The 286,671-nt window shown below is 45.5% G+C and overlaps 4 protein-coding genes across 11 annotated transcripts in view; 3 read left to right on the top strand and 1 right to left on the bottom strand.

Moving 5' to 3' along the window:
* Positions 1–20,500, top strand: part of RTF1 (RTF1 homolog, Paf1/RNA polymerase II complex component) — a 42,478-nt gene extending 21,978 nt beyond the window's left edge. Inside the window, exons 5-18 of the mRNA XM_068161432.1 lie at positions 1,255–1,369; positions 3,712–3,823; positions 5,556–5,691; positions 6,723–6,900; positions 7,844–7,926; positions 10,380–10,467; positions 10,558–10,665; positions 11,245–11,322; positions 12,972–13,093; positions 13,472–13,529; positions 14,046–14,123; positions 15,228–15,323; positions 15,616–15,727; positions 17,663–20,500. Of these exons, the coding sequence (XP_068017533.1) occupies positions 1,255–1,369; positions 3,712–3,823; positions 5,556–5,691; positions 6,723–6,900; positions 7,844–7,926; positions 10,380–10,467; positions 10,558–10,665; positions 11,245–11,322; positions 12,972–13,093; positions 13,472–13,529; positions 14,046–14,123; positions 15,228–15,323; positions 15,616–15,727; positions 17,663–17,769 (1,471 nt within the window). The 3' untranslated portion in view covers positions 17,770–20,500. The remainder of the gene's footprint in view (positions 1–1,254; positions 1,370–3,711; positions 3,824–5,555; positions 5,692–6,722; positions 6,901–7,843; positions 7,927–10,379; positions 10,468–10,557; positions 10,666–11,244; positions 11,323–12,971; positions 13,094–13,471; positions 13,530–14,045; positions 14,124–15,227; positions 15,324–15,615; positions 15,728–17,662) is intronic.
* A 2,431-nt stretch (positions 20,501–22,931) lies between these two features.
* On the top strand, positions 22,932–98,591 carry LOC137452755 (carbohydrate sulfotransferase 8-like). Of its 6 annotated transcripts, XM_068161427.1 has the most exons (7): positions 22,932–24,100; positions 25,687–25,813; positions 43,749–43,826; positions 81,669–81,756; positions 89,581–89,676; positions 91,628–91,775; positions 93,090–98,591. In XM_068161427.1, exons 6-7 carry the CDS (start codon positions 91,682–91,684, stop codon positions 93,938–93,940), a joined length of 945 nt encoding a protein of 314 aa, XP_068017528.1. In that variant the 5' UTR covers positions 22,932–24,100; positions 25,687–25,813; positions 43,749–43,826; positions 81,669–81,756; positions 89,581–89,676; positions 91,628–91,681; the 3' UTR covers positions 93,941–98,591. The 6 variants fall into 6 exon arrangements, with proteins under 6 accessions (XP_068017528.1, XP_068017529.1, XP_068017531.1 ...); XM_068161428.1 differs by lacking the exons at positions 22,932–24,100; positions 25,687–25,813; positions 43,749–43,826 and adding an exon at positions 25,282–25,298; XM_068161430.1 differs by lacking the exons at positions 22,932–24,100; positions 25,687–25,813; positions 43,749–43,826 and adding an exon at positions 39,053–39,219.
* Positions 98,592–118,215: 19,624 nt separating this feature from the next.
* On the top strand, positions 118,216–160,432 carry ITPKA (inositol-trisphosphate 3-kinase A). Of its 2 annotated transcripts, XM_068161423.1 has the most exons (8): positions 118,216–118,884; positions 119,248–119,298; positions 143,838–143,934; positions 146,398–146,611; positions 149,110–149,314; positions 153,955–154,056; positions 155,379–155,450; positions 156,285–160,432. In XM_068161423.1, exons 1-8 carry the CDS (start codon positions 118,381–118,383, stop codon positions 156,486–156,488), a joined length of 1,449 nt encoding a protein of 482 aa, XP_068017524.1. In that variant the 5' UTR covers positions 118,216–118,380; the 3' UTR covers positions 156,489–160,432. The 2 variants fall into 2 exon arrangements, with proteins under 2 accessions (XP_068017524.1, XP_068017525.1); XM_068161424.1 differs by lacking the exon at positions 119,248–119,298 and having other exon boundaries at positions 118,217–118,884.
* A 440-nt stretch (positions 160,433–160,872) lies between these two features.
* Positions 160,873–286,019, bottom strand: LTK (leukocyte receptor tyrosine kinase). 2 transcript variants are annotated; one of them, XM_068161420.1, is made up of 29 exons: positions 285,886–286,019; positions 233,698–233,811; positions 229,006–229,161; positions 228,135–228,357; positions 217,894–218,033; positions 215,875–216,012; positions 214,814–214,966; positions 212,759–212,859; positions 208,717–208,883; positions 201,673–201,767; positions 196,721–196,822; positions 194,182–194,359; positions 193,527–193,677; positions 190,523–190,654; positions 189,817–189,973; positions 188,030–188,212; positions 187,419–187,517; positions 186,056–186,208; positions 185,227–185,337; positions 183,935–184,121; positions 182,901–182,991; positions 179,783–179,847; positions 176,711–176,840; positions 174,240–174,337; positions 169,862–169,954; positions 169,177–169,278; positions 167,468–167,602; positions 167,026–167,116; positions 160,873–166,292 (listed from the first exon to the last, which is right to left on the bottom strand). In XM_068161420.1, exons 1-29 carry the CDS (start codon positions 285,926–285,928, stop codon positions 165,516–165,518), a joined length of 4,365 nt encoding a protein of 1,454 aa, XP_068017521.1. In that variant the 5' UTR covers positions 285,929–286,019; the 3' UTR covers positions 160,873–165,515. The 2 variants fall into 2 exon arrangements, with proteins under 2 accessions (XP_068017521.1, XP_068017522.1); XM_068161421.1 differs by lacking the exons at positions 229,006–229,161; positions 233,698–233,811; positions 285,886–286,019 and having other exon boundaries at positions 189,817–189,970; positions 228,135–228,246.
* Positions 286,020–286,671: the final 652 nt, after the last annotated feature.

The following is a 286,671-nucleotide window of genomic DNA, read 5'->3' as shown; positions in this document are numbered from 1 at the left end:
GCCTACGAGAAAGATGGGGAGGGACTCTTTAATCAGGATGTATGAAGTGATAGGATGGGAGGTAATGGTTTCAAACTGAAAGAGGGTGGATTTAGAATAGATATAAGGAATAAATTCTTTACTGTGTGGATGGTGAGACACTGGCACAGGTTGCCCAGAGAAGTTGTCAGTGTTCCCTTCCTGGAAGTGTTCAAGGCCAGGTGGGATGGGGCTTTGAGCAACCTGATCTAGTGGAAGGTGTCTCTGCCAATAGCAAGGAGGTTGGAACTAGATTATCTTTAAGGTCCCTTCCAACCTAAACCATTCTGGTATGATAATTTATGAGGGCAGAAATGGAAGTGCCTAAACTGGATTGCAGAATCTGCCCAAGTCTGACTGGAATTCAGCTGAGGGAACTAGGATTGTTTAGTCTGGAGAAGAGAAGGCTAAGGGGAGAGCTTACTGCTCTATATCTGAAAGGAGGTTGTGGTGAGGCTAGAATAGAATAGACCAGACCAGGTTGGAAGAGACCTTCAAGATCATTGGTCTCTTCTCCTGAGTAGTTATTGATAGGATGAGAGGAAATGGGTGTAAGCTGTGCCATGGGAGGTTTGGATTGGATATTAGGAAGAATTCCTTTACTGTAAGAGTGGTCAGGCATTGGAACAGGCTGCCCAGGGAGGTAATGGAGTTGCCATCCTTGGAGGTATTCAAGAAGCATGTAAACAGAACGTTTCAGGATACAGTTTAATAGTCATGGTAGTTGGGATACAGCTGCACTCAATGATTTTGAAGGTCTTTTTCAACCTTTGGTTCTATGACTCACTGTGACTTCTTTGCAGGCCTTCTTATACAAACTGGTACAAATAGTGCCAGTGGAGAGATGGAATTAACATGGTAGTAGCTTTAAGCAACCAAGTTTCTAGCTGTTGAGATTCAAATGATGTGAAATAGGCAGCTGGTCTTAGGGTTGGAGGCTGCATGCAATGGTCACTGCACAAGCAAAGATGAAGATGGAGATAGGACTGGGAGAGTAACCATTACTATGTGGTCTCAGGCCTTTAAGTTAGCTGTCTGTAGACCTGCTCTCTTCTATGCTCAGCTTGTCTTCAATTTACTTTTCTTGGGGAAGGGAAAGGGGGACAGGAGAGCAGTCAAAGGTTATGTATCTGGGGCATGCAGTGGAAGTGTTCTTGCAGCATACAGCTTCAGCTCTGATAGCATGGGAGAGAGTGTTCTTACACACAATTATTTTGTTTCCATATCTGCTACTAGATTTGAAATCAAGAAGAAACTAAAAACAGCAAAAAAGAAAGAAAAGAAAGAGAAAAAGAAAAAGCAAGAAGAGGAGCAGGAGAAGAAAAAACTCACACAAATCCAGGAGTCCCAGGTAGGAAATGAAGCTGTCTTTAAAAACAAACCCTTTTCCTCTAGCAATAGGAAACAAGATGCTGCCTCTCCCTGCCCTGATGTTTTCCCTTAATGTCAAACAGTGTGGTAAGCAGATCAGAATTTAGTTCATTTATATGCTTAAACTATCTTTAACCATTAGTTCATCTTAAAAAATACCATTTTGGCCCCCTGAGGGGTGCACTGGTAACTCCTTGTAATAAACAATGCAAACTTCCAGCTGGCTCTAAAGCTGCTGTGGTAGTCCTCCCATAAGAGAACAGGAAAACAACCTTTTGTAGTTCCTTTAGCCAAACTTCTGTTGTTCTGAGATGTTGCAGTCTGTCTTGTAAGTGAAAGTTTGAGAGCAGGCCAAAAACTGCTCAGATCTTATTTTTGCTGCAGGTACATACAGTGGAAAGAGAGCTTTGTTTCTGCTGGTGGGGATGTCAAGGGAAAGCTTGAAGGAACTGTCTAGTTTTTCCACCTCCAGTAGAAAGAGTATAACACCAGTTTCAGAGGAGAGTCCTCTGTACCTGAAGTGTAGTTTCAAATGGCTAAATTGGCAGAAGTTTCAAATGGTTATTATCTTGCCCTTAACTATTTATAGAGTCTAGGCAGAAAGGTTCCCAGAATGGGATGGGATTTGTCCAGCCTAACTTTAGCCATCTAAGAACTAGTTGTTAATTGGTACTTGCTGTCACCTCTGTGCAGTGGAGAAGGGCATCTCCAGCTGGCAGCTCACTCCATAGTATTTTCTAGTGAAACAGATGTTTAACACTTAAATCAGGTGAGATAAGTTTTCCCCTAGGCACCCATTAAGCAAAGCAAATCTCATCTCCCTACCCCTCTCAGCACCATTTGTGTACATGCACGTGTGTGTACACTTGTGTAGTCCATATATATATAGTACATAATGTGTAGATGCATACAGATGTATCTATACACAAAAGGATCTTATGTAGAGTTCTTTTACAGTGCCTTCCAGAAATCACTTTGACTTAGCTCAAATGACTGACTGTCTTTTATGCTTATTATAGAAGCTGCTTTCTGTGCTACCTGGCATTCCAGATAGACCTGTTAGAAAAGGAAAATATTAGAAGACTTACAGCACTTAAGATCTGGATCCATGTTGCAGACTTTACACAGAAGTTTACTTCTGATTTACATACTTCTTAACATCATTTTGCTGCTGAATGAGAACCTTGATTTGGCCTTACAGAAGGACAAGCAAAAGAGAAGAATATGAATTCAGATTTTCCTTGTTGTTTGTTAGGTGCAGAATTCAATATTATTTCTCTAGTCTTTTTTTTTTAACTTGATTGAGGAGTTTTGACACTAAAACGTGGTGGCAGAAATGTTGAAGTTTAAACAAAAGTTAATTCTTTTCTTTTTCCCATGAATTAGGAAAAACCCAACCCCATGCAAGTGCTACAGGCTGGGGTCAGAGTGGCTGGAGAGTGGCCAGGCAGAAAGGGACCTGGGGGTGCTGGTTGATAGTAGGCTGAACATGAGCCTGCAGTGTGCCCAGGTGGCCAAGAAGGGCCAATGGCATCCTGGCCTGTATCAGGAATAGCCTGGCCAGCAGGAGCAGGGAGGTCATTCTGCCCCTGTACTCTGCACTGGTTAGGCCACACCTCGAGTACTGTGTCCAGTTCTGGGCCCCTCAGGTTAGGAAAGATGTTGAGTTGCTGGAACGTGTCCAGAGGAAGGCAACAAAAATGGGGAGGGGTTTGGAGCACAGCCCTGTGAGGAGAGGCTGAGGGAGCTGGGGTTGCTTAGCCTGGAGAAGAGGAGACTCAGGGGTGACCTTATTGCTGTCTACAACTACCTCAAGGGAGGTTGTAGCCAGGAGGGGGTTGGTCTCTTCTCCCAGGCAGCCAGCACCAGAACAAGAGGACACAGTCTCAAGCTGCGCCAGGGCAGGTTTAGGCTGGATGCTAGGAAGAAGTTCTTCGTAGAAAGAGAGACTGGCCATTGGAATGTGCTGCCTGGGGAGGTGGTGGAGTCACCATCACTGGAGGTGTTTAGGAAGAGACTTGATGGGTTGCTTGGTGCTATGGTTTAGTTGATTAGATGGTGTTGGGTGATAGGTTGGACTTGATTTTGAAGGTCTCTTCCAACCTGGTTTATTCTATTCTAAAAAGAATATTTCATGCTTCAGCTTCATTTCCCTCTCCCCAGCCTCTGTAGAAAGAAACTTGAAAAAAGACTGATTTCAAAATGGAGTTTGCTAGTAGCTTCTGTTTGGAAATTTTCAAAGCATGCAAACAGCCTTCTTTTTAACACATTTCAGTGTATGGGTTGCACTTGTGTTGAGAGACTCTCTGTGTGTGTTTTTAGGTCATGTCACATAACAAAGAGCGGCGATCAAAGCGGGATGAGAAGCTAGACAAGAAATCTCAGGCAATGGAGGAGCTAAAAGCAGAAAGAGAGAAAAGGAAGAACAGAACAGGTATGAAACTGTCTTGCCATTGCTACAACTTGAAGCATTATTACAGCTTTCTGAAAGTGCTGCTTCCAGTTTCTAATTAATGCAGCAATCCTACACCTTGGTGAATGAATTCTGGGTCTGTTTTCCTTGGCCTTTTGCCCAGCATCACCACCCAGAGTATTGTTTGGCACCACTGGTGCTGTATTCCTCTCCCTTGTCCCTCAGAATGGTCTGAAAACAAAGTAAACTTTGCAGTGCATTAAGTGGTGTTTAGTTCATGTATTTGAATTGGTAGCTTAGATTCTGTTATTCAGCCTCTGAACCACCCCAATTGTATTTCTTTTATTGTGCTGCTTTGTCTCCATTTGCTTGCTTCTCCACTAGCACATCATCTTGTCCATCTTCATAGTATCATAGTATCATTTAGGGTTGGAAGGGACCTCAAGGATCATCTAGTTCCAACCCCCCTGCCATGGGCAGGGACACCCCACACTAGATCAGGCTGGCCAGAGCCTCATCCAGCCTGGGCTTAAACACCTCCAGGGACAGGGCCTCAACCACCTCCCTGGACAACCCATTCCAGGGTTTCACCACTCTCATGGTGAAGAACCTCCTCCTCACATCCAGCCTGAATCTCCCCACCTCCAGCTTCATTCCATTCCCCCTAGTCCTATCACTACCTGAGAAGTCCTTCCCCAGCCTTCCTGTAGCCCCCTTCAGATACTGGAAGGCCACAATGAGGTCACCTCAGAGCCTTCTCTTCTCCAGACTGAACAGCCCCAACTCCTTCAGTCTGTCCTCATAGGAGAGGTGCTCCAGCCCTCTGATCATCCTCGTGGTCCTTCTCTGGACACCTTCCAGCACCTCCACATCCCTCTTGTAATAGGGGCTCCAGAACTGGAGGCAGTACTGCAGGTGGGGTCTCACCAGAGCTGAGTAGAGGGGGAGGATCACCTCCCTCGACCTGCTGGCCACACTTCTCCTGATGCAGCCCAGGATCTGATTGGCTTTGTGGGCTGCAAGTGCACACTGAGAGCTCATGTTGAGCTTTTTGTCCACCAGCACCCCCAAGTCTCTCTCCTCTGGGCTGCTTTCCAGCCAGTCACTGCCCAGCCTGGATTTGTTCCTGGGATTGCCTCGACCCAGATGCAGGACCCTGCACTTGCTCTTATTGAACCTCATGAGGTTGGCTTGTGCCCACCTCTCCAGCCTGTCCAGGTCCCTCTGGATGGCCTCCCTTCCCTCCAGCGTGTCTGCTGCACCACACAGCTTGGTGTCATCAGCAAACTTGCTGAGGGTGCACTCAGTGCCACTGTCCTTGGCACCCACAAAGATGTTGAACGAGACAGGTCCCAGGACTGATCCCTGATCTTGCCACAGAATTTTGATGCAACCCTTTTTATTACTTTATTGGGTTTTGTGGTGGTGGTCTTCAAGCATGATTTTCTTTTTTCCCCTTGGAAAATAAGAATGAATTGTCGCAGTAAGTTTTAGCTTGTACCTGTTGTGCCCATTTTGTATGGCTGTGTGTGGTCTTTGTGGGACACTAAAGGTTACTACAGCTGAGATTTTAAGATGCTTTCAAATACTTTGATTTCTCTCTCTGAATATGTCCAGTGGAGTGCTTGGCTTGCTAGTGGATTTGAACACGTGGCACATTTATACAGTCTAAACTTAACTTCTTAAACTTTTTAAGAAGTAAGAGTTCAGCTCTAATTTTTTTTTCCCTTGTTCTTTGTCCTCCTTCTCCCAGCTGAATTGCTTGCAAAAAAACAGCCATTAAAAACGAGTGAAGTGTACTCTGATGATGAAGAGGAGGAGGAGGATGATAAGTCTAGTGAGAAAAGTGACCGCTCATCCAGATCCTCATCCTCTGATGAAGAGGAAGAGTAAGTAGTAATCACTGGACTAGGATTACTTGTCTGGTTTTGAGCACACATTTACCTCCACTTCATGTAGACAAGTCCTGCCTTAGAGGAATATTTTGGGGCAACTCAGTGTCTCTAAAGTGGTTTTGCCTCTGGGCACACTTGCATTACTCAGATTTGGTCCTTGGCTTGTGTATCGTGGTGCATGTGGCTGACTTTACCTTGGGTGGGCGTGCAGTTTCAGGTCCCTGCAGTTACCTTTAGCCCCTTGTGCACTCCTGGTTTATGGTCCCTCCCCCCTTGTGCACTCCTGGTTTATGGTCCCTCCCCCCTTGTGCACTCCTGGTTTATGGTCCTCCTCCCCCTTTTGCACTCCTGGTTTATGGTCCCCCTCCCGCTTTTGCACTCCTGGTTTATGGTCCCCCTCCCGCTTTTGCACTCCTGGTTTATGGTCCCCCTCCCGCTTTTGCACTCCTGGTTTATGGTCCCCCTCCCCCTTTTGCACTCCTGGTGTATGGTCCCCCCGCCCCCCTCCCCCTTTTGCACTCCTGGTGTATGGTCCCCCCCGCCCCCCTCCCCCTTTTGCACTCCTGGTGTATGGTCCGTCCCCCCCTTTTGCACTCCTGGTTTATGGTTCCCCCTTTTACACTCCAGTTCCCCCCCCCACCCCCCTTTTACAATGTTGTTAGTAGATGTGTTTAGCCCTACAGTGTAGCAGCTGCAGAACCCTGGCATTAATTAGCAGGACAGTGGTGTGCTGGGTGGTGGCTTATCTGAAAGAAGTGGCTGATAAGCTGCCTTGATGTGTGAATGTTTTACTTCATGGTAGCAAAGCAGAGGGTTCCAAGTCTGGGACTTCCCACTAAGCCTATCTCCTGAATGCTAACATATCTACAGTCAACTGCTGCATCATGAATCATTCCTTTTAGAATGAATTTAAACAGCACTCCTGCTGCACCATGCTCAGAATACCATTGTTGGGTTTTTTTTGTGGTGATTGCCTCTATTTATTTATTTTTTCCCTTTACTCCTTCTTACCTTTCCCAAATCAGGAAAGAAGAAATTCCTCCCAAGTCCCAGCCAGTGTCCTTGCCTGAAGAGCTGAACCGCGTCCGATTGTCGCGACACAAGCTGGAGCGCTGGTGTCACATGCCCTTCTTTGCCAAGACTGTCACTGGCTGCTTCGTCCGGATCGGCATTGGAAATCACAACAGCAAACCTGTTTATCGGGTGAGTGCAGCGCCAAGGGGCTCAGCTGTTGGTTCTGTAGCACTGTAAAGTGCTGTCTGCAGCTGAGCAGTTCTCAGGTCTCTCCAATTGCTTGAGCGATCGCTGGAAGAAGATTGTTTGTAACCCAAACACTTAATTGCTGCCGGAGACCTGGAGGAGACTGCTTCAACACCAAACAAATCGATGGGACTAGCTAGGTGAAGAACCATAGTGAGAGAGAGGGAAGCACTAACAGAGCCTGTTCTTCCAGCTTTGGTTTGTGCTGTCTTGTCTCATCATTTGTGTTGCAAAGGAGAGTTCAGGGCTTTGCTTTGACCAAGTGAGGATGAGTAACGTTCACCCTTTATTTCTGGGAACGCTCCCAAGTTATTGTGAGGTCTCTCTTCTTTCTTTACAAAGTGTTTCTAGTACCTCAGCATGCTTTAGAAGAGAAGGTGATTGAGAACACAGCCTTGTTTTTCTTTTTCATTGTTGTAAATGCACAATTATTGGATGCAATAATGTTCTCTGAAATTGCTTTAAAAGAAGTACACAGAGGTGAGCAGGAGGTGAGCAGGACCTGTGTGTTTCATTTGGGACAGATGTTAACCCAGACCGGCATCAACTGAAAAGGAAAGAGGAAAAGCAGGGAAGTGTACACAATTGGATCATGAAGGCAGTACTGAGAAGGCAAAAAAAAGACCCTGCCAAGCATTCAGATAGTATAATTTGTCAACTCAAAGTTGATGCATGAAGCAGCTAATGAAGTTCCTGATAATGTACAAGGAAGAGTCTTGCTTTCCTTGGTCTACTTAGAATCATTGGTTAGATTAAGGTTTTTAATCTCTTCTCAAAGCGGATGAAAAGGCTTGAATTTGCCAGATATATTCCGGAGCACAACAAACCCCAAACCAAAACACCTCATCCCATCTTTCCCTCTTGTGTATTCTACTCTGTGATGCAGGTTGCTGAAATCACTGGTGTAGTAGAAACTGCAAAGGTTTACCAGCTTGGTGGTACCCGGACAAACAAAGGACTACAGTTGCGGTAAGACAGCGAAGTAATTCTCATCAGTTCGTGAATCTATAGCAAATCATGGCCCATGTCTGCCAAAAAGCAGATTAGGCCTTGCCATGCTGCTTACTGCTACAATGTTTGGGTTGGGTTTGTTTGGGTTTGTTTCCCCTTGGGCACAATTGTAAAAAGATTTCATGCAGGGACTTGTGGCTGTCTTGGCACCTGAGCAGTGAATTTGCATTACTAACCCGTGACTGTCTGTCTCTGCCTCTTGAGCTGCTTTGCAACACATCTTTTCTCCACTGTTGTTATAATCAGGTATTACAGTATCACAGTATCACCAAGGTTGGAAGAGACCTCAAAGATCATCGAGTCCAACCTGTCACCACAGACCTCATGACTAGACCATGGCACCAAGTGCCACGTCCAATCCCCTCTCAAACACCTCCAGGGATGGTGACTCCACCACCTCCCTGGGCAGCACATTCCAATGGCTAATGACTCCCTCAGTGAAGAACTTTCTCCTCACCTCCAGCCTAAACTTCCCCTGGCACACTTGAGACTGTGTCCTCTTGTTCTGGTGCTGGTTGCCTGGGGGAAGAGACCAACCCCCACCTGGCTACACCCTCCCTTCAGGTAGTTGTAGAGGGCAATGAGGTCACCCCTGAGCCTCCTCTTCTCCAGGCTAAACAATCCCAGCTCCCTCAGCTTCTCCTCACAGGGCTGTGCTCAAGGCCTCTCCCCAGCCTCGTTGCCCTTCTCTGGACATGTTCAAGTGTCTCAATGTCCTTCCTAAATTGAGGGGCCCAGAACTGGACACAGGACTCAAGGTGTGGCCTAACCAATGCAGAGTACAGGGGCACAATGACTTCCCTGCTCCTGCTGGCCACACTATTCCTAATGCAGGCCAGGATGCCATTGGCCTTCTTGGCCCCCTGGGCACACTACTGGCTCATGTTTAGGCAGCTGTCAATCAGCACTCCCAGGTCCCTCTCTGTTTGGCAGCTCTCCAGCCACTCTGACCCCAGCCTGTAGCTCTGCATGGGGTTGTTGTGACCAAAGTGCAGCACCTGGCACTTGGACTTGTTGAATGCCATCCTGTTGGACTCTGCCCATCTGTCCAGTCGGTTGAGGTCCCTCTGCAGAGCCTTTCTACCCTCTAACTGACCAACATCTGCTCCCAACTTGGTGTCATCTGCAAATTTGCTGATGACTGACTCAACCCCCTCATCCAGATCATCAGTGAAGATATTAAAGAGGATGGGGCCCAGCACTGGTCCCTGGGGGACAATTAGAAATACTTATCACTGAAAGGCATACTTGATTGAGTCTGGCATACATGTTACAGCACAAAATGGTACTTTGGAGGGAAGAAGCTGAATGTAGCATCACATTTCTCAGTTCTTACAGCTCTTACAAAGGTCATGAAGTGAAAGCAGAATACAAAACATCCTGGTGAAGTAGGACAGGGAGATGTTAACCATTTGGGTTCACACAAGTCCAGACAAGGGCCACAAAAATTATCAGGGGTCTGTGGCACCTTCCCTGTGAGGACAGACAGTTGGAGTTGTTCAGCCTGGATAAGGGAAGGTACTGGGAAGATCTTACATCAGCCTTCCAGTACTTAAAGGGGATCTACAGGCAAGATGGGGAGAACTCTTTATCAGGGAGTGCAGTGATAGGCTGAGAGATAACACTATGAAACTGAAAGAGGGCAGATTTAGATCACGTATAAGGAAGAAATTATTTAGTGTGTGGGTAATGTGACACTGGCATGGGTTGCCCAGAGACATTTTGGATACTCCATCCCTGAAGGTTTTCAAGGCCAGGTGGAGTGGGGCTTTGAGCCACTTGGTCTAGTAGAAGATGTCCCTGTCAATAGTGAGGAGATCAGAACTAGATGATCTTTAAGGTCACTTCCAACTCAGACCAGTCTGATTCAGTAACTTCTTAGGTTACCTCAAGAGAACTCCATGCTTTGGGTGAAATTTACACCTTGGCAACTAATTTTAGTATTGGCCAGTAGCAGTGTAGTACTTCAGCTGTAGTGCTCTGCAGAAGATGCTTTGGGATTTTGGTCAAGAAAAACTAGGTAGGGATTGTCTCCAGCCCTGTATCATTCAGCACTGCTTAAAGGTTGCTTCTGGTGGTTCAAACATGTTTGTGTTTCCAATGGTTATGCTGTGGATCACCAAACAGGGTGTCCCAAGATTTAGGTGTGAGAGAGGTCTGCTGCTGTTTCCTCCTGAGGCTTTTACTGCCACAACTGAGTGACTGTTTCCTGCAGACTCACTTTCTAATAGTCCTTTGCATTACTTCTGCTGTAGACTCCTGGCTTGTGGCTGACCTGACTGAAGTTAGGGATACTTCAGGCAGTAGCCTTAAGCATCTGGTTTGGGCTTCTTTCATCAGTCACACCTACAGACCCAAGATGACAGCTCTGCACCATCAGAGAGGGATATTGTTACACTTTCTTGTTGCAGGCATGGCAATGACACACGTGTGTTTCGTTTGGAGTTCGTCTCAAATCAGGAATTTACTGAAAGTGAGTTTATGAAGTGGAAGGAAGCGGTAAGTTTGCCACGACTTCAGTTTCTTCCTAGCAGCTTTCAGCCAAGGGTACTTCAGTTGGAGAGTAACCTCTTTGTCTCTTGTGTTCAGATGTTCTCTGCTGGGATGCAGCTGCCCACTCTAGATGAGATAAACAAGAAGGAAATGTCTATCAAAGAAGCCCTCAATTACAAGTTTAATGACCAGGACATTGAGGAGGTAAACAGTGCATTGTTGTGAGCCTGTGGGAAGTGCTTGAAGGTGACAGGAACTCGTGAAGTAGAGCACTAGTTGTTACAAAGCTAAGTGATCGTGGTATTTGCTTCCTGAGAAGAGAATAAAAGGCTCAAAATGAAGTTGTACAACTGGATAGAGTAGCTCGGGGATCCAGCTATTGTTTGGTGCTCACTCCTGCTCTACTTCGTCCTTTGTGCTCTCAAGCTGGCATTGCACAGCTCCAAACTCCTAACCTGAGTATGGCAGCTTAGTTCTCAGGTTCTGAAAAGCTGACAGCATCGTGGTTGTTGCATTTGTCACAGTTTCTGCAGTTTAATTCTTGCCTAATGCTGACCAAATATGATTAGCATCAGATTTTTGTAGGTCGTAAGTGAGGGGAATGGAGCTGTAACTCATTGCCAAGTCACAAATTTAAAAATGCAGCAGAGAGAGAGCATGAGTAAAATTCTGTGGCAGTAAGTACATTTCTTGGGTGATACTGATCTGTTGCTTCTGTTGCCCAGCTATTGAAATAGACATCTCATATTTGCATGGTCTTGCTGTTGCCTCTGCATCTTTCAGATCGTGAAAGAGAAGGAGAGGTTCAGAAAAGCACCTCCAAATTATGCTATGAAGAAAACTCAGCTGCTAAAGGAGAAGGTGAGAGATGAGATGATGCCTACTAGCTTAATGCAGTCTTTGGTTTTGAAGAACTGGAGCTCATCTGGATTTTGGCAGTAGTCAGCAGTAAGCTTGCCTTTAAGTGTGCAGTGAAAAGGTGGATCTCAGAGCTTATTGCTGGGTTCAAAACACAGAGAACCCAGTTAAAGCTACTGAACTCTTTTCCTAAGGACAATTGCCAGCAGATTTTTGTCCTTCAGACAAGAAGGTCTTAAGCTATTCTACTTTAGAAACCTTTCTTTTTTCCTCTTTCTTTTTACTGGTCTTTTTTTCTTTCTCTTCAGTGTACCCCATAATGATAGCATTGGAAAGCTGAGTTCCATTTTGAGGTAGTAAAATAAGTCATATTAAATTGTCTTCTACTCAGGAGTGACTAAATTGTCACTTCATGGGCAGTAATTTGTACTGAAAAGAATGTGTTACCAAAAAATGCGCTTGTCATGGAACTGTTTGATGTTGACCTCCTGGCATGAACAGAGCTCATGGTGCTATAAAGCTGAAGTCAGGACTGCATCTCTGAGAGCAGATAGACATACCACGTTTTGTTTGGGTGTATTTATCCTTTCCCAAGACATTCCTGCTTCATACACAGTAAAAACAAAGAGTTTGTATTAATCCTTTAGTTCTGCATTCTTTGGCTTAACTGTGTTATTTGGTCTTCATATAACTCTGCACGAAGGTGTGAGTTGTTCATTTCACCCGGCAGAAGGGTGCGATTGCCTGTTGTTGTCAGCAGGTGGCGTAATAAGCCACTGCTGTTGCCCTGGTGGTGTGGGAGAGGACTCTGCAGCTCCCTGAAATAAGTGGCAACTTAAGAGTTGCACACATACCCTTTTTCTCAGCTGGTAAATAGTGACATTACATTTTAATCAAACATGTAACTCAAATCATCTGACTGACTTGCTCTCTTCTACTGGCTCTGGTGTTCCTGCATCATCTTTAGTTTAGAAATGTCAAAGGTTTTTAGAGTTCTTCAGAGGAAGAAGTCCTGTTTTGTCTTGAGCTGTAAGGAGAGTTTAGCTCTTCATGTTCTTACCATGCAGGGTAGAACATTTGCAACTGCAATAGGGTTAGCTGGCTGATTCATAGAATGCTCCAGGCTGGAAAGGACCTCCAACGGTTGCAAGCTTTAGTTGGTTGGGTGGTGTTGGATAATAGGTTGGACACAATGATCTTGAAGGTCTCTTCCAACCTGGTCTGGTCTATTCTATTCTAGTCTGGTCTATCCAATCCAATCCAGTCTGGCCTCCCCACAGTCAGCAGGGACATCCTCAACTAGATCAGGTTGCCCAGGGCATTGTTGAGCCTTGCCTTGAATATCTCCAGGGAAGGGGCCTCAACCACCTACCTGGGCAATCTGTTCCAGTGTTCCACCACCCTCATAGTAAGAACTTCTTCCTGATATCCAGTCTAAATCTGCCCTTCTCTAGTTTGAAGCCATTGCCCCTCATCCTGTCACTGCAGGCCTTTGTAAACAGTCTCTCCATCTTTCCTGTAGGCCCCCTACAGGTACTGGAAGGTTGCTATTAGGCCTCCCCAGAGCTTCTTCCTTCATGGGTTTATCCCTTGTTACTCTGACTAGCTCTGTGGTAAAGAGTAGTGCCTAATGAATTACTGTTTGGTTGAAGGCTATGGCTGAGGATCTGGGGGACCAAGATAAGGCCAAACAGATTCAAGATCAGCTTAACGAACTCGAAGAGAGGGCAGAGGCCCTGGACCGTCAACGAACAAAAAACATTTCTGCAATCAGGTAAGAAGCAAATACTGGGGATTTTCTTTCTTAAGCAGTACCAGTGCAAATATACAGAGAAGAACTAATGCAATAGTGACTTAACTGCAAGATTATTCTTTCCTGAGTAATGTATTAGTGAAATGTACCACAGTGGCTCTCTTAGCGCTTGCCTGTCTTCACTCCCTTCTGTCAGTCATTCAGTTAAAACTGTCAGGGATGTAATCTCTCTTCCACGTACCCCAGATAGCAGCTGTGTTGCAATAAGAGTAATTTGCGATGGGGATGAAGCTGCAAGATTGCTGGCAGGTGTTTGGTTGTGCAAGGATGGACCAATGACAGTCACTTTCTTTCTTCTTCTCCCCCACCCCACCTTTCTTTTTTTCCCCCTTGTTGCAGTTACATCAACCAGAGGAACAGAGAGTGGAATATCGTTGAGTCTGAGAAGGCTCTTGTGGTAAATAGTGCTGAATTAATACTCCTGTACAAGCAGAGATGAAATGATGTGAAGGGGGGATAATTGCATGGTGAAGATCACCCATTTTAAAGTGGATTGCTTTATCCTTTTGATCAACTCAATTACCAGCAGGTTATTGACTGTCATAGTGACTCAGTGCATTTTGGATGGGAGAGAAATCAGAAAGGAGACTCTGGAGAATAATACAGTGGAAGAAACAGTCAATTCTCTGCAGTGAGACTTCTGTGGTCCTAACAAATGGTTAAGGCTTGACTGTCCTTAGAGTTGTGCACCTATTTTCTGTGTTAGATTCACTAAGGCCAGTTGTGCCCATTGAAGCATAGGACTGTGGATGTCTTGAGATCTTTCTAATCTGCAATGCTGTTACTGTTTTATTCTCTGGCCTTGATATTTTGTATAGCTCTGGGTGCTTGTATGGGCATGGGGGGTGGTGTGGGAGGATTCCTGAGGGTGCAAATAGCTAGCTCTGCAAACCATGTGCTTTTTCTTCTTCAGGCTGAAAGTCACAGCATGAAAAACCAACAAATGGACCCCTTTACTAGGCGGCAGTGCAAGCCCACGATAGTGTCTAATGTGAGTAAGAGTGAAGTTCAACTGAGACAATTTGCAGAGGAACAGAAATCACTGTAATCCAGAAAGCAGGGAGGAAAATGTTTGTGTTAATTCCCAGCCATGCCATATGCTGTTAACACTCCACGTACCAGAGTGAGGTGTGGTTGAGTGAGATCCTGGTGTCGCTGTCCCAAAAGAGAGGGAAAAGCAACTTTCATTTATTCATTTTAATGCAAAGTGTGAAGGGCATAAGTGATGTGGGTACATACATGGAGAAGCAACTGTGGTTTAGACTTCTGCAGTGACAACTTCTGTGTAAGAATTACTCAGATTTAGTGAGCTTGGGGAAGAGAGTTTGCTGTAGGTGTTAGTTTTGCTTCTAATCTGTTGAAACTTTCCTGAAAGATCTGTGAAAGGAGGGAACAGACCAGGTATTTTGGGTCTGTGATGGATAAAGTTGGCTAACACCAGCTTCCCCAGTCATATTGTGGCAAAACTTGCTACTGCAGTCCAAGTCAAGTGATCTGCTGCTACTTCTGAGTCATCTGGCTCTGTGGAGGCATCTTCTAGAGTCGTGCGTGGTTCTCATTTCAGTACTTAAATTGGTCAGGTTGGCTCTCACCAGTCTCACTAACTGGCAAGGGAATAGAAAAGGAATTGAAAATAACTTTTTACTGAAATAGTTCTTTGTTAGAGAAGAATCATAACTGAGTAGCTTTGTTATGGCAGACAGCTATTATGTAAAGACAACAGTCTTCTAAAACTTCCTTCTCCTTATTAGAGTGTTTCAGCAAATACTTCTAACAATAATAGTGGTAAGACTAGTCATGAGAGCAAACCCTATCAACAGGAAGTGTAGTGCTTATTTCCTCAAAAAAAGACCTTCTGAAGAGTAACTTTTTGTTTGTTACTGTCAGATGCAAAGTACAGGTGTCAGGATGATTTCAGCTCTCTGAGATCCTGAAGACTGAGCTGATCTACAGCCTCCAGTGGTTTTAGATTCATGGTTATGAGTGCTCTATTAACAAACAAGGCAGTCCTATTGCTTTTCACCACTTTAAATATAGTGGATTTTAAAAGGTATCATTCTGTTTGTTCATTTATTTATTTATTCCCCTTCTGCAGTCCAGAGATCCTGCTGTCCAAGCTGCCATCCTTGCCCAGCTAAATGCAAAATACGGGTCTGGTGTATTGCCAGATGCTCCAAAGGACATGAGCAAGGCAAGTTTCCATTTCTGTCTCCTGTTACAGTCCTCCCACTGTCACCATTTTGCTCTAGAAGGTTATGACTAATAGGAGCTGTGCATGCTTCTGTTCTAGAAATAGGTATCCTGTAGAACATTTTCATAGATTAGAAACAGCTTTTTCTTCCTTGGGAAAAGCAAATGGAATTTCTTTAGCAGCATGAAAGCTGAAGTGAGTTTGCTTGTGACAGATGTGGGGGAAAGGCATTTTTATCTCTGTGTATCTGGACAGGTCAGGGTTGGAGAGTTACCTGTAGTTTTTATTTCAGGGTCAAGGGAAGGATAAAGATGTGAACTCTAAATCAGCCAGTGACCTCTCAGAAGATCTTTTTAAAGTGCATGACTTTGATGTAAAGATTGATCTTCAGGTTCCCAGTTCAGGTAGGTGTTCCGGCTGAGTTTGGGCATGTGCTTGTCCAGCTCGTTATGGTAGAGCTCACTTCTGAAATAATTCTTTCAAAATCATTGGTGGTCTTGTGAAAATGGGAGCAAGGACTCTGTGTGTGTTGTCTTGGCAAGTATCTTGAACTGGGGAGGAGGGGATGTGTGCTAGGGGCATCCACTGAGTAAACAAAAACAACTGAAAGCCTGGATCTCCCCATATCCCTGCCCCAAATGCCTGGGGAGAAGACAAGATACATACTCCTTTTCAGTACCCCCTTCCAGTCTACAGTGTCTATGACTTACATAATCTTTGGGAAACAGAGGAGAGTGTGGCATTTAATAATCCTTGATATCTACCTTGATATTTACTTTATTTTGTCCAATCACTTTTGAGGATAGGTAAGCTATGGGTGTCTCCAATGTCCTGTTCCATATCTCTGCTATGTGGATACAGTAGCTTTATTTGACTTGGAGCCTGCTGCTTTGCCAAGTTGCTGTTTTGTAATTTTGGTGTCTCAGGTGGTATGGAAGCACAATCTTAGGGGAACCAAAATATTGGGTGGGGAGTAAAGGTGAAACTTAGACTTCTGACCCATCCTCTTTGTGATCTTGACTCTGATCATCTGACATGTGTGGCAAGAACAACTGAGTGTCCTAGAATCATTCAGGTTGGAAAAAGCCCTTGAGATCAAGTCCCACTGTTAACCCAGCAATGCCAACTCCATCACTAAACCATGTCCCTAGGCACCACATCTACACATCTTTAAAATACCTCCAAGGGTGGTGACTCCATTGCTTCTGTGGGCAACCTGTTGCAGTGCTGGAAAATCCTTTCAGTGAAGAATTTTTTTCTGATATCCAACCTAACTCTCTCCTGGCACAATTTGAGGCCATTTTCTGCCATCCTGTCAAGCTGCTTCCCAGTGGTGGGAAAGCTGTGGGGGCGTACTAGTGCAATTTGACTCACAAGGCTTATTTGCCCTTGCACTACTGGAAGGGTTAGAACTGAGCAGTGGTAGGGCAAGGAACATTGGGTACAAGCTGGAACACAGGAGGTTCCATTTCAACATGAGGAGATGCTTCTTTGTGGTGAAGGTGGCAAAGCACTGGAGCAGACTGCCCAGAGAGGTTGTGGAGTCTCCTTCTCTGGAGACTTTCAAAACCCACCTGGATGTGTTCCTATGTGGCCTGCCCTAGGTGACCCTGCTTTGGACTCAATGATCTCTGAGGGTTTCTCCCAACCCCTGACACTCTGTGATTCTGTAATTGGGTTTCTTGGTCTGTGTGGCTCCAATGGCCTTGGCACATCAGATCCACAGGGATATAAAGCTTTAGTAGATTCTGGTGCACAGTGTTTGCTGATGCCATCAAGCTACAAAGGGGTTGAACCCATCTATATTTCTGGAGTGACACAATATAGGGAGAGGCTCAAGTATGGCTGCTGTGGGTTTTTTTCCTTCAGGAAGAAAATGATTTTGGCATCTTGCTTTGTGCAGTCTCTTAACAGGAGAAACTGGGGACTGGTTAAAGTCTGTATTGTAGACACAAACAGGGAATTTGACTTCTGTCCCGCTATTGTCTGTCTCTTTGTGCTTGCTATTCTCATGGGGCCATGATTTATCAAAGATCCCAGAATTGAGCCTGATGGCTCTCTCTTTGTTGCGATGTCAGTGTTTTATAGAGTAGTTGTTTTGGGGTTGTTTGGGTACACTTACCAGCAGAAACCTGAATTGAAAAACAGAGCCAAAATTGCCCATTGCATTTTGGTTCCCCTGGAGGTAAGTTACCAGGTAATTGTTAGCCGGAGTTCTAACCTGATGTTTACTAGAGCAGCCAAAGGTGACTGTGTGGCGAAGTCGTCAGCAAAAGCAACAAGTAAAACTCTGTGGTTCTCATCTATTTTGGTCCGCACTCTTTTCTTGTCCCCAACAGAATCTAAAGCCCTGGCCATCACCTCCAAGGCTCCACCAGCAAAAGATGGTGCCCCCCGGCGATCATTGAATTTGGAGGACTACAAAAAGAGGCGGGGGCTTATTTGAGCATGCCCACTCTGCTGCTTCTGATCCTGCATGCTCCATGACGATGTCCTACCTTTTCTTCCTCCCTTTTCAGTTCTCCCTTCTGGGTTGGAGCAGCACTGGAGCTGGGAAGAGACTCTTTAAAACTGCCAGTCATCTGTAACATAAACCATTCAACTATTTACTGTATAGACCTCCCTTCTTGCCCTTTCCTCCTGCCCCCCTCACAAATGTGGATCTGTGCTATTTGGGGTTTTCCCATTTCTTTTAGTTTGAGTTTTTTTGGTTTTTATTTTGTTGATGCAGCTCGTTGGTCCACTCTGTGTTCAGTATTAGCCTGAGGTCTGGATTTCATAGGAATCTCTTGGTGGTCACAGAGTCAGCACTTGGTGATCTCCCTTTTCATATCACCACGGGCACGGTGATAAACGTTGGCGCAAGACCTTTGTGGCTGGAAGGTCATCGGCACTTTCTTCCTCTTCTTCTTCCTCCTTCATCCTAGCTTTGGAGAAGGGAATCTTCAAAAAAACTGGCTTAGGTTCAAAGTGTAAATTTTTTTGGGAGGGTTGTGTGACTTTTTTTCAGGTGTTTTTTATCATTTTTAAGCTGCAGTACTATTTGTATCCGTATGTCACAGTTCTTTACGGCTGTTTTGAATTTCTACCAGCTGTACTTGAGCATCTGAAATTGCAAGAAAGAAACTCATTAAATGTGATTCTTCTTACTAAAATGGCTTGGCTGATATAGCTGTTTAACTTCATGTGCCCTTTTTCACTTAAGTGATGAGAAGAGAGAGAGGTACACAGCTCTTGATGTGAGACTTGTCAGCTGTAGCACATCCGGAGTCTCCAGCTGTAACTGAGTGGAGCAGCCTCTTTGGGGATGGCCCTGGGGTGCTCGTTGGTTGGGCTTTAATTTCTTCCTCAAGACATATTTAAGTCATTGTGTCTTCACTGGGCTCCTGCTCACTTTTGTTTCTTGCTTTGTGAACCATTTAAACAGGGCTTCTGCAAGCAAATAAAAACATACCAAAAAACAAATAATCCCTTTGTGTGGAAGGGGAAGGACGCAGTAAGGACAGAGCAGAAAGGTCAGTGGGTAATGTATGAGAGGCAGCTGGTGCCCATCGTTCATGTATGAACTGGTACAAGTGGAGTGCGACACTATGGCTTTGTGGAATATTTGACTGGACACAAGTTGACAGAAATTATCACTCAGGTGTGGAAAAAACAAACCTAAACTTAAAAATTAATAACAAAATGTAAATATCAGTGACAGTTAACAGAGAACTTTTCCAAGTTCAGATGCAGCTGAATATATGGAAGCTAAGAACTAAATTAAAAGAGAATTAGAAGTCTAAGAGGATAGAGGCCTTCGTTCAGGTAAGCGTGCAAGCGCGTGCTTGTTCTCGCTCAGGCCAGCACATGTGTGATAACTTCAGCACTGAGCTGGGTACAGCTGTTTCTGAGGCACCCTGAAGAGAGAAAATGCTCATGCTCTTCTTGTGTCAGAGCATTACTGGGTTTCTGAAATCATACACTGGTTACTTTCAAACCTGTGTTTGATGCTTTCTTGTTGGATTCTTAATGAAACTTTAATCTAGTTCTTAAATTAACTTTCTCTTCCTTTTTATAACAGTAGCTTTAAAGAACTATCATGTAATTCTGGGCAGATTGACACTATGAACTGTGTAAAAAAACCAACAAAAAACCTATGAAGCAGCTCTTATCTCCCATATAAACAAATAGAAGCCCGTCGATACTTATTTACACAACAGCCCACAGTTCTAGGACACACATGGGTTATCCTGTAAATTTGTAATCCCAGGCTGCTTTATCCAATGGCCTATTTTAGCAGCTTCTCTGGAGCTGTGGTAGGCTCTCACATATATGTAACTTTTCACTTTTTAAGAGTGGGTTTATGGAATCTACCTTGAGAACTCCACTGGAGGCATTGTGATTCACCCTGTAGATACTCATTTCATATGGTTTTGGGGTTGTTTTGTTTTGCTTTTCTTTCAACAGCTTCTATGATGTTACATACTTGTAATAATAATAAAAGACAATAATCTGAATTTTTCCTTTGCAATAGCCAGTTTTCAAAATGATCACTCTTCAGTAACTGCCAAACTGAGCAATTCAGGAAGCGATTTTTCCACAGAAATGCCTCAGAGCTCTTGAGGCGCAGTGGCTCGTGGTCTCCAAAGGTAAAGCTAGCTCAGATTCAGTATTTTTAATATGCTTGTCCTTGATGTCAAAGCTACCTAAACCAAATGAATTTGGTAACAGGAGAATAGTCTTCACCACAGCCAGAACGTTGAGACGCACACAGTGTTGCAAGGAACTTTTTAGTGGCAATAACTGGAAGAGAGGAAATGCAGTGAGTTCAGAAGGCAGATCTGAGTGATGGACTATGTCCTAGCTATCTGTAACTGCAAACCTTCCACTTACCCTCTCAAAGTCTCTGGATTCTGCTGAAATACTGTTTTTAAGAGGGGCAACACTCAGTAAGTGATCATGCAAACCTCTTATATTGAGAATCATACATCAAGAAAGTACTCTTTGAATAGTTACAGAACTGTGTATGAAAGCTGTAACCTTTTTTCCTTTAAGTGCATGTAAAGGTGAGTGACTACACCTCCCACTCTGTTAGAGAGGGAGGGATTTGTTTGCTTTGTTTCATTGGTGTCCTAGCATAGCTCATCACAATTGTACAGACTTCTATAAATAAACTTGGTTTGTTGGTTTAATAAGGTGGATTGTTTATGCCTTGATCCGAGGTGCTGTGGGGGTTCCTGTCTGGAATTTGTTTGTGCAGAAGCTGTGGCTTCGTTTAGCAGCCTGGCTGATTTCTATTTCAAATACAACTACTGTGAAATAATTAGTGGAAAGTAACCTCCCTCTTTTGCAAGAGCTGCTGTTGACTCCTGCATCACTCCGTAACAGCTGAAGTTGCTCTTTACTGCTAGAATCAAGCAGAGCCTCAGTCCACTGGTCCCTCTGCTTCATCTTGCTGTAAACCCAGACTTTGCTACACTTGTAGAAATCTAAACTATTTGTGTAATTAAAAATACCAAAGCATGTAGCTGAACTTAGGGGACCTACTGAGTGACATGAAGCAGGACTCTGCTCAGGATGGGAGAATAAGGCACAACGGGTGAGTTCTGTCAATGTGTAAGGAAAAGTGTTCACCCTTGGCACAGTCAGGGAGTGGACTAGGTTGGCCTGAGAGATTATTCTCTCTGTTGTGGAGGTTTTCAAGAGAAGACTGGGTTGAGCCATGGGTAACACCATCCAGCCTTGCAGTTTACCCAGTTTGGAGCAGGAGGGTGGAGTGGCAACATCCCTGAGCTCCCCTCTGACCCGGATTATCCTGTGACTACTGCTTTCTCCAGTTTTGTTTGTTCTCCCTGTGTGTAGTGCCCCTCCTCCACTCCCCTTCCTACACACAATGCACAGAATTTGTCTCACACAGTGGCTTACCATGAGCAATGCAGCATTTCCTGCACACATCCTTTATGCAGTCTCAGGTCTGCAGAGTTCATCTAGGGCTGTCTGTGAAACAAAACTGTTGATGGATTAATCACTGACCAGGCTGAAGTGTGCCGGCCTGTTACAGTGCAGAGTGAAGAGCAGTAACTGGGATTAGATTAGCAAAGCGTTCCTTGGATGGACTTTGAACAACAAAACACATCTTCAGTTCTCAACCTCCTTCTGAGCTTTTAAAAGAACCTTTATGCTTTTAAGCTGCTGTGCAAGGTCACAGATTTTTCAAGAGATTTTTAGGATAAGGGGTCCTGAGTATGGGTTGGCAATTTTTAAGTGGCATTGGGAAGGACAGTCAAAAATGTTGTGCCTCAAAGGAAAAAGCATTAACTAGCCATGAGGGAAGTGCTTCGCAGCTGGTTCATTCATAGCAGATGGTGGAAGCAAAAGGGGAGAACTGAAAATGAGGAGGCTGCACAAGTGCTTCATTGGCTCTATGTACTAGAGAATAGAAAGACACAGGGGACGTCATCTCAAATCTGGGCTTCAGCATCTCTTCGTTTTCCCCCATCTAACCTAGAAGATCATTAAGCATGCCCAGACCACTTTAAACTTTGAATGTCAGGGTTCTTAATTGTGGAAAATAGAGTGCTGTAAACCTGATACTTAAACCATTGATACATGTGCAGCCTCACCACATTCAGCACAGTAACTTCTAGAGGGGTTATTAAGTAGCCAAATTAATAGGTGAAATGTCTTTATTTTTAGCTGGAATGGCTAAGCACTCCCGGGTTCTACTTTACTGCTATCAACAGTGATTAACCCTGCCAGCACCATCAGTGGTCAGCCGTGCTTAAGATTGTTAGAACATCGTTTGGAGGAGAACGTGTTCTTTGTTCTTAACTTTCCACTCGGTTCTCAGCATTGAAACAGGAGAGGAATTATTTGAAATGGAAAGGACTGTTTTCAGAAGTGCTGGCACTTGGTGTCAAACAGTGAGCTGAATCCTTAAAGAGACTCAATATCCTTATGCAGTGTGAAGTAAGGCAGTGAGGTACAGAGGGATTTTCTTTGTGGGTTTGCTTTTCTGTTTGGGATTGTTGTTTTGGTTTTTTCTTCATTTCAAGCTTAAAAAAAAAGTAAATTGATCAACTTTGGGTTTTCATCCTGACAGCAGCTGATATTCTAATTCCTGAAAGCTGGCTGCAGACTCTGTTCCACTAAAACTATTTATGTGCCATTCTGGGCTTCTGTCTTCCCACACACTTGTAAACCACTGACTACAGAAGAAACACTGAGTGCTAATGAGGCCCAGAAAGAGTGGCTGTAGCCTGGAAAACAGTGAGAACCTCTGTTGCATGAGGGGACAAATACTGTACAAACTTCCAGACGTAATGTATGCTGCTTTCTAATGACTAGCTTTCCACCTATGCCAGATGTGGCACCTGGTCTGAGCGAGCCGCAGTTTTCACTCATGTGGCCAGAGAAGGACAACGAGGCTGGGAAGAGGCTGAGGGAGCTGGGATTGTTTAGCCTGGAGAAGAGGAGGCTCAGGGGTGACCTCATTGCTCTCTACAACTACCTGAAGGGTGGTTGTAGCCAGGAAGGGGTTGGTCTCTTCTCTCTAGCAACCAGCACCAGAACAAGAGGACACAGTCTCAAGCTGTGCCAGGGGAAGTTTAGGCTGGAGGTGAGGAGAAAGTTCTTCACGGAGAGAGTCATTAATCATTGGAATGTGCTGTCCAGGGAGGTGGTGGAGTCACTGTCCATGGAGGTGTTTGAGAGGGGATTGGACGTGGCACTTGGTGCCATGGTTTAGTCATGAGGTCTGTGGTGACAGGTTGGACTCGATGATCTTTGAGGTCTCTTCCAACCTTGGTGAGTCTGTGAACCATCACGCAGTAAGTCATTTTCTGAGACGAATTTAAGCGACATGAAAGTTTTGAAATGGCTTAATTGGGAAATTGCTGGCTACAAGCAATTACAAGTGACATCCCTGGCTTAATTGTATGACTAAATTATCAAGGATCCTGCACAAATGTGTTTGGTTTTATAGTAAACATGTAAAATTTTGCTATATGAGAGCTATGTTTTTGAGTGCTGTCCTGGAGAAATTATAGTAGGTCAGTGAAGAAACCCAAACCCAGGATCACCACAAAGGAGAAAAGGAAGAAAGCCACTGGGAGAAGAAAGAAAGAAAGAAACAAACCAAAACCAAACACTTAGTGGAAATCATGGGTTAGTGTTCTAAAGCTCATGTTAGTTCTCAAGTTAAAATATTACATTTCCTTATTCTTCCTGGGGCAGGTTTTAGGTTTGTTACTAACCCTCTGTCAGCTTGTTCTGGGTTGCTAGGAGGGTGGCTAGGACAACAGATTGCACTGTAGATGAGTAACTTCCTTAAGCTGTTAACATCCATTTCAGGCAGTATTCATAGATACAGCCTGAGTTTATGTATATACAATGACCAAGTGTTTGGGCAGCTTGGATTTATGATTCAGTGGGTTAAAGGAAAAGGTGGAACTGATAAGCTGGGAGTGATCTGCTTTACAAACAAAGTCACTGTGCCTGGTTTCATTGCACTTGCTTTAGGGAAATAAAGCTTCACTTAAGGGAGGGGGGAACTTGAAGAGCTGTGAAATGTGCTGCTAAAACAGATAACATTTTATCTGGAATCTGTGATGACTGTGACTTTGTGTTTTGTGAAAGGACCATTCTCAAATCGTTTGTTTGCCATCCTTCATGACTGTGGATGAATGTGCAATTGCCAGATTCCCACCTGGGACAAAGGAGTGTTTGCAACAGCCTAAATGGCAGCTACTTCATCCCTTCTCTGAATTTATTCTTGTGGGCAGGACTGTCAACAGGTAACTCACTTCCATTAATTTTCAAGGTGAAATTGCTGTGTAAAAGATCAGCTCCTAACACCAGATGTGCAGCTATGAGTTTGTAGGCCTTTTACTGGAAGTGGTATTGGAGGAGTACAGGCTGCTGTGGAGAAGCCATCTGAAGGCCAGGGACTCAGCAGCCAACATGTAGAGGTGAGGCGGCAGGTCTTGTGCAGCCTCTAGACCGGTCACTTCTCACATTATTCAAGCAGCAAGTGGCTGTTTTAATGACTGGTGGTACAGCAGTCAGAACAAAATTGTTGCTTATATCTCAAATACGGTGTAGAAGATTGCTATGGAAAATTAGATCTCTGATGAGTGGCCCTGATGTAAGTGGCTTTTCTGGCTGCACTTAGCACAAACACAAGCTCAACAGTGAGTTTAATATTGGAGGTTTCCTTGATTTGGGAAAAAACCCTGATCTGTGTGACCAGAAAAGCAGATCATATACAGCATAAACACTAAAACTGAGAAAGACTTGTAGTCTTTGTTGGTCTATGTTTTTTCCCTCATACTTGCTCTTGAAGACTTAACTGGTCATGAAAATATTTGGGCATAATGATTCGTGTCATGAAGCTCGCCCCTTGGAAGTGTTATGGACCGTGAAGGCAAACTGTTTTTCCACTCTTTAGGTAGATTTGAACATTTGAACAAATGCCATTTTCCCCTGAAAGAGACTAGATGAATTTCAAATACAAAGCAGCCAGTTTCAATTGAGTCAGGATCAGTTGATTATGGAGTTTTACTTCCGTTGCTGCTGGTACTCTTCCAGAGGCAGACAAGAGTGCTGAGGGTAGAAAAATGATGGATTGTGTCTCAAAACACTTGGAAGGATGAGTGCCCCGAAGCCTGAAAACATAGAGTCCCAAATATTACGTAATGGTCTGTTTAGCCTCTGTTGTAGGGGATGGGAAGACTCTGTGGGTGGCGCTGGGAACTGGAGAGAGTCCTCCTGAAGAACATTTTCACTCACAGGTGACCTGAATTTCGAAGTCACAAGGCAGGACTGTTCCCATGGTGATTATTTTATGTTATTTACTGGAAAGTAAAACTGAGGTCTTTGTAAACTGCCACAAGCTGAAGTTTTGAATGCTGGGCAGAGACAGCCTGGATAATCCCTCTGATCCTGCTGTCTGAGCAGTGATGCATAAGGGGGTCTGCTGTAATCTACCACACTGTAAGTAAGCACTCCTGACGGGCTTGCTGGTGCCTGGTTCCTAGCCACAAGTTACAACTATAAAATTAGCATTTAAATTCTGAAGGTTGCTTTGTTTTCCTTTGTTCCTGCTCATTAACTTCCACCTTGAAATGAATTCTTCTTTCAGTCACAGCTTGTGTGTTTATACGGTGTATTAGTTTCCTTTGCTTTTCAAGGGGAACAATGATGCTACCTTAACTTGGGAGGTAGAGAATAAGTCCTGTTCATTCATAAAAGATTTTAAGATATCCCAGGCTGTTTTTACAAATATTAGGTCTCAACTAACGAAAAGTACCTGAATGTTTTTGTCCTGACTTGTTGGTGATGGTAGTTGGTGGCCACCGCTGAAAATCTGATGTTTGTTCAGGTGTTAAAGTAGGGCTGGACTGAAATGGGACTTTGTCAAGACTGAAACTAGATATCAAATGTGATCTGAACCTCAGTTTTGAAAGGAGAAGCAAGCTGAGGAGCAGAGCAGGCTGCCAGAGGACAGGGTGAGTACTGCATGAAAGCATTTCTGACTTTGGCTGACTAAGGGCTTTCTAAAACACCAAAGATGAAGTGGGGTCTGAGCTGTACTGCTTTGCTGCACTTACTCTCTTGAGCTCTGTGCTTTGGCAAGGTGGCAATAGCAGAAAACAGGAAGGAGGCACAGCAGTGTTGTTTCTTGAACATCCTTTCCAACTGTCCCTTTGTCCTGTGTCCTTTTCCCTCTGCGATGGAGGAGTGTGGGGCTCAGAGAAAGTAAGGTCTGAGGTGCTGGGATCGGATGGGAGGATCTACTGATGCCAGGGCTGCAGTGCCTGAGGAGCAAGGAGAACAAAAGGTACTGCCTCAAAGATTGACATACAAAACTGGGACCTGTTCTTCTGAAGCAGGCCCTGGCTTCACTTGCTCTACTGGTAGTCTTGTGATTTGTTTGCCCAGTCCCCAGAGCTCAGGAGAGGGGAATGTTGCTACTGAGTATACTGAGCAACTCCCACAGCTCAGTGCTGTCTCATAAGCACTCTTCTCCAAAAGCCTTCACCAGCTTTTTGGTCCAACTTTGTGCTAACACAGCTGTACTTCATTGTAGAACAATATGCATGTGTGTGCATATTCCTACTCTTTGATTTTCAGGCTCAGCAATAAATTAATCCTGGGAAGAGACCAACATGGTGCTGCAGAAAGCCATTCAGTATTCAAGAATTGATTTGTCAAAGTCAGGGAGGCAAGGCAGCATTCAGCCATGGCAGGGAGGTATGGTAACCATCCAGTTGGGCAAGCAGATCCAAAAGCATCACCTTGAGGAACAGGCAGGAGGTTGTTTGATCTCTCTTGTGAAAAAAGAGAAGTAATAAATGGCTACAGCATGCACCTCATCCAGAAAGTCAACCACTTCAGGAAACTCTAGGTTCTTAAATAAAGCAATTCATGTAAAACTGATGATGATACCTTACTTGGTACTTGTCTCCATAAACAAACAATAATTTGAAGGCTCAGCATTTAGAAAATCTGGTGGCTCTGCTCCTGTGGTTGAAATTAGATTGCTCAAAAGATTTGAGACAAAGCTACTGTGTCTATTGAAGTACCTGTCAGTGAGGAGAAACAGACACACACAGGATCAAGACCTGGTGAGGAATGCTTTGAAAGTGCACTGAGCTGCATGATTTGGTCCATCTCCTTTAATGGGAGGCTGTTGTTACAATTCCAGCTGCTTTTTTAACTCTCACACTGAGCAAGGATAGAAAAAGATGAGTTGCTTGAGGGGTTTCTCTTGGTGTGGAATGAATAACATTGCAATAGGTGGATGTGAGAGAAATCGTTTTGCTTGCATGGTTGTGGAAGGAGGGAAGGAGCTAGTGGCTTGCATGCTGAATGCATAGAACAGAATAGAATAGACCAGGTTGGAAGAGACCTTCAAGATCATCACATCCAACCCATCAACCAATCCAACCCACCTAAACAACTAACCCATGGCACCAAGCACCCTGTCAAGTCTCCTCCTGAACACCTCCAATGATGGTGACTCCACCACCTCCCCAGGCAGCCCATTCCAATGGGCAATCACTCTCTCTGTATAGAACTTCTTCCTAACATCCAGCCTAAACCTCCCCTGGTGCAGCCTGATACTGCGTCCTCTTGTTCTGTCCTTTTTGTCTTGATGCCAAACTTTACCTCCAGACATGAATAAATCTAAGACAAAATATAATTTAATCAAAGAGCAGCACTTATTTGTAATAGTAGAACAAAGCACAAGGTCCTGCATCTGGGCCAGGCCAATCCCAGGCACAAATCCAGGCTAGATGCAGAGTGGGTTGAGAGTAGCTCTGAAGAAAGAGACTTGGGTGTATTGATTGATGAGAAGGTCAATGTGAGCCAGCAGTGCACTCATGTAGCCTGGAAGGCAAATCGTGTCCTGGGCTGCATCAAGAGGAGTGTGGCCATCAGGTCAAGAGAGGTGATTCTTCCCCTTTGCTCTGTTCCAGTGAGACTCACCTTGAATACTGTGTTCAGTTTTGATGTCCCATTGTAAGAAGGACATAGAATAGAATAGAATCAACCAGGTTGGAAGAGACCTTCAAGATCATCACATCCAGCCTGTCATCCAACACCACCTAATCAACTAAACCATGCAACCAAGTGCCCCATCAAGTCTCCTCCTAAACACCTCCAGTGATGGTGACTCCACCACCTCCCTGAGCAGCACATTCCATTGGGTGACCACTCTCTGTGTAGAATTTCTTCCTAACATCCAGTCTGAACCTCCCCTGGCACAGCTTGAGACTGTGTCCTCTTGTTCTGGTGCTGGTTGCCTGGGAGAAGAGACCAGCCCCTGCCAGTCTACAACCTCCCTTCAGGTAGTTGTAGACAGCAATAAGGTCTCCCCTGAGCCTCCTCTTCTCCAGGCTAAGCAACCCCAGCTCCCTCAGCCTCTCCTCATAGAGCTATTGGAATGAGTCCAGAAGAGGGCTACAAAGATGGTCTAAGGGCTGGAACAGCTCTGCTATGAGGGCAAGCTGAGGGAGCCTAGAAAAGACACTGTAGGGACCTTGTAGCTGCCTTCTAATACCTGAAGAGATCCTACAGGAAGGCTAGAGGGGGACTTTTCATGAGGACATCTAGCAACAGGACAAGAGGGCATGGTTTTAAGCTGAGGGGAGAGTAGGTTTAGACTGGATCTTGGGAAGAATTTCTTCAGTGTGAGGGTGGTGGGACTCTGGAATAGGCTGCCCTAGGAGGTTGTGGATACCTTCTCCCTGGGGGTGTTCAAGACCAGGCTGGATAAGGCCTTGAGCAGCCAACTCTGTTTGAGAGATGTTCCTGCCCATGGCGGGGGAGGTTGGAGTAGATGATCTGTAAGATCCCTTCCAACCTAGGCTGTGCTATGAACACTTAAGGTGAAATTTCTTGCTGTGGGCCATAGCAGAGGCTACAGAACTAACTGGCATCAGATGTGAACACTGCATTTGGTTTCCACAAATTAAACACAGAGACTCCTGTAGCTGGTAAATGGGTTGTATGGACAGGAGTTATTTCAGAACAGTTCTTTTTGGTCTTTAAATTGATTTGGGATTAATTTAAAACAGCAGAAAACCTGTTAGGATCTCTGAAAGAGTAAGGATTTCCTGTGTGGGACAGAGATGCTTTACTTTCTTATCTGACCAGGCTGCAAGAGATTGATTTATCACTTTTCTGTCAAGGGACCAAAAGTTTCACAGTAAAATTGTGTGGTGAGGAAGAAAAATATTAGATTTTCTAGCAGCCTCCCAACGGGAGGGACCTGTAACACCTGCAAATCTGTCCAGTGGGGAAACAAAGGTGCTAGGTGGGGAAGGCAGTTAGACTGTCAGACGTTTTGCCAGGGGAATCTCTTATCACAGTATCACACAGTATCACTAAGGTTGGAAGAGACCTCGAGGATCATCAAGTCCAACCTATCAACACAGACCTCATGACTAGACCATGGCACCAAGTGCCACATCCAATCCCCTCTTGAACCCCTCCAGGGATGGTGACTCCACCACCTCCCTGGGCAGCACATTCCAATGATTAATGACTCTCTCCGTGAAGAACTTTCTCCTCACCTTGAATCTAAACCTCCCCTGGCACAGCTTGAGACTGTGTCCTCTTGTTCTGGTGCAGGTTGCTAGAGAGAAGAGACCAGCCCCTTCCTGGCTACAATCCCCTTTCAGGTAGTTGTAGAGGGCAATGAGGTCACCCCTGAGTCTCCTCTTCTCCAGGCTAAACAACCCCAGCTCCCTCAGCCTCTCCTCACAGGGCTGTGCTCAAGGCCTCTCCCCAGCCTTGTTGCCCTTCTCTGGACACATTTCAAGTGTCTCAATGTCCTTCTTAAACTGAGGGGCCCAGAACTGGACACAGGACTCAAGGTGTGGCCTAACCAATGCAGAGTCCAGGGGCACAATGACTTCCCTGCTCCTGCTGGCCACACTATTCCTAATGCAGGCCAGGATGCCATTGGCCTTCTTGGCCCCCTGGGCACACTGCTGGCTCATGTTCAGGCAGCTGTCGATCAGTACCCCCAGGTCCCTCTCTGTTGGGGAGCTCTCCAGCTCTCCTTCCATCCAAGGAAGGAGAAGCAGCATTCCTCTTTTAGGTGGGGAAGGGCTGCCAGCAGAGCTGCCCTGCTGAGTCTAATCAAATGTCATTTCAGGCAATACTTAGTCAATGTGGGATGATTAGGACCACAGTATAATCAATAGGGCACAATCAAAGTGCTCTTCCCCCTTGATATCTTCTCAACACCTGCTGTTCAGGGGCATTCTAAACCAGAGGTTATTTTGAAACTGTTAGACTTGGTAACCATCACTAGGCCTGGCCTCTTAGGTTTTCTTCATGGTCTCTTTTGGAACCAAGAGCAGAGCAGAGTGGCAGAAACCACTGCATTTCTCACAAGGAATGGGAGCTGAGCTGTGAAGAGGTCTCTGAGATTCACTAGTAAGAGTCCATGGGAGGAGGAGCAAAGGTCAAGGAGAAATGGGATGGGCTTCATCACATCCAAAATTTGCAGAGAAATTGTGTAGCATGGGGTCAGAGTGGCTGGAGAGCAGCCAGGCAGAGAGGGATCTGGGGGTGCTGGTTGATGGTAGGATGAACATGAGCCTGCAGTGTGCCCAGGCAGCCAAGAGGGCCAATGGCATCCTGGCCTGCATCAGGAACAGTGTGGCCAGCAGGAGCAGGGAGGTTATTCTGCCCCTGTACACTGCATTGGTTAGGCCACACCTCGAGTACTGTGTCCAGTTCTGGGCCCCTCAGTTTAGGAAGGAGGTTGAGTTGCTGGAACGAGTCCAGAGAAGAGCAACAAAGCTGGGGAGGGGTTTGGAACACAGCCCTATGAGGAGAGACTGAGGGAGCTGGGGCTGCTTAGCCTGGAGAAGAGGAGACTCAGGGGAGACCTTCTTGCTCTTTACAACTACCGGAAGGGAGGTTGTAGACAGGCAGAGGTTGGTCTCTTCTCCCAGGCAGGCAGCACCAGAACAAGAGGACACAGTCTCAGGCTGCACCAGGGGAAGTTTAGTTTGGATGTTAGGAAGAAGTTCTACACAGAGAGAGTGATTGCCCATTGGAATGGGCTGCCTGGGGAGGTGGTGGAGTCACCATCACTGGAGGTGTTCAGGAGGAGACTTGACAGGGGGCTTGGTGCCATGGGTTAGCTGTTTAGGTGGTGTTGGATTGGTTGATGGGTTGGATGTGATGATCTTGAAGGTCTCTTCCAACCTGGTCTATTATTCTATTCTATTCTATTCTATTCTATTCTATTCTATTCTATTCTATTCTATTCTATTCTATTCTATTCTATTCTATTCTATTCTATTCTATTCTGAAGCAGAATAGCTGACTGCTTGCTGAAGGTCTTGCTATTTTAGTTTTTCTTTTCCCAAGCTGTGAATGGGTGAAGAAGAACTAGGAGAAAAAGTGAGACTGGGAGAAACAGATACCCAAGTGCTCTTCCATTTGGGTAGTGCAGATACATTTGTGGTGAGCAGATGCTAGTGATACTTTTCAAAGCCCCCACTTCTGACTTGGAACAAGAGAGTGCACTGCAACATAGGCAGTGTAGAAGCAGAGTGCCTGCCCAACCATCACCCGTCTAAGCTGGCAGGCTGCTGGCACAGATTCCTTGCCGAGGTGTGAGCAGAACCAGCACAGGGCTTTTGCTGGTGTGGGGCAGTGAGCATCATTCCTCTGGCAGGTAGCCATGATCACAGTTTTCTCTGCTGCCAGGGCTCAGCTGGCAAAGCTGTGCTGTCCTGTCAAAAGATTGTGCTAAAATGGTTATAGAGCCTGCCAGATGCTATCCCCATGACACTGCTGTCTTTGATTTAATTACAAGATAGCTCTGTTGGGCACTTGTCCTAAAATCTTATTTCTTGCAGTTGGGTTGACAACATATGATCCACTTACTCTCTCTTTTCCTCCCTCTTCTAGCCATATGCTTTTCTAGTTACATTAAATATTGGCTAGATGCCCCAGTTTTCAAGGCTCTCTGTTATTTATCCCCACCCTACTCGTTGCCTTTCATCATTAACGAGCTGCCAACTTCTGCACTAGTCGCCATGGCTTTCTGTGTGTCTTTCAGACAAGCTCTGTCATGCTTTCTACTGTGCTGCTTCTCAAGTTTCAGAGGCACTTTGTGCAAACGCTCTCAAGGGTCTTGAATCGTCCTTCTGTTTCCTTTGCTGAGCCCCATTCCCCATACTGCCACCTCCAGCCATGCACCCCCTTCTCTCCTGTTTACCTCTCAGCCTGTCAGGCTCAGGCTTCACCCCCTGCTCTCTGCTGGGTTGTGTACCTTGGCAGCAGGAACTAAGGGAGTGAGCATGTGACAGAGCAGCAGAGAATTTTCCGTGGTGTTCTGGAGCCCATGTTCAGTGGCAGCTGCTGGTGGTGCTGCCTGCAGTGCCAGCACTGGCTCTTAGGGTTTTCTTTTGGGCTGCAGGTCACTGACAGACTTTTTCAACAGGCTGTTGAAAGGGAAATCGTCATCTTCCAGTCTGGGGCAGGGCTGCAGACTCTCTGCTGTTTCATTCTTCACAGTATCACCAAGGCTGGAAGAGACCTCAAAGATCATCGAGTCCAGCCTGTCACCACAGACCTCATGACTAGACCATGGCACCAAGTGCCACATCCAATCCCCTCTTGAACACCTCCAGGGCTGGTGACTCCACCACCTCCCTTCACCCTGCCAGTTGGTCAGCATTGCTGCTCAGCTGCCACTTCACTTTGTTAATACCTGGTGTGGCCTTTTATTGCCTTTACTTTCCTTTGCTTTAGTTTTCTGTTTTAAGATAAAATCAGTAGAAGAGATTAGGCATGAATTTGCTATGTGAGCATTGCTGAAGTGGAGAAGAGAAGGCAACACTGAGCAAATAAGGTGCAGATCTGTCCTGGGGAGCTGATAGAGTGGGGGAAAGCAGGGAGTTTAATCCTCTGTGACAAGCCACAGCAAGTAAAGCCAACAGGGAAGTTTTTCAAATCCAGCAATGTTTCCTGGTCCTTTAGTAGCAGTGCAGCCACTGTCAGAGCCTTCACAGAAAGAGCTGGAGGCTTAAAAAAACAGATTTGCCACCCCAGTTGTTTGCTGCTCTTTAGTAACTGTTCTGTGACTGTTGCAGTATTCACCACAACATCTGAGGCACATTCAGGGCCCACAGATGCCAAGCATGCCTCTGGCAGGCTGTTCAGAGTTTAAGGGGTTCATTGCAAAGGAGAGAATGAGGGATTGCTGATCTCCATCTTGGAGCACCTCAAGCAGCTGGGTTCTGTGCAAAGGCAGCAGGGTTAGAAAACCCTCATGAGTAGTATTTTTTCTTATTTACCTCCTAATGTGGTTGAAAAGGAGGCTAAACCATGATTCTAGAGGCTCATTAGAATAGAATAGAATAGAATAGAATAGAATAGAATAGAATAGAATAGAATAGACCAGGTTGGAAGAGACCTTCAAGATCATCACATCCAACCCATCAACCAATCCAACCCACCTAAACAACTAACACATGGCACCAAGCACCCCATCAAGTCTCCTCCTGAACACCTCCAATGACGGCGACTCCACCACCTCCCCAGGCAGCCCATTCCAATGGGCAATCACTCTCTCTGTGTAGAACTTCTTCCTAACATCCAAACTAAACTTCCCCTGGTGCAGCCTGAGACTGTGTCCTCTTGTTCTGGTGCTGGCTGCCTGGGAGAAGAGACCAACCTCTGCCTGTCTACAACCTCCCTTCCGGTAGTTGTAAAGAGCAAGAAGGTCTCCCCTGAGTCTCCTCTTCTCCAGGCTAAGCAACCACAGCTCCCTCAGTCTCTCCTCACAGGGCTGTGTTCCAAACCCCTCACCAGCTTTGTTGCCCTTCTCTGGACACGCTCCAGCAAGTCAACATCTTTCCTAACCTGAGGGGCCCAGAACTGGACACAGGACTCAAGGTGTGGCCTAACCAGTGCAGTGTACAGGGGCAGAGTGACCTCCCTGCTCCTGCTGGCCACACTGTTCCTGGGGCAGGCCAGGATGCCATTGGCCCTCCTGGCTGCCTGGGCACACTGCAGGCTCATGTTCAGCCTGCCATTGACCAGTACCCCCCAGGTCCCTCTCCACCTGGCTGCTCTCCAGCCACTCTGACCCCAGCCTGTAGCTCTGCAGTGCTCCGGATGAAAGGCTTATATCCACATGCTGGGGTTTCAGAACACTGATTTTTCTCACCTTCTATAAGGACAGCAATTGTTATTGCCTTCCACATATTTTTCTCCTTCCACAAAACCTTTCTTCAAACCTGCCTGAGATTTTCATAACAGTGTTTGAAAATTTAAATTTATGATAAAAAAAAACAAACCCAGAAGTGAAAGCTGAATTTTGATGGTTCTTTTACAGCTTTTTCTTCTTAATAATCTTGCCCTCACTCTGCATGCCATACTTTTCCCTCCTTAAAATGATATGCAGTGCACAGTCTCTTTTCAGGCAGTCTTTCCCTCTTGTAACTATATACAGAACTGATGAACATTGTGCCCCTGTACTCTGCATTGGTTAGGCCACACCTTGAGTCCTGTGTCCAGTTCTGGGCCCCTCAGTTTAGGAAGGACATTGAGACTCTTGAACGTGTCCAGAGAAGGGCAACAAGGCTGGGGAGAGGCCTTGAGCACAGCCCTGTGAGGAGAGGCTGAGGGAGCTGGGGTTGTTTAGCCTGGAGAAGAGGAGGCTCAGGGGTGACCTCATTGCTCTCTACAGCTACCTGAAGGGAGGTTGTAGCCAGGAAGGGGTTGGTCTCTTCTCCCAGGCAACCAGCACCAGAACAAGGGGACACAGTCTCAAGCTGCGCCAGAGGAAGTTTAGTCTGGAGGTGAGGAGAAAGTTCTTCACTGAGAGTCATTCGTCATGGGAATGTGCTGCCCAGGGAGGTGGCGGAGTCACCGTCCCTGGAGGTGTTCAAGAGGGGATTGGATGTGGCACTTGGTGCCATGGTTTAGTCCTGAGGTCTGTGGTGACAGGTTGGACTCGATGATCTTTGAGGTCTCTTCCAACCTTGGTGATACTGTGAAAATATTCTTTATTTATGTCCAAAATCTCAGAATGTTGTTGAAGGGAGGATAAGAAAACAAATTAAAATGCATGATTTCAGGATCAGGTTGGCTTCAGAATTAGTAGCATCAATGAGCTGGGTTCACTTTTTCAAACACCACTCAAACAGGTGATTAACACATGGGTTAATTTCAAAGATACTGATCTCTAGTCTGCTGGTGTAAATCCAGCTAGGAGCAAAGAGCATTTTCACCTCCTGTCTTGCCAGCATGAACAAGCCCACAGAGAAACTCATGCAAAAAAAAAAGCCAAATCAAGGTCATAGAAAAGGCACAATGACTTGGCTCCTCTGTTCGACACCTGAGAGTTTTTACTGATGTGTTTCTCATCTGAATGAGCAAAGCAGGTGACTCATGTGGATGTATTTTATGGACAGCCAGTCTGTGACTTGTTTGGTCTTATTTACCAGTGTTCAATCCTTGCCTGAATCATCAGGCTTGAATGGAAACTTTTGTCTTATAACATTGTTTCTTTTATATTTGTTCCTGCTTCTATCATCCTGAATAGGCATCTTTGTCTGGACAGAGGATGCTGCCCAATGCAGTTACTAAGCGTGAGATCCAGCATAGCATCTCTCTCTGTTGGCTCTGCTATTGCTTTGGTGAGGAATTTGATATTGATGTGCTCCAAGAATCACCTGGATGCCCTACTGTGGTGTTTCTCCAGCATCCATCAGGGTGCTTGACAGTTCCCCCAAGGGGATGAGGGGCTGGGAATATCAAGCTACTTGCAGCTGTCAGTAGAAGGCCTCATCCACTTGTTCTTCCTAGTCAGGTGGCCTATAGCAGATACTCACTACAATGTTATCCATGCTGGTCAGCTTTATAGTCCTTACCCATAGGTGCTCAGTTGGCTCATCACCCATCCACAGGCAAGGCTCTATGCACTCAAGCTGTCCTGTCACACAGAGAGCAACTCCTCCTCCTCCTCATCTTCCCAATCTATCCTTCTTAAGAGCCTGAATCCCTCCATTTGGAGCACTCCAGCCTTGCAGGCCATTCCATGTCTCTGATCCCAAAAAGACCATAGCCCTGCAACTGCACAGAGATCTCTAATTAATTCCTCATGTTCACTGCTCACACTGCATGCATGAGTGTGCTTCAGAGGAGCACACTGGCATGCTGGTTGGTTTTCCCATAATGGTGCCTTGTAGGCACGTCCTTGCCTACATGCAATTGCAGTTGAGGTGACTTTGCTTTAACCCTGATTTTATGTTCCCTTTCATGCACATCATCTTGGAACCTGTGCTTGTTAACTCCCTCACAGGGCTGCTAGTAACCATCTCCTTTCCCCATCATAATGCACATAATTTTCTGTTCCGCCTTTCTGTCCTTATTCTGCAGAATTGATTGTGCCTCCTGGGGTGGGGGGGAAACAACAAACCAACCAACCAACCAAAGCCAAAACCATCAAAACTAAAACTAAACAGATTTAAGAGTGTATGATGGGGACAGAATATTCTCTCCTGTCCTGGAATATTTATGCTCCCTGGAGTCGCTGTTTCTTTTCATGCTCTACAGGAAAGACTACACAATGTGTGCATTGGTGCTAAGTAAAGGTAGCTAGAAGGAATTGTCTTTTATCTTTGACACAAACAAATGTTACAGAAGTCTCTTCCAAAACCCTGAACCACACAATAAGCTTTCAGAGAAGAGAAATGGTTCTCTATGTTCACATGTTTATTAATATTTCTCAGTAAACTCAAAGGTCATACAGTTCTCAAGTGGTCAAACAATGGTATACCACAATGGCTGCTGGGTCATTTCTGTCTCTCCTGCTGTCCCTGTCTCTCTCTCTCCAAACCTGGACATTCTTTTGGCTTTGCCCCATGATCTAAATGAAGACATTATGTGTGTTAGGACTGAATATTTACATCACACACAATGTCAATATTGCAGAAGACTGAAGAATAAATCAGACTGGAGGAATCTCTCCTTTTAGATTCAAGAGAGTCTGTTGTCCAGACTCATGACAATAGATTTGAATCAGTGATCAATTTGATCCAGAAAGCAGGAAAAACTGGTGCTACAGAAATACTTACATTTTGCTCAGGGAAGCTGAAATCCTGGGGTTAATATGCTACAACAGCCTGATTTGTTACTGATGTCATCTGCAATCCCTTTGCCTCTGTTTACTCTGGGCAAACAGGAGGCTGGTGAATGGTAGTCATCTTGCAGCCCTGCAAGAGAACGTCCTTTGTCTATTCAGGGAGCACATCCTGTGCTCCCACAGCTCCTTCACTGCCCTGCTGCCAGGCCCTCCTGCCTGCCCTGCCAAGAGGAAACCAACAGAGGGATGTGGAGGTGCCGCTCTAGAGGAGCTGATATGCTTTTTTATTATAGGCTCCTCTTAATTCTAAGCCACCAACTCTTGACTTTGGTTTAACTGCTGTGGACAACCACTCACTGCTACCAGTATCATCATCTTTGTACACACCTTCATTAGCAGCCCTGCACAGGCAATCATGCCTGGAGCAAGGTAGGAAAGAGTGTGTCAAGAAGCTGCACAAGAACTTGTATACTAGGAGAAGGAACTGAAACTCCCAAGTGTCTGAAACTCCACAGGAGCATGGCAGGCAAATTGGAGATGTTCAGGTGCAAATTGTATCTCACAGTATCATCAAGGTTGGAAGAGACCTCAAAGATCATCAAGTCCAACCTGCCACCCAACACCTCCTGACTAACTAAACCATGGCACCAAGTGCCACATCCAATCCCCTCTTGAACACCTCCAGGGATGGTGACTCCACCACCTCCCTGGGCAGCACATTCCAATGGCGAATGACTCTCAGTGAAGAACTTTCTCCTCACCTTGAGCTTAAACTTCCCCTGGTGCAGCTTGAGACTGTGTCCTCTTGTTCTGGTGCTGGTTGTCTGAGAGAAGAGACCAACTCCCTCCTGGCTACAATCCCCCTTTTAGGTAGTTGTAGAGAGCAATGAGGTCTCCCTGAGCCTCCTCTTCTCCAGGCTAAACAATCCCAGCTCCCTCAGCCTCTCCTCATAGGGCTGTGCTCAAGGCCTCTCCCCAGCCTTGTTGCCCTTCTCTGGACACATTCAAGTGTCTCGATGTCCTTCTTAAACTGAGGGGCCCAGAACTGGACACAGGACTCAAGGTGTGGCCTAACCAATGCAGAGTCCAGGGGCACAATGACTTCCCTGCTCCTGCTGGCCACACTATTCCTAATGCAGGCCAGGATGCCATTGGCCTTTTTGGCCACCTGGGCACACTGCTGGCTCATGTTTGGGCGGCTGTCAATCAGCACCCCCAGGTCCCTTTCTGTTTGGCAGCTCTCCAGCCACTCTGACCCCAGCCTGTAGCTCTGCATGGGGTTGTTGTGGCCAAAGTGCAGCACCAGGCACTTGGACTTGTTGAATGCCATCCTGTTGGACTCTGCCCATCTGTCCAGTCGGTCACTCTGAATGTCCAGAGAGCCATATGAAAAAGTAGTAAAGCCACTGTTAAAGTTGCTGGATCAGAGGTAAGATGTCTGTCAAGAATAAAAGGTGAGTTAAGGAAAGTCCATCAGGTACCAAAGAACACTGGACTTCCAGAAGGAATCACAGTGAAAGTCCTCGCAACACAACTGAGAGAATAGATGTTGGGGAGAGACTATCTGGTCCAAGCCCACCTTGCAATAGGATGCTGGCATCTAAAACTGAGGAAAATATACATGGAATTTCCCAATCTAAACTTAGACAACAACAATCAAGCTGCACCAGGATGCAAAAGCCCAAGAAGGCTCCAAGTGTTGAAAGAAAAAACACCAGTATTATCCTGGATGACATTAAATGAACATCAGAAACAGCAGCAATGAATATGGGTGGAGGAGAGTGGACATTAAAAGGTTCAAAGAGGGAGTCTCCAAAGGGCAGCCAGCATGCACTAACAGGGAGCAGTAGGGAAGGTTGCACAAGGGAATAGCAGAGGCTGAAGTAGCTTCCAGCATTGATGAAGAGACAGGAGGAAAATTATTTCAAAAAAGCCCAAAGAGAAGGACTGAAAATGCTTATCAAAACCCTGAGTACATGCTCTTTGTACAACACAGAATAATTACTTTGAGGACATTAAAGGGAGAGCTGTGTCAGGCTGCTGGAGCGTCTACTTACTGTCTGGCATTTTAATCAGGCAGTGAGGTATTAAGTTCATGTGCAGGAAGGAAGAAAAAGAGAAAAATGTGTCCTTGTTAAACATGATTCAGAAAGTACTGCACAGAAGTAATTTCTCAGGTGTCACAGTATGTTAGAGGTTGGAAGGGACCTCCAGAGATCATCGTGTCCAACTCCCCTGCCAAAGCAGCATCACTTAGGGTAGTCTGCACAGGAATGCGTCCAGGTGGGTTTTGAAAGGCTCCAGAGAAGGAGACTCCACAACCTCTCTGGGCACCCTGCTGCAGTGCTCTGTCACATCAGGTATGACTGATTTAGATATAAAGATAAAATCTTGGAAATAAATAGCTTACAACTGTTTCAGAGAAGAAAATATTTACTCCATGCTTGTAAACATGCCAGGGCTTGTTAGGAGGGTGTGTAGATTAGGCAGGCGTTTACTCACAGGCACAATGAGCCATTTAGAAATGTTTTAAAGGTGTGAGAAGGAAATTGCTGTAATATAAGATGCAGTTCTACTGCCAAAACCAATAAACCTATAAATGTTTCTTTAGTGCTCCAGCAAAAAAAAGAAAAGTAAAGAGGTAGATAGGACAGCAAAGAAAATCCTATTAAATGTCTTGATTCTGTAGTAATTAAGGAAAATATTAGGGCAGTGAAACTGGTGAAGAATACATCTTATGATTTATGGTGAGAATAAATCTTATGAAGAGCAACTGAAGGAGCTGGGGCTGTTTAGTTTGAAGACATGGAGGCTGAGGGAGACCTCATTGCTCTCTGCAACTACCTGAAAGGACATTGTAGAGAGGTTGGTGCTGGTCCCGTCTCACTTGTAACTAGCCATAGAACGAGAGGGAATGGCCTCAAGCTGCAACTAGGTTCAGACTGGACTTTAGGGAAAAAAAATTCACAGAAAGAATGGAATGTGCTGCCCGGGGAGGTGGTTGAGTCACCAGCCCTGGATGTGTTTAAAGATTGTTTAGATGTGGTGCTTGGGGACATGGTGTAGGAGTGAACTTTGTAGGGTAAGGTTAATGGTTGGACTTGATGATTCCAAAGGTCCTTTCCAACCTGAATGATTCTGTGACTCTGATTTTCTCAAATCACAGACATATTAATGTCATATTAACATTAACGTTTGCAAAAGGATATGACTGTACCAGTTTTCTATTGAGTATAGAGTAAGAAGGGCAATGAGGCTGGTGTGAGGCCTTGAGCACAAGCCCTACGAGGAGAGGCTGAGGGAGCTGGGGTTACTTATCCTGGAGTAGAGGAGGCTCAGGGGAGACCTCATTGCTCTCTACAACTATCTGAAGTGAGGTTGTAGCCAGGTGGAGGTTGGTCTCTTCTTCCAGGCAACCAGCACCAGAACAAGAGGTCACCATCTCAAACTGTGCCAGGGGAAGTTTAGGCTGGAGGTGAGGAGAAAGTTCTTCACAGAGAGAGTTGTTAGCCACTGGAATGTGCTGCCCAGGGAGGTGGTGGAGTCACCATCCCTGGAGGTGTTCAAGAGGAGATTGGATGTGGCACTTGGTGCCATGGTTTAGTAGTCATGAGGTGTTTGGTGACAGGTTGGACTTGATGATCTTTTCCAGCCTTATTGATTCTATGGTTCTATTCACAACCCATATTCATATGTGAAAAAAGTGCTGATATTTTAAAAGACTGGAGGGTTAAGCCTAAACTCTTAGTTGACATTTAGGTTGGACTCGATGATCCTCGAGGTCTCTTCCAACCTTAGTTATACTGTGATACTGTGACATAGCTATAAATATTTGAAACTAGGAAGTTTTGAACGAAAAGCTGAGAACTGGGCTTCCTTACAGTATTAAAAATATGAGTATTGTGATCTGTTACTTGCACAAGGGGAAAATAAAGCGAAGAATGTTCTATACGAAAAGCAGTCCTGAGAGAGTGGCAAACAAGGTAGAAAAGATTGGAGGCTTTTCTGAACTTTCAGCAGGTGCCTGGAAGATGATTTTTTTAACATGATCAGATGTATAAAAAGAATAGTGAACATTTAAATTCTTTGAACAAAAGGGGGGGGGGGGAGAAAAAAGGGGGAGGGGAAAGAAAAGAATGAAAGACAGAAGAGGTAAGAATTCTGAGCTAAAATATAGGGCATGCTTTAAAAATCTGACATCTTTGTGGGACAGGAGCGAGCCCAACATTGCAGAGAGCAAATCCTAGGAGCTGTTTTGGAAAGCCAGGAAATGATGTTTGAAAATGCCTTGTGTCAAGTTGTTTTCTTGTGGAAGATGGAGTCGCAGAGGTAACTGTCCCTTCCCAAACCTGGCGTGATCAATCCGGATTGATGTGAGGCAGTGAGACATACATCGTGTTTCTGTCAATACTTCGTTCTGTTCTAAACTCCTTTTTCCTCCTCCTCCAGTCTCTTTGTTCTGTGTTAAAAATACAACATTTTGATTCAGAGCTCTTGGTGTGAGATACAGTGCAAGGACATAGGGAGAAAATAGATGAAGGAAAACACGAATAACATGTTCATCAGATTATCCACCAATCTCCCTTGGTTGTGGCAGCTTGGTGTGTGCGTTATTTCTGGCATAGTTATTCACATTGTCTTCTTTTCCAGCAGAATAGTGGGAGTGAGGCACTGAACAAACAAGGCAAGGAACAAAAAGATATTTCAAACTTGAACTGAGAACTGAACATTTCAGAGGATTAACTGAAGGTCTGTTAGAAGCTGATTGAAAAGAAAATATGCAGCTGTGGCACAGCAGTATGATTATTCCCATTCACTGTTTATCTTGCTTTTTCCAGCAAATGAGATTAAAGCTACACCAGCAGATAGGAAATTTTGCTGGGAAGGTTGCATTTCACAAATTATTAACTCTGCTTGCACACAAGAGAGCGAGGACTCATAGGCATTTTGTGGGAAGCAAGCCAAAGCCTTCTAAGTCTCATCAGTGCACTACTTGCTGCAGCACTGCAAGGGAGCTTGCCCCAGGGATATGGGGAAGGCTGTTCTAGCCTCAGAGAGACTGCATTAGCTAAGGTTTAAATGGGAGGAGTTGTTAATCTCCAACACCTGTAGGGGGATCTGTGGAGAAAATAGTCCACAGATTATTTCCAGCTGTAGATTTAAGGCAGCTGTGGATCCCAGAGGTGAGTGGGATCCCACTGACTCAGAGAACCAACTAACCCGAGCAAAAGGACCGAGTTTGAGGCACTCCATTGACAAAGTGTTTCACAGAGTGTAGCAAACAAATTAAAATAATGCAAAAGAAGCACTGCATGACAGAAGTACAGGAGTATACTAGGCAGAAAGAGAAGTGTAAAGCTGGTACTTTTTAAGTTATCAGGAGGCTGGTAGCCCAGGCCCACATGCAGCTGGAAGCACCACCACCAGGTTGGGGGTTCACCTCAGAGTATGGGAATGATAGGTGCCACTGGGCCCTGGTAGCCCTGACCAGCCTGAACCGGGACCTCCCCACACCCACCTGCCCAGGGGGTCTATCTAAGCTCGGCTGAGGCCTGGCTGGTGGGGTGCCTGTCTCCAGCTGAGGTGTGCCTTTGGAGTACCTCATTGTGAATGTCCACCCATGGGCTGCTGTCCTGGCATTGCCTGTCCCCATAGCCCTGCCCAGCCATGCCTGGAGCTGACCCTGTGGGTTGGCCTTTAGGGCTGGTCTGCCCCAGCACGCCGAGCCCGCACCCTCTCAGTCAGGCGCAGCTGCTGTCTCTGGCCATGGGTGGTGGGACAAGGCTGTACTGCTCTGGGGATCCTTTTGCACCTGGCCCTGGAGGAGCAGCCACCACCACTGCTCCTCAGCCCCAGAGGCATAACTTCTCCATGCTCAGTCTTCATTTGAGGACCACTGCCCTGAGAAGGAGTCATGGCTTTGGTGTCTAATCCTTAGTGCAAAGCCATGCCATGACAAGCAGGTCAGCAGGCAAATAGCAGCAGGTGAATTTATTTTGGCTCCCTGCTTCTAAGCAAGCCAGGTCAGACTCTGGCTTCCTGGTTTTGTCTTGCAGCACCTGAACCTTGAAGCTCTCTCCTGCTGTCAGTTCTGCCTGTGGAAGCTAAAATCCTCAAGCCTTTGACAAGCACTTGTCTCTTAACTCCCTCCCCTTAGCTGTCCTTTGGCCTAGCTGAGGTTAAAAGCCTTGATTTGTAAAACTGCTGTCTGTGCTGCGTTTCAAAGAGCTAGGCTTGTTCCTGCTGCTTTCTTAAGTGGAGTGATGGTTCCCAAGACACAACAGACAGACAGCTCTAGCCTCAAATTCTTTTATTCCTCTTGACAAGAACCTTCTTGTTTTCTTCCCCAGAGAGTATCCCATGTCCCCTAGATAGGGAAACTTTAAATGTAACACTTCAGATGACACAAAAAAATATCTCCCTCCTTGGCCAGTCTTATGCCAGAAGATCCATCCTAGGTTAATTATAAAAAACTCTGCTGAAATACCTTTGTAAGATTAGCGATCACCAGAGAGAAGGCCTCGCTGGAGTGTAGCAACTGCTTCTTTCATCTACTCTCCTAAAAATATGATCAGAAAATGACACAGTAGTCGCTGTCCTGTTAGTCAGTTCTGACCCATCTTGGTCCCCTGGTTCAAATGACATCACTTTAAAAAGTTTTGTGCTCTAAATACCTCTCAGTTGTCTTCATTTTACATAGTTTCAGATTTCGTTAAATAGCTGCACTGGGAGAAACCCAGAAACTACAGCTTCTGGACGTGCATCAGAGAGAGAAGAGCAGGATGCCTGAAATTCTCCCTTCTTTGCTCCAGGCAGATGCCAGACTTTAAGAGTCATGTAGGAGGAAGAAAAACTGGCAGAAGATCCAGATATGAAGATTGTCTAGCTCTGTAAGTAAGAAAATCATCTGTGCATTCCTGAGTGCAGGAGGACTCTCGGGTAACTCTCCTTTTCACAAATAACATTTTTCAGCAAGCACTTCCAGTGTTCTACAGGATTTTCCCCATGGTGTGGGGGCCTGTGTTTAGGTAGATTTTCTCATCATTTCCATACTGTTTCATCTGCCTTCCCAAAACAATATTCAGCCAAATGTCTGCAAACCAAGTCTGAAATCTCAATCAGATTTCTTATATTTTTCTTTTTTTTTTTTCTGGTTGAGAACTTCCCAGGTGTCTGGTATCTAGCTTAAAGAGAGGGCAGGGATTACAATCAGTAGTGTTTAGCCTGATTTACAGTTACTGCCCCAGAGTTTCCCAAGTATTTATGCACTGAATTATCTGCTGTGTGCTCAGATCCTCCACACACGTTGGTTTGTTTCTTGTAGCTATATTGTTTCAATACAGCTTATTGCTGTCTACAACTACCTGAAGGGTGGTTGTAGCCAGGGAGGGGGGTTGGTCTCTTCTCTCTAGCAACCAGCACCAGAACGAGAGGACACAGTCTCAAGCTGCACCAGGGGAAATTTAGGCTGAAGGTGAGGAGAAAGTTCTTTCCAGAGAGAGTAGTTCGCCATTGGAATGTGCTGCCCAGGGAGGTGGCGGAGTCACCATCCCTGGAGGTGTTCAAGACGGGATTGGACTTCATGATCCTTGAGGTCTCTTCCAACCTTGGCGATACTGTGATACTGTCAAATGGGCCAGAGCAAGAGCCTGGTGCATTAGGGTTGTCAGACTTAATTAGATCAGGTTCTGAGTAAGCTGACCTAGTTGAAGATGTGCCTGCTTATTTCAAGGTGAGTTGGACTAGATGACTTTTAAAGGTCCCTTTCAGCTGAATATATTCTATGATTCATTAAGCACAATCCCTTCCTGAACTTGCCTGGACCTAAGAAGTGTGCACTGATTCCTTCTCAATGGGATAACTTTAGAGTGCCCTGGAATGATGACAGCCCCGTCTATGAATTTTTTTTCCAACTCTACTATCCAATTTTTGGAGGTAACACTTCTGCTAGGAGGTTGTAGACAGGTGGATGTTGGTCTCTTCTCCCAGGCACCCAGCACCAGAACAAGAGGACACAGTCTCAAGATGTGTCAGGGGAGGTGACTGGATGTTAGGAAGAAATTCTTCCCAGCAAGAGAGATTGCCCATTGGAATAAGCTGCCTGGGGAGGTGGTGGAGTCACCATCATGCGAAGTGTTTAGGAGGAGACTTGATAGGGTGCTTGATTGCATGGTTTAGTTGATTAGGTGGTGTTGGATTGGTTGATGGGTTGGACACGATGATCTTGAAGGTCTCTTCCAACCTGGTCTGGTCTGGTCTGGTCTGGTCTGGTCTGGTCTATGCTATGCTATGCTATGCTATGCTATGCTATGCTATTCCGCTCCTGAGGTTTGCACCCTTAACTTGGAACAATCATTTAGGTGGAAATATTATGAAACAGAGGAAAAAGATAGCTATTGTTTAAGGGTCTTGTCTTAATCCACCTGTTCGTCTGTCTGTTCACGTCAGACTTATGTGGCAGGGATTCTGCCTGAGCAGTGATAAGCACACACCTAATGGAAATGGTCATTCTGTCTTGCAAAAGATAAACAAAGGGGTTTTTTTTGTTTTTGCTCAGTGCCTTCAAACAGCCTCATGTTTTGTCACGAAGATTAGAGAGTAGAAACATGTGTGTTCAGAATGGCATCCCAGGGCTGGCTTGGGTCTTCTTACCATTAATGCATCCCAGTGAAACTTCCTCAGTGAATGAGTGCAAATGCTTTATGAGCTGTAGTAGTAGCCTCCTGTGGTACCTTCTAACTCACTGTCCTTCCATTTTTAAAAGCTCTGGGTGATCTGATCTGGTGTTGGCAATTGTCTCACTTGGAGCTGGGGGGTTGGACCAGCTGGATTCCAAAGGACCCTTCTGATCAACCCTTCTTTTTTGTCTTGCGATTGTACAGTCTTTGATTTATTACCTATCAGCATCTGAGCAGAGAATGCAACATTCCAAGCACACAGTTGAGGCAATGGGGAAGCTTATAAAACAAACAGACACCCCCCCCCCCCCCCCGCCCAAAACAAACCAACCAAAAACCCCCACAACAAACCAAACCAAGCAAACCAATGAACCAACCTAGTGAGTAGATAAAGAATTATGGTCTGAAGGCTGGGACCCAGGCACTGTTCACCTACACTACATTCATGTTAACTTAGTAAAGGGAATAAAAGATTGTGCTGACTTCTGGCAACCACATTCTTGATTACTGCATTTGTCACAGCTGGTAAAGTACTGTCAGAAGCTTTCTAAAATTACAATACTGACTGGTGCCAGCACTGCTTTAATTATTGCTCTCAAGCCACAGCTGATTGAACTTCAAGAATTGAACTGCCTCCATACCTTCCTGTAACATCTCTCCTCCCTTTGCCCTGGAAGCCAGGAAATTTCAGAGCACTCTGATTTCTTAGCAAGGTATTAATTATTCTAACTCCACTAGGCTGAACTCAGTCTAAACTTTCTGTGGAGCCTGAGGGCGTGGAGGCAAGACAGTTACAGAATATATCTTTTTCCCTGTGGCATTCATAACTTGCATGTCCCTAACTCTTCTGCCCATTTGACAAATGCATTTGCTTCATCTGTTGCATAACATACACCTGGTGGTGTATTCACATCTGTAGAGGTATGTGACAAGATAGTGATTTTAACATGCTGACAGGTGAACTTCGACATAATTATGATCCCTGACTCGACTGACAAATGCACATAAAGCTGGAAAATAAAGCTTTCTTCCCCCCACCCTGAGATCTTAATATGTACTGTTCAGGCACTTGAAAGCACTCCTCCAAACAGTTGTTTGCATCAAGGATTAAAGTTATTGTTCCTACCTGTCCCTGGCCATTGATGCGCACATTGTGTATTCACTGTCAGGTATGACAAAGCAGCAGCCCTGGGATTTGTGTGTGGGTGTGCATATAGACCTTCTACAACAGAGCAGAGCTTTGGCCTCTGTTGTAGGTGACCTGGACAGAACAAATCTCCTTTATTTGGGGAAGTAAGGATGGTTCTCCAGAGGCAGCTCTGCTGCTCTTGTACTACAGCTAATGCCTGCGTAGGCCGGGGCTGAGAACAGCTCTGCAGAAACAGCCTCATTCTCCCTCAGGAAAGTGAAAACCAGAGCTGTCCCTCTGATGCAGAGGCTTGGGTCTAGTCAGTTCTGGTCCTGGTGCAGGGGAAGCATTGAGAACCAAGCACATGAGAGTCACAGGCAACTGGGGCAGGAAGACCTGCAGATTAACTAGCAAGCCCTGATTCCCTGCAGGCAGAGAAACTTCAGCCTGTTTGGCCAATCTTGCCAGTGACTACCAACATTTCCACTCGAAGTTTATTTCTAATGTCTAAATGAAGCTTCTTGCTGCAGTGCAGACACATTGTTTCTCACTGATTCCAAAGACAAGAGATTATTTCCCTTCCTTTGTAAAAGTACCTTTTACATCCTGGAAGACTGTTGTTTCATCTCAGTATTCTCTTCTGTAACACTGACAACGTCAGCTTTTACATTATTGGGCTTTTTTTTTCCAATCTAAGGTCACAGTCTTTGGATTTTTAATCATTTCCACCTCTCTTCTGAGTCCTCTTTTGTTTGACAAGTATCTTCCCTAAAGTGCTGTGTCCAAAATTGAGCAAAACATATGAGAATCTGAGCAAATTTTGTCTGTGTTTGTTTGGAAAGTAGTTTAAGATTCTTTTTTCTCACAGCTTTTCTCTATTTTTCAGCCATAGCAAGGATGAGCAGCTTGTTGTCCTGAACACTGCAGTCCAAGAGTGTGATACCTGGCTCTCATTATTACATACAAACCCTTCAGTTTAGTGACTTCAGTTTAGTCTAGTAACATAATGACAGAATCTCCTCTCATCCCTGGCATGTTTGTGACGCAGTTGCCAAACAAAACTATTTTGTAGCTGAATGTGGCTCCCTTGGCTCCTCTAGGCTGTGGAAATTCGGTCTAGAATGAAAATAACTACAACACCCAGCCAATGTACTGTGATGCAGGGGTTATTAAATAAGGCTGATTCTTTAGTTAGTGAGAGCTTCTTGGAAGTATGAAGTTTTGGAGAATAGACTAGGCTCAGCGCCTCAGAGGGGCTGTCCCCAAGATCCTGTGCAGTATTGGTGTACCCTACACACAGGGCACAGCTGCTGAGCGCACAGCTGCTGAGCCCCCAGCTCCACGGCCAGCCCAGCTCATGGTGACTCCCAGCAGGACTCTGGGGAGGAGAAGAGGAGCTGGCAGAGTCTGTCTCATTGTCCACATGGTCTCTGTTTCTGCAGCCTTGGGCCTTCATGGCAAATCCACACCATGGAACAAGGTGTGGTGCAGAGTTGGTGTCAGAGCTGCCAAATGGAGAGGGACCTGGTGGTGCTGATTGACAGCCACCTAAACATGAGCCAGCAGTGTGCCCAGGGGGCCAAGAAGGCAAATGGCATCCTGGCCTGCATTAGGAATAGTGTGGCCAGCAGGAGCAGGGAAGTCATTGTGCCCCTGTACTCTGTACCCTGTACAAGGCTGGGGAGAGGCCTTGAGCACAAGCCCTACGAGGAGAGACTGAGGGAGCTGGGATTGTTTAGCCTGGAGAAGAGGAGGCTTAGGGGTGACCTCATTGCCCTCTACAACTACCTGAAGGGAGCTTGTAGCCAGGAAGGGGTTGGTCTCTTCTCCCAGGCAACCAGCACCAGAACAAGGGGACATTGTCTCAAGCTGCGCCAGGGGAAGTTTAAGCTCAAGGTGAGGAGAAAGTTCTTCACTGAGAGAGTCATTGGCCATTGGAATGTGCTGCCCAGGGAGGTGGTGGAGTCACCATCCCTGGAGGTGTTCAAGAGGGGACTGGACGTGGCACTTGGTGCCATGGTCTAGTCATGAGGTCTGTGGTGACAGGTTGGACTCGATGATCCTTGAGGTCTCTTCCAACCTTGCCGATACTGTGATACTGTCAAATGGGCCAGAGCAAGAGCCAGGCACAGTATCTCCAGGGAAGGAGGCACAGTGTCCAACCCCAACCCTGGAGGTTTTGAAGGCCAGGCTGGATGTGGCTCAGAGCAACCTGATGTAGTGTGAGGTGTCCCTGCCCATGGCAGGGGGCTTGGAACTAGGTAATCCTTGAGGTCCCTTCCAACCCTAACAACACTATGAGACCATTATTTCAGCAGCCCTTTTCTGTCTCCTTTCCTCTGGATGACTTCTGATGACACAAAGGCACGTCTGTATTGTTCATTTATCGGAACAACAGTTAGAGCAAATGTGCTAATATTGACACTCTTAACTGCTGCTTGTTCACATGCCTTTATATACACAAGGTTAAGTACATTTGCTGCTCTTAATTAAATTTTCTTTCCTTGTGTGAAGGTTGTTCCTATTACAGTGTTACAGCTACAGTTTCACATGGCTAGAAGCCATGTACTACATATGCTAATGAAGAGTTTGGTTAGGATGCTGTGCCTTTGAATGTCCTTTGTCACACAATTTATACCTTGCATGCAATGCCCGTTGAACCATCCTGCCATGGCTCTTTTTCCATGACAGCTAAGAAATTGCCTTTTTGCATCCTCTAATGTACACTTGTGAAAGTGTCCCAGAGTTCCCACATGTCAAAGGTGCCACTGCAGAACAAGAAGTGGCCTTTGCAGAGAAAGTATCATAAAACTTCTAGTTGTTAAACTCAGTGTACAAAATAAAACTCATCCAGAAAAAAAAACCTGAGGGGAAAAAACCCCTGCTGCATACATTGGCCAGCTCTGAAATGATAACCAAACTGTATTGCTTCATCAGCCTTTTTGAGTAGAAATGTCCAACTGTTACTGAGTAATATGGACAGTTCAACAGAACAGTGACTTCTCCTGGGCATGAAGTCTGGCACTTGGAATCAAGGGAAAGCTGAGTAGAGCTCCACGTGGCAAGATTTGCAGAAGGAACAGGAAACTATTTGTGCCACAGATGTCCAACCCCATAGGGAAATAATAGGCCATTGTGTGCTCTTTCACCACTGCAGTGAATAATCCTGAGAAACAGGATCAATGATGTCAGAGTGTGAAATACATTAGTGTAAAACATGTCTTACTTTATAACTTAGCCACTGAAAATAGTACCTTTTAAACAGAGGCAAAGTGTCAAATGATTGCAGGATAGGCTGGAGGTTAGGAAGAAATTCTACACAGAGTGATTGCCCATTGGAATGGGCTGCCTGGGGAGGTGGTGGAGTCACCATCATTGGAGGTGTTTAGGAGGAGACTTGATGGGGTGCTTGGTTGATTAGGTGGTGTTGGATGATAAGTTGGACATGATGATCTCAAAGGTCTCTTCCAACCTGGTTTATTCTGTTCTACTCTGGCAAACTTTGAAGGGTTTCCACATGCAGTGGTAGGTGCTGGTGGACTTTAATAAGTAATCTGTGGGCTCCAACCTAAATCAGGAGTCAGCACTCAGAAGGCTGTTGCCTATGAATATAATACAGGTGCTCATTGACTGCCAGAGTGCTGATTCAATGAAGAGCCCATAGAGGAATGCATATTGTGCTGCTAGTTCCCCAAGATAATAACTTAGATTTATTCTATTTTATTTACCTTTCCCCCCTCCCCACCATAGAATTACTGACTGCCAAATCTCAGAATTAAGATGGTTAATTAAAGACAGTAAAGATGTCTCAAAACTTCTCTGTAGAAAGTCTTTCTCTAATCAGTAGGATGTTTCTTGTGCCACATCCCTTTGAGAAAGAAAGAACCATCATCTGGAGATGTCCAATTGTGACTGTACACAGATGGAATGCACATATATTGGCATAAATATGCATTCAGAATTAAAAACTAGCAAGAAAGGTACAGGAACAAATTTCTTTCTCCTAAATGCAAGTAGACATGACAAGTTAATAACCCTTAAAATGATATTAGAATATAAAGCAAAGGTTTGATTGAATGATCCCACGGGGAGGCATATAGTTATTCTCTTTATAGAAAAATGATTAAACCACAGATTTTTTTTGGTTTGCTTAGCCTGTAATGATTTAGAATAGAATACATTAGAATAGAATTAGCCTGGTTGGAGAAGACCTTCAAGATCATCGAGTCCAACCTCTCAACCAGCACCATCTAATCAACTAAACCATGGCACCAAGCACCCCATCAAGTCTCTTCCTAAACACCTTCAGTGATGGTGACTCCACCACCTCCCTGGGCAGCACATTCCAATGCCCAATCTCTCTTTCCATGAAGGACTTCTTCCTAACATTCAGCCTAAACCTCCCCTGGTGCAGCTTGAGACTGTTTCCTCCTAATCAAGTTCTTCTCATTTACTCAAGATCATCTTGAAATTTGTAATTTTCAGTCTTTTCTCTGGAACAAATTCTTGCATAAAAGTAAACCTAACTGATACTTCCTGCTGTATGGTTTGGCACTGCTTCTCACGCTGCCTGTTTTATTTGCTGCCCTAAAATGCATTACTTCTTTCAGGAATGGGGTTTTGCCTACATACTCAAACCCAGAAACGTTCTTCCAACATATTGGCACTTGGTGCCATGGTTTAGTTGATTAGATGGTGTTGGGTGATAGGTTGGACTCGATGATCTCGAAGGTCTCTTACAACTTGATTAATTCTGTATTCTGGACAGATGGGCAGATGGGCATTCAACAAGTCCAAGTGCTGAGTGCTGCACTTTGGCTACGGCAATCCCATGCAGAGCTACAGGCTGGGGTCAGAGTGGCTGGAGAGCTCCCAAACAGAGAGGGACCTGGGGGTGCTGATCAACAGCCACCTGAATATGAGCCAGCAGTGTGCCCAGGTGGCCAAGAGGGCAAATGGCATCCTGGCCTGCATTAGGAATAGTGTGTCCAGCAGGAGCAGGGAAGTCATTGTGCCCTGTACTCTGCATTGGTTAGGCCACACCTTGAGTCCTGTGTCCAGTTCTGGGCCCCTCGGTTTAAGAAGGACATCGAAACACTTGAACGTGTCAAGAGAAGGGCAATGAGGCTGGTGAGAGGCCTTGAGCACAGCCCTGTGAGGAGAGGCTGAGGGAGCTGGGATTGTTTAGCCTGGAGAAGAGGAGGCTCAGGGGTTACCTCATTGCCCTCTACAACTACCTTGGGGGTGGTTGTGGCCGGGAAGGGGTTGGTCTCTTCTCCCAGGCAACCAGCACCAGAACAAGGGGACACAGTCTCAAGCTGCACCAGGGGAGGTTTAGACTCGAGGTGAGGAGGAAGTTCTTCACCGAGCGAGTCATTCCTCATTGGAATGTGCTGCCCAGGGAGGTGGTGGAGTCATTGTCCCTGGAGGTGTTCAAGAGGAGATTGGACGTGGCACTTGGTGCCATGGTCTAGTCATGGGGTCTATGTTGATAGGTTGGACTCGATGATCCTCAAGGTCCTTTCCAACCTAAGTTATACTGTGATACTGTATTAAGAATGTCCTAGAGGAATCCTAAATATAATAGATCACTGTTTGACTAAAATCACAGAATTGTGGAATCATAGAATCAACAAGGTTGGAAAAGACCTCAGAGATCATCAAGTCCAGCTTGTCACCCAGCACCTCATGACAACTTCAAGTGCCACGTCCAATATTTTTTGAACACCTCCAATGATGGTGACTCCACCACCTCCCTGGGCAGCACATTCCAATGGTCAATAACTCTCTCTGTGAAGAACTTTCTCCTCACCTTGAGCCTAAACTTCCCCTGCTGCAACTTGAGACTGAGTTTATCAGATGGATGTTGAGAAGTATGTATTAAGAAACACATGCAAAGCAGAGTCATAGCTACCTATATGGTCATGATATAAATATCCAGACAGGCAGAAACAAAGTTTAGATGTGAAACTCCAAAGTTTGGGGGAAGTTCTTGTTTGGTGTGTTGTTGTTTGCTATGCCCAGGCTTGAACAAGGTGCTTGTACCATCTACATGCCAACTAATAAATACAGCTTATGTGTAGATAAGCACCAGGGGAAGTTTAGGCTGGAGGTGAGGAGAAAGTTCTTCACAGGGAGATGCTAGCCATTGAGATGTGCTGTCCAGGGAGGTGGTGGAGTCACTGTCCCTGGTGGTGTTCAAAAAGGGACTGGATGTGGCACTTGAAGCCATGGTTTAATTGTCATGAGGTGCTGGGTGACAGGTTGGACTTGATGAACTTTGAGGTCTTTTTCAACCTTACTGATTCTATGATTTCAAAAATGTTCTTTTGAAAATCTGTGACACTCAGCTTTATCTGTTGGTTGCTGCTGCTGTTTTGGTCTCTGTCAGCACACAATAAAGGAGGAAATAGGCCACAGAGACTGCAATTGCCCTGTATGCAGAGAGTTAATTCTCCCAGAGAAAGGAAACACCAGTCAGGAAAGTTTCACTTACAGCTGCCACGGCTGGAGTCTTTGGTGCTGTTTATCTGCTAGTACTTGAAGATATGAAATACTCCAGAATGGAACAGAATGGAATAGAACAGAATTAACGAGGTTGGAAAAGACCTTTGATATCATCGAGTCCAACCTATCATCCAACACTATCTAATCAACTAAACCGATGCCCAGGCCTACCCTGCCCCACCTCTTTCTGGGGGCAGTAAAGAAAAATGCATTTTGTGTTTTGTTTGGTAACATATTCATTTATTTTAGCCTCTTTTAGCAAGGACCAAATTCAGATTCAGTGTAAGGAGAAATAACCCTAATTGGCCAAGTGTCTGTGCCAATTCCTTCAGCCTGTGTGCAGAGGGAATGGCAGAACTTGGGGTATAGGGATGTTACACCTGAAAGAATTTAGCACTGAGCTAACCAACACATCAAACAGCATGAGATTTAACACATCCAAGTGCTGGGTTCTGCACATTGGCCACAGCAACCCCATGCAGAGCTACAGGCTGGGGTCAGAGGGGCTGGAGAGCAGCCAGGCAGAGAGGGACCTGGGGGTGCTGGTCAATGGCAGGCTGAACATGAGCCTGCAGTGTGCCCAGGCAGCCAAGAGGGCCAAAGGTATCCTGGCCTGCATTAGGAACAGTGTGGCCAGCAGGAGCAGGGAGGTCATTCTGCCCCTGTACACTGCACTGGTTAGGACACACCTTGAGTCCTGTGTCCAGTTCTGGGCCCCTCAGTTTAGGAAGGAGGTTGACTTGCTGGAACGAGTCCAGATAAGAGCAACAAAGTTGGTGAGGGGCTTGGAACACAGCCCTGTGAGGAGAGGCTGAGGGAGCTGGGGCTGCTCAGCCTGGAGAAGAGGAGACTCAGGGGTGACCTTATCACTCTCTACAACTACCTGAAGGGAGGTTGTAGACAGGCAGATGTTGGTCTCTTCTCCCAGGCAGCCACTACCAGAACAAGACGACACAGTCTCAGGCTGCACCAGGGGAAGTTCAGGTTGGATATTAGGAAGAAGTTCTATACAGAGAGAGTGATTGCCCATTGGAATGGGCTGCCCAGGGAGGTGGTGGAGTCGCCGTCATTGGAGGTGTTCAGGAGGAGACTTGATGGGGTGCTTGGTGCCATGGGTTAGCTGTTTGGGTGGGTTGGATTGGTTGATGGGTTGGACACGGTGATCTTGAAGGTCTCTTCCAACCTGGTTTGGTTTATTCTAAATAAAAATGGTTTTGAATATCAATAAAGCAGAAAACCAGAAGTGCAAACCTCTATAATGATTCTATGTAGTTCAAATTAGAAGAAAGAAAGCATCATCTTTTCTTCTCAAGCCAGCCAAAACACTTCAAATGTTTGAGTACAAGCCTGGGGAAGGCAGGCTTTTTGCCCACACTGGAAATAAAGTTCTGGTGAATTTTCTTTGAACAGCTGTAGTACTGTCAAGGCTGTGGAGAACAATTTGACTTCTTTTATGATGAATGGAAACTGCTCACTTTGATCAAACAAGCCTTTGGAAAGCTGCAGCTTGCTTATTAGCACGATTGTTAGATAGCCAGATCCTAGCGCACAAATTGTTTCTGTGTGTGTGGGGAACGGGCCACGCCCTGGACTGCCTCAGTTCATGCCTTTTACAGCGCTCTCCGTTGCTCTTCTAGCAGATATTGTACCCGTGTTAGAGAAGGACCAGGAGTGGCTGTAAAACTGCTCAGGGCAACAATAGGGCTCTTGGTCTGACTCAACAGCATGCAAAGGTTTAGAACAGGTTTTAAAGGAAAGAAATAAATAAGGCAGGGCAATAAAATGGAACATACATTGAGCTAAAGGTAGATCATGCTGTGCTGTACTGATCTGATCTCTCTGATAAAAGGAATTATCTGGTTAAGAGAAATGCAATTGATTTAATTAGGGCAGGCTTCAGGAGAACCTTTAATATAGCATCAGTTTGAAAATCTTGCAGCTTTCTCAAGCTGCACTTCTGCAGAACTCAGTAAAGATAAACGGCAAAGAAAGAATTGGTGTGTGGTGTGAATGAAATGTAGGATGGAGAGGAGACATAGGGAGTGGCTGGGAGATGGTTAGAGCAGGGTGGGACTGTATTTGTTAAGGCTTGAGAAAACACAGACCTGTTAATTGATGTGTGAAAGGTAACAACCTAATTGCAAGTTGGGGTTTTTGTGTGTGTGTGTGCCATATTAACCAAGGGACTGGAGGTTTTTCTCCATGTTCTCTTTCCCTTTTTATGTTCTTCAGTGAATATTACTTTTTCATGTGTAGCAAATGCATGTTATTTTCCCACATTTTCCTCATCAAGAGAGAGAATAGAATAGGATAGGATAGAACAGAATTAACCAGGTTGGAAAAGACCTTTGAGATCATCGAGTCCAACCTATCATCCAATACCATCTCGTCAACTAAACCATGGCACCAAGCACCCCATCCAGTCTCTTCCTAAACACCTCCAGTGATGGTGACTCCACCACCTCCCTGGGCAGCTCATTCCAATGGGCAATCTCTCTTTCTGTGAAGAACTTCTTCCTAACATCCAGCCTAAACCTCCCCTGGTGCAGCTTGAGACTGTGTCCTCTTGTTCTGGTGCTGCTTGCCTGGGGGAAGAGATCAACCCCCAGCTGGCTACAACCTCCCTTCAGGTAGTTGTAGACAGCAAGAAGGTCTCCCCTGAGCCTCCTCTTCTCCAGGCTAAGCAACCCCAGCTCCCTCAGCCTCTCCTCATAGGGGAACTTGTGCTTGTGCTCCAAACCCCTCCCCAGCTTTGTTGCCTTTCTCCAGACACCTTCCAGCAACTCAACATCCTTCCTAAACTGAGAGGTACAGAACTGGACACAGGACTCAAGGTGTGGCCTAACCAGGGCTGTATCTCTTCCAAACCCAGATGAGAGCATCAACAGGTTTTGGTTTTGTTTTGGGTTTGGTTTGGTTTGTTTTTAAGACTGTTGAAGGAACCTGATTATAAAATACCCCAAGCAATCTTTATTTTGCTTTGGTTATTTGAATAATAACATTTAAACAGCTTTGAATCATGGTAAAGCTGAGTGGCAAACCAACCACCGAGATTAACAGAGTTTATTCAGAGAATGGAGCTCAATTACTAATCCTGCTATCTGCCTCCAGAGGTCTTGCTGGCCTTTTATTAGGTAACCCTATCACCTCAACTATTTGCTTCAGCACTCAAACATATCAGTAACATGTATGGGGATTATTGTAATTTTCCTTTGGGTTTTTTTTTTTCACATGGGAAAATCTTATCCCCAGATCAAGATCTGAAGATCACCCAGTTTGGCTGTGACCAAGAATTTTTTCCCTGCCAAATGTTTGTTTGAGACACACCTGCACTCACAAATTTATCTCCTGGAGATTCAAATATATATCACCTGTTTCATTAGTTTACTTGGGACAAATAATACACCAGTTTGCATGTAGCTGATATGATTATGCTTCTGAGATGTTAATGTTTATCCACGTATGGAGGTAAAAGGTGCCATATACAGGCACTCCTGTAATTAAAACTGTACCATTGTACAACTAACTAACTTTTCTTTCTTTCTTTCTTTCTTTCTCTTTCTTTCTTTCTTTCTTTCTTTCTTTCTTTCTTTCTTTCTTTCTTTCTTTCTTTCTTTCTTTCTCTTTCTTTCTTTCTTTCTTTCTTTCTTTCTTTCTTTCTTTCTTTCTTTCTTTCTTTCTTTCTTTCTTTCTTTCTTTCTTTCTTTCTTTCTTTCTTTCTTTCTTTCTTTCTTTCTTTCTTTCTTTCTTTCTTTCTTTCTTTCTTTCTTTCTTTCTTTCTTTCTTTCTTTCTTTCTTTCTTTCTTTCTTTCTTTCTTTCTTTCTTTCTTTCTTTCTTTCTTTCTTTCTTTCTTTCTTTCTTTCTCTTTCCTTCCTTCCTTCCTTCCTTCCTTCCTTCCTTCCTTCCTTCCTTCCTTCCTTCCTTCCTTCCTTCCTTCCTTCCTTCCTTCCTTCCTCTCTTTCTTTCTCTCTTTCTTTCTCTCTCTTTCTCTTTCTCTCTTTCTTTCTCTATTTCTCTTTCTCTATTTCTCTTTTTCTTTCTCTCTCTTTCTCTTTCTCTCTTTCTTTCTCTATTTCTCTTTCTCTATTTCTCTTTTTCTTTCTCTCTCTTTCTCTTTCTCTCTTTCTTTCTCTATTTCTCTTTCTCTATTTCTCTTTCTCTTTCTCTCTTTCTCTCTTCTCTCTTTCTCTCTTCTCTCTTCTCTCTTCTCTCTTCTCTCTTCTCTCTCTCTTCCTCTCTCTTCTCTCTTCTCTCTCTCTTCCTCTCTCTTCTCTCTTCTCTCTCTCTTCCTCTCTCTTCTCTCTTCTCTCTTCTCTCTCTCTTCCTCTCTCTTCTCTCTTCTCTCTTTCTCTCTCTTTCTTTTTTTTTTTTTTTTTTTTTTAAGAGTTTATTACTTGTGATCTTTTCAAATGGAGTTGTGCAGATTGAAAATTGTGCAAGTTGAGTTACACCTTGAGTACTGTGTCCCATTCTGGGCCCCTCAATTTAAGAAGGTTATTGAGGCACTTGAACGTGTCCAGAGAAGGGTAAGGAGGCTGGGGAAGAGGTCTTGAGCACAAGCCCTATGAGGAGAGGCTGAGGGAGCTGGGAGTGTTTAGCCTGGAGAAGAGGAGGCTCAGGGGAGACCTTATTGCTCTCTACGACTACCTGAAGGGAGGTTGTAGCCAGGTGGGGGCTGGTCTCTTCTCCCAGGCAACCAGCACCAGAACAAGAGGACACAGTCTCAAGCTGCACCAGGGGAAGTTTAGGCTGGAGGTGAGGAGAAAGATCTTCACTGAGAGAGTGATTTGCCATTGGAATGGGCTGCCCAGGGAGCTGGAGTCACCATCCCTGGAGGTGTTCAAGAGGGGATTGGACGTGGCACTTGATGCCATTGTTTAGTTGATGCGATGATGTTGGATGATAGGTTGGATTTGATGATCTTGAAGGTCTTTTCCAACCCGGTCTATTCTATTCTATTCTACTTGATGCCATGGTTTAGTTGTCAGGAGGTGTTGGGTGATATGTTGGACTTGATGACATCTGAGGTCTTTCCCAACCTTTTTGATTCTATGATTCTTTAAGTCTTCCGTGTTACTTTTGTATTCAAATGAGAATGGATGTGATATTTCTCAAACAAGATCAGTCTATTATGCTGCAGGGCACTGTTTGAGGAGATAAATGATAAAAGAGAGTAGTAACTAATAATGCTTGCTGCAAGTCATCATATGACAAGAGAGTGTGGAACCAGCTCTTCAGGCTCCCTGTGTATGAACTTTTGGGAAAATACTGCATTTTAAGTACTGACTTAATGAAGCTGAACATTATGTTACTGATATGTGTTCTTTCCTACCACCAGCTCCTGTACTTCTGTTAGTACTTTATAGATGATCTTGAAGATTGCAGAGAGTCATAAGAATAACCAAAATACCTGAAACCTGTTTATGATGAGCACATTCCACAGTCACTGTCTGCTCTTGGCTTGTTTTCATTCCTGTGTTTTTCCCACTTTGCAGACCAAAGCTTGATAGGAGAAGCCTGTTCAGCCTAGTTGGAGAAGTGTTTAAGAAGATTGTGGGGCTGGTGGCTGAATTTGGGCAAATTCAGGTTGGGGGAAAGGTGACATTTTTTATTGAGACAGACACGTGCAGTGGTGAGTTAAGAAAGGAGAACTCAGGATGGATTGAAGAGGAGGCTCAGGGGAGACCTCATTGCTCTCTACAACTACCTGAAAGGTGGTTGTAGCCAGGAGGCAGTTGGTCTCTTCTCTGAAGCAAGCAGAACAAGAGGACACAGTCTCAAGCTGCACCAGGGGAAGTTTAGGCTTGAGCTGAGGAGAAAGTTCTTCATAGAGAGAGTGATTTGCCATTGGAATGTGCTGCCTGGGGAGGTGGTGGAGTCACCATCCCTGGAGGTGTTCAAGAGGGGATTGGATGTGGCACTTGGTGCCATGGTCTAGTCATGAGGTCTGTGGTGACAGGTTGGACTTGATGATCTTTGAGGTCTCTTCCAACCTTGGTGATTCTGTGCTACTGTGATTTCTTATTCAAAACATTTTAATCAGTCTTCAGTGTTTTTTTGAAACATGTGTTCCAGCCCAGCTCCACATATTTAGTTTCAAGTGGTAAGTAAAGCAGTCATGAGTTCTGCAAGAGACTAGCCTAGATAACCAGCATCTCTTGCCTCTTTCGTTCTAGGCCATTTCATTTCTTGTATGTCTGTGATGTAGACCAGGAAGGTATCAATGCTGTTTGATATCTTTCTGAACAACTCTTTTAAGTCATGGAAATTTTCAGCTGAATTGTTGAAGCACTGGAATTTCAGGACTTTCCAGTTTCGTGGGAGCTGTGGGATGCTGCAATACCACAACTGAAAATGTGGGCATTTCATTCCTTTGCTTCTCCCTTCTCCTCTTTTCAGGGGTGGAAATGGAAAAGAATAAAAAAAGCTCTACCAGGGAGAGCAGCCAAGTTTTTCTTAAAAGACTGAGATTTAAAAATCCTCTTCCTTTTGCTGCATGCTCTTTTGGAGTATCAGCAGGCAAGCCTAAGCATATTAAAAGGCCTTTTTTTTTGTGATCTGCTTATGGCTCTTCTCTGCCATAAACATATTTCTCTGTGCTTATAATAAAAATGTGAGTGTAAGATAAGAGAAGAAATAAAACCTCTCATCTCTCTAATGCTGAAGCTACTTATCTTGGTATGTTGGAGACTTCTGCTCAGGCTCCGTGACAATGAGCACCTGCCATCAGGATCAGTATGTTTTACTAGTGCTCCTTTGTACTGCAGGCCTCCTGGATGGATATTGTCCTTCAGTTACACATGCAGATAACAACCACAGTCGATGTTCTGATTCTTGTCTAGGTATTGCTGTCATAAAACCAGTCAGAGCTGATGACTACTGCCTGCAGGTCACACTTCTCTCACAGGTCTTCTTGTTGGTATCTTTTTGTTGGTAGTTTAACTTAGAGAAATGAACAGGCAAACTATAATTTATGTGCTTGTGGTTTTAGCTAAGGTGTTGCTTGGTATAATGTGGTGCAGTACAAAAGTTATCTGGAAATTATTCAATGTTTATTAAATTCTGACTGATGGGTCAACAACCATCTGTAATCCATCAGAGGGTAACAAATGATGAACAAATGTATTGGGGAGCAACTTCCAGCGAACTTCTGTGCCTTTTCTTCCTTTTTGTTTAAATAGATAGTAGTTAACACAGTGCTCTTCCTGCAAAAAACATAGCACCAGCAAATTCATCAAGAAAACTGCTTGCATTTTTGCATTTTTAAACAGAAACCTTACCACTTTCAGGCTTTGGAGGAACTGGCCTGCATTAGGAATAGTGTGGCCAGCAGGAGCAGGGAAGTCATTGTGCCCCTGGACTCTGCATTGGTTAGGCCACACCTTGAGTCCTGTGTCCAGTTCTGGGGCCCTCAGTTTAAGAAGGTCATCGAGACACTTGAACATGTCCAGAGAAGGGCAATGAGGCTGGGGAGAGGCCTTGAGCACAGCCCTGTGAGGAGATGCTGAGGGAGCTGGGGTTGTTTAGCCTGGAGAAGAGGAGGCTCAGGGGAGACCTCATTGCCCTCTACAACTCCCTGAAGGGAGGTTGTAGCCATGAAGGGGTTGGTCTCTTCTCTCTAGCAACCAGCACCAGAACAAGGGGACACAGTCTCAAGCTGCACCAGGGGAAGTTTAGGCTTGAGGTGAGGAGAAAGTTCTTCACTGAGAGAGTCATTTGCCATTGGAATGTGCTGCCCAGGGAGGTGGTGGAGTCACCATCCCTCGAGGGGTTCAAGAGGAGATTGGACGTGGCACTTGGTGCCATGGTTTAGTGGTCATGAGGTCTGTGGTGACAGGTTGGACTTGATGATCTTTGAGGTCTCTTCCAACCTTGGTGATACTGTGATAACTGAGCACACCAAGGCTTGTGCTGTGGACTTGGTTCTTGGAATGCTGCCCTTCTCTTTGGGTAGGTAAAGTATCAGTGCAATACATCTTTTGGCTGTCAGAGTGGTCTAGAGATACAGTCTGACTTCCACCTCCCAGACTAAACACCTAACTGTTGCAGGCTGCAGTCTCAGGTTTGAGGTACAAATGAGGGTGTGAAATGAACTAAAAGACAAACCTAGGCAGAGCTGCTGACACAGAACTAAAAGGAGTTTCAGCTTTTGACGGCTCAACTTGGTATTGGTATCAGGCTCATAAAATCCAACTTACTTCATCTAACCCCCTTCCTGTTCCTGGTCAAGGTGCAGTCACAGCATGGAGGGTGCTGTGTATAGGACAGGCTCATTTTCTGTTTATGTATTTGCTAAAGTTGAACACGTTTTTTTTCGTAACATCATCAGTGAGCTGCAAGAGAGCTAGGAACAGATGCCAGGAACATTTCCAAATACATAGTACTGAGGCACTGAATTCCTTTTTCTGCCTTGATAGATCCCTCTCCCTTTCTGTAAATGTGAATCTGAGGTTGAATCCAACCCACACACTTTCATATATGTCCCTTTGAATGTCCATCCTTACATCACCAAACAGCTCTTGACACCCAAACAGGGTAGACCCTAAACCAAACCTTAACCCTCCAGAATAGGTAGAAATCAGTGTATTTGACAGCAGTGTCTGAAACATATTAAGCAGACTTCAGGTAGTGATAGGACTCGGGGGAATGGAATGAAGCTGGAGGTGGGGAGATTCAGGCTGGAGGTGAGGAGGAAGTTCTTCCCCATGAGAGTGGTGAAGCCCTGGAATGGGTTGTCCAGGGAGGTGGTTGAGGCCCTGTCCCTGGAGGTGTTTAAGCCCAGGCTGGATGAGGCTCTGGCCAGCTTGATCTAGTGTGGGGTGTCCCTGCCCATGGCAGGGGGGTTGGAACTAGCTGATCCTTGTGGTCCCTTCCAACCCTGACTGACATTGTGATACTACTATGAGACTTCTGTGAACTTTGAATTATATGCTACTGGAAGCAGAAATCAGCAAATTGCATTATGCAGGGATATGAATGCAAATATTTGTAATCGAAGATAATGTGAAGGTAAAGGTCACTCAGCTCAAGTATTTTCTTCCTTTTTTTCCCCCCCTAAGGCATAGTATTGCTAAGGAAAAAAAAAAAATCAAACTCTCTTGCTGAAGACAGACCACAATGGGTTGTGCTGTATATTATTCAAGGATACACCTCCTTTTTATTTGAGCTAAGGCATAAAGTAAACAGAAAGAAAACTGGAGCCAGACTTGTGCAAGGCAGTGTCCAGGCAGGAAGCTCCAGACACAGAAAATGCTGTAGAGGTACTTCTTCTTCATTTTTTCTGTTTCTCTTCAAATCTTAGTATGTTTGGTTGGTTGATTTGGGGGTTTCGAGGGGGAGGTTTGGGTTTTGTTTGTGTTTTGGGTTTTATTTTTGGTTGGTTGGTTGGGTTTTTGTTGTTGTTGTTTAGGTGTTTTGCCAGTAGATCAAAGCATTTGCATTTTCTATTTGTGTTTTAAGACACACTGAGTTCTGCCTTCAGGTTTAGAGATGTCAGATGCAGTGACTTTTTCAGCGGGTCTCTTCAGATGCAGAAAGTTTTGCAGTTCTTAACACTTTGATGTGGTTTGCTGATTCTTGTTTGGGTTTGTTTGTTGGGGTTTTTTTTTGTTGTTCTATTTTTAATTGCCTTAATTGCACGGAAAGGAAAATAATACATAGGGAAAAAAATAACCTTGGCTGGATATCCAGAAACTGATTCCTACCCCCTGGGAAATGCTGTGAAACTATCGGTGCACGAATCAGACGAAACGCTAAGCATTTTGCAGACATGAGATTTAAAATGGTAGTATGAAGGAAAGATGTTGATGTTATTTATAGACTATTTTTAACTTTATGGGATATTAGACTCCATGTTACCTCTCTCTCTCTCTCTCTCTCTCTCTTTCTCTCTCTCTCTCTCTCTCCATTTCTGTCTGCAGTGACTAAAAAAAGCCAGGACACAACCTTACTTTGCATCTTCAATCTCTTCTTTGATATCTACAGCTTGTAGCTGTAAAAGGCTAGAAAACCCTCTTAATGCACAAGAATTTTTGCCCTTTCAAGCTGCTGGATATTTTAATTGCCCATGTGATGTTGTGAAACGTGTTTTTACACTAGAGTAAGGACTATTGTTCATTAAAATGTACAGAGACTACAAAAGCCTACACAAGTTTCTCCTTTCACTGTCATTTCGTTACTGATCTTCTTTCCAGACCAGGCTTTCCTCTTGCATTCTTATGTGTCCAAACCTGAGGCTGCTTTGGTGATCTTTCCACAGTAAAATGCCTGAAGTTTTGACCACTGTTGGCTGTAGGATGAGTTCTACTACACCATTTTTGGAGGCAGCAAACTGCCTTTGTTTTTCAGTTAGTTCTTGCAGTGTTTGAGTCGAGGCTGATGAGGCTCATGGAGAATAAATATGAATCAGCTGCTAGCTTTTAGTTTTGTTTCACACTCTGCTTTAATGTTTTTTGAATGTTAGCCTTTTGAAAGATACTAATAGTTCTGAATATAAAAGAAAGAAAACTGAAGTGAAGGATCACCTTGGGTTTTCTTTCCCCTCAGGCTTCATGTATACCAGGATTGCTTCACTAGCTATAAATTCTTGTCAAGTTTATTAGAGGGTTTTGTGAGTAAGCAGGTAAATGTAAAACAGGGCTATGCTTTATACATTTAATCATTGGCGTACCCAACGTGGGGCAGATAATTAGTTTAATTTATTACTTGATTGATTTAGTGTTTTCTAGCTGAATTAGCAAACATGAAGGTATTGTGGTTTGTGGAGCGATTATTCTTTTCAATTTTTGGGGCTCTGATTTACAGGTATTGTTTGGGTTTGATTTTGGATTACCTGGGTAAATATTTGGTGCGGACAATTTATATGTGGGTTATGTATAGAGTTAAATTATGGTATGGAAAATGTATTAATTTATTATGGCCAGTGAGATACAGGAATGTTACCTCCACCACTCTCCCAATTGAGATAAAGGGTTTTAAGATTCCGCCTGAGGAGACAGTAACTTTAGGTGATGCCTGGGATCCAAAGGTGATTTATCTCATGTCTATAATTCTGCTGCTGGTGATAATTATCGTGTATCTCCTGATTTCTTTACGGCGAGAGAGAAAGATATCCAGAGCTTGTTTTGTTATTAAAACTAGATCAAAAAGAAAACGCCGTGGCTCTCGATCAGTCCCAGAGTCATCTAGTGACGAGGACTGTGGAGAACCCGTGTCAGTTAAAAAGAAGGCTAAAAAGTTAATTGGTAAAGCAGCTTTAAATGACTTTGCTGATTCTAGCAAGCAGCCAAGGGCATCAGCTGGTATCAACATGGCACCTACTCCTTCTCCCACTCCTTCTCCTTCTTCTTCTTCTCCGTCGGCCGTTAATGGAGCAACGTCACTTCCACCCACTCCCTCGGTGGGACCGGAAGTCACTGCCCCAGCAGCTGATTTATCTCAGGACCTGTCAGCTTCCATTAAGGTGGCTGTAAATGCAAACACAGCTCCAGTTAAGGTGGCTCCTTTAAAGACTAGAGCTGGAAAGGGCAAAGATGGAGAAGAAGAGGAGGAGACTGATCCTGGTGAGGGGCCCTCTACTGTAAAAGATCCTGCTCAGGAGGAAGAGAAGGTTTGTTTTAAAGATCTAGCTAACCTAGTGAGATCAAAGCAGGATAGAGATGAAGCTAGGAAGGCAGCTGGCAAAGGTGGTTCTCAGCTTAAAGAGATCCTTAGGAGGATGACAGCAGGATTTTACGGGCAAAGAATTCAGGGAGACGAGGAGGAAGATGATATTACGGACTGTTCTTCTCCAAGGGAAGAATTGAGAAATGTCCGTAAAGATTTCACCAGGGCAGATAAGGAGCCAGTTCTAGCTTGGCTTAGTAGGTGTTATGATACAGGTGCTTCAGCTCTAACAGTTGGAGACAAGTCAGCAGCTCAGTTAGGAACTCTCTCAAGGGACAATGGAATAGATAGACATCTAGGTGAAGCTCTCGGTAAGGTTAATCTGTGGATACGCCTTTTAATAGCGGTTGCCCTGAGATACCCTTCCCGAGATGATCTTCCATGGAATCCTAAACCCTGGACTACCATAGATGAGGGAATTAAGCGCTTGAGAGAATTTGCTGTTAGAGAGCTACTCTATGGTGAACATGAAACTCTGAATCCTGATGACGTTCCTGTGGGTATTGGTCTTGCTAAAAAGATCATCAAACTTGCTCCTTCTAATTATGCAAACATTCTGGCAAGCAGAATTGTGTCAAGAAGTTATGGTGGAGCTTCTCCCACGGTTGGCCAATTCAGTGATCAAATGAGACAATTGGAGGATAGCATGACACGTGGTTCTTTGGTTTCGGCCATTAAAACTATGTCTGGTGATATTCAGAATGGCATAAGAGAGTTAAAAGATGAATTTAGTAATTCCATATCCCAATTGGCACAAAGGGATAATTTCAATTCTTCCTCCAGGTGGGTACAAGTCTCATCTGTGAGGAATACACGTCCTCCAAGGAGGTCATTCCAAAACAGGACATTCCAAAACAGGTCATTCCAAAACAGACCACCAAGGCAATCACGTAGAACTATTTGGATAACTCTGCGTGATCAGTTTGGTGAGAACATGAACCGCTGGGATGGCCAACCAACTGCTAATCTTTTCAGGAGACTGAGGGAATTGCAAAGTGGCAGAACCCGTGGTAGCAATACCAGAAGGGTAGCTGTTACTTCCACAGTTCCCCAGAACGACTCTTATAGCTCCAATAGTGGCTCCAGTTATAACATGCAAAGTTATAACCCTGCACAATATGTGCAATGCACATGTGCGCATGTTCCCCATAACTAGGGGTGCCCTGCCTCCCGCCAGGGGGAGGAGAGGGATAACAGAGATAATAGAATCTATTGGGATGTGTACATCCAGTGGCCTGGCACTTCACAATTTCAGAAGTACAGGGCCTTGGTTGACACAGGAGCTCAGTGCACCATAATACCATCAAATTATCAGGGATCGGAGTCTATAACTATTCTGGGAGTCACTGGTGGATCTCAAGAGTTAAGTAAGGTAGAGGTTAATATAAGTTTAACTGGTAAACAATGGAGGAAGCATACAGTTGTGACCGGACCTGACGCACCTTGTATTTTGGGAATTGATTTTCTGAGAGAAGGGCGTTTCAAAGACCCTAGAGGTTACAAATGGGCTTTTGGAGTAGCTTCAATAGAAATTGATGGACAAAAATTGAAGCTGTCTGCCAGACCTGAACTTTCTGATGAATCTGCAGTTGTGGGACAACATAAGATACAGGACATTAAATTGCCGGTTGCTTCTCAGACTGTGCATCACAGACAATACAGAACCAACCGCGACTCTTTGTTGCCCATTCAGAATCTGATTCGTCAGTTGGAAAGTCAGAAAGTCGTCAGCAAAACTCATTCACCTTTCAACAGTCCAGTGTGGCCTGTGCGGAAGCAGAATGGAGACTGGCGTCTGACGGTAGACTACCGAGCCCTAAATGAAGTAACACCACCTATGAGTGCAGCAGTACCAGACATGATGGAGCTACAGTATGAGCTGGAATCCAAAGAGGCCAAATGGTATGCTACCATAGACATTGCTAATGCATTTTTCTCTATTCCCATAGCAGAGGAATGCAGGCCTCAGTTTGCTTTCACCTGGAGAGGAATCCAGTACACTTTCAACAGGCTGCCAATGGGCTGGATCCACAGCTCAAGCATCTGTCATGCAGTGATCCACGATGCTCTGGAGAAAGGCGGTGCTCCAGAACACATCCAGTTCATCGATGACATCATCGTCTGGGGTAAAACTGCTGAGGAAGTCTTCAAGAAAGGTAACAAAATCATTGACATTCTTCTGAATGCAGGTTTTGCCATCAAGCGAGACAAGGTGAAAGGACCTACCACAGAGATTCAGTTTCTGGGAGTGAAGTGGCAGGATGGACGCCGACACATTCCAGTGGATGTGGTAAATAGAGTCTCTACCATGGCAAGTCCCACAAACAAACAAGAGACCCTACGTTTCTTGGGGATAGTGGGATTTTGGAGACTGCACATTCCTGGATACAGTCAGATTGTGAAACCTCTGTATGATGTGACTCGAAAGAGAAACCATTTCCACTGGGGACCTGAACAACAAGCAGCCTTTGACCAGATAAAGCAAGAGGTGATTCAAGCAATGGGTCTGGGACCTGTCCGAGATGGTCCAGACATTAAGAACATTTTGTACACGGCTGCAAGTGACAATGGTCCAACCTGGTGCTTGTGGCAAAAAGCTCCAGGTGAGACACGTGGACGACCTCTTGGTTTCTGGAGTCGAGGTTACAGAGGTTCAGAGGCTAATTATACTCCAACAGAGAAAGAAATTCTAGCTGCCTATGAAGGAGTAAAAGCATCTTCTGAAGTGATTGGAACTGAATCACAACTTCTCTTAGCTCCCAGATTACCAGTTTTGAATTGGATGTTCAAAGGCAAAGGATCCACACCACATCATGCCACAGACTCAACCTGGTCTAAGTGGATGGCTCTGATAACACAGAGAGCTCGAATGGGAAATCTTGAAAGACCTGGTCTAGTGGAGGTGATCTCAAGTTGGCCTGAAGGCATCAACTGTGCCAAACCTCCAGAGGAGAAAGTGACTCGTGCTGAGGAAGCTCCTCCTTACAATGACCTTTCTGATGATGAAAAGAAATACGCTTTGTTCACAGACGGTTCCTGTCGTCTTGTTGGAAACAAGCGAAGGTGGAAGTCTGCAGTGTGGAGTCCAACACGCCGAGTTGCAGAGGCGAAAGATGGAGAAGGAGAATCCAGTCAGTTCGCAGAGGTAAAAGCTGTCCAGCTAGCTCTCGACGTAGCTGAACGTGAGAGATGGCCAAAGCTTTATCTCTACACCGACTCATGGATGGTAGCCAATGCTCTATGGGGTTGGCTAAAGAACTGGAAGAAGAGTGGTTGGCAGAGAAAAGGAAAACCCATTTGGGCAGCCAACCTGTGGCAGGACATTGCTGATCGAATCGAGAGAATTCCAGTGAAAGTGAGACACATCGATGCTCACATTCCTAAGAGCAAAGCTACTGAGGAACAGCAACACAACCATCAGGCAGATCTAGCTGCAAGAGTTTCTCAAGTAGACATGGACTCTAATCTTGATCTCGACTGGAAACACCGAGGTGAGATATTTTTAGCTCGGTGGGCTCACGATTCGTCAGGACATCAAGGCAGAGATGCAACATACCAATGGGCTCGTGACAGATCCATAGACATTTCCATGGATGCTATCACACAAGTCATCCATGACTGTGACATTTGTGCTGCTATTAAGCAGGCAAAACGACTTAAGCCCTTGTGGTATGGTGACAGATGGTCCAAGTACAAGTATGGTGAAGCTTGGCAGATTGACTACATCACTCTACCTCGTTCTCGTTCTGGTAAGCAGTACGTGCTTACTATGGTAGAGGCAAACACTGGATGGTTGGAAACTTATCCAGTTCCACATGCAACTGCACGCAACACCATTCTCGGTCTGGAGAGACAGATCCTGTGGAGACACGGAACTCCAGAGAGGATTGAGTCAGACAACGGAACTCATTTCAAGAACAACCTTGTAAAGAACTGGGCAAAAGAGCACGGTATTGAGTGGATATTCCACATTCCCTACTATGCACCAGCTTCAGGGAAGATTGAACGCTACAATGGTTTGTTGAAGACCACTCTCAAAGCCATGGGAGGTGGATCTTTGAAAAACTGGGAAAAACATTTAGCACAAGCAACCTGGCTGGTAAATAGTAGAGGTTCAGTGAACCGAGCTGGACCTGCACATTCAGATTTGCTACGGAAAGTAGAAGGTGACAGAGTTCCTGTTGTTAGAGAAAAGAATCTGTTAGGTAAAACTGTTTGGGTATTTTCACCCTCAGGAGAGGCTAAACCTGTCCGAGGGGTGGTTTCAGCTGAAGGTCCGGGTCACACTTATTGGGTAATGCAAGAGAATGGTGAAATTCAGTGTATTCCACAAAGAAATTTAACTTTAGCTGAAAGAGGTTAATTTCAAACTGTTGTACAGCTACATCGCGTCCAAAGGAAGAATCAACGAGGAATCTACGGTGCACGAACCCTGAGATCCCTGAGAGCCCTGAGTCAACTAAGAGACCCTGAGATTTCCCTGTTTCCCTTTTCTTCGCTTCATCGGTGAAGAAATGAACTGTTTTCCATTTTTCTCATTTTCTGATTTTCTTGGACTTTTGAATCATCTACATCTGAGCATAGCCGGAATGGACTATGAACTTTACTCACGAACTGTAAATATCGTTTTGGATTAGATGGACAGTATGAACAGCCAATGAAATTGTTTAGAAGGGGTGGATTGTGGCCGGTTGACGTTGCCCCCTTAAGAAAGGGAATATGGTGGACGGAAGTTGGTAAACGGAAGGAATAGTCTAAACTAATTTCATTGGATGAGTGGGAGGAAGCACTTCTGAGCTGGGACTATACTGGACATTTCCAGCACTTCTCAGTCAGTCTTGCTTCCGCCTCTTCTTCAGGCAACAGCTTTCTGTCCTGGGCTTTCTGCCAAGGCCTCGGCCTTGAAAACCAGATAACAGGCCTGTATACTAACTCCCTTCCAATTAACACGAACTGCTTCTAACTTTTTTTTCCTCTCTTATCTTTCTCTTTCTATCCCATTCTGGGGAAAGGGGGGGAAGAGAGGGGAGAGCGGAGGTGGGGGACCCCTCTCTGCCGAGGGGGGCACTCTCATTTCTGTGTTACTCTGTTGTATATCTTTGTATATATTGTAGATATTGTAAATTTGTAAACAATCCCCTGCAAACCCTACATCGCTTTGTAAATATAGCTCCACTGCTTTGCTAATTCAGCTTGCGAGTTTTTTTTTCCTTTCCCTTCAAGTTTCTTTCCCTTTACCTTACAAGGGGGAAGGGAGGAGGCTTCTCGGCCTTACCCTTCCACCCACCACAGCCATGGATGAAGCAAGAGATACCTCTAAAAGTGCCATTTAATTGTGACTCTACAAAGTTCTTCTGGCATCTGGAGAAGAGAAGGCTCCGAGGTGACCTAATTGTGGCCTTCCAGTATTAGAAGGGAGCCTACAAGAAGGCTGGGGAAGGACTTCTCAGGATCTCAGGGAGTGATAGGACTAGGGGGAATGGAATGAAGCTGGAGGTGGGGAGATTCAGGCTGGACGTGAGGAGGAAGTTCTTCCCCATGAGAGTGGTGAAGCCCTGGAATGGGTTGTCCAGGGAGGTGGTTGGGGCCCTGTCCCTGGAGGTGTTTAAGCCCAGGCTGGATGGGGCTCTGGCCAGCTTGATCTAGTGTGGGGTGTCCCTGCCCATGGCAGGGGGGTTGGAACTGGATGATCCATGTGGTCCCTTCCAACCCTGACTGATACTACACTATGCTATGCTATGCTATGCTATGCTATGCTATGCTATACTATCTTCTCTCATTCATACAGACACTCTTCATTCTGCTAGGTTGAGTGAGCCTTGGGACATAGCTGGGCATGTGTATGGTTGGTCACAATTATACACCCTCTCTTACAGGTATGCAGCATGCTACTGGGTCCTGTTTCTCAAATAACTTGGAAAAGGGGCATTAAAAGCCATATTTTATTTGAATTACTATGTTCAGGCTGAACCTTTTACTTCTGGAGGGCAAACTTCAGCCTGTTTAAGAAACACGTACCACTTGGTGCCATGGTCTAGTCATGAGGTCTGTGGTGACAGGTTGGACTCAATGATCTTTGAGGTCTCTTCCAACCTTGGTGATACTGTGACACTGTAACTAGGATCTGTGTAAAAGAAACCAAAACAGTGAAGAACCAATAATTTTAAAAGTGATGAGCTTTCCAGCGGGCATCATTGCAGGACCTTGTGCAGAGAGACTTTTCCCAAGCCTATACTAGTTATCCCAAATATAATTGCTGCTTTTTGTTTGTTTGTTTTCTTAAAGAGTAGAAGTTGTGGAGAAGGTATGGAGGAGGAGACTTGATGGGGTGCTTGGTGCCATGGTTTAGTTGTTTAGGTGGGTTGGATTGGTTGATAGGTTGGACGTGATGATCTTGAAGATCTCTTCCAACCTGGTCTGGTCTGGTCTGGTCTGGTCTATTCTACTCTATTCTATTCTAATTATTACTTGTTACTTATTTTAATTATTACACAGAATCACAGAATGTTAGGGATGGAAAGGACCTTGAAAGATCATCCAGTGTAACCTCCCTGCCAGGGCAGGATCACTAGGGCAGATCACACAGGAATGCATCCAGGCAGGTTTTGAATATCTCCAGAGGTCAGCCTCACAGTGAAAATTTTTTTCCTCCTGTTTCCATGGAACTTCCTATGCCTCAACTTCCACCCACTGCCCCTTGTCCTGTTATTGGACATCTCCCAGAAGAGTCTGACTCCGTCCCCTTGGTACTCACAATTGTGAAGGTACTGCTGCTGCTAACAGGCAGTTAGTTCAGTTGGTGGAGCATGGGACCCTTAATCTCAGGGTCATGGGATCAAGCCTGCAGTGAGCAGCAGTGTTCTTTTTAGGTGGGTTGGATTAGTTGATAGGTTGGACACGATCTTGAAGGTCTCTTCCAACCTGGTTTACTCTATTCTATTCTAATTAAAATGGTTTCCATTGAGATCTCTTCTCTTTGAAGCTTTCTAAGAATATTGATAACATAAAACAATTACACAGTCTTATAAAATTCTCTCTCATGTCACAGGACAAAGATTTTTGATTGTGATAGCTATTGCTGAGCGTTCTTGGATCTTACAACTTTGTGACTTTAAAGTTTATAAAGACTTCTATTGCACCTTCCCTTTAGTTTAACCCGAGGAGGTGCTATGGGGTGTTAACGGTTGGGGCCTTAGGGCTCAGCCACAGATATTCCCTGGTGGGTTTAGATGCTGTAGTTTTAGCTGAAAAGTCTAGGCTCGGGCAGGGAGACAAACATTGCTTTTAGATGTAAGGCTTTTCCCTGGTTTTGTAAACTTTATCTGCATTAGCTTGTTTGTTCCTTTGAACAACTCCCTTCTCAGCCTTGTTCAAGGTGCAGTACTTTGTCCTCACTATCGGACGACGGAGATGGGAATCAATACGCCTGACCAATGTGATCGAGTATTGTTCCTTTATTGTCCCAGTGTTGCAGGCCTATGGAGCAGGCCTGTAGTGCAAGTATAGCACTGTAAAGTGTAGAAGAAACAGGAGACAGGAAAGGCAGAAGTGCATAGCAAGGCAACTGCTACAACTTACATAAACTCGGAGAGCCTCGTTGGCACAGCTCCATTGGTTCCCTATGATGACCACACATTGCACTATTACACATTATTGGTCCAACTACTAATGACACAACGAGGTTGTTGATGCAGGTGCATGTCCTGTTGTCCCAAGATAACTGTCCATGTTTATAGCTACCAGTGTCTTGTTTTAGTTCCATGCTGCAGGCACAGCACTGTTTTGCTCCACTGCTAGCTGGCTCTGCACTTATGCTGAGCATGGCCTGCCATCATGTCAGGCTCTAGGCCTGCACTGCCAGATTGCTCACACTGCTCGTCGCTGGCATTGCCACACCTCACCACAATTTCTCTTCAGCAAGGTCTGAAAAGACTTTGCTAGGCAGTGAATTTGTGAAAACAATGTTTTGTGTATGCCTCCCGCAGTGTTCAGTATTAGGTAAGCATCAACTTCCTGCCACTTTTATATATTGCTCTGAGTTTAAAAAGTAGGTCTCTCAGAAACAGATTATCTGGTCTGTTTTAGACAAATGCAGTGCTCAACAGCCTTTCAGAAGGCCAGGAAGAAGGATCAGGTGGATTTTCCCTGGTTCAAATAGTTTATAAAATGTGAACAGTTGAATTTTTCTCTGTGACCGTTTGAGGCTGTCCCCTTAAGAAAGGGAATATTGTGGTCGGAGGTTTGTAAACGAAAGATGGATCTAAACTAATTTCATTGGTAGACTGGGAGGAAGCACCTTTTGAACTGGGAGTACAGCAGAGTATCCTGGGCATCCCTGCACTTTTCTGGTCAGTCTGTCTTCCCCCTCCTTCGGTGGCTTGCAGCTCGCTGCTTCTGGGCTTTCGGCCAGACTCGGCCTTGGGAAGAGATAAGAACTTTCTAACACGTAACGGCCTAACTGCTTCTAATTAATCACGCTCTTTTTTCTCTTTTCTCTCTTTCTAACCCTCTCTGGGGAACAAGGGGACACAGTCTCAAGCTGCGCCAGGGGAGGTTTAGACTCGAGGTGAGGAGGAAATTCTTCACAGAGCGAGTCATTCGTCATTGGAATGTGCTGCCCAGGGAGGTGGTGGAGTCACCATCCCTGGAGGCGTTCAAGAGGGGATTGGACGTGGCACTTGGTGCCATGGTCTAGTCATGGGGTCTGTGTTGATAGGTTGGACTCGATGATCCTCGAGGTCCTTTCCAACCTAAGTTATACTATGATACTGTGTGATACTGTGAAGGGGGAGAGAGGGGGGAGCAGAGGTGGGGAACCCCCTCAGCAGAGGGGGGAACTCTCATTTCTGTGCTACTTTATTGTATATTTTTGTATATATTGTAAATATTATAAATTCTGTATATTCCCCTGCATATCCTATATTGCTTTGTAAATATACAACACCCACTGCTTTGCTAATTCAGCTGCGAGGTTTTTTTCTTCCCTTTCCGGGGGGGAGGAGAAGGCACAGCCTTTCCCTTCCAACCCTACGACATTCTCCAAGGTTCTGAAAGGAGGGTTTTGGGTTTATTTTTTCCTGGATGAAATCATCTTAAAATGTCTGCATAAGTGAATTGCAGAGGCAAGACACGTAACAACACTGAAATGTATGTAGTACAGCAATAAAAATGTACTAGCAATGAAGTTAATTAAGCACTTCTTTATTTTCAAGCTACAGCTGAGAACTGTTTGATCTTTTCTTCCCAGTGAGAATGCTTTATGAAATTCTGGCCTGTATCAGTAACAGTGTGGCCAGCAGGAGCAGGGAAGTCATTGTGCCCCTGTACTCAGCACTGGTTAGGCCACACCTTGAGTCCTGTGTCCAGTTCTGGGCCCCTCAGTTTAGGAAAGATGTTGAGTTGCTGGAAGGTGTCCAGAGAAGGGCAATGAGGCTGGGGAGGGGTTTGGAGCACAGCCCTATGAGGAGAGGCTGAGGGAGCTGAGATTGCTTAGCCTGGAGAAGAGGAGGCTCAGGGGAGACCTTCTTGCTGTCTACAACTACCAGAAGGGAGGTTGTAGACAGGCAGAGGTTGGTCTCTTCTCCCAGGCAACCAGCACCAGAACAAGAGGACACAGTCTCAAGCTGTGCCAGGGGAGGGTTAGGCTGGATGTTAGGAAGTTCTTCACAAAAAGAGTGATTGCCCATTGGAATGTGCTGCCCAGGGGGGTGGTGGAGTCACCATCACTGGAGGTGTTTAGGAGGAGAGTAGATGGGGTGCTTGGTGCCATGGTTTAGTTGATTAGATGGTGTTGGATGATAGGTTGGACTCAATGATCTTGAAGGTCTCTTCCAACCTGGTTAATTCTATTCCTATTCCTATTCCTATTCCTATTCCTATTCCTATTCCTATTCCTATTCCTATTCCTATTTCTTTTCTTTTCTATTCTATTCTAATGATCTTGTAGTTTCATTAATATAAAGAACAAGCACATGAAAAGCACTCTGAGATGAAGCTGCCTGCTTCTGCAGCCCTCTAACTGTTGGTGTCTCCATATTTTCTGCCCACATGCCACTTCTCTTGGTTTAGTGCTCTTCCATCTCTCATCATAATGACTGCCCCACTGAGGCAGATGAGCTCCATGTCTTATTAGCAGTTTGTGGAGTAGCTCACCAGAAGGGCAGACTTCAGGATGTAAGGATACTTCTCTAGCAGACCCCATTAGGAATCCCTAGGAATGAGACAGGCACATTGCTGAAGTTTGGTGAAGCAGTGCACAACCATCAAATATCCAATGCAGTGGTCTCTGGAAGAGAGCAGTCCTTTTGCCACAAATCTTCACATTTCTTATGGGAGCTGAAAGGATGCACAGTAGAAAAGAAGAAAAGTGGCATTGTGCCACTCTGGGCCGTCTTGAGCCCTGTAGTGGCTCTGCTGGTTGTGAGTCACTATATGGAAGCAACAATCTGGCATTGTGTAACTTAGCTTCAAAGCTACAATAAATGCAGCTTCTATAGAGAGGCAACATGGGACTGCTAAGCCTTATGCAACAGAGTGAACCACAGATTTACTGAAAAGGAGACTGGTAAAGGCCTCAAGACCTCCTCTTGTGCATTCTGAAGCTCCAACAGCCAATCAACTGTACCTTGGAAATGAAAAAGTGTTTAGTTACCTTTGTCATTAATAAGATTTACTTAATACATGACATAAACTTCAGCATCACAGTTTTCACCCAGCACTCTATATCCACTAAAAAAGCCTAACTACTCCCTAGCCTCTTTACAGATAGCTTATGCAGATAATCATTTTCATGTGTTCAGTTGGCCTTCTCTTCTTTAGACTGAGCAACCCCATTTCTTTCAGTCTTTCTGGGTTTGTGTGGTGGTGGTGGTTGTTTTGCTTTTGTTATCCTTTCTTTGTTTTCACCCCTACACAACTATTTTCTCTGCCCTTCTCTGGACTCTCTTCAGTTGGTCTGCCTTCTCTCTGAACAGTTTTGCCTGAACAGGACACAATGCCATTGGTTGCCGTGCTAGCCAGAAACAGAGTAGGAGCTATTCCCCAGCAAAAGAGTTTGTCTTCCTAATATGTGGTTGGCATTCTTGCACACACATGGTGTAACACTACTGATTCATGTATGGCTGGTGCCTGGCTGCTACCCCTCTTACCCTGTTGTGGCAGAATGGCTGCCTAATTGGCCACTGCCAATCCTAAGTGTTTGCAGACTACTCTCCCCGCTCAGAACCTCATGCTTGTAAACAAAGGTGTACTGCAATGTCTTTTCATCTCAATTTAATGTATCATGCTATGTGTTTGCCCTTAGTCTGGGCTTATTGTTATCCACAAGGATGAAGGATTGCTCATTAGTGACTTGGGCCATTGCCTGGCCCAGAACAAACCCAGCTAGAATCTGACTGATTATATTTTTTACTTTTAGCTTGATAGGGAATGATTAAAAAGTAATCTTAAAACCCCACAGACTTTTGTTCCCCCAGGCAGTTTTGCACTCTCCCTGAAGTAGTTTCACTGCAATTTAATTTTGAAATTGTCATGAATTAATGCTAATAACATTATCTAAATTAAAGCACCACCCTAAGCACCACATCCATGCATCTTTTGAATACCTCCAGGGATGCTGACATATATAGAATCACAGTATCACCAAGGTTGGAAGAGACCTCAAAGGTTGGAAGAGACCTCAAAGATCATCAAGTCCAGCCTGTCACCACAGACCTCATGACTAAACCATGGCACCAAGTGCCACGTCCAATCCCCTCTTGAACACCTTCAGGGATGGTGACTCCACCACCTCCCTGGGCAGCCCATTCCAATGGCTAATGACTCTCTCAGTGAAGAACTTTCTCCTCACCTCCAGCCTAAACCTCCCCTGGTGCAGCTTGAGACTGTGTCCTCTTGTTCTGGTGCTGGTTGCCTGGGAGAAGAGACCAACCCCTTCCTGGCTACAACCTCCCTTCAGGTAGTTGTAGACAGCAATAAGGTCTCCCCTGAGCCTCCTCTTCTCCAGGCTAAACAATCCCTGCTATAGCCAACACATAAAACAAAATCTAAAGCCACATAGCTTTTAAAACTATCTCTATGAAGATTGTGTTTTAAATTTATTCTAGTATTCTTCCAGAACTGATCTCTTCCTCATTTATTGTTTTGGTTTTAAAACACAAGCACTGTGTTCAACTCTTCACATATTTCTCACACAACTTTTTAGTTTTCAGAGGAAGTTAAGAGCTCTGGGCTTGCTTCACGCTGTTCTCAAGATATCTTTATGTGCACTTCCTCAGGCCCAGGTGTCACTATGGATAGGACTAATTTCTCCTAACTTATCATTGCCTATGAAACAACCATTAACATCTGTGCAGGGGTGCAGGTTCCTACCACAGCCAAAGCAGGCTTAGTACAGTCAATGACCAGCAAAAAGATCTTCAAGAGGGATACTTGAGGATGAGGGGAACTGCAATATTTCCACATTGGCCATAACCACCCCATGCAGAGCTACAGGCTGGGGTCGGAGTGGCTGGAGAGCTGCCAAACAGAAAGGGAATTGGGGATGCTGATTGACAGCTGGCTGAACACAAGCCAGCAGTGTGCCCAGGTGGCCAAGAAGGCCAAAGGCATCCTGGCCTGCATCAAGAATAGTGTGGCCAGCAGGAGCAGGGAAGTCATTGTGCCCCTGTACTCTGCATTGGTTAGGCCACACCTTGAGTCCTGTGTCCAGTTCTGGGCCCCTCAGTTTAGGAAAGATGTTGAGCTGCTGGAACGTGTCCAGAGAAGGGCAACAAGGCTGGTGAGAGGCCTTGAGCACAGCCCTGTGAGGAGAGACTGAGGGAGCTGGGGTTGTTTAGCCTGGAGAAGAGGAGGCTCAGGGGAGACATTCTTGCTCTCTGCAACTACCTGAAGGGTGGCTGTAGACAGGAGGGAGTTGGTCTCTTCTCTCAAGCAACCAGCACCAGAACAAGATGACAGAGTCTCAAGCTGTGCCAGGGGAGGTTTAGGCTGGAGGTGAGGAGAAAGTTCTTCACTTCGAGAGTCGTTCACCATTGGAATGTGCTGCTCAGGGAGGTGGTGGAGTCACCATCCCTCGAGGTGTTCAAGAGGGGATTGGATGTGGCACTTGGTGCCATGGTCTAGTCATGAGGTCTGTGGTGACAGGTTGGACTTCATGATCTTTGAGGTCTCCTCCAACCTTGGTGATTCTGTGTGATTATTCTCAGGCCTGTTCTTTTCCTATTTTGGATGATTCTTTCCTACTGTGTTATTAGTCACGTAATTGCAGATCGCCCTGTAATAAAAACTGATGGAAGATATACTTTTGTTTTCTGCCAGTGAGCTGTCACTAGGGTTTTCTTTTCCTTATAGATTTTTTTCTTGCTATTTCTTATGTTCTTTGCTTTTTGAAGTTAGTTTATGCTTTATCATTTCTGACTTTGTTTCAGCATCTTGTGCTATTCTTTCATACTTGTCCTTAGGAGTTTGACCTGGTTTCCACCTTCTGTACATTTCCTTCTCATGTTTCAGGTCACTGAAGACAGTGTTTCTTAGCCAAGCTGATCTCTGCGCATGCTTCCTATCCTCTTACTGTGTGGGATTGTTTGTGCTTGTACCCTAAACATCATTTCTTTAAGGAACTGCCAACTCTACTGAATTCCTCCTGCTTTAGCTGTGTTTCCCATGAGAACTTACCTTCCAGTTCTCAGGGTCAGTTGGAGCCTTCTCCTATAACGTCCATTGAGTTTGAACCGACCTTTTCTCTTGTTTGTCATCTAAAAATAACACACATTATCACATCACAGTTGCTCCCAACCAAGTTACCTTTACCCTCATACTCCCCACCATCCTTCTCCTTGGTTGCTTAGCAGGCAGCCTCTTGGCAGGCTGCTGTTGAAGGTTTTGGCAGGCTCTGACAACTGCTGTAGACCGTATGCAGGGAGTGGTTAAATGCTGCTCATTATACCCGGCACATTGCTTTGTAAAGTGCAACTGGAGATGCTCACCTAATCATTCACCTAAACGCTCACAGGGACGTACTTGCATCTTTGAGCAGGGCTTTTAATCAAAACAAAAGGAAACGCTAGTATACAGAGTGCTTCTGGTGCTCTCCTGAGAAAGCTGCGGTCTGAATGCAGAAACATTTTGCTCAGCCTTGAAGTCCAGGTAAGGAGAAGACAAAAACCTCTCAACTATTTCCTTTGCAGACCTAGGCACAGAATTAAAATAGCATGCCTCTTTGGACTGATCTTTCTTTGTCTGAATAGTTACTTGTTATTTACCCCCACTCAAAGGAATGGGACACCTCCACTGTGGTGGTGGTCTGATTGGTGAGTGAAACCGGATTGTTAGCAGCTTTCCATGTTATCATGATACTGATAGTGCAGTCAAACCTCCACAAAGAGGGAGCTTGCTTTGTCGTAGAGTTGTTTTGCTTGTTTCTTTGCTTGTATGCTCATTGAGAAATTGCCACTGAATCTTTTAAGAAAGAAACTAGGACATTACTTAGCTTTGGAAATCACACCCCAGTGAAGTGAATCTACAGAGGATTTTTTTTGGGGCAGTCTATTTTTTCATTGCTGTAGTTCTCAGTTAAGAACAGGAGAGATTAACATACAGCTAAAAGCTGATGCTACAAGAATTCTGCTGCCTGAAATGAAGAGACAGAGGCTTTCATTCACTTTCTGCCTTTGTTAATATGCATCTTGGCTCTTCTCCTTTCAATTCTGTTTCCAGCTGCATAGGATTTTGTCAAACTCAAAGTGTTTAAGCAGAAATTTTCCAGAGTAGATATCTGCCTCAGGATACCTTTAAAAAGCCTTGCAAGAAATCTGTATTCTAGCATTATATACAGGAGGTCTTGGAGGCTCTGCTCTTTTTTCTCATCTTGAATGGATCTAGTGACCTTTCCTCTACGAAGTTCAGGTACTTTGTAGGCTTTGGGAAGAAAAGCATTTTAAAAATGAGGTTAAAAGCATTCCTCTTGCATACTCCCAGTGAAACTTCTCCTGGGCTGAGATTGCACAGGGGAGTAAACCACCTGTTTTAAATAATGAGGCAAGCGTGAGCAAGACTTTTTGGGGGAAAGTGTTGGGGAGAAGGGAGAAAGCGTGCCTTGATAAGGAGTGTGAAAACTGATGTGTGAGGGAAAGGAAAGGAAAATGTGTCAGTACAGTTTGGGAGATACTAAAATAGCTGGAGGAATTGAAGTGCAGAGCCTGGGACTAGCTGAGTACAGAGCTGAGAGCAAGAAGCAGTGAGGCTGCGTGGGAGGCTTGGAAGAAGGAGAGACAGATCTGATGAGCTGGGCTCGGAAGTGTGGTTGGTGTGGGGGGCTGTGAGGCTGACTGAGGAGACTAAGGGAGGAGCCTGGCAGTGGGAGCCCGCAAAGAGCTGGCTGGTACACGGGGAATGCTGAAGAGCAGAATCGGGGTGAGATCTGATGAGCGTTTGGGAAGCTGGAAAAGAAGATTTGCTGGGCAAACTGACTGGGAATTATATGAGAGTGGCTTTTGGAGGTGAGAATTTGTGGGAGATTGGGTTAAATTTTGCCTGAGGAGTGGAAGCGGGAACTGGAGAAGAAGAGGTCACAACTTGTGGGGGGGAGGTGGGGGGAGGTGAGGGGGTGAGGAAAAAGCACTGGTGCCCATGCATATACATGTCCAGCAGGAATGGACCTCTGTGTGGGAGGCTTGCTGGGGAGTGGAGTGCAAGGAGGTGGAATTGGGGGTAGCCAGAGTGGAAGATTCTGGGCAGGCTGTGCTGGTGGTGGGCACGGGATAAGCAGGGACAAGCTGTGGTAGGGACCAGTCTCCTGCAGTGCCAGGAATGGCATCCCACATGCCTGAGCCTCACTTTTGTTGCTGTCAGCAGGTTAAGCCTGAGGAGCTTTGGTCTTGTAATTGTTGATGCTGGGTTTGTTCAGAAGATGGCAACCTGCTGTCACTATCAGTTATTGAATTAGCGTATCCTCTAGTCAAGGGAGAACTAAAGGGTGTATCCTCCTTTAGCCAAGGGAGATAGAATCATAGAATCAGAATGGTCTGGGTTAGAAGGGACCACCAAAGGTCATCTAGACCAACCCCCTCTGCGGTCAGCAGGGGTGTCCTCAACTAGATCAGGCTGCCCAGAGCCCTGTCAAGCCTCACTTTGACTCTCTCCAGGGATGGGGCCTCAACCCAGTTCAATGATTCACCACTGACAATGTTTGTGCATGCTGTTATGATGCCACATCAATACATTTTTCAGTAGTTTTTCAACAGCTGTTTTTTTAAACCCCAAGATATTCCACACAACTTGACCCACTCAGTTCACAGGATGGATGTGCTCTTGAGATGCTGTAGGTCTGTGTGGTAGGATCCTGCTATCTCGAGCTGATGAGGCATTGTATGCAGTGAGTCAGGCAAGAGGTTTTCACATGAGAGCTTGGGTTATTTTTCTGCCACAGTAATCCCACATGGTGTGGGGTGCCCACCTTTTCACAGGCTCTCACTGACTGTCCCTTTTTCTGGGTACTTGAGTGGGTTCCAGATTTTCAGGTCTTTTGAGCATTCATACCTGTAACTGAGTCAGCAAGACTATTTTGGACTTAAAGTGTACTGTAACATTAAATCATATACCAACTGAAACGTCAGCTCTTTAGTTTCAAGACTGTGCTGCCAAGTGGCAGCAGAAACTTCATCTTATCCTCTGTAGGATACTGCACGTGCCATAGTGTGATGTAAAAGCATTTTTCATGAAAATGGACTTTAAATATGACATTTCTGTTGAACAGCTTGTCCTGCAAGGAGGCCAGGAAGGGAAGGACAAGTTGGCCTAGACTGATGTAAGAGGAGAGAAGAGTACACACACAAAGTTTGTCGGTAAGTGCCAGCATGTTTCAGGCATGTTTCTGTAAAACACTGGTGCAAAGATTTGTACAGGATTCCTGTCCAGGTTTCCTCTTTGGAGGAGTATAATTAAGAAGGCTGGGAGGAATGAGAGTAGAGGGATGGTTTTGGACGAAGTGGTGTCGGTTCATGGAAATGAGGGTCAAAAGCTGGACTTGGATGGTAGAAGCTGTAGGAGATGGGAGCAAAAAGGACAATCATTTCAGCAGAGACATTTGGTGTGCACTGAAGTGTAAGTAAGAGAGATCATGGCAGAAGGGTACTGGCAGAAGGGTACTAGCTGATGGGAATACCAGAAAGATGTAAGGAGGTAAACAGCAGCCAGGAGGTTGCTTGGGGACTGTGTGCTAAGCAACCGGGACTGTTGCAGGCAGACGCGGCTGTGTTATTTGGCGTGCAGTGGTAGGAATGAACGAGTCAAGGTTACAAAGGAAGGCGAAAAGCAGGAGGGCACAGAGGGAGTCCAGGGTACAGACAAGGTGGGTAGACCTGAATGGCAAGGACATCATTGGTATTACAGACAGTAACTGAGAAAAGAAATACGGGAGGGAGCTGTAAGACACATGAAAACCCAGACAAACAGAGGAATTCTGTGAGGCTCCATGTCTCATGAAACAAGCCTGGGAGGAGATCATTCACTGCCACTGTGGTAGGTGTGCAGCATGTTCTATGCTTTTCTTCCATACTCCCTTTTCTCCCTTTCTTTCTCCTTTCCAAGTATCTCAGGCTCATCTAAATCCCCTGGAAGTGGTGAAGGTTGCTCTCCTGTGATTGGTTTTGGAGTGGTTTGAGAGGCAGTTGATATGTGTGTGTAATTTTGAATGAAGTGTTTAGGTGAAAAGGTCCCACAGCTCATTACCAGGTAACCAAGCAGAGGAGGTCAGCTTGGTTCTCATATTATCTGCCATGTCCTGAAAGCACTAACAGGGCACCAGCTGTCCCTGCCCATAGCCTAGGACCCCATGTCCTCCCCTGGGGCCGTCAGTTCCCACCCCATCAGTGGCACAGTAGTGCTGATGGTCTCTAGCTCCCCATGGCAGAGCTAAGCTCTGTCTGATGATCTGATTTCTTGGCTGCACCTGGCCACCATCTTAATCACCCTTCAGGGCTGGTGATGGATCCAGACTGCTGAGGCCTCTGCCACACTGGCATGTAGCTATTACACTTGGCTCCCAGCTCCCAGTCCTGAAGGAAAGCTCTGTCCTGACTGCTGCCTGACAGTACCAATAAGAAGTGATCAAAAGCCCATGGCCTTTCTGGTGACAACTACAGGAGAGAAAACAGACAAGTTTGATCACATAGCAAGGGTTGGATTCCAGGGTGTGAGTGACACCAAGGATTTATTCTCATTCCTCATTAAACCTGTGTGACAATTTTTAATACTCATTTCCTTGAATCTATTCTTCTCCATCTTTACTGAATTACACTTTGTGTCTTTTCCACTCCTATTCTCAACCTTTGTAACATGGCTTGAGCAGGCTACACAGCCTTTCTATTTCCCATGGCCCTGGCTCTGCCACTTCTCCTCAGGTTGCTGCTCTCTGCCTCTCTGGGTATTTTTCTGTTAGACCCCGCTGCCTTTTCCCATGTATTCTTTTCCCCTCCTCACTTTGTTTCTTTTTATCCCCACACAGGCTCTTAGTTTCACTTGCTCTTTTGTGGGCTGGTTGGTAACAGTTTTAGCAGACTGGCAGCCCAACTGTGTTGGCATCCCTGAAAAGAAGGATTTTAAGGAGTGATTTTAGGTAGAAAATGCAATAGCTCTGTAGGTGCTTCAGAAACTTCTTCTGAAAGTGGGGCAGCAGAGGAGAGAACAGAAGCTATTTGTTTGTTAGTGATGGTTAAGGGTAGCAACATGATCACAAAATAAAGCTGAGCTTTTAGTACTACATGAAAAGAGATAGGTAAAGAAAAACCTTGGAAAGGAAGACAGGGAGATGAAAGAGAGAAAGAGAAGCTAAGAGAAAGGCATAAGAAGGTGGTGTAATGAGAATAACAAACAGTTTAATGACAGCAATGAGGAAAGCAGCACTGCAGTTGCTGAGACCAGGAAGCAATATGATGTGGGCTGAGATGACCACTGCAGGGAAACAGTTTTAGTTGGTGTCTGTGTTGGAAACTGTAGCCACCTCACTGCTGTGAAGTGCACTGTCCTGAAGGACACCCCTGTCAGCCTCTTCCTCAGTAGTCTCCAGTTTAGCTCATATGTTGTCTCCCTGCTGAGCTTGTAACTGGTCTCATGTAACGCCTTTTCAGCCACTGCTGATGCAAGTGAGATGATGCCAGACCCTGGCTCTTGTTAGCAAAATGGCCCAGATCAGAGGGTTCTTCTAGCCCTTAGCCATCTGCAGCCTGATGGAGGTTCCTCATCCACTAATGATTTTCCACTTCAAGGTCAGGCCTTCCTGCTTAGCCTCCAGTTTCCAGGGGTCTTCATCCCTCCTCTCCATCCACAGTGAGTTGTACAAAGAGGGGATGCAGATTTGGGTGAGCAAAGGTGCAATTCACCCTGTTAGAACAGCACACTCAGAAGTGCACCTGGCTAGGCTTGTTTTTCCTGTTCGTTTTTTATTCCTGCTGTCCCTGGCTGTTTCTACACGTCATCCCCTCCTCACCTTCTGTGTACCCATGTGCATATCACTTTGTGTTTGCAGTTGTCTTTCTAAAGGGATTGACAGGGCTTAAGTAGAGAATGGGGTTCAGTGACTGAGAATGTTATCTACTTCCAGAGGTTTTCCCCTACTTTCCACTGAGCTGCCCTACTGCTACATGCTTCAAATGTATCAGGAACACAAACAACTATTGCTGTAATTTAATTCTTTTAATCCAGAAAGTCTCGCTTAGCACTAAGTAGGATCACCCCATATGCTCAGCTGTGAGCCTGGCCTGTCTTGGCAAAAAACCCACACCCTTTCTCAGTTTATCAGCAGGAGACCTTAAAGGCTTATCAACCTACTTACTTAGTTTACTTGCAGCAAACAACATGCCAGTGTGACTGATATGAATGTGTTTCTGACCAACATGAGTGTGTGTGTGTGTGTATCTGTATGTACACACACCTAGAGTTCAGAAACATCTGTACATACACACACTGCTGTGTGGACCCGTGTTGCTCTGCTGGGTGGCCATAACATTATCCAACATTTCCAGTTATGAGATTTCTAGTTGTTTATAAAAGTACCAAAATGCTGCTGTTTGGGGGTGGGTTTTTTTTTCAGGCTGATTAGAATCATAGAATCATAGAATCATAGAATCATAGAATCATAGAATCATAGAATCATAGAATCATAGAATCAATAAGGTTGGAAAAGACCTCAAAGATCACCGAGTCCAACCTGTCACCCAAGACCTCATGACTACTAGATCGTGGCACCAAGTGCCACGTCCAGTCCCCTCTTGAACACCTCCAGGGACAGCAACTCCACCACCTCCCTGAGCAGCCCATTCCAATGGCTAATTATTGAAAATACCTCTTTAAAAATGGCAGGTTTTTCAATTGCAATGGCTCAGCCGTTCCTGGAGAAGGAGTGGGGAGTGCTACATTATCAATTACTGCTTTAGCAATTCAAGGACAGAATCATGTACTAGTGATACCTGTTTGAGGCAACGCCATCTGCTGCTTCTGTGCCTGTGCTAGGATAAAAACCAGCATAGCAGGAGGGAGAACTTCAATCAGTGTGATGTACTAGGTCATGTACTCACATGAATTTATCATGCGACCAAGCACCCCAACAAGTCTCCTCCTGAACATCTCCAGGGATGGTGACTCCACCACCTCCCTGGGCAGCACATTCCAATGGGCAATCACTCTCTCTGTATAAAACTTCTTCCTAACATCCAGCCTAAACCTCCTCTGGTGCAGCTTGCAACTGTGTCCTCTTGTTCTAGTGCTGGTTGCCTGGGAGAAGAGACCAACCTCTGCCTGGCTACAACCTCCCTTAAGGTTGTTGCAGAGAGCAGTAAGGTCACCCCTGAGTCTCCTCTTCTCCAGGCTGAGCAATCCCAGCTCCCTTAGTCTTTCCTCATAGGGATTGTGTTCCAAGCCCCTCACCAACTTTGTTGCTCTTATCTGGACTCGTTCCAGCAAGTCAACCTCCTTCCTAAACTGAGGGGCCCAGAACTGGACACAGTACTCGAGGTGTGGCCTAACCAGTGCAGTGTACAGAGGCAGAATGACCTCCCTGCTCCTGCTGGCCACACTGTTCCTGATGCAGGCCAGGATGTCACTGGTCCTCCTGGCCGCCTGGGCACACTGCTGGCTCATGTTCAGCCTACCATCGACCAGTACCCCCAGGTCCCTCTCTGCCTGGCTGCTCTCCAACCACTCTGACCCCAGCCTGTAGCACTGCATGGGGTTGTTGTGGCCAATGTGCAGAACCTGGCACTTGGATGTGTTCAATCTCATGCCCTTGGCCTCTGCCCATCTGTCCAGCCTGTCGAGGTCCCTCTGCAGAGCCTCTCTACCCTCCAGCAGATCAACTTCTGCCCAACTCCTGCCTGTCATGAAGACATCTTTAGACTGTCTAAATATTTCCTCATTGAAAGAGTACTAAGGACTCTCTATCAGACCTTCTTTTGGTCAGGAAAAAAGGAGTTCATTAGGAAACCAAAGCTGTGGGTTGGATAAGTGTGAGTGGTTGTGGTGTAGCTACATATGGTACAAACCATTAAAGTCCAGACAGCTAACAGATGTTTGAGATGGTTGCAGAAGGTCTCATATCACAAAATGGAAAACAAGTATGAGACAATTGAAGCAAGGGAAATCAATTTAACAGGGAAAAAAAAAGTATCTGATAACTCAGGCATATGACAATTTGGTGAGAACCCTGGAAAAGTACAATCTCATTGTTGAGGCTGAGACCTCTTCTGGGACAAATAGTATCATAGTATCAGTCACAGTTGGAAGGGACCACAAAGATCATCTAGTTCCAACCCCCCTGCCACGGGCAGGGACACCCCACACTAGATCAGGCTGGCCAGAGCCCCATCCAGCCTGGGCTTAAACACCTCCAGGGATGGCGCCCCAACCACCTCCCTGGACAACCCATTCCAGGGTTTCACCACTCTCATGGTGAAGAACCTCCTCCTCACATCCAGCCTGAATCTCCCCACCTCCAGCTTCATTCCATTCCCCCTAGTCCTATCACTACCTGAGATCCTGAGAAGTCCTTCCCCAGCCTTCCTGTAGGCCCCCTTCAGATACTGGAAGGCCACAATGAGGTCACCTCAGAGCCTTCTCTTCTGCAGACTGAACAGCCCCAACTCCTTCAGTCTGTCCTCACAGGAGAGCAGCTCCAGCCCTCTGATCATCCTCCTGGCCCTTCTCTGGACACGTTCCAGCACCTCCACATCCCTCTTGTAATAGGGGCTCCAGAACTGGAGGCAGTACTGCAGGTGGGGTCTCACCAGAGCTGAGCAGAGGGGGAGGATCACCTCCCTTGACCTGCTGGCCACACTTCTCCTGATGCAGCCCAGGATCTGATTGGCTTTGCGGGCTGCAAGTGCACACTGAGAGCTCATGTTGAGCTTCTCCACCAGCACCCCCAAGTCTCTCTCCTCTGGGCTGCTTTCCAGCCAGTCACTGCCCAGCCTGGATTTGTGCCTGGGATTGCCTCGACCCAGATGCAGGACCCTGCCCTTGGTCTTGTTGAACATGACATAGAGGGGGTGTGCAAGTAGGTTGCCAGCCAATCCTCCATGCCCAGGGTAGCCCATAGAAAAGGGGGATGTTGAAACTAATTAAAAGCAGAAAATTGTCATAAATTTCTTGAAAGAAACAGAAGGATGGAAAGAACATTTTATCATCACTAAAATTGAGAACACAGACATGAGCAATGTGATGCCACCCTTTTTGGTTTGGTTATGAGGAGCCTGTATATCATGAAGAGGAGACTTCTAACAATGGATTAGTAGAGGGAGACAGTAGAATTATCAGTAGGGCAAAGAAGGTTGGATAAATAAATAGTTCCCATTTTATTCATTTATTCATTGGCTTCAAGCCTTTTCCCATCTCACATGTATGTGACATGATGAGCATTGCTTGAGTGCTGGTTGATGATAGGCTGAACATGAGCCTGCAGTGTGCCCAGGTGGCCAAGAAGGGCCAGTGGCATCCTGGCCTGTATCTGGAATAATGTGGCCAGCAGGAGCAGGGAGGTCATTCTGTCCCTGTACACTGCACTGGTTAGGCTACACCTTGAGTCCTGTGTCCAGTTCTGGGCCCTTCAGCTTAAGAAAGATGTTGACTTGCTGGAACGTGTCCAGAGAAGGGCAACAAAGCTGGAGAGGGGTCTGGAGCACAAGCCCTATGAGGAGAGGCTGAGGGAGCTGGGGTTGCTTAGCCTGGAGAAGAGGAGGCTAAGGGGACACCTTCTTGCTGTCTACAACTACCTGAATGGAGGTTGTAGCCAGGAGGGGCTTGGTCTCTTCTCCCAGGCAAGCAGCACCAAGCTGTGACAGGGGAGGTTTAGGCTGGATGTTAGGAAGAGAGAGTGATTGCCCATTGGAATGGGCTGCCTGGGGAGGTGGTGGAGTCACCATCATTGGAGGTGTTTAGGAGGAGACTTGATAGGGTGCTCGGTGCCATGGTTTAGTTGATTAGACGGTGCTGGATGATGGGTTGGATACAATGATCTTGAAGGTCTCTTCCAACCTGGTCTGGTCTGGTCTGGTCTATTCTATTCTATTCTATTCTATTCTATTCTATTCTATTCTATTCTATTCTATTCTATTCTATTCTATTCTATTCTATTCTATTCTATTCTATTCTCCAATAACCTCTTCCTTGTTTGCTACCACTCTTGGCTTGATCATTTGCTCTGATTGCTCTCACACGGAAACTTTGGTTTATGTTGTAGGAAATGGATCTCACCAGACAAACTATACTAGTTCTATTTGGTATGATTGATTAAGGTAGTAACATTGACATAGTGGATTTAGAAGTATATAAAGCATTTAACTTGATACTGCAGCATGTTTTGGCTGAGAAGTTAGAAAGCCATCAAACCAGCTGGACACCATTGAAGGAATTAAACCCTAGCTAACTGACTGGCCTCAACAATTCTCAAGCTGCACCAGGGGAAGTTTAGGCTCAAAGTGAGGGGAAAGTTCTTCACTGAGATAGTCGTTAGGCATTGGAATGTGCTGCCCAGGGAGGTGGTGGAGTCACCATCCCTGGAGGTGTTCAAGAGGGGATTGGACGTGGCACTTGGTGCCATGGTTTAGTAATCATGAGGTCTGTGGTGACAGGTTGGACTCGATGATCTTTGAGGTCTCTTCCAACCTTGGTGATACTGTGATACTGTGATGTTAGCTCCAAAGTGACATTTATATCTCCAACTCCTTGCTGTGTTACTTCTCAGTAGTACACCTTTCTGCCCTCTTCTTGAGCCCTGTGGTATTGTCTTTCCACCTTGCCTGTGGGATCCCATTCTGCTGTTGTGTGATTAGAGAAGACCTAGACTATTATGGAGCTGTGTTAATAGACTCACCACACCTTGACTGAGGAATGCCTTGTAGTTACCCAGTCACCTTAAATCACACTTAATTCTAGGTAGGATGAGGTAAAATCCAAATAGAAGTGTTATTTCATTCCATCTAAAATAGGCAGCACAATTAAAAGTATCTGGAAACCACTTAAGAATCAGAAGAAAAAGTTCATCTGACCTGCTGACACTGAATGTATCACAGAAGTGGGTTTCATTTTGGATTTTTTTCCCTTCCCTTTTCCATTTCCAAGTGGCTTATCCCACTCCTGAAAAAATGTCTCTCAGATTTTTCTTTCCTGCTATTCCTCAGGTTGCTCTTAGGTGATCTTCATCACTGGAGACTGGATTACACAGAACTCTGTACTGGGGTCTCCTGCTAGAAGAAGCCTTCAGACTTCACCTTCAGGTACCTTCTCCAAATCTTCATGTTGACCTCACTTGTTAATGGATGTCTTTAGCTCATCCTGCTTGTCTGCACTTTAAGGGGTCCAGACAGATTTCAGCCATCAACTTGTAGCTTGTTCTATCCCTCCTCTTCTGAAGTAGAGTATAGATTCTTTTGCTTCCACAAACATGCAAATGTCTTAGGAGTTGCCTCCTACATTTGACTAGCTTATAAACATCTTTTTTCCCCTCAAGGAGGCAAGTCTCTTCCATTTCCTTCTGATGACTCAGTAACATGTTTCAACATGAAATGTGTTTTAAGGCAGATCTTACATTCTGTAGCAGTGATTTAATATGCTACAAGTATCTAAATAGGGTAAGTTAATGAAGTTAGTTTTCTGACTCCCAAGGCAGATATGATAACAACAACTACCCTGAGGTGACAGCATTTAAGGTAAATGAAGCCCAACCTCTTTCTCCTAAACCTATCCTAACAGGGAATCTCTGTAGGGAATTATTTAGTGTCAGATTAATTTTAATTGCTACATGGTGTGAAATTGTGTCCTCAAAACCCTTCTGAAGAAGGATATAAAGGAATCACTCAGTCCTGGACCTCATGACATCAAGTAACAATGTGACTTGACTTCAGCTGGACTTAAGAACTGCTTTCAATGCATTGGAATTCAGTAGATTGCACAGTGAAGGGAGGAGTGCAGTGAAGAAAGGTTAAAGGCTGAAGATCAACACATGGTCTTAAGCAGCAAAAAACCAAAGCAAACCTTTTGGCTAAATGCCACTGAGTGTAAAACTGCTGCATTCATTTGAATGAGTATTGTAATAATCAATTGTAAACACAGGTAAACTGTTAATAGATGTGACTGCAGAATTGTTCATAATGGTGCTTACAGGTCTGATGGTGAGCAGACATCCCAAAGCTGAAGCTGTATCCTCAAGAAATTCAGGCAGTGATGCTTTTATTCCCACCAGGTTCAGGATGAAAAACAGAAAAGCAGAAAAGGTGGAGAGTGTTGCTTGTCTGTTTTGATGCTGCAGAGTTTATGGGGCACAAATGAGCACAATGTTGGTCATTAGTTTTAGGTGAGCAGTTAATTTTGCTTCTTCCTATAAAAAGTGATTAAAAGATTTCTAGTGGGAGCAACAGTAAGACTCCACCGAGGCCTTTGAGAGCTCTCTCTCCAGGAAGTGTAAGGGGACAGAATGAGTGAGCACAGGAGACAGAATATATTGAGAGTTGGACTGCATTGGCCTTCTATTCTTTTATCTGTGCACATAGAACATTTCCTTTCCTTCTCTGATGGTTCCTCTGCTGCTTCTACATGCTTCCAGCCACAGTGAAACACTCTGGGTCTCCTGTGCTGCAGCAGCAACAGCAGCAAACATGTATACACTGCAGTGAGAATGGTTCATAGTTAGGATCCTCTGCTGGGATGTTGAAGAGTCTCCCCTGCCATGAATACTGATTTATTTGTACAAAATAGAAAGCTTCGGGGCAAGAGCTGGGAAGAGATCCTGAATGCATCACAGGTTTGTGGATAGGCCTGTCAGAGCTCACAGAAAACTTCATGCTCCTAGACTCCAGCAAGTAAAATAATTTTTCTAAGATACCTCTTTCTAGCCTAGATAAGGCTATTGTAACACAAAGTGAAGAGGCAGAGTTTGCTTGGCACCTCTAAATGAGAAGGGAGGAGTATTTGCTGGTACACAGTTCATTGTCCTGCGAAAGGGAGGGAGTTTGTAAGACTTTGAAAAGATCACACTGTTTGTCTGTTTGGTTTAACAGTATGATTCTGGTGAGTCTTTCTCATAGGAGAATTTTTGCTTATTGACAAAGCCTGTTTTTCTAGGGCTTGAAAGGCTTTCCTGTTATTGTAAATTCTGTCAGATAATACCACGTTGTCTTTGTTACATTAGTCATGCAGAAACTAACTTGAATTATCTTTCCTTGTTGACAGAAAGGCAGATATCCACTTTAGACATCACATCATCCTCCTTCCTGTGAAAATAATATGAACCAGAAGGTGCTGGTTTTCCTCCTCCCAAATTTTATTTTTGGGATACTCCTATTTGGGTTTTTCTGTAAGAGGCAAAAAAACCTAACAGGTGAGTAAAGAATTGACCATCAGAAAGAATAGAATAGAATAGAATAGAATAGAATAGAATAGAATAGAATAGAATAGAATAGAATAGAATAGAATAGAATAGATTTAACATATCCAAGTGCTGGGTTCTGCACATTGGCCACAGCAAACCCATGCAGTGCTACAGGCTGGGGTCAGAGTGGCTGGAGAACAGCCAGGCAGAGAGGGACCTTGGGGGTACTGGTCGATGGTAGGCTGAACATGAGCCTGCAGTGTGCCCAGGCAGCCAAGAGGGCCAATGGCATCCTGGCCTGCATCAGGAACAGTGTGGCCAGCAGGAGCAGGGAGGTCATTCTGCCCCTGTACACTGCACTGGTTAGGCTGCACCTCGAGTCCTATGTCCAGTTCTGGGCCCCTCAGTTTAGGAAGGAGGTTGACTTGCTGGAATGTGTCCAGAGAAGGGCAACAAAGTTGGTGAGGGGTTTGGAACACAATCCCTATGAGGAGACACTGAGGGAGCTGGGGTTGCTTAGCCTGGAGAAGAGGAGGCTCAGGGGTGACCTTACTGCTCTCTGCAACTACCTGAAGGGAGGTTGTAGACAGGTGGGGATTGGTCTCTTCTCCCAGGCAACCAGCACCAGAACAAGAGGACACAGTCTCAGGCTGCACCAGGGGAGGTTTAGGCTGGATGTTAGGAAGAAGTTCTACACAGAGAGAGTGATTGCCATTGGAATGGGCTGCCTGGGGAGGTGGTGGAGTCACCATCATTGGAGGTGTTCAGGAGATTTCATAGGGTGCTTTGTTGCATGGGTTAGCTGTTTGGGTGGGTTGGATTGGTTGATAGGTTGGACACGATGATCTTGAAGGTCTCTTCCAACCTATTCTATTCTATTCTATTCTATTCTATTCTATTCTATTCTATTCTATTCTATTCTATTCTATTCTATTCTATTCTATTCCATTCCATTCCATTCCATTCCATTCCATTCTATTATTCTCTTCTATTATTCTCTTCTCTTCTCTCTTCTCTTCTCTTCTCTTCTCTTCTCTTCTCTTCTCTTCTCTTCTCTTCTCTTCTCTTCTCTTCTCTTCTCTTCTCTTCTCTTCTCTTCTCTTCTCTTCTCTTCTCTTCTCTTCTCTTCTCTTCTCTTCTCTTCTCTTCTCTTCTCTTCTCTTCTCTTCTCTTCTCTTCTCTTCTCTTCTCTTCTCTTCTCTTCTCTTCTCTTCTCTTCTCTTCTCTTCTCTTCTCTTCTCTTCTCTTCTCTTCTCTTCTCTTCACAGCTGCTTCTCTAAGTCTCTGTCACACCAATGGTTTGCATTTCTTTCTGGGCTGCAGGTGTTTTGCCTAATCCCACTGAAGATTGGCTGTCAATTCAAAATGATCGCAAGAGCACACTGGCTTCTGTTTGCCAGAAGAACAAACTTCTCAAATTAAGAAGCAAACTGGATTATCAGGTGGCTAACCAGCTCTTTGTGGAGCTCAAACATAAGTTTATCTACTGTGAGGTACCCAAAGTAGGCTGCTCCAACTGGAAGAGAATTATTTTTATTCTCCAGTCGGACTTTGGTGCGGAAGCTTCTGAAATTGAGCACGACCATATCCACCAAACCCCACTGATCAAAAAGCTGGAAGCTTACTCTCCTGCCACACAAAAGGAGTTTCTGGGCAATTACACCAAAGTGATGTTCACCAGACATCCCTTTGAGCGGCTGGTTTCAGCTTACAGGGACAAGCTCCTGCACTCTGAGCCTTACTACAGTGTTACTGTTGCTAATCAGATTAAGGCAATGTTCAGGAAAACCAATCAGACTTCTGAAAAAGTGAGTTTCCAGGAATTTGTCAGCTTCATTCTAGCAAACCCACCAAATAGTCTTGACATCCACTGGAAACCAATGTTTCTGCTCTGTGATCCTTGCAACATTCACTATGATATTCTGGGTAAGTATGAAACTCTTGGGTTAGATTCCGAGCATGTTCTGAGGGTCATTGGAGCACCAAAGAGCCTGCACTACCCCAGCTTGAAGAGGTATGGGTCAGAGAAACGGACTAATGGTGATATCACTTTGGAGTATCTCAGACAGTTGAACTCAGAACAAATTGAGAAGATAAAAAGATTGTACCAAATGGATTTTTTCATGTTCAACTATACCATGAATTACGAAGACTATTTTTCCCTGAACGGCTAACGTAGGTTAAACCAAGAACAGTTTCCTTTGTACAAAATAGGCTGAACTTGTCCTTACAGGTGCCTGATAAGAGGGCTGGTGACTGACTGCTGCTGAGATCTTCCTGATGTTCAGAGACATGATTTGTCATCCTTAAACACTTCTAACATCCCTGCCGTGATTTGTTCCACCGTACGGTACTTTACCTAGACGAAATTCTTGTCTCCCTGTTGATCATTAATGGCATGTGTTTGTTTCATGAAGACTCTTTACAAATGATAGATATTGGTCTCTTGGTCAGAGATAGGGGAAGGATGAAGGATGTTGTTTTCCACAATCAGTGTTTTTAGAACATTATTTTAAAAGTATGAATTATTTTGATTATTGGACAAACACATACAAGCCCCAATAATCTTCTTCAGAGTGAAACCAGCCTTTGTCTGCAAGAGCCTCAATCATGAACCATGTAGGGAAGGAGAAAATAGCTTTGGATACTTAAAGCTGCACCACACAGAACTTAGTGATGATGATACTATGATACTACGATTAGTGCCTGGTTATATTCACTTCTAGCAGCGCTGTCATCGCAGACCACTGGCCTTAAATCTCAGTCAATACAGCTGGAAGCAGTCCAGCTAGGATTCCCCTGGTATTTCTTCAGAATCTTCACATGAGCTGGTGTAGTCTTCATGGTGACTTCCCAAACCCTTATCTTGGCTCATAAAGAATAGGATAGAATAAACCAGGTTGGAAGAGACCTTTGAGATGATTGAGTCCAACTTATCATCCAACACCACCTAATCGACTAAACCATGGCACCAAGCACCCCATCCAGTCTCTTCCTAAACACCTCCAGTGATGGTGACTCCACCACCTCCCTGGGCAGCCCATTCCCATGGGCAATCACTCTCTCCATGAAGAATTTCTTCCTAACATTCAGCCTAAACCTCCACTGGCACAGCTTGAGACTGTGTCCTCTTGTTCTGGTGCTGGTTGCCTGGGAGAAGAGACCAACCCCCACCTGTCTACAACCTCCCTTCAGGTAGTTGTAGACAGCAATAAGGTCTCCTCTGAGCCTCCTCTTCTCCAGGCTAAATAACCCCAACTCCCTCAGCCTCTCCTCATAGGGCTGTGCTCCAAACCCCTCCCCAGCTTTGTGAGCATCATGGTCTCATTTAAGAGGGAAGGTCTGAAGAATGTAAATTTTTTTGGAGGAGTAGCTAGAGGTAACTTCTAAACTGTACAACTGAGGTGGTGCATGATCTGAAATCTCAGTGGAAAGGTGACTTTATTCTCCATAGGTACTTACCACCCACTCAACTGGCTGGCTATTCAGCACAAGAGGGACAATGTTTGGGCTTTCCCTGTTTGGTGCCTGCTGGAGTCCATGAGCTCTTGTGTCTTACCTAAGTATGGCATTTAGGTGGAGCTGGGTAACCTCAGAGCTAATACATTTGCTCTACTTGTTGCTTTCTCATCACACAGAAGACTAAGTGCAAGCAAACTCCAGGATTATGATAAGGGGAGCAACGAAGCATGTGGGAGGAGCAATTAAAACCATCATCTGCTTCTTATAGGTGGCTTTGGTTTTAGATAGGGTCTATAACTTCTTCTAATGAAGTACAAGACTTTCCCTGGTTTGGTTTTGTTTTGTTTTCAAATCTGTTTAGTCACACTGAAAATGGATCTGTGACCATATTAACTGTAGCAAGCTTTAGAAACCAATGGTGAGAATTAGCACCACCTTTAGGGGAAATCAGTCTCTCAGGAGCTAACCTGAAAATCCTTTCAATGCACTTAGTGTCTTCAAATACACACAGGTTGGCAGGCTTAATGGGGAAGACATAGCTGGCTGACAGCTTATCATGAAATCCATTAAGGTTGGAAAAAAACCTCTGAGATTATCAAGTCCAGCTGTCAGCCCACCACCACCATGCCCACCAAACCATGTCCCAAAGAGCCATGGCAACAGTTTTTTAACACCTCTAGGGATAGTGACTCCACCACTTTCCTAGGCAGCCTGTTCTCTCAGTAAAGACAACTTTCCTAGTGTATAATCAAAACCTCCCCTGCTGTAACCTAACACCATTTCTTCTCATCCTATCACTAGTTACTTGAGACCAGTCCCCTCCTCACTGTAACATCCCTTCAGGTAGCTTCATAGAGCTTCTCATTGCATAGAATAGAACAGGCTGCCCAGGGAAGTGGTGGCATCACCATTCCTGGAGCCATTCAAAAAACGTGTAGCCATAGCACTTTGGGGCATAGTTTAGTGGGCATGGTGGTGTTGGATTGATGGTTGGACTTGATGATCTTAGAGGTTTTTTCCAGTCTTTATGGTTGTATGAAAATGGTCATGCTTCAGCCACCAATCTGTAGAGTCATTGCTGCCAGCAGCATGGCCAAGATTGGGAAAAGGAGACTGGGAAAAATAGTTGCAATGAGATCTGAGACGTGAGGGCTGTGAAAAGAGCTCCCAGTGCAGGGAGTGGGATGCAGGGGAGACCTAACCCCAGAAGAGAGATGCAGTGATATATTGGATATCAGCTGGAGAAACTGATGAGTCCATGGTGAGAAGAGGAGGCAGAGGAAGAACTTCTCTGCATCCCTCTTTGATGGCAGATGGCTCACAAAACCAGGACTACTGTTCAGTACATCTGGCAGCTCTTGCATGTCTGACTTTTCCATAAATGAGGCAGCCTTGGCACAGAGAGAGATCCAAAGTGAGAAGACTGAGCAAGAGCAACAAAACATTGTTGTTGTTGTTGTTTTGTTGTTAAAAACGCCTTGTGATTTTATGTGGAGTGATTCATTGTTCTGGGTCTTACCCCCACCACCACCACCACATTTGCTGTCCCCACAGTCCTACTGTCTCTGGTGCTGGATTGCTCCTGCCACCCTGTTCATGTGAATATTTTTTATTACTTTTTGGTTGTGGGGAGGCAGAGGAAAATGGAAATGACTTCCATCAAAATTAAGGCTATACAGAGGGCTGCTGTCTCTGTTTCTCTCTGTTTCTTGAATCAGACCCATCGCCAGCTATGTGCTTCTCTTACTTTCTTTGCCAGATTGTGCAGAGGAAGAGGGGAATAAGATTTGCCTCATGATTTGCTTATACATGATTGATCCCTCTGGAGCTATAAGCTCCAGCAAAAATACTTTCATTTTCTGGCACCATCAGCCAGCCTAGGAAAAGCCTGAAGAAATTATGCTGACAGAGTTTGATGTCTTTGCTATCAGCACTCCAGTGTTAACACTCCACTCCAGTTTCTTGCTGGTAGATGTGAGCAGCTTGCTATTCTTATTTCTTCTTTCACACAGGATCACATATTTCTCCTGCAGCAGTGGCAGAACAGGGATAGCTAATTCATTCATCACAAGGACTACTCAGTTACAGCAGGCTAGCTACTGAGGCAGAAAAATCTCTGCAACTAGTCACGATGCACTTTCAGATTTGAGATTTGCCTACAGGAAACTGTAAGTAGCACATTGCCTGGCACCACTGGCTGCTGTACTGCTGTTTAGCTGGCCTGGGTCTCCACAAAAGAACAAAAAGCAGCTGCAGGGGACACAAGTCTGCACGTGTGCATGTGTAACAGTAGCTTTTGGAAGCAGCTTTGTACAAGATCAGTGTAAGCTGTGTGTTACCAGCACTAACAAAGTGAGAATAACGGGTTGATACCCGTTGGAAAATAGGGGAGGAAAAAAGGACATTACCTTATAAAGGATCTTGCCACATTCCCCTGCAGGCATCTTTTAATGCTCAACCCAATTTCCATTTCTGTGAGCTTGAGACCCCTTCCTAACACCACCCCATCCTCCAAGAGCTGCTGTGCAGGAGTACAAAAGAGCTCCACAATGTGTTTCAGAGTTAATGAAACAATGGTGACTTGCTGTGTTGTAAAAAGCTTTCACAGCTGGCAAGGATGGGCATGGAAGCCCAGAAAATGGGCTGAGCTCAGAAAATGAGTCTGCAGCAGATAACTGCCAGGCCTTTAGGACTTGCATTGACTTGTCTGTATCTTTTAGAGATAGCTGTCAAGTAGCAGCACTTGAGGAAAACTCTGCTCTATAACATTTCCTAATGTGTGAGCAACCGCCCATTGCCTAAAGAAGAGTGAGGACTTCACCACCACCTTTACTCCCCAGGTGAAACTCAGGGCTCATTCCACTGGAGAGCATTGTATCCTTGCTAATGGAGGGGCTTACTTTTATTTCATTCTTGGTTCTGTGATGTAATGAAAGTTGATGAAGGCTCTGGGTCTTGTCCTAGTCAGGCCACAAGTAACACTGGTAAACTTTATAATGAAAATGATGTGGCTGTCTCTTCATGGTTTGGGAGAGACATTTCCTGTACTGTCTCCCCTACAAGTGTACAAAAGCTCTATGCTGAGTTGGCCTTCCTCCTGCTTTTGCACAGAGAAGAATCCCCAGTGGAGGTACTTTGCTTTGGGTGCTAACTCTGGATGATCTTTTCCTGGGAGGAAAGTGAGTGGGGTGGCTCAAGACCTGGGTCTTGGGGTGGGTTTGAAGGGGTGGTGTGTGCCATTTTTAATCTTCTGATTTATTGCTCTATGCCTGTGATATGATGGTTGCTATGTTTAATTCCTAATTACTGTAATAAAGTCTAATGAGTTAATGCATTAATCTATTTGTTCATCCTTCTCAACAACATCTGTTTAAAAAACCCCATAACCAACTCAGAGCTGTTCCATCAAGTCATAACATAGGCCACATGCTATTAGACAACAATAAATACAAAGCCATTTGGCTCTGCTTTGGTACATTTAATACAAAACTGTCTCACAGGATTTGTGAAGAGCTGAGAGGCTTAGCAAATACTAATGCGTGTTGCAGATTGGAGAAAAGATGGAGTCAAATGGGAAAAGCAAGAGAAATAAAACATCTCAGCGAGTCAAGCTTGCAGATTTCCTACAGTTCTGTCTATCAGCAGTGAGGACATAAGAGAGAAGTTTCCCATTCTCGTGAAGATCTGTGCACACATCCTTTCAGAACAGGTATCCACAAATCTCACATCATATTTCATGAAGGTAGAACAGATCTGACAGCTGATCTGATCGTGTATGCCAGCAATGGAGACCATCTCACCAGTTATTCCTTGAAAGAGATGTTTCCTTCACCTAGAAGTGATGATTCTGCCCACTGGCACTCCTAACTTTTCATGCAGTTTTGAATGTGAGTCTTAACAGGCACACTGTGATTAGCAGTTTCTTCTTGTCGTGGTTTTGCTGGGACAGAATCCCAGGCCAGCTATGGGCTGCAGGCCATTAGCAGTTTGGAGCCAGCCAGGACAGCTGACCTGAGTTGGCTCACAGGTGTATCTTGTACTATGAACCTCACACTCATTATAAAGGGGAGGTATGCTGAGGAAGGGAGCTCCTTCTCTTCCTTATTCCCCTCTTTATTCTCCTCCTGCTTTTCCCCATCCATGGAGTGACTTGCTTACCATTTTGCTCCTAAGGATTGCTTTCCTGTGACTGTTGTTCTTTAACTGGCCTGAAAATAACTTCTTTTACTTTGTATTGGTATTGGGGTCAGAGTGGCTGGAGAGCAGCCAGGCAGAAAGGGACCCAGGGGTGCTGATTGACAGCTGGGTGAACATGAGCCAGCAGTGTGCCCAGGTGACCAGAAAGGCCAATGGCATCCTGGCCTGCATCAGGAATAGTGTGGCCAGCAGGAGCAGGGAAGTCATTCTGCCCCTGGACTCAGCACTGGTAAGGCCACACCTTGAGTACTGTGTTCAGTTTTGGGCTGCTCAATGTAAGGATATTGAGACTCTTGAATGTGTCCAGAAAAGGGCAATGAGGCTGGGGAGAGGCCTCGAGCACAAACCTTATGAGGAGAGGCCTCAAGCACAAACCTTATGAGGAGAGGCTATGGGAGCTGGGATTGTTTAGCCTGGAGAAGAAGAGGCTCAGGGGAGACCTTCTTGCTGTCTACAACTACCTGAAGGGTGGCTGTAGTCAGGAGGGAGTTGGTCTCTTCTCTCAGGCAACCAGCACCAGAACAAGAGGACACAGTCTCAAGCTGCACCACAGGAAGTTGAGGCTGGAGATGAGGAGAAAGTTGTTCACAGAGAGAGTTGTTAGCCATTGGAATGTGCTGCCCAGGGAGGTGGTGGAGTCACCATCCCTGGAGGTGTTCAAGGGGGGACTGGATGTGGCACTTGGTGCTATCCTTTAGTAGTCATGAGGTCTTGGGTGACAGGTTGGACTTTTCCAACCTCATTGATTCTATGATTACATCCATTTTCCTTTCAGCCTATGGTTCTCTTCTTTTCCCGATTCCATTTCTCTGCTGGGGAGGGGTCACTGGGTGACAGAGCAACTGCTATAATTTAGCCCCCAGATATGGGTTAAATGTAGATGCTTGTTTAGAGAACTTCCCAAAGCAGGACAGTTGTGAACAGAATGAAAAGTGTGAACAATGAAACCCTGAGTGCTTTGCTGCTCCATAGAAGTGTTCTCTGACAAAGGGGAAGCAGAGGAAATACCACCTATACAAGTCACTGCACACCAAACCAACTGCAGACCTCATAGCTAGGTGGTGATGGTATCTCTGCATTCAGACTGTGAACATGTCAAAAGCTTTTAGCTCCATGTTCTCAAGTTTTCTTGCCTTGTCTGTCATGGTGTTAGACCAAAACAAAAAGGAAACAGGAAAAGGTTTGTCACAGCACTTCTTATAGACTAGACTAGAAGAGAGTAGAATAGACCAGGTTGGAAGAGACATTTTAGATCATTGCATCCAACCTATCATCCAACACCACCTAATCAACTAAACCATGCAACCAAGCATGCCATCAAGTCTCCTTCTAAACACCTCCAATGATGGTGACTCCACCACCTCCCCAGGCAGCCCATTCCAATGGGCAATCACTCTCTCTGTGTAGAATTTCTTCCTAACCTCCATCTTAAACCTCCCCTGGCGCAGCTTGAGACTGTGTCCTCTTGTTCTGGTGCTGCTCTCCCTTCCTTTCAGAATGACATGCTAGGTTAAGGTTGAATATAAAGCAAAAAGTTATCAAATGATACAACTCACTTAAATTAATATAAACCAAATAAAATCAGAATGGAAAAAAAACTTACTTGATAGAAATGTCTGCAATGTCAGGAAGGGCTTTTGGAAGTGTTGACTGGGTATCAACTGTAGGCAGGTGTGCAGTTACAATGCTGCTTCTAGTAAGAACTATTTTTAGAGAAAGAGCTCAGGTGGTCATAAATCTCAGCTGTGATAGTGAGACTAAAATTCCAATGAGCCAGCAGATCAGAAATGAGGGCTGCATCACAGGATCAGCTCTGTGAGAGGGAGCCAGCTCAATGCTTCCAGCGTTACCTGTGTACACCTCAGCTTGGCTCACGACTACCAGAACGCTCCCTTTGTGCCTCCAGGATCCTCATTGTAGCTTCTGGAGATGTACCAAAGCTTACCAAGAGGTAGAGGCTTTGTTCAAAAGTCCCTTTGACCCACCCCATTGTTCACAAGATTATACATCCTTTGTAGTCTCCTACCAAAGGTACTCCCACTTCAGCTGTTACTGCAGCTAAGGCCAGACTTTAGCACGAGTACCCACAACCAGGTAGGCACACTCTAGCTTGTGTTTCTATGATTTAGCAGAAGCAGGGGGAAAGCTACAAACCTATGACTAATTTCCTGACTTGCTTGCACTGTCCCACTTTTTCCCTAGATCGTGCTAGATGTGAGGAGGAGGTTCTTCACCATGAGAGTGGTGAGACCCTGGAATGGGTTGTCCAGGGAGGTGGTCGAGGCCCCGTCCCTGGGGGTGTTTAAGAGCAGGCTGGATGAGGCTCTGGCCAGCCTGATCTAGTGTGGGGTGTCCCTGCCCATGGCAGGGGGGGTTGGAACTAGATGATCCATGTGGTCCCTTCCAACCCTGAATGAAACTATGAAACTATGAAACTATGTTTCTTCAGGATTGGCCTCAACTAATAGACGGACTAATGCTGAGTTACCACAGTCAGAATCATAGAATAGAATAGAATCAATAAGGTTGGAAAAGACCTCAAAGATCATCAAGTCCAACTTATCACCCAAGACCTCATGACTACTAAACCATGGCACCAAGTTGGGGGCCACCAAATAGGTGCTGCAGATGCTGACTTACTTAGGCACAGGCTGGTGGCAGGGGCATGTTGCTGGATGCATTGCAGCTATTGTAAGACTGCTTCTTGTGTGAGAAAGTTGTTCAAGAACTTGCCTCACGAGTGAGATGTTAGTAGAAAGTGAAGGATGTTCTGAAGGCATTTTCCCCACTGAGAATAAACTTGTCTCCCATTCAGATAGGTTTAGTGGGTAAGGGAGAAAGCTAATTTTGGGATCACTGACATCAAGTCTGAGAGGCCTCTGTTAGTTTTAAACCAAGACACACATCTCTCTTTCATGAGGGACTGTGACTCTCTGCAGGGTTAAGCTTTGTTTATCCTCAGAGATTTGTTAGCACTTATCCTCAGGGGTGCTGACATGGTAAAGGAACCCCGTGAGACCTCTAGGTTTTGATAAGCATGAAAAAGTAGAGCGATGAAACTGGGAGAGAATCCACCTCACATCTGAATATTAAACAATTGATTCTGGGTCCATCTTCCTCCAGGAAGACAACAGAGGTAAAAAACAAAAACAGGGGAGAGATCAAGCAAATTAACATAAAGAAGTTATTATCCTAAATATTTTTTGATATTCACTAATTAAATTGCACCTTTTTTTGGGTCTTCATTTATCAGGTTCCTATCTGGAAGGCTGAGATTATGGGTTTGGCTTTTTGGGGGTCTTGCTACACAACAGCTGTTGCTATAGGTAAAGCCCTTTAGGCTTTGTAGTTTTAGGCAAAGGATCACAGCAACACTTTTATTTGTAGTCATCTTTGCTGCTGTGCAGAGCCAGATGCCCACTTAGCTGCCTGTTGGGTCAGGATTTGGATTTGTTCCCTAAGCTCCTGTGGCTGTGGTTTATAGGCTGCAGGGCTCTCAGGAGCACCCTGTCTCACTGCTGGGTACCTCTGACTGCGTGCTACCTCTTAGGCATTTGTTGCAGCTTCTGCCAATGCTTTTCGTTCTACTTAGGTTTTGGGGGATGGTTTGTGTGTGAAAAAGGTTTGGCCTCCACATTCTGCAAACTGCTGATGAGAATGTTTAGTCTCTCTAAAATTGTAATAGCATAAAAATAGCTCTGAAATAGCTGTTATGGCCACTCATTTCATATGTAAACTGTTCTGTTAAGTGCTTTATATGGATGCAAGTCTTGCAGCCTTAGTAACAACCATGCATTGCTGTTCCCACCCAGGGACTGGGAGGTCTTAGATGTATGAAGTATGCAAGAACCTTTGGGACACCAGTGAGGGTCAGAAATGATGTGTTTGGAACAAGAAGCCTGGGGTCTGCAGTCCAGCACCACTGCACCTTGAACTGATCACCACAAAGAGTGGTTCATCAAGGACTTGTCTCTTGAATTCTGCTCTTTAATTAAGCTGCCCTCCCCTGGTCAAAAGGCTTGGGATGCACTGCACTTCAGCTTTTCTAGGAAAGGTTTTGGTGGAACTCCTGCAGGTGTTGAAATCAGCATTCAGTGCTTTTCCACTGATAGATGTAATTCCCCTGAAAAGAAAACTCCTAGATGTCTTAGAAAACGACCCTGAAGGAGCCCTCCAGGGACTGTCTGTTCCAGGCTTTGTTACTTCTCATTTGCTGGCTCATGGCAGCAGAATTGCAGCTCCAGGCTAAACTTCCGGACCTTAATTTAGGGTCCCGCCCACAAAGCCAACTGCTGCCCGTAACTGGCTGACAAAATCTTCATCAGACATCTTAGCAAGCCTTATTTTCGAGGCTTTGCACTCTGGTTATGTCTTTCAGAACTTTTGTTCCTCTTTGCTGCTGTCCTTTGAATTCTCTGCAGTTCCAGGTGCTCTCCACTTCTCCTGACGTATGACGCCCAAAGCTGGGTGCAATCCTGTGCCTTTACAAGTGCTGCATGGATTGAAAGCATGAACTCAGGTATGTCACAGGTTAGGTTCCCATTTATACTGAGAATTCAGTATCAGCCTTGTACTACTGCATCACCCTTTGTGCTTTTAAGACCGAACCATGAAACTGTGTCCAAACATCCCAGGCCCCGAGATGTGGATTCTGATACAAGGTTTTGAACCTTGAGCTGTTAAAACTCTCCAGCCTTGTATGGCCAGACTTTTGCAGGATTGTTTTGGCATCTAGCACCTTATGAATTAGGTTTAAACCCTGCGCTGCTTTGACGCGAGCTCCGTTTCTCCATCCAGGTTCATATGGGGCCATCTGGTGGTGCAGTGTGAGCTGGGCAAGAAATGATTATCACGAAAGAATTACTCGATGGCTCCTGCGTTTCAACTCTCTCGGGTTTTTTGGACCTGAAGTCTAGTATCTCAAGACTCTTACACCTGTTCTTTCTCTCTCCCTGTTTTTCTCTCCCTCTGGTTATCTACCTCTTTCTTTATCACAAGAATTCCATTTCACCTTGGCCATTAGTGGCTTTCTTGTCCCAGTAGTTTGTCCATGAGTTTGTCAAAGCCTTCCTCCCTCCCTTAAGACGTGAGGACTGTCCAGCCTCTGATACTGGAAATTACTTTGTGCTGCTTCAGCAAGAACTTGTTTGTTGTGTGTACCTTCTGGCCTGTATTAGGAACAGTGTGGCCAGCAGGAGCAGGGAGGTCATTCTCCTCCTGTACTCAGCACTGGTTAGGCCATACCTTGAGTCCTGTGTCCAGTTCTGGGCCCCTCAGTTTAGGAGAGATGTTGAGTTGCTGGAACATGTCCAGAGAAGGGCAACAAAGCTGGGGAGGGGTTTGGAGCACAGCCCTGTGAGGAGAGGCTGAGGGAGCTGTGGTTGCTTAGCCTGGAGAAGAGGAAGCTCAGAGGAGACCTTATTGCTGTCTACAACTACCTGATGGGAGGTTGTAGCCAGGCGGAGGTTGGTCTCTTCTCCCAGGCAACCAGCACCAGAACAAGAGGACACAGTCTCAAGCTGTGCCAGGGGAGGTTTAGGCTGGGTGTTAGGAAGAAATTCTTCTTAGAGAGAATTATTGCCCCTTGGAATGTGCTGCCCAGGGAGGTGGTGGAGTCACCATCACTGGAGGTGTTTAGGAGGAGACTTGATAGGGTGCTTGGTGCCATGGTTTAGTTGATTAGATCGTGTTGGATAATAGGTTGGACTTGATGATCTCGAAGGTCTCTCACAACCTGGTCTGGTCTGGTCTGGTCTATTCTATTCTATTCTTCCATAGTGAAATCCTATCTTTTTAATTGTTTGTTTGCTTTTGCCTGCAACTGGGCAGGAAAATATGGCACTATTTATTTTATTCATCAGCCTCACCAAGCTTCCTCACCAAGCTTCAAGAGAACTTTACTACTCTATGTTATATAAAACTGAATTATGAAGAGAGTTGATTTTCAACTGCTTAAACTTCAAAAGGCATTTCCTTTTGTGTGCTCTGATTCATCTCTTACACTCTTTCAAGGAGCCATTTATCCATTCACCCTCTTTGAATACCTCTTTGAGTTTGATTTGCATGTGACAGTCTGAAAACCAGGGTGTGGTATATGGTTATGCATGAACCTCTAACCTGCCATTAGGCATTTTCTCTGGAAAGTGTAGCTCAGTTCCTCTATTATAAATCTCAGCCAAAATCCTGCATTTACATGATTAAATCTGCAGATAACATTGTCTTCCAGGAATCCCTATGTATGTGTATCAAACAGCAAAGGTTTTAATGAAAATGACCAAAAACTGCCTGGGAGGGAAATTCAGTTCCCTGAATGAAAACGAAATCCAGCAAACAAAGCCCTAGACACTTCTTATCAGTCACCCTCCATCACCTCAGCCCAGTGTTTCCATTTCAAAGGTGCTCACAGCCTCATGGGGCAAATTCTCAAACTCATTGGCAAATACTTTGATGACATTGTAGGAGAAATAGGATTCATTACTCCTCCAACTGATATACAGAGGGAAAAAAAAACCCCAAACAAATCACAAAACCATTAGTAAATATCATTGCTAGATAGTAAATGTCATAACTAATTAATAGTCAGATCTTGCCAACTTTAAGAACAAAAATCCAAATAACAACCCCCCCCCACCCCCCACCCCCAATATAAAACCAGAGGCTGTTTCTTCAGGTTGATAACAACCCCCACCAGAGAATCAAATGTCTTCTCCTTGCAATTTAAAAGATGTGGTTTCCTGTAGAATCAATCATAGAATCATAGAATCAATAAGGTTGGAACAGACCTCAAAGGTCATCAAGTCCCAACCTGTCACCCAAGTCCTCATGACTATGAAACCATGGCACCAAGTGCCATGTCCAATCCCCTGGTTAATTCTCTCTTCTCTTCTCTTCTCTTCTCTTCTCTTCTCTCTTCTCTTCTCTCTTCTCTTCTTCTCTTCTCTTCTCTTCTCTTCTCTTCTCTTCTCTTCTCTTCTTCTTCTCTTCTTCTCTTCTCCTTCTCTCTTCTCTTCTCTTCTCTTCTCTTCTCTTCTCTTCTCTTCTCTTCTCTTCTCTTCCTCTCTTCTCTTCTCTTCTCTTCTCTTCTCTTCTCTTCTCTTCTCTTCTCTTCTCTTCTCTTCTCTTCTCTTCTCTTCTCTTCTCTTCTCTTCTCTTCTCCTTCTCTTCTCTTCCTCTTCTCTTCTCTTCTCTTCTCTTCTCTTCTCTTCTCTTCTGACAGAACATGGGTTCTTAGTTTTGAAGACAGAACCACTAACGTAACTAAGTGCAAACGTCAAGCTTTGTTTTGGTTTTGAACAGTGCTCTGGCACCAGTAGCCCTACAGTGCCTGTCACCAGCACAGCAAGGTGTCCATAGCACGTCTGGAAACCTGGAGTCCCACGTCCCAGGGAGGAAAGGGTTGCTTTGGAAGAGGTGGTGTCCCCCAGTACGGAGGAGGATAACGGCCTGGTGGCCAGGAGCAGCTCGGGAGCTGTCCGCGGTACCGAACAACAGTGAAAGCAATGAGACATAGCCTCGAGCTGCAGCAGGGGAGCTTTAGGTTGGCCATTACGAAAACATTTTCCCCACTGAAGGGGACTCTCAAGCCCTGGAACAGGCTGTCCAGGGAAGTGGTGGTCATCATCCCTGGAGAAGTTTAAGTGATGTGTAGATGTTGTGCTGAAGGATATGGTTTAGTCATGACTTGGCAGGGCTTGGTTAATGGTTGGACTTGATGATGTTAAAAAGTCTTTTCCAACCTAAATGATTCTCTAGTTCTTTGAAGTGGTGGCATAAAGACTTACAGCCTTATGGCACAACACTTATGTTAGCAGTGAGGTTAGAAATGTTCATTTTATGTTCTAGTTCTGCTGTTCATGGTGAGTTTAACAGGTTGCTCTTTTCCCTGGCATGTTTATGATCAGCCAGGGGAAGTGGCTGTACAATGTGCTTCTTTGCAACACTCTTAAGGAATGTGCCAGATTTGGGCAGCAAAATTCCCTCTGAAGACACTGACAATAAGCACGTGCTTAGACAAGTGCTACATTTGTTCCTGTGACTTCAAGTAAAGAAGCCCTATGAGGAGAGGCTGAGGGAGCTGGGATTGTTTAGCCTGGAGAAGAGGAGGCTCAGGGGTGACCTCATTGCCCTTTACAACTACCTGAAAGGTGGTTGTAGCCAGGAAGGGTTTGGTTTCTTCTCCCAGGCAACCAGCACCAGAACAAGGGGACACAGTCTCAAGCTGCACCAGGGGGAGGTTTAGACTCGAGGTGAGGAGGAAGTTCTTCACCAAGCGAGTCATTTGGCATTGGAACGGGTTGCCCAGGGAGGTGATGGAGTCACCATCCCTGGAGGTGTTCAAGGGGATTGGACGTGGCACTTGGTGCCATGGTCTAGTCATGGGGTCGGTGTTGATAGGTTGGACTCGATGATCCTTGAGGTCCTTTCCAACCCTAAGTTATACTGTGATACCTGTGATCACGTGTAAGTACTTCTCACAGGGGAAATAAATAATGCACACATTTAATAAAGAAGAGATCTACTTTTGTGAAGCAAGAACAAGACCCCAGAGGAAATGTTTCCTAAATATTTTCTGCAAAATAATTGAAATTTTAATTCTTATGTGCATTCCTGTTTTTGTTGTATATTGCAGCTGATTCCAGATGAAAATTTATACCCCCCTTGTGCACAAAAATCCCTGTCAAAGTTCTCCTTCATCCTGTGATCTGCTCTACAAAGCCGGGCAAATGTATTTGCCAACAGGCATGCTGGGAATATGCAGGGACAAGTGAGCCTTTTTATCACAGTATCACCAAGGTTGGAAGAGACCTCAGGGGTCATCAAGTCCAACCTGTCACCACAATAACCTCATGACTAGACCATGGCATCAAGTACCACGTCCAGTCCCCTCTTGAACCCCTCCAGGGGTGGTGACTCCACCACCTCCCTGGGCAGCACATTCCAATGGCTAACAACTCTCTCTGTGAGGAACTTCCCTCCTTGCCTTGAGCCTAAACTTCCCCTGGTGCAGCTTGAGATTGTGTCCTCTTGTTCTGGTGCTGGCTGCTAGAAAGAAGAGACCAACCCCTTTCTGGCTACAACCACCTTTCAGGTAGTTGTAGAGGGCAATGAGGTCACCCCTGAGCCTCCTCTTCTCCAGGCTAAACAATCCCAGCTCCCTCAGCCTCTCCTCATAGGGCCGTGCTCAAGGCCCTCTCCCCAGCCTTGTTGCCCTTCTCTGGACACATTCAAGTGTCCTCGATGTCCTTCTTAAACTGAGGGGCCCAGAACTGGACACAGTACCTCAAGGTGTGGCCTAACCAATGCCGAGTACAGGGCACAATGACTTCCCTGCTCCTGCTGGCCACACTATTCCTGATACAGGCCAGGATGCCATTGGCCTTCTTGGCCACCTGGGCACACTGCTGGCTCGTGTTCAGCCAGCTGTCAATCAGCATCCCCAAGTCCCTTTCTGTTTGGGAGCTCTCCAGCCACTCTGACCCCAGCCTGTAGCACTGCATGGGGTTGTTGTGGCCAAAGTGCAGCACACCCGGCACTTGGATTTGTTGAATGCCAAATAGACAGATTATAGACAGATCACCATGAGTTTGCAATTGGGTCATGCAAAAGAGCACCTCTGTGTCCTAAAGACACACTCTTAAACCATATTCTGAGTAATTTTGTACAGGTGCAAGCTAGACCTTTCCATCAAAAACAAAGCCGTTTGCTCGTTGCTTACTGAATATTCCTGCTTACCTTTTCTTTAAACCATAACTCATAGGGCATGGTTGATGTAATTAGGGCATGCCCATGACTTTTCAGGATGTGTTTGTTTTTTTAGGGCAGCCCTGTCAAATGAACTGGCAAAGCAAAACTGTGGGCAAAAAATCATTAACATCCTAAATCAATCCCCCGCCGCCACCCCTGCCCCTAGCAGCTACTCAGTTGTTAAACCAAGAATTTTTGAGAGCTATCCAGAAATTTCCCCTCTTGAAAAGGGAAATAAAGGCCTGTGACTGCTGGGATATGGGCTTTTGACCACATCTGTGTAGTAAGGTCCTTCATTAAAGACTATTCAATTCAGCTACCATGCCAGATTAATTGTTGTAGTAAATACTACAAGTGATGATTCCTGTGGAAAACATTAGATTTTGCTTCCCCCCCTGCCAAAACCCCACCGCCCAAACCCAAACTAGTTATTTCAGACTCTGTAATCTCAAGGAGGTTTCATAGTTTATATTTTTAAATGTCTTTAAAGTGGAAATATCCTCCTGCTGAGATGTCCCTTTAATCTCTCCTGACAGGAAGAGCCATGAATTTTGTTCCTTTAGTACCCCCTCCAGCTTGCAGGGTGAACAGGTGAAAACTGAGCTTCTGGAAACGCTCAGCCTGTGTACACAGTGAGCCATTTCCTGCTCTTCTTTACACTGTTATAAACTAGGAGTAAATCCACAGTATTTAACGTAAGCACCACTGTAAGGACAGGCAAATGTGGGCTGATGTTCTGAAAGGCTATAAACAGCTTGCCAAAAGTAACAACTCTGCTTACATAAAGTGTAAAGCTAAGAAGTGGTTTTGCTGGAGTCATTATCTTCAAATCACTTCTTCATCCTGAAGTTCTTACAGTCAGCTCACAGGGAACTATGAGGAAGGTGGCTGTTAAATGTGAAGTGTTACCTGTAATCATCTCAAATATTTGACAGCAAAACTTGTTTTGTTATGTCATTTTGTATGGATTTCCTGCTAAAAATGACAATCAGGAAAGATTATTTTTCTGCTTAGCCTGAGAACAGGCCAAAACAGAAGCAGAAAACCATGACAGTATCTCAGATGCTCTTCTACAAAGCTGCAAGTGCTTTGAGGAGAGAGCACACAATTGGAATAGGAATAGGAATGGAGTTAACCAGGTTGGAAAAGAACTTTGAGATCACCTGAGTCCAACCTATCATCCAACACTATTTAATCAACTAAACCATGGCACCAAGCACCCCATCCAGCCTCTTCCTGAACACCTCCAGTGATGGTGACTCCACCACCTCCCTGGGCAGCACATTCCAATGGGCAATCACTCTCTCTATGAAGAATTTCTTCCTACCATCCAGCCTAAACCTCCCCCTGGTGCAGCTTGAGACTGTGTCCTCTTGTTCTGTTGGTGGTTGCCGTGGAGAAGAGACCAACCCCTACCTGGCTACAACCTCCCTTCAGGTAGTTGTAGACAGCAATAAGGTCTCTTCTGAGCTTCCTCTTCTCCAGGCTAAACAACCCCAGCTCCCCCTCAGCCTCTCATAGGGTTTGTCACACTCATCAAAGTAACAACCTGCAACCAGTGATGCTGCTGCCCAGCTGTTACTTTCAGCAGATGGCTTCTCAGCATAGAATGGTACATCTGGATCCCTTCCCTTCCCTATCCCTTCCCTTCCCCTTCCCTTCCCTTCCCTTCCCTTCCCTTCCCTTCCCTTCCCTTCCCTTCCCTTCCCTTCCCCTTCCCTTCCCTTCCCTTCCCTTCCCTTCCCTTCCCTTCCCTTCCCTTCCCTTCCCTTCCCTTCCCTTCCCTTCCCTTCCCTTCCCTTCCCTTCCCTTCCCTTCCCTTCCCTTCCCTTCCCTTCCCTTCCCTTCCCTTCCCTTCCCTTCCCTTCCCCTCCCTTCCCCTCCCCTCCTCTTCTCTCCCCCTCCCCTTCTCTCCCCTTCCCCTCCCCCCTCCCCTTTCCCCCTTCCCTTCCCCCTCCATCTTCCCCCTTCTCTTCCCCCTCCCCTCCCCTTCCCCACTCCTAGTCTATTCTACTCCCTGGATATGTTGGCCCCCAGGCCAGCACTAAAAGTGCAAGGAGAAAAGCAATGGTGACAGAACAAGAAGGAAGTGGAAAGAAAAGGTCTTATTTCCCCCTTTCATAAGGAAGAACAGCATCTGTGTGCAGCATGAGATGGAGCTTATGTGGGAGAAAAGTGACTTTTCTCTCAGGTGTATTAACTTATTGTGTGACCTTCACTCTCTTCTCCTCCTTTGTAGCTCTTACTTCCCACAGTACATCCTTACCCTTCCCTGTAGAGTAGTCCTGTGTGCCATGTGCCAGCAGGCCACCACACGTTATTTTGGTAGCAAGGATTTTGTGTGCACCCCTTCTTTCCCTGAGCCTTATCCCCGTGTCTTTTCTCTCCCCCATGGCTGACGCCTTATGATCTCAAATACTTGCAACCCCTTTTCCTAGGGGGAAGTAGCATGCCACTGAGGTATGTTGCCCTCCTCAGTAACGCTTCCTCTTGCATCTCAGTAGGTGAGGCAGCTGAATAGTTCCAGGTACTTTCAGTCAGGCACACGACTTGGAATTGTAATTTTAATTACAGCCACGAGGGGACCTTCATAGTCTATTGTTTCTCTCCTGCGAATGAGTCTGATCCATACACTGAGTACTCACTTGTACTGATATAATACATCCCCCTCCTAGCTCTGGAGCTTCTAAAATCCCCTCTTCCCCGGTGAGCCAGCTGTCATCTTGGAATCTGCATCCAACCATAGTTGATTGCTTGAACTCAACAGCATCTCTCCTGTGCTTCCCCAGCAACTTTGGATTCCCCTTTCAGGTCATCAGCTTACCATAGCCTCTGAGTTGCTCAGGAGTAATACTCTGGGGCACTAGCAGCTGAGCTGGGGAGTGAAAAAAGTTATTTGTGCCTGTGCTGATCCACAGATCTGGGGCTAGACACCCAGGGCAGGGGACAGATGAAGCACTGTTTGTGTCACTGCACATTTTAATAATCCAGCCACAGTATGATTTTTAAGATCCCTGCCTGAGTTCCAGCTATGCTGCTTCTTAGGTAAAAGCAGATTCCCAAATCTTTTATTCATGTGGCATTCATTGAGCAGATGTCCAGGGTTTATATAAGAAAAGACTCCAAGTCTTGGGTAGAGGAATTTGGCAAATGGCCTGCAGAAATTAATCTGTAAAAAAGGAAGAGCTCCCATTTCTCCACAGCAGTTGCTCTCACACCATGTAACCTGGGTTTGGGGTCTCTTTTCTTCTCTTGCATGCAGTAGCTGCGCACTTGGAGAGTTTGATCTAGTCATGTTTATGTCACAAAAAGAGGCTGTGGCTGTAACATGCTTCAACTTGCTCACTTAATCTCCTGAGCAGCCAAGAGAGCACAGCTAAACACCCCACTGGTGTCCCCAGCCTGTCTGCAGGTGGTGGCTGCCCACCATTGCTGCCGTTGCTGCTCTGCCAGCTACACCGGGCTGGCCAGCCCGGAGCCTACTCTGCTTGCACTTCCTTTGCAGAGGGAAGCATCGCATCCCCTAGAATTGCTCCTGACCGACACCTCTCCTAACTGAAAGTCAGCCCACCGGTGGTTTTACTTTTCCCTTTCCAGGTGGAGCTGCGCTTTTCATTTCAACCACTGGAGGGCACCTCAGCCTCAGTCAGGAAAAGCTTGGGGGCGAGGTGGGATCTACCCTCAGGCGTGACCAACTTTGAGGCACAGACACCTTTCTTCAAGTTCTGGAAAACGGCCTTCCCAAACAAAAATATAACTATATATGTATATTTTTTCCCCCTCTCCCAAATATATCTTGAAAGAGATATTTCAACTACTTGTAAACGTTATCTTGCTTTTATCTGCTGCGTTCAACAGAGACATGGGAATCATAGAATTGTTTTGGTTGGAGAAGACTGCTAAGATCATCGAGTCCAACCATTCACCTAACATCACCATGGCCCTCAAAGCATGTCCCTCAGTGTTGTGTCCACATGTTTCTTGAGCACCTCCAGGGACAGTGACTCCGCCACTTCCCTGGGCAGCACATTTCAATACCTGACCAACCCTTCAGAAAAGAAAATTTTCCTAATACCCAGAGTGAACCTCCCCTGACACAGTCTCAGGCCATTGCCTCTCATTCTGTCACCTGATACTAGGGAGAAGAGACCAGCTCCCATCTCACTACAACATCCTTTTAGGTAATTGTAGAGAGCAATGAGGTCTCCCCACAGCCACCTCTTTTTCAAACTAAGTAACTCCAGTTCCCTTAGTCACTCCTCATAAGATTTGTTCCCCAGGCACTTCACCAGCTTCACTGTGTCAGAACTCTCAATTATGCTTCAGGTCTTTTTAGGCTGGAATTGAAGGACATGGAGTTGAAGGGCAGCTGCCACACTCTAAGAAGTCTCACTTGGGTGATGAAGTATTTTGTACATGCAAAGCAGGCCAAGTTAAACCAAAGGTGCCTCTCTAAATCACATTTAAACTGCTGTCTACATTAAATCTTTCCAAACTGTGGACCAGTCCACGGTCCACCACATCTTTCCCTCTTCATTGTCACAGCTTGGACACCCTATGGCAATGCAAACCGAAAGGAAGCAAAAATAAGCAGTCTGTTAAGGATAACAATGTTTAGAAAGGGATTCCATGGGAATGAAATAGTCAGGGGTTTGCCAATATAAATAAAGGCAGAAAGTTCTTTCTGTCACGGCAGTGTGTGAAATGTGAAACCCTGGCAGCGAGAAGCAACATGAATCAGAATGACTATGATAAACAAAACTCCTTATGCCTTGAGGTGAGAACCCAGACTGGTGGTTACAGAAGCCAAGAGCAAACCTGAAGTGCCCATTTCTGCCCCTGACTCACTAGGAGTCAGTAGCTGACTCACTTGCTGTCTGCACATCAGTCTACCCACCTGTAAAACAGGAACACAGGTATCAGTCTCTTATCAAATCTGGCTCTTGCCAAGCGTTATTAATAGATGCTGACAACCCTTTGCCGTTATTACGCAGGATGTCAACAAGACCACGATGCCAGCACCACTCCTTTTGTTAGAAGAGTTGTACACTTATGAGAAAACAGAGTGACACCCGACTGACTGAAGGATCCCTTTATTCTCCTGGTGGTGTTGAAAGACTTTGAGTCAAATCTTACACAGACTTCAGAGACTGGCAGCTCTCTAAAGCTGATATGGTACAAAAAGCAGCCAGTTCAACCAACCAATCACCCCTAATCAATAGCATTAGAAGAACATTTTTCTCTTTTTATAGGTGTATTAATTTATTATAACTAAATATATTGCCTATGTTTTCTTTCTGCCTTCATTAGTTGAAAGTAAAATCTTTAAAATGATATTTTATCACTGAATTATTGACTGATCTTCGCCCTGTGTGGAGAGAGCTGTTGCTAAGGTTAAGGTTTCTGAAGTTAGGAAGCCTTTTAAACAAGGTTTCCTAATCTCAGAGCACACATAATCCTGTAATTGCAGAAGCAGCTGGCAGAGCAACTGCTAAAAGAGGCTGCAAACCCAACTGTCCTCCCACGCGCTGCAGGGCTGCCCAAAAGGCTCCCCTTTGGCCTACCGAAGGTCAGACTTAGCCTCTCACCTGGGAATAAACTCTTCCTGTCTTGCTCCTGGAAGCTGCCACAGCTACAGAAATACCTCTGGGCGTGCAATTTTGGACTGCCATTCAGAATGGGCCTCTGCACTCCCTGCTTCACCTATCCCTTCATCACTGTGAGCCTTCTCATAAAAACATCAGCTGTAAAATCCAGCTTTTGATGAACCTGCTGTGACTTTAGGTACAGATGGGCAGAGTCCAAGGGCATGAGATTGAACACATCCAAGTGCCGGGTTCTGCACATTGGCCACAACAACCCCATGCAGTGCTACAGGCTAGGGTCAGAGTGGCTGGAGAGCAGCCAGGCAGAGAGGGACCTGGGGGTGCTGGTTGATGGTAGGATGAACATGAGCCTGCAGTGTGCCCAGGCAGCCAAGAGGGCCAATGGCATCCTGGCCTGCATTAAGAACAGTGTGGCCAGCAGGAGCAGGGAGGTCATTCTCCCCCTGTACCCTGCACTGGTTAGGCCACACCTCGAGTACTGTGTCCAGTTCTGGGCCCCTCAGTTTAGGAAGGAGGTTGACTTGCTGGAACGAGTCCAGAGAAGGGCAACAAAGTTGGTGAGGGGCTTGGAACACAGCCCTGTGAGGAGAGGCTGAGGGAGCTGGGGTTGCTTAGACTGGAGAGGAGGAGACTCAGGGGTGACCTTATTGCTCTCTACAACTACCTGAAGGGGGTTTGTAAACAGGCAGAGGTTGGTCTCTTCTCCCAGGCAGCCAGCACCAGAACAAGAGGACACAGTCTCAGGCTGTACCAGGGGAGGTTTAGGTTGGATATTAGGAAGAAGTTCTATACAGAGAGAGTGATTGCCCATTGGAATGGGCTGCCCAGGGAGGTGGTGGAGTCGCCATCACTGGAGGTGTTCAGGAGGAGACTTGACAGGGGGCTTGGTTACATGGGTTAGTTTTCTATTCTATTCTATTCTATTCTATTCTATTCTATTCTATTCTATTCTATTCTATTCTATTCTATTCTATGCTATGATATGCTATGCTATGCTATGCTATATTAGGGATGATCATGCTTCATGTTTTGAGACTGCTTTGCTGCAGTTTCAGGTTTGAAACCAATTACAGCATTGATCATTGAAGTGGTAACTATGTCCTCTTTCAGGAAGAACTTACACTCCTGATGGTCTGTGGTGAAGGAATACCCTCCTGCAGGCGCTTTGGTTCTCTCTCTGCCTGCTAGTGACAAACCACACTGCAGGACGTTTTCTCCTGCACCTTTACTGTAAGTGTTTTCCCAGAACTCAGCCATAGCCATCATCCTTGCCTCCCCCAACACACACCCCTTGGCACCTCCTTGGGACAGCTCCCACAAGTGCTTCTAGGGAGGACACATCTAGAGGACTGTGTTGTAATGTGTCCAGTTCTGGGCTCAGCAGTTCATGACAGACAGGGAACTACTGGAGAGAGTCCGGCAGAAGCTACAGAGATGCTGAGGAGACTGGAGCTTGTCTCTTAGAAGGAAAAGCTGAGAGACCTGAGGCTGCATAGCTTAGAAAAGACTGAAGTGGAATCTTTTATCAATGCTTAGCAGTACCTAAAGGGTGGGGGGCAAGAGGATTGGGTCGGACTCTTTAGTGGTGCCTGGTGACCGGACAAGGGGCAAAAGGTACAAACTGGAACACAGGAGGTAATGTATGAACTTAGGAGAAACTTCTTCACTCTGAAGGTGACAGAACACTGAACAGGCTGCCCAGTGAGGTAGTAGAATCTCTTTCTAGAGACTTTCAAAACTCACCTGTGCAACTTGCTCTGTGTGACTTTGCTTTAGCCTGAGGGCTGGACTAGATGATCCTCAGATGCCCTTTCCAACCCCCACCATTTTGTGAATCTGTGATTCTACATAAAGGACTAAACTAATCACAAGACCTGACCATTTATGCTGGAAATTCAGACTGGCCAAATTACTGGCAAGGCACCACCTAACTCTACAAAAGCAACAGGAGACTCCTGAGTAGTCATTTGCGAAGCTTCCCACTTGCCTTCCTGCTTGCAGCTGGGCATCTGCAAGCTGTAGTCTGTGAGTGGCACAGCAGTTGCCTCAGAAGACACCTTGCATGGTGTCTGTTGAAAGAGGTTTTCAAAGACTACCTACATGATTGGTCTGTGAAATAGTCAACGGCAACTGAATAGTCTGATGAGTAAGGCAGGCTACCAAATTATTTGTAATATCACAGGATCAAGGAGTCCCCACTGCCATGGCCTGGGCTGTGCTGCACGATGTGTGGAGCGAGCGCAGCCCCTTCTGCAAGGAGCTCACAGCCCAAGAACCAGGCAAGAGACAACAGATGGCGAGAGACAGATGGGAGAGTACAAGGAAACAATGAGATAAATGAGCAAAAAGTAAGCTAAAGACTTTTGCACTTGGTTCCAAAATTATTAGTTCTACTAATCGTCGCAGCTGATGCAACCCTACGGCAGGACGCCCTTCCTGTTCCAAAGGTCTCAATAGCTACAATTACAACACAGCACGGGTTACATTTTAGGGGAAGAGTGGGAGGCGAGGAGGCAAGAAATACCGAGGCGGGGGGTGTTATTTGCTGGAATTCACTCGGTAACGGGGGCTGGGGTATCACGGCAACCCGAGGCTCAAGGCAACCTGATTAAGCATGGCTCAGGCGGGGAAGCGCTGACTGCTGGAAAAGTCAGGCTTTACTGGAGGGCGGTCCTGCCCCGCCGCCTCTGCCACACGCAGCGGGCCTGCTCGCCAGCCGCCGCGGGGTGCTCCACGCCAGGCGTGAAACCCAACCGGCGCGGTCGGGGGGAGCCTCCCGGCGCTCCCGCGTGCCGCCCGCGCACCCTCAGCGGCTGCGCTGTCGCGCCGGGGGCTGACTCTCCGCACGGGTCACTCACGCGCGGCCAGCCGCTGTCCCCGCGGGTGACAACTCAGTCACTCCCTCGGCGCCCCTAAGGACACCGAGATCTCCCCGTAACAGCCCTGGCACCCGGGCCAGATGGCGCCCACTAGGATGGGATGCACGCACGGACCGTAGAAGCCACGGGGAGCCCTAGGGGGAGGAGGAGGAGGAAATCCCACTCTGGCGCCTGAAGCCGCCCCACCTCCCCACAGCTGGGAGGGGGTTCTGGCGGGCCCCGCGCTGCGCAGCCGCCGTGCCTGGGGAGCCGTTAGCCGGCGGGAAGCGGCGGGCCCCAGGCAGCAGCAGCTGCTGGAGCGGGCGGCGGCACGCGCAGAGGTAAGGCGGGAAGCGCCCCACCGGGACGGCCCGAGACCGCAGCCTCGGAGCCTGGCGCATCCCGGGGGCCACCACAGGGAAAGCGAAACCAAAAGGGCGGCGAAGGAGGACAGCGGGGAAGGGGCGGGAAGGGGCTCCCCGCGGCTCGGCTCGCTCCTCCCCTCATCGCTGGGGCGGAGCGGGGCGGTGGCGGCGGACGAGCGAGCGAGCGGGCGGGCTCAGAGCGGTACCAATGGCTCTGACGCCAGGTCAGCGGGGACGGTAACCGCCTCCGGCTGTCGCCGCGGGGGACTCAGAGCTGCCCAAGGGAGGGTGAGCTGGACATGAGCCTTGCCGGCGGGCTCCGAGCAGCGGCCGGAGACTGAGCCACAAAGAAGTTTCCTCGGCGGCAGCGCGGCGCTCCCCCATGCACGCCCCTGGCCGCCGGCCCTGGGGCGCTGCCCGGCAGGCACCCCGCGCGGAGCCCGCCATGGAGCCGCGCGCGGGGCTCCACAGCAGCCCGGACCTGAGCCGCAGCAAGCGGCTGAGCGTGGGGGAGCTCTGCTCCCTCTTCGAGGCTCGCGTCGCTGCCGTCGCTGCCGCCGCCGCCCGGCAGCTGCCCGACCCGGCGAAGAGGCGCTGCCGGCCCCCCAACGGGGTGCTGCGGCCCGTCATCCCCCGGCTCACTGTCACCGCCGAGGAGAGCGAGGAGACGCAGGGCAGCCCCCAGGCGCAGCCGCCGCACCCGGAGAGCGGCTGCCTGAGGACGGACAGCTCGCTGCACCTGCAGTCCCGCAGGCTTTCCACCTCTTCGCTCTCCTCCACGGGCTCCTCGTCTCTCCTGGAAGACTCGGAGGACGACGTGCTGAGCGACACGGAGGGCAGGAGCCAAGGCATCGTGCACCTGGAGCACGGCGAGGACACCAACCAGGTAGAGGGGGGCGGAGAACGGGGGTGGGCAGTTTCCCCCCTTCCCGGGCACCCCCGAGTGCCTCGGGGTCAGCCGGCGCTCCCGTTCGGAGTGAGGTTTCCGTGACCCAACTCCAAGCAAACTCCGGGGAAGGCAGCGGCGCGGTGCCGTGTGCGGGCTGCTGCGCCTGTTGGGAGCGCGCCGCTGCACGCCGGCTCCTCTGAAAGGCGGCCAGGTGCGCGCTGGTGCCCTTGCTGCCGTCAAACTCTGCTCGGTGGCCCGAGAGCGTGGAGGGGGGAGGGGGACGGGACGTGACGTTTTTGATCATAACTAGGTTGTTTTCTCTAGTTTTTTTTTTTTTTTTGTCTTTTATTTTTTTTCCAGTCTCCTTTATCAAATCTTCAAAATAAAAAATTTCCAGGCATTAACCAGCAGGTATTAATTTTTGGGGGGGTTTGTTCTAATCCTGGCGTCTGTGGTTGTCAGTTTTTGAGCTGCTTCTCGCTGCGAGCATGACAGGAGATGGGGAGGAGCTTGGAATGGGTAGAATGCATGCTTTTGTCCATCCTGGCGGTAACGCATTCTTCTCAGTAAATCCTCTCTGTAATTTGGCAGCTTTCATCCGTGAAGTGCTCTTTTAAAAGCATGTCGTTAGTTGCTTTTTCATGATCTTTAGTATATATTTGCCCGACTCCTTATAGAATGCTTCCTGCGGTTTTGCAAGTGAAATGTGTTGCTTTAGTGATTTTTTTTTTTCCCCTCCCACCTCTATTGAGACCACAACTTAAATTGCTGTTCTACCGCCAGCCCGGAGGCACTGAATGATTTTCAAGCAGAACACATGCTTTGAAATAATGTATAAGCAAGAAGTAATGCAGCTTGTAGGTGCTACCTCCAGCTGGACTTTTCTCATGATAATTGTGGGTTTGCTACAGAGGACATGTAGTACGGGAGCTAAAATGCTGTGCACAGTATTGGTTTTGTTTGCATCAACTTGTGGCCTGGTATGGGAAAAGGAAAAGGAAATAAAAGAAAGTTCTGTGCTTTTTCATGCTGCATTTCAAGAAACCGATAATTTGATGCACTAGGGAAGCAATTACTACTGTTGTGCTTTCTTTTCCAAAATGTATGCTCTGCTGGTGGGGTTTTGTGAAAGGAGAGGAGGAAAGGACATTGAAGGTGGAAAAGGGCTATGTAGGATCATTTGACTCTACCCCTGCTATTGCAGTGGGCTGTGCCTGTGGTTAATAGGGAGCAAGAATTTAGTGATAACTTTAGCAATACAGGGAGCTCTGAGATGACGTTGTGCATCTGGTTAAGTTGTCTGGAAATACAGACTGAAGCCAAACTGATCCTTCCAGGTGAGGAGCGATGCCGCCGTTAGGCTTTTGCTTCAGCATTGCCGAAGACCTTGGCATTGTGCGCAATAGGGAGTGCTGCATCATTTGTTAGAGCTGGCACATATGTAGAACACACAGCATAAGGGGATGTGAGAGGTGTTACTTTCTCTTAAATTGTATGCAGTGTCTAGGTGCTGTGAAATTGGAAAAGGCCTTAGTTGCCTTTTAATTACAAGGCAAGAAAAATTGAAAAGGAAAGCAGAAGGTCTTTAACAATTATTTATAGGCAAAGTAAAAGTAGCTGTATTATAAATGTTTTAAGCTCAGAAAGAATGTCCTATTCATGTAAGTGTGTGGGAAATGGAGACCTGTTGTAGTAGTATGAGAATTCAGGTTTTGAAAAAGACTTTTTTTTGCTGGTTCTCCAAGTTCAGTGCAGCTGCAGGATTCTTTAATGTCTCGTTGGTAAAGTAAGTATTCACTCAGCTAACACAACACTTTTAAAGGCTGAGTTACTTTTCCATACATAGAGTGTAGGAGAAGATGGGACAAACTACTTGCCAAGAGTCTGCTTTTGGACTGATGTCCTTTATCTCATTATCAGTGGCAAGCTGGCAAATGGACTGGTGCCTAGGAGTCGAAAATAACAGAACTAAGTATCACCAGCTTCATGCCCCTGCCTAAAAATTTAAATGGGCCAGATCTTTCATCTGCTTTAGTGCATGCTTGTGAAGTTCATCCCTCCCTTTCTAGCTGCATTGCCCATGGAGAGCTCGAATCCCAGGAACGTGCTGTTCTCCCTGTGGTCAGGCACACTGCGCTTCATCTCAGATGGTTGCACCGTGTACTTGCTTGCACTTGGAGGTGTCCAGGACAGGCTTGTTCTTGTGTCTGATGTCTTTCAGGACTGGACAATGCTGTTCTACCAGCAGTGCCTGCCCTCAGCAGTTCAGTCTTGTCAGACACAGTTTCCATAGTGAAGCAGTGAGTATGTAGGCATGCCACAGTTGGGAGCCCATGCTTTGAACCTCTGTGGGCTCAACTTTGCAGGAGCTGTCCTCTCTACTTGTTAATCTTGAGGCGGGATGAGTGAGTGTGTTTTAGAAGGGAAGGCTTTGGGGTCAAGGCAGGCACATACATGTGAAAATAACTGAAAATTGTAGCATAACCTGAGGAATGGATTTAGATTGTGCAGATTCTTTTTAGAGGCAGATTGGCACATTTTGTTCATATTTATTGTTTTTTGGGGTACACATTTTAATAGATGAAGGTTTATGCTTAGGCTGAGACTCAAAGGATAGAAACTTTCCTGAAGGAAACTGAAATCAGAGATGAGCCAAACTTGCTGTTTATTAATCATTGGGAAATTGTGGCGTTAAAAAAAATACCCTTGCATTGAAAGGTCTGTAAACTTCCCTGTGGAAATATTGCAAATTAATTTGGAGCCTGGCACCTTCTGACTAAGCTCAGACTGGCCTTCAGAGGGCTGCTGGACTGTCAAGCCTACTAGACTCCCCAGTACCTGGCAGGGACCTTGGAAACTTGCCCAGGTCTTCAGCTGTGGGAGTAAAAGTTCTGATAAACATTCCTGTTATCAGGGCTTCAAGCCTTCCATCTGCAGATCCAGGAACTTGAGACTGAAGCTGAAGAAGGCCTTCTGAGGCTTCTCAACTTGAGACCTCGCTACTGTTGACCTGGAAATCAAGACCCAGTTGGGTCCTTGAAGTATTGTGGGCTCTCAAGCTACCTGTGTGAGAGACAGGAAACTCTTGAGCCTTTCCTCTGTGTAGAGATCTTGCTGCTCAGGAATTCCCAGGCCTTAAACCCCAGGATGGTGAGCCCAGGCTGTCCCCAGCTCTGTTCTCCCTGGTAGCTTGCTAGGCAGACAGTGAGCTCTCCAAGAGTAGTGATTCAGTTAGGGGCTTCACAGAGCATTCTGGGTTGAACTGGCACATTGTGACAGCCTTACATTTTTGTTTCTTCCTGAGTGCAGTGTGTGGGCATGTCCCTGGGGTGTCAGGGCCCCTGCTGCAGGGGCTGAATACTGGGGGACTGATGACTGACAACTACAGTTCAGTCCCAGCCTCCCTCAGCAGGGACAAAACACTGCTGGCATCTAGGCAGGCCCACCTTTGAGAGGAGCTCAGTGGGTGGTGTTCCAGTTCCTTTGCACAGGATTCGCATTTCATTTTGCGGTAATTAACAAGAGGCTTTGGAAACTGGCCTGACCTGGCTGTCCTGGAGGAAGACCCCTCCAGAAATGGAGACTTGGCAGTGTGAGAGAAGCCTTTTCTACTGCTGTCCTGTCACCCGAGCTTGTCGCTCTCTGAAGCCCAGTTGTGCATAGCTGTGCTAGTGTAAGTTGCCTCTCGCCATAGCTGGAGATTCCCAAACCTTGGCAGTTAGCAAGAAAAAACTACTGGTTATTTTTTAAGTAGCCAACCGACAGAGTAGGTTTTACCCTGTGACAACATTTCACATTCCTGTCTTCCCTTGCATTTACATGGGAAGCCTGCTTTTCTACCCTTGCTTCGTGCCATCTGGGAAGTGTGTGTACACAGTTGAATCTTGCAGTGAAAGCACCAGTGGTCCATTTATAGTCATGGAGAGAGTGCAAGAGTTATGTATTTTTGTCTTCATTCTGGGAGTGAGTAATTTTAAGGGATCCGTAAGTCTGGTTAGCACCTCCTTTGTTGGGACAGAGACTTTAAAAAGTGGTTTTCACAGAGAATAAACACCATGATAATGTGCAGCAGCCTCTTGTCTTCTTTACAGGAGAATGTTATTTGCTAGATAGAAGCATGCCAAGTAAGTCTACTCGTTCTCATAACTGTGACCTGTCATTCCAAATTCCTAGATCTGTAACCATGAGAACAGCTGACAGCTTGCTAGAGAAAAAACAGTTCAATTCTTGCTTCAGTGATACCAGTCCAGGAACTCTGGGGGGGTGGGGTGGGGGAATATCTGTTTGCAAAGCTCATTTGGTTTCACTGATCTTCTCACCATTATTTTTCATAATACCTTAAAATTTCACCTTCAAATGGACAAAGATACAGAGAGGCACGCCCTAAATGAATACAGCCCTGAAGTTTCAGCTACTTCAGCTCAGGGGTGGATTACATAAGTGAATGTGGTAGAACAGAATTGTTATTTTTAAGTGAAGAATAGAAATGAAGGGATGACATAAGTAAGACACTTAATGGGTTTTTAGCCTACTTTCCAAAGGAAAGAAAGCTTGTGTAATCGCTCTATCAGTTCCATTTTAACAGCTTTAGTAGATTTCAGCCAAATTTGGCAGTGACATAGATGCCTCAAAGTTTCTTCAAGAAACTCTTTGAAGTTTCCCTGAGATCAGCCTCTAAGTGGAAGAGAGGGAACAAAAATAAGCGCATACCTTTTCTTCTCAGGAGGAGAGGGTGCAAGATGAGTTTGACAGTTGTCTTCTGGTTTGCTTTTGAAGTAGCAAATTGCCATGTTCATGCTGGCTGGTCAGTCAGTGCTTACGTGCTTGAGCCAGCCGCAGCAGTTAGTGTCTTTTGTCCTGAGGGTAATGAGGGGAAAGTTTGGGAGGGAGCTTACAGTGACATGGGCGTGGAAGGTTAGGGAATGTTCAAGGCATTAGTTGAGGGACAGGGGAGGAAGATGAGAAAATTGGGGGGGAGTGGAGCAGGAAGGGGAGGTGGTATGTAGAAATGTGAGATGGATTGGAGTAGTTCTGGCACAAGCTTAATAGAGAACCATGACAAGCTGTAGTATTCATTGTAAATACTCCGGTAAGGGTGGGCTCAGGGTAGTGGGTCCCAATCAAGGAGAAGCCAGGCTTCATTAGTTTGTTGTTCATGGAGCAAGTATTTCTAATGGAATATGTTTCATGGTTCTGGAAAAAATGCTGATTTATAATGAGTCCTGTACATTGAAATCTATTTATTGCATACTACACACATGTGAGCTAAACAGTAAAGTACATTCCATGTGGCACAGTCATTTAGCCAAAACTCTCAATGGGAGCCTTCACTCAGTCTGAGAGAGTTTCTTCTTCACTGTACATACCCTCAGGTGCTGGAGTATATCAAAGTATCAGTTCTAGTGGTGACTATTGATTAGTAATGTGGATTCTTGTCTAGTAGGAAGTGAGTTAGCTCTTGCCAGATCAGTTGAGAGAGAGGCAATTAAATGTCTTATCAGTTAAGAGTTTTATGATCTTGGATATATCTGAAATGGTGACCTGGAAGTTACAAGAGTCTTCTCTTTGAATCAGTTTGCCTTTGATAATTTTCCCTGTCCACATGTTGAAGGACATGTTGTTACTTAAATGTGTAGTTTAAAGTTGAAAGAGCTCTGCTACGCTGTTTTTATGGACCTGTTGGATTTGGTGTGTTGTCGAAGTTCCTGGGCACATCTCGAGTTCAAAGCCCCTCACAATACTTAGTGCATCTGGAAGGAAAGTAACAGTGACTCTCCATCACTGGGTGATGCTTTCCTCTTTAAAGAGAGCATACTTAAGCAGATTATATCTCAAGCTATCACCAACTCAGCACAGTTGGAGATTTAGTTATGAAAACCCATGCCAGTCTTGAAAGGAATAAGGGTAGCGGCTGGAGCAATAGTTTGGAAACTCTGCATGTCTCTATATTTTTGGATGCTGACACTCTCACCTTATTAGTCTGGTTTGATGAGGGTGAACATGTTTTTAACTGAGCACGTGGTAATTAACAGAGACAAAAATAACTTCTCAACACATCTCTCAGGCGTATTATAAATGGAATGTGTTAAAGTGAAGCAGTTTAATTAAAAGCTCACAAGGTGATGCAATGTAATACAGCTAATATTTCTGGAGGCTGAGAATGCACATTATAGTTTTGTGGTAGGCAGCTGCTTCATTTAGCAGTGGCTGAGAGAAGACCCAAAGACCATCATACAGCATTTTGTGGGGATTCTGAAATGTGTTGGCAGAAATGGTAATATCCTTGCACATCTTGGAAGGAAAAAACGATTTTCTACAGCACCATTTGAGCCACTGTCTGTCTCTCTTCTGTCTTCTCTGTCAGTGTAATTTTTGCAGAGGGCTGAGGTAGAAAGAATTGGCGTGTCAGTCCATGTTAATTTGGATCTTGCATAGCATAGGTTTACACTGCATTTTCATGTGCTCTTCTCAGCCTTCTCTACCAGCAGAGCTTCTTCTAAAATCTTGTGTGTGGGGCAAGGTGGCATTGTCTGACCATAGCATAGCTGGGGAAGATAGAATTAAGAAGAAAAAGAGAGGAGAGGGAGGAGTGGGCCAGGGAAAGCAAGTGTTAGTCTCCATCGGCTCATTCTGAGCAAAAGCATAGAGAAGGGGAAAAGACTAGCTGTCCATCCAGTGTCAGATGAGCAGACATATTGGTATATTGCTTCCAGCACTTAACTGCTCCATTCCTGTCTCTAATGGAGAAGGCTTTCTGGGACTAGCACAGCCAGCAGCATTTGGGTGGGGTTTTGTATCAGTAAATGCTGAGCTGCCCTCAAGGGATGAAACTTTCCTTTACATTCTGAAACATGGAGGTGTGAGACCAATGCTGTAAAAACCTGAACCCATCAGGCTTGGCTATTATTGCCTGGTACCAAACCTTCTATTCCTTGGCAAGCTCAGGAAGAAGTTAGCCAAAGACCAACTGGCAGCTCATTTAATGGAATATCAAAGACCTGGCATGATCCAGAATTAGAGCTTGGGACAGAATCTCCAAGCCAGCTGGTGACTATAGCAAGCATGACACAGACACTGCTTTGTGGGAGCTTGGCATTAACCCAGACTCCAGAAAGATTCCTTATCTACAGGCTGAAATATCTAAGCATGGTGGCACAAGTAAACACAAACCCTTTAAACTGTTTACCCCAGCCCACTGATGTCACCACATTCAACTTCAGTCTGCTGTTCTTCGTCAGCCTTCTGACCTCATCCATACTTGAGCCATATTGACAACAGAGGTGTGGTTACAGGTTGTAAGGAATAAGTATAGGTGATATATGTTACGTCTGCATGGAGTTGGGCACGGAAATGTGCATAATTCACCAGTCCACCAGGTGATTGCCTGCTTAACAGGATGCTGGGATGTTGCAGAAGTGTGTAAGAGAGCTAGTGACAATGGCACTGTTTACTTGTGATGTATGAGAGTACTAACTGCTGAAGTCTTCATACAGCTTCCATGTGATAAGGGTAATATTACACTGGACATGGTAAATTACATTACAGGGAGTGACTTTCTTCAGTGATGGTAGGAAATCATTGTTCATTTTCAGTGTAACTGATTCTGTCCACTGGCCTCTGCCACCTCCTGACATAAAATGATTCAGTTGTAGCTATAGCTGCCCTCACTAGTCTGAGCTGCTAGAGAGAACACAGCTTTCTTTGTGTCTTAGAGTTTGCCAAGCAGCTCCTCATAGCTGAGAACACTGCTGTGGTTTGCAGTGATGCTTGCTGTTGACAGCTTGTTGTTTCTGTGCTTTCACTGTCTTCGCTTTGTGTAATGGAGTGCTGAATCAAAGGTATGTTTCTACTTCTCACCTTTGAGGTGCTGGTGCTCCTCTAAGTCTGTCTGTGGTGCACACAAGGTTGATGAAGCTCAGCTGTGAAGGGTGTGTTCTGCCATCCCACTCTTCAGACACACCAGACGAGCTTGAGGAAGCTCAGTTGAGCTTGGGGCAGCTGTGACCTAGGTTTGCCTGGGGCCACTTCTCCCTGGGCCTGAAGAGCCTCTCCAAGTACAGCACTCCTTTGAGTGCTCTCTTTGGCATGGGCTTGTGAAACAGGCCAGCCAGCTCTGGCTCATTGCAGCATGTGCTTTGGAAAGGAGGGGAGGATGAAATGTTGTGGCCATGTGTCAGCACCTTACACCACTGGGACTCGTTCAGACATCGAACTATGCTTGCACTGGAACTTCAGTAATGTCTTAAATGCAGAGATGAGTACAGCACTCCATGGCATGGGTGTGTGAAACAGGCCAGCCGGCTCTGGCTCACTCTGCAGCACGTGCTTTGTAAAGGAAGCAGGGATGAAACAACATTGCCATGTGTCAGTGTCTTCCACCAGTGCAACCTGCCAGCTACTCTGAAAACACTACCTCTGCTGAAAATCTTCAGAGAACCCCTGAGCATGTGGCACAGGTACTGGCCTTGTGCTTTCACATCGACAGCCTTTTGGAGAGGTACATTGCAACAGGAAGCTGTGTGATTCTAATGCAGGCTAGTCAAGAGCAAAGCTTTGGAGACAAGAAAGGTGAGAGGGTGGTGATAGGTGCAGCATGTGTATAGACAAACAGGAGGGGAGTGTTTGGGGCTGATTTGGAACACCACTGGAAAAGTGAGGGGAGAGACTAAACAGATCAAAACTTACTGTGCAAGCTGGCTTGCTTTAAAAATTGGGGAAAATAGATTCTCAAACCAACCAACCAAACCAAACAAAACACCCCAAAACCAAACCCAAAACACACCAGGAGAAGATGAGACAATTAATCAGTCAAGCATTAAAATATGTATGAAATAAAAACTGAAGTATGTGACTATTCTATGGTCTTTAAGTACAAGCAGACATAGTATGTGATGCACAGAAGGCATGACTCTCAGCTCTTAAACAGGTGGTTTTCTATTTTGAATCAACTCAAAGGACAAGTTACAGTTCTATAGTGACTGATGCTGTGTGGTGCAGGACCTCTGTTTCTCCATAGATAGGTATGCAGCAGATCAGGCATTCCACAAGGAGGACTGACTTCCCCATGTAATGCTGAAGAATGTTATGTGGAGAATTGCTTGCTTGCCATAGTGTCCTTGGGAGAGACTGGGCTAGTTATTCAGGGAGACTTTCACCACGGCCACTCATTGTACCTTTCTGATTCTCCTATTGACTAGCTTAAGAGTATGGGTCTTACTAATGGAGATGCTGAACATTTGTACCTGCAACCTGGTCTCCAAACTGGTGACACATGGGTTTGATGGGTGGACCACTAGATGGATAAGGAACTGGCTTGATGGCTGCACCCAAAGAGTGGCTGTCAATGGCTCCATGTCCCAGTGGAGGCCAGGGACAAGCAGAGTCCCTCAGGGATCAGTCCTGGGACCTGTCTTGTTCAACATCTTTGTGGGTGCCATGGACAGTGGCATTGAGTGCACCCTCAGCAAGTTTGCTGATGACACCAAGCTGTGTGGTGCAGCAGACACGCTGGAGGGAAGGGAGGCCATCCAGAGGGACCTTGACAGGCTGGAGAGGTGGGCACAAGCCAACCTCATGAGGTTCAATAAGAGCAAGTGCAGGGTCCTGCATCTGGGTCGAGGCAATCCCAGGCACAAATCCAGGCTGGGCAGTGACTGGCTGGAAAGCAGCCCAGAGGAGAGAGACTTGGGGGTGCTGGTGGACAAAAAGCTCAACATGAGCTCTCAGTGTGCACTTGCAGCCCGCAAAGCCAATCAGATCCTGGGCTGCATCAGGAGAAGTGTGGCCAGCAGGTTGAGGGAGGTGATCCTCCCCCTCTACTCAGCTCTGGGGAGACCCCACCTGGAGTACTGTGTCCAGTTCTGGAGCCCCTATTACAAGAGGGATCTGGAGGTGCTGGAAGGTGTCCAGAGAAGGGCCATGAGGATGATCAGAGGGCTGGAGCACCTCTCCTATGAGGACAGACTGAAGGAGTTGGGGCTGTTCGGTCTGCAGAAGAGAAGGCTCTGAGGTGACCTCATTGTGGCCTTCCAGTATCTGAAGGGGGCCTACAGGAAGGCTGGGGAGGGACTGCTCAGGATCTCAGGTAGTGATAGGACTAGGGGGAATGGAATGAAGCTGGAGGTGGGGAGATTCAGGCTGGATGTGAGGAGGAGGTTCTTCCCCATGAGAGTGGTGAAGCCCTGGAATGGGTTGTCCAGGGTGGTGGTCGAGGCCCTGTGTCCCTGGAGGTGTTTAAGCCCAGGCTGGATGAGGCTCTGGGCAGCCTGATCTAGTGTGGGGTGTCCCTGCCCATGGCAGGGGGCTGGAACTAGCTGATCCTTGTGGTCCCTTCCAACCCTGAATGATACTATGATAGTTAATGCGAGCTGTTCCACAGTGTTCTTACACTGGGTCTTGGGAAAAGCAAAGAGTGACACCTCAGACTGGGCTTCTGAAATTAGTGGGTACTTTTTATACTGACTTATCTTCCCTTCAGTCTTTTCCCCTTAAGATATGAATAAAACAGTTCATGCAACAGGGGTTGTGAAGCAAATTCATTAACATTTGGAAAGCACTCTTACTGCAGTGATGGCTCTCTTTAAACACTGTTCAGTATCTCACTTTACAGCAGATTTCCAGTAAGCAAAGTAAAAATGGTAAAGCCAATGAGGACGGAATAAAAAAATGTAAAAACAAACAAACAAATAAAGCTGCTTCTTACGGAGTCAGGAACTGTTTGTTTACACTAAATGGATGGGAACTGCAGTATGTTATTTTATAATTAAAGCCTATATCCTGAGCTTTGCAGAAAAGGCCGAGTGTTGCCATAAAGAGGATAACTTCAGTGTGCACCAAACCCTTCAAATCTGAGAACGTCTTTGGTTCTGAGTACTCGTTTCTGCATTTCAGACATTACTGAAGTTCCAGTGCGAGCATAGTTCGATGTCTGAATGGCTCCCAGTGGTGCAAGGTGCTGACACATGGCCACAACATTTCATCCTCCCCTCCTTTCCAAAGCACATGCTGCAATGAGCCAGAGCTGGCTGGCCTGTTTCACAAGCCCATGCCAAAGAGAGCACTCAAAGGAGTGCTGTACTTGGAGAGGCTCTTCAGGCCCAGGGAGAAGTGGCCCCAGGCAAACCTAGGTCACAGCTGCCCCAAGCTCAACTGAGCTTCCTCAAGCTCGTCTGGTGTGTCTGAAGAGTGGGATGGCAGAACACACCCTTCACACCTGAGCTCCATCAATCCCTTCTGTGTGCTGTGCTTCAGAATCTCCACAGAAGCTAACTACTGAAGACTAACGAGTGTCTACTAAAGAAACAAGGTACAAGGGTACAACAACAACGCTACAAGGGTAGCGTGGCCGAGCGGTCTAAGGCGCTGGATTAAGGCTCCAGTCTCTTTAAGCAGTTGATGTGGCTCAGTTGGTAGTGCACAAGACCCTTAATGGGAAGGTCATGAGTTCAAGCCTGCAGTGGGCAGTAGTGTCCTCCCTACTCTAGTCATGAGGTCTGTGGTAACAGTTTGGACTCGATGATCTTTGAGGTCTCTTCCAACCTTAGTGATACTGATAACAGTTACTGATACTGAAATGACCTTGAGTTTCTTTCATTTTTCCTTCAGATTTGGTCAGGTTGATTTCTGCTCTTGCAGTGGTCTGTTCCTGCTTTGAAAACTTTTCTCTTGCTGAATTTCAGTCTCCTTCCTCAAATTCAAAGCTGAAGAGCTGTTCAGAGGATTCATCAGAAATTTTGTACTGAGGCATACTTACCTTTTTCTAGCTTTGGAAACAGTTCAAGTTTTGTTGGGATTGTTCAGTCTGAAGCAAACAGTTTTTGCCCTTTTGTGAGGTGAGTAACTTCGAGCAATTCTTAGGAGAATGAGACACAGAAACAGACTTCTTTAGTGGCTGTGCAGGAAGGTTTTGAGACCCTGATCTTCTGAAAGAGGCAGAGCTACAGCAAGTCTTAAAAGGTGGCCTCTGTATTTTCCTCCATCGCTGCATGCTTGTGCGGTGCAGTGATGGAAAGGATAAAAATCTGTGAGCAGTGCTCGTGCCTGCAGATTGGCTGCTTGTTATCTTTGTGGGGTTTGAGTGGGTTGTTGGCTAAGTGCACTTGACCTGAATGTTCTCATCATGATAAGCTCTGCTTGCTGTGGGCTTCCTCCTCAGCCATTCCCACCCATGCACGTTCCGTAGGAGCGGCGGCGTTGGTTCCACAAAGGGTCAGCTTTGTTCAGAGGAGAATGTAATCCCTAGAGACTAGGAAGCCTTCCTACGCTCCAGCTTTCGCTTTCTGCGGTGCAAAATGCTGACTGTCAGAATTTGGGGCTGATGGTTGGGTATAGTTCGTTTTGTCTTTGTGGAATTTCGATCTCAAAGGTCCTTTCCAACCTGGTCTGGTCTATTCTATTCTATTTTATTCTGTTCTTGCCTCATGTGTATTAACCCTGAAGAAGTAAGGAATTAAACCCCAAGGGATTAATTTCAGGATGTTTCTTCCCATTCTGTTGAAAATCCCATGAGAGTGGAGATTCTTGGCTTCCAAGTGCTTTTTGCCACCATGGCTACCAAAGGCATTCAGTGGAAAAAAAAATCTTTCAGTGTTAAAACTGGAGTGACAGAAAAGCAACCATCTCTTTTTCCATCCCTGCTTATCCCTTGGGATTTTCTCCATTATCTCCAGCAATGCATCCTCTCTCATTGCAGTAGTTGTGTGTGTTGAACCCAGTCTGCTTTTTCAGTCCTCTGGTGGTATAGGCAGCAATCCTGTTTGGGTCATAGGACTAATGGCTATGGGATGAATGTAGCCAATCACCAGTTTTGATATTGCACTCCTCAAGAAGAAGAGCAGGCAGGGCAGCAAAATCAGTCTTGGCTTCTGAAGTAACTTTGCTGCATGGCTTGCTCCCCTGTGAGCTATAAACCATAAACCACCTGCAAATGACATTTCCAGTGTCTGTTTTATATGCTGAGGCCTGGTGTGTTGATGTTGGTCACTCTTGGATTCTGCAGCTCATGTCCAACCTGGCATAGAAGTTGCTGCTTGCTCCATATTTCAGGAGGCTGGTGTAGGTGTTTGTGCAAGCTATGGGAGTGTGGCTTGCAGTCCTGTTGCTAGGAGCCAACAGTATGAAATTCATCTAAGTTTTATGGGGATTTTTTGACTCTTACTATGAGATGAAAGTTTTGGTAGATACATGGTCTGTGTATAAACTACACCCAGTTTGTTTTATTTTTAGGTGGGTTCACTTCTTCATAACTGGCAATTGATATGCTTCTGAAATGCCGAGATCTCCAGGATCTCGACTGTAAATACATTTGTTTACCTTCAGGGCAGAGGAAACATGCTCTCCACAACACACTCACCATTGTTCAAACACCCACAATTTTTCAGGGTGGCAGATGCCTTGTTTCAGTCTTTCATTGAGTCACTCCTGCTTATGTAATGTCTGAATTTGACTCTCTTAAGGGTTACATCGTGGAAATGTAAAGTCCTAAATAACCCCTTGTCTGCTGGGACTGCCTGCTTCTCTTATGCAGGGTGAATTCAGCTTGTCTTTCATGTGCTGTTTTGTTAACAGAAATTCTCTTTTGATCCTGAAGATTTGCTCAAGGGAGGAGTAATCTTTTCTCTAGATTCCTTGCATAGTTCCTAGTGTTGACTTGGGGCAGGAAGAGGCTCTCTAATCCTTAGGTTTGTTTCAAAACCAAACAACTGCCTTGTAACACAGAAGGGCTCTCACTCTGATGGGCAAAGGCAAAAGGTTCCCCATTTCCATTTCTTTTGGGGTTTCTCCATCATTGCCACCTTCCATCTGTGGCTTCCCGTTTTGCCTGGAGCACTGCCCTCACTTGTTCTGCTAACCAAAATAGGAGTGTGTTCGTTTAGTTGGCTTGGTTAGGTTTTGTTGTTTGCTTTTTGGTGGTGTTTTGTTTTGTTTTAAATCCTTTCAACACAGTGGTTTGGAATAATCGCGCAGTGCCTGTGTTAAAGCTCAGAGTTAAAGTGGTTGCTGAAGGATGTGGCTTGCCCCTAGGTAAATACCACACCCCGCTAAGTAACTGCGCTGTGGCCTGCTGACACTGGCATTCCATTGCCAAGGGTGGGCCCTATTTGAACAGCAGTCTGCATGGTAGATGAAGCAGTAACTGCTTGTGCTCCCTCAGAGGAAAGTAGAGGTGTGGGTTTGGAGGAGACAAAGAAGGGGAGGAAAGGCGGAGTGCTGGACTTTGTCTTGTGATAGATGAGAAGAGCAGATGGCAAACTGTTAACAGTGTAGATCTGATCTGTTGTTGTTGTTGTTTTGGTTTTTGTTTCATGACCTATTTTTAGACTCTAATAATCTTTTTCACTTAGCACTATCTTGTTGCTTATTTGAGTACTTGACTGCCTTATTTGAGGCCTCTAATTTGGTTTACAAGCATCAATTACTGAAATGGTTAAACGGTGTTCTGAAGTACAGCCTGGAGTTGTGGGAGCTGGAGCAGAGAAAGGACACGTGTTTGGACCTAGGGCCCATACTGAAGCATGGAGTTTGCTCAGGCCTCTTAAAAATGAGTTCCTGGTATTTTGAGATGTTAGAAGCTGAATTACTGTGAAGGGAAAGGAAGAAACTGTGCAAGTACCTTATAAACCCAAATAACTGTCGGTAACCTCTTTGTACGTATGTGTGTGTACAGTGATTTCAGAAGTCTGGGTTTGCAGAGAAGTGTTGGTGTGAGGCACAAGGTTTGGGGTTTTTTTGGTCAATGTTTTAATATTTTTTTAAGAAGTGTCTTCACTGTCCTGCAGGGCATAGACATTTTTAGACCAGTGATGATGAACTGCCTTGGTGCTTGTGACCAAAACTCTTTTAAGAGTATCGCACCTCATTGGCACTGGCATCAGCCTAGCTGTATCTTGCTTGCAGGTGTCTCCTGGGACTGAGCTAGACCATGATTTCACAGGCATTTGTTGATCCTGCTTGAAAACTCCTTGATACCCTTGGAAAGCCTTTTTCCTGTATCTCAAGGCAGTCGCTGTGCTGAGACTTCTCAGAATAAACAAACACAATTCTTTCAGCCTCAACAGTACCATGTTTGTTACTGGTCCATGAACTTTCCTTCAGTTTGTCAAAACTTTGAAGAAATAGTGCCCAAAATAGTGCAGTTATCACAGATAACCAGTAGCTTCTTACGGAAACCTTAACTTCATCCTTGTGCTTCCTATTCTTTTCCACAGGAGAAAAAATAAATAACAGCACATTAGTATCACAGAACCACCAAGGTTGGAAGAGACCTCAAAGATCATCAAGTCCAACCTGTCACCACAGACCTCATGACTAGACCATGGCACCAAGTGCCATGTCCAATCCCTTCTTGAACACCTCCAGGGATGGTGACTCCACCACCTCCCTGGGCAGCACATTCCAATGACGAATGACTCTCTCCATGAAGAACTTTCTCCTCATCTCAAACCTAAACTTCCCCTGGCACAGCTTGAGACTGTGTCCTCTAGTCTTTCACTGTTACAGTGTTTACACTCCTTTTGGGCAATATCTCAAAGTCTAATGGGGTATGACTTCTGGGGCCCTTATGAGGATGCCTTTAAAGTGTAATAAGCTCTCAACATGTGTTCCCTAACCTGAGCTATGAAGAAAGGAGTCTTTGACCAGTTATCAGAAGGCAACTTTGCAATTTCTGTTTGTTGATAGTGCTTTGTGGCAAATGGGGAAGTGTCTCAATGGATAAGCTTTAAAAATTCCCTTCATTTCTCTTTAACTATTCAGGCTGGAGAGTCCCTTATGGCCACTGAGTCACTGGAGCATTAAACTGGTGGTGAGCCTAGCCCTGAACTGCTGGGCAGTCAGGATAGAGCTCTGTGTCTAGGTAACAGTCTGCACCACCTTGGCAAGTACGATGAAGCGCATGCTCAACTTCCTTTGCATGTGCCTGGAGTTCACTCAGGAGAGATTAGCTTCTTGAGGTTATTTCCTGGCTCATTGCCACAGCACGGTCTCTCTTGGTGTTATGCAGAAATTACACATGATTTAAGTGAATTGGCACTTGTCTAGTACATCTGGATTTGAGGTCATACGTGGTTCACAAATGACATGTTTGTGCTTTAAATTGTTCTTACGTGTTAGGCTGACCCTTTTTTTTTTGGTCTGTGTGTAGAGAAGTGTGGATGTGTTTGGGTTTCAAGTGATCCAGAATATTCACTCTGTTTGGTACTTCTCTGTCCTACCCAGTAGGTTGTTAGGCATGTTTTTCATCTAAAGAGTGTTGTCTCTCTAGATGTCCCTTTCCTGTGACTGGTGATGTCAGTCAGCGGCCCATGACAAGCAGAGAATAAATGGAGAACTCTGAGATTGCTAAACTGTGGCATAGGAAGTTTTCAAAGACTCACACTGCAGTTGTTTTGGAGGTTAAGAAAGATTTCTTTCCTTCTGTCACACCATCTGCTAAAGTGATGTTTGATTTACCACAAAATTGTCTGGGTGATGGACAGCCTGGATAAATCTCAAATGTCTGGGCTCTGCAAATGAGTCAACTTTCCTATAGTGAAGAACTTTCCATTTACTTCTTGGATAATAACATTTTAGTTTCCAGCAAGTCTGGCAGAGCCCTGGTAGGGACAGAATCTCTTTGGTTTGGTTTTCTCATGTTCAGTAGGGACAGGTGGCAGAGCTCCATTCTACTGGAGAACCAGTGTGTGTCAGAGCAGAGCACAAGCTTTGAAGGCAGAGGTAACTGCCATGTTTAAAGCCTGCTATCAGAAGTAGATGTTTCAGTATCCCTCTTCTTACTAAAATAAAATCTACCTTCCTGCCAACAGAACTGGATTTTACAGCATCTCTGTGAGAAAGGTGAAGCAAACCCTTGTGGCAGTGCAACTTTAAAGCCATCTCATTCCTTGACTGTCTTTGGCTTTTGGCCTGGAAATGATGGAAAGGTTGTGGATACTTCACTTGGTAATAATCAGAAAGAAAATGCCATTGTTGATTCCTGCAGAACAGTCAGCAGGCTGTGACTCCTGATGCTGTTTGCAGAAAGGCAAGCAATGCTTTAGCTTCTTCAGGCTTCACTTTCCTCTGATTTGGAGAGGATCTGCTCCTGGAAGTACAAGTAGAATGGAACTGTGGGGTGGGACATTTCTTCCCTTAGTCTACACATGTGAATGCCCAACAAGCTTTCCAAGTATCCTAAAGGGTAGTAAACTACCCAAACCACGTTTGCATCTCACAGTGTGGCAAGGCGTGACAGAGGAACCTGAGGCTTCTGTCTTGCAGTGTTGTTTCTGCTTTACTGCAGTAAGTGTTTCTCATGATTCTGAAGATTTAGCCCAGCCCATCTTGAATGTGGTACAAACAGGAAACAAAACCCCTGCAGTCAGAGGATACACCTGCCAAATGCTGCTTGAGCAGATGTGACCCTCACCCATGGCTGGGTGCAAAACCGGAAGCGTGAAGGACTAAGTACAGGCTTTCTTGTCAACGATTTGGAGGCTGGATGGTGAAAAAGAGGGAGGGAAAGGTGAAGGTGTAGTCACAGTTTGCCTGGCAGTCTGATGAGAGGTGCTGATCAGGAAGTTGCTCATGCGGCACGCAAACTGCCGTTCTTCAGGAGCGTTTGTTCTCCCTTGCTGTTGATCATCGGTCCTACAGCTCCAGCTGGCACTCATACACCATAGGGAGATCAGCTGTGTGGCAACGCAGGGAGTATTGGTTCTCTTAGGGACTGAAGCAGATATGATGATGACAGTCAAGGCTCACAAGACGTTTGTCATATGGAGGTTTAGTGATTTCCTTGATCAGGGACATGGTTGTGCTCTTTGTAGTCCGAGTGACAGCTGACAGCATTTGAAGTAATGCTGCTGCCTTGGCAGAAGGACAGTTGCAGTGATTTGGCCAAATTATCAGTTGATGTTGGTTTGCATAGCTCCTCTGGCAGTGTGAAGAATGATACTATTGCTTGTCAGGCCAGGGCGCTTTGAAGTCGGCATCTCCAGAGTCTGCTGTGCTATCCATTGCTCCAAGTCTTCACAGAGCACATTTCACTTCCACAAAGCAATTTGCTGATGGGGAAAGGAGATGAGAAATGTGAACATGGCCTACTGCTTCACCTTTGAGATCTGTCATTTGTACATCTCTTCTGCATTTCTGGAGAAAAGGAGGTCAAGGGGAGACTTTCTCACTCTCTGCAACTCCAAGAAAGGAAGTTGGAGTGAAGTGGGGGTTGGTCCCTTCTGTCTAGTAAAAAGTGATAGGACAAGAGGAAATGACCTCAAGATACACCGGGGGAGGTTTAGGTTGGGTATTAGAATAAACTTCATCCCTGAAAGGGTTCTCAAGCAGTGGAGTAGGTCCCCAGAGAGGTGGTTGAATCCACATCCCTGGAGGTGTTTGAAAGATGCAGAGATGTGGTGCTCAGACATGGTTTAGCACCAGAATTGGAAGAGTTAGATCATGGTTGGACTCAATGACCTTAAAGCTCCTTTTCAACCAAAACTATTCTATGATTTTGGTTCTGGCCCTAAATACCTTTTATATATATATTTTTTTTTTTCCTAGTGATGAATAATCACTACTGTGTGGACTAGTGCTTGTGTGCATCAGGAACTTGTTTATTGCCCAGGGACAAGAGATGATGAAATGTAACAAGCAGGCTGAGAGAGCTTCCCTTTACCTTGGGAGCTGAATCAAGTGTTGTGCTCAGAAACTCAGCTGAAAAGGTTTGTGTGAGCGTTTGCTCACATACTCCTGCAGGAGCTTGCTTGGGGAGCATTCTTCTTGTTGACTTGCTCTTTCACCTCCCACCCATTGAGATCTTTGTCTCGATTTGTGATTCATATCTGATTCAGCCAAGTGGGTAGTAGACTTGGCAGTGAGAATCTCCCTAGTCTGAGGATTCCAGAAACCTTTAATAGGGGGTAAAAGCACAGAAACTGGCTGCTGAAAGTATAATGCAGGAGCTTTATATGACACATTCAGGGGTGTGTTTGTGATCTGGGTCAGTTTTGCATCTTGTTGCCCTACACAGAACCTTTGTGGACATTGCAGTTATGTTTCTCCCAATGAATGATGGAAACATGACATGTATGCCTCAGTTTCTCCATTGCAGTGTGATGCCCTGTTAGGTTTTCTGGGTTTCTTCAAACATCAAATGGTCCCCAGTGTGGGAGTTGTTATAGTCTGGACACTTAGGGGAAAAAAAACCAAGGAAAAAGTAGTGAAATTTTGCTTGACTGCAAGGAAAGGCTCTTACTAAGCTGCTTTAGCTATTTAGAAAGTATGTATGTAGGTGTTTAGATCTGTATACATTACTGGATGAATAATTTGTTCTTACTGAGCATAAAAATGTCTGCTGCTCCAGGATCTCGCTCTGACCTAGTGAACTGCCTGCCTGTTTCACATCTACCCTAAACCTCTAGCTGAGAGATCTCAAAACCAGAATCTCCCAGCAGGCAAATTCTGTGACTGTAACCAGAAAGATACCAGGTTGCTCAGCAACTCTCACTGTCTTTTAAAGTTTTGGGTTTGTTTTTAGTATAACATCACTCAAATCCCCAGATCTCTCCATGAGATGAAACCATATGGTTGGCTGTCCCAGAACTGCATTCCCTTGAACAAATGAAATTCCTAATAACCTTTGAAGCTAGCAGCTGTGAAGCTGCAGCTCTGGAAAACTTGTTGGTTTTGGGGGGGAATTACACTGATAACAACTTGTCGTGATAGAATATTGTGATTTTCACAGAGCAGTACATTCTTTGTTGAAGTGTTTGTGTTTATTTCTTTTAATAGGCTGTAATTACAGTACTGTAGTTGCTGATTACATCGGCAGAGGGAGAAGCATGTCTAATTACAGGGTAATTAAATGAGGCTAGTAATTGTCATGGTTGTGGTCTGCTCAAAATGATTTCTTATGGAAGCTTTTTTATGGTCATGGCAGGTAGTGGCTGCCTGGAGACAGATGAGATGGAGTTTTGTTTGTGCTAGGCTTAGTTCATGAAAACAATCTGGTTAGAAGCTTTGGACCTACATGTAAGTTCTTCGTCTGTGCAGGTCCAGTATGTCAGTCAAAGGCAAATTCAAATGAAGTGACAGTACTGGTGACAGAACAAATCTGAATGATAATTTCATCTTCTAAATTGAATTAAGTAAAATGGCACAATGGATTACAAAACCAAGCTAGCTTTCAAGCTGACTTACTCTAATAAACAAAGGTAATTAAAACAGTCCAGGTTTTTGCAGATAAAATGGACTCCATAGGGTTTTAAAAACATTCCACTGAGTGGACTGTAAAAAGTTAAACTGAAACAATGGTTAAAACTGTAAACCATACACAGAGTTCAGAAGGAACAAATATTAACAGGTATCAAATATTTGCAGGACTAGATCCTGCTACTTACTCACACCGACGCTGATGACAGCTCCCTGAATAATCTCATGGACCTGATGAGGATTTGTTGTATCACTCAGAATAATATGGGTGGTGGTGTGCGACCCAGGAGGAGGGGAGAAGCAGGGCAGCAAGGTGAGCTGCTGGAGAATGACTCATGCTGTGCATAGATAAGCCATGACTGATACCCAGCTTAGTAATAAGAGCTTTGGGCCTGCTGGTGGAAGGCAGCTCCAGTGGATGGCCTGATGATGTCCCAGGTGTTACTTCGCTCAGTCTTGTTCTGGTTACTGTGATCTAACAGGGGCCAGCAGCCATCGCCCTCTCACATGCTTGCTCCCTGCCATCTGCTGGGATTGCCAGGCAAGGGTTTGCTTGGTGCATTTTGGGCACATGGCTTTTACAGAATTATTGCAAAACCCATGTAGTAACTTTCTGATAATTAAGAGTTTTCTTTCTGTACTCCTTGCAAGTCCCTGAGGAAGAATCTTGTTCCTTCTAGGAGTTAGTGAGACACTGAGTAGGCAGCGGCAACCAGCAGTACAGATCAGATTTCAGCCCCCATGTCCCAGAGTGGTAGAATTTAGCCTACATGATGTAAAAACTTTAAGAGAACAGGAGATTATGATGACTGACAATTAAGTAATCTTTCTTAAAGCCTCTTAGGGGGGAAAAAAAGGAAAAGATTACAAAGAAATTTCTCACTAGCCTTTTGTTTCTTGCTGTCATAATAGCTTTCAGTAGGCTTGTGTAGGCTTTGAACTAGTGCACAAAAAAAGACAACAGCATCTTGGATAAAGGAACTGCTGAAATGTTCCTGGAAAAAGACTCAAGGGTCATTGTTTACTGCAGTCTAGCTGAATTTCCATGAAAATTTACCAGCTCAGGCAAGAAACTAATCCTCTGCTCTGCTGCTGATGGAAGAATGAACTTTTTTAAGGGATCCTGTTGATTTGTGCTGCACTCCATTGCTCTTTTATTCTTTAACTCACTGTAGTGTCAAGTGACATGCTAGGATTGGTAAAACAGATGAAATTTCCCCCCCCCTCCCATGGGGAAAAAAGGGGGGGTGTTACATATTTCATCCCCCAATACTTAGTAGTTTAGATGTGATTAGTATTTTTGAACTGTTGTAGTTGCTTCACTCAGGACTCAATTCTGCAAATTCTTGTGCATGTTACCTATTTGTTAGTCCCTGCCTGAGGGTAGTTAACCTGTATTTAAGATGTTGACAGAACTGAGATCTTTGTTTCTGTTTTACCCTTAAATAAGGGGAGAGATGTGTTTATGCATATTTTTTCCAGATAGCAGAAGGAGGTTCAGGTCCATGTCTTCTGTTGCTCTTAAAAGTCAGAGTGGCTCTTCTGTCCCTGGGGGATTCAGTATATGCTTAGAGACCGATTTCAGTTGTTCTGTACTGCCTGTAAAGCAACAATAGCAACCAAGCCCCTCCCAGACAGTTCTGGGAGTCTGCACTGATCTGTTCAGTGAGCTTGGCTGTTAGGATGGTATACCCCTTGTCCTGAAACGGTGGGAAGGTTTCAGGAAAGCCTGATGTTCCTAGGGATTAATTCCTGGGGACAGCGAGGCCTGCACCATTAACACTTTGAAATGGAAGAAATGCCTCCAGCTTTCTGGGTTTTCCTTGGCCAAGTGCTGCTGGTGTAATTGGGCAGGATCATCACACTGGTGCTTCTGCATACTGGTAATGCATGAGGTTGTGCTCTTACCATGAGAAAAGGCCTGGAGAAAGCTGTGCTCACAGGAACCAGTGGCTCTCAATTGCTGCTCATCTTTGCTGTTTCTTAATGGATAGACCTGTTGGAAACAGTTAACCTTTATCAAGGGTGGAACACCTCATCTGGCCAGCATCCTGCCTGTGTACACCAGTGCTTACACAGAGCGAGCTACTACCTCTGCTGTGTGGACGTATGCTTCTCAGTGCTGTGCTTCTTGTTCAGAAGGGTGATTCAAAAGAGTAATGCAGATAACCCCGATCAGTGTTGGGTACCAAGCCACAGTCCTTTGTGTGCATTGTGACTGCACTATGGGACTTGGTTCTCCCATTCTCTTTCCCTGAATGTTTGTTTGCTTGCTACCAGGGATGCAGTTCTAGTGGCACAGCCCAGCATGTAGCAGACCAGTTGGCAGGAAACTTGCTTTTCCCCTCTTCAGCATCCCACACCTTTTATTGCTAAGGGAGATGCATCCAGTGTCAGTTACAGTTCACACTAAGTAACTTATGTGCTGAATCTAAGAATGTTAATACTTCCTGTGTTTTGATTCTTGGCCCCTTTGGAATGGTTTCCTACTGGAAAACTCTTGAGTATATTGATTTTGAAACACATAAAAGGGTATCACTATAATCCTAATACAGTCTGAGTTTTCCCTGAGTCTATGTGAATAGCATCCACTGGCTGGGGATCTAGAAGAAATGAGGACTTGGGGAAACCCAGGCAGAGCAAAAGATCAAGGAAGACTGAGGAGGAGTAGTCTAAAAGAAGCAGGGACTCAGGAAGGAATGGACTGCAAATAGATGGGCAGTGGTAGAAGCCCTCTTTGCCACTACACTGTAAGGCAGTGATTTGAAAAGCACATAATACCATTGCTAACAAAGAGGAAGAGATCTTGCTTTAGAAATAGAAGTGAGAAAGATTCCTCCTACAGCAGGCACACAAAGTTTTCATCTTCCCACTCACACCACTGCTCCAACAGCATGCAGCCCTGTTTGCATGCTGGCAATTTGCATCCTGGGCTGAGTGAATTGAGAGATTGGGAGGTGGGGTAGAACAAAGTGCAACTGCTGAACCCCTGCTGGTGGCAGCATGGCCCAGGGGATGGGTCTGGAAGCACTTTGTGGCTCGAGCCTCACACTTTTTCCCTGTCTTGAAGGGGAGAAAGGTTTGTTGAAGATATTATTTAAAACACAAAAATAATTAAACATTGTCAGTATCTGCTTATAGGATAGGTAGCTTAAACCTAGTCATCCAAGGCCATCTGTAACCTGAGTAGCCAAAGTCCACTTGATCTGCAGCTGAAGCTGGCCCTTGTCTCTCCTTCACACCCACAGTACAAATACGAGCTGCAGCTGCTTAGGGTAAGGTGGGAGGGAGGAGGTGGGAAAGCCACTGGAGTGTGATGTTGCACTGACAGTTGATGTGCATTGCTTGAAAATCTGTGCTTCTCATCTCTTCTAGGTATAGGAGTATGACAAATCATTGGGAGACAGGATGCAGTTTGTTAGGAGTGGAGCATTATGATGAACATAGGGTCTTTATGGGAGACTTATGGAGCAGTGCTGACCTGAGTAAGGGATGGGGAATAAGGAATGTTACCCTGAAAACTGGGCTGGATTCTTCAAACACTGGATCTTTGCTTGAAGTTACATTCAGAGGGGTCATTTTAATTCGGAAGGAGGTTTGCTTTCATGTGTTCTTCAAATAACTTAGGGCTGTGCCCCTCTGGAGTGGAAGCAGCAGAGTAGGCTAAGAGCTTCTGCTATCAGAACTCCTCCTGAGTGAAATCAATGCCCAGCATTGATTTTGGTGAATCCCAGTTAGGCCATTGATAAGTCTGCAAATGCAGCCTAATCCCCAGCTATACCTGATCTCAGCAAGACCCCCTCAGCACTAAATAGTCATGCACAAGGATTGTGCAGCCTTGGTTTTGGTTTCCAGCAGGGTGTCATGTTGTGGGGAACAGAAGAAGTGAGCCTGCTGTCCTTGTTTGTAAAGCACATTGGGATCCCATGGAGTGTAACATGTATGCCAGTGGGCTGTGGTTCTCTCTTACCCAGATTTCAGTTCCAGAGCACAAGACTTTCTCTTCTTTTTTTCCCCTTTCTGCCTTTGTGACAGCGCACTCAGCTGCTGTTTGTGAGCAGCTGTTTTATTTCCCTGCCTGCAGCAGTACTCAAACAGCTGCACTGTGCCACAACCAGAGGTGGCCAGGGCAGTACCCAGCTTTCTTTAAAAGTTACAAGGCTGGGAAAGAGGGGAGGGAGCAGAAAAAATCCATAACCTTGAGTAGATTCTACTCCATGCTGTCAGTGGGTGCTGAGGGACCTGGGTGAGATTTGTGTCCAACTAGAGATGCATTTTCCATGCATCTGTCATGGTGAGACTCACCTGTTGCGGAGAAAGCTGTTCACAAGGTGATGCTGAGGTTCTCTGGGAAAGGAAGTGTTGCTGGCAGTAGCAAGCAGCTTATGGTTATGTCTTGTGGAAACTTTGGTGTGCATAAGTGTGTGTTCAGCATTTGCTGTCTGCTTGCTGTGTGACTCAGACACAGGGAGGGTCAGGTGTTGCTAGGAACAGGCCTGTGATGTGCAGTGTGACTTTGTTTTTTAGTCTCTCAGGCAGCTTTCTTGTGCATGGTAGGACATTGCACCTGAGTATTTGTCCATTGTTGTGTTTGTGTGCATGTTTTCCAGTGGTGATCATAGTGTCTGCTTTGTGGTTCCACCTTTGAACACTTGCAAATAAGTAAGGAGCAGTTCAATGTGCATGAAGCTATGTGGCAGGTTTGTGGCATGTCAGGATTTCAGCTTTTACCCAGCTTAATGTTTCTTTTCTTTGTGTTGCAGAAAAAGGCATGGCATACAATTAAAACCATGGTTAACTTGCCAGTCATCAGCCCCTTCAAGAAACGCTACTCATGGGTGCAGCTGGCTGGGCATACAGGTGAGACAGCACCTTCAATGTGTTTGTCACTGGGGTGGGGGATGGCATCACCATGGAAAGGTTTTTCAGTGTTACTCTATTGCCTTCCTTCAGGCAAAAAGGAAGCAAACAGTATCACAAATCTGGGAACTAGAACCTCTTTTTTGTGATGAGGATACAGAAGGTGGGAGTGATACTCCTGAATAAAGAGATGAGCAGGGAACCAATGGTTAGACTCTGGGGAAGGACCCAGGCTCCCAAAGCATCCTTGTAAAGTGGTAGATATAAAATGTGTGTTAGAGGGAAACAAGAGGGACTGGTGATTTGAAGTTCCATCTGTGCTTCTAGTTGTGATATGGGATCATCTTTCTTGAGTAGCCACTAAGTTAGTTCCCTAGTGGCTTCAAAGGATTACTGTCTTTGCCTGTTGTGCCTCGGCCCTGGCAAGGACAGTGCTTCTGATCCCAACCCCAAACACCTCGGCTGAACTTAAGCCCTTGGGTGGAAAACAAATCTGGTGGAAATTTAACTTGTGTCCCAGATATTTGCATTGACAAATCTGTCAGTGTTCACTGTATGAATGCAAGGAGCAGCTCAGGTGGCTGGATCTAGTTTTGTGTCTGTAGAAGCTGGAAACATGCTCCTGATGTAGGATTTGTTTGTTGGTAAGGCAAAAAAAAAACCCAACCAAACCAGCAAAGAGAAGTCTCTGGGTTTGCTTCTCTCAATGCTTCATTTAATTCCTATGCAGCCCTTGTTCTTAAAGTGCCAGTGTGGGGTTTATTGGTACACATGTGGGCAGGCACACCTACACTGCATCATGTTTTAATGCAGTACCTGAACCACCTCTTTATATGCTAATGCACTAACATGGTGCACTTCAAAGCTGTGCAGAGGAATGTATTTAGTCCTAGGAGTAGAATAACTGTTTTGCACGGTGGTGTTGGCAGGGCTGCCCTGTATTGCTCAGAGTGCCAAGATGAGACCTGGTCTTACTGTAGTTTTTATCAGAGCATTGATGGGGTTGGCTTGATCTGTGTGGGGTGATACTCTGCTTCTGTAATCATAGCCTTTCTGGAGGCTTGTGTAGTAGGGTATAAAAGGAAGGTTAAGAGTTTACTAGAAACTGATTAGGAGAGATACAGCTCCAGTTTGCTATAGATAGTTTTCTGTGGTTGCATTCAGTCCATCCTTTTTGCAGCTGTTTGCTCTGATATGACAAGTTCTTTCTGGACTAAAACCTAGGCCATTGCCACCCTTGCCCTTGTGCTGGGGCAGTGCCAGTTTCAAGATTTGTCAGAGAAGAACCAGTTTGCATTGGCCAAAGGATCCTGCTGTGATAAAAGTTGAGCATTAGCCCCAGGATTAATGAGGCTCCTCCTTGGACACCTATTTAACATTTAATCTTAAAGGGTACCTCTGAATGAAGCATGTACTCTCCTCAGATGCTACTGGCAGGTTGCAGGACGGGAGAGCACCTGGATAGGAGACTCCAGGCAGCTGGAGTCTAATTATTGCCAATTTTGGCCTGCAGCCCTGTCACTGCAGACTGTCATTAGTCCTGGGTGATGCTCAGACTCAGGGTTGTAAAGAACTAAGTGGACTACAGGCTCCACCTGCAGATTAGCAGCACCCTGGAGAAATGGCAAGACCTGGAGGTGCAGGCATGTACAGTCACAGTGTGTCTGTGGAAAGGGCAGTGCTTGGCCTCTGGCCCATGGGTGGCTGTTTCAGCATCACTGGTTTGACTGTGCCACCTCACCATGTACAGACCTGCAGGTGTAGCCCATGTGGGGATTAAGGACAAAGCCAGCACTGGCAGTGCTAAGGCAGCTTTAAAACAGTCTGTCAGGGGATTAATGAATTCTGGCTCGTGGCTTCTTCCTGTGCGTTTCGGTAACTATAGCAGCATTTACTATCCTAACAGAGAGTTGAGCATGGAAAAAAGCCTGATGGATGGCCTGGAGCAGCTGAACTCCTTAAAGCTATGAATTCTGACATGGGAATGTGTCCAGATGGGCTTTCACTGCTGATGGCTGTGTTTGTCCTGGGTGTTCTGTCCTCTTTTTTTTTCTTTCATCTCTCCTGTTCTGGGGCAATCTTTCACTGGTGCCATGGGGCTGAGGTAGTTGAATCTGGATGTCAGCTAGTGATAGGACTAGGGGGAACAGAGCAAAATTGGAAGTGGGTAGATTCAGATTGAATGTTAGGAATGTTAGTGGTGAGACACTGGAAGAGGCTGCCCAGGGAGGTGGTAGAAGCCTCATCCCTGGAGGTTTTTAAGGCCAGGCTGGATGGGATGCTGGGCAACCTGATGTAGTGTGAGGTGTCCCTGCCCATGGCAGGGGGGTTGGAACTAGATGATCCTGAGGTCCCTTCCAATCCTGACAATTCCATGATTAACTGGAGTGGTAGGGGGGAAGGTGTTTCTCTCTTTTTGCAGGACACTCTTGTCAGACAGATGTGTTTGATTTTGTATTCCAGGGAGTTTCAAGGCAGCTGACAGTGGAAAGATCCTGAAGCGGCTCTCGGAGAACGAGAAGGAATGCTTTGAGCGCTTGATGCAGGACCCGCTGCGCGCCTGCGTCCCTCGCTTCCACGGCGTGGTGGAGAGAGACGGCGAGAGCTACATCCAGCTGGATGATCTGCTTACTGATTTTGAAGGGCCCTCTGTGATGGACTGCAAGATGGGGATCAGGTGGGGTGCACAATAGAGAAAGTGCTTTCTAACCTAAGTGCATCTGAAGGAAGTGGGGGATGCCCAGGGAAGTGGCTGGGGCCCCATTCCTGGAGATATTCAAGGTGAGGCTTGACAGGGCTCTGGGCAGCCCAATATAGTTGAGGATGTCCCTGCTGACTGCAAAGGGAGTTGGACTAAATGACCTTTGGAGGTTCCTTCCAACCCCAGACCATTCTGATGAGGAGAGGATGAGGGAGCTGGGGTTGCTTAGCCTGGAGAAGAGGAGGCTCAGGGGAGACCTTCTTGCTCTCTACGACTACCTGAAGGGAGGTTGTAGCCAGCTGGGGGTTGGACTCTTCTCCCAGGCAACCAGCACCAGAACAAGAGGACACAGTCTCAAGCTGTGCCAGGGGAAATTTAGGCTCAAGGTGAGGAGAAAGTTCTTCACAGAGAGTAATTTGCCATTGGAATGTGCTGCCCAGGGAGGTGTTGGAGTCACCGTCCCTGGAGGTGTTTGGAAAAGGATTGGATGTGGCACTTGGATCCATGGTTTAGTTGTCATGAGGTGTTAGGTATTAGGTAATAGGTTGGCCTTGATGGTCTCTGAGGTTTTTTCCAACCTGGTTGACTCTGTGATTCTATGATGTGGTCACACTCTGTGGAGTATTTAGGTAACATTTTCAGAGCTTTGGGTTTCAGCTCAGACAACCTGCTGTTGGCTTGGCAATCACCTTGGGCAGCCTGAGGGAACATGTTCCACTGTTGCCTGATTGTACATAGATTCTGGAAACTAACTGATTTATAGCCTTAAAACCAATTCTGCATCAAGAGATTTTTCAGGACTGATTTTAGACAAAGTTTCTCTACCATGGCCTGAAAATACCTGGGGGAAAAAAAAGAAGTACCTGATTCATTGGCAGCCAGTTCATGTAATCTTTGTGTATGCTGTGATTCAGAAAACCCCACAAAGAGTAAAATTATCAGCTCCAAATGTGTGTGACTGAATAGCAGCCTGAAAGCCCATTTCCAGAGCTTGAATGAGTCTTCACTGGTATTGATCTGTCCTGTAAAGAAAAGATTTGACCATCTGCTCAGAACTGGCCTGTGCTTTCCTCTGCTCTGACATCTCCATGATGCTGTCACCTTTGCTTTCCAGATTCTCACTTTCTTTCCCTTTTGTTGTCTCTGATTAAGAGGAAAACCTCAAAAATATTATCTAAGCATAACAGATAGGGAAGGAATCTGTTGAGAACCTGGAGTAACAGTTCAGAGAGAGGTATGAACTGTTGTGGTAATCTTTTGACTGCCAGCTCAGATGCTGAAGTTGTTGTAAATGAGTTGTTGCTCAACTTATAGGAGTGCAGACAGGCCTTTAAACTGATGCAAAATCTCAAATGAATTGTCAGCTGAATCAGAGTAGAAATCATAGAATCACAGAATGGCTTAGGTTGGAAAGGGACCTTAGAGATCAGCTACTGCAACCTCTCCACAGTGGGCAGGGACAGCTCTCAACTAGACTGGGCTGCACAAGGCCTCGTCCAGCCTGGCCTTGAACACTTCCAGGGAGGAGGCATTCACAACCTCACAACCTGTTCCAGAGTCCCACCACCCTCATACTGAAGAACTTCTTAAGATCCAGCCTGTACCTACTCTTCCTCATCATAAAACCATTCCCCTTGTCCCATTGCTAGACACCCTTATGAAAAGTCTCTCTGTAGGATCCTGTGTTGTATGCCCAGAAGAAAGAGGACTTGCAGCAGTATGTATTTTATTCAAAGTAGGTGGCATTTTGGTAATGCATCTCCTAAATACCAGCTGTGATGAAATAAAAGCATGTTCCAGGCACCTGACAAACTGCAAGCTTTAGGATTCAAGTGCAATGCAGATCTGGATGGTGCCTTTCTAATGGTTACCACCTGAGGGGGTTGAGTGAGAACAGCATAATGTGCAAGGTTGGTCACCCTTCACATTCCTGCTCTTAGTCACCTCTTCTGGTCTGGAACTGCTTAGATAATCTGCTTTACTTTCTACTTTTTACTGTATCAAAAGTGGTTCTGTCTTTCACTGTGAAGCACTAAGTAAAACCATAATTGCTTCCTGAGGCCTAAAAATATCATGAGTGGTATCAAGGAGAGAGAGGAAAGTAAGACTGCAGCAGTCCTATTTGCTTTTGATTCCAATGTCAGTGATCTCTCCTGAAAACCCAGTTCTGTTTCATGGCACAGCAGGACCTCAGCTTTCTCCTGTCCTGTAAGCAGGAGGTTACAATGCCAGGTAAGAGTGAGCAAAGGTATAGTTGGAACAGGAGGTGAACAACACAACCGCTGGTTTGTGCCGCTGATTCACAGAGTCTTCCTGCGCAGTCATTAGTCTGTTCTTTAGTTTCCCTCTAAGCAGTCTGGGGCAATCACAGCACTTACTTTTCTGGGTGAAATTTCTTGAGGCTGGTTTAGAAATTGTAAAAAGAAATGGTTCTAGAGCCCTTACAGTTTTGTTGGGATGTGATGTTTTTGCAGGACATACCTGGAAGAAGAGTTGGCTAAGGCCCGGGAGAAACCAAAGCTGCGTAAGGACATGTACAAGAAAATGATTGAGGTGGATCCTCTTGCTCCCACGGCTGAAGAGAACGCCCAGCATGCTGTCACCAAACCCCGATACATGCAGTGGAGGGAAACCATTAGCTCCAGTGCCAACCTGGGCTTCAGGATTGAAGGGATTAAGGTAATAGTTTTACTTCTGTCTATTGGTGGATTTGTTGATGAAGCAAAAAGCTAGGGTGCGTCAGTAGCCAGCTTTTCCAAAGGACTCTGTGAAAGTGTTCAAGTGCAACCACAGAGTTCAGGGTGTTATGTTTTTAAAGCATCTGTTGTAATTATAATGGCAGTGAAGTCAAGCATCAGATGCACATCAGCTGTACTTGGCTCAACCAAAGAGGCAGTGCTGGAAGGACGTGGAGACACTTGAACGTGTCCAGAGGAGGGCAACAAGGCTGAGGAGAGGCCTTGAGCGCAAGCCCTACGAGGAGAGGCTGAGGGAGCTGGGATTGTTTAGCCTGGAGAAGAGGAGGCTCAGGGGTGACCTCATTGCCCTCTACAACTACCTGAAGGGAGGTTGTAGCCAGGAAGGGGTTGGTCTCTTCTCCCAGGCAACCAGCACCAGAACAAGAAGACACAGTCTCAAGCTGTGCCAGGGGAAGTTTAGGCTGGAGGTGAGGAGAAAATTCTTCACCGAGAGAATCGTTCGTCATTGGAATGTGCTGCCCAGGGAGGTGGTGGAGTCACCATCCCTGGAGGCGTTCAAGAGGGGATTGGACGTGGCACTTGGTGCCATGGTCTAGTCATGAGGTCTGTGGTGACAGGCTGGACTCGATGATCCTCGAGGTCTCTTTCAACCTTGCCGATACTGTGACTCAAGCAGGTACACAGTGTAGGTAGAATGAAACTGAGACTGTTGTAGGGAAGGCTTCAGAAGTAAAGAACTAACTGCCTCTCCCTGTGCAGTTACTTTTTTGTCCAGGAAGTGTTCATGCTTAGTCCACATGAATGACAGTAAAGTGCTCTTGTTCCGGGTATGTTTATTTGCAATGTGTTAAAAGCGTTAGCTTAGATATCCTTGGAATCAAGGAAACCCCTCTTCCTTTAAGTACATGACAATATCTAGTATGGAGCAGGAATAAAGCCAAGACAACCAAAAAGAAGGTTTTTCCATCAACAGAATCTATCTGCTGCTCTTAATGGATAGGTTTGTGCCCCTGTACCATTCCTAGGATACTGCCTTACAGCCACAAAAGCACCTCGGCAATTTTCTTTCCTACCTATTAATTCCTTATATTTGTTGATCCCACTGGCAATGTCAGATACCTGCTCAGAAGGCCATTAGGATGTACTCTTAGAGTTTCAGCCACCTGCTACCTGAACACTTACTGGAATCAGAAGCATGCTTTCTGTTTGCAGAGGCCTCTCACAGCTGGCATTAAACCAGTTTGCCCGGGTTTAGACAGTGGTGTGGCTCTGTGCACAGAGCATGGTGGTGGGTGCCCAGATCCATCCGCACCCTGGATGAGTGCTTTTTATCTGAAGCCCATCACAGGACAGCTATGAAGAAGATAGCATGGATTGCCCCCGGGGATTTCAGAATATTCCTAGAGCATATGCCTTTAATTCAGGTATGGTGGGAGGTGTCAGTTATAATCTCGATTAGTTTTGCTTCATTTTGTAGTTCAAGCACATAGGAAGCAGAGAGGGATAAAAGAGGGTGCTGCTGATGAGTAGAGGCTCTTGTACACTCCTTTCTTCTGTGCTTCCCTGTGTTGTCTTCTCCCTTCCTCATTCACAGATTCTCCTGCTGTGATACAGGAACTAGGACTTCCAGATCATGCTGTGCTGGCCCCCTGTATGCTGTGCCACCCACTCCTGACTGTTAGACACAGGCATCCTCATGCAGGAGCCGTCTTGGTGATAGATGGTCTGGCTCCAGTCCAGCCAAGACACTCCTTGTTTTACCCTTTAGCCATCTAGTGATGTTATCAAAATACCTGTTTTGTTTCTGCATTTGGTCTTTGGATGCCAGGTGTAGTAGAATCAGAAACCCAGATGATCTTGAGACCTTTTATGTATGTTCTTGGAAAGATAGTTGGGCAGAACTGTGTTGAATCCTGGAGTGTCTGAGCAAAGGGAGCGCAGAGTGGGACTCCTTGTGATTTGGTTGGTTATGAGAGGGGTAGGAGTAGTTATGGCACATAGACTGTCTGACATTTGCCTCTGCTGAGACGATGTTGTAACTGTGCAAAATGGGACACATGCAGTCCTTGATTAAGCACAGGAAACACTTTGGAATACTGCAGTACATCACCCTTTCCTGTGTCTCCCTGTGCTGTTAGGAGGGATGTGGATATCAGAGTCTCACTTTTTTAACGTGGAGAAATGGTGACAGGGAGCAGGCTGTCTAAGCAGTACAGCCAGTCAGGCCCCCCTGCACCGTTTCTCTGGAGCTGAGCTCTACATCCAGTACTATTATTTGCAGAAAGGCAAAGCCAGGCTGCGGGGATCCCCATTTTGAGAGGAGAGCCAGTGAGGATTGGTGGTGCCAGCTAGTGGTTAATGAGATAAAGGGGTTGTGCTCCCCGAGGGACTGGTAACTCTGGGACTGAGCTGAGCAGGTATGTTGAGATTGGCCATTCAGAAATACTCCTGCCCTGTGGCTGCTGGAGTAAGAAACTGAAAACACAACGAAGCCCTTCTGTGAAGTGGCTGCTAGTCAATAAGATCTGATTCAGCATGAGCATTCCTCCTTCATCACTTTTTCTCTTTAGGTTGGTCCATCTCTTTCTCTTGCCTTACTTCCAGATCTCTGAGTTGGATTAATTTATGAGATTAAGCACTCTTCCTCATCAAAAATAATTCAAACTGAGTTTCCTTACAGCTGGCACCTGCCAGATTCAGAATGCAGGTGTTCTCTCTGGAAGGGGCTGTCTGAAGGCTAGGTAGCGCAAATATCATCTCTACAACACTGAGCTAATGGCTTTGCAGAGCAGAGTTGTGTGGGGCTGAGAATGGGAAGTTCCAAATCTGTGCAGTTCAGGAAGTCACTTTTTTCTTTGGTATCGTTCCTCTAGATACAGATCAGGGATAGCCATGTTCCCAGGGGAGCATCAGATTTGATTCTTACATCTTTATGAATCCATTTAGTTTGCAACCTAACCCAGAACCCTTTCAGGGAAGTCTGCAGAGGAATCTGAGCCGAACTACACAGATTAAGATAGGTTAGCAGTGTTTTATGGAGCACCAAACCCGCTCTCCTGTTAGCCACGTCCCTGTCACATCTAATGAGAGGTGGTGCAGTTGGCCCAGTCACTGTGCCGTGCAACTGCTCTCCTGCACAGGAACGTGTGTGGAGGCCTTGGCAAAGGCATCACTTGGAGGGCTGGGTCAGGTACATCCAGTGTCACTGTGAGGGCTTGGTACAGAACAGGAGAGAGGATGCCACTCAAGCTCCACAGGTTCACAGCAAATAAAGACAGGCAGCAGTTACGTTTTCTGCCAGCCACTACAAAGGAACAAAATCGTGACAGTGTTTCTAAACGGCAGGGGAGCAAGCAGCTAGTCTGTGCAGAGAAAAAGGATGGAAAGGGAACACACAGCAGCTGTTCCAGACTTGGCTCTGGAATTTGAGGTGCAGGGAGACTTTTGTTTTTCCAAACAGCCTTACTCCAATGAAGAGGTGCAAGGCATTGGACTAAGTCCCAAATGTCCGTGTGCCATGGAGCGTTATCATACAGCAGACCAGACGGCTCCTAACTTCACTGCCGACCTGCTGAACTTCTCTTGCATAACTTGCACATCTCATCAGGCTGAGATGCTACACTTGTATCTGGCCCACAGCCTTGGAATAAAATCCTGTTTATTCTCCTGCTAGCAAGTCTGGTAGGTGGGAGGCTGCTCTGCAGGGCTTTGCCGTTCAGGCAGTTCATTCTTTTGCGTGGTAAATCTAGAAACCATTGGGTTTGTGTGTATAATTGGAGCAGAGTTCTGCTGTGGAGTGTCACCAATAGTGTGTCTCCAGTGTGAAACTGGAGCTGAATTTCCCCAGTTTGGGTGCAATGACTTTCTGCATGTAGGAGGGAACACGTTTTGATGACCTGTTGATTCACTCTGGGATGGAAATGAATGATTTCATTGGACTGATGCAATGGAGAGGGATGTGTCGCCTGTTTTTCTTGGGATTTATTTCACTCTTTTTATTATCTTCCTTATTATATAATTTCAAAACCCCTACTATTTCAGTTAGTAAACTGTTCTGATCTCAGCCCAGGGGTTTTGCTTGTGTTCAGTTCTCCTTTCCATCTCACCAGGGCAGGGAGGAGTGAGCAAGCGGCTGTGTGATGCTTAGTTGCCAGCCGAGGTTAAACCATGATATTTTCCCCTTGACAGACAAACAAACCAAGAGGGCCATGGTAACATTTAGTTTGAGGATGGCCCTGTACACTCCCAGCCAGGGTTTGAATACACAAAACTGGAGGAGAGGACAACCAAAGAGGTCAGAGTGGTTTGCCCCACTGAACCTTGCGCTACCAGCAGTGCTGTGAGAGAACCCTCCTGCAAGCTGGCAAGGTCATGAGGGTTGATGTTTGTTTTTTCTCTGACTGCACTCTACGGGAAATGATGTGTCTCTTGGAGTTATTCAATCAGCTTTTGCCTCTTCTCCACTTTCTGCTTGCTTTTTCTGCTGTCTCCCTGCTCAGCTGACCCGCTTTCACCTGGCTAGCAAGAGCTGAGCAGGTGGTGGTTCAAGAGGGTTGCCTGATGAGGGGAGTGATGTGTGTGTGGTATAAATAGTCTTTGTCTTTGTGTGTTTTGGTGCAGAAGGCAGATGGGACGTGCAACACGAACTTCAAAACTACAAAGACACAGGAGCAAGTTCTACAGGTTTTTGTGGAGTTCATTGAGGGCAACACAACTATTCTGGTGAGTGTGAGCTCTTCAGGTTCAATGATCTTTGACCCAAGGAGCTTGTTTCAGGGCCATGCTTCCTCTGGTACCAGAAAAATTAATTCAACTACCAAATAAGAAAATGCTTTTGACTCCTAGTCCCTCTCAGCAGATGGAGTGGACATGAAGACTTGGTGGGCTGTGAGCAGTGGCTGGCTGAGCCCAGGTCTGTCAGCTCTTGCCATGAGTTCATCCTAAGTACCTCATGCTAGCAAAATGTGAGTCAAGCTAACTTACGGCTTGCCATCAGCTTCGACCATGGGTGTTAGATGCATCAGAGGGGTGGTGATGTCTAAGCAAGGACTGTGTTGGCAGGAAAACTTGAGATATGGGAATTTGTTCTGGAGAGGATAAAACCAGAGCATGGGGGCAGGAAGTGAGATTGGTGGCTGGCTGCACTCCGAAGTGTGAGACTCGCCTCGAAGAGAAACTCCTGTGTGCTGTTCCATGGGTAGTGCAGCAGGCATGTGGTAGATGGCATCACACATCTCTCTGGAACTTCAGAGGATGCCATGGTGTTTGCTGCAGTGTGGAAGCCATGAGGAAGGCAGATTAGCCCTCCAGGAGGAGTGTTCTTGGTAGTGCAGGGCAGCATGAAAAATGTAGTTTAGAGCTTTATGCACTAGGCCTGGAGTTTTTTTTTTGGTTCTAAAATGGTTTTATTCTCCACCCCACATGCTTGGAGCAACTTGTCCCCTGTAGCACAAATTAATTCTCTCTTCACTGTGGAGGACTGAATGATTTGTAATTGCTTGAAACATCTGTCTTTACTGAAAAAAAAAGGGGGGGTGGGGGAAGAGTGTGGAAATGTCTCACCTCATCCAAAGGAAGGCAAGGAATATGCTGGTGGTAACACATGCAGCAGAGGGACTCAGTCTGTTCACTCACAGTGAATCATGGAATGGTAGGGCTTGGAAGAGACCTCTGCAGATCATCTATTCCACCCCCCCTTGCTAGCACAAGTACACCTAGATCAGCTTGTACAGGCAAGTTTGGAATCTGACCAGGGAAGGAGACATCCGCAGCCTCTGTGAGCAGCCTGTTTCAGTGCTCCAGCACCGTCAAAGTAAAGAGGTTTTTCCTTAAGGGCAAGTGAAACCTCTTGTGTTTCTAGCTCATGAAAGCTTGCTGGAGCCTGTTTCCAGATTGACTTTCAAAGGATGAACCTATCGTTTTGAGGGACCTTTAGCCTAAAATTAGCATGTTCTCTTCACCACACTGCCTCCTGTAAACAGAGTATCTCTGTTTGTTCTTGCCTGGAGTGTTTTTGAGTTGTTGTTTTTCCCCTCTTCCTCCAGAACAAATACCTGAAGCGTCTGCAGGAAATTCATATCATTCTTCAGTCCTCAGACTTCTTCAAGCGACATGAGGTGAGTGTAATGCTGTGGGGAGGTGCATTGCTGGGTCATTGGGAGGTAGTTCAGAGTAGCCTCCTGTATTAGCAGACAGGAGTTTGTAGTAGAACTAATCTATGTTAACAGCACAGATGCCAAAAGGCCTCCATAATGATGACACAGAACATCAAACCAGTCTGAGGAATAATAAATCCTCCTATCCTTACAGCATCCCAACACTTCGAGCTCTGGGCCACTGCAGGGAATGGTTTATGAGTAGCAGTCTCCTGTGGTTTCTCTAATCTTGGTGTGTTCCAGTGGGAATCTCTACAGGAAGCTTGCATTTGGTACCCTAGCAGTCAGCTGTCATTTGACTATTAAGGCTCTATTAGTGATGCTGGATTTACATTGAAGCACTGTATGGTTCTGCTCCTTGTGTGCTTTGCTGTGGAGAGGGCATCCTCAGCATTGCAAGTTCTGCTCGTTATGGCTCATGGTTTTGAGGTCAGACATTTTCCTCTTGTCCACCATTTCCTCCTTGTTATCCAGGGGTCATAGCCTTTCTTTTGGAAGTAGTCCCTGGCTTTTGCTGAATTGCTCAAATTGAGACCTGCTGCCAGATGAGCTGGGGAACTGTGTTTCTTCCTATTTCCCCTTTTCCCATCTGCATGCCCATTGATATGTTGCTGATCGATATGCTTATGCAGATGGGGCATGTAAATTGGCAATGTATAAGTAAGTGAAGGCCAAAATCTGTTGGGTCAGAGGTGAGAAGGTTACCTGAGGAGGTCAGCTTAGTGGGAAGGGTTAAGTAATGGTGGGAGAGCTAAGGATGTGTTTTTAACCACATTGTTTCAATCTGTCTTCCAGGTTGTTGGAAGCTCACTACTCTTTGTACACGATGGCACTGGGAATGCCAACGTGTGGCTGATCGATTTTGGAAAGACCACCCTTCTCCCTGATGGGCAGACACTGGATCACAGGATCCCCTGGCAAGAAGGCAACAGGGAGGATGGGTACTTGCTGGGCTTGGACAATTTGATCAGCATCTTGGAAAGCATCACTGAAAGATGAGTTGAGAACAGCATAAAACATCTCTGTAACTTTCTGCTCTACTGGGATTGCTCAGTTGGAAGGAAACCTTTAACTCCCTCCAAACTCCTGAGGTCATCAGAGCAGAGGGAGCTGCATCCAGAACTCAGCACTTAGTGAACAAAATGACTTTGCATTGGCCCTCTCTGAACTTCAATAGCTCCAGACTGGTCTGTGTTGTGCCAGCCTGACTTCAGACCGCTTCTCAGAGAATGAAGATCTCCATACTCAGGAATCACACCAGCATGAGTGAAGAGGTCTGTGTAGTAAACCAGAATGATTCTGACTTCTGGCAAACAGATGGGACTCCAGTTTACCTCTGAGTGAGCCAGAGCAAGTGCTTAAGGATTCAGGGTAGGAATAACAATTTTTCAGGGAATTGCATAATTTTGTGACCCCCTTTCTCTCACACACATGCAACTGCAAGTCTCCTTGCTCCCTTGTACACTATAGGTTGGACCAATAACTTCTGCTGCATTGTGTTACAGTGTGCACAAGGTGGAAATGGGTGATAAGCACAGGGAGGCAGCAGTTTGTGGTGGCTGGATGTGGAAACTGCTGTTGACCACTCCTTCTCTTCCCTACTTAACCCTCAATTCATGTCTATCCAGGAACAGCCTTTGCTTTTTATGCAGGCTCTCAGGAGATTACAAATACCCTAGGGGGAGAATAGCAGCCCGTTGGCTCCCAAACCATTTGACTTTCAGACTGGGTGGGTAGTTGGAAAGTGCCTGCCTTGGCAAGTGTGGCCTCTTGCAGCTGAAGTACAGTTCTGAAGATCAGTGCTGACTTTTGTGCACAGACCAGGGAAATGAGGGAGGGTTTTTCAGGGGGGCTTTATTTTCAGAGATAACCCCTCTGTACACGTGCACACACACACACTAGTGGCCAGCAGCCAGCCCATGGTTTGACTGTCCCCTAATGCACGTGTCCTCTAGGCCACCCCCTGCTTCCCTGGCGGGATGCTGCTGCTGAAGGGCACAGACTGGTGCAGCGGTCGGGGAGGGGAAGTTCCTGCATTTACAGCATTACACTAATGATGAGAGAATTCCCAGGCATCCTTCCTCCCAAGTATCAGCTGTTAACTCAGGGCAGTTTGGGGGAAGGAATGTCAATATATCCCATCTGCAACACTGGGGCCATCAGTGGTTCATTCTTCATTTGCTGTGGCCCAGGCACAGCCGCAGAAAATTCACAGAGTGTTTAGGTTAAAAGTAAGAAACACTGAAGTGATCTCTTGTAATGGCTTCTCAGGCCTTCTGTTGGTTGCCCCTGCTCACTTGAACAATTCTTTACATGCTAGCAGTATAACTACTATCAGTATTCACCTGTTCACTCACATGCCAGGTTTTAACAGTAACAATGTGATGATGCAGTTCTCTAGCTGAGGACAAGACTTACATTTCCTATTTGATTGTTAATCCCCTTTCAACAGCTAAAGCCTAGCAATGCACCTTGATCAGAAATGGCTATCTTTTGCTGGTGGTGCTCAGGAGAGATTCTGAGAACTTGAGGGTACATGAAAAGGACTCCATGTTTTGGGAAACTGCTTCAATAATAGTGATCAGGAGCAAAAAAACAAAGTGTGGAGTTCAGAAGTGGAATGAAATCTGTCTTTTGTAGTTAGGATTGAAGAGCCTAAAGTAATTTCTGGAAGGAGTTACTTTAGACAGCACACTACTGTACTGAGAGAGCAGTCAGCTAATGGCTTTTTTCATCACCTCTAAACCAAACAACAGTATTTACAAATTCAAGCTCAGTTGTGACCTAGAAGTTGGATGGCGTAGAGTGGGTATTGGGTAGGAATGACATGTTGGAAACACTTCATTCTAAACCTGGGGTTGTTTGAAGCTGGTTATTTTTGCAGCTCACTGCAAATTCAGACTAGTGTTCTGTGGCCTCCCAGAGTCCCCCTCAGTTTTATTTTTCATGATGGTATGTTAATGAAGTTTCCACTTAGCTATTGCAGAGGCTTTACACTTGCCTTTTTTTTTGTAGGTGACAGCAAGCCTGCAGTAGCAAGCACAGATGATATCATTCTAGATGCCTTCTAAGTTTTGAACTACTATGAGATGATGCATTGATCTGTGGCAAATTCCATACAACTAGGGGGGAAAAAAATGATCTTCCTTTCCTGCTGCTGCCAGGCCTGGCAGTTGGTCAGCTAACCTGCAGGTCAGTAGTGCTCCAGGAGAACAGGAAGTAGATAGGTCTCATGGGGAGGACTTTAATAACCATACCTTCTTTATGAGGCTGCAAGCAAAGAAAGAAACCCAACCAAACAAAGAAAAGGTAGCAGTGAGGCTGTTAAGGTGATAGAATTCATTAGTGGTTTGCCTGATTAATCTTCAGAGTTCAGTTTCTTTCTTCTGTTACCACAAATGTGAATCTTTTGCATCAATGTAACTTATTTTTCTAGGGGGTGAGGGATTTAGATGGTGAAAGTTGATGCTGAAATGCTAGTTGAGAATTTGAGGCAGATGCTTAGAATGATTGCTCAGTTCTAAGGCAGAACTAGAAGCAATGTGGTGCCAGTAGCTTAAAAAAGCCAACACCCAGCTGCTGCTAGCATCTGGATGGCTTACAGTCTGTGGTCTTGGAGGGGTAAACATGGAGAATGTTCCATTCCTCTGCAGTAGTTGAAAAGGTCAGAGAAAAAAAGAAAAGCTCTCCTCTAGCAGACCCTGGTCTGGAAACTCACTCTAGATGATAAGTAGCTCTAGCAAGCTGGTGTTGAAGTGGCCCTTTGGCTAATCAAGGGATTAGATGAAGCCATAATGTGCTGCTGCTGTTAGGGGAAATGAGAGAAGGTGGCAGCTTCTTATTTGCAACCTGCAAGTGCAGGACTGCAGCTGAGCCCTGGAGCTGTGAGGGACTGGAGTCTATGAGCTCACGAGCAAACTACCACAAGGTATATTAGATACCTTGATTCAGTCACAGCAGGTGCCCAAGGTGCCTACACTCACTGGCTAGTGTGAGGAAGCAGCATAGCTGCCTTTCACCATAGAGTATGTTGCCTTGAATAAGCTTCTAATTAGCAGAGGGTCAGGATGATGATAACAGAGGAGTGCTGATGCATGATAACCAAGGTGCTCGTTCACAAACAACTCCAGAGTGTAGTTCTTGAATGCCTCTGCTGAGGTATGGCTTCCCTCCAGGTACAGCAAGAGCACACATAGCATGGTGAGAGATGCTGGCCCAGGGGCACTTTGGTGCTGAGCCTCTGACTTGGACACCAAGGTCTTTAAACTCACTAATTAGAAGCAGCAATGGTTACTGCTGTAGCTGCTGCATTCCTCTGGGAATCTAGTGTAGGACTTTTCTCCCTCAGCTTTGTCAGTGACTTTTTGGGGGCCTTGGACAACTATCCTAGGCCTCAGTTTTGTTCCCAATCTACAGGTGGGAATGGTATCTACTTACCTCACAGCAATGGTGTGAGGTTGTCCATTACTGCTTGCCAAGATGCTGTGAGATTCTTTGGAGGAAGGTGCAATACAGAAAGAAATGCACAAAATCAACTAAAAGTTTCAAACTGATGGGTGTTGGAGCCCTACAAGGATAGATATTTGGATGAAACTTAACCAAAGTGGTAAACATTAAACCCTCCTTAATTTCACATGGGGAGGGGGGGAGAATTCTCTTAACATCTGATCCAGTTCCTGTTGTAGTGAAAGCTTTCCATGGGAGTTGGACCAAACCAGTAAGTATCTCAGAGGGCTCTTGCTACTTTATTTTTTTTTATTGCTGTTGTTATTATTATTTGTTATGATTAAGGTACTGAGATCAAATAGCCTGTATCATCCACATGCATCTGTTTCTGAACACTACAATGCAAAGCTGGCCGTGGTCACTTTTGACATTGACTGTATTGGTTGAGTTTTTGTTACTCTGAAGTGTGTATGCTACTAAATAAATGAGACTGAAGGAAAAAAGACATCCCCTGTGATCTTTTCTTCAAGGATTTCCTCAGGGAAGGGACAAAGCCTGTGTATTTCAGTGTTCCTTGTGCTTTTAGTCTTCACCATCTACTTCCTAAATCAAAACCAGTTCTAAACCATCTAGAGGTTAACATTGGACCTTGGTTTCAAAATGTGTGTTAATTTTGGAGCCTGATCCACACAAAGCCCCACAGCTTCCTTTGAGGTAAGACTGTCTCTAAACACTCAGTTTATAGCCTACAGTATAGCCAAAAACTATGCATCAAAAGACATTTGGCAGACTGACCTGTGAACTGTTCCAGGGGGCAGTTTTATGTGGCAGCAGGGAAGAAGTTCTCCAGGACTGGCAAACACTTCACAGCAAGAGAGAGTGGCCTCTTACCTGTGACCCAGACTACTTAGCAGAAAGGGAGGTAAATAGCCACCATTAGTGTCTCTTTTATTTTGTGTTGCAAATACAGCAGTACACACTTGTCCAGCTCTCAGTTGCATAGAAGCAGGTGTGTCATCTACTTATGTACCATAGTCACCCAGAGGGTTCAGTTGGCAAGACCTCTGCCATGGTCAGAGGTAAGGACAAACCAGAACCAATTCAACTGAAAAAAAATCATGTGGTGAGATGGGAAGATGTCAATGATGTTGTGCCATGCCTAAGGTCTCTGCAGCAGAGGGAGAAGGGTAGGCAGCTAGGAGAAGTGAGCACAGCCATGTTTGCAAGAGCTCTGCTACCTGAGGGTCTGAAAAGGCATGGTCCCTGGCTGACACAGCTGTGGAGATGCAAGTATGCTGGGGAAAACTACTCCCAGCAGCAGTGTTTTCTTCTCTCTGGGGTAAGTAGTGGGAAGATATTGGAGGTGGAATAAGTTATGTTTGAAAAGCCTGTAACTATTTCATTAGACTTGCAAAGCTTCCCCAGTGCACAGTTGCCCATTGGCAAGTAAGTGGAGAACTTACCTCAGTAAAAGGGTTGATATGAGTGGGACACCTTAAATCTGTGCTGTTAAAAAACTCTGTTACTTGAAACAGAAATGGAGATACAAGAGGAGAGGAAAAAGTAATCAGCAGTGAGAGCATCAGCCCATGTGAAAAGAAAGCAGAGAAAGACAAAATGAAGTTCGCATTATCATCTCATCTCTTGTAATTCAGTTCCCTCTTTAAAATGGAGGTGTGAGGTTGTATGAAGCAACACAAAGTACTAATTCTGAGCCCAGAAGGGGGGGAAAAGAAATGCCAACAACTCTACCCACAGATCTAAACCCAAGTTGGTAACATGATAAAAGACAGAAACCCTGCAGGATGAGCAATTTGTGATGGTCCTCTAATGGCTGATTCTGCAGAGAGAAAGTGCTGGAAGACTTTCCACATCTGTTACAGCACTGAACCAATCTTCAGCTCATGCCCTTCCTCTAGGAGGTTAAATCAGGTTTTGGTTTTCCATTGGCAAAGGAATCTAATTTTGACACTATGTGTTCAGCTTATTGATTACACACTAGAAGAGTCTCCCTAAAACCCAGTTTCAATCAAGTTACATCTTTCAATGGTAGCAGCTGAGCACTGTGGGAAGTTTAGGTCTGAGCTGTAGGACTGCAGGTTGTAGTGTATTTCACTCCACTTGTTAGTTCTCTTTTTGGATGCTATGGTGTGGACAGCATGGAGCATTTCAGTGTCACAACAGGAGTGATAGCAGCATTATTTCCTCTAGGATAGGAATTAAAAGTTCATTATGTCTGAGGATGTTATAAAAGCAGCTACAGGATCACTTATGCACAACAAAACTGCTACAGGTCAATGACTCATGGCAACTGTGCTGACAGAAGACAGTTTAGTTCCATTTGGAGGAGTTAAGACCTTACATACAATTTAGGTTGCTAATACAAATGCTTTTAAAATTCCCAGACCTTTTTTTCTAGTGCCTGGTTGGTGTGGGCAGCTGCTTGCTCTGCATCTGGGTCAGTACATCCCTGAGCTACACAGAGTTGTAAATCAGTGATGTATGATGGCTACCTGCTCACTCTGCTCTTAACACCTGCCTTTCAACAGCCTGCTGTTGGTCACTGTTAGAGATAAGGTACTGGGCAGGATGGAGTTGCCAATTCTGGCTCAGCACAGCTTTAAGTATGACTATATAACAACAATAAAGTCCCTTGCTGCAGCTAGTCAGTGGGAACAAGTGTTTGTCCAAAGTGCTGGAGTGAAGAACTCTTGTTTTGTTCGTAAAATGAAGATGTAGCTGCAGCCAAGTCTGGCTGTGGCATTGGTAACAGAACTCTGCCCTTCTCTGAGGTCACTTTTTTCAGTGGCTTACCTTGTTTGACCAATATTGGCCTTTCAAAACTCGTTATGGTGAGGCAAGTGCTGTGTATGCAGAAATCAGCGGCAGCTCAGGCTGGGTGACCACAAGGACAGCAGGGACCTTACTGCTTCTCCCTGGAGCCTTAAGGTATTGTATAGTCTTCTCCACATGAAAACATGAAGGAATGTCTTGTGCCTGCTACTTCTTATGAAGTCTACAGGAAGAAAAGTTGTTGGTGTTAACTTCCTGTGGCTTCTGAACAACTCAGTATTTCACTCCTCTCTGACCTCCCACCCTTGTTGATGGCCAAGGAGAATTGAAACCAGAATTTTAATGACCCTGCAAGAGCATGGCCATGGCCACCAGCACTCTGCTCATTGTAGTGCTTGTGGCAAACTGTTTGGAAAGTGATCTGGTGTCATGTCTGCTGCACCTGAACTGGAATCACTGAGCTCTACTGTGGCCTTATCACAGATGCAGGGAGGAAAGGACTGAGCTGCTGACACACAGTCACAACTGTGGAAGAGTTTGCAGCTTACCTCAGGAGGAACAAACCAACCTACTAGTGCATAAACCATAGGGCTAACATAACCCAAAAGGCAAGGGTGGTGAAGATAAACTGATGGTCTTCCAAGTAGCTGAGAGCAGATGTATTTACTCTTGACTAGCATGTTCCAGAAGAGGCCAGCCTGAAATGTGACCATACATGTTAGTCTCTGCAAGAGGAGATAAAGGGAAAATTTCCTGCTACCTGGGCTTTCCTGCCTTATTTAACTGGGCTGTAGCAGCTCCTGGATCTTAGATAAAAGTGCCAATGAGGTAAACATGAGAGAAGCTAAAGAGTTAAAGCAAAGGTGAAATAGAAAGAAGGGCTTGAGGCATGGTCAGCCACCTCCCTTGGTCACTAAGCCCATCAGTCCCAGACCATTCCTGGAATTTGCACATAGGGACCCTCCTGTTCTGACCACCTGTCATTTCACATCAATTTGAATTGTTCTGGTACCATAGGAGACACTGTGAAAGGATCACCACCAGGGAGATCTGCAAAGGACAGTACACAAAGTTACTCATTCTGAAGTCAAGAGGCCTAAAGCTATAGGAAGCTTAGACCAGGTACGTAGTCAGACCCAGCATAAACCTGTGCTGAAGGTGCATTTTGCTCCAGATAGACTCAGACTCTTCACTCTGTGCTTTTCTGTACCGCATCTCAGTAGTGTCCATCCCTGAATGATGCAGATGACAGCAACTCTGTGGTCAAAGCAAACCCTCTCACGCCACCCCAGGTCTTCTGACTGTACATGCAGCTGACAGTGTGATGCTTGTACTAGAGCATCTCTTCCCTCAGAAAGGAACCAGACTCTATACCTGACATCTCACCCAACAGCCTGGTGACTCATGAAGGCCGTGTGTCATTTGCCACTGTAGGTTGGCAGCTCACTGGTTCGGAGCGGGACAAAGACAAAATGCTTCTGAAACTGTTCAGGCTTAATCCAAATAGTTTACTTTTCCAGTCTCCTCCTTTTGCAGTAAACATCAGTTTAGACCCTAAGCAGCAGAAGACCATAGAAATGAGCTGTCTTCAAACTAAACAACAACTGCCAAGTCTGTAGGCATGGAAGGTGAGAGAAGAAATGATGACCTGCTCAGGTGTGCAAAGCCAAGTCATGGTTTTAGCATTCTCAAGTGATTGAGCTAGTCTACTTCCTGTGCAAGGGGCACTGTAAGGTAAGTGTTTGAATTAGATTCCCCTTCACTCTGCCCCTCCCTTGCATTGCTTTGTTCCTGCCTTAGAGGAGTTGGTATTAAACCCAAGAGGAACACCAGTGCACCAAATGTTGGACGGTTACCCGAGAACCTCATCTTGGTGCATACCAGCACAGCACAGGAAATGACTGCTGAATGCCAAAGTACTTACAAAAATGAAGTCCATTAAAAGCCAAGACAGTCCATTTCTCACCAAACCATGCAGCTCAACCTTGAAAAACCACCTGCCCCTTCCACACCTCGAGCTGAGGAATGTGACACCATGAGACAAGCAGCACAGAATTTCCTTCACTATTCAAAGGGATACTATCAGCTCCACTGAGTACTTTTCTGTTAATAGCAAATTTATTTTCCTCTTCATTGCTTGTTTTCAAAGCACATGCTCAGAGGAGCCTGGATGGGGTTGGGTTCTTTTTTTGCATCCTTCCTGCTGCTTCCAAACTGAGCAGTAGCTTCATTGCTGTGTTTTTCCACAGGGTCTGCTAGTATATCAGATGCAAATGTGGCTGTTATTTATTTACTTCTCTTACAGAGCATCATTAGTAAGTCAGTCAGTCATGGGGACTGTAAAAAGCCCTCGGGAATGTAGCAGCCTCTGCAAGCTGGTTGCTGCTGGCACAGGGTTTGGTTTCGGTTTCTTCGGTCAGAAAGAAGCACAAACCAGTGTCGGTCGTTATGTCCACCCAAATGCTGTGGCTGGATGGTAGGTCCGTTGCTTTTCACCTGAGCAGACTGAGGAGAAGTCCTTTCATGAAGTGTTGCATTCTGAATCAGAGCAGCAATGCCGTTGTTCTCCACCTCTAAGCTAGTTCAATGGAACACGTCTGATGGACAGAGACAGAAACGCAACCGTCATTAACGATCTGCAGATCTGGCAGGTAGAAGGAGGAAGCAGAACATTGCTGATGTTGAGACATCACCCATCTGAAGGAACTTAAATGGAGGAAGTAAGTGAAATAGGAAGCAGTCCTTCCAGGCACACGCGTTCTCTGACCTTTGGAAGAGCTGTTTTTGTTATACTGGAGTAACATTGAGGTCATCTGACAGAGACAGACCAGAGTCCCTCTCTCTCGCTGTCTTCTCTGTTTTGTACAAAGGCTTCTCATCCCTGTGCAGGCTGGAGCTCCTGAGCACAGCTGCTCTGACCTCTGCCAAAGCTGATGGCTGGTGGTCACTGCTGTAGCACAGGTCATCATAAGCATAATTTACATTGCCACAGGGGAAGGCCTGGAGTTTCACCAGTTCAATCCCACTGATATCCACGTGAGGGCAGTTGCTTCGACCTGGGGATGCTGGAGATGCCCGAGAGCTAGGAGAAGAGCTGCAGTTCCCATCAAATCCTGAATCTTCCCTCTCTGGAGCTGCTTTGAGCTTGGAGCTAGGGCTGAAGTGACAGATGTTCTCTAGCACCCACGAGCCGTAGGTTGGGTTCCAAAGATTTTTCGTTTTGTTTTTCAGTCTGTGGGTTGGTGGATTGCTGAGCTCCAGCTTCTGGTTCAAGGTCTGCTGGAACCACGACCCACTGTTGAAATCATTGAGGCATGGCAGGCTGGGCCCTCGAGCAGTCCGGTTGCTCAGGTTCTCTACCACTAGCTCTTGCGGGCATTGTGCAAGTTTGTGACCAGCGTGGTGGGAGTCCAGCGTTTTAGGCGTGCTCTGAGGCGTGAGGGAAGGGCTTACCAACAGGGGCACCATCCCACTGGGGATGTTTGGGCGCATGACTGTGCTCCCTTCATCCTCTGGTGTGGGGCCACACTCCATGGGCAGCTCAGTGTTGATCACATCAGGGTCCTGAAAAAGGAAGAGAGACAAAGATCTGTTCCACCCTGAGCACCTCCGGGGCGGCTGTCACAATTGCTTGTTAGGAGAAAGCTTTGAGAGCAAAAAGGCTTTTGGCAGAGGCTGATGGTAGGTTTGGGCAATATTCCTGCAGGTCCTACAAGGTGCTGCCTGCCATCTGGATCTCACAGGCTGTTAGGGCCTCCAGAAGTGATCTCTCATTTACGTGCTGCCTTTGGGCAGAGGCTGTGCTTTATTGGAATCAGTGGCTGAGCTGGGGGCCACTAGTATGCAATTCCTCCCTCGGGAGGTTGGATACAGGCCTGTAGCTGTGAAATGCTACCAGATGGTGAACTCACTGTGCCATCTCATTTCCCACTTCCACTCCGTGCCAATTCAGCTGTGGCTTTTGAGCAACATTAGGCAAGGTCAGAATAAAGACCTGGAAAGAGACTCTAAACACCTTTCCATTGTGAAATAAAGGGCATTTTGCTACTGAACAAGCTGAGAGCTGGAAACATCCACTTGGACAGGAACATTGTCATTTCATTTTGGCTGGGCTGAGGGTGGGAGAGTGAAGATGGATACTGGAAAATCCAAACTAAAAGAGGAGTTGAATCAACAGCACCTTTGCAACTGGGAAAGTAATTAGAGCTGTCTGTCAGGACTCTTGAAGCTAGTCTAGTGCCTTTGGATAGTTGGCATTCCATGGGTTCTCCTTCGCCTGGATACTAAAGACCAGTACCTGTGTGCAATATTTGATTCTCTCCAGGATGGTGGAGAAGTTTGGCCGATACTCCGGGCTGTGCTGCCAGCACTGTGTCATGATCCGGTACCTTAAAATCAGCAACAGTGGGGAAAAAAAGTGAAGAAAGAGAAGTGTGTGCAGTGGGTTTCAGTGTGAGGTAATCATGGGTTCAGAGGAACTGTACTTGGTACTTGGCCCAAAGGAGGAGGGTAAAAGCAGCCACGTCATGTCTGCATCCTGAGACATCAGGAGACCACTGCTTAAAGCAAACCTTGTGGTGCTCTAAGCTGTACACAAGAGGCAGTGGCTCAAGAGACGTTTGCTGATACCCACTTAACACTGGAGGCAATCTCCATTCCCTCACTGAAGGTGTCTAGGTGCCTTTGTTTAACCTGTTTGATACCCAGGACCCCTTGGCTCGTAGTAGTAAAATACTTACACAGGTCCTGGGCAGTTTTTTGGTGGATCCATTCTTCCTCCACTGGTGACAAATTCCAGCACTTCTTGATTGGTTTTACAAGGGTAGGGCATGTAGCCTAGGGAGAAAATCTCCCACAGAAGCACACCAAAGGACCTGTGTCAGAAACCAGTCAGCAATGCCATTAGTGCTCCACAAACCTTGCACGAAACTGTGTAGGTAACACCACAGCAACAAACTTTTGAAGTTGTAGACCAACCACAGCAATGTACAATTAGCATGGTGATGAGTCAACTTTGATATAAAAAAACCCCAATCCCTCAAAACATTTGCTCAAGCTCCAAAAGTAGCTTTGCAGAGGCTTCGAAATATTTGATTAACTCCGAGGTTGTTCTTCCTGCTGCATTTGTTATTCCTAGAGCAAGAAATGCCAGAGCACCCTTCTGCTGGCTGTGGGCTAACTGAAAAGAGCTGCTGGATCTGACATGGAGATTCCTACCTAACCTGGGAAGGCTCGAGATGTTTGACATGGTGTTTGGGAAGAGGATGCTCAAGAATAAAATCAAGTGAGAGACATCCAATGAAACTGAAAGGCAGCAGCTTTTGGGTTTTGTCGCGATACTGTCGCTCTCCTTTTCCACATCCATGGCTCACTTCAGGCAGTGCCACTGAAAAGACCCAGGGGAGGCGAGAGGGTTCTGCCAGGACTTCAGCAAGATCAGAATTTTAGTTGTCATTATTTGCTGCAAAGGTGGAAGCAATTTCCAGTGCACCAATTACTTAAACTAGCCTGTTACAGGAACTGCAGCACTTTGTTTAGCGCTGGCAGCTCACAGTTGGGTGCTGATAAGCAATCCCTTGTCTTCCGGCATCGCTAACAGCTTCAGGAAACTGGGTCAGTGTGGCATTTAAGGGAATGTCTCAGCACAGTGCATTGAAGAATCCACTGTGCAGGGAGAGAGGCAACTGGAAAGCTTCCATTCCCCAGCACCTGGGCATCATTGTGCTGCTGTGGAGAGGGTGCTTAAAGAAAGATCAAGTTACATGAGGAATCAGCATATAAATATTGGTTCTCAGCAAACCAGCAAGCAGTTCTGATTAAATCTGCTGTCATTTTGTGTACAATGTTGTACAAAAGAGTGACCCTGGGTAGTACAGAGAGTAATTTGCAGGATACATAAACAGGTCTCACTACTGATAGAAACTGAGTGGCAGGTATCACAGGATGGCAGTACAATTAGAGGCTGACAGGGATATCAAGAGACGGAGTCCAACCCCCTGCCAAAGCAAGGGTACTGAGGGTTGAGGGAAGTGTCTGATGGTATTTGCACTTTTAACTGATACTTCTGAAGAACCTAAATGTGGCACTTTCAGGACATGGTTTAGTGGTCACAGTAGTGTTGGGTTGATGGTTGGGCTTGATGATCTTAGAGACCTTTTCCAACCTTAAGTTTTCCATGCCTTATCTTTTCATTTCTTGATTGCCTTTTTTTGATGCATAGTGAGTTTTTATTACTCCATCTACATTAGAGATTTCAATTCATAGAATTCTTCAGCTGTGGTTCTGCTGAATGCAAAGGGAAGGTTTCTAAGCTTTTTTTTAGGAGATCCTAATATTTTGTAAGGTTCCTGCTGAAAAGGTTTGGGGTTGGTTTGTTTTTTTTCTTGAGCAGTACAGTTGTTTGACCCTTATCCCTGAGCAGCAGAAGTAACTAAAAGAGGTTTGTTACCAGGTATCAGTCTTGGAGGTGAAAATGCCCTCTAGGAAAGCTTCTGGGGGCATCCACTTGACAGGAAGCATGGCTCTGCCTCCCTTGCGGTAGTAACTTGCTCTGTGAAAGGCAAAACACCAGGAGAAGGTCACACAGTCTGAAAGGGCTCAGATACATAACAGATCACCACAGCAACAGCAGCTGAGGATTGCATATGGCAATGGGGCATGAGTGAGGAAAAAGACAAAAGCCATTGACACAAGCAGAGCAGCCAAGCAGCATTTCATTCCCTCTCTGTCACGGGGATGGACACGGACGGTGCTGTAGGTGCACAGCTCACATTTTGCAGCGCTTTGCACAGGGTGCTGATGCAGCAAGGCATCTTGCCATCATAAATGGAGAAGGATGCTTGCTTGTGCTTTTATTTATTTATTTCATTTTAAGTTTATTTATGAATCACCAGCTAAAACATCTGCCCATGCTTGGTTAAGTGTCCACACTGTGTGTGCAGTGCTCCCTGGGGCCCAGTCTGGAATAAATGCAGCCCAAGCGTGTTGGCTGGTAGGCACAGATGTGTTAATTTGAAGCCTGTTAACTCCAGTTAGTTAATTGGTAATCAAATTCAGCCCCAGAATGGATGGTTCAGATTTCATGAGGCAGATGACCCCAGTTATTCACAGGGCTGAAATGGCCTTTCACTTACCTGTAAATATCCCTGGCCATCCCAAAGTCACCGATCTTGGCTATCCGTCCCGCTCCAGAGCAGGTCAAAAGGCAATTCCTTGCAGCTATATCTCTTTAAAAACAAACACAAAAAAGTCATTATTAATTGTAATTCTCAAGTAGCTAAGGGAATAAAGAACATTAGACCCAGTCCTGCAAGTCTTAGTTGAGTCATCATTACACAAATGAGAAGAGCCTTATTAAAAATAATGCCAGCTACATTATCATTTTAATTAACCACAATTCTTGAGCTGCATTCACATTACATTTTCTACCCAGTGTTTCCCAAGCAGCCTCCACTCCCATCTCCTTTCACTAAGGCAGAAAACAAGCTCTTTGTCAGACCAGGGAGAGAGCTGGTTGTCTTTTTTTTCTGCTTCAACCACATTGTGACAGGTTTCTTTCTTGCTCTGGCCTCTCAGCAGTGTCTCCATCAGTGACAGATGCGATGCTGCTGGGCACTCTTAGTAAACTGCTTGAAAAGTCAACCAGATTCAGGAAACTGTTGCTTTGTTGCTGCTGGATATCTCCCATGGAACCAAGCAAAGCTACATATGGGAGCAGCATTTGCTGGGTGCAGGTTTAGCTTGTGACACATGGCAGTGACGACTCTGTGGCCAAGACGGAAGGATTTGTGTTCATTTTAGATGCGCGTTCTGAAAAGGAACTCATTAAAAATCATAGCACTGGGTGGGGGTCTTGTTGACTGCCAAGAAAAATGAGCTCCTTGAACAACTCATATGTTTCTTCCCACTGCCAGCCTTGAAAAACCCCTCAGGATTTGGAAATCAAGCTCAGCTTTCTCTTTCCTCATCAGCTGTGACTCCTAATGATAAAACTTGCCCTTAGCAACATCTCCACAACTGCAACTTTCCCCCCTAGGCTACCTGCTATCTGAAATGAAAATGTTCTTCCCTTCTCAACCCACCCTAAGCAATACTGACACCACTAAGACACAATAATACAGCACTTGAATTAAATCCCTGCTATATTAATTTCCTGAATTGTGATGACACCAAGCTGGGGGCAGGTGTTGATCTGTTAGAGGGTAGGAGGGCTCTGCAGAGGGACCTTGACAGGCTGGACAGATGGGCAGAGTCCAACAGGATGGCTGTGGCCGGTTGACGTTGCCCCCTTAAGAAAGAGAATATGGTGGACGGAAGTTGGTAAACGGAAGGAATAGTCTAAACTAATTTCATTGGTGAAGTGGGAGGAAGCACTTTTCGGAACTGGGAGTGAACTGGACATTTCCACGACTTTTCTATCAGTCTTGCTTCCGCCTTTCTACGGTGCGGCTGCTCTCTGTCCCTGTGCTGGGCTTTCTGCCAAGGCTCCGGCCTTGAGAGAAAAACTGATAAGGCCTGTATTAACTCCTTTCCAATTAACACAAAACTGCTTTTAACTTCTCTCTTTCGCTCTCTCTCTCTTCTAACCTAATCTGGGGAAAGGGGGGAGAGAGGGGAAAGAGGAGGTGGGGGACCCCCCTCTCTGCCAAGAGGGGTTCACTCTCATTTCTGTGTTACTCTGTTGTATATCTTTGTATATATTGTAGATATTGTAAATTTGTAAATATCTCCCTGCAAACCCTACATCGCTTTGTAAATATAGCTCCACTGCTTTGCTAATTCAGCTTGCGAGTTTTTTTTTCCTTTCCCGTCAATTTTTTTTTCCCTTTTACTTTACAAGGGGGAAGGGAGGAGGCTTCTCGGCCTTACCTTCCACCCACTACAATGGCATTCAACAAGTCCAAGTGCTGGGCGCTGCACTTTGGTCACAAAAACCCCATGCAGTGCTACAGGCTGCGGTCAGAGTGGCTGGAGAGCAGCCAGGCAGAAAAGGACCTGGGGGGTACTGGTTGATAATAGGCTGAACATGAGCCTGCAGTGTGCCCAGGTGACCAAGAAGGCCAATGGCATCCTGGCCTGCATCAGAAACAGCATGGCCAGCAGGAGCAGGGAAGTCATTGTGCCCCTGTACTCAGCACTGGTTAGGCCACACCTTGAGTCCTGTGTCCAGTTCTGGGCCCCTCAGTTTAGGAAAGAAGTTGACTTGCTAGAATGTGTCCAGAGAAGGACAACAAAGCTGGGGAGGGGTTTGGAACACAAGCCCTCTGAGAACAGGCTGAGGGAGCTGGGGTTGCTCAGCCTGGAGAAGAGGAGACTCAGGGGAGACCTTCTTGCTGTCTACAACTACCTGAAGGGAGGTTGTAGCCAGGTGGGGGCTGGTCTCTTCTCCCAGACAAGCAGCACCAGAACAAGAGGACACAGTCTCAAGCTGCACCAGGGGAAGTTTAGGCTGGATGTTAGGAAGAAATTCTTCACAGAAAGAGTTATTTGCCACTGGAATGGGCTGCCCAGGGAGGTGGTGGAGTCACCATCACTGGAGGTGTTTAGGAAGAGACTGGATGGGGTGCTTGGTGCCATGGTTTAGTTGATTAGATAGTGTTGGATGATAGGTTGGACTCGATGATCTCAAAGGTCTATTCTATTCTACTCTACTCTATTCTATTCTATTCCAAAACAGGTTCATTCCCAGGCTGCTTGTAGCAGAGATCTAAGAGTGCAAAAACTATCCCAGAGAGCTTAAGTGATGTGCTGCTGTTACAAGAGTCAAACACTGCTTCTTACTCTTTGTCCCCTGAAATGGAGATTGAGCTGGAGCAGGAACAGCTGTCCTGTCTGTTGACGTAAATATCAGCAGCTTTATGAGATGACTGCTGGGCTGAGTGACATGATAAGAGACCTAGGGAACATCTACCTGATGGGAGAAATGAAAACTGGTTCATTCTGCTGAGCTTCTGCTGGAGTTTTTACAGCATAAGAAAAAAATTGGCCCTTGTCATGAATTCACTAGACCAGGGTGGGTTGAACTTGATGAGGCATATCACTATTACAGCAAGAGCTTAAAACAGAAGTCAAACTGCAGTGACCAACTCTGAGCTCCCAATTAGAACAACGATGCTCTCAGGTACCTGTTAGGAGATCCCAGAGCCAAAACTTGTTGCATGCTCTTACTGCTCTGCTTTAATGACAGAAAGCTCATACCCTTCTTTCAAAGAAACTTTGTTCTTGTTCCAATACAAAGGAGACTGAAAACTCTCAGGTGCTCAAGGCACAAAGCCATAACAGATCTCTGTATCAAGGCTTTCTTGCTCCAACTGCTTCTTCCCACTTGTTTCCCTCAGTTCCTCCGGTCCCTACCCACTCTTGCCTAGCTCTGCCTCTTTGCTCTGTGCGATGTCATGCGTGCATACATGTGATGTGTGCGTGGGTGAATCAGTTGTCTCCTTGCATAACTCCCAGGCTTCATGTTGGTTTAGCTAGAGCCTGTGTGACCCTCTCATGAGCAGGCCTCCCCTTTCCTTTACACAAAAGGGCTGAACTCAGCACGGAGCTCATACTCGGGAAGGAATTCAGTTGTGTGCTATGCCTGAGAACATTAGGAGCTGCAATAACTCTTAATCAGAAGCAAAGGAGTCCAGAACCCAACTGGGAATTTTGAAAGGCTGCCTATTATAGTAACCTTTACCTCTTCTATAACATTTCCTTCTCATCTGAAGTCTGCCATATAATTTTGGTGGGGTTTCTTTTGTTTTTTTCCTCTACAAAAGAGGAAAAAGAATCAGGAATAAGCAAACACAGGCTCCCCACACAGAGCAGGTCAACTGCTGAACTGAGAAGGAAGCCTTCAAGTTGGGTTTTTACCTCCTATTAACCCTGTTCTACCCTTCTCTAGCCAGTGGCTCAAATGTGATGGGCTGTCCTGTGCTGATGGGGTAGGGAAAGTATTAAGGAGTTCAGAAAAGAGAGAAATGATAGTGAATTGTCTTGCAAGCTAACACAGAGTGACACTACCATCTAGTGGACTACTGGGTAATCTCAAATGTGTCTATGGTGGAGGCACCTGGAAATTCACACTAGAAAACACTCCCTGTGAAGATCCGATCCGATCCTATCCTATCCTATCCTATCCTATCCTATCCTATCCTATCCTATCCTATCCTATCCTATCCTATCCTATCCTATCCTATCCTATCCTATCCTATCCTATCCTATCCTATCCTTAATCTATCCTATCCTTATCCTATCCTATCCCTATCTTTATCCTATCCTTAATCTATCCTATCCCATCCTTATCCTATCCTATCCCTTTCTCCCTAACAGTGCAAAGAACAGTGCAGAGTCTAACTCTTACCAAAACCCAGTGAGAGGAGCCCAAACATCTAAGTACAAGCCTCTATTGGTAGAGGGAACCTCTGTCTCCCCCCTGGAGATTAGTCCTGTCTAATTCACTGCAAAGAGGCATTGTGTGAGCTTCCTGCACCTTGAGATACACCAGAAGGGACTGTTTCTCCTCACCTGTGGATGAAATGATTCTCTTCCAGATATTTGCAGCCACAGGCAATATCCCTGGCTATGTTCAGCAGGTCCTGCATCGTGAGTGTGGATGGCTGATTCTGAAAAAGGACACACAGAATATGACAAGGAAGAACAGTGGAAGAGGAGCAGAATATAGTTCAGGCAGGGAGTAATCAGAGAGGGGCAGAAGAAAAGAAAGGGAGAGACAGACACACAGTGTGGGTGAAGGGTTAAGTGAGCCAAGAGCAGAGAGGAACAGAAACAAATCAAAGTAAAGAGTTAGAAAATGACTAAATTATTATTCAGGACAAAAAAAAAAAACCCAACTTGCAGAAGATTTAAATTCTGCAGAGCACAAAGAGTGAAAGCTGGTGAGAGATTCGTGGCCTGGCCTGAATAGCTCAACAAAGGGAGTGGAGAGAGAACTGTTCCCTGCTGCTGTTGGGCTGCAAAATCAAAAGCCAATCAATCAGGTTTAAAGGGTGAGATGGGAGAGAAGAACATCCATCTGCTTTTAAAGAGTTGATAAATTAGTCAACAGAAATTAGCAGCTGAACTCAGAGAGAGAGCAAAGGCACATCTCTGCACCAGCAGTCAGCACTCATCAGCTTCTCCATTCGTTTGGAAGGACAGAGATTACCCTCAGGAGAAGTGTGCTAGAAAGGGATGCCTTACCACAGGACTCCTACTAGCCCTTTACCATCAGCACTCCCCTAACTAGGAACCCTGCAGTCATCTTTCTCCAGGAGCTCTGGTACTTTCATCCCAGCATTTATTTCCCCACAGGGAGATTTCCTTGGTGCTTCTCCAGGAACTTCTGTATTGCTCTTGGGAAAGCTGGGGAGAAATGGCTACACTGCTGATCAAAAGCCTGAGAGCTATCAAATAAATTGTTCTTTTAAAGGCTGCTTTTGTTTCTGGATGCTGTTATCACTATAATTTCTCAGCCATGGAGTGCTGTTGTTATTGGCTAGGCAAATTACTGTGCAAAGCTCTTTGACATCTGCTGGGAAGAATTATTAAAGTTATAAAGTAGGCATTTCTGGAGAGGAAATTGAAAGCAAGGAGGAGAAATAGAACCACAGACTTCCAGAGCTTATCACTGCTCTGGGATGCCTCTGGCAGAAGGCTGTAATGGACCTGCATTTTCCCTGCAGCCAGGGAAACTTGGCATGAAACAGCTGAATGATGGGGCTGGTTCTGGTGTCAGAAAATGTGTGCAGGGGCATTTTTGTCAGTACTTTGGGGGGGGGGGGGGGAGAAAGAGGGCTTCAATTATAGTATTTGCTAAGAGAACAGCAGGCTTGCTTTTGTGTATTTTTAAAATAACAGTTGTTTGCATGAACATTCTATGGAATGTTCAGAGTATTTATTACTCTCTGCTGCCCACAGACTTTATCTGCTCGCTGAAATTGCGCAACGTTCACTGTAGATGCCAAAATAAATAGCTACACGTTCCTCCATCTGGGTGCTGCTATACCGCTGCAAGTACATTTAATTAGTGCTTTCAGTCCTGTGTGAGGAAGAGGTTAAGCTTGATCTTTTAGCTATATGTTGATACAAGCACAGGAGCATGCACACACAAAGCTACATTGTCAAAACTATTTGGGGGATGGAGGGGGAGTGTGTTGTGTGGAGGTGAAGCTGTGCAACAACTGCATCGTGTGGTGTAGGAGTGCATCAGGCACCAGGCAGCCCCCTCCTGCCCTGTAGGCAGCCAGCACAGGCACCTCAGTACAAGTAGAGAGATCCCTATGTAACAGAGGTGCTAAGGATCCCACTGGATCCCACTGCAAGAAAGCATATCTTGAATCAGCTATTCATTAGAAGAACACTGGGACTAATCAATTCCAGGTGTTCACCGCACGTCCTTGGCAGCTACACGGTGTTAGAAATCAGAGCTGATCTGCAGAAGCCCTCATGACAGTTTCTTATAAAGGGTTGGGGGTTTTAAAAAACCCAAATAATTGACTTGCTAGTTTCATTTGTGCTGATTTAAATGCCTGTCACAGTGCTACCTGCAGGCTCAGCTCTTCAACTGCTCTAAATGTGTTCATCTCCATGGTGCTGATGCACGCCCGCTGAGCACCTAGTGCTACAAGTTCCCACTACTGCTTATCTGTGCTGTAACTTCAGCTCCTCAGACACCACCACAGTGCACAGAAGAAACAAGCAGGCATTGAGTGAAGAAAGCCTCTTCATTTGCAGCTCAGCTGACAGAGACCTTTGGAATGGCAGGGCAGGATTTTACTCTTCCCTTCTCAGCTAGTAAGAGTGGAGTTCTGTCGCTGTTTTTGTTTCCTTTCAGAGACATTTGCTTGCATCCAGCAGACATAAGTATCCAGAAGTTTGTAGGCACTGGGACACATACTACAGCCCCCCTTGGCTTGAGTGCCTTTATCCAATTCATAGAAAGAATAAAAACAGCCACACTAAAACCAACCACAAGCCTAGGAGGGAAGATATCTCACCATCCTGGGTCGATTCTGCCGAAGGAAGCTCTTCATATCTCCTCCAGCCATCAGCTCAAGCAGAATGAAGCGAGGCAGGGTCTGTAGACTAACCCCAATGCACTGCACGATGTTTTGGTGATTGAACTTACTGAAATGCAGGATCAGAGCAAAGTGGAAGAGAAAGACAGCATTAGTACCTGGCCAAGATCCATCACACTCACAGCCCCTTGGGCTTTGACAACCTAGATTAAAGCAAATCCTGATACAGTGCAAGCTACCAAACAAATTCCTGTTTCAGCCATATCAAAATGCCTTTCTGTTTATGGTTGTGCCTGGCTTTGCCCATGAAAACCTTTCATCTTTTCATGCTTTCTGTTGAAAGCAAAGCAGAGTTGTCTGTCTATGAAGGGAGAATGTAATATCACACAGTATCACAGTACATTAGAGGGTGGAAGGGCCCTCCAGAGATCATCGAGTCCAACCCCCTGCCAAAGCAGCATCACTTAGGGTAGTCCTCACAGGAATGCACCCAGGTGGGTTTTGAAAGTCTCCAGAGAGGCAGACTCCACAGGCTCTCTGGGCAGCCTGCTCCAGTGCTCTGTCACCCTCACTGTAAAGAAGTTTCTCCTCAGGTGGAGATGAAATCTTCTATGTTTAATCTTGCATCCATTGTTTCTTATCTTATTAGTGAGCACCAACAAAAAGAGCTTGGCCCCCTCCACCTGACACCCACCCCCAGATATTTATACACATTGATGAGATCCCCTCTCAGTCTTCTCTTCTAATAGACACACTGACTGAAAGATGGGGTGATGTGAGAGGAAAATGAAAGCTGAGAACTTAAAATATGCACATATTATTGGCATCTGTGGGAAAAAAAATGACCTTGAGCAATAAGGATTTTAATTCAGCATTGGTCATTTAAACTATGCTGCTGTTCAGTTTGGTGGACTCAACTCAGCATCTAGTCTGCCAAAGAGAGACTCAACTAATACCTACTGCAGCAGCTGCTTATGTGATGGCTTTCTGCCTCTGACAAAAGCAAGCTGAGATTGTCAAGAAGCTCAGTAAGACTCAGTCATTAGAAATCAGCCTCTTCCCTTGGATAGTGATTACCTGGATAATACAGGAACTAAAAATGGAAAGGAAGTTGGGGGAGAGGAGGAGTCATGGGCTACTAAGTGAATCAAAGCCCTCTGTAATCAATTGAAATTGCTCTTTTAGAAAACATACATCCTGTTCAGCTGGCAGAGTTCTTGCAGGCTTCATGAAGTGCCTCTGTGTCATGAGATTCATGCTTTAACAGCAGAAAAAAGCAGCATCTAGGTGTGAGCTGGGCCAGACACGGAGGAAGGGAGCTTCATGTTGCACAAATAAGGAAGGCATAAATTTTGATCACTTACAAACAACCCTGACTATGCTATTACTTGAAAGTCATCCATGACTATACTGTTGTTTTAATACTGTGGGTTTGGGTTAATGAACTCAATTCCAAGGCTGGAATACTTTAAAGCATGTGTGGTATTAGGAAAAGCTGTCTGTTCTCTTTTACAGGCAAGTTTTATAGGCCTCATAGCTCACTGTCAGGAGGTCATACAGATGAGACCTTGTAACAGTTCTGTCAAGCTTTCAAACACATCAAAAACCAGGAGACATCTGAGAGAAATGGCCACGCTGGGAGAAGGGAAGGTGTATTCACTACCTTATCCCTACAGCTATTCCTGTGAAAGAAAGGGAAATAACCCAGGACCTTCACTGCAAAAAGTGATTACTTACGGCAAACTGTGCTACAGATAGGAAAAGCAAAAAGGCTGCACAAACACTTCACAGTGTCACAGTATCACAGTATCACCAAGGTTGGAAGAGACCTCAAAGATCATCGAGTCCAACCTGTCACCACAGACCTCACGACTAGACCATGGCACCAAGTGCCACGTCCAATCCCCTCTTGAACACCTCCAGGGATAAAGAAAAAGAGCAGGGGCAAAATTAGCTATTGTCTGAAAGACACAATGGGAAAAGTTTCCCACAGTTTCTCCTTCTTCAGCTGTCATATCTGCTCTTAGAAAAACCTCTTACTTTTAATCACAAGAGATAATGAAATTTAGGCTCTGGATCCAAGCCTCAATCCAAGCCTCCCTGGTACACAGCCTGTGTTGTACCTCCTTGTTGTTCTTGCAGAGGCTGAACTTCTGAGTCACTGTATATGTGGCTCTAAACTTCAGCTTACTTACTTCGGATTACTTTCCATTTCCTCACTGAAATTTCATTTTGGCAAGAGGTTTGGGACATGATTTATACTTACTAAAAAGGCTGCAGGATTATTTGGAAAGGAAAACCTTTCAAATGCAGAACGTCTTTGTGCCAAAATGTGTCTTTTTGCTCCTCTGAGCATGACCAAGCAGAAGCAATCAGCAGAAATTGTTGTTGAGGTGTTGTGCTGGGTTTGGGTGAAATAAGACTTAAATTTTCTTCACAGGAGGTCGTATGTGGGCCATGTGTTGTGGGTTTGTGATCAAAACTCAGGAAGGGAGCACAGCTGGGACAGCTGATCCCAAATGACCAAAGGGATATCCCATTCTATCTGATGTCACACTCAGCAATAAAAGCTGAGGGGGGAAAGAGCCTTTTGAAGTACTTGGTGTGATGGTGTTTGTCTTCCCAAGTCACAATTACATATGGAGCACAGCTTTCTTTCAGATGGCTGAATACCTGCCTGCTGATGGGAAGTGGTGAATGAATTCCTTATGTTACTCTGCTTGTGCACAGAGCTTTTGCTTTACCTGTTACTCTGGTTTTATCTCAACCCAGGAGTTTTCTTGCCCTTCTGATTCTCTCCTTCTCCCACTGCTGTGTGGGACTGAGCTGCCTACTGACATTAAACCACAACAGATGTGCAACAAAAGAATCTCAGTTACCTTGTTGGAGATATGTAGCTTAAATGCTACTTAGATGCTACTAAATTGCCATCTGGCAAATAACATGGCTGGGTTTTGTTTCTGAGCCCAAGCAAGTGGATAAATTATTCTTACTACTTGCATTACTCTTTTGCCCCCTGCCCACCATTAGTATAAAGACCTTAAGCTATACCTGATAATCAGTGCTTCCATCAGGAAATCCATCTCATCCTGCTCAGAGCAGACTTCTGGTAGGGTCTGTTGAGAGGTGAAGACAGTGAGGACCATCCCACCAAAGAATGGAGAGCATTTAGATGACCACCAAAATAAAAAGAAAGAAAGAAACAAAAAAACAGACAAGAATGAGCCTGTAACATGAATGACTTCAGGAACCTATGAGGAGAGGCTCATCTTTGCTGGGCTGCACAGGCCGTGTTTGGTAGTCAAAGCTAGAACAAGGAACAGGTGAGCTGCTTGTAGACTTTATTTTTTTCCCATATAATCACAAAATGATTTGAATTGGAAGTGACCTTTAAAGTTCATCTAGTCCCCTGCAATTAGGAAGAACAATTTTAACTAGATCACCTTGCTCACAGTCCTGTCCTACTTCACTTTGAATGTTTTGAGGAATAGGGCACTGGACAACCTGTTCCAGTGTTTCACCACCCTCAGTATGAAAAAAAACAATTAAATCTTCCTTAAATGTAGCCTAAATCTCCCGCCTTTTAGATTAGAACCACCACCCCTTGTCCTGCCACCTTTGTGTGCATTTAAATATATGCAGTGTTCTGGGGCAAAATAGCTTCAGATATAGACCAGGAAGGGCATTAGGTAGGGAATTAGAGGTCTACCAAGCACTTTAAAATGCCAGGTGTTAGTTTCTTCTCCCTTCCATGTCATACAACACATACAGCCACAGCATTTAAACCTTTGTGTTGTGTGGCCTTAGAGCTTCCTCCCCTGACAGCAGGTTTGGACAGCAGCTGCCCCTGATAAAGGTGAACTGAGAGTGCAGGCAGCAGTGGAAGCAGTGTCTGCCACTGTTCCCATTGTTCTAACATTGTGGGATGGTTTGACCACAGCTGTGTCTAGGTCCTGCTGCCAAACTGCATGCAGAGAGGTGGGATGTTCACTGCTCAGTGTGGTGAGGCTGGCATGGAACCCATTCTTCTTGTCAGCAGTGTGTGGGCTATGGAAGACAAGGTTGCTATGTGAAATAAGAGACTGTTTCAGAGAGGACAGTGCAGGTGAGCTATTAAGTTGATGGAATAGCCACAATCAGCAGGGAGTATGCTGCAAATATTTATTTTGTTTTTAAATTCATCTCCTATCTGCACCTGCTGCTTCTGTAAAGTTAGATCAGGACTGCTCCAGCATGAAGGGAAGTCAGGTTAGGCCCACAGATACTCCACCAGTTTCAGAGCAGCCCTTTTGGTGATGTCTCTTTACAGGGAGCTGGGTGAAGAAGTGGACATGTGAGCAGACAGGGCCCTAACGAGCTGCCATCACTGCTGAGACTTTCACAACTAGTGACATCCTCCCTGGACTGTCACAACTGAGCAACCAGCCAATCTACTTCTGTATGTCACCATGCTGAGGCGCTTCCTCCAGGCTGGATAGCGAAACTCTACACCAGCCTAAACTCTCCTCACCTCCAGCCTAAATTTCCCCTGGCACAGCTTGAGACTGTGTCCTCTTGTTCTGGTGCTGGCTGCCTGGGAGAAGAGACCAACCCCCACCTGGCTACAACCTCCCATCAGGTAGTTGTAGACAGCAATAAGGTCTCCCCTGAGCCTCCTCTTCTCCAGGCTAAGCAACCCCAGCTCCTTCAACCTCTCCTCATAGGGCTGTGCTCCAAACTCCTTTCCAGCTTTGTTGCCCTTCTCTGGACACATTCCAGCAAGTCAACATCTTTCCTAAACTGAGGACCCCAGAACTGGACACAGGACTCAAGGTGTGGCCTAACCAGTGCTGAGTACAGGGTCACAATGACTGCCCTGCTCCTGCAGGCTACACTGTTCCTTATCCAGGCCAGGATGCCATTGGCCTTCTTGGTCACCTGGGCACACTGCAGGCTCATGTTCATCCAGCTGTCAACCAGTACCCCCAGGTCCCTTTCTGCCTGGCTGCTCTCCAGCCACCCTGACTGCAGCCTGTAGCTCTGCATGGGGTTGTTGTGACCAAAGTGCAGCACCTGGCACTTGGACTTGTTGAATGCCATCCTGTTGGACTCTGCCCATCTGTCCAGCCTGTCAAGGTCCCTCTGCAGAGCCCTCCTACCCTCTAACAGATCAACTCCTGCTCCCACCTTGGTGTTGTCTGGTAGATCTGGTTCTCTGAGTCACAAGCTCAACTTCAAAGCTGAGTTACTGACAAATCCTGAGGCAGCAGCAGTAGTTTCACAGAAAACCAGCCTGCTAGCTCTTGCCACTAATGACATGGATGTTAGCAAGCTATCACGAAGTCTATTCCCAGCAGTGCATGTAACAGTGTGCAATAAGAAGACACTACCTGGAAGTTTCACATAGGGTAGGCAAACTCTATTCTCAGTACAAGGGAAATGTGACTGAGAAACAATTAATAAAGTGTAAATACAGTAATGTCATGTGGAAAGCATAGGAGAGAGCACTCAAACCCACTGAAATGCAGACTTGATAATATACAAGCACATGTGTGCTGTCACATAAGCACTTCATACTGATAGTTGTCTTTAAACAAGACTTAGAAATCCCCTTCTAGTCTTCAAGCTCCCCAAAATGTCCATGTGCTGCCATTTCCCCCTCCTAAGTTTCCTTTTTTTCCCCTTGCCTATTCAGATTGATAAATCATTGTGGCAGAAGATTCTCTGCTGGGGTGAATTGATGTTTCTGTGTTGACTTCAAGGAAGCTAAATATATTGGTGCTGGTAGAGAATTTGTTATGTTAACTAATCATACTATGCAGTCTCCAGGTGACTAACTCACACGATTTTCCATCTGAGGGCAGTGACTCCATCTCTCCTGAGCAATGGGAATGGGGCTTGCAAAACAGATTACCCTTTTTAGAATCTCTTCCTCATTAGACCATAACTTACAGCCATTAGACATGCAGCAAACAAGACAGATGTTTTACTTTCAGCCTGCTGCTCCTGCCATACAGCTTGAAAATCAAAGATTATAACTCCCAGATGCAGCAATGTGTGAAAATCTCCATCACATGTATGCATATGTCATTATGCATGGGATAAATGTGAATGTCCAGCTGGCACAGCAGTGAGATAATATGGCTCTTATGGGCAATGATTGTGGTGTGAGAAATTTGTGGGTACTGACCTTGATAGCCACTTGAAGAGGGTTGGGATCCCCTGCAATGCCCACCACAGTTCCCTCATAAACCTCTCCAAATGCACCATGCCCTAGTGCCCTGGAAGTTAAAAAAAGAGAGAAGAGATGTTACTATGCCCCTGGATGCAGCACTGGCCAAGCTCTTCCCTTCAGCCAGTCCAAGAATGGGAACAGAATCTGCTGCGAGAGATGAAATCCGCAACAGAGTTTTGTTTTAATCTCAAAGCTTCTGAAAATAACTTCTCACTATTTCCTCTCACTGTCACTAAAGCAGGCAGGGGTTGGATCCTTCCTGATGCTGGACAAATAAAGCAGCCTTCTGAATTCTTGAGCCTTATAACCAAGAGTGGCAACAGCAGGACAATAAAGAACTGGAGAACAACAGAATATGGTAGCTGCAAGCTGGAGTGGGAAGGGAAGGGAAGGGAAGGGAAGGGAAGGGAGAAGGGAGAAGGGAGAAGGGAGAAGGGAGAAGGGAGAAGAGAGAAGGGAGAAGGGAGAAGGGAGAAGGGAGAAGGGAGAAGGGAGAAGGGAGAAGGGAGAAGGGAGAAGGGAGAAGGGAGAAGGGAGAAGGGAGAAGGGAGAAGGGAGAAGGGAGAAGGGAGAAGGGAGAAGGGAGAAGGGAGAAGGGAGAAGGGAGAAGGGAGAAGGGAGAAGGGAGAAGGGAGAAGGGAGAAGGGAGAAGGGAGAAGGGAGAAGGGAGAAGGGAGAAGGGAGAAGGGAGAAGAGAGAGAAGAGAGAAGAGAAGAGAAGTACAGTACAGTGCAGTACAGAACAGTCACCCCTGAGCCTCCTCTTCTCCAGGCTAAGCAATCCCAGCTCCCTCAGCCTCTCCTCATAGAGCTTGTGCTCCAAACCCCTCCCCAGCTTTGTTGCCCTTCTCTGGACATGCTCCAGCAAGTCAACATCTTCCCTAAGCTGAGTGGCCCAGAACTGGACACAGGACTCAAGGTGTGGCCTATTTGCTTCTAACTGAGTTGGTCTGACAAAGCTAATGCTGGGGGGGGAAGCTTCAACCTTACCGCAGCAGGGAGATGTTCTTCCGTGGGATCTCCTTCAGCTCGCTCAGCGTGGCAGCCTTCCCCGCGAAGCAGTAGTTGGGGTTGTAGTCTGTCATGATGGCTGAGGTGCGGATTTTGCTCAGTTTGTATTCTGGGCTCTGCAGTCGTGCTCTGGCTCCTTCCAGCTGCTGCTTCTTCAGGTGATAAACTGCAGGTGGGGAGGCAAATACAAAACAAATATGCACAGATAAGCTCAGTGCCTGAAGAGAAAAGATAATGGTACAGAACAGAAGGAAGCCCAATCCATAACTATAAATGTCTTTAGCTTGCCAGTATGATGCTCTTCTCCATGCTCTGCAGTGAAATGATATGCAGTCTTATCCCTGCAGAGTCCTCATCACTTGGGAGCAACTTAAGTTTCTCCCACTTTGTACTTTTGGGTGAGGGAAGGGAGCTCCACAAGATACCTTGCTGACATCAACCATCTCCCTACATTAATTATATGTCTAATTACAGACAGGGACCTCAGCTTATATAGCAGTGGCTCCTAAAGAAAAGCCTGATAAGAGAACTTCTCCAGCCCTTTTCTCTGTATCAAATACCAGGACACAGCAGTCCCTACCCTGTGGGACTATTCTGGTGCCCAAGTGTGGTGTGGCAATATTTTCTGCCTTTTGTTTCTCACTGTCCCACTTGGGAGATCACCACACTCTGGCTGCAAGTATTAAAAGCAGAGGCATGTGGTTGGGTAGTCTCCTTTTGTTTAATTTAACTAGGAAAAGACAAGTACTGTGTCTAGTTCTGGGCCCCTCAGTTTAAGAAGGACATTGAGATTCTTGAACATGTCCAGAGAGGGGCAATGAGGCTGGGGAGAGGCCTCGAGCACAAGCCCTGTGAGGAGAGGCTGAGGGAGTTGGGGTTGTTTAGCCTGGAGAAGAGGAGGCTCAGGGGAGACCTTATTGCTGTCTACAACTACCTGAAGGGAGGTTGTAGCCAGGTGGGGGTTGGTCTCTTCTCCCAGGCAATCAGTGACAGAACAAGAGGACACAGTCCCAAGCTGTGCCAGGGGAGGTTTAGGCTGAATGTTAGGACGAAGTTCTTCACAGAAAGAGAGATTGGCCATTGGAATGGGCTGCCCAGGGAGGTGGTGGAGTCACCATCACTGGAGGTGTTTAGGAAGAGACTGGACGGGGTGCTTGGTTGCATGGTTTAGTTGATTAGATAGTGTTGGGTGACAGGTTGGACTTGATGATCTTTGAGGTCTCTTCCAACCTTGGTGATTCTGTGAAAGGGTGATAAGGAGTGTTTCTTACCGATAGATAGGCTGCCACAAGTGAGGATCATTCCAAGCACGACAATGACAGCCACCACAGACAGGAGAAGTGGGAGAGGCAGGTGTCCCTCTGGGATAGGCCCCTGGGGCACTGCAAAAAGAAAGCAATCAGAACTGCTTGTAAAGCACCCCTCTGAGGGTTGCTTCTATTTCAGAAAACAATACAGAGCTCATGGCCAGACCATCTTATAAATCGCAGCAAACCCCTCTACAGCCTTGGAGGTTGGAAAAGCACTTAAATAATTTTTAAGACCTTGTGAGGATAGAAACCTATCTGATAAAGCACAGATTCTTCTCCTTGATTTCTCTAATAAATGAGTAACATCATGGCTTACAAGTAGAAACTTTCTACAGTCCTGATGCTTTGGGAATTCCCAGAAACTGTGTCAGGAAGTAGCAGTGAATACCAGGCATCAGCTGAAGGAGCACAGTGGGAAACTGCTGTGGAAGGAAGTAATCCGTGGCCTAAATTGCTCTGCAGCAGGTGGTATCTTATACCAGAGAGGTATAACACTTAGAGATCTGGCACACTGGGACCGTTCAGGAGGTACACACTGCATCTCTTGACAGGTATTTTATCTTCCACCTAATCCAAGCCTGAGTGTGGGAGATGGGGACAGAGAGGCAGCTCAGCATGTAAGGAAAGGCTCTCAGGAATTTTCAGCCACATCTTTGCCTGGCATTTCTCACACACCGTTCACTGGGACCACTAGCTGCAACTTGGGGGAGCTGTCCATCAAAAAGCCAGGAAGAGAAACAATGCACAGAGTGCAGATGTAATCTAATCAGCACAAGACTAGACAACTTACAAGTGCAGGTGACGTTGTCATTGGCTAGCACAGCCCCCATCTCACACTGGCAGACTGGCAAGTTGGTGTCAGGGTCCCGCTTGCAGTTGTCCGAGTGGCAGTGGCTGCAGTTCAGATAGATCTGAACCTCCACCTCACCATGACTCTCCATAGCTGAACAAGGAATTAAGACACAAACAGGTAAAACTTAGTTCATTCCCCCCCATCTTATTCCAGTAAGGAAAAAGACCCACCCAAAGCACAGAGGGCATCTACAACTTCATCTCTGCAGGAGAGCAGGTAGTCCAACGCATTGTGAACACATCACAACCTCATGGGAGCCAGGAGGAAAGAAAGTACTGCATCCCTCAAGTAAACAAAGCAGTCTCAGAGTGAATTGACCAGTAAATCTCTGGGACTGAGGGTGTGCAGTTGAACCTGATGACTGACATCTCTCCTGGCTTAGAGACTGACTGGAATAAAGTCCCAGAGCACTATGGAGATATTGAAAGAAATCACCACAGGTGAGGGTCTGACCTGCAGAGTATCACACAGTATCACAGTATCACCAAGGTTGGAAGAGACCTCAAAGATCGCGTCCAACCTGTCACCACAGACCTCATGACTAGACCATGGCACCAAGTGCCACATCCAATCCCCTCATGAACACCTCCAGGGATGGTGACTCCACCACCTCCCCAGGCAGCACATTCCAATGACTAATGACTCTCTCTGTGAAGAACTTCCTCCTCGCCTCCAGCCTAAACTTCCCCTGGCGCAGCTTGAGACTGTGTCCTCTTGTTCTGGTGCTGGTTGCTAGAGAGAAGAGACCAACTCCTCCCTGGCTACAACCACCTTTCAGGTAGTTGTAGAGAGCAATGAGGTCTCCCCTGAGCCTCCTCTTCTCCAGGCTAAACAACCCCAGCTCCCTCAGCCTCTCCTTGTAGGGTTTGTGCTCAAGGCCTCTCACCAGCCTCGTTCAAGTGTCTTGATGTCCTTCCTCAACTGAGGGGCCTGGAACTGGACACAGAGTACAGGGCACAATGACTTCCCTGCTCCTGCTGGCCACACTATTCCTAATGCAGGCCAGGATGCCATTGGCCTTCTTGGCCACCTGGGCACACTGCTGGCTCATGTTTAGGTGGGTGTCAATCAGCCCCCCCAGGCCCCTCTCCGTTTGGCAGCTCTCCAGCCACTCCAACCCCAGCCTGTATCTCTGCATGGTGTTGCCATGGCCAAAGTGCAGCACCTGGCACTTGGACTTGTTGAATGCAAATGAAACAGGAATGAATGAAATGCATAAAAAGCAGAAGAGGGAGGAGGAAAGAGGAAATAGAGTGAAAGAATGACAAAAGAACTAAGGGGAATAAGAATTATATTGTACCTGCCAGGGGATGCAAGAAGATCTCTCCAATGGGGTTCACAAAAGAGATGCCATCCTGCCCACCAGCTGTGATATCATCATTATAAGAGGCATGGCCCCCTGGGGAAAGAAGAGGATGGATGACTGCTCAGTGCTGTGTGCTTCAAAAGATGTGATGCCTCTGAAGCACTGCATTCATTGCTGGCTCTTATCACCTGAGGTGACTCTGCAACCCTCCAAGATTTGAGTATGCATAAAGTCCCTGAGGGATAGATGCTGACTTGACCCATGCAGTGTCAAGGCTAGTGAAGTGATTCATTTCAGTGTAAGTTTCTCAGTTCAGCAAGGTAAAAATGTGTTCACTTTAACCAGGGAAAGAAAAGGGAGCATTTTCTCTGGGCAGCTTGGGAATGAATGAAGGGCTGATCCAGCACACCTTCCCAATACTAAATCATGTAGGAATACTCCTGTGACCTGGATTTGGAAATGGTAGAAAGGAGGACAGGTTCCATACTGTTGATCGTGAAGTACCTGTGAATCACCCTCTACAGCAGTGTATCTACAGCCCTTTTCTACAAGCACTGTGAAGGGTACAAAATTAGACATCATGACTATTTCTTCATCAGTCCTACCTCTGTAGCCTCCACCTCCTCCACCGGAAGTACAAGCACCTCCTCCGCCACCAAAGCCACCTGAGGTAGCCCAGTGGAGCTTGGCTAGTGCTTGGGGACAAGCTTGACCCCCTTCTCCACCTTCCAGAAGGGATTTCCCAGCCTGAGGAAGCAGACTCTCATCTTGCCAGCCACCACCTCCACCTTCAATCAGAGAGTGAGAAAACAGAACAAGAAAAGGTAAGAAAACCAGATTGGCCTTTATTGATTTCTTACCTGCCTGCGTTCAAATCAACTCTTTCTTTGAGGTTAAGAGAATATAGAGACAAGTTACCAAGATACCATGGATATTAACAAGGGGGAAATTTAATCATAGAGTCAATAAGCTTGGAAAAGACTTCAGAGATCATCAAGTCCAACCTGTCACCCAACACCTCATGACTCACTAAATCATGGCTTCAAGTGCCATGTCCAATCCTTTTGGGAGCACCTCCAGAGATGGTGACTCCACCACCTCCCTGGGCAGCACATTCCAATGGCCAACAACTCTTTCTGTGAAGAATTTTCTCCTCACCTCCAGCCTAAATTTCCCTTGGCATAGCTTGAGATGGTGTCCTCTTGTTCTGTTGCTGGTTGCCTGGGAGTAGAGACCAACCCCCACCTGGCTACAACCTCCTTTCAGGTAGTTGTAGAGAGCAGTAAGATCTCTTAATGCACAACCTGTGGTATGTGCTGCATAACCAGCATCTCAGCATCAATTTCTAGTGGCACTAGGGAAACGAGGAGCCCACCACTCCACTTGGGGATAACTGGTTAGGGCTTTCACCCATAGGAGTGGCTGAATTCCTGGGGAAATCAAAATAACCTGGATTTCCTCATCTCCCTCTAGTGGCCTATGTGTAAGGCTGTAACAGCCAGAGGCGAACCACTGGAAGGATTTTTGTCTCTTTGAAATGAATTCTAGGTCCAGCTGTTACAAGATTACAAATAAGCTTCAATTTCTGGTATAATTCCCATAAAGTAATTTGTGTTGTTAGGATTTATGAAGAGTAACAGGGAAAAAGTCTTCTCTCCAAAGGCCGTTGTTGGTGTGGGGAGGAATAGAATAGAATAGAATAGAATAAACCAGGTTGGAAGAGACCTTCAAGATCATCACGTCCAACCTATCACCCAACACCACCTAATCAACTAACCCATGGCACCAAGGAGTAGGCTCCATTCCCCAAACACCATTTTCATGGAGTCACTTCATGAAAGAGAGGAGTCCAGCTATGAAATAGCCTTTACTGGAGCACTTGTCACTTGTCCTGTGCATTCTCTTTTATCTAGTGACATGTCACATGAGAAGATTCCTGCCATAGACTACCAACATATTTCTAACAACTACTGCCACAGGAAAACTCTCAAATCACAGTATCACAGTATAACTGAGGTTGGAAAGGACCTCGAGGATCATCGAGTCCAACCTATCAACACAGACCCCATGACTAGACCATGGCACCAAGTGCCACGTCCAATCTCCTCTTGAACACCTCCAGGGACGGTGACTCCACCACCTCCCTGGGCAGCACATTCCAATGATGAATGACTCGCTTGGTGAAGAACTTCCTCCTCACCTCGAGTCTAAACCTCCCCTGGCGCAGCTTGAGACTGTGTCCCCTTGTTCTGGTGCTGGTTGCCTGGGAGAAGAGAAGAGACCAACCCCCTCCCGAGATAAATATCAAAAAGAAGCCCCACATTTGGTGCCTACAGCACAATGCCTATGCTCAGTCATCTGCTTCAGACCTTGTGTGGTTCTAGTCTCTCACCTGCTGCCCCAGACCTCCCACTGACTCCAGGTACTGTGGTGCTGTTCTCATACTGCTCCAAGGGTACATCATCCAGGGAGCTGTCCTGAGCCTTCAGGTAGGCTTTTCCTCCTCCTCCTGCTGCGATGAGCAAAGGTTCGAAAATCCCATTCTTCTGCTGGAAAACCCCCCATCAAACATCAGAAAAACTTCACATCCCTTGGATATGTGAACTCACACAAACTTGTCAGAAAGCACAAAGACATCCCAATGAAGAGAGGCCCAAGGCCAGGGTGTTGCTACTGACTGCTTCCTAAGTTCATTACAAAAATGTTTTACCTCACGTTCCTGTGTGCAAGAGTAACTCTTTAAGTGAACACCAAGGTTTAGGGATTAGTTCTTTTGTGTGGGACTATTGCCAGTATTAATGGGGGATCCTGGTGTGATTCCCAGACCTGAGCCATCAAGAACCTAGAAACCAGTTCAGCTAGCTTAGTGACAAATGTGATTAAGGAAATGGAAAGATATAAAGAATTAAATGACAAAGGCAAGAAAGCAAAGGGAGACAAAAGATGGGGAAAGGAAGGAAAGAGAAGGGGAGAAAGGGAGACTCTTGTCTTCATCATATTCTTTTTAAGAAGTGACTCTCAGATGTCATGATTGACAGGGGAAGCCAATTACTCTGCTGGACACTGCTCAGGCCAGGAGGCAAAAAGGAAGTACTTACTCTAAAGATGTAGGTTGCACCTCCTCCACCCCCACCTCCTCCAGCCCATTCCTTCAGGTCCTTGTTTTTTTTGTAATCTTCTTCAATGAGAGATGACTCCCCTAAGCAGATCTTCTGGGTTTCAGGATTGCTCTGAAGGCAAACAAGAGATGCACAGGATCAGCCAAGTCCAATTCCTGAGTGTTATCTGCACATCTCAGTACAACAATATGATATTGTTTGTGATGTGGGTCAGGAGCAAGCCAGCAATAACCCATTACTGATAACCCCACAATTCATATTTAGAACTAATTAAACCCAAGAGCATTAAAATGTGGGTCAAGGCAATCCCAGGCACAAATCCAGGCTGGGCAGTGACTGGCTGGAAAGCAGCCCTGTGGAGAGGGACTTGGGGGTGCTGGTGGACAAGACTCAACATGAGCTCTCAGTGTGCACTTGCAGCCTGGAAAGCCAATCAGATCCTGGGCTGCATCAGGAGAAGTGTGGCCAGCAGGTCGAGGGAGGTGATCCTCCCCCTCTACTCAGCTCTGCTGAGACCCCACCTGGAGTACTGCCTCCAGTTCTGGAGCCCCTATTACAAGAGGGATCTGGAGGTGCTGGAAGGTGTCCAGAGAAGGGTCACAAGGATGATCAGAGGGCTGGAGCACCTCTCCTATGAGGACAGACTGAAGGAGTTGGGGCTGTTCAGTCTGGAGAAGAGAAGGCTCCGAGGTGACCTCATTGTGGCCTTCCAGTATCTCAAGGGGGCCTACAAGAAGGCTGGGCAGGGACTGCTCAGGATGTCAGGTAGTGATAGGACTAGGGGGAATGGAATGAAGCTGGAGGTAGGGAGATTCAGGCTGGATGTGAGGAGGAGGTTCTTCACTATGAGAGTGGTGAAGCCCTGGAATGGGTTTTCCAGGGAGGTGGTTGGGGCCCTGTCCCTGGAGATGTTTAAGGCCAGGCTGGATGAGGCTCTGGCCAGCCTGATCTAGTGTGGGGTGTCCCTGCCCATGGCAGGGCAGTTGGAACTAGATGCTCCTTGTGGTCCCTTCCAACCCTGACTGATTCTGTGAACTATGGATTAATTCTCAGAAGTTGATTACTGCTGTATTTATTGGTATTTCTCAAAGTCATAAATGCAAAAAGAAAAAGCAGACAGAGATGAGCTGCATTTAGTTCAGAGTGAGGTACTCCTTGGAGGAGAAATCCGGAGCCTCAGCTTCCTATCCCTGCTAAATAGTAGAGAGCACTGAAAAGGCTGAAAAAGTAAAGTGTCTTTGGCTGCCTTAGATTTTATTTTTGTTTTTAAATTCTTCTTTTTGTGACATTGAATTCTGCAAGTTTCAATGACTTTGTCTATCTGCTCAAATGATGAGCTCTGTCTCAAACTGTGCCAGGGGAAATTTAGGCTGGAGGTGAGGAGAAAGTTCTTCACAGAGAGAGTTGTTAGCCATTGGAATGTGCTGCCCAGGGAGGTGGTGGAGTCACCATCCCTGGAGGTGTTCAAAAAGGTATTAGATGTGGCACTTGGAGCCATGGTTTAGTAGTCATGAGGTCTGTGGTGACAGGTTGGACTTGATGATCTTTGAGGTCTTTTCCAACCTTATTGATTCTATGATATTGGACTATGTTGCCTCAGTGCAGGTGAAATCTCTACTTGTTTGTGTCATATAATGTATCTAGGCCAGAACTGTGGTGCCAATTTTCCCAACTGTGTCCTTTCATTCACAGAAGAGGAGAAATGATGACAAGGTGCATGAGGAAAGCAACTGGGGTAAATCTAAGGAGAAAGAACAAGCTGGGAGCTGCAGAACCTCTTCAGAGGAAGGAAAGCAAACATCAGTTACCCAACATATAGAATCATCAGAATTTCCAAAGCCAAAGAAAGCTGGGCTTTGGAAGTGGGGAAAAAATGAACAGAAACTTTTTCCAGTAGTGCCTGCCAGTTAGTGCTGAGTTATACTTTGCAATTTGGAGAGCAAGTCATGAAATGTAAGGACAGCCCTGCAGATTGTGACCTTAGGCTAGGGAGTGCACTGCAAAGGGAACCGCAGGCACACAAATGTATGTTTTATTTAGATAGATATGATCCTTCCACCATCTAAAGAGAAGAAAGGCTGGGTTTAGAATCTGATGCAGTATTTGGGTACGGGGCTTGGGTTAGATGACCCTTAAAGGTCTGTTCCAACTCAAACCATTCTATGATGAGGCATCACGTGCTCTGGGCAAGGGAAATGGTAACTTTGAATGGCTACCAGAACAGTGTGTTCATCCCAAAACTCGGCTGTCTGTGGGGAAAAGAAGCAGCTTCGTTCCTGGGCAGGTGCTGATAGATCACACTTGTGGCAAGAGGTAATACCAAAGAATTCATGCTGAAAAGAAGAAGATTTCAAGCCTAAATGATGAAAGGTCTTTCAACCCATTTGGTCTGGCATTAGAGGACACATATATAAGGATTTGGGTCATCAGCTTCTGTTTCTCCTAAGTGGGTTTTCGGTCGTGACAAATGCCTAATTCAGGGGCCACTGTAGTTTTGCACTGGTTTTGGATTCAGGCTTTAGTCTCTAAGCTCCAAGAGCATCCAAGAGAGTGCAGCCACAACGCAGCTGGATGCTTCCATAAATAACAGAGAATTATCTGAAATCCTGGCAGACAGAAAGAAACCTAAGCTCTGGAAAAATAAGGGAAGGAGCACGCAACTTTCACCTACTGGCTCCCTGCTTAAAATAAGCAGAAGGAAGCTGATGAAGAGTTTCTTTCAAACACTAAGAGCTGAAAGGAAAGTTCCTATGGACTTCACCTTTGTGCATTTTGGGATTATTTTTCTTTTCAGAGTTCCTTACTTTTTTTTTTTTTTTTCAGGTTCTTTCTAACTTGTTTTATTGGCCCTTCTCAGTCTCCTCCCTGGATTTCCTTGCTGAAGCTGGGATTTCTAACATTTATGACTGGAACCCAAGCCACCCACTGAATCTCCTCGGATCGTATCTGCAAAGTCTCTGTCCACGCGCTCGTGCACCCTCACCCCAGGGCAGGCATCCTCCCCCTGCTGCCCCACTAAGATGTACAGCAGCTCGTCTTTCTCCAGCTGGAAGGTGGCAGAGATGAAGACCCCATGGGACCTCTTGTTGTGGTTTTTGGCTCCCTTTCCCCCAGCTGCTCCATAGGCAGAAATCCTGTAAGAAAAAACAAGTAAAGAGACAAATCTCACACTTCTCACCCCCAAAGCAACTCCATCTGCAAGTTCTCCCCAGCCTGCCCTTCCAAATAGTCATTGCTTCAGAGCAGGCTCCCCTGCTACAACATCTCACAGCTATTCTTTGCTTGGGACCCACGTAGCTAGGCTGCTTAAGAGGACAGACTAATTCTATACCAGAGCACTGGAGACAAGAGGCTTCAGGAACATGAGTTAACTATAGCCAAATCTAGAGGACCAGGATTTCAGGACTGAAATGGTGGCTACAATTCCATTTCACTGCATGACTACACTCTCTCCTCTCTTCTCTTCTGATCTCTTTTAAGTCATCACTCCACATTTTCATGTTCAGCACAGATCCCCACAGCTAGAACTCCTACCTTTCTCTTACTTCACTGCCCCCTCCCTCCACTCACACTTGCTGAAACTCCACAGAGAGAAGTAGGTAAAGGTGGCTGCCTCTCCAGCACATGCTGAGACTCACCTGTATCGGTTTGTGGCTGGCACTCTCCAGACCTGCACTCCCCGGAGCCTGCCCTCTTTCTCCACCGTCACAGACACATTGCTGTTCCTATAGGCACTGTCACACTGAGCTTGAGTTGGCCCGTGTGGACCACTGGCACCACATGTTGTGAACCACCAGAGAACAACAGATGTGTCCCCTGTGACCAAAAAAGCAAGAGTTTGGGCATGTGGATGCTTCCCTTTATTCCTCAGACATGACAAAGCTCACATCATTGGTTGATAAATAAACGTAATCTGTAATTGCCTCTGTGCTGCTGTGATCAGTTTTTATGCAGACTTTTAACTGAGATCTGCATTTTTGTGACAACTACTACTGTATAGTAAGACAAATGATCTTTTGTAAATTTGCCTCCTCCCTGAGGGTGTTCAAGGCCAGGTTGGATGAGGCCTTGAGCAGCCAAGTCTACTTGAGAGGCATCCCTGCCCACAGCAGGCAGGTTGGAGTGGAGAATCTCTGCGGTCCCTTCCAACCTGAGCCATTCTCTGAGCCTATAACTTTACAGCTCAAAGAACTATATAATTAAAGGGCAAGTGTCATTGAAAGAAAAAGCTGCTCCTGATGATGTCTTTCCTCAATGATCCTTCAATTACCAAATTGCTGTTAGTATTATTGTTCACAAAGAGCATTCATGATTTGTGTATAAAAAAACAGATGATCAAGAGACAGACTGTTGCAGCAGTGTATGCTACACTGCTTTAGAGGCTTTAAAACTCAATACCTCTATTTGAGCACATTCTTATTATTATAATCATACCCCAAAAAAATGCTTAGACATGCATTTACAATGTTGAGAACTGGAAAACCAGTACCTGTTAAAGTTAAATGTATGTTTAATGCATCTCCCTCATAACACAATCCACCTCTAATTATATGATCACAGATTACTTACATTGTCACAGTTTTATCCTAGTCACAGCACAGTTAGTGCTCTGTGTAAGTCACTGTTTGCTTCCCCCCCCTTATTTTCTGCACAGTATTTAATAAACCATGAACTGCAGATAAATGCCATCACTTGGGGAAAGGGGAGGAGGATGGGACTTCTGAGAAGGGGTTTAACCAAGTGACATTATGCATTTTCTCTTCCCCATGCAAGCATGAAGTAGGGAGATACTATTCAACTTCTCAGATAGAACTTAAGCATACATACAGAACTAGAGGTTGAAAACCTCTGCCATTACAACCAGTCACCATCCATGAAACATGGGGGAAGTTTTAACTGACAGGTCTTGGGGCTTGCACCAGAACCCTGTGGCTGTACCAGCAGTCAGAGCAGCCTCTTGCTACTTTCAACAGGGGCCCTTTTCCTCCAAGCAAATTTTTTTCTGGCTCTCATTAAGCATTATTATTTTGTTTCCACAACAATGCAGCAGATAACCATCTCCTCCATTTCACAACTTGTGCCCAAGACCTCAACATATCCATCTTGTCTGGTGAATGAGATAGGGCCTAAAAATACAACTATTCAATTACATACCAAAAAACTGTATGATGCAGTGCAGGCACGAGGGCCAGAGTCAGAAGCAGAACTGTTTAGGAGCTCAGTTATTAAGATAGCAGTAAAAATCACAGATCTTGAAAAGAAAAGTTCTAACCTTGTTTAAAGGAAAAGCAAACAAACCTTTCTGACACAGGGAAGTCACCCTGTGTGCACACAGCTGGCTCGTTGGGGTAGAGCATTAGCTACATCACACAAATCTCTGCCCCTTGAGCTAACACAAACTGAAGACAACACATTTCAGGCGGACACAGGCTTCAGGAGGTGGTGAAGTCACATCCAGGTATTTGTTGGCAGCAAAGCATCCTGAAGCACAAAACCCTCTTCCTGAGGCTCTCCCACACAATTATTACCTGTCTTCCAGAGCGGCAATCACTATGGCTGTCAGTAAACTGGTGCCCAGTGTCCCCTGTTCCAGTGTTTCATCCAGTTCTTCTCCTCAGTGGATTTACAGATGCTCACTTACTTACCCTCCCTAGATCGTCATCTTTAGACCCCTGTTCTCCATTCATTATGTTCAGCTCCACTGCTCATTAAGTCCCAGTAGATCACTTCTATCTATCTCCAGCTTTCTGTACTTTGCATTCCTGACCTGGCTTTCATGAACTCCAGATTTCAGCCATGCAGCTTCTGTTTTTACTTAATCCTCTGCACTTAAAGACTCTGCTTTTCTTTAAAGAGGTGGTTTAATAGAGTACTGGCTCTGGCCAGCCTGATCTAGTGTAGGGTGTCCTTGCCCATGGCAGAGGGGTTGGAAGTAGATGATCCTTGTGGTCCCTTCCAACCCTGATTGATACTATGATACTATGACTGGCGAGTTAGGCTCCAGCAAACTGCTGCCCTATAGCCAAACAGAGACTACCTGACATGGTCTCCACATCATTGGGACAGATTATACTTAGTTGATCTGCCTGCACAATAGCAATAGAGCACACACAGGAGACGAGAAAGGAGTCACCTTTTTGTAGCCAAGAGGCAGGTTTTTGGCACTGAATCACATACCTGGGAGGGAGGGCTCTTCCAGAGGGTTCAGAAGATGCTCATCCAGGATATTAACCTCCCGTGGGTACTGGCGCTTCCTACCAGCATGATTTGGTTGTCTTCCTACAACAGTTTGTAGAATAAATGAAGCAGATGAAAGGAAGGTAGAAAAGAGAGATGGAAAACGTAAAGATCACATGAATAAACCAAGTACAATCATGAAGAATTAAAAAGCCCCCAAACAACTACCAACCTTGGGCAAACCAGATATTTTAAACCATCATAAACTATCATTATTCTTTTGGGCCCATGCCTTGGGTTACCTACTTGTGCTGAAGTCAGTAGGTCTTTGCATGAACATGTTATCCCATGCAGGATAAGCTCCTTAGCCAACAAATTGCACAAAAGGCTTTAGGAAAAGCATAATGTGGGAGAACAGATACTGGGTATTGATGCTTTGCTGGCCAAAGGGAGAGGTGACAAGTCTGAATGGACAAATGAGCAGAGGTATAAAGGAGAGTGATATCAAAAGTGGTTATCTTTGATTCTGAATGGTGTCCTGGTAACAAAACCAACCAAACAGATTGCTCTCCTCCCATCAACCAACTCTGAGCACCTCAGACCTTGCTTAGAGAATTAAATGCTAAACAAAATTACATGTCTCACTAATATATGCAGTTAAGGAAAAAAACCCCACCAACATTTTGGAAAACATAGAGCAAAATGCTGTATTTCTGACCAGTGAAGCAGCCCATTAACAATCAGCCCCTTCTTAGGGAGGATGGTCTTCAAAGCAATTGCTGATCCAAAACATCTGAATGCATCGAGAACACCACACAACCAAAACTGCTTTACAACAGGAAAAGGTAAAAACTGAACCCTTGCCCTATAATCTAGAAGCATCCTGTTTCGATAGTTAAATTACCCACTTCTATTTCTTTGATTGGAAAAATCTCTGTAAGAAAAAGGAGAGACTTCCTTCCATTTTATGAGCTCTCAGTTAATTTAATACTGAACATTTTTCATCAGTTGAAAAACGTTACAAATATTTCAATTTGTTCCAGTTGTGAGAATCTAACAGCTGTTTGATGCTCTATTCAGAAGAGACTCACTCAGTTCCAGCTGGACAATTATCTCTGCTGCAAAGCCACTGCTCTAAATAGCGATAATTAACACCCTTGTTAGCTGTGTCAGAAAGGCCAAATAACTAATTGAAGCATGGAGACCTTGCAGAGCTTTTACTCCTGAGAATATTCCCCCCAGGTCTGACTGAAAGCACATTGATGGATGGAGGTAAAAGAAAGCTTTGTACTGACATGCTCTGTTCATACTGAGATAGAGGACTTCAATGGATGGAGTTGTCAAGGCAGTGAAAAATGAAATTAAGCCAGAACTAGATCAAAGACAAGAAGGAAAATCAAATGAAAAAGACAATGCATGGCCAAAAGAGATGCTTGGTCTCCCAAGGCCTGCATTGAATTACAAATCCCAAAGGTCACAACAGTTTCAGATACTTAGAGACATACAAGAAGTCTGGTTATGTTTGCCAGAGCAAAGGAATGTAAATCACCCTCTGAAACACAGAGTTGGTCTGTGTGTCTCTACGGAGTGTTTTGCAGCATCCCAACTGAGTGTCCTAAGGCGATGCTTCATTTCCAAACAAACAGCCTTTCCTCTTTCTCCAAACGGTATCAGACCCATCAGACCCCCGTGCGCTGGAAGAAAGTTCCTGACTCCTCTGGGCTCAGCAGCAGACAAGATGCAAGACCAGCTGAGCATCACCCTTGTCTGCAGGAGCCATTAACTCTTAGAAGGCTGATACTTCATGTGCTGTCAGACATGAAATGGTAAGGTTGCATTTTCTACCAACACAGTGTAGCCCTGGGAGCCAGGCGCTGGTGTTCCAGAATATTTTAGCTTCCACTTCCTCCTCTGACAGCGCACATGTTGACTGTAGATTAATGGAAGGGAGCAAGACTTAACTCATATTAAGGTGTACCCATGTCAGAAAAACATGAAAAGCACAGGAATAATTTCTTCAGGATTTAGCTAATGCTGAGAAGAAACAGAGGGGAGTGTGTAGGAGAAAGACAGGGTATCTCTTGCAGGCAAAGAGTTAAAGGAACTCCTATTTCTTTCTCCAGGAGTTACAGTAGTCCTGTGGCTGGGATTAATCAGTAAGGTGCTCCACAGGATCCTCAAAATGTGCTTGATCTCCTCAGAGATTCCACCTTAATGGTGAAGGTTAGAGTACTCCTGGAAGCATCTCCACTTTGTTCTGGAGTGGGACAGAGGACTAGGAAGCTGTGCCAGCTTCCCCCTTCACCATCCCCTTGGCTCATCTCTTACATTTCTGGTCAACACCTTCTTAAATCACTGAAATGAGGCTTGAACCAGCCCCCACCATTTTTCCTCAAGCACAGAGACTGGCAGGTCAGCAGTATTTGGGTTGGGGACTCCAAAGACAAGACCTAGAAATGTGCTATACAAAAGTTCCCTTTGGAGAGTCTCACCATTTAAAAAAGCAGTCTCCTGGGAAATTTTAAATGATGCAAAGAAGGAAATGTAATCCCCAGGCCAGGGCAGCAGAGTGCACTTTGTTAGGCCACAGACCTGTGATCTTAGATGGAGAAATACGACGATTGAAGCACCACAAGATAATGGTAAAAGCAATGACCACCATACTTAAGTGGTGAGAAGGGCAGCAACCAGCCCTCTGTGTGCCACGTTTTCATAGTTAGACATTCAAAACTCAGACCTCTTCCTCTGTAAGCACTAGTTAACTAAAATGATAAAATGTCTGTCCCCTAAAAGTTCTCACAGCAAGCCAAACATCCACTCTGTGACACTGTCTTACACAGGGAGAAGGTATGAATTAGAAGTTGGTGTCATCTAATCCTTTTCACAGGGAATACATCGGTCACTGCCCAGGAGCTGCCATCCAAAGAATGGTCTGATTGGGTTTTTGTCCTTATTGATGTCCCCTGAGCTGCCCTCACTACCCACTTTATTCATCCTAAATCTTACCAAATCCTCCTTCTTGATTTTGAGGTATATACAAAACCTCACCTTCTTTCCCAGCCTGCAGACAGACAAGCAGTGCTTTCAGACTCTGCATTGGGTTTTGTACAGCAATTTAGCTAGAGAATTGAAATAAATGGAGAAAATAATATTTACATCCTAGCAAGCAGCAAATTCTTCCTTCCTGCCATACATCCTTCCTGCTGCCCTCATGCAAAGAATTCACTGCTTGGATCTTAATTGGCTCCATCCCTGACATTTGAAACCTCTCTTTGCCAGGGAGATATAATTTCATTACTGAAAACACAGCAGAGCTGCTGGGCTTCTCTGCAACCTAACCAAATTAAAGTCCTGAGAAGACAAATGCAAGGGGGTTGCTTGCAGAGGCGAGAAAATGTCAATTTGCAAAGAGGATTCAAGGAACAGCGGCAAGTGCAAGGCTTCCGAGAAACAGGCTTCCTCGTGATTCTTGCTTCTGCATGACCCACACGTCTCTGGGTCACACCTTCAGAGGGGCTAAGTGCCAGCTGCTCCTGGACATCACTGCAGTTTATACTAATTGAGAATGAGGAGTAACTTACCAGTCTAATGGGCAACATTGCTGCAGTGACACTTAACGCCCCACCTATTTGCCATAGGGTGCATCCTTGCACCAGGGCCAGCAAAACACCTGTGGGTAAACTAGAGGCTGTATTTGTTCTCAGGAGGACTGTAAACTCTAGCAGCTGGGTGCATGAGAGCATCTGGAATCACCCCTTTCAGTTTTCTCAAAAGATTGGACAATAAAGTGTTAGCGTGGAGGCCCCAAAGTGCTTGGGAGCCAGGGGTGTAAAGTCGCTCAGAATGAGTTTTGTGGAAGGATGGTTTCAGTGCCCACAAAATGAGAGAGAACAGGAGACTGAGTTAGACAAAGGTGGGAGGGAAAAGGGTCCTTTGTTGATGAACATTTAACACATGTCCATTTTGACATAAGCCTTCCCTGATCTAGTTAATGATGACTCTGCTTACTGCAGGGGGGTTGGACTAGATGTCCATTAAAGGTCCCTTCCAACCCAATGCATTCTATGATTCTGTGTTAGGCCACAGCTAACCTCTTCAGGGCCACATTACTACCCGAAACGCTGACGTAATGTTGTGGTGACACACACAGAGTGGCACAGGACCACTGGTGCACATTTTGGCTGCAACAGAAGTCAGAATTCAAGTGCTGCCTGTTCTCCAGTTCTTTTGAAACAGAGCATACAGGTTCTTTGCTCTAGGGACAAAAAACTAAGGCAGTGTCTAGTATCTGCATGCGGTTTAGAGTATCCAAACTCTTTTCACTTGTCTGTAAAGAAAATCCAGCTCTTGCTAGCATGCTTCAGAGGGTAGCATTGGCTTGATTTTTCAGTGGAATGTGTTGTCAGTGGTCACATTTGCAATAATGAAGCAAAGGAAAGCACATCTCTTACATCTCTGGCCGTGACAGTTGATGTACCTCTTTGCAGAGTAAAACAAACTTGTTGCAATAATCTCAACTTTACTGTCAGAGAGTCACTTTATTTCTTTGTTTTCTTCCTTTGCTTCACTAAAATATGGTGACTTTCCCCTTCCACTTCAACAAATTCCCTTCAGCTATCAATTGCTAGGGTGCATAGGTCAGCAGGGACTGCTGAAGAGCAAGGTGATGTAATCCTTCCCGTTTAGGGGCTGAGGAGAGTGTCTAATGTTTCTTGCCAAGACACACAGGTCTTAACTGTGTGATACAGGATATCCCAGATCAGAGAGAAAAAGAGCACTAGGAGACTGACACTCTGTGAAATTGCCTCTACTTGCAGTTTTTGGTAGGTACTGTTAAAGCTAACATAAACAATGTGCACTCTGTGGGGAGAACAGAGCATGTGTATCCTGCGTCTGGGGGATGCTGATCCTACCCAAATTCTTTAAGGAATGCTGCAACATTTGTGGCTCACCATTAGTGAAGCAGTCCAGTCCGAATGTGATATTGTCAATAGCAATGTCAGCTTGGGAATTCCAGCCCCAGGATGCCAGGAGTTGCAGCTGAAACCTTTGCAATAAGACAGAAGTTTTAGTGAAGACAGGTAAAGGAAAAAAACAAAACAAAACAACCCCCAAACCCCCAAAACTAAAACTACAATCTTCCCTTACCATCACATCATGAAGGGCCACAAGGATGATCAGAGGGCTGGAGCACCTCTCCTATGAGGACAGACTGAAGGAGTTGGGGCTGTTCAGTCTGCAGAAGAGAAGGCTCCGAGGTGACCTCATTGTGGCCTTACAGTATCTGAAGGGGGCCTACAGGAAGGCTGGGGAAGGACTTCTCAGGATCTCAGGTAGTGATAGGACTAGGGGGAATGGAATGAAGCTGGAGGTAGGGAGATTCAGGCTGGATGTGAGGAGCAGGTTCTTCCCCATGAGAGTGGTGAAGCCCTGGAATGGGTTGTCCAGGGAGGTGGTCGAGGCCCTGTCCCTGGAGGTGTTTAAGCCCAGGCTGGCTGAGGCTCTGGCCAGGCTGATGTAGTGTGGGGTGTCCCTGTCCATGGCAGGGGGGTTGGAACTAGATGATCCTTGTGGTCCCTTCCAACCCTGAATGAAACTATGAAACTAAGAATGTTTCCTCCAGACAAGCCCTGCTGAGTAGCCACAAGGGGCTGATGGAAATCTTATCCCGCATCAACAGTTAGCAAGCACCAACCAACGCTCATATACTGCCATATTTCCTGAAGACCAAGAATGGGAGCCCTACTTCCCTTGCTATCTGCACACACAGAAAGACAAGCTACTGTCCCTCACTACCATGAACAGACAATCATCCTTATCCAATATAAACAGTCAGGGAATGAGATATGCAGAAGGGAAGGGGAAAGAAAAGAATCTCCTCCTTTCCATCTCTAAGGAGGTAGCCAGAATAAAAATTGAACAGAACGACAGTGTCTAACTAGACAGGAATCTTGGGCCTGATCCTCAGCCAGTGTGACCCACAAGCTGACAGGACTTGATTTCAGCTGAAGGTCAGGACATTTCCAATGTATGCCTTTTAAAATTCTGCATTCTCAATGTCAATTAGCAGCTGACAACTCCCTGAAGTGTTCTCTTTCTGGGCTGTCTCATCTTTTCCTACTATGACCAGGTGTTTAGCTACTTATCTAGGAGGTCTGCCACGTCCCATGTGTGTTGCCACATTCTGAATTCACAAGGAAGGAAGAAAATGAGCTGAAGGCTCTCCTTCTAATGGGAAGGACTGAATGGTTTTTCATCAATTTTCAGAAATAAACAGATGTCTCCTGTCCAGTCCATTTACAGCTTATTAAAAGCATACGGAGAGGACCTCTTCTGCTGTCACTGGTGAAGTTCAAAGATGATTTATGAAAGAGCAAGCACTGACCTGGCTAACACATTAATCATTCAGCTTGGGAACACACTTATCCCAAATTAGTGGCAATAAAGTATGTGTGTGCATTCCACCCACCAGCCAAATGTTGGTCCATACCCACAGTTGATGTAACGTTGCATAGCTGCATCAAAATCTTTAGGGATAAGCTGCTTTTCTCCCAGCTCAAAAATGGTTCCTTGTGCTTAAATGAAATTCACAGCTACATGATCTCAGTGTTCTGGGAGCAAGTGTTGGTGCAGCAAATGCAAATTAGGGGTCTCTTGAATGGCCACACTCTTAACTGTGGGGTTAGCAGGGAAATTTGCTATGAAGGGTGGTTGTAGACAGGTGGATGTTGGTCTCTTCTCCCAGGCAGCCAGCACCAGAACAAGAGGACACAGTCTCAAGCTGTGCTAGGGGAGGTTTAGGCTGGATGTTAGGAAGAAGTTCTATACAGAGAGAGTGATTGCCCATTGGAATGGGCTGCCCGAGGAGGTGGTGGAGTCACCATCACTGGAGGTGTTTAGGAGGAGACTTGATGGGGTGCTTGGTGCCATGGGTTAGTTGTTTAGGTGGTGTTGGATTGGTTGATGGGTTGGACGCGATGATCTTGAAGGTCTCTTCCAACCTGGTCTGGTCTGGTCTGGTCTGGTCTGGTCTGGTCTATTCTATTCTATTCTATTCTATTCTATTCTATTCTATTCTATTCTATTCTATTCTATTCTATTCTATTCTATTCTATTCTATTCCCCCTTCCCACAGAAACTTGCCTCTTTGTTAGCAAGTTTAGCAATACTTTAATATTTTCAGACCTTGTCCATTGCACAAGACAGTAATTCCTCCAGACATTTGATGGAAAAGAAAGTCACAGTACCCTGAGCCCAAGACTAGGGCACTTCTAGGACCGCCAGCCATAGACAGTGCACTGCAGCCATCCCTTACTTAAGGCACCCACATGGCAGGATACCCTTGATAGGTCAATCTGCTGTGTCAGATCCATGGAGACTGAGCAGGAGAGGGTCCATGACACTGTGCTACAAGGCAGAGTTCTGCTCCAGAGGAGTACCAGCAGGAGCCTGGGGAATGATCCTCCACTCCCAGTGGAAAAGAACAGACACAAATGCTAGGCTCTGCATGCCTCCGCTTCCTCATAACTTCAGAAAAAGGGGAGGAATTTGCCTTTTGAACTCTGTGCTGTGTTAGCCAGAGGGGTTTCCAGTGCTCCTGCTCACTGAGCTCATTTTGCTGACTCCAGTGTATTACACTTCCCAGCTCTCTGATGGCTGGTCTTTTGTCTGGCTTTCTTTTGAGAGCAGCCTTTTTTTCCATGTTTGTGTGAACCAAGAGAGCAAATCTGCCAGCTGATCACCAGTTTTCCCAATAGCTGGATGCCCTACTGGGAAGCTGATCAGCAAAATGCATAGTTTGTCTAACTTCTCCCCTAAGAAATAAATTTACTGGAGGAAGCTGTTACTAAAAACTGCTTACATATCCCTTCTATGGAATATATAACCCTCCTCCTATCCACTAAGGCTTCTCTACTTCTGGCCCCAGCAAGTCAGAATCACAGCAACATACAGGTAGGAAAAGACCCTCAGGATCACCAAGTCCAACCAATAACCCTAACTCTACAAAGTTCACCTCTAAACCATAACTCCAAGCACCACATCCAAACCACCTTTAAACACTTCCAAGGTTGGTGACTCATTCACGTCTAATACTTTCCCTTGTATGATCTGTCCCTTCCCACCCACTTTGCTCCTGGCTATCATCACTTCAAGGAAACAGGGGAAAATAAAGGCCTTTCATACAGCCAAAGGAGGACATGAGTTTCCTGAGGATTTAGGACACAGGGGAATGACATGCCAGCCCCAACTCTACACTCAAAAACATTCCCTAAGCACAGCATGGCTGGAGTTTGCATTGCCCAGGAAAGCTGTCAGCACCCACTAATACTCAGAAAAGTCATCCTTGTAGGTATGCAATGGAATGGAATGGAATGGAATGGAATAGCATAGAATAACATAGCATAGAATAACATAGCATAGAATAGCATAGCATAGAATAGCATAGGATAGAATAACATAGCATAGAGTAGCATAGGACAGAGTAGCATAGGACGGAGTAGCACAGGACAGCGTAGCATAGGACAGAGTAGCATAGCATAGCATCACATAGAATAGCATAGCATAGCATAGGGTAGAAGAGGACCAGGTCGGAAGAGACCTTTGAGATCATCACATCCAACCCATCATCCAACACCATCTAATCAACTAAACCATGGCACCAATCACCTAGGATGGTAGAGAAACATTCACTGGATGCCTCCATTTGCCCACTGTTTACAACTTCACCAACATCAAACCAATTTAGGCTGAACTTTTCTGTTTTGAGTGACTTGGTATGAGCTGCCTAGCCTTCAAAATGTTTTGACAGTGTTATGAAGCAATGAAGAGATTTTATATTTTCACCATAGCAGAAAATGTTGACAACTTTTTAAGAGCTCTGTGCTTCCCAGGTATTAGAAGTAGGATCTGAGATTTGCCAGGGAAAGAGAGACATGGCACAGATGAGCTTTTCTTTCTTTTCCATTTGAATGAGAACCTATTCAAATTTTGGGCACCTCACTACAGGAGAGATGTGGAGGTGCGGGAGCCAGTGCAGAGGATGGCAAGGAAGCTGGGGAAGGGCCTGGAAAATAAGTTGTATGAAAAATGACTGAAGGAGATGAGGCTGTTTAGTTTGGAAAAGAGGAAGCTGAGGAGAGACCTTATTGCTGTCTACAACTACCTGAAAGCACGTTGTGGACAGGCTGGTGCTGGTCTCTTCTCCCAGGTGATTATTAATAGAACAAGAGGGAATGGCCTAAAGCTACGACTGGGTAGGTTTAGACTGGACATTAGGAAGAAAATTTTCACAGGAAGAATAGTCAGGGGTTGGAGTGAGCTGCCCGGGGAGGTGGTTGAGTCACCAACCCTGGATGTGTTTAAAGGTGGTTTGGATGTGGTGCTTGGGGATATGGTTTAGGGGTGATCTTTGTAGAGCAGGTTCTCGGTTGGACTTGGTGATCCTGAGGCTCTTTTCCAACCTGAATGTTTCTGTGATTCTGGGAAATGTTAGTAAAGCCTCCATGAAAATGTAAAATCTCTGGTGTTTGCCTGGCAGATTATCATATTATTTTACTTCTGCAGATAGCCTCTTCCCAGGATAGCTTCAAGTCTGCGGTTACCTGGTACTTTTTGTGCTGTTATGAACTGTGTCAGGTACCTGCAGTGAGAACTGCCCTTCCAAACTAATAAACACACTTTTTCTTCTTCAGCCCTTCTTTATTTTGGTAAATAAGAGAAAGAAGAAGGAAAAAAAAAAGCTGCCTAAACTGAATCCAGAGTGAATAAAGAGGCATCCTGAGGGGGTCGGAGAACTCACTGGGAACTTTACATCAGGGGGGTTTGAAGCGGGTGTGAAGGAGTATTGGGCCTGAGATCTGCTGAGAGAAATGAATTGCCAGTCAAAGGGGAAGACTGGGAATAAACCTTTACTGTAGGTCTGGCATCAGTTAAATAGAAGTGCACAAGAGATAGCCAGAAAGAGAATGGAAGTGACTGACAGACACACAGAGGCAAAGAGCCTGCAGGAAGAGGGATGGAAAAAAGAAGCAAGGAGGAGTTTGGAGAAGGAAATTTCAAATGGAAGCAGGAGACAAGTGGGAGCTTGAAGGAGAAAGAAGACCAAGGATGTGAAACCAAGGAAGAAAGGCACTGAGTGCTCACAGAGGCAGGTGAGTTGGGACAGAAGGAGCAGAGCATGGAAGGAACAAGGCAAGAAGCCTGGGATAGAATAAGTATCCTAGATCAGGGTTTCATCACTTGGGGCAAAGAGCTGCAACACCTTCCAATAGCGTGTGCTGCTTCTGTTTCTGCTATGGGTCAGTGCAACACACAAGCACTCATTACTTCTGTTGGTCACCTGGCTAGCTCAGGTAGCACAGCTCTGCTTGCTAAGTTGAACAGTGCCAGCCTCACCCATAGTGACTGACACTGTTGTGTCACATCAGTTTTAAATCTACTTGGAAACAGCATCCAAAAAGTTTACATGAATCAAAACAAGATAGAACTGCTCGAAACATACTGTCATAGCACATGCACACATGACCTACCTATTTCCTTCATGTTGTCTAAGTGCCTAACTTGTTCAAACATCACAGTACTTGAATATTTGGGTTTTTTTAAATGCAGATGCTGGCTCCTTAAAGCCTCTTATTGTCCATTCCCTCCTACCACAAGATCTATTTCACTTGAGAACTGAGGGTTGGTGCAGAAATCAGAGGCTTCAGGGGGGAACAATAAGAGACCGTATATCAGAGGAAGCACAAGGCCTTAAATATCTCTGAAGAGATTTGCTGTGATTAGGTCCCCATGAAAGTGCCTGTGGAAAAGTGCTATTCTGGATAAGTTTACTGTTCATACTTTACATATGCAGAACTAAACAGATGCTAATCCACAGCCCTCCAGACTGTGTCAGACAAGAATATTAAATACACTGCCAGCGTGCAGACCTTTCCTATCCTAAAGGAATAGCTGATGGCAAAGGTGTGTGTGGTGAGCACATGATAATGCTGAGACCAAAAGCAATAATGAAATGAAACCAGAAAACAGGTGGAACAACATTCTTCCTCCCTGGGTTTCACTGTTGCTTGGGTCTGAATTGCTATGACTTCCAGACCCAAATCCCTTAGCTCTTTAAACAAAGATGCAGAGAATATTGGAAGTTAAAAAGGAATTCTCTCACACTTTCCAATTCGTGAAGTTTTGAGGAGTTATCTATTGTCAATAATAGGTAGCTATTTTCTCATTTACAGTATTCACTGTAGAGACTTTGATGGTTTTTTGTCTTAAGTGCCATGAGAAGCAGGTCTTCCTGAGGGAGATGCAAAAAAAACCCAGATTGGAGCAGTTTAGTAACAATTTGTGTCATGCAAAACAACCAGCTGCCAACACCAGCTAGGTGGCTTGAGATCAAATGATACTGGGTGAGGAAAGAGAAATAGCTGATTAAAATTAGATTGGGTTGAAATCCTTTAAGTCTTCAATATTTGAAAACCAAAGTCATGCTGAATTTCCACATCTAAAACTATGAATAACTTCTGTGTAAGGCTTGTCTAGGCAATTGTGACAATAAGCTGATCTTCAGTTGCCTAGGCTGCATCTATATGGATCCTAGGCTAGACAGCTGTATTGGCTGAACTGTGGTTTTACCAATCATTTGACTCCCGTGGCTGTTTTTCACTGCAGGAGTACAAAGTGCAGCTCTGCTACCACCGCTGCTTCCTTACTGGGAGCACTCAGTAAACTGGTTTTCTCAGACTGGTAAAATGTTTTATGCACAGGCACTTGCTATTTCCAGTACCTGTGCTGTGCATGGCTATGCAGGCACACAGCATGTCATTGTGCTGAGCTCTGTGTTTTCATGTATGACAGAATATTCCCTCAGTAAGCAGAACTGCAGTACTCCTGTATTTTTTCCCCCTCTAGAAATAGCCTTGGAAGAAGGCATGAAAGTGATGCTTCACAAAGAAGAGAGTAAATCTATAGATAACCCTTTATGCTGCTGGTGGAGCTCTTACCGGTTCTGAAGCACTGGCATTGGTAAGGTGATGAGAAACCAGTGATCACTCCAGCTGCCTGCCCTTTCCCACACTGGCAAGGCGATTGGAGCTTCCTTTATCTCTTCCCTGACAGAGAAGGAGATGGTACCATTGTAGCTGCCAAAAACATGCACTGAGAACTGGATCTGTAACAGAAAAAGAATGGTATCCCGTGATAAAAAAGGAAAGGCACTTATTTGTTCTCTTCATGGGCATTTGAGACACCAAACCCTTGATCCTGGGTCAAACTTTTAAAACACTCTCACCACTAAGGACCCCTTTTGCTCATGTATAGCTATCATGCTCCTAGCACATTTCCTCAGTGGAGAACCAACACTCCTGTCAAGCAGCTGCTCTCCAACCACTGATGAAAATATCCATAGCCTCAGTCACTATCTGGGTGAGAGAGCACTTGTTATCTCCTTCAGGAACAAGAAGTAGTAAAGCAGAGGAACACAGACTCAAGGACTGCTTTATCACAGTATCACTAAGGTTGGAAGAGACCTCAAAGATGATCGAGTCCAACCTGTCACCACAGACCTCATGACTAGAACATGGCACCAAGTGCCACGTCCAATCCCCTCTTGAACACCTCCAGGGATGGTGACTCCACCACCTCCCTGGGCAGCACATTCCAATGACAAATGACTCTCTCGGTGAAAAACTTTCTCCTCACCTCCAGCCTAAACTTCCCCTGGCACAGCTTGAGACTGTGTACCCTTGTTCTGGTGCTGGTTGCCTGGGAGAAGAGGAGAAGAGACCAACCCCTTCCTGGCTGCAACCACCTTTCAGGTACTTGTAGAGAGCAATGAGGTCTCCCCTGAGCCTCCTCTTCTCCAGGCTAAGCAACCCCAGCTCCCTCAGCCTCTCCTCACAGGGCTGTGCTCAAGGCCTCTCCCCAGCCTTGTTGCCCTTCTCTGGACATGTTCAAGTGTCTCGAATCTCCTTCATAAACTGAGGGGCCCAGAACTAGACACAGGACTCAAGGTGCGGCCTAACCAGTGCAGAGTCCAGGGGCACAATGACTTCCCTGCTCCTGCTGGCCACACTATTCCTAATGCAGGCCAGGATGCCATTGGCCTTCTTGACCACCTGGGCACACTGCTGGCTCATGTTTAGGTGGCTGTCAACCAGCACCCCCAGATCCCTCTCTCTTTGGCAGCTCTCCAGCCACTCTGACCCCAGCCTGTAGCCCTGCATGGGGTTGCTGTGGCCAAGGTGCAGCACCCAGCACTTGGACTTGTTGAATGATTAAATGTTTCAACAAGAGGTGGGTTATTGCAATGAAACAATGCTAACTGCATTCCAGTGGTTAGCTTAAAGATTCCTGTGAAAGCGTTTGAACCACAGGTTAAAACTTTCAAGGATTCTCATTGTGTGAGGTGGTTCTCCTCCTCTACTCCACTCTGGTGGGACTCCAATCAGAGTACTGTGTGCAGCTGTGGAACCCTCAGCACAGGAAAGACAGGGACCTCTGGGAGCAGGTCCAGAAGAGGGCCATGCATGTGATCAGAGGGATGGAACACCTCTGCTATGAAGAAAGGTTAAGAGAGTTGGAGTTATTCAGCCTGGAGAAAAGAACGCTCCAGGGAGACCCAAATGTGGCCTTTCAGTATGTAAAGGGGATTGGTGGTAAAGATGAAGACAATCTTTTTAGCAAGGCTGCTGTAACAGGACAGAGGGTAATGATTTTAAACTAAGGGAGGGGAGATTCAGAATCCATAGAAGGAAGACTTTTTCTCACAGTGAGGGTGGTGAAGCACTGGCAGAGGTTGTCCAGAGAGGTGGCGGAAGCTCAGATCCTGGAAACATTCCAGGTCAGGTTGGACAGGGCTCTAAGCAACCTGATCTAGTTGAAGATGTCCCTGCTCAGTGCAGGGAGATTGAACTAGATGACCTTTAAAAGACCTTTCCATCCCAAAGCATTCTATGATTCTGTGATTGTAACCCCAAAATCTAATGTGTTGCACTGATATGGCTCTATCAATACCCAAGCACTATGTAGGGCACAGAAGCAATCTGAAGGGAGAGCTGCCCTACCCCGTATGCTCTTGAAACAAGGAATTAGGCTGCCTCCAGAGACAGGAAACCTCAATCAATATACTGCTCCCAGTCATAAGCAACATTTAGACCATAGTAACGATATGTCAGGTCAGAAACCTAACTGCTAAGCCAGTGAGTGTGCTGAAGCAGGACTGAAAGTTCTTCACAGAGAGAGTTGTTAGCCACTGGAATGTGCCGCCCCGGGAGGTGGTGGACTCACCATCCTGGAGGTGTTCAAGAGGGGATTGGATGTGGTGCCATGGTTTAGTAGTCATGAGGTGTTGGGTGACAGGTTGGACTTGATGATCTTTGAGGTCTCTTCCAACCTTATTGATTCTGTGATTCTGTGGTACCTCTTTCTTTGGAGCAACCACTTCCACTTTACCACGTATCACAAGACAACTGCTATTTCCACCACTGCTCTGAGCACTCAGCTGCTCTTTATATAACAAAGAGCACTGGCAGGAAAAGAAGTGCACACACAGGTGCTGCAGTAATCACAGGAGGCTCCTTGCTCCCAAAATGTAGGTTCAAATCCTTGCCAATGGAGACAAGAACGGGTCCAGCTCTCCTGTGACCTGTACACCATAACCGAGAGTTATTGATTCTTCTCCTGGTTTTGTAAATCTCTCTCCAAGCACATTTTATGTTGTTGGAACTACCCAGCAAACTTGACCTGGATTTATAAATAAATATAAAGGTTGAAGCTACATTTTTGGCACACGTGCTACATTTCTTTTGCCAGCTCTAATTAGGAAGCATCAAAGCTCTCTGTTTTCCCCTAGCAGGGCTGGACTCCAGCTCAAACTTGCAGCTTCATTTTCTGAAGTGTTTTAAACACAAGCTCCTTTAATATTTTTTTTTTTTTATTTCCAGAATCTCAGGGCTTCCTTTTTAATTTGCAGAGCTTGGGGCTGAGGGCAGGTTATGTGATTTTGACTGTCACAGGTTGCCCTTACCTATTGAGATTCCAGAAAAATTGTGAACAGAAGTTTATTATCTCCATCTATTCCTGGAAAATCTAATGCCTACTAACTTCACACTTCTGTTCCCAGTGAAACTGTCAAGTCTGTTAACTCCCACAGAAGTATTGCAGGATTTATGAAGTGAAATCTCAGTAGTAGGTATATTGAATGGCTCAGCAGCCCAGACTGCCAGCTCCCTTCTGCATAAGCCAAGGCCACCCCATACGGTTCAGATGCAGCACCCTTCAGAGGAGTAGTTTGTACAGTTAGACGGGAGAGTTTTCCACACTGAGGAGCTGCCTTGGGTCTCCTGCTTTCACTTACTGGGGATGTGCCCCACCTCACCTCTCCAGTTTTCAACCAATAGCTAGCTAGGTGGTATAGACAGCTCTTCTACTTCTTCTACTGTGTCCAGTTCTGGGCCCCTCAGTTTAGGAAATATGTTGACTTGCTGGAATGTGTCCAGAGAAGGGCAACAAGGCTGGTGAGAGGTCTGGAGCACAGCCCTATGAGGAGAGGCTGAGGGAGCTGGGGTTGCTTAGCCTGGAGAAGAGGAGGCTCAGGGGAGACCTTCTTGCTGTCTACAACTACCTGAAAGGAGATTGTAGCCAGGTGGGGGTTGGTCTCTTCTCCCAGGCAACCAGCACCAGAATAAGAGGACACAGTCTCAAGCTGCACCAGGGGAGGTTTAGGCTGCATGTTAGGAAGAAATTCTTCATAGAAAGAGTGATTGGCCATTGGAATGTGCTGCCCAGGGAGGTGGTGGAGTCACCATCACTGGAGATGTTTAGGAAGAGACTGGATGGGGTGCTTGGTGCCATGGTTTAGTTGATTAGATGGTGTTGGATGATAGGTTGGACTCAATGATCTCAAAGGTCTGGTCTAGTCTGGTCTGGTCTAGTCTAGCCTGCTTTCCATGCAGTGCAGAGGCACAGGAGAATGGGATAACTGTGCAAACAATGCCTACAGCCTGATGGTTAACTCCACAAAGGTGGTAAGACAGAGTGATATACCTGGTATTCTCCAGAGGCAATGCTGGCTGGTAAGCTGGTACTGTAAGCCTTGGCCATACCACTTGTCTGATTGCTCTCTGCTCGCAGGTAAAGGAAGTGTCCTGTGAAAAGAACAGTGAATCAGAAAAGACAAGGTGATATTTGGGGTTTTATTTTTATACTCTCTTGACATAATTAACATCATTGTGCTGAGGCACAGAGTAAATAAGATGATATCTTTACCAACAAATCTCTTGGCGAGGATATAATAAGCACTCTGCTACATTTCAGCAGCACAAGTCAAGATTCCTAAACCCTTTCCTGGGTGCACAGGTGCTTAAACTTCAGACACCCCTCAAGTACCTCCCCACACAGGGGTTCACAACAATATATAGTAAACTCCTGATCAGCCCCAGTTCTTACACAATTAGCATCAATGGCTCTTGCTGAGTCATACACGGGGCAAAAGAGCTTATCTGCATCTTTGTTCCCAGGGACAGTTAATACAAGCTCTCAAAAGACAAACAGGACACTCATATGGGCACTCCTAACTTTGACAGGGAACTGTGAGGCAAGGCTCATCTGTGCTAACACTTCTGACTTTTCAACCTGAACATGTAAGCATCTGGTATCCCTCCACCAGAGCAAGCTGCAGTCTCAAGCTGCATCAGGGGAGGTTCAGGCTGGATGTTAGGAAGAAATTCTTCACAGAAAGAGAGATTGGCCGTTGGAATGTGCTGCCCAGGGAGGTGGTGGAGTCACCATCACTGGAGGTGTTTAATAAGAGACTGGATGGGGTGCTTGGTGCCATGGTTTAGTTGATTAGATAGTGTTGGGTGATAGGTTGGATTCGATGATCTCAAAGGTCTTTTCCAACCTGGTTAATTCTATTCTATTCTATTCTACTCTACTCTACTCCTTATTTACCAAGCTTTTTCTTTATTGTGATATTCTATGGCACAGAATGTGTATGGTCACTTGGCCTTGGGATATGCTTACATGTGATGCACTTCCTAACCCACTCACAGGATTTGGCAAGGGTCTCCAAAAGGTTTGTTTCTATGAGCTGCCTAACTCTGTTGGGCCATTTTTGCTTTGTCATGCAGCAGTTATCTTGTTGCTACTAAAGGACTCTGTAGTTGCATAGCACACAAGAGGAATAAGGAGGGGAGAACAATACATAAAGAGAATTAATTATATATATATGTGCCCAGGTGGCCAAGAAGGCCAATGGCATCCTGGCCTGTATTAGGAATAGTGTGGCCAGCAGGAGCAGGGAGGTCATTGTGCCCCTGTACTCTGCATTGATAGGCCACACCTTGAGTCCTGTGTCCAATTCTGGGCCCCTCAGTTTAGGAAGGACATCGAGACACTTGTATGTGTCCAGAGAAGGGCAACAAGGCTGGGGAGAGGCCTTGAGCACAGCCCAGTGAGGAGAGGCTGAAGGAGCTGGGGTTGTTTAGCCTGGAGAAGAGGAGGCTCAGGGGTGACCTCATTGCTGTCTACAACTACCTGAAGGGAGGTTGTAAGCCAGGAAGGGGTTGGTCTCTTCTCACAGGCAACCAGCACCAGAAGAAGAGGACGCAGTCTCAAGCTGTGCCAGGGGAAGTTTAGGCTGGAGGTGAGGAGAAAGTTCTTCATGGAGAGAATCATTAATCATTGGAATGTGCTGCCCAGGGAGGTGGTGGAGTCACCATCCCTGGAGGTGTTCAAGAGGGGATTGGACGTGGCACTTGGTGCCATGGTCTAGCCATGAGGTCTGTGGTGACAGGTTGGGCTCGATGATCCTCGAGGTCTCTTCCAACCTTGGCGATACTGTGATATTTATATAGTTATGGTGAAGCATCCTAGTGTCTGATGGTTTTCCTGCTAACCTTGTTGCAGAATTAGTTTCATAGAGAAATATTTGACTATGCTTAAAAGCTAATTTTAAAGATAGTACTGATGCTAAAGCTCATTTGGCAACAATGCCAAAAATGTTAAACCAATATGGAAAACTTGAGTTCAAGGCTATTGTATACATATATACGTGCATATACACATACAGAAAGTAAGAAAGAACTATGAGGAACCTACCACCAGTGGCTTGCAAGGTAGACCCTACAAATGAGTCATCTTGAGTAATTTCATTAAAGCCCTGAATAGACCAAGTTGATGCTGCAGTTTCATTCAGTGTCCAGCCACATGGACCCTCTTCAAAAGAGCAATGTGAGCCCTCTGGGAGACTTTCTACAATGCAGAATAAGAAAAAGCAGGAAAACAGGAGAAACCTGATTATGGAACAACACAAAGTGCAGCAGAAGCCAAAACTCATTGTCTAAGCTACCCAACCTGTGCTATGAGGTTTTTCAGTGCCAAAATATTAATAGGTCTCATTTATTTCCAGAGTCACCATCAGAAAGCCAACACTTTGCTTCTGAAGATACTTGAGGCTTTGCAGGTCTGCCCTGCTTTTAAATACCCGACAAAACTGCAGCTCCCACAACCTAAAGAGGGGTAAATGGCTGACCTACGTATGTAAAGGCCTTGCTGTATACAGAATTGCAGGCATCACAGAGTTTTCTTTGTCCTCTTAAAGGAAGAGCAATAAACAGGTTCTTCTAGCTCTCTACCACTGTACTTGCAACAAAGCTAAGTTATGCTTCTTAGCACCACATAAACTGTTTCATGGGGTATTTTCTGTCATGATGTTCAAGAAGAACTCTGCACTGGGGTCTTGCAGGGGGGACAGATTTATGACCATGTTGGTGGCTGGCACTAGAAAGATGATCAGCACCTTCCACTCAAGGGAGATTCAGACCCTGGGTCCAGAAGAAATTTCTCACCTAGCTACAGACATGTAAATAAGGTTTTGTCTTTCTCTGAAGTAGCAGCAGAAACTATGAAATGCAGACAACTGAGCTTTTTCCTGCAGTATTTTGAACAAAACAAAACCAAACCTAAATCCATTTTATCCTATATAGGATGAATTGTCAAAGAGAATTCTGATATCCAATTAATGTAAATAAGCTAAATTCATTCAGCACACAAAATAGTGCCTTAAGCTAGAGATGGAATCAATTCCACTTATTTTTCAGTCTAAATGATCTCTTCTAATGGGACAAAGGCTCCCACAGAGCGCCATGCCACATACTCACCACACCCCACTCCTTCCTGTTCTTTGGAAGGGCAATCACTGAGGAATTCGCAGATTTGTAGGTGGCTGACACAACCTCCATGAAGACAGGGGAGGGTGGAGCCTTTGTCATATGTAGAAAGACCTTGGTTTTCTTTATCTGACAGAAAAAGAGAAAGAGGCCCAGAGATCAGTTGGCAGAATGTGTATGACCCTTTAGGTATACCAGCTTTCATAATCTTTCCCCTGCAGATTTCTACCCAGCATCTGAGATTCCTGCAGCCTACCTCAGCTCTCATGGAGACCAAATTTATTGCTCCTTTCTCTTTAATGCACTGTGTTCTGATGTGCTTGTGCTATCTGATAATCACTTTTCCTTTCATAAAGGACCTTGCAGTTTTGTACCATGGAGTGCTTCTCACTTCTGCACCTGTCACTGTGCACCTGCCAGGCAGCTGTGCCACATTGCACAATGCTGCTGCTGGAGGCAGAGATACCCACTGAGCACTCACTGGTCCTAGCAGACACATTGCTGTGTCCTATTGAGACTCACACTTAACTGACACTCCTGCTGACACGTTTCTGTGCCAGCTCTGTGGCACCCAGCCTGTGAAGACAGCTGCTTCCCCAGCAGGTCAGCTCACTGTGGAGGAACTTTACTCATGCACCAAGCTAGCCTAGTCAGTCACAGCCCAGGAGCAGTTAACTGGCTGCAAGCAGGCTGAACACAATTTTCAAGCCTGATGTTTCCCAAAAAACAAGACTTGATGTGCCCAGCCTGCCCTATGGATGTGTGCATGCACAGATCTGTTATGGACCTGCCAGTTTGTGTAGGTCTCTTCTGGGCTTGCTCTGTATAGAAGCTCAGATTGTTACTGCTCTGGGAAAAAAGTGTGAAAGATAGAGAACAAATTCCAGAAGAGAAAAGTACACTTCTGCAGCAACCCAGGTGCACAGTCTGAGACTGTATTTCCTCATGACACTGTGTTGTGATAGGTAGAATAGGATAGAATAGAATAGACCAGGTCAGAAGAGACCACACTTCAGCTTCTTTAGGGGGTGTTTAGCATAGTGCTTCAGGCTGTGTGCATTCCCTCAAAACTCCATGACTGCCCAAAAAATTACATTACAAACATAATGGCTGTTAAATTAAAAGATTAATGACTGCAATAAAATTAAATCTCTACCATGATCAAACCCAGTCTCAGGATATATTATGAAACAGCTCTGTGAAACCAGCAGTCTCTTTTTTCTACATTTGAAGCTTTTTTTTGCATTACATTCCAAGCTATTGCTACAGTGCCTGCAAAACAGAGGCAACAGCATTACAGTGATGCATGAAACCCAGGAAGTGAAGGTCATTATGTCTCCAACCTGCAAGCTGCCTGTACTGGCAGACTCCTGGACTTCCAAGAAGCCTAAATGACATTAGCAAGGTTCTGCACAGCCACTGAGGATCATTTGCATGAGACTCACAACAGGACTAAGGATTTCTGAACTTTTGGAGAAAATAATTGCAACACCATTGTTTTTCGTTTTTAAGCAGTAGTTCTCAGCCTGGCAGTTACAGACAGACCCCATAGGGTGCAGATGAATGTGTCTTTTCTCCATTGATTTGGAAGACAGAGCCTTGGTACAGAAGATGCTTTAGTGACACAGGGTAGTCTTTTAGTTCATTGTTATTTAAGAAAGAAATATATTAGCTGCTAAAATAATCTAGGCAAAGATGGGTTTTTTTTTCTCCTCCCTTGTTGCTGGCTGCAGCATGAGTCCTGCTGTTTTCTCATAAAAAGATCAAGCAAAGTAAAGCTGAACATCAGTTCTATAATTCTGAGCTTCAGCTCTGCCCTAGGAAGACATACACATGTGTGCACAGCCATAAAACAGATGAAAATATGCCCCTTGACAGGTAAGCACCATCAGAAACCCCAGAAGAGACTCAGCTTTCATTTAAATCCAATCCAACTGACTCCATGATCAAACTCAGCTCTGTTTTCTGACTGCATTTGGCTATTCCAAACCTGACTGTATTGTAACATACCATGAATGCAGTTCCTGAGTTGCAAGGAGCCCACTGCCAGTACTCCAGTCTCTTGTGCTCCACAGTTTGAATACAGCAAGGTGATTTTAAAAGGTCTTTCTATTCGGCCAATCTGGGCCATCAGGTATTTCCATTTCACCCTAGAAGACACCAAAGAGTTATCAGATGTACACACAGCACTCTGGAATCCACAGTCTAGCACACAGGTTCTGCACTGTACCAAACAGAAGGGAATAGACCAACGGATGTAATCTCTAACAAAACAAACAGGCGTTAGTATGAAACAAGCGGTGTTCAGCCTAACAAGCTCATGTTCAGTTACCTTTGCTGTAGATTCTATTACTAACCATGAAAAGATCCAATCATTCCCAATGATTCTTAAGTTAAAATGGGGCTTTAATTATCACCAGTTCTGTATACAGACCCCCTCTCTCCAGTACACCTTTCACATACATCTGGGTCATGACTGGCTGGAAAGCAGCCCTGAGGAGAGAGACTTGGGGGTGCTGGTGGACAAAAAGCTCAACATGAGCTCTCAGTGTGCACTTGCAGCCTGCAAAGCCAATCAGATCCTGGGCTGCATCAGGAGAAGTGTGGCCAGCAGGTCAAGGAAGGTGATTCTCCCCCTCTACTCAGCTCTGGTGAGACCCCACCTGGAGTACTGTGTCCAGTTCTGGAGCCCCTATCACAAGAGGGATATGGAGGTGCTGGAAGGTGTCCAGAGAAGGGCCACAAGGATGATCAGAGGGCTGGAGCACCTCTCCTATGAGGACAGACTGAAGGAGTTGGGGCTGTTCAGTCTGCAGAAGAGAAGGCTCCGAGGTGACCTAATTGTGGCCTTCCAGTATCTGAAGGGGGCCTACAAGAAAGCTGGGGAGGGGCTGCTCAGGATGTCAGGTAGTGATAGGACTAGGGGGAATGGAATGAAGCTGGAGGTGGGGAGATTCAGGCTGGACATGAGGAAGAAGTTCTTCCCCATGAGAGTGGTGAAGCCCTGGAATGCGTTGTCCAGGGGGGTGGTTGAGGCCCTGTCCCTGGAGGTGTTTAAGCCCAGGCTGGATGAGGCTCTGGCCAGCCTGATCTAGTATGGGGTGTCCCAATGACAGGGGGGTTGGAACTAGATGATCCTTGTGGTCCTTTCCAACTCTGACTGATACTATGATACATCCTTGTGTTTTGTTTGCTCTTGCAAGTACAGATCAGCCAATCAGCTGCACAAGTCCCTGGGTCTCCTCAAGCTAACATTGACCTTGTATGTTCTGGAAATAAATGCCTGGCCCTGAATGCTGCTTTGTTGTTTCGAGCGTGAGAACCTTTTCCTATGCATTCTCTATCTAATCTCTGAGTGGAACAAGCCAAAGTGTGCCCACAAAGCAAGGACGAGGAGGGAAGCGGTGTTCCTGACAACGCAGATTGCTCTGGCAATTTACATTTCACCACAGAACAAATGCCCCTAGACAGCGAAGGTTTCTCAGTTGTGCAGCATTTGTAGTAACTCAGAGGAAGACAGATGGCCCATGCAATCTAATTTTGAAGATGGTTGGTAGGCATTGAAAGCTAGAGATATCAGATGGGAATTTTCCAAGTGCCCCACTCAAATCAACCTGATGGCAGTCAGCAAATCCAGGTGTCATTAAAATAAAATCCACTAGGATTCATTAAAGTACTTTTATTTTTAATACCTCTCCTTCTCCTTCATAAAATAAATACAGTTAAAACTGTGTGCTAGTGTTTTGTAAAGGGGTTGTGGGAAGGGTAGCAGCAAAGGAATCCTTGCTCTAAGCTCTTTTCTGGAAAGAGTACCAGAGTGAGATAAATTTATCTGCATCCTACATGCTGCTGACATTGCTGGGGATGCCCTGGATGCATCAGGAACAATGTGGCCAGCAGGAGCAGGGAGGTCATTCTCCCCCTGTACGCCACACTGGTTAGGCCATATCTTGAGTACTGTGTCCAGTTCTGGACCCCTCAGTTTAGAAAGGAGGTTGACTTGTTGGAACATGTCCAGAGAAGGGCAACAAAGTTGGTGAGGGGCTTGGAACACAAGCCCTATGAGGAAAGACTGAGGGAGCTGGGGTTGCTCAGCCTGGAGAAGAGGAGGCTCAGGAGAGACCTTCTTGCTGTCTACAACTACCTGAAGGGAGGTTGTAGCCAGGTGGAAGATGGTCTCTTCTCCCAGACAACCAGCACCAGAACAAGCTGCACCAGGGGAGGTTTAGGCTGGATGTTAGGAAGAAATTCTTCATAGAAAGAGTGATTTGCCATTGGAATGTGCTGCCCAGGGAGGTGATGGAGTCACTATCACTGGAGGTGTTTAGGAAGAGACTGGATGGGGTGCTTGGTGCCTTGGTTTAGTTGTTTAGGTGGGTTGGATTGGTTGATAGGTTGGACACGATGATCTTGAAGGTCTCTTCCAACCTGGTCTGGTCTGGTCTGGTCTGGTCTGGTCTGGTCTATTCTATTCTATTCTATTCTATTCTATTCTATTCTATTCTATTCTATTCTATTCTATTCTATTCTATTCTATTCTATTCTATTCCTCTAAGTCAGTGTCAGTGAGATGATTAGAAGGCCAGGCCACAGTGATAAGATGGGCCACTCCAGTCCACCTTCTATTATTACTTTTTCATTTGGGAAATGCTTTCAGCTGCCATGAGGTGATCATCTAGCCCTCATCCTGCGCCAGAAGTACACTAGAAGGCAACACTTGTACAACAAACACATCTTGACTGGACACAAGTATAAAAATCACAGACCTTCTAATTTGCAACTTGCAAAAAACCCTAAACAACTTTAGTTTTTATAGAATAGAATAGAATAGAATAAAATAGACCAGAGCAGGTTGGAGGAGACCTTCAAGATCATCACATCCAACCTGTCACCCAACACCACCTAATCAATTAAACCATGGCACCAAGCACCCCATCGAGTCTCCTCCTGAACACCTCCAATTATGGTGACTCCACCACCTCCCCTGGCAGCCCATTCCAATTGGCAATCACACTCTCTGTGTAGAATCACCCTCTCCACTTTTGCTTGCCACTGATTAGTTCCCTAACTCATTCTTCCAAACCAACTACGTACCTTTTCTGGTGAGAGTTTCTTACTCTTCCTTCTATGACATCCCTCCCCATCTTCCACTTTCACCATTGCACACACAAATAAATAGCCACGGATAGGCTAAACTCATCTGAAGTTGAGCTTCTCTTATCTACATTAACTCCCTGGAGGTGTTCAAGAGGGGATTGGATGTGGCACTTGGTGCCATGGTTTAGTAGTCATGAGCTGTTGGGTGACAGGTTGGACTTGATGATCCTTGAGGTCTTTTCCAACCTTATTGATTCTATGATTCTACACCTCTCATAATTCAATATAATTTAATTTAGCTTCAGAAATGCCCAGCCCTGAGCCACAACTTCACCACCTTGACTACCCAAAGGGGAACATCTTTATTTTCATTTTGTATTACAGTGCAGCTTCAGGAATATGTCTATCACTTATAAATGATCTTATAAATACACATAAAAATATATGCCCCTGTTCCACTGTGGCACAACATCCCAGACCCAGAACTGAATCACTGCTAAGTGACACAGCTTTGTTCATCACTCCATTGCTTCCTCTTGCCCCCTAAAATCAACAGGGCCTTGGTAACATTGGTTCAATGAGCCACTGAAGGTAAGGACAGTCTTTGAAGCTTTTGAATTTGCACATTAAGTGTACTTGACCTTCCAAATAGTAAGACATCGTTCTAGTACCTCCACCAAGTTACCATCCACTCTGCAGCTGAGACATCACAGTATGGCCAGTGCTACCACACCCCTGAGAACAAGTGCTTGTAGTGCACAGCCCATGAGTCACAACCACAGTAACATTTAGTAGTAGTAAGTAAAGACATTACTGCCCCACAGCTGAAAACAATAACCAGTTCAGCTGCTGCACCTTAATCCTGCACACTTTTTGAGCCAGATGCTTTGGAACTTGGTGGTTATAGCCTGGTATATCAAAATAAATGAAAACCACTGGTGATCTAAGTCAATAAACCAACATCTGAAACATTACAACTGACAAAGACACACTGTCCATTCTGCCACCTCTCCTGGAAGAACTCTGGCAGCTGGTAGAATAGAGAGGCCACTACCTTAAACCACTGCTGGTGTGATCCAGCATCTTCTCTGAGTCAGAGTGCAAAGGTCCCATGAAGCATTCTAGTCCTACTCAGAAATATCTCTAGTACTGAAATTTGACTCTGTTTATAACACCCCAGCAAAAGCTGGCAAGCATCCAGAGACCACAAAAATGACAAGTAGCTTTGCGTCACCCGCAATGCATCTTCTGTTGTGGAGTTCTCACCATCAAGGTATTCCCCTTCAGAGAAAGCCTCACCCTCAAGATCCATCTGCAGCAAGATTTCTAATGCTGTAAATAATTACACCACCTTTGCTTCATTGCACTGCCCAAACGGGGATTAGTCAGAGCCGATTTCATTTTCTTAATGGAATCAGGAACGAAGCCCACTGTTGATCTAAGCAGAAGATGGATCATTGCGGTAGGCTCCCAGATGAGCCAAGCTTGGCAACACCTTTACTATTGATTTTGTGTCAAACCAGATCTCAAGTAATGAGGTGGTATTACTCTTTTTCTAAACAGCTGTTAAAATGTATATGCTTGTATGGAAAGGCTACCAGTCTTCAATATTCTGGGGATATTTGCGTGGATAGAAAGTTTAGAGTTGCAAGCAGCCTGATATTTAAGGCAAAAGAACTCAAGATTCCCCCTACAAATACATAGTTTCAACTTCTGATTTGTATTTTCAACGTTTTCTTTTTTATAGCCATTAGCCTCTCAATCTCCTCTGCTGAGTACAAGTTTCCCTCCTTACCAGTACTTTCTGTATCCTCCCTTTCCATATCCAACAAAGGTAACGGAGCATTAAGCTCAAGAAAGACTTAAGAACAAAAATTTCTTCATTAAGAGTGAAAAAAATCCCATAAAACTGAAAACTTTTCTGAATTAGGGGGACTCACTGCCTGGGTTACCACACAGGTGTATGTGTGCTAAATGCTTCCAGGGTTAATCAGTGAACACACAAATTAGCAGCTTTACATCACTCTTCTGGATGTGGGAAGTTGTTGCCTGTAAATCTTCAGGAGCACCCAGACATAGCCACTGGACTTAAGAGGAAGTAGAAGAGAGCACAGAACATGTGTTTACTCCCCTGGCCTTCACCAACCAGGTAGAGGGTTCTAAAGTCACCCAAGTGTATTTTTGGGTGCAAATTCAACAGAAGCATGAAGGACAGTACATCACACTCTCAAATTTATGCTCAAAAAATCAGAGCCCTATATAATGTCTGGACAGCCTGTCCTTCTCTAGCTACATTCTCTTCTTTGATGTAAATCAAAATGGCTGTGCTCACTGCTGTCAGTACACATTGGGCATTTTCTGAAGACACTTACCAGACTACTCCCATTCAAAGGCTTATGTGGGTGGGCACCTAATGAACAAAACCAAAATGACCATACATGTTCCCAGTTGTATGATAAATAACTTCTGTGGATAAACCCCACCACATTAGGAGGACAGAAGTGTCAAAGATGATAAATTTCTACAAGTGTCTCAGAAGCTGACAGGGCATTTTAGCCCCACCACCCTCCCCCCAAAAAAAGAGGAAGACAAAAACTAATGAAGAATAGTTTTGTGAGGCTGGCTGACTGAAAAGCTATGTGTGCACACGGCCATGATCTTTGCTTTTTAACCTACCATGACTATCATGGAAGGGCAGGTCCTGCCTGACCAACCTGATCTCCTATGATCAGGTGACTGCCTGGTGGATGTGGGGAGGCCTGTGGATGTGGTCTACCTGGACTTGAGCAAGGCCTTTGACACCGTCCCCCACAGCAAACTCCTGGCCAAGCTGTCAGCCCATGGCTTGGACGGGAGCACACTGCAATGGGTTAGGAACTGGCTGGAGGGCCGAGCCCAGAGAGTGGTGGTGAATGGTGCCACATCCAGCTGGCAGCCAGGCACTAGTGGTGTGCCCCAAGGATCAGTGCTGGGCCCTGTGCTCTTTAACATCTTTATTGATGATCTGGATGAGGGCATTGAGTCCATCATCAGTAAATTTGCAGATGACACCAAGCTGGGGGCAGGAGTTGATCTGCTGGAGGGTAGAGAGGCTCTGCAGAGGGACCTCGACAGGCTGGACAGATGGGCAGAGTCCAAGGGCAGGAGATTGAACACATCCAAGTGCTGGGTTCTGCACATTGGCCACAGCAACCCCATGCAGAGCTACAGGCTGGGGTCAGAGTGGCTGGAGAGCAGCCAGGCAGAGAGGGACCCAGGGGTGCTGGTTGATGGTAGGCTGAACATGAGCCTGCAGTGTGCCCAGGTGGCCAAGAGGGCCAATGGCATCCTGGCCTGCATCAGGAACAGTGTGGCCAGCAGGAGCAGGGAGGTCATTGTGCCCCTGTACACTGCACTGGTTAGGCCACACCTTGAGTCCTGTGTCCAGTTCTGGGCCCCTCAGTTTAGGAAGGAGGTTGACTTGCTGGAACGAGTCCAGAGAAGAGCAACAAAGTTGGTGAAGGGTTTGGAACACAATCCCTATGAGGAGAGGCTGAGGGAGCTGGGGTTGCTTAGCCTGGAGAAGAGGAGGCTCAGGGGAGACCTTATTGCACTCTACAACTACCTGAAGGGAGGTTGTAGCCAGGCAGGGCTTGGTCTCTTCTCCCAGACAACCAGCACCAGAACAAGAGGACACAGTCTCAGGCTGCACCAGGGGAGGTTCAGACTGGATGTTAGGAAGAAATTCTTCATAGAGAGAGTGATTGCCCATTGGAATGTGCTGCCCAGGGAGGTGGTGGAGTCACCATAATTGGAGGTGTTTAGGAGGAGACTTGATAGGGTGCTTGGTTGCATGGTTTAGTTGATTAGGTGGTGTTGGATGATAGGTTGGATGTGATGATCTTGAAGGTCTCTTCCAACCTGGTCTGGTCTGGCCTAGTCTAGTCTATCATGGACAGTGCCTTACATATCAGAAAGAAAACTGAAAAAAATCTACTTGGCTTATTGACCATGTAAAGGGAAAATATTATTATTATATCACTGTGTGAGTACTTGGAGTTGAAAAAAAACATAGCTCCTTACTGAAACAGATTCAGCTGACAACACCAAAGTAATTGCAGCTGACAGCAAACACAAGCATGTGAAACCATTCAAAAGGAAAGTACACAGAAGAATTTTCAGCTGGGACTGCTTCAGTGTGATCAAGTGGGAAAAGGTAGAATAAGCAATGTAGTAAATAATGCATTGGATGTGACCAGTGAAAGCACCTGAGCAAGTGAAGAGAGCTTTCTCTGCCAAGTGCCAGATGAAGAAGGCTTGGGCTTGCAAGCCCAATGTTTGAGCTCTGAGATAATGTGAAATATCATTTTATATATATTTTTTTTGTCAGTATATAGAATTTCAATCTCCTCACTCTCTCAGTGGTTGTCCCTCCAATGGTAGTAACTCAGAATACCCATGCTCCATAGGTGGGGTTTATAACAATACATACTGTGACATCTTCTTAGAATCATAGAATCAATAAAGTTGGAAGAGACCTCAAAGATCATCAAGTCCAACCTGTCACCCAACACCTCATGACTAGACCATGGCACCAAGTGCCACATCCAATCCCCTCTTGAACACCTCCAGGGATGGTGACTCCACCACCTCCCTGGGCAGCACAGTCCAACAGCTAACAACTCTCTCTGGGAAAAACTTTCTCCTCACCTCCAGCCTAAACTTCCCCTGGCACAGCTTGAGACTGTGTCCTCTTCTTCTGGTGCTGGTTGCCTGGGAGAAGAGACCAACCTCCTCCTGGCTACAACCACCCCTCATGTAGTTGTAGGGAGCAAGAAGGTCTCCCCTGAGCCTCCTTTTCTCCAGGTTTAACAATCCCAACTCCCTTAGCCTCTCCTCACAGGGCTGTGCTCCAGGCCTCTCCCCAGTCTCATTGCCCTTCTCTGGACACGTTCAAGAATCTCAATGTCCTTCTTAAACTGTGTCCAGAACTGGACACAGTACTCAAGGTGTGGCCTAACCAGTGCAGTGTACAGAGGACATGGTATCAAAGGTCCACCTCTTTCTTTGTTCTTCCATTAAGGTATATGTGTGGGAAACATGAGTGGCAACTTCATTGCTAACAATTTAATGATAAATCCTAGTAGCTAGTGATGTGGAGAGGACAGCAGCTTTTTCTCAGAAATGACACATAACTAAGCTTTGGAGAACTATCTAGGGGATGGATCCTAAAGGAGGAAACACCACCAGGAAAAGATCCATAAAGAGGAGAGCTCACTTAAATGTTCTCATACAGCTGAGTTTATGATGGAGCATAGCTTGATCCTGGAATTGAGAGGCAACAAAAATTACAGAAACAGGGTTTTCTGGTGCACCTTTGTATCTGAAAACATGCCAACCAGTCCTTTTCCTGTATCTAAGTTTCTGCTCTGATCTCCCTTGGTAGTAATCTCTGAACCTCTCCGAACCTCTCCTCTCCGAACCTCTCCTCTCCGAACCTCTCCTCTCCGAACCTCTCCTCTCCTCTTTGAACCTCTCCTCTCCTCTCTGAACCTCTCCTCTCCTCTCTGAACCTCTCCTCTCCTCTCCTCTCTGAACCTCTCCTCTCCAAACCTCTCTGAACCTCTCCTCTCCTCTCCAAACCCCTCCGAACCTCTCCTCTCCTTTCTTTCTATCTTGCTTCAATGCAGGACTCACTCACCTTTCATCTTTAAAACCTTGATACTAAACCTCCTGAGCTTATCAGTGCTTCATTTCACCATGAAAAAAATAATACCAGTGACTGTGCCAACAGCCTGTAAAGCTAACTCCATTCCAATAAATCTAAATACCATTCCTTTTAGAGTGATGATAATTCCTTTAAAGAGATGATAATCTTGATTTCACATAGAATTGTTCCACAATGCCCAAATACGCTGTTAAACAACACCTATGATCCATTCCAGAGATGCTGCAGCGATTGTGATCAAAGCCTGGCCAGCTAGGTATATCAAAAGCATATTTTATGAGTTTATATAAGGGAATGAAGCTGTGGCTGCACTTCCACAGGCCTGTCAAGTACTCAAAGCAGCAAGGGCAATTATAGGTCAAAAAAGAAACTGATCTCAGAAAACGCAACAGATTTCTTGTGAAATTGGCAAGAAGAAGTGGAAGGAGTAGCCAGGAAGGAAGTGAACTACAGCTAAAAGCAGGAGAGAGTGAGAGAGATGGAGGGAGGCCGGGGGAAGGATCTGAAAGAAAATAAATATGGTGTTTTAGTTCAAACTCTGCTATCTTTGGCTGACCAGGAGTTTTGGCTACAGATCTCCATGGCAGCCTGCAGAGTGCCAAAGAATTCAAAGAAAACAAGAAGTGGGATCTATTGCTTAAGTTCTCTATGGGAGTCAGTCAGGTGATGGAAATTAAAAGCTCTGTTGTATATCTGACCCAGGCTCCTACATGGCAGATCACAGAATAAGGAAAAACAAGCAGATGGAAAATGGCAAAAATCAGATGACACATGGGCGATTCTCCTTCTTTTCCTGTTGTGATTAATTCCCTTTGCCCATTTCTCCTACTCACTACATTCTGCTGCAAGCAGAAATGACAAGTAAAACTTCAAAGAGCTGGGAATACAGGACAAGATCCAGAGGTGCTGCACTTTCTCCCCCCCTCAGCCTCCTCCCCCTTCTCACTTCTAGCCTTTGTTTTTCCCCTCCCTGAACTCTACGAATGAAGCAAAAGAGGATGCTCGTGAACTTAGCAGGCAGAAGGAAGAAATTACCCAAGAGGAAAAGTTAAGCCTAGCTCAAAATGGGAAATGTGATGCTCCTAACAACGATAGGACCCCTTGAAAACTTAAAGACATCAGCTACGTTGCTAAAGCAGTCTCTGGACTGAGTGCATGTTTCAGATACAGTCCTAGACTTAGTGAATCAGCCACTCTTGACCATTCCAAATGAGAGGAAAGAAGAATGAGTCTTATGCAAGCGTGTTCTTTGCAAAGGAGGAACAAAGTTTCTGAGTCTGTTATTGACATGTTGTCAGGAAGGTGCACACTTTGGTCCTGACAATTCTACCTTCATTTTCTGCTGTAACAGCATGGAAGGGAGAAGACACTGATAAACAACAGTCTAGAAGGACTTCCTCCTACCTTGCAATTCAAAATCTAAGCAACTGCAAATTGATTGTCTTACCCAGCATCCTCCTCATGGCCAGCTCTCAGAGAAATCATTGTATTTCTGTTTGTCTCCACATAGCTGATTTCAACTGTGAACCTTTGGAGGAGAGGAACAGCATCCTGTGAATATATGGCCAGTTCCAGAAAGCAAGAGTCCAAGCTCCCAGGCAAGATGGGGCTCTGCAGGCTGAACTCACATCTATCTGGAAGCCTACTGGTGTTCAGGAGGAAAACGTCCCCTGTGAGGAAAAAAAGTAAAAACAACAACAAAAAAAGAAGAGACACACAGTGTGGATGGGAAAGGGATAATAAGGGGAAAATGATCAAAGAGTTTAAAGAAAGGAGTCATGAGAAGAAAGGAGAGGACTATGCACAAAACCCAGACAGTAACAGAAAGCAGAGAAAGGAGGATCAAGTAAACATGAGGGAAGCAAGTAGAGAAGATAGCGAGGTATGATAGAAACCAACCAAAGCAAAGCAAGGACATATGCACTAAAACAAAAGTCAGATTTTGCAAGTCAGACAGCAGACATGGAGCCAGCCCTGGCTTGTAAAGGACTGAGTTTCCTAAGGGAAATCCAGTCTCTGTAAGCAAAAGCATCTTATCCTAAAGCAGGGAGATACAAGGAGTATGTAATGGGGCTGGCTGTTTACAGGGTACACACGTACACACCTCGGGCAGCACACATGTATTACAGGGCTCTTAGTGACTCTCAGGCACTGACAGCCCACTTCTGAGAAGTGCACCAGAACCAGCATCTGTCAGTACTTTTAGTTACAAGTGACAGAGTCCTCAGCCTGCTGGCTCCCACTGCTGCCATCCACAGCCACCACCAGTGCTGGCAGAAATCAGATGTCCATTTGAGGTGAACAGAAACTCTGCCTACCTTCAACAACTCCATGGGAGGAACTGTTTTCCAGAAGCAGCTGCTGCCTCTCCTGAGACACCAGGACACCAGCTGAAGATAACACCCAGTCTGGTTTTCCAAAACTGTCTGTAGACGTCACCCACGAGCAGCTTGAGCCGATGATGCAAGAGAATTCTGTTACGAGAAACCAAAGGTTCCGCTGAGGTCTTCCCCAGGTCAAGGGGCAGGGATGATGCTGACACATGAATGAGTGGATGTACAGTGTATGAGGCTCATTTCTCCCATGAAATGCAATTGCTGAAGGGAAAAGAGATTTTGTCTTGTGCAATAATAGTCACTCCCTGGGGTTGTTTAGCCTGGAGAAGACGAGGCTCAGGGGAGACCTGATTGCTGTCTACAACTACCTGAAGGGAGGTTGTAGCCAGGAGGGGGCTGATCTCTTCTCCCAGGCAACCAGCACCAAAACAAGAGGACACAGTCTCAAGCTGCACCAGGGGAGGTTTAGGCTGGAGGTGAGGAGAAAGTTCTTCACAGAGAGAGTTGTTAGCCATTGGAAAGTGCTGCCTAGGGAGATGGTGGAGTCATCATCCCTGGAGGTGTTCAAGAGGGGATGGATGTGGCACTTGGTGCCATGGTTTAGTCATGAGGTCTGTGGTGACAGGTTGGAACTTTGAGGTCTATTCCAACCTTGGTGATTCTGTGATCTTTCTGTGATCCCAGGGCTGGTGAAGGAACATACCAGAATGGAAAAAAACCCCTGCAAATTCTTGGCAGGGGCGAATCAGCATCCTCTCACAGGTATCAACATCAGTGAAAGGTCCTGCCCACATGTACATAAAATCCTGAATGAGAATCATATATCATGCAGCAAGAATAGTGAAACTGTACAGACTTAGCATTTTGGAAAGAAAAAGTCAAATGAAACTCCAGGGTCAAGCCTCTCTCAGCAACTGAAGGAGTTTGACAGGGTCTGAAGCAGAATCTCTGAGCAAGGCAAGACATATATTATCTTATATTAATTGTTGTAACAGTTTTGCTTTCCTCCAGTGGGATGGACAAGAGCACTCTCTTAACAAACTCCAGAGTCTGTTCAGAGCACTGAGAGCACTAGATCACCCTGGCCAGAATTTTTCATAATCAGCATATTATAAACCAGACAAGAAGTAATTCACTGTTCTCTCATCAATCTAATAAAAACTCCCTGAAGGGTTGTTAGCTGCACAAAGCTCTCCCACCCAGACTGGGGCTGAATAGAAATGATAAGATGATATTAACTTGCATGATATTTATTTTCAGTAGTAATAATAATAATATTACAGTAATAACTGCAGGACCCCCAGGCCATATGAGAATAATAAGAGACTAAACATTCATTTGGGGGATCTTGACTTTCAGTGGGTACTCAGACCTCGCAAACACAAATGACAAGGTGTTATCCCTTGGGTAGCCCTATTCCTGGGGAGGAGAAAGGACCTGTGTAAAGAACAGAACCCAGGTCAGGGATATAAACAAGGATAGGATGGGATGGGATAGGAATGGAATGGAATGGAATGGAATGGAATGGAGTGGAATGGAATGGAATGGAATGGAATGGAATGGAATGGAATGGAATGGAATGGAATGGAATGGAATGGAATGGAATGGACCAGGTTGGAAGAGACCTTTGAGATCATCAATCCAACCTACCATCCAACACTACCTAAATCAACTAAACCATGGCACTGAGCATCCCATCCAGTCTCTTCCTAAACACCCCCAGTGATGGTGACTCCACCACCTCCCTGGGCAGCACATTCTAATGGGCAATCACTCTTTCTATGAAGAACTTCTTCCTAACATCCAGCCTAAACCTCTCCTGGTACATAGGTGGTCAGACAGGCAACCCAGGTGGGGCAGAAATAAAAACATAAGAGCATCCAGAAGATTATCTATATTCTAACTGAAGTTTCAGAAAAAGGAAGAAATGGAAGCATCATCTGAGTGCAGCAGTCAAAGCAGACAAGTTTCCCTAACTTTTGAGGTTAGTTGTCATTACATTTTTGTAAACCACCACCCAGTGTGCAGGAGCAAGGGAAAAAAAGATGCTACAGATCTGCACATCACTGTGGCTTGGGACATGCTGTGACCTGAACCTATATCCTCCTCCAGCCTCTTGCTGCACTCCCCAGCCTTATTTGGCCTGCTCACTACTGGAGGTTACTGCCTCTCTTAACCTGCCACCTGTGCTAACCCCTTGAACAGTTTCTCTGCCCACCTCATCAAATCCACACAGCTTGGTAAAGGTCTGCTGCACTGTCGAGCCCATCACTTTAAAATAGAAGCCACAAGCAGATGAAGTGACAAATAGTGTGTGTGTATGTGCAGTGACAGCTTCCAGCAGGGCACAGGAAGGAGGACACCAACCACTCTCCTGACTCTGCTGGATCAAGGGAAAAATGTCTGAGCTGAGCTTCAGGCTATGGTTTGATCATCCTGTAAAACAGGTCTCAGTAGCCCAGAAACACCACCGCTGTGTGAGACAAAGCAGAGCTCAGATCCAGACCTGCTGTGCTGTTTCAAATTTATTAAAGTGTGACAGGTTAGCTAAGTGCTCAGACTTATTTTCAGCATTAGTAATATTTTTTTTTTAATCAGGTGAAAATCTAGTTGGTCATAAAACCCAGAAAGCTGTTTCGCTCACAACAGCATGACAGTGGAAGAGAGCAAGATGAAAGCTCAGGAAAGCTAAGAAAATGATGGAAAAAAATTCTTTTGAAAATAGAAAGTCACTTGAAACTGATATTTCTGACAAAATCACTTCATTAAGTTTTACCAACACACACAATTGCAGTATTATGGCCTGTACAAATATAGGCTTAATCCTTTGAGTGCGTGTCATGTAATAGAGTTTGCAGCTTGGGTAAATGAACACAATGTTCTCTTTCAAAGAGAATCTAATTTCCATGGTCTCACAGTATCACAGTATCACCAAAGCTGGAAGAGACCTCAAAGATCATCGAGTCCAACCTGTCACCACAGACCTCATGACTAAACCATGGCACCAAGTGCCACGTCCAATCCCCCCTTGAACACCTCCAGGGATCATGACTCCACCACCTCCCTAGGCAGCACTTTCCAGTGGCTAATGACTCTCTCGGTGAAGAACTTTCTCCTCACCTCAAGCCTAAACTTCCCCTGGTGCAGCTTTAGACTGTGTCCTCTTGTTCTGATGCTGGTTGCTAGAGAGAAGAGACCAATCCCTTCCTGGGTACTCCAATCTGTATGAAGCCTATCTACCACAACCTGAGGCTTGAGGGGATCTGAATGGCTGGAAGGATTTTGAGACAGAATCATAGAATCAGTCAGGGTTGGAAGGGATCACAAGGATCATGTAGTTCCAACCCCCCTGCCATGGGCAGGGACACCCCACACTAGATCAGCCTGGCCAGAGCCTCATCCAGACTGGGTTTAAACACCTCCAGGGATGGGGCCTCAACCACCTCCTCGAACAACCCATTCCAGGGCTTCACCACTCTCACAGTGAAGAACTTCTTCCTCACGTCCAGCCTGAATCTCCTCATCTCCAGCTTCATTCCATTCCCCCTAGTCCTATCACTACCTGATATGCTGAGAAGTCCCTCCCCAGCCTTCTTGTAGGCCCCCTTCAGATACAGGAAGGCCACAATAAGGTCACCTCGGAGCCTTCTTTTCTCCAGACTGAACAGCCCCAACTCTTTCAGTCTGTCCTCATAGGAGAGGTGCTCCAGCCCTCTCATCATCCTCGTGGCCCTGATCAACCTCCCAAGATGAGGGAAGTTGTTGACATCCAGTAAAAAAGGACTCTAAGGTTTCTGGTACCAGATCCCACACATTACATTGTGATGGAAAGATCAGTTGACAAGAAACAGTTGTTAGCATAAATCACAGAGCAAAAGAACTGGATGCCTCCATGTGGTCACAGTGAAAGAGAACACTGAAAGCTGCAACCTCTGACTCTACTGTGTACCACCCTACAGATACTCAAAAGCCACCTTGACAGGGAGGTGGTGGAGGCCCCACCCTTGGAGACATTCAAGGTCAGCCTTCATCGAGGTCTGATCAACCTGATCTAGCTGGGGATGTGCTTACTGCAGGGGGGTTGGACTGGATGACTTCTAGAGGTCCCTTCCAACACAGTACATTCTATGATTCTATGGTCATAGGCAACTTGCTGTAGCTGACTCTACCTGAGCCAGAGGCTTTTGACTAGACAATCTCGAGAGGTCCATTTCAACCTCAACCATTCCGTGGTTATTTCACTAAATGAAAAGGCATCATTTCACCTCCAATCCTGCACACCACTGACAACTGGCTCTGTTCTTCTAGGCATGTATGAAGTACAGTGTTTGCTACATCTACTGTATCACCACAGTTAGACCAAATTCATCACACCTACCTCACAAGCATTTTGTTCAGCTTACTGGGCTTTTAGAATGCTTGCAAAAAGAAAATTCCAGTTGAAAAGAAAGGTAGGTAGCTCTAGAGTTGCTGGTAAGCAGCTTCACTAATTAGCTCTTATTGCAAGAGCTCCCATCCCCAAATCTGGTGGATTTCACTGTGATGATGGAGAAGATTTTTCAGGAAGAAATTCAGCATCATAGCTTTCTGATAAAGGGTCTTTGTGACTGTCAGCCTCTATCCTGCACCTCGATCCTGGAATAAGGCAAACATAAGGAAGAAGACTTGAGGTACCTGGTTTAGAAGTCTGATGCAATGGAACCATCCTATTTTTAATCAGGGAATGCTTCTGAGGTGGACTTTGTGATGATGAGTTTTCTTCCTGTGGTCCAGAACAGGAGACAACAACTGCAGCAAACCAAAAAGAACAGAAGACTACTTCAATGTTTCCATCCAAATCTATGCTCCCCTATTGTTGAGCATGAACACACATTTAACAAAGCCCTGTTACACTACACTCATTACAGTGTACTGGTACACAACTGTCTACATGATGTTTCAGTGCAGCACTATCAATTCCCAGAAACATAACCAAACCTGATGTATTCTCTGTGTTTCTTTGTCCACTCCCATTTTTAACCAGTATATAACCTCTAAAGGGGCACTCTATATTCCCAGTAGTGCTTGTGTTGCAGTTACAATACACCTATCTGCTGGCCAACAACTGCACCTCTAAAGATTTCAGGTTGGATGGGGCTTGGAGCAACCCAATCTATTGAAAGATGTCCCTGCCCATGGCTTGGGCTAGGTGATCTTTAAATCACTCTGCGATTAAGAGTAAAATATATGTCTATACAATACACAACAAGGATTTGTCAGCACTCATTTGGGAGGATCTGCATGAATGTTCTCATCCTCGCCACACAAGAGCACCCCATCTAGAAACAAACACTCATGAAACCTTTGCACCAATGCACACATCTAGAGAACAGATTTCTTTCTTGCTGACAGGCATGAAGGCTGAGATTTCCAAAGGCTGAGATTTCCAAAGGTAACTTTCCGCCACCTGCTATCTAGTAGAATAGAGAAGAGAAGAGAAGAGAAGAGAGAAGAGAAGAGAAGAGAAGAGAAGAGAAGAGAAGAGAAGAGAAGAGAAGAGAAGAGAAGAGAAGAGAAGAGAAGAGAAGAGAAGAGAAGAGAAGGAGAAGAGAAGAGAAGAGAAGAGAAGAGAAGAGAAGAGAAGAGAAGAGAAGAGAAGAGAAGAGAAGAGAAGAGAAGAGAAGAGAAGAGAAGAGAAGAGAAGAGAAGAGAAGAGAAGAGAAGAGAAGAGAAGAGAAGAGAAAAGAAAAGAAAAGAAAAGAAAAGAAAAGAAAAGAAAAGAAAAGAAAAGAAAAGAAAAGAAAAGAAAAGAAAAGAAAAGAAAAGAAAAGAAAAGAAAAGTCAAGTCCAGGTTGGAATAGAATTAACCAGGTTGGAAGAGACCTTTGAGATCATCAAGTCCAACCTATCATCCAACACTGTTTAATCAACTAAATCATGGCACCAAATACCTCATCCAGTCTCCTCCTAAACACCTCCAGTGATGGTGACTCCACCACCTCCCTGGGCAGCACATTCCAATGGTCAATCACTCTTTCTGTGAAGAACTTCCTCCTAACACCCAGCCTAAACCTCCCCTGGTGCAGCTTGAGACTGTGTCCTCTTCTTCTGGCGCTGGTAGCCTGGGAGAAGAGACCAACCCCCTCCTGGCTACAACCTCCCTTCAGGTAGTTGTAGACAGCAATGAGGTCACCCCTGAGCCTCCTCTTCCCCAGGCTAAACAACCCCAGCTCCCTCAGCCTCTCCTCACAGGGCTGTGCTCCAACCCCCTCCCCCCTTCTCTGGACACGTTCCAGCAACTCAACGTCTTTCTTAAACTAGTAATCATACCCTTGTTATTAGCTCCCCTGCCATATCTTATGTATCATATTATCATATATCAGTAAAGACTTCCATTGGTAACTGTGACATTTGGTTATAATTATGTCACCAATACACATACATTCACCCATTTTTATTCAGATCAAATCTTGGAGTCCTGATGCAAAGTTTGGCTGTGCTGGATAAAAAAATCCCCAAGATCTCAGAAGGTATGAAAGGCCATAGAAATTATTTTCTACTTCACCACTATGAATAGTAAATCCAGACTGATAAGATTAACTTGATTTAAATTGGAGGTGTTCTCCTGGACCAAAGTTTTGTTATTCATACTAAAACAAATCCACCAAAATTAATACCCATTGTAGTATTTCTGACAGCTAAACTATTCAGTACCTTCTGACTTCTCTCTGGAGAGAAGCAATAGCTTTTTAATTTATTTACCCTGTGCATGTGTACATACATAAGTCTCAAACTAAGTATGCAGGTTTTATTATTTGAATAAATTTAAGGTTGTCCCTGGTGTTTTCTAAGAATCATAGAACAGCTTAGATTGGAAGGGACCTCAGAGATCATCTACTCCAACTGCCCCACCATGGGTTGGGATGCCTCTCCACTAGACTTGGCTACCCAAGGCCTCATTCAACCTGGCCTTAAACACCCCCAGGGAGGACGCATCCACAACTTCCCTGGGCAGCCTATTCCAGAGTCCCATCACCCTCATACTGAAGAACTCCTTCCTAAGATCTAGTCTAAACCTACTCTCTCTCAGCTTAAAACCATTCCCTCATGCCCTGTTGCTGGACACCCATATGAAAAGTCCCTTTCAGCTTTCTTGTAGGATCCTTTCAGGTATTGGAAGGCAGATATAAGGTTCCCCCAGCTCCTTCAGACTATCTTTGTGAAGAAGCTGACTAAAGCAAGAATGGAATGGAATGGAATGGAATGGAATGGAATGGAATGGAATGGAATGGAATGGAATGGAATGGAATGGAATGGAATGGAATGGAATGGAATAGAATAGAATAGACCAGACCAGACCAGACCAGACCAGGTTGGAAGAGACCTTCATGATTTGGGTTGGAAGGGACTTTTAAAGATCATCTAGTCCAACTTCCCTGTAGTGAACAGCAGCATGTTTATCTAGATCAGATGGCTCAGAGCCTCATCTAACCTTGCCTTGTATGTTTTCAGAGATGGGGCTTCTGCCACCTCTCTGGGCAACCTGAGTCAGTGTTTCACCACTCTCATTGTAAAGAATTTCTTCCTTGTATCTATTCCAAATTTCATCTCTTTTAGTTTAAAACCATCAGCCCTCATCCTGTCACAACAGGCCCTGCTAAAAAAATTGTCTCCACCTTTCTTATAAGCCCTCTTTAAGGACTGAAAGGCTAATATAAAGTCTCCCCAGAGCCACATCTCCAGGCTGAGCAATTCCAGCCCTCTCAGCCTGTCTCCACAAGAGAGGTGTTCCAGCCTCCTGGTATTTCCACCCCCTCCAAGGTTTTAAAGAAATTACTTGCTTTCAAACTTTAGCCATGTGGGTCATGAATTCAGCAATATTAAAATGTTGCAATCGTGTTACAGAGGAGACAAAGATGTATCTACCTGCCATTGAAAACAGCTAAGATACTCTCAGCAGAACTAATTTGAACAGCAATATTATGAATATGAAGACATATGGAAGGGTCCAGAAAAAATAAACCAAAATAATAAAGAAGCCAAAATCTGAACAATTGTTCCACTTCTGCAAACTCACTGCTGCTGTGAGTTTTTCAGCAGTATCTGGTCTGATTTTAAACTCCTACAACCATTTCTATTTTAATATGTATGGCAATGTGCATCAATCACACTGAGTAAACTGTCTCATAGCGTGAGGATGCTGTATCCTCTCATCTTTTATTACACTACTAAAGACAGTCATCAGTCTTTTGGGGGTTCCAGGGAAGGAATAACTTTAGAACAGAACAGCATCATGCTGCAACAGCAGCATATTCTGATGACAGACCTTTGATCTCCACAGATCAGCTGTCAAACTACTTGCTCTTTTGCCTCTGTATTCAAATAGAGAGGCTATTACTGTTGAAAAGGATGATTCTTCGTTAGATATATAGAATCATAGAATTAATAAGGTTGGAAAAGATCTCACAGGTCATCAAGTCCAACCTGTCACCTAACACCTCCTGACAACTAAACCATGGCTCCAAGGGCCACATCCAAGACTTTTCTGAACACCTGGAAGACCAAGGATGGGTCACCTGCCAACTGGCAGCAGAGGCAAGGTGCAGAAAGTCACCTGCCCTGCCCACCCCAGGCAACAGCTTTGGAGGGAGCAGCCCAAAATGAAACCACAACTGTCCTGAGCTTCAGCTTGACCCAAATCCTCTTCTCATCTTCTCCTTGGCCAAAACTCTCCTGAGCTCCTCCCTGGCCCAAAGCCTCCTCAGCCATCCTCACTGAAGTTATGTTCTGAAGAAATCTGTGGCCACTGATGAAGATGATACCTCCAGGGAGACAGAGAGAGGCCACAGCAGGCACTCGAGCACAGCTAGAGGTCTGCTGAGTATGATATTGACAGTAATGCCCAGGGAGGTGGTGGAGTCACCATCCCTGGAGGTGTTCAAGAGGGGACTGGACATGGCACTTGGTCATGAGGTCTGTGGTGACAGGTTGGACTTGATGACCTTTGAGGTCTCTTCTGACCTTGGCGATTCTGTGAAATCCTCCCCCCCAAAATATGAATTGTTATGTAGTACTTAGCTGGTCACAGGTTGGCCAGCCTTGTGAAAGGCTTGCCCTATGAAAAAATCCATGCTAACAGTCAATCACATAGTACAAATACATCTATTTCACTGTATTAGAAGAAATTCTGCTGTGAAAAGAGAACAAGGCCTTTGGACAACTTGAGGCTGCTCCTCCCAACTTATGCTCTGTATCCGTTGAGATGTTGCTCAGTTCCCTATCTCCTGGATCTTTGTTAAGCCCTGCTGTAGCTTCAGTATTTACTACCCTCAGGGCTCTCTGTAAAGTCTGTTCCACCCACTCATCTCCTCACGCACTCCAAGCTGCTCATATAGCTTGGAAATAGCCTGGATGTCATGGGACTGACAAAACACTGTGCAGTCATGGCATAGGTACTGCTAGAGACATTCCTCCTGATAAACTAAAATGCAAGCAAAATATTTCACTTGCACTCCACCCCACCCCCCAGTTAGATAGAAACATCTTTGGGATTTTCCTCCTCTTTCTCCTTGCAAATACTTGAAACAAGGATTTACTGCTTTAGCGTGGAAAACAAAACAAAACAAAACACCAACTTCATTGCCATTGGTGATGGCTGAGACAAAGTAGGTACAAGAGGTTTTTTGTGCCCTTAAATGTCTGTGGAGTTTGCTGGTCTGGTGTTAAGACTTATTAAAACTTAACTGCTGCTTTGTCACAAAAAGCACTGCATGAAACCTGGTCTGCTATATTACACTGTCCACTGCTCAGACTGTCAGCAACAGCCTATCCAATGCTGCCAATAAGCCAAGATAGGTCCTGCAAATGCATGCTAACAACTCTATTTACCAATGCTGGGAAGATGTCATTTACTGAACTGGGCATATGACAGGAAGGAAAGGTAGTCACCATAGCTGAGCTCACAGAGAGACAAATCATGCTTGCCCAGAAGACCCCAGAGTCACTTAGAGGCATGGAGGTGAGAGCCCACCTGGAGTACTGTGTCCAGTTCTGGAGCCCCTATTACAAGAGGGATCTGGAGATGCTGGAAGGTGTCCAGAGAAGGGTCACAAGGATGATCAGAGGGCTGGAGCACCTCTCCTATGAGGACAGACTGAAGGAGTTGGGGCTGTTCAGTCTGCAGAAGAGCAGGCTCCCAGGTGACCTCATTGTGGCCTTCCAGTATCTGAAGGGGGCCTACAAGAAGGCTGGGGAGGGACTTCTCAGGATCTCAGGTAGTGATAGGACTAGGGGGAATGGAATGAAGCTGGAGGTGGGGAGATTCAGGCTGGATGTGAGGAGTAAGTTCTTCACTGTGAGAGTGGTGAAGCACTGGAATGGGCTGTCCAGGGAGGTGGTTGAGGTGCCGTCCCTGGAGGTGTTTAAGCCCAGGCTGGATGAGGCTCTGGCCAGGCTGATCTAGTGTGGGGTGTCCCTGCCCATGGCAGGGGGGTTGGAACTAGATGATCCTTGTGGTCCCTTCCAACCCTGAATGATACTATGATACTATTTTTTTCCTCAGAGCAAAGAATTTCTGGCTGAGGTTGAGCATGAGACTCGCAGTATGACTCTTATCCATGCTTGAGATTCTAGATAGCAGTTTTGTAATTCTCCAGTCCAGCTTACACTCATACTTTATATCTCAAGGATTTTTTCCCTCTCACTCATTCAACCTCTCTGTCTGAACTAAAAATCTAGTGCACGTAATCACTTAAAGAAAATTCTTCACTTTCTTCCAAAACTGGAAACTCCAGAGATGCCTTCAATAACCCCACACCATACCCTCTAAAATATACCAGTATGCAATTCTAGTATGACATGAATTTCAACATGGAACATAAAATAACGGCTATCACTTATCAACTATGTGATTTCTTTGTCCTGATCAGCAAAAGGCAATGATTTAAGTGAAAGGGAATAGAATAGAATAGAATAGAATAGAGTAGAATTGAGTAGAATAGAATAATTAACCAGGTTGGAAAAGACCTTCAAGATTATCGAGTCCCACCTATCACCCAACACTATCTAATCAACTAACCCATGGCACCAAGCACCCCATCCATCTCTTCCTAAACACCTCCAGTGATGGTGACTCCACCACCTCCCTGGGCAGCACATTCCAATGGCCAATCACTCTTTCTGTGAAGAACTTCTTCCTAACATCCAGCCTAAACCCCCCCTGGTGCAGCTTGACCCTGTGTCCTCTTGTTCCGGTGCTGGCCACCTGGGAGAAGAGACCAAGCCCCACCTACCTACAACCTCCCTGTGGGTAGTTGTACACAGCAATAAGATCTATGATCTTAAGGTATTCAAATATAGATTTTAAGGTAAGTCTGCCATAAAGGAAGATAAAGCTGATCAAAATGACACAGTAAATATAACAACATTCAACTGTCACAGCAATAATCTAGGTACAGCACAGATCTGTCAGCTTTTTTCTGTAATCAAACCCACTAAAATCAGAAGCCTCCAGCACTCAGAAGGTAATTCCATTTCTTTCACTGTCTGGCAGGAAAAAAAAGCATTCAGACACCTGGAGGGATGACTTTTTTTCCCTGAATCTTGCTGTTACTTTACAGAAGAGAAGAAAATTGCAGAAAACACTTAGAGAACTCATGATGGGAAATCAATTGCAGGTCAGCCAAGCCATCTTCTTGCCAAAATAGGAATTTCCTTTAGAACATTTTCTAGGGTTCCCCCCAACATCAAAATAGCAACTCAGTACTTCTTACCGCTTCTCTGAGAACATAACTAATGCAGAGGTGAATAGATCTGACTGTCAGGAAGTCAGACTAGGCACAAATAAGCCTCTTTGTCTCCTACCCATCCCAGGTTTAGAAATTAGTAATCCTGTTCCGTTGCTGCTTGTTTATTAGCCAGCCTCATCACGTTGGCAGTAGGCAATTAAAGAACTCCTCTTTCAGTCCTTGGTGCCTTGATTAATTTTATTCTTGACACCTTGACTCTCTGCTAAACAAGTGATTTTTAATTCCTCACTTTTCTATCATCTCCCTTGGTTGCTAATTTAACACCATCCAAATGAGTCTGCCTAACAAGCCTAGGAGGCTGCTTCCCCTCCAGTGTGCTGGACGCCAGTCAAACCATACGGTCTCATTCCCCCCAGAGAATATAGGCATGCATTTCATAGACCCAAGTCTTACACAACATAGCTGACTGGCAGAATACTTGGCAGAGAGGGGTGGGAGTTTTTGTGTTTGGGGAGTTTTGTCTGTCTGGGGGGTTTGGTTGGTTTTTGGTGGGTTTGGGATTTTTGGTTGGTTGGGGTTTTTGGTTGTGTTTTTCTAGTTTTGGTTTTTTTGCTAATGGAATGGCATGGCATGACATAGAATAGAATAGAATAGAATAGAATAGAATAGAATAGAATAGAATAGAATAGAATAGAATAGAATAGAATAGAATAGAATAGAGCAGAACAGAGCAGGTTGGAAAAGACTTTTGAGATCACTGAGTCCAACCTATCATCCAACACTATCTAATCAACTAAACCATGGCACCAAGCACCCCATCCAGTCTCTTCCTAAACACCTCCAGTGATGGTGACTCCACCACCTCCCTGGGCAGCCCATTCCAAAGGCCAATCACTCTTTCTGTGAAGAATTTCTTCCTAACATGCAGCCTAAACCTCCCCTGGTGCAGCTTGAGACTGTGTCCTCTTGTTCTGGTGCTGGTTGCCTTTGGGTTTGTTTGATTTTTCACCTTTCTATATTGTTTGATGTGCAGAACATGAATGACACTTAAGGACATATTTTGTATGTCCTTCTTTGGCATCATTAAAAGACTTCTAAAAGCTAGCTATATTCTGAGAAACTAAACCCAGACATTTATGTTAGTATGGACTATCCTCAGTAGCTCCTTGCTTATTTAGTTTAAGGAACTGACTCAGCTGTGGCAATCCTACCTAGTATCTCATCCACAAAAGGCAGAAAGCCATCTCCTTGCCCACCTGCTGGCTGCTGACAAGAATCTTCCTTGAAGGGTGGTAAGTGGATCAGTCTGAGTTTTTCAGAGCCAGGCACAGAGCAATCCCCTGTTATGATATTCACTTGGATTGCCCAAGAGCATTTGCAGTTTCCACGCGATACAAAACGACTAGACATTTATGATTGTACAGAATGCCTACACTCCTCCTTCCTGCTGCTCACAGCATGCCTGCTTCCTGGCTGCTGCTAGTTACACAAAGTGCTGCTTTGTCTCTCATTCTATTTCCCCACTTTCTCTGTTTGGTCGCTCAGTGGCTCAGTTCCTTCCCTGGATAGGGATGTTTCCTGAGTCATGTTGTCCAACCACTCTTCATCCTCTCCAATATTTTGCAGAGTGTGTACTCATCCTTTCACACCTCAGATCTTTGTTTGCAGTTAAACAAAGACTCTTTAAGCTCCAGCACAACAGTACACTGCAAGTTCCCACCACTGTGCTACAGCTACCAGACAGCTCAGAGAAAATTCCTTGCCCAAGCAATCTTCATTTTTCTCACAAACCTCACCTATTAGGTAAGATGCAAGGTGGAATTCTTCAATCCTTCTCTTGACACCACTTCCCTAAACTGGCATACTGCCTTTGAAGAGCAACTTGCTAATTATGATTTCTTATCCAGCTTTCAGGGTACATCTACTGAAATAGACCTGAATGACTATTTTAATTACAGTTGAGAAATAGGATGCCAAAAAACCTTCATGAAATCCAAAAATATGCCATGTGCTGCATCTTCCTTATCTAGTCATTGTGTAGTGTATACATGCACACACTGTCACATTAACATGGAAAGATTTCTCTTTCTAAAGCACAGCTACTCATTACTCATGTCTATTTTCATAACAGTAGCTGCTTATTACTCACAGATAACAAGAGCTAGGTTTTGCATTGTGTCTCACCACTAACTAAAGCTGCCAGGATTCAATCAAATGCTACAGAACTGTCCAAAGCCTTCCCAAGGACTTTTGCATTGTGCTGTTCAGGGGACCCCCATTCTGCTCTACTTCTTATATTCTCTTTGTTCAGACTGGGATGGTTCCTGGCAGAAGAGGCATCTACTCCACTTTGTAAGCTGTGTAGATGAGACCCTAACAGTTAACCCTAACAGTTGTACCAGTGTTGGTTCTGAATAAAAGAGATTTGTCCATATGACCTGAAGATTCATTGACAATCAACTCCTGTTTTCCTTTGTGCAATTTAATTGGTCTGAGCTACTGCCTTGCATCTGAAGGTTTGTCATTCCTGGAGTGATGGCCAACATTTGCTACTTATATTACATCTATGCTGGAGTCAGCAAAATTCCAAATACTGAACTCTTAACACTGAAATCTTAACTTTTCCTTGGCCCTTCCACTTAAGTGGGGGGGAGGGGAAATCAGAATAAAGAGAAAATAAAGAGAAGCTCTGTTTTTCTCACAGGGAAATATGGATCTGTCAAAACCAGAAGGATGATAAGCTGCAGGGAGAGGAAGGATGCAAGCTTTTCATGCTGGCTTTGTCGTTAGAGGAAAGGGATGTGAAACTGCACCCTAAGATACCTGTTTTAAAACAAACTGTCAAAGAGCCATCATCACAGAGGGAGCATTGCTTGGATAAGTGGCTTACATGAGTTGGATAACTCCAAGATGAATAAAATTAAGGAAGTTACGTCTAACCCTTAATAGAAGCTTTCATGAAGCTCCAAAGAAGAACCAAGAAGGAATACATGATGGAAACACGTTTTGCCTTCCAAGGGAGCAGCACTTCAAAGCTGTTGTGCTCTTGTGCATAGATTTAGAGGAGGCAATATAATTGTTTTATTCCTTCAGAACAGCACTCATTATAGGGATTTTCAATTGCAGCTTAAAAGGAAATATGTATGTGTGAATTCACACATGTAGATGCGACAGGCATAATTAGTCACAAGGGAAGGTGAAGGAAGATACAAAGCCTGTTGCTGCAGACAAAGCAGAAGGGAAGGGCTCCCTCAAAAGACTCCCTGTAGCCCCACTCTCTGCTGATGACCATAAAGAGCTGAGCAGCGACTTGTTTTTTTCATGGCATGCCTTTCTAAGTCCATTACTTAATGGGGAATGCTAATCTTTTCCAAATATTCAGGTGGAAACCATTATAGAACTTGGTTGAGGTTGAAACATGCCTTCTTGACTCTACAATCTGTTCTGAGTTCAGAGTTTGTAACATTAACACGGTGAAATGATGCGCAATACCTAGCTGAAGGAAAATATTACAGTGCTTTGCAAACAGATTGTTTGCCATACTGAATGACTCATTTTGATTAAATCAAACCATAGATTTGGAACAATTCTCTTTGTGAAAACTGTTAAGATTTTGACTCCTCATCATGATTAGAAATGAAATCGTAGTTCCAAACCCAGGCAGATGGGTTTTCGACTAATACGCTAAGATGCTCAAAACCCCCTTCTGTGAACTGGCCAAGCAGCTGATAAAACTCAGCAAAAGAGAAACAGAATACATAGTTGCTAGACTGTTGCCACCTAGGAGACGTTCAGCTACTAGTTTCAGGATGCCTCTGCTTTTTGTGCCTTGTAGCTGAAGCCCTGTGTCCCGGCCCCTCAGCTTCCATGGCACGGCAGTGCAACATTTTGCAGCAAAAGAGAAATCGTGTGCCAGCAAGAAAGTTTAAAGAAATACGTTTTCAGATCCAGTTTTTTGATTGAATTACTACAAGGAATGTGGAATTGATCTGGTGGAATGCAATTTAGTAAAAGGAAAATGATTTTCAATTACTTGATTTCGCACAACGTAACTTAAGCGGAGAGTCAAAAAGGGTCTTGAAGCTGTCCTTGAGCTCCCTTGATCTGCGAGGTTACTTAATGTTCCTTTCTACCCCTTTATTACTAGAAACAGCCTGAGGAATGCTCTGTATGCGCCGCTCCAAGAATCCCTCGGGGGCTGCTCCACTTGCCGAGGCTATCCAAGCACAAAGGCACATTTCCTGCACTTCTTTTTTACTTTGATCTACTTTTGACACAAGGATGACTGCCAACAACTCTTCATCATCTCAGGATTCCCCTCTGAAAGTTTAACCCTCGTGCAGCAGTCAGATATCAGGATACTCCATACACCATTAAATGCAGTTTTATTAGATACACACCTTGCCAAGGTAACTCTTCTCAGATAGGAGCACAGACCTTCCCACTACAGCATTGTGTCTGGCAGAGACACTATGCTGGGGCAGGGTTCCTATCCCACTCTGCTATCAGCTCTCTGAGTCTCTGTGTATAACAATACAGATGATGAGATCAGCCTCTTGGGGAAGGAGCTTTCAGCAGAATGAAGGAAAAGTGTGATGCAATTATTTGGTTACTGTTGCCTTAGCAAGCCACCTGGGTCACCTAAAGGAGAAGGAAGAAGTATCACAGCCAACACCAATTTCCTTCTTCAGGACTCTAGGCAAGTGAATCCTACAAGCTTTTCTCCAGTGTACAGCTTCTGTATGAATCTGTTAGGAGATTATTGAGGGATCAGAAACTCATCCATACAAGGCAGATAATTCCTTAAAACCTACCAAACCCCTCACTCTGCTGAAGGCCATGTGGCTACCATTGAATTCTGCAGCACATAGATGACATCAATAGCAGAAGAGAAAAGACAAAACCTCTTGCATGCTCCCAGTTTCCATGCTAATACTCAAAGCCCCATGCACAGTATCACAGTATAACTTAGGTTGGAAAGGACCTCGAGGATCATTGACTCCAACCTATCAACACAGACTCCATGACTAGACCATGGCACCAAGTGCCACGTCCAATCTCCTTTATCAGAATAAACCTTTATTAGAATAAACCAAACCAGGTTGGTAGAGACCTTCAAGATCATCGTGTCCAACCCATCAACCAATCCAACCCACCCAAACAGCTAACCCATGGCACCAAGCACCCCATCAAGTCTCCTCCTGAACACCTCCAATGACAGCGACTCCACCACCTCCCCGGGCAACCCATTCCAATGGGCAATCACTCTCTCTGTATAGAACTTCTTCCTAACATCCAACCTGAACCTCCCCTGGCGCAGCCTGAGACTGTGTCCTCTTGTTCTGGTACTGGGTGCCTGGGAGAAGAGACCATCATCCGCCTGTCTACAAGAGAATACGGGAGAGCTGCCCGACGAAGTGAACCCCCGAGCCGCAGCAGAGCCTTTTAAATTCAGCCACTCCCGCCGCTGGGATCACGAGTCTGACCACGTGAAAGAGCGGCTGCTCCTTCCCCGCAGCAAAACTCGGCAGCGATGGCGATTCCCGCAGCCCGAAAAGGAGAGCAGCGGCTGGTCCCCGGCGGTTGCTGGTCTGGGACACCTCTTGAACACCTCCAGGAATGGTGACTCCACCACCTCCCTGGGCAGCACGTTCCAATGACGAATGACTCGCTCGGTGAAGAACTTCCTCCTCACCTCGAGTCTAAACCTCCCCTGGCGCAGCTTGAGACTGTGTCCTCTTGTTCTGGTGCTGGTTGCCTGGGAGAAGAGACCAACCGCTTCCTGGCTACAACCACCCCTCAGGTATTTGTAGAGGGCAATGAGGTCTCCCCTGAGCCTCCTCTTCTCCAGGCTAAACAATCCCAGCTCCCTCAGCCTCTCCTCATAGGGCTTGTGTTCAAGGCCTCTCCCCAGCCTTGTTGCCCTTCTCTGGACACGCTCAAGTGTTTTGATGTCCTTCCTAAATTGAGGGGCCCAGAACTGGACACAGGACTCAAGGTGCGTCCTAACCAATGCAGAGTACAGGGCACAATGACTTCCCTGCTCCTGCTGGCCACACTATTCCTAATGCAGACCAGGATGCCATTGGCCCTCTTGGCCCCCTGGGCACACTGCTGGCTCATATTCAGGTGGCTGTCGATCAGCACCCCCAGGTCCCTCTCTGTTTGGGAGCTCTAACAAACTGCATGTAAAGTGCTTCTCAATACAATTGTGCCCTGAAGACAGCAGACACAGCTCTGCACTGTGTCCTCACACCCACAAATGTGATATTCACACACAGAGAGCCATTTGCACAACTCTGCCCAGCCATGGAACAAGAAAAGTTTTTTCAACACACCTATTTTTCACAAAGAGAAAGCACTCAGCCATTACTTTGAGGATATATAACGAGCCAGCTCCATGTACAGAGTTGTTTCTAAGATATGGCAATGACAAATGTAGCAGAAAAAATAGGAATTAAAACTACTACTTTGGGAAAGAATCAGATATCATATTTTCAGCTGCAAAAGTAATGTTTGAGAAAGAGGGGTAGTTTAATACACATAATGACGTTTGTAAAGAGTAAGCACCCATTTCTTTTGATCATACCCATCTTTAAGAACATTGTTTGTGGGTTTCTGCTACTAGACATACTGATTTCTCTTCTGAACAACAAAATCAGGCACAAATCCAGGCTGGGCAGTGACTGGCTGGAAAGCAGCCCTGAGGAGAGAGACTTGGGGGTGCTGGTGGACGAGAAGCTCAACATGAGCTCTCAGTGTGCACTTGCAGCCCACAAAGCCAATCAGATCCTGGGCTGCATCAGGAGAAGTGTGGCCAGCAGGGCAAGGGAGGTGATTCTCCCCCTCTACTCAGCTCTGGGGAGACCCCACCTGGAGTCCTGCCTCCAGTTCTGGAGCCCCTATCACAAGAGGGATGTGGAGGTGCTGGAAGGTGTCCAGAGAAGGGCCACAAGGATGATCAGAGGGCTGGAGCACCTCTCCTATGAGGACAGACTGAAGGAGTTGGGGCTGTTCAGTCTGCAGAAGAGAAGGCTCCGAGGTGACCTCATTGTGGCCTTCCAGTATCTGAAGGGGGCCTACAAGAAGGCTGGGCAGGGACTTCTCAACATATCAGGTAGTGATAGGACTAGGGGGAATGGAATGAAGCTGGAAGTGGGGAGACTCAGGCTGGATGTGAGGAGGAAGTTCTTCCCCATGAGAGTGGTGAAGCCCTGGAATGGGTTGTCCAGGGAGGTGGTTGAGGCCCCGTCCCTGGAGGTGTTTAAGCCCAGGCTGGATGAGGCTCTGTCCAGGCTGATCTAGTGTGGGGTGTCCCTGCCCATGGCAGGGGGGTTGGAACTAGATGCTCCTTGTGGTCCCTTTCAACCCTGACTGATACTATGATAAAATCCTCCTGGTGGAACCAAACATACCACACTGCGAACTTCCTCTATGTCCTTTTCTTTCAACGCCCTTTCTAATGACTAACTGCTTTATTAAGAAGATTAGGATGTCCTTGCCTTTGCCTAGTCTCTTTAAAACAGGCTTTGCTCTCAGCTTCATTGTAATGAAAAAGGAGGGAGGAAGAAGAAAGAGTTACACCACCCCTACAGAAAGACACAAGACCGAAAGTGCCTGCTCTTTGTTGTTTCTAGCACCTCTATTCATCACTTCTGGGAGTGCTACGGAGATGATATTCATCTCAACCCAAGAAGGAGCGAGAGATTAGGAAACCTCTAAATAATTATACATTAAAAAAAACCCAAACCAAACCAAAACACACACACAAAAAAAACCCCAACAACCAACCAACGAAAAAAACCCACCACTAACAATAGAATAGAGTAGAAGTAGAAGTAGAAGAGAAGAGAAGTAGAATAGAGTAGAATAAAATAGACCAGACCAGGTTGGAAGGGACCTTCAAGATCATCGTGTCCAACCTACCATCCAACACCACCTAATCAACTAAACCATGGCACCAAGCACCCTATCAAGTCTCCTCCTGAACACCTCCAGTGATGGTTACTCCACCACCTCTTCAGGCAGCCCATAAAACAACCACCAACAATAAAACAACCAACCAACCAAAACCCCCTCAGAGATACTGCAAATTCACCAGTAAATTAATCAATCAATCAAATCCAAGAAAACACTCCCACACCAAGAACAGCTTATAAAAAACCACCCAAGCCACCAACAAAACAAACAATGCACATCATTTGGAGCAGAATAGTTAATGAGGATGGAAGATGCATATGAGTTATTTGATTTTCTTTTTCCTAGGAGGCTGTGGAAAATGCTGCTCAGGCATCAATTCTATAAGGGCATCTATGGCTACACAGCAATTGCTAATGTGCTGGTACACGAAGAGCCCCTGTAAAGAAGGCAAACATTCTTGCAGCAGCAAAAGCTCCCAGTCGTTATCCTCCTAGTACTGAAAGGTACTCTGGGATTTGAAGCACAATGTGTGATCTAAGCTACTGATTTGAATATCAAAGTGTAAGAAGGAGGCTGGAATCTCTTATTCTAACATAGCACAAGTACTCCTGTTGGAATAAAGCATCCAAAGGAGGAGTCAGCAGCAGGTACAGGAGACGGAGTGTGCAATGAGAGAGGTTTGCTAGAACCATAATATTCCTGGTTGTCCTTGGTCTGTTGCTAGTATAGATATGTTCCCTGACCTCCTATCTTGACCATCCAGTTCTGCATTCGACAAAGTGCTAACGTGGTAGTCTGTGAGAGAGAAGGGTTGTTTGCATTGTTTTAAAAAAGAAAAATAGCAAGAATCAGTAGGATTAGTCATTACTAGTGTCTTTCACCTAACAGGCTTGCTATCTAGTAGCAGGACAAAACTCAGTCTGTTCAAAGAATAGAATAGAATAGAATAGAATAGAATAGAACAGAACAGAACAGAACAGAACAGAATAGAAGTGAAGCAGAACAGAGCAGAGCAGGTTGGAAAAGACCTTTGAGATCATCGAGTCCAACCTATCATCCAACACCATCTAATCAACTAAACCATGGCACCAAGCAACCCATCAAGTCTCTTCCTAAGCACCTCCAGTGATGGTGACTCCACCACCTCCCTGGGCAGCACATTCCAATGGCAAATGACTCTCTCTGTGAAGAACTTCTGCCTAACATCCAGCCTAAACCTCCCCTGGCACAGATCGAGACTGTGTCCTCTTGTTCTGGTTGCCTGGGAGAAGAGACCAACCTCCATCTGGCTACAACCTCCCTTCAGGTACTTGCAGACAGCAAGAAGGTCTCCCCTGAACCTGCTCCTCCTCTCCAGGCTAAGCAACCTCAGCCTCTCCTCACAGGGCTGTGCTCCAAACCCCTTCCCAGCTTTGTCGCCCTTCTCTGGACACATTCCAGCAAGTCAACATCTTTCCTAAACTGAGGGCCCCAGAACAGTATACAGGACTCAAAGTGTGGCCTAACCAGTGCTGAGTCCAGGGGCAGAATGACCTCTCTGCTCCTGCTGGCCATGCTATTCCTGATGCAGACCAGGATGCCAGTGGCCTTTTTGGCCACCTGGGCACAATTCTGGCTCATGTTCAGCCTACTACCTACCAGCTCGCCCAAGTCCCTTTCTGCCTGGATGCTCTCCAGCCACTCTGACTCCAGCCTGTAGCACTGCATCACTTGGGAGGTGCCATGGTCTATTCAAGAGGTCTGTGGTGACAGGTTGGACTTGATGAGGTCTCTTCCAGCCTTGGTGATACTGTGATGGGGTTCTTGTGGCCAATGTGTAGAGCCCGGCACTTAGACGTGTTAAATCTCATGCCCTTGGACTGCACCCATCTGCCCAGCCTCATCTGCCCAGCCTCATCTGCCCTTTCATGGAATTTCACCAGTATCTCAGCTGGCAAGCTTCAAAGTGTGTCTCAAAGGTATGAGTTGCAGTGCTAGATTTTTTGGCTTATTTTATTGTTTTGATCATTATGGAGAGGCACATCAGAAAGGTAATATATCCTACACAGCAAATAAGCAACAAGAAGCATTAAATTCAGGGAAATAAAAAGATGTGAATAATGAGAAACTTGGCCTCCAAGCACAAGCATTTCTATAACCAGGACAGGAATGTGAAAAACAACCAATGTTACTGGTTTATTTACTTCTTTCCTTTTTTTTCCTACTTGGTCACCCCTCATGTGAAAATCACTCTGGGCTCTATGACTTCAAAGGATATCCTGTACACAAGGAAAGATACCTTCACCACTTGACTTGTAATTTAATATTATGATAATGTTTTCTTTTAATGAAAGAGCAGAGAGTGTTTATTTGAAAGCTGGCTAAGGGCCACCTCTTTTTAAACTATATGAGACTGTGGTTTCTCAGAGCTATGTGAAATATCTCTTATGAAATTCCAGGAGGGAAGAGAAACCCTCAATACCTGAAGAACTGTGTCCCATTTTCAGCTCTTCCATTGATTATTAACAATTTAGGTATGGGCTGAAGTTCTGATCAATCATACATTTGACATAGATAACACAGATAAATAGGACCAGGCTGTACCCAAAGTAGAGGAAGACAAAATCCCAGATCAGATCATCTCACATTCTCAGACAAGAGACAATGAAGTAATATCATAGCAAATAAAGATGCATGGAGAGAAGAGCAATAAATACATGTGCCAGAAGAGAAGAGACAGGCACAACTAAATTGCACTCAAATATTAAAGTATTTTTGGTGGTGGTTGTTTGTTTGGTTGGTTGTTGTTTCATTTGGGGGGTGTTTGGTGGGTTTTTTTTTTAAAGGACTTGGGGAAATAAGCTGTCAGCCTTAGGTACTGTCCATTGTTTTGAGAACACATCACTGAGTTCTCAAAGTGACTATTGAGCTGCCACAAGCTGTGCTGTCAGTTCCTGCTTTAACAAGCAGAAGACTAGATAGAGCAACCTCCCAGGAACTCAGAAGATGACATAACTGCAAAACTTGCTGCTATGTTGTAGCAGGGCTACCTCTCTGGATTCTCATCTGCAAGCTGTCAAAGGCTGGAGCTAGATCTTGGGGCATCCTCCTAAAGGAATACAAGGTCTATGGCTTTTTAGTATCATAATATCAGTCAGGGTTGGAAGGGACTATAAGGATCATCTAGTTCCAACCCCCTTGCCATGGGCAGGGACACCCCACACTAGATCAGCCTGGCCAGAGCCTCATCCAGCCTGGTCTGAAACACCTCCAGGGACAGGGCATCAACCACCTCCCTGGACAACTCACTCCAGGGCTTCACCACTCTCAAGGTGAAGAACTTCCTCCTCACATCCAACCTGAATCTCCCCACCTCCAGCTTCATTCCATTCCCCCTAGTCCTATCACTACCTGATATGCTGAGAAGTCCCTCCCCAGCCTTCCTGTAGGCCCCCTTCAGATACTGGAAGGCCACCATGAGGTCACCTCGGAGCCTTCTCTTCTCCAAACTGAACAGCTCCAACTCCTTCAGTCTGTCCTCGTAGGATAGGTGCTCCTGCTCCTTGTAGGTGGGGCTTCTGCTGTGCCATAAAAATGCTGACTTCCTGAGAATTGTTTTGCTTGCAAGTTCTCCCACTACTCTTTCTTAAGCCCATTGATAAGGAAAAAGTAGAGCACACGGCAGATAGCTGTGGGCTTCCACTCAAGAAGGCAGGATCTGAATCTATACTGATACAGTCCACACAGCCTTCATCCAGAGGTATCACTGGGCATGCACGTGATATATGCCATGGATGTGCCTGTGAGTACTAGTGACTGAGGCTCAATTTTGCTTCATGCAAATTTCCCTTTGCTTTATGCAAAAGGGAAAGCCATGAAAAGACTCATTTATGCAGAAAGTAATTTTAGCCATGTGGTCAGTTCTTCCCTAACTGATAAGACTGACTTTTCTTGTGCCAATGCAATGCTTTTTTTGGACTTGGGAAAGCCCTGCTGATTATTTTTTAAAACTTCAAAAGGCATTTTTATGTTCAGAAGCTTAGACCTTGAACAAGCATCACTACAACAGAAGTCTCTCTGGGAGTTCAAGTAACAGCTTCAGAGCTCCTCAGCCATTTTCACACCACTCTAGTGTAATACCCACATGTTGTTGCTGGCTCTTCTACCTGCCATGTGGCCCCCACCTGCCTGACCTAACAGGCAGACTTGTTAATTTACATGGAAAAAAAACAACCCTTACTTCTCTGAAGGGAATAAACAACAGCAGAAAAAAACATAGTGGACCAAAAGTCTAAACAAAAAATGGCAAGGACTAAACAGAAGCTGAATCCCAGAAGTTCACATCCTAGCAGGTGAGATTTGTTTCAGTATTGCAAAACAGTATTTTAGAAGTTAGAAACACACAAGTGGGAGAGAATAAGTCTCTTTCCACTGCATATTCTCCTTACCTCTTGCTCCTGTCTGCCCAAAAAAATCTTACCTGCTCTTCTCAAAGGGCCAGACTTCCCATGCTTCCTTATATGAAATAGTACATGCCCCCCCAAAAGTGTCTTTGGCCATGATTTGTCCTGATACTGCTAAAGGCAAGATTTGAGGAAGTATGATTAGCACAGTTCAGAGGAACTGTGCAGGGGGAAAGAAAGCAGATGGTGAAAGGAAGATTTGAGGTGTGACAAACTTGCTCTTACCTAGGATGCTTGATCCTAGAGTTCTGAGAACAGAATAAATCATTATCAGGAATCTTGTGAAAAATTCTCTGCATGCAAAGCAGATAAAATCACATTTCTCTTCTTGACTGAAATCATAACCAAAGCTGCCCAGCACTTTACTGAATATTCCCTTCCAGGGACACAAAAGGAGAAGGAATATATAAGGATACATTCCCCTAGATTATGTGAGGAAAAAGCCTCCCAGTTTTAAACTCAGTTCTGAAACTTTGGTTCAGGCTACAAATAGGGGGGGGGGGGGGGGGGGGGGAAGTGGGAAAAAAACCCAACCAAACAACCAAAAACCACCACCACAGCAAAAACCCACTAAAGCCATTTGACTTGCTTGAGATTTTGGAGGAAAAACACAGTTGTGTTTGTTAAGGAAAAGGATATACCTTTTACCCTTGTCTTCAATAGACAATTTGATTCTTTCTTCAGGGCACTGTCTGTAATTCCTGTCACTAATGTCCATCACACATCTGGGAGGCCAAAAAGCTCTCTTCTCCTCCTGAAAAAGGCAGCTCTTGTTCTGCTCACATTCTCTGACATCACAATGCTCTTAACTGATTGTTTCTCTCTCTTCCTTAAGCATATTTTTAAAATCACTCTTCAATCAATACACACTCAACAACACTTCTGTTACCTTTCCCAGAGGAGATGTATGTGAAAACCCATTGCTTTAGCTCTTAGACTCAAAATCCCTCTAGCAAGCTAGAAAACCTTAGCAGCTTTATTTCTCAATTAGTTGTTAGGGTTTGCTTCCAGAAGACAGGACAAGCTAGTATCACCAAGGTTGGAAGAGACCTCAAAGATCATTGAGTCCAACCTGTCACCACAGACCTCAGGACTAGACCATGGCACCAAGTGACACGTCCAATCCCCTCTTGAACACCTCCAGGGATGGTGACTCCACCACCTCCCTGGGCAGCCCATTCCAATGGCAAATGACTCTCTCAGTGAAGAACTTTCTCCTCATCTCCAGCCTAAACTTCCCCTGGCGCAGCTTGAGACTGTGTCCCCTTGTTCTGGTGCTGATTGCTAGAGAGAAGAGACAGTTGTTGCAAATCCAAGACATTAAAAATAGAGTCAAACTTGTTTCCTCTATTTTCTCAAAAAATGTCCCCATGCATCTAGTTTGTGAGCTCTGTTATTGCAATCAGCACAGGACACAAGGCAATGACCATGAAAGGAGGTTCTGGTGGCCATGATGGTGAGCTTGCTGCAGATCTGCTTCCTTCAGGAATTGCACACTAACATTAGATGGACAAGAGAGGTGCCTACCTTAAGATAAAACAGGGAAAGTCAAAATCTGTTTGTGACTGTAAGACTTTGTGGGCAATGACCTGTCTTGATGGGGTTTGTAGTCAACACATAAGCCAAGACTGTTATCCAATTGTCTTCTGCCCATGCTTCTGCCTTTCCCAGTAATGTGGCTATTTGAGTCTGGGAAAGAAAGAGGCAGATCAGCAAACACCTAATTGAACTTGTAGCTTGTATGAAGGGGATAAGCAAATACCCTAAAAGCATATCTTACCTTTTTATTTCATTATGCCATTAGTGGAGAGACCCATGGGAAGTATTATTGGTGTTACAACCTAAGTCCCTTTCTTTAGAAATCAATCTAATAACTGAGTTACAGAGGAGCAAGGAGGAGTGTACCAAATTTGTTTGCATAGTTAGTACTTCATTTCCTTGCTGGTAGGACTGAAAATTTGCTTGGAAAACTTAAAATCATCATTTTAGGAATTAAGCAATGTAATTTCCTTTCAGCATATCCCATTAAACAGAGAGAATCTTACAGTGTGCAGCACTGTTATTTAATCTGTCCAAAACTGATTTCAGATGTTCAGGAAAAAAAATCAAGCTGGTGGAAAGGACTTCTACTTTTCGCTGCTCCTACAAGCATTACATAGCAGACAGGTTCACTTACTTTAGTTTGATACTGCTGCAGTACTGCAATTCAAACCAAGCCATCATTTAATGAGACAACTATCCATCTGGGGTGGAATGATGCAATTGGCAAATGGGAATGTAAAGAGATCAGACTTAGTCCTTGGCTCGGGTCAGAAAACCTGTAAGATAGCTCTGCTCCAATGCCACAGATTGTAGAGTTTAGCATCCCAGTCAGCTCTGCTTTTCAGCATTTCTAGCACTCTCAGCAAAGGGTGAATACTTAGTGGTCCTTTCTCATCTAAATTTCCATGCCAAGGCTGCCTTGGGCTGTGGCAGACCTTATTCAGTAACCGAAGAGACCCATATGGTCCTAAGTCCTCAGTTTTTTTACAGTGCCCTTGGCTGCTCAAGTGACTCTGCTGTCAGTAAGTCACACACTTTATTCCTCCTTCCCTTAGCAGGTTACACCATTACCGAAGCCCAAGTAGTCTGCCATGAACACCAAACCAGGCAAAAAGTCATGAAGAAACCTGGCTGTAAGGCTGCTTTATCATCAGTGACACAGCAATGGTTTTAAACAGCTTGTATATTCTCACGCAACAGAGCCAAGGTGTCCTCCTGGACTGTGTTTAGATGTTTCACATACTTCTGCTTCCTGCAGAACAGAGCTTCATCTGTGGAAGTTTCACCTCTATACTGAAATCCAGTCTTGATTCCCTGCTGCAGCTTGACCCTGCTGTAGCTCTCCCTCTGTTCTAGCTCCTTAGCACACTATATTCACTCACAACCATTTCGGGGTTAACTGCCTTTTCACTGAAGAAGCCTATTAAATATAAGACCTTTTGACCTCCAATCAGGTCTCTGAAGATGTGCATTTGATGAGTCATTTTGAATGACATTATGGTATTTCAGTGGAGCTAAATGTTGATGTTATGTGGTTTTCCTTTTGCTATTTATGTAGACATTTCTACTAACTCAGTCCACAGTATGGTAAGGACCTGGGTTTGATTGGATGCACTGAAGAGATTTGCTGAAATGAGTGAGGAGCAGTTTGTGGATCTGTTATTAGTTAATTTTTGATCTTATAATGATCAGACTGTGACTTAAAGGGTATTATTTTGCTACTGCTTGAAGTATTATGCAATATGTGGGAACAAAGGATTTAATTTAAAGAGAGTCAAATGTCTTCTAAATACCAAGGCTAAATTACATTTTATCCCTCAAGGCTTTTGGGTGTAAAAGAACAAAGAATATACAAAACATAGATCTATACACTGCATAGATTTTCTTTCTAAAAACTAGTAAGGAAATTCGAGGACAGGCTGAAATATCACTAGGCCTAAACTGGTTTAAATTCTCTGCATTAAAATCTAACTACAGCCAAGTCTAAGTCACAAAGAATTTGGATCAATAAATCAAATGATTCAATGGTGATGTCTTAAATAATCAAATTCTGAAATAATCAAATGAATGCATCAGCTAATCAAATCAAATCACAAGCTTAACACAGACAGAATTGCTTTTTATCAATCCTCCACCAAGAGATTGAAAGTGATGGCCACTTTCCTTTGATCTGAAGCTGCACCTCATTTCCAGTCTAGCACAGCGGTCTTGATGAGCTGTTCACAATATCACCAAGATTGGAAGAGACCTCAAAGACCATTGAGTCCAACCTGTCACCACAGACCTCATGACTAGACCATGGCACCAAGTGCCACGTCCAATCCCTTCTTGAACACCTCCAGGGATGGTGACTCCACCACCTCCCTGGGCAGCACATTCCAATGATGAATGACTCTCTCAGTGAACTTTCTCCTCGCCTCCAGCCTAAACTTCCCCTGGCGCAGCTTGAGACTGTGTCCTCTTGTTCTGGTGATGGTTTCTAGAGAGAAGAGACCAACCCCTTCCCGGCTACAACCACCTTTCAGGTAGTTGTAGAGGGCAATGAGGTCTCCCCTGAGCCTCCTCTTCTCCAGGCTAAACAATCCCAGCTCCCTCAACCTCTCCTCATAGGGCTTGTGCTCAAGACCTCACCCCAGCCTTGTTGCCCTTCTCTGGACACATTCAAGTGTCTCAATGTCCTTCCTAAACTGAGGGGCCCAGAACTGGACACACTACTCAAGGTGTGGCCTAACCAATGCAGAGTCCAGGGGCAGAATGACTTCCCTGCTCCTGCTGGCCACACTATTCCTAATGCAGGCCAGGATGCCGTGGGACACAACACTTAAACACTGGACTTTAAACACTTAAGTAAGTTTTAAGAGTGTGGCAGGTCTTCTGTTCTTGCATACAAAACCCTGAACACTTAAGGAAGTCATTAATGAAACAGGTTGGTTAACTTGCAGGACTGGTTCTGAATAGCCTACCTACTGGTTTCCAGAAGTCTTATCCAGTTCTTATTTACATGCAGGGAACTATTAACAGCATTACTTCCCACCATTTTAACCATGTCCACACTCTACATGTTCTGTAAAGCAACAAAGAAAGAAGTTTCCTTCTTTCAAAGCTAAAGGAAGAGAGAATGAGACATAGGTTTGGAGAGGTTCCTTGTTTTGCCATTTTAGAAGCTTTGATGCAGAGGGCTGCAATTACTGACATCAAACAATGCAGCAGCTTGTTCAGCAAACAAAAACTAGTAGTCAGATGGGATGTCTCTAAAGAGTGAGGTGTCCAAATAACATGGTCTATTTAGGGGCTTCCTGTATAGACATTGGGGAAAGTATCTCTAGATAGCAGTTCATTGTATGTCTGCCAGACATGGATTAGCAACAGAAGTGAATCCTCTCTAGACAGCCCCAGCTGGGATGAATCCCAGTGTTTCAGGACTGAACTGTTATGCTGACAGAACCAAGGACAAGTGTTTTCACATCTCAGTCACTCAAAAGTGAACTGGAGATATTCTGCTCAATAGGACTGGTGAATTGTGAGAAAGAGCCCCTCTTCCTAATACACTTTTTGTTGTTGCTTTTTCCTTTCAAAACTAAATTTAAAATGGGATGGAATTCCACTTTCTCAGCGATTCAGGGACTCTGTTATATCCAAAATCCGGGGCAGCTGACTTGTGCACCCTAGAAATAGCTGATGTGGTCTAATTCTCTTGTAAGATACGTGCTCATGGCTGCCTTGGCCAGAGTTTGTAAATGCTTTTAAAGACAACAAACCCAGAGTACTTTGGCATTTACCTTTCAAACTATGGTTTGTGTCACCACAGAGAGCCCCAATGACACTGTCAAAAGAGTCCACAGGGCAGCCAGCAGCAATGTTAACAAAACATTACTCAGCTGGGGTGAGCAGGAGATGACGTTAAGGACACTCACTTCTTCCTATCTTTGGGGTAATGGTTGGGAAATACAGGGAGTATCCACTTCATTTAAACAGATCCCAGAATGTTCTAAACTGTAACTCACAGCTGTTGCTTCCCATTCCCTACCCAAATTCATACAGCCTTACTAGCAGCTCTGAAAAGAAACAAAACAACCCCTCCAAAAACCCCATATGCACGTTCACATTCCTCTTCACCACTGTCCTGTCACTGCACCTAAGAAAACAAGAGAAGTGGAGAAAGCCTCATTTGAATTGCATGAGACTAAATTTTGCCCTCAACTTTTTCAGAGTGTCATTTAATTTATGAAAATTAAAGGTTACCCAGATGCATTTGGATAGGAGTTATTCCAATTCAGTTGCAAATAAACTGGAATAACAGCTAATAAAAGGAAGTATTTCCTGTTTAATTCAGGCAGACTAACACCCACTATAGGCTAGCACTGTTAGGAGTTTAATGTAGCTTCCTGAATTGGCTACATACTTCTTAACTTTGATATTTACTTATAGTGGCCACAGCTACTCTAACAAAAGTTAGTCATTTCCATCCTTTTTCTCAGTAGTAAGTTGGGCACCAAATCTGAGAGATTTCTGGTTGCATGCTACATTATGTTTTCACATCATTATATGCATACTGTCATTAAACAGTCATCTGCCTAATAGCACTAGGCACACTGCACGCTTGTGCTTGCAAGTTCAGCCAGTCACATAAAATGTTCTCCTAAACCTCTACATTAGATAATTTGGTGTTTCTCATGGAGCCAGTTTTCTCCTGTAAAGGGTACTGCTGAAAGTCTTCTGTTTAAACTCCCTGTTTCCATCTTTCAGACACAGTTTTGTTACAGGAGCAAGAGTCAGGCCTGGGGGTGAGGAAGAAGGCAGAGCACTCCTCATTACATAGAATAGAATAGAATAGAATAGAATAGAATAGAATAGAATAGAATAGAATAGAATAGAATAGAATAGAATAGAATAGACCAGACCAGACCAGGTTGGAAGAGACCTTGGAGATCATCACGTCCAACCTATCATCCAACACCACCTAATCAACTAAACCATGGCACCAAGCACCCCATCCAGTCTCTTCCTAAACACCTCCAGTGATGGTAACTCTACCACCTCCCTGGCAGCCCATTCCAATGGGCAATCACTCTTTCTGTGCAGAATTTCTTCCTAACCTCCTGCCTAAGCCTCCCCTGGTGCAGCCTGAGACTGTGTCCTCTTGTTCTGGTGCTGGCTGCCTGGGAGAAGAGACCAACCCCCACCTGGCTACAACCTCCCTTCAGGTAGTTGTAGAGAGCAACAAGATCTCCCCTGAGCCTCCTCTTCTCCAGGCTAAGCAACCCCAGCTCCCTCAGTCTCTCCTCCCAGGGTTTGTGTTCCAAACCTCTCACCAACTTTGTTGCCCATCGGATGCTTTTGGAACTCTCTTTCAACCACCACAACTGAAACTTGTGTTCCATCTTTCACTATTTAATAGCCTGTTTTCAAGTGTACACCTAAGAAGAGTTACAATCTTTACTCTTAGAAATACTTGTGCAATGTTATGTTGATTTCTCTGAAGTGTCTATGCTGCTACAGTATCTGCAACACAGGTGCTGGGTGTTTACTGCCCTGTGATTTGTATCTATAAACAAAGGCCTGTCGTTTAGTCTCTATCCCCTCTCTGGTCACAATTGTATTTTGCTGCTATCAATGCAAATAGAATCATAGAATCATTTTGGCTGGAAGAGACCTTTAAGATCATTAAGTCAAATAATTCACTCAAGCACTGCCAAGACCACCACTAAACCATGTCCCACAGCACCACATCTGCATATGGTCTTTTAAAGCCCTCCAGGGATGGTGACTCTACCACTGCCCTGGGCAGCCTGTTGCAGCACTTGACAACCTTTTCAGAGAAGAATATTTTCCTGATATCCAACCTAAATCTCACCTGGTGTAACTTGAGGCTGTTTTCTCTGTGCTTATTACTTGGGAGAATTGACACCCACCTCACCTCACCTCATTTCAGATAGTCACAGAGAATAAGGTCTCCCTTCAGCCTCCAGACTAAACAAGCCCAGTTCCCTCAGCAGCTCCTCACAAAACTTGAGCTCTAGACCCTTCACCAGCTTTGTTGCCCTTCTCTGGACACACTCCAGCACCTTGTAACAATGAGCCAAAACCCAAACACAGTATTTGAGGTGTGACCTCACCTGTGCAGAGTACAAGGGCAAAATCACTGCCTTAGTCTTGCTGGATTTACTTCTGATACAGGTGAGGATGTTTCTGGCCTCCTCGAGCACCTGAGCACAGTGCTGGCTCATGTTTCAGCCAGCTGTCAACCAACACCCCCAGGTCATTTACTGCCATGCAGCCTTCCAGTAATTCTGTTGCAAGCCTGTAGTGTTGTATGAAGTTGTGACCCAAGCGCACAACTCAAGGGCAGAACCCACCCTCACGAAGAAGTAAACAGTTAATACCCTATCATCCACCCAGTACTGTCCACAGATTTCCCTATTCCACAGATTTTGTGAATAAATAAATAGGTCATGTAATTTTTTCTATAATCACTCACATGCGAGGCCTCCTGTGCTGTCCAAACTCCTTCATCATGAAATTTTGTTCATTGCAACTCAAGAACTAAGATACTTAGATGTTAGCATGCCCTGCATTGCTCTCTCCTCCTTTTAAGGACTTTCTGCTAATTCACAGAATCACAGAATCACCAAGGTTGGAAGAGACCTCAAAGATCATCGAGTCCAACCTGTCACCACAGACCTCGTGACTAGACCATGGCACCAAGTGCCATGTCCAATCCCCTCTTGAGCACCTCCACATTCCAATGGCGAATGACTCTCTCGGTGAAGAACTTTCTCCCCACCTCGAGCCTAAACTTCCCCTGGTGCAGCTTGAGACTGTGTGCTCTTGTTGTGGTGCTGGTTGCTTGAGAAAAGAGACCAACCCCCTCCTGGCTACAACCATCCTTCAGGCAGTTGTAGAGAGCAGTAAGGTCTCCCCTGAGCATCCTCTTCTCAGCTGCTTCCAGGTAAACTCTCTTTGTTTTCACAACATCACCGTCACGAAGTGCAGTGGGTATGTATAGCAGGTGCTGTCTAACTGTTCCAAATCACTTCAAGTTTTTTTTTGGTAGCATGCTGCAGAGCAGAATTTAGCATTCTTCCTTTCCACATCTGTCAGGAATTAACATTCATTCCCCTGTCACACAGCTTGCAGTGATCAGACACCTGGTGTTTTGGTGCACCTTGGTGGCTGACACAATTGCAGATCACATGTGTGACAGCTGTAGGCACCGTGAAGTCTACCAACATTTTATATTAACCCCTCACCCTTTTCTTTGCTGGTGTATGCACACAACTTCCTCAGCTGATATTAAGTCATCATGAATTATGCTTTTATTCTCACATGACAGCAATATATATCAGATGACCACAAAGGTATAGATGAACAATAACACTATCACGGTACAGAAATAAAAGAAGTGAGCGGATGTTCTCCAGTACAGAGAAGAAAGAAAACCTGAGGTCATTCAGCCAGGTTAGAAGTGTCAAATTATTTACAATTATCCAGCGAGGCAGCAACTGGTGTGTCTGTCTCTGTAATTAGCTCCTGGGCACACACCTTTCCAGAACTCTTGAGATACAAGGGAAGCTGCTATGAGATTCTAGATCTACATAGGAAGGATAGACTCTGTTAGATCATAGAATCAATAAGGTTGGAAAAGTCCTCAAAGATCATCAAGTCCAACCTGTCACCCAAGACCTCATGACTACTAAACCATGGCACCAAGTGGAGAATTCCCTCTTGAATACCTCCAATGAATGATGAATTGGTGACACCTTCTAGTACACCACTGCCACCTCAGCGCTGCAGGATTTGAATGCACGTGGCCTAATATCAGCTGGCACACAGCACAAAAGGGAATGAAGGCAAAGCCATTTACTAAACACAAATCACAAGAGTCTCAATTATGATAGCCAAAGGGCAAATTGTTTGAATAACAGTAGATTGCATATCTATGATCAAAAAAATCCAGTATGTGTATAGGCCATGTAAGAATGTAAGAGCACAACCTCCTGAGGCATACAACATTAAAATCAAGATCTCTGGACAGCTTGAACCTAGAAGTCCTTAGCAAACTGACTGGCCATAACACTGAGTTTAGAAAGTCAGAAAAGTCTATGGCAAAGGCTATGAGAAGAAAATTAGTGTTTTCTTGATGTTTGAAAAGGGTAAAAGGGGAGTCAAATGATAGGCTGGATCCTGATTAAAATCTCCAGCAAAAGAATGGAAGAAATTATGTTACTCTTGATTAATTAACAATAGGGATGCAGGTAAAAAGACAATGTTTCATGGAATAAAGAGTTTTCTTAAACCTACCTTATTCTTGGGAAACTACAGAAGTATTGTCCCTGCAAACATTCCCTCCTGAACTCTTTCCATTCTTCCAGCACTCTAAAGCTGTAACAAATTCACCTGTTTAAAACTGCACCTGCAGCTGATGATTTTCTAATGGCAAGCTTCCCAAAAAACAGCACAGAATGATTTCTGAGGTCTTTTTTTGCCTACATCTGTATGAAAACACACCCTTCCTTCCTTCCTTCCTGGATTTATTTATTTGTTTAAATGGAATTCATGAATTTGTGTGTGGATATTACATTCTTTGCAATCCTCTATGTGGTGCGGATATTAAATAGCTTAGACTCTACTGGCTTGGAAGAAACCTCTACAGGTCACCTAGTCCAACCCCCTGCAGTAAGCAGGGACATCCCCAACTAAATCAAGTTGCTCAGAGCCCCATTAAGCCTGACCTTGAATGTCTCTAGGGATGGGGCCTCTACCACCTCCTCAGGTAACCTGTTCCAGTGTTCCACTACCCTCACAGTACAGAGCTTCCTCCTAATGTCCAATCTAAGTCCACCCTACTCTGGTTTAACACCATTTGCCCTTGTCTTAGTGCTACATACCCTTGCAAAGAGTCCCTCCCGCTTTGGATACTGGAAGCTTGCTAGAAAGTCTCCCCAGAGCCTTCTCATCTTCAGGCTGAACAACCCCAGCTCCCTCAGCCTGTCTTCAGTAGGTCTCCAGGGAACAGACCAGGGAGTGAAGTGCAGCAGTTTCATGGCTTCCACAGTGACATTCAGCTGCTTTGCATAGAAAAGAATAATAAAGTGATGTACTTTGACGGGGACCTTCCAGGTCTGTTCATGAAGAGCAGGTTTTGAAAGCATACAACCTTTGCATGTTCTGTTTCTCTTCTGAGAGGACTTTTTACCATCACATTTGCTACAATCTGATCTGATCACTGACATTTGTGTACTCTTGTTTACTGTCTGTGTGCCAGGTGCAGCTTATTAATAGGTGCAGTGTTGATTCTGTTATCAGGGAAAGGCAGCTCATGCCAACCTTACAATCACATAACTTTTCCTCCAGTCCTGTGTTTCTCAGTCGCTTGGCTCATCCTCCTTTTCACTTAGACCACACATAATTCAGTTTTTAATTTAGGTTTCCAGTTCACAGATCAGATTCATGCAGCTGTATCAGAGCTTGTGGTCATATGGTTTTCCTCTGTCAGAATGAGCCATCTTTCTCAAATTATGTTTTCACATGAGACATAAATACAGGAATTCTTTGCTGAACTTCAGCTAACAGCATGCCTACCACCAGCACCTTGGCAGCAGCTGTATGGAGCAGCACAGAAGATTCCATCCTCTACAATTTCTCCTCAATACTGCCAGGAAAATATGGAAGTATTGCCACAAGGCTCCTCTCAGTATCTGCCAAATTCCTTCCCAGAAGCAGAGATTCCAGTTGCTCTGTGCCAAAATTTTGTTTTCACAGGCATAAGTTGTGAAAAAGTGGGATGCAGAGTAGTACTGTTAAGAAATTAAACCATTTATTACCATACATTATCTGGTAAATATGTGAGAGTGGGATTTATGACTTCAGCCACCTAGTACTTAGGTGTTAAATCTGAACCAGTTTACAGAGAGAAAAAAGCATTACAGGAAGTGTCTGGAAGATTAGCTTAAACTGCTCACCTACTAAACAGATCAAGCTGGCCAAAAGGAACTCTCTTCTAGGTGCCAGGCAGTGAATTGATGAGTTTGCTCTATACTTCTTAACATGTTAAAGATCTCTGGCATGACACTAAAAGGATGCTGTCTGGATCAGCCCTTTTGTTGCTAAACTTGGTTGGAGAAAGATACAAGGTTTAAAAATTAGCCTTCTGGCAGGATCCCACTCATTTTTCATGATCAAGAGCCTGGATTAAATTCCTCAGAGCGTTACCAACACTGTGCTACCTGAGGCTTGTTCTGGTAGTGCCTAGGCTGCTAGCTATTAAAAGAGGGCAGAAGAACTTTTTATCTTGCCTGTTCCTAGTGTCTCCTATATTTTTCTCCACAGCATCTTGAGGGAAGAGGGAGGGGAGAGGGAGGGGAGAGGGAGAGGAGAGGGAGGGGAGAGGAGAGGAGACGAGACGCGGGAGAGGAGACTCAGGAGAGGAGACTCAGGAGAGGAGAGGAGACTCAGGAGAGGAGAGGAGACTCAGGAGAGGAGACTCAGGAGACTCAGGAGAGGAGACTCAGGAGACTCAGGAGAGGAGAGGAGACTCAGGAGACGAGACTCAGGAGACTCAGGAGAGGAGACTCAGGAGAGGAGACTCAGGAGAGGAGAGGAGACTCAGGAGAGGAGAGGAGACTCAGGAGACAGAGGAGAGGAGACTCAGGAGAGGAGAGGAGACTCAGGAGAGGAGAGGAGACTCAGGAGACTCAGGAGAGGAGACTCAGGAGACTCAGGAGAGGAGACTCAGGAGACTCAGGAGAGGAGACTCAGGAGAGGGAAGGGGAGGGGAGGGGAGGGGAGGGGAGGGGAGGGGAGGGGAGGGGAGGGGAGGGGAGGGGAGGGGAGGGGAGGGGAGGAATCAGGATGCGAAAAAGGGAGAGGTTTATACTGTGCTGTAGGGAACTTTGCATCAACTACTAACTTGGAAGAATAATCCTGAAGATGAAAGATGTATATAAAACCAGTGTGAATATATACTGCAGAGATAAACAACATATCCAGATACAAACAGTTTTCCTAATAATGGGCTAATTTAACAAGTATGGAGCCCTGAAGGCAGTGTGAACATTAAAACTACTTACTGTTTCAAAGCAGCAGGAGAGCCAAGCCTACAGAGGAAGGTCAGTGGGCACATCCTAAAATCTGCAAGTGTCTCTTGTGGAAAGGATTAGTACTAAAGCTTATTCACACTGTTGGAAATACTTGCCACCTGAGAGACAGCCCTCCAGTATGAATGCCTTAACTCACAGCCAGCACAATGCGAGAGGTGTGGAATATTTTTTCCTCAAGCTGCAGTTGGGGTTAGTGTTATGAGCACTGAACTTTGTGTAATATTCTCAGTGGGTGGGAGAGCCCTGGTATTTGGGACTTCCTGAATGGACTCAAAGTCAGGGATGACTTGGACTACCTTGTGGGTGTTTGGCAAATTGGCTCTTTATTTGCAAAGACACTTCTGTCATTCATGCCAAGATCTGAACTTTATTTTTTAATCCAAGAAAATCACCTTGGGTTGAAAAAACATGACACAGCTTTTGATCATGTCCTAAAACAACATAACCAAGATTAGTGAATTTAACCAGTCTGGTTTTGGCAGGAAACTGACTTTGCAAACAGAAGAGAAGTCACCTGCATTCCATTTTATTCCCCACTTCTTTTCTCCACCAGTAAAGAAGTGTAGAAGAAAGTGGGGACTTTTCATTTTATTTTGGTTTTGGCTTCCAAGAGAGTGTGGTGTTTGTTTAGAGAGAAGACTTTTGGGCTGTTGTACTGTGCTTCCAAACTGGGAAGCAGCTAAGGGGGAATATAAAGGCTTTTATTTTATTTCTAACAGGAAATCCTTAACTATAATGAGCCTCTCCTTTAAAGGACTCCTTCAGGATTAGTCCAAAAGAGCAATTAGAAATTTCTTCCCACCTAAGGAAGAGGAGCTCAGATTATTGTCTCTCATGACTGCAAGGATGAGTTTCAGTCAGGGTTTGACAACTCTGTGAACAACACTATCATGGTTATTCTGGTGTTCTTAATGCCCACAAACTGTGCCTTGAAAATATCCCCAGTAACCCATCACTGGAATGGAAAGAGTAGTAGAATACCCAAATGACTGATACCTAGATCATACCAGCACTAACCTGATTGATTTTAAGAGAGGGGAGTCTTGCTCACCAGTTCCTGTCAAAGATTCATAGCATGGTTTAGGTTGAAAGGGACCTTAAAGATCATCTAGTTCCATCCTTGCTGCCATGGGCAGGGACGCCTTCCACTAGACCAGGTTGCTCAAGGCCTCATCCAACCTGGCCTTGAACACCTCCAGGGAGAGGGCATTCACCACCTCCCTGGGCAACCTGTTCCAGTGTCTCACCACCCTCACTGTATTTCTTTAAAATACCCTGTCTAAATCTACCCTCCTCAAGCTTCAATCCATTCCCTCTCATTCTATCCCTACAAGCCCTTGTCAAAAGTCTCTTCCTTGCTTACTTGAAGGCCCCCTTCAGGTACTGGGAGGGTGCTATAAGGTCTTCCCAGAGCCTTTTTTTCTCCAGGCTGTCTTAAGCTTCGTGCTGAAGTTGAGACTATGACCAACAAAACCCCATTGCAGTGTGAAATTGCTGCAAGGGCATCAAAGCAGAAATAGAAATTACTGTGTGCCTGCAAAGAAACAAGGACTCTTGGCGGGGGGGGGAATCTGACTTCCTTTCAGACCGTGGATAAATTGATTAAACTCTAATGAACAAATTAGTGTCCAAAAGAAAATTATTTGGGGCAGTCCATTTGCAGGCAGTAGGGAAACACAACCAGATGCATTTCTGGATATATCTGGAAAATGTCCATATCCATGAGAAACAAGCAGAGAAAATACACTGGATGGAAACAGAACAGATGAATGTTGAACTCTCTGAATATCTCCAGTGAAGCTCTTACGTTTGTTCAGGAGAAAACAAAACCACCTTCTATGAGAGTGAATTCATTCTGCTGGAGTCTGGACCTGCTCCACCAACACTTATCTTCTGAAGTACTGAGTTCTTTTGGAATCACAAGAAGAGATTTCACTCTCTGGAAGCCATCAGTGGGGAATGGCATGAGATCATCAGCTCCTTTCAGTAATTCCTTGCTTTGGCTAGGCCTTTATCAGAGAATTATTAAAGAACAGAACAGAATAGAATAGACCAGGCCAGGTTGGAAAAGACCTTCAAGATCATCAAGCCCAACCTATCACCCAACACCATCTAATCAACTAAACCATAGCACCAAGCACCTCATCCAGTCTCTTCCTAAACACCTTCAGTGATGGTGACTTCACCACCTCCCTGGGCAACCCATTCCAGTGGCCAACCACTCTTTCTGTGAAGAACTTCCTAACATCCAGCCTAAACCTCCCCTGTTGCAGCTTGAGACTGTGACCTCTTGTTCTGTTGGTGACTGCCTGGGAGAAGAGACCAACCCCCACCTGGCTACAATCTCCCTTCAGGTACATATCCCAGCATAGTGTCCCTAAAGATCAGTGTCTGACTACTGGTAGCCTGCAGCTGGAGTTTCTTTGCTGGCAAGAGGTCATTGCAGACTTGTCCAGACAAGGGAGGAAAACAAGGTTTCTATTCCTCAGCTCTCAAATCAGCAAGCTAAGATGAGCAGCAGGTAGCCTGACTTCTTTGCTCCCATGACACACGAGCCAGGACACTGAGGAAAACAAACAATATGAAGTCAAGAGTTTGCACAGTTTTCATCTCTGTTGGCCCCCAGTAAAAGCCCGAATCATGACGAGTACAAAAGTAAACCTGGTTCTGCCCTCAGTGCAGTCCATCAATGTGCAAGGTGACAAAATGCCTCACCGTGGCATGTAGCTTCTTGTAGTTAATGCAGGCAGTGGCAGACAGGTTGTATAATTCTACACAGTTCCAACATGTTGAGTGCACACTCTTCTAACACCCAGAAAGGAGCTACCAGACCAAGCATGGGTTCCTTGACTCATTGTGCCTATCGACTGCAGCACATCTGTAGCAGTTTCTGTACACGTAGTTCATGCTTGGATTGCTCATCCAGCAGCTCATTTTGCCTTTTGAGCTGTAAACAGCCTGAAATTGTAGCTGTAATTAGCAGATTACCATGCGTAGGAAAAGACAAAATAAATATTTGAGTAGTACTCTTCTCTATACGACTCTCAAGAGTTCCCACTGCCCACCTGGTACTCCACTAGATACCATCCCAGCAGAGGAGAGAGCAAAAGGGAAAAATTAGTGGTGTCACTTCAGTCTCCCATTAGAGTTAAACAGAGATCTCTCAGAATCACACATCTCAAAAGATTCTGTCTGTGCCAGCTCCCGCTGAAGAAGGGAGGTCATTCTGCCCACTGGTTAGGCTACACCTTGAGTCCTGTGTCCAGTTCTGGGCCCCTCAGTTTAGGAAGGAGGTTGACTTGCTGGAACGTGTCCAGAGAAGGGCAATGAAGCTGGGCAGGGGTTTGGAGCACAGCCCTATGAGGATAGGCTGAGGGAGCTGGGGTTGCTTAGCCTGGAGAGGAGAAGGCTCAGGGGAGACCTTCTTGCTTTCTACAACTACCTGAAGGGAGGTTGTAGCCAGGTGGGGGTTGGTCTCCTCTCCCAGGCAACCCACACCAGAACAAGAGGACACAGTCTCAAGCTGCACCAGGGGAGGTTTAGGCTGGATGTTAGGAAGAAGTTCTTCATAGACAGAGTGATTGGCTAAGCTTGAGCACAGAAGATTCACCTCAAGGTGAGGGTGACAGAGCACTAGAACAGGCTGCACAGGGAGGTTGTGGAGTCTCCTCTGGAGACTTTCAAATCCCACCTGGATGCATTCCTGTGTTGACTACCCTAAGTGATCCTGCTTTGGTAGGGGGGTTAGACTCAGTGATCTCTGGAGGTCCCTTCCATCCTCTAATATACTGTGATACTGTGAGGAGTGGCTAAGGGAACTCTGCTTGTTTAGTCTAGAGAAAAGGAGACTCAGGAGAGAATATCATTCTCAACAGCTACCTGAAAGGAGGTTATGGGTGCCAGTCTGTTCTCCCAAGTAACAAGCAATAGGGCAGGAGGAAATGACCTCAAGTTGCACCAGGGGAGGGTTAGGTTGGATATTAGGAAAAATTTCACACACACAGTCACACAGAATGTTAGGTCCAACCCTCCTGCCAGGGCAGGAAATCCTTTCTTCTTCAAAAGGGCTGTTAAGCCCTACAAGAGGCTGTCCAGGGCAGTGGTGCAGTCACCATCCCTGGAAAGCTTTAAAAGACAATGTAGATGTGGTGCTAAGGAACCTGGTTTAATGGTAAACTTGGCAGTACCATGTTAAGAGTTGGACTCAATGATCTTGAAGATCTTTTCCAATGTAAATGATTCCATAATTCTATGATTCTCTTTGTATTGCTCTCCACCTAGGAATGGCTTCCACAAGAGGTAATTTCATCTTGCACTAAGAAGAAGAGAGCCAAATAACCTGCAATAGTGCCATAGTAACATCTGAAACATCCAAAGGCAGAATCTGTTACTGCATCCTTCTGTATCATAACATTCTGGGAGGGCTGGCTAGAGAGTTGTTGCTTTGGGGGCATTGAATGACTACTGTGTTACCTTAAACTTAGAGCAAGGCTAGGTTTTAAAGCTACTGAGGCATGATGGAAAGCCAGTCCAGTTCCCAGGACACTAGTAAAGCAGGCTTCCCTGACAGAGCCCCAAGAGGGAGCACACTGCAGTGTGTTGGGCACAGGAAGGCCTGCACTTGGCTTTGAAGGCAGTCGTGACCACCACTATGCCTCCCTGTCAACATATCCAGGGCACACATTGAAGGGCCCAAGCCTCTGCCTCTGAAGGAGAGATGCAGTTCCTGTGCCAGTCAAGGTGGACAAACACCTACTCCCTACTGTCATCTTACTAGCACTGCACCTTGAGCTGATGCTCAAGCAAGAGTCAGACACCTTTTAAACCTCTTCCTACAACCTCAGCTAGAAATCATTCCCAGCTTCCAAGGTAGGGACCACAACTTTGCCAGCAAATGCTCCAGCAGTGTGTGGAGCCTCTCAGCGCCAGCTGAGCCTCCCAAATGGGCTTCCTAACAGCTGAGCCTTTCAATGCCAGCTGGAATCCAGAAGAGGAAAGCAGTTAAACAAACACTCAGAGAAGGCTAAGAAGGTGGAATGTGAAACTGAGCATAAATTCCAGCAGGGTATTTAACAGTTTGGCAGCCAAGATTTCAAATATCTTCCCTGTACCACGGCTAGCATTCTCTGCTGCTGTAAGCAACGCTCACTTCCAAAGCATGCTAACAGGGAGTAACGTGCATTTTATTCTTTGCATGCACTGAGTTATTCCTCTTCATGCATCTGAGAATCTGGACTCTGAAACTAAAAGCATAGAGACAACAACTGATTGCTTTGCATTCTTGTAAAGCTCATGCCTGGTACAAGCAGAGAAGCAGAGAAACAAGCTATGCATTTCTTACAAGACCTAAAGACACGAGCTCATCCTTCACTGAACTCTGTACTCTGCACTGGTTAGGCCACACCTTGAGTACGGTGTCCAGTTCTGGGCACTTCGGTTTAAGAAGGACATTAAGACACTTGAACATGTCCAGTGAAGGGCAACACGGCTGGGGAGAGGCCTTGAGCACAGCCCTGTGAGGAGAGGCTGAGGCAGCTGGGGTTGCTTAGCCTGGAGAAGAGGAGGCTCAGGGGAGACCTCATTGCTCTGTACAACTACCTGAAGGGAGGTTGTAGCCAGGAGGGAGTTGGTCTCTTCTCCCAAGCAACCAGCACCAGAACAAGAGGACACAGTCTCAAGCTGTGCCAGGGGAAGTTTAGGCTGGAGGTGAGGAGAAAGTTCTTCACTGAGAGAGTCATTTGCCATTGAAATGTGCTGCCCAGGGAGGTGTTGGAGTCACCATCCCTGGAGGTGCTCAAGAGGGGACTGGACGTGGCACTTGGTGCCATGGTCTAGTCATGAGGTCTGTGGTGACAGGTTGGACTTGATGATCTCTTCCAACCTTGGTGATTCTGTGATTCTGCTACATGCTCCCACCCACTTTGTCTAAGACACACCAAGCCATGGGCAGTAGGGCTGCTGAGGCACAGGAGGTTGGGAATGGCTTTGCACAACAGCCCAAATAACCAGAAAAGTTCCAAGAATGGGAAAAAAACCCACCACCAAATCTGACTTAGTAAAACTGATAATGCTCAGCATGCAGCTCTGCAATACGAGGAGGGAGACAGAGAAAGAGAAGCTGATTACTGTACCTCAGCATTCACAAAAGGTGTTACTTTCAAATAGCAGCAGCATTTAGTTGCACCTAGAAACCCAACACCAGCAATTATAGCTCTATTGTCTCCTCTCTTCCCAAGATGAAACTATACTCTGAAAATTGACCCAAAGTCACAAATGACCGAGCTGGCATGGAGAATATCAGTTACATCACCACAGAAACAAGAGGAGGCTTTACCACTATTCATGTGTGCTGTGTCTTCTCAGGAGCTGCTAAGGAGACATTATGGAATAGCAATACCAATCCACATTTTTGAGGAGAACACCTCTGTTTCCTCTGCCAATGGAAAAGCCTGTGCTGACAGAAAGCTCTTATCAGTAATCCACCTTTCAACGTGAAAGAAGAAATATTCTTCTTTTTCTTTTCAAAGCCACACATTTAAACTTCCCTGAAATCGAGCTAAAGGCTCTCCTTAATGACATTTCACTTTAAAAAGACCCCCCAAAATTATGCATATTTCTGTATAATTCTGTGTCTGGATCTATTTCATGGAACTGGAACATCCTAGTTTACGTCTCGTCACACCTGGAAAAGGAGAGATAAAATAGGGCAAGGATTAAGGCACCAAGACTAAGTAGCCTTCTGCAAATCACACAGGAAGCTTGTGGCAGAAGGGGGAACCAGTCCTAAGCAATCTGCCTTCCTCTGCTATACTGTAAAAGAACTGGAAAATACAACCTTCCAGTTTGCCTAACCTAAAGCCACATTAGAGGGAAAATTTGGTTTATTCTGTATGTTCACTCCTGATCATGTGTTAGGATGACTGAGAGAATGACAAATGTCTCCAGTGCTGCCAGTGCTTATAATTTTATTCTGAATTCAGCTCTCTACAGTGTTTTTCTTAAACATGTAGTTTCTGGAGCCATAAAATGACATGAAAATTACAGCAACAAAAATTGCTTAATAGTTACCCAGGATAGCAAACACAAACTGGAAAGACTCAGAAACCAGATGGCTCATAAATATGTTTTAATTTAATGATTTTTAACCCTATCTGGTGATGTGAAACCTGAGCTTGGAGAGGTTAGGTACCAGAAAAAAAGGTGCTGCTTATACATTTAGGCTTTGCCAAGCTTCAAAAGACTAAGCAAGGTACTCTCAGCTGTCACTTCTCACCAGCTTTAGAATAGAATAGAATAGAATAGAATAGAATAGACCAGACCAGACTAGACCAGACCAGACCAGGTTGGAAGAGACCTTTGAGATCATCGCATTCAACCTATCATCCAACCCAACTAATCAACTAAACCATGCTACTGAGCACCCCATCCAGTCTCCTCCTAAACACCTCCAATGATGGTGACTCCACCACCTCCCTGGGCAGCTCATTCCAATGGGCAATCACTCTCTCTGTGTAGAACTTCCTCCTAATATCCAGACTAAACCTCCCCTGGTGCAGCTTGAGACTCTATCCTCTTGTTCTGGTGCTGGTTGCCTGGGAGAAGAGACCAACACCACCTGTCCACAACCTCCCTTCAGGTAGTTGTAGAGAGCAATAAGGTCTCCCCTGAGCCTCCTCCTCTCCAGGCTAAGCAACCCCAGCTCCCTCAGCCTCTCCTCATAGGGATTGTGTTCCAAGCCCCTCACCAACTTTGTTGCCCTTCTCTGGACATGTTGCAGCAACTCAACCTCCTTCCTAAACTGAGAGGCCCAGAACTGGACACAGTACTCAACGTGTAGCCTAACCAGTGCAGTGTACAGGGGCAATATTTCTTGCTCCTCTGGATGTCTGAGTCACCAAACATAAGAGGCCATGTTTAAGAATATACATAAACACACCTGTTTTGAAACTCACATGGGAGCAGTTTGGTACACACTAGAGCCTGTAAAATGCTTTGTGCATAAAATTTGTCTGGGCCCAAAGCTATTTTAACTGTGGCCCTTTTAGATGATAAATGTCAGCCCCCAGGTCTTCACCTTCAGAAGGGATCAAGTCCTATTAATATCACAGAATCATAGAATCAGTCAGGGTTGGAAGGGACCACAAGGATCATCTAGTTCCAACCCCCCTGCCATGGGCAGGGACACCCCACACTAGATCAGCCTGGCCAGAGCCTCATCCAGCCTGGGCTTAAACACCTCCAGGGATGGGGTCTCAACCACCTCCCTGGACAACCCATTCCAGGGCTTCACCATTCTCACGGTGAAGCACAACTTCCTCATGTCCAGTCTGAATTCCTAATTATTTCAGAGCACCTCTTCTAGCAGCAGGTTGTGCATGGTGTGGGTGAAAGCTGGAAACAGACTATTTTGTCTGATGGGATGAAGGGAGACTTGAAGACCATACAACAACATGGTGTACCTGTAAGTCCTCAGTCTTGTAGTGTCAATGGTAGGTTTCAGATTATCAGCCTGAATTTTGTGTCCCCTAAAACAGTTAAAAGTTTTGATGAATGGATACCAAATACTTCAAAGGTCCAAAAAGAAGAAATTCTTATAAACAGAACTGGATAGCTGTGAAGAATGTCCTTCTATTTAGTAAAAGAGGGTTGTAGGTTTTTTTTACAAGGGTACAAATTCATGTGGAAGTTGTCAGCTCACCAACATCTAGCTGACAAAGCAGACATCAAGCACTGCTTCCTTGCAAGAAACCAGAAAGCAGATGTCACTAAAGTAGGTAAGGCTGTGTTCACACACTCCAGGTTCAGGTATCTAACCCTACAGGTTCATCTCACAACACATTTGTTTCAATGCCCCTGGGAAGAGATTCAGAACAAAAACCCAACAGAATCACCATGATTGGAAAAGACCTTCAAGATCTCTCTGATCATCAAGTCCAAACACTATGTCATTATACCAGGGCCACCACTACACTATATCCTTGATCACCACACCTAGACAGCTTGTAAATACATCCAGGGATGGTGAATCAACCACTTCCCTGGGCAGCCTGCTTCAGGCTTTGATAACCCTTTCACTACAGAAGTTTTTTCCCAATGTCTAACTTAAACCTCCTCTGGTGTAACTTGATGCCATGTCCTCCTGATGTGTCTGTTGTGACTTGTGAGAAGAGACCAACACCCACCTCTCTACAACCTCCTTGCAGGTAGCTGTAGAGAGTGATAAAGTCTCCTCTCAGACCTCCTTTTCTCCACACTAAGCAACCTCAGCTGCCCTTGTAAGACTTATTGTCTATACCCGTTCCCCAGCTTCATTGCCCTTCTCTGGACCTGATCCACTGCATCAATGTGTCTCTTACACTGCAGCTCCCAAAACACAGTACTCAAGGTGTGAGCATAAGAGTTTGGCAAAACATTACTTCCTCCCACCTTTCGCTGGCCCCACTGAGAGACTGACTCCCTTCTCGTCCTTGCTCAGTTATCACCATCTCCCTACACAAGCTGTATAAAGTCACACTGCAACTGGGCCACTCAAATGACTTAAAAAAGAGAATGCTACCTTTTAACCTAAATAATTTCAAAGCATTCCTGCAGTCTGACTGACACAGCTGAGATGAAATCATGCTGCTTCTTGTGTGTTGGCAGGAGAGGTCAAGGTGGGTGTGAATGCCGGAGAACTGAGCTAAACATCAACTGAATGTTGACCTCCTTCATTTTCACAAAATCACAGAATCATAGAATCAGTAAGGTTGGAAAAGACCTCAGAGACCATCAAGTCCAACCTATCATCCAACACCTCATGACTAACTAAACCATGGCTTCAAGTGACACGTCCAGTTGCTTTCTGAACACCTCCAGGGACGGTGACTCCACCACCTCCCTGGGCAGCAAATTCCAATGGCCAATCACTCCTTCTATGAAGAACTTCTTCCTTGGCCAGCAGGAAGAGGGAGATCATTCTGTCCCTGAACACTGCACTGGTTAGGCCACACCTCGAGTACTGTGTCCAGTTCTGGGCCCCTCAGTTTAGGAAGGAGGTTGACTTGCTGGAGCGTGGCCAGAGAAGGGCAATGAGCTTGGTGAGGGCCTTGGAACACAAGCCCTATGAGGAGAGGCTGAGGGAGCTGGGGTTGCTTAGCCTCGAGAGGAGGAGACTCAGGGGTGACCTTATTGCCCTCTACAACTACCTGAAGGGGGGTTGTAGACAGGCAGAGGTTGGTCTCTTCTCCCAGGCAACCCGCACCAGAACAAGAGGACACAGTCTCAGGCTGCGCCAGGGGAGGTTTAGGCTGGAGGTTAGGATGAAGTTCTACACAGAGAGAGTGATTGGCCATTGGAATGGGATGCCCAAGGAGGTGGCAGAGTCACCATCACTGGAGGTGTTCAGGAGGAGACTTGATGGGGTGCTTGGTTGCATGGTTTAGTTGATTAGGTGGTGTTGGATGATAGGTTGGACACGATCTTGAAGGTCTCTTCCAACCTGGTCTGGTCTATTCTATTCTATTCTAACATCCAGCCTAAACCTCCTCTGGTGAAGCTTGAGACTGTGTCCTCTTGTTCTGGTGCTGATTGCCTGGGAGAAGAGACCAACATCCCTTCAGGTAGTTGTAGAGAGCAATGAGCCTTAAAAAATTCAACAGAAGAAACAGCATTTCTACATTTGAAATGCTGCATTTACTTGGCATAAGGCATCCCCCACCATTCTCAGTGGAAGAATGTCAGTAAAAAAATATGAAGGGGCAGGGGGAAAGGCTTTTTCCTTTCATTACTTTTCATTCATATATAAGCAGGAAGGCACACAAGAGAGAAAAAAATAATGTTTGGGAATTACAATGGGAAGGAACAAATAAAAAGGGCTACACCCTGTCCAAAACTTATCATGAAATCAAAAATTAAAATAGCTTTCAGAAGGGAAGTTTAATGCCTGTGCCTAATCAGGCCAGTCTAGCACCACTCTAGATGAGGTGAAAAGAGCTTGACCTGCATAAGTATTTCATTTTTGGAGCCACCTGAACAGGCAGAACACAAACTCTTCTGAAGTAACTACATAAAAGCTAGCCTGATTTCACAGTATCACAGTATCACCAAGGTTGGAAGAGACCTCAAAGATCATCGAGTCCAACCTGTCACCACAGACCTCATGACTAGACCATGGCACCAAGTGCCACGTCCAATCCCCTCTTGAACACCTCCAGGGATGGTGACTCCACCACCTCCCTGGGCAGCACATTCCAATGACAAATGACTTTCTCAGTGAAGAACTTTCTCTTCACCTCCAGCCTAAACTTCCCCTGGTGCAGCTTGAGACTGTGTCCCCTTGTTCTGGTGCTGGTTGCTAGAGAGAAGAGACCAACCCCTGCCTGGCTACAACCACCTTTCAGGTAGTTGTAGACAGCAATGAGGTCTCCCTGAGCCTCCTCTTCTCCAGGCTAAACAACCCCAGCTCCCTCAGCCTCTCCTCACAGGGCTGTGCTCAAGGCCTCTCCCCAACCTTGTTGCCCTTCGCTGGACATGTTCAAGTGTCTCAATGTCCTTCTTAAACTGAGGGGCCCAGAACTGGACACAGTGCTCAAGGTGTGGCCTTTTTTCGAAAGGACACTGCTGCCTGTCCACTGCAGGCTTGAATCCATGACCCTGAGGTTAAGAGTCTCATGCTGCACTGACTGAGCTGACTGTGCTCCCTTAATTTGTTCAGCTTATTTTGCTTTCAATTAATTCTCAAGGTTATTTTCTGCCAATCTTGCTGATTTTCAGATTTCTTCTCTGGGATTGTGACAGGCCAAGAGACTCAATCTGTCAGACTCTGGGAAAGCTCAAACTCTCCTAGGAACCCGATAGCTCTTGATGGGCCAGGAGGCATGTGGGACTTCAGCAATGTGGAAAAGAAAAACTGTGATGGCAAGTATTCTGGAATGACTGTGTTATCAGGGTTTAGAACATTCATCAAGTCCAGTGTCTCATTAAAATCTAGGCTGAACTGTTAGCCTGCATAGGGTTAAAGGAAACTTCTTTCAGGGCTTTTAAACATTATTTGGGCTCCTGTAGTGACTGTAAACACAGAAAACGTTCCCATTGTGAATTACATGCTTTAAAAGTGTTACTCACATAAAGAGATCTGGACTCCAGCACTGTACACATCAAAATGCCACAGAGCAAACTCTAAAAGTGTGTCAAAGACCAAGGAAATTTCAAACAGCCATGCTTTCCTACGATTTCTTTTCCAAAGGCATAGGAAATATGTGTTAGTCACTCACAGTATCACAAAGGTTGGAAGAGACCTCAAAGATCATCGAGTCCAACCTGTCACCACAGACCTCATGACTAGACCATGGCTCCAAGGGCCACATCCAATCCCCTCTTGAACACCTCCAGGGATGGTGACTCCACCACCTCCTTGGGCAGCACATTCCAATGACGAATGACTCTCTCTGTGTAGAACTTCCTCCTAACCTCCACACTAAACTTCCCCTGGTGCAGCTTGAGACTGTGACCCCTACTGAGCTCACTCAGAGCTCAGTAAGAAAAAAAAAAAACCCCAATCATAAAAATTTATGAATGCCAGATACTCAGAAAACTAAAACTGCACTCAAATATGACAATGGAAACAGAACATTGAAAAAAACCCAATCAAGATATCCATGGTATAGGAAATGTATAAACACAGTCATCCATGCTACTTACATTGGCTAAGATGTTAGTCAAGACACCAGGGACTGCAAAACTGCCAAATGAACGATTCAGTGAAGCAGAGCACTTTTTCACTTTAGTTCCAGTTTGAATTCAGCTTTGTCTGAGGTTTCCCACATTCAGGCTGACATCTGCTAACTTTTCTTTTGGTGACCCCAAACCGCGCTGGCTGAGCTTATGGTCTCCACTGGAAAAGATTTCCTTCATCCTGCTCCTCTGCCCAGTCTCAGCTACCTCCCATCCTTCATTATCTCTTCCCAAAGTTTCCTCCTGCCTCCCTAAAGCCAGGAAAGTGGAGTAGAAGTTGTGATGCAAAACTACAAAGAGGAGAGTCTGAGTACTCAGAATTTACCCTCATCATGTGGAAAAAGGTCTTGGTCACAGCAGCGGAGCCATTCAAACCAGCCCTGCATTGATCCATGGGAATGGGCTCTTGTGAGGATTCCACAAAGCAGCAGCTGTTTGCAAAACTGCTCAGAAGCCCACCACACTTTGAGGCCACTCCTGTGCCGCCAAGGACAGTTACATCTTGGGTTCAGCTCTCACAGAGCTTCCAACTCACGACTGACATTATTGTGTCAGTCCCGATTTAAGGAGGGGGAAAAAAAAAGTTTGGATTTAATTTGGCTCCTGGATAGCACAAAAACCTTTCCACCATGACAATGAAGGAGCAGACATTCCTCACGTCTTGCACTTTATTCTGTGCACCAAAACACCACATTCCTCCATGCCATTTCCTAATGTGGCTCTCAGTCACTTTGTCACTCCTATGTTCTTAATATATGAATATGTATCTCTACAAACATAGACCTAGGGGAGAGGTGTGGATGCATTAACCCCAGCACGCTCGGCTGTTTATGCCCTCAACACATGCTGTGCTACAGACTGGGGGGAAAAAAAAACACCCTAAGTGAGCAACAGAAATGCATGAATAAATGCATCATTCTTGGCTGATATGCCAAAGCTTATGGGATTTCAGATAGCAATTAGATGAAAATCTGCAATGTCTTATTAACAGGCATGGATCTCCCATTAGACAGGGCAAAAGTTAATCTGAGTTGCAAGGATAGATCTGTGCTTTTTGGAAAGACTTCAGCATTTAATTCTATATTTTTCACAGAGTAACAGATTGCATCAGGTTAGACAGGACCCTCAAAGGTCACCTTGTCCAACCCCCCCCCTCCCCCCCAGCAGTGAGCAGGGATACATCCATACAGATCTCATTCTTGACCACCTTTAACTCTGATGAGCCTGCTGTGTCTACTGGTGTCTCTTCTGTTTTCTTTAAACTTGGTCAGTGCCGTTCTCAGAGAGAGTCTTTCCTATGTATAGGGTAGAACAGCTCAGTTGGGAGGGATCTAACAGTGCTCATGCAGTCCAACTGCCTAAAATAAATATAAGCCAATTAGAAATCTGAACAAGTTTTTCCCTGACAAGTGAAAGACAAGGTTGTAGAGAATCATGTAAAGCTTCTTTCTTTTTTTCCCCAACCAGCTTCATGCTAAGCAGCCCATATAGAAAATCAGTCTGAAATTCTCCTAGAAAGATAAAATCTGGTCTCTAGATGAGCACTTTACTGAAACTCTGAGTTCTTTATTTCCTCAGTACATACGGCAGAGCTGCTTTTTCTAGGTGAGGGAAACTGGAAGGTCATCTCTGTTTACTTTTACTGTAATTTCCCCCCCTTTTTCCCTCCTCACAGGCCACATTGTGCTGGCATACCCACTGGAAGAAGCTGCAGTGTGGAGGCAGACCACCTTGAAAGCTCTTAGAGACAGCACACCTGAGGGAAGCAAAATGCCTCAGTGACATCCTGCCGCTTGCCTGGGAGCTGTAGCTCTTCAGGCAATGCGGAGACCAAGATAAATCCTGCTTTCTACATTTGCTCAGTTGTCAAGGTCCTGCACCCAAAGCTCTCCTCTTGCACATTCAGCATAGAAAGGCAGGAACCTGTTATTCCTCAGGCATAGCCCCTGTCATAATCTGAAACAAAAGCTCTACATGTTCCCGCTGCATGCACATAACCCACCTGTGTGATCCATCACCACCCTCACAAGAAATTCTAGCTCTCCCTCTTCACTCAGAACACATCTCTTGGCCCAGCTCACCTCTTACCAAACACCTCAATTCACCACTTTCCCAAGACATTCTGCTATCCTACCTGCCATGGGTTTCATCTTTTTGCACAGCCTGTCCTACAGACAGCAGGCCACATCAAAGCACTGGGTTTGTTATGTGTCAGGAGAAGAGAGAGGCAGGGGAGCAATTATAATGGAATGGGAGGAAGAGGAATTGTAAGAGGAAGGACTGATGCTGAGAGACAGGAAAAGACTGTAAGCCTGATCCAATTAATTAACATAATTAATGTCATTATTTTCCTCCTCTGATTTAAGCATTCAATACAGGAATCATGCTTACTCACAAGAGTCTCAGATAAAAGTCTCCAGATAGAGAAATCAAGATGTTGCACTGCTGTAACTGTATTCCTGCAGAGGTCCATCAGTTAGCCTTAGCTAAAGACCCCACGGATTCCTTCCTCTCTTTCTGAAGAGAGCTCACTTCCTTCCCCTCTCAGCACCTGCTTTGTGCTTCTGCTAAAGATTTGCAGAAAGTTATCTTTGCTTGCTTTATTTCTGAGGAATTCAATCCAATACCAAGCTACAAAACAACAGCACCAGCCGCCGTGTGAACGCACGGTCACGGACATCAGCCGGAGGACAACCACCTGCGCGCACAAATCCAGGTGCAAACTGGTGTGTGGTATCAAAAGATAACTGAGCAGCTTTAACACAGGACTTCTGAAGTGACTGGCAAGGTCAAAGAAATTGAAACCAAACCGAAACAAAAGCCCAACAACAAACAAAGAACTACGACAAATGAAACAAAACCAAAAAAGAAACCAAAACAAACAAAAAGGACAAGCAAAGCAAAGCAAAGCAAAGCAAAGCAAAGCAAAGCAAAGCAAAGCAAAGCAAAGCAAAGCAAAGCAAAGCAAAGCAAAGCAAAGCAAAGCAAAGCAAAGCAAAAGCAAAGCAAAAGCAAAGCAAAGCAAAACAAAACAAAACAAAACGAAGCAAAATGAAAGAAAACAAAAGAAAACAAAACAAAACAAAGCTGTCACTGGCCAGCCTGGAACGTTCTCAGAAGCCAAGTTGCCAGACCAACCCGTTTCAGGGAGTGGTGGTGAACTGTCACATTTGGTGTCAAAACTAAACATTTGAGACCAAATCCTGTGCTAGGATTTTTTTTAACATAAAGATTTTTGAATAAAAGCCTTTTCTGAGCCAGAGTCTGAATTGCAACACACATTCAACCAGCAAAACTTCTTTGAATGACTCAATATCACATAATGTGCACACACACAAATCTCCCCCTACATAACAGCTCAAGCCCCAGACTAGTTTATAAAGTATTGTTGCGTCACCACACCAGCATTTCTCACTAAAATTAATTCAAGGTTAAAATTTCATAGAATCAGTGAGGTTGGAAAAGACCTCAAAGATCATCATGTCCAACCTGTCACCCAACACCTCATGACTACTAAACCATGGCGCCTCTCTAGTCACAGACATCTCACCAGCACAGCCAGCATGCATCCCATCACACACACAAGCTGACTGAAGACAGGGACCCTCCAGTGCACCTGTCCAGGATTTGAGGCGGCATAAGAGGAATGCTTTTGCAACATCACTGGAGTAGGGCATCCGGGCATCCTCTTCTCCAGCTTGGATCTTATGGGCTAATTGGAAGCTGGACAGCTATGTCACACTCACAGAAAGATGGATTTCTTTCATGGCCAAGCACAAGGCATTGTTTTCAGCTCTAAAGGAACAGCACACATGGCTTGCCACCTGATTTCTTCATTTTCCACCTTAGCCCTCCCTTTTGATGCAGTTTACAAATCCCCAGTGTTTGCATGCACTCCTTTACTGTGGGATTCCCCTGTAACTATCCTTTCCTTTCCCATTGCATTTCAAAGGGTCCTCAACTCTGCAATGTCTGTGGCTTTAATAGAATTGTCTTTCTTTTTTGTTTGCTGTTTTAATTTCAAGGCATAAACCTAATGTTTGACTTTCAGTGTCATGTCCTCATGCCCTGAATTGCATATCCAACTGGGCACAGTATCTGTAGCTATGCTGCCATCTGCATAGTGAAGGACCATGGGCATAACTCCTAAGACAATTTTCAAGGATTATTTGGGGTTGTCCTGGTTAGTATTATTTAAGTGAAACCACTACTGTACCTGTGAGCTACTTTGAATGGAGATAGGCACAAGAACAAGGAAAGAAGAGAGTAGTTCTTCAATGAAGAGGCAAAATGGAATGCAGGGTCTCATCCCTTCTACTCTTGGCATGCTCTTCTCTAGACAAAGTGATACATGAAGCAGCAAAGATTTGTGTAAGTGGATCCACATGCTGGTTTATTTTAAGTTGGCTTCCAACAAAAAGAGGTACTCCTATATATGCATCTTCATGCATGTGTGGCCTGATGACACTTAAACGAGTTTTTCACTCTGTACTCACTCTGTAAAACAGACCAGCTTAATCCTGACAGGGAGAGAAACCCAGGGAGAGCAAGAAAACCTTTGTGGCTTCTGAAAGCAGTTTGTTAGACAAGTGCAAGGAGGAAGCAGCATCCAGGAATAGAGCATTCACCATTGCCATACTGGTATCCCAGTCCACAAACAAACAGACAAAAGGTTGGCTGATTTACTGTGTCCCTCTCTGTGTCTCACTATGCCTCTCTGCCTTAGAAAGAAATCAGCACACCCACAAACCATAACTACTCCTCAGGCTGAAATTAAACATAAGATATCCTATTTTGTGACAGCTCCACTACAAGTACTGGAAAGGGCTATAAAAACAGGCTTGACAAAAATGCCTCTACTAATATTATCTTGAGAACTGTGGTTATACTCAATAGTTATACTCTGAGCAATGACATAAACATGACTGCACTTTTGGAAAGGTGTTTGAGGTTTGCCCAGGATGCATTGTGCTCTAATTTTGCAGGTAGGTTGCCCTCCACGCCCAAAAGCACGAGCACGACAAGCCAAGCACAACAAAGTTCTACACAGAGTAGAGCAGAACAGACCCACTCCCTCCACCAAACTCAATCAACCAAAGGAAAATCATCCAATATGAAGGCTCAGAGCAATGCTGCTGCTTAAAAATAAAATGATCCCAAACATTCATCTGATGGATCTTTTCACCTAGCTGTCTCCTGGGGTCTTTTCCTGAGGTGGTTTGGTTTGGTTTGGGGGGTTTTGTTCCTGTTGTTGATTGGTTTTGTGGGTGTGTGTGTGTTTCTGTTCTTGGTTGGGGGGGGTGGGGGGTGGGTTGTGGGTTTTTTGTTTGTTTTAGTTTGGCTTGGGGTTTGTTTATTTGGTATTTTTGTTGGGGTTTTTTTGTTTGTTTCTTTCTTTGTGTGTGGTTTTAGTGTTTTGCTGCTGCTGTTCCCCACAGCTTTCTGAGTTTTCTCCTAGACTCTTAATTTTTGCATCAAAAGGAGTTCTGACCTCCTACAGTGTTTTAGTGTGCCAAAAGTTTTCAGTGGATGGGGAGTCTGAAATTACCCCTTTACAGTATAGCTCATTAGAAAGGCACATGCCAGCCAGTAAAACAAAAGAGAGAAAAATGGTCCTGTACATTTCCTCATCACCCAGACCTTGAGCTTTCCAAGTAAAGAAGGAAATGCACTGGCATTCTGAGAATATGCTCTAGGAAAACTTTCTCAGTGGAAACAAGTAGTTTTTAAAATAACTGAGTGCAGAGTCTGAGAGGTGACCATAATAACCCAGTGAGACAAGAAATGCTCATGTGAAGCCTGTGACAGCAGCTGCACAGTTAAATGCTCATGCATTCAACGCTCTCCCTGGGTGACTGAGATTATTTTTGGCAGAAGGCTGGATGGAGATTGTAAAATGTACAATTTTTTTTTTTCATTTAGCTCTTTAGTTGCTCTCTCTGAAACACCTTTATTATTTTTTTCAATCCCTGTCCTAATACAGTTGTGCTTCAAATCACAAACTTGGAGAGAGAGCACATATAATGATTACTACTTATACTTACCTCATTTGCGTGTTGAAAGTCACTCCATCAAAACCACTGAGACGATAACTTAGCAGCTCTTGATGAGACCACATGCCATGAGAACTGAGGCTGTGGGTGCACACAGCTCTGCTTGCATGTGGTAAGCTTGCCCTGGGTACATTTGACAGTCAAGCAACCTCCTCCCAATAGGAGTAATAAGCCAGAATAAGCCTGAAATCAAAAACTCTGTGCTATGCCTTGGTGTCCCATTGTAAATGCAACTAAATGCTGAAGCCTACTTAAAAACTGATGTCCTGGCATGGCTTCATATTAAAGAAAAACATATTCAGGTCAGCATTTAGCCAGAGAATTACACTGCACCAGCAAGGACAAGCTGTAGTGCCCAACAACCTGTTTGCCTTATCTCCCTTCCTGCCGGAGGCAACGTGATTTGTAACACTGTAAAGTACAGAAGTGTCTTCTGATGCTTATTTAAGGGTCAAGGTGATGTCCCTGCCTCTACAGGGGGGGTACTATTGTAACTGCAGTTCCTTGAGAAGTTCAGCATATCCCGATTTTTCAGCATGCCCTTTTTTTCTCTCTCCTAATATCCATAATGAGCTTGCTTCCCACTGTGCACACCCAGTAAACAGGTCCCGCTCCTACCTTCTTCTCCCCTAGTTGCTGTGCTCATGCTGCTGCTTCCCAACTTCTCTCCTGTTTCTGCAGCTTCCCCTCTAACATCCTCCCCTTCTATCCTTATTTCATTCCTGTTGCTGCACTTCAGAACCAAACCTGACAGTGACAAACGGAACAGCACAAAGAATCCTTTCAAAAGTCAGCCTGAGCACCACCCTCTAGGTGGGAGCTCCTAACTCCATCTTTCATAGTCCCGATACCTTTTTCTCCCCTTATCAGTCTCCCTCATCTGACTCCTTATACTAAGCACCTTCTTCAAACTATACCTTTTCCTGTAAGCAAGCTTCTCTACTCCTAGAGCATTAGTTTCATCCATCTCTCCAAACCAGCGGCAGAGAAAGCAATCCAGTAACCGGAGAAGCAGAATCGTCCTGGGGTATAGCTGTTTATTTCTCACGCTGACAGCGCCTGCTTGCCGCCTAATAGCCTCGGTCAGCAGCAGCCTCCCTAAAACTGTGGCTCACCATTCATTTCAGTGAAAAACACTTACTTCGAATCAACAATCATCAAGGTTTATCTTCCCACATGTCACTCGCTTTATATAAGTTTCATGCCAGTACTTTGTCCACCCTCTCCTTTCTTACCCACTGTTTGGAAAAGAATGCTCTACGGGTTCTAAAGGTAAAAGCGAAGGGGCTATGAAATAAGTCTGAGTCCCTGAGCATAAGGAGGAGTTTGCACCGTAAGGAGAAGGGGAGAAGAAAACCAAGTTACTTACCCACCGTGGTGACCCACAGCACCAGCTGTGGCGGCCGGCTCATGGCTTTGCGGGGTGCGGGCAGGTCCCAGCCGGGCGCTCTGCTCTGGAGGGACGTGCCCGGCTCTTCCTGCGGCTCCGCAGGAGCTCTGAGACTGGGCTCGGGCTCCGGCTGCCTTGGAGGAGAATTCCCACCTCCTGCTCAGGCAGGCTTGCATGGGTCCTAGAGCCACCCTCCCTTCCTGCCCTCCTCCTCCCTTTTTGCATACCGCTCCTGCACGATCAGCAAATCCATCAGGCAGTTGCTTCACATGAACACTTCCATCTATAAATTTTTTAGGCATTAGTATTCACCAGGAAAAGCTGAATTCAGCATCTTACTGACTTGTTCCCCCTTCACTGTCTTCCCTCGTAGCTGCCTCAATGACACACCAGAGACGCAGGCACTGCCTGGACCAAACTCAACTCAGATTTAAGATGATAGAGAAGATTCCCTTGGCCTGGAAGTTCTCTCACTGTCTGGCCCTGAAAATCAGACCTGTTTACACAGCCTAGACACCCATCTTCCTTTCCTTAGCGCCTCTAATAACCACTAAACTCCAGCCTTCAGTGGTGAGATGTGCAACAGGGACAGAGCATTTGCTTTTAATTGCTTTACTTGTTGAACTCCTTTTTCTTCTGGCCCATCAGCATTTCATTTATATTAGTTCACTCTGCCTTCAACTTTCTTGAATGTGGGTTTGTCCTTCACAGAAAGTTTCTTTTAAACCAGTTCTTTTTATCATCAGAATAGATTATTCCTGATTA

The sequence above is a fragment of the Melanerpes formicivorus genome, unplaced genomic scaffold (assembly GCF_026170545.1).
Source record: "Melanerpes formicivorus ecotype bairdi unplaced genomic scaffold, bMelFor1.0.p_v2 SCAF_58, whole genome shotgun sequence".
Lineage (NCBI taxonomy): Eukaryota > Metazoa > Chordata > Aves > Piciformes > Picidae > Melanerpes > Melanerpes formicivorus.
This window is presented reverse-complemented; position numbering and strand designations above follow the sequence as displayed.

Bases quoted from the DNA above. Each gene is read 5' to 3' on its own strand.
- LOC137452755 (XM_068161427.1), top strand. From the start codon at position 91,682: ATGAACCAGAAGGTGCTGGTTTTCCTCCTCCCAAATTTTATTTTTGGG. The intron at 91,776-93,089 runs GTGAGTAAAGAA...TCTGGGCTGCAG, and splicing joins GAGGCAAAAAAACCTAACAG to GTGTTTTGCCTAATCCCACT.
- ITPKA (XM_068161423.1), top strand. From the start codon at position 118,381: ATGCACGCCCCTGGCCGCCGGCCCTGGGGCGCTGCCCGGCAGGCACCC. The intron at 118,885-119,247 runs GTAGAGGGGGGC...TTTTTTTTCCAG, and splicing joins ACGGCGAGGACACCAACCAG to TCTCCTTTATCAAATCTTCA. The intron at 146,612-149,109 runs GTGGGGTGCACA...ATGTTTTTGCAG, and splicing joins GACTGCAAGATGGGGATCAG to GACATACCTGGAAGAAGAGT.
- LTK (XM_068161420.1), bottom strand. From the start codon at position 285,928: ATGAGCCGGCCGCCACAGCTGGTGCTGTGGGTCACCACGGTGG. The intron at 233,812-285,885 runs GTAAGTAACTTG...GGTTTGCTGCAG, and splicing joins GCTGTGGGTCACCACGGTGG to TTGTTGTCTCCTGTTCTGGA. The intron at 193,678-194,181 runs GTGAGTCTCAGC...TTTTTCTTACAG, and splicing joins CCAGCCACAAACCGATACAG to GATTTCTGCCTATGGAGCAG.